Raw genomic sequence first — 288,358 nt, forward strand, 5'->3', positions numbered from 1 at the left:
GACCTCTAGTTATACATATATGTATTATGTATTTGAAACGACGATTTATTTAACGAATATTAAACACTTCTTCTTTAGAAAAATACTCACTTAAAATTAGTAGGTAACTAAGTATACTAGATAGCAATAATTATCATTGTTATACTTGAAAACAAATTAATAATTAAATTAATATTTCAAAAATAAAAAATAATCGTATCTTATCTGTTTTAATAATTAGCTTTAAGGAAAATTTGCATCTAAATGAAGCTTAACAAAATCGGATTCTTATTATACTTATATTAATTAATTATGGTTATAATTTGTAAATATGTATTACTTAAATTTTACTTAGCTCTACATTATGAGCAAGGGCGTGAAAATAAATTTAAGTCTAAATTTTGCAAAACTTATGGTTTTTTTAAGTTGCAATTAATATAAGTGAATCGTAAATTTACAGAATTCTCTATAAAAAATACAAGATTTTAGTAAAATGTCAGTTATCCAAACATTGGTCGATACGCACCCACAAATTTATTTTTAGATCGTCTAAAGAAAATGCGAGAGAAAATAATTCGAAATGCTCGAGAACAGTTAACAATTTTACGAAAATACATTTTTATCTGTAGGTAAATATTACACTATTTATTTTTAAATTGTACAAAACAAAAATAACGTACATTTGGTACGACAATGAATGTAATTTTCGTGATAACATAACAATACCTATATATACGAAGTTAAAACAACGTTATGTCGTGTATTTTATTTGATGTACTTAGCATGCAGTCAATTTTATATTTGAATTGATCTATATTTATAAAGACGATGTATTTAAAATATATATTAAAAAAACTATAGTATCTATATGATTGGCAACCTATCAGTCAATCATTTAATAGATTGCCAATAGGCTAGCAGCTAGCTGTTAATCTTTGAGATCTATGTATATAAATAAACAGTTTACATAACAATGGATGAATTTATTACAAGCTGACCCGACAGACGTTGTAAATTGTAATGTTTTCGCGCAAATTATCAAACCCGTGAATTATATTTTCATATTTTTTTTTTAATTTTTGGCACAAATTTATCGAGTTTTTCGATCATAAGATCCTTCTCCGGACAATAACGTAATACAAATATGAATTATAGAAATTGGTCCAGCCGTGATGCCGTGACCAAGGGAAAAGGGATGCTTTTATATAATATATGTATAGATATATGTATAAGGGAAAACCTTATTTTGAGGGATTTAGGTACCTACCTATTTGCAGAAAAAGCACCTACATTTTCACGCTGAATCAAAATTTTCTCTGATCGAAGGTTGTCAGGAAAAGCTGGCTTTATCTATTTATTAATTTTAATTGAAAAGTCTATAATAATTCATATGGATTATAGAACGTAGGCAATTTATTTGTTACATGGAATAACATTAAATACTATATTAATGCAATGGCATGCTATTATATAAAAATGCACATGATTCCAACGACAGAGGTTAAGGAAAATAGTCAAGTTATATCGTAAGAGGTTACCGGTATTTTCCCTAAAATAAACAACATACTTAATTGAATATTTATTCTGCGCAACAAACATTTCACGGAAACTAGATATTATAGCAATTTTATATAATATGTATTATGTATAAATGCGAAAGTTTGTAACAATTAATTGATGTATGTTTCTAAATCTTTCACGCAAAACAACTCATGGGATAGGTATCTAGGAAATTTGGTATAGAAATAATTAATGTATTTTTTGTATACTAAAGATACAAAGGACAAAGGCTAATTTTAAACCGGGTACTTACCACAAGGGAGTGGTACCTAATAATACATAATTTCTACATGGAAAGTAAATAGCAATAAATAAAACTTGGAACAAAAAATAACTTATGCGTTTGTTATGGAGAGAAAAGACACTTAACACGAATAGAATATGTTCCGTTAAGAAAACGGGAGTTTGCACAAAATATACAAGCCTATCCTACTCTGTATAGTATAATAATATTATATGACTTATGAGCTATAGGTATTTTGCTTATAATACCAATATTGGATTAAGGATTTGTGTGTTTCACATTTCACCATTTTCTTCTCTCATACATGAAAAATTCTACAAATAATATTATATCTTTTGTAATATATTATAACTGGGACCACACCAACAATTAATGTTTTAATGTCATGTGTTTCCGTGACAATAAACAATCACAGGAAATGTTTATAATCCGTCTCTATTCCAAGATGTTCCAAGTTTATATTTTTATTTATATTACCTACAGAAAAGACAAAAAGGATGTGTCTATCGCTTTAAGTTTTATAGCGTGTATGTTTTTATATCCATTTATTTACATCATCAATTAAATTCAGATAAGAAATCTATAATATAAAAATGAATCCCAAAATGTGTTGGTAATCGCATAACTTGAGAACGGCTGTACCGATTTCGATAATTCTTTTTTTATTATATTCCTTGAAGTACGAGAATGGTTCGACTTATGTAGAGAAAACGTAAATATGTACCACGGGCGAAGCCGGGGCGGACCGCTAGTCAACGCTAGCAACACATTGCATGATGAAACCTTATGGATTGGTGGTTGATTAGCATAGAAAAATATTATGCGTTTTCGTACTTTAATATTAGGTATGGCTTCTATTTCATTGCTTGGTCTTAGCTCAGAATAATTATTTGTACCTAGGTATATCCTAGGTATATCCTTGCTTGTTTACCTTTTACCGTGGTTGCCTGGAAGAGATCACTATTAAGTGATAAGGCCGCCAAAATAGTTGTACTCTGTTCTATGTGTACTTATTGTGTAAGTAGTTCTAAAGCACAACTATTAAAGAGTTAAATAAATAAATATATCTATATAATATGATGGACGTATGAATTGGTCCTTTTGTTTTATAGAATAATGCAAAACTACTTATTTATTAAATTATCTTGACGCTGAATGATATAAAGTACCTACTTACTCATAGTTGTATGTGTGTTAGTTATTACTTGTATATTTACCATTAAATATTTTTATTACTTACACAAAACTTTTAGACAGTAGATAATAATTAATAAGCTCATAATCACGGAATAATTACTTAAATTAGGCGTACATATTCATAAAATATTTTTTTAACATTTACGTCGATGGTTATGAATTATGACGTACCTAGTCCGTAAGTCCGTTATCTGTGCTTCAGTTATAGAGTCGCTTTAGTAAAGTATATTATTAATAAAAAAGAGAAATACTTAGTCTATACAAATATTATAAAGAGGAAAGGTTTGATTTTTTGTTTGTTTGTTTGTTTGTATGAATTGAATAGGCTCCGAAACTACTTGGCAGATTTGAAAAATTCTTTCACTGTTGGAAAGCTACATCATTTCTGAGTGACATAGGCTAGGTTTTATCCCGGAAATCCCACGGGAACGGGAACTATGCGGGGTTTTTTTTGAAAACGCGGGCGAAGCCGCAGTCGGAAAGCTAGACTAAAAATAAAATAAAGATTTAATTTTTCACTTTTAGTAAATAAAAATCATTTAAGGTTAATTGTATTAATAAAATTTATCTTGATAAGCAAAAATCTGCTTATAGCTTTTATTCCTAAATTCATATTATAATCTAATTCTTATTTTAGAATACTAAGCAGGTGACATATTCTCATACTAGTTATTGCTAGTTTTATATCCAGTTTATGCTATAATCGTCCTCATCACGCATGCTGTAAGGTCTCGTACCTCGTGACTGCCATCAGTATGCTGGGAGAATTTATTTTATGGCGCCACAACCTTATGGGAGCTTTAGCAAGGTAATTAACCTGTAATTGAACTTAATATTTTAGTATTAATGCTCACTGTTGCATCGAGTTTTTATTTTATAACAAAAAGCCGTCCCTTATCGATAAGCTTTTAAGTGAATCTTGTGTTCAAACGTGTTCTCTGATGTTTTAAAAATTATACAATAAAAATCTATGCGATTCTGATTAATGAAATGATGTTTTGATTAAACAACAAAATAATGGAATGACGATTAATGGGTTATTGCATATCTTTTGAATACCACCGCAAAAAATGTGACTGGTTTAAATGCAATCAAACTAGTCGCATTTTTGTAATATTTTATATGCTACAATTATTTATCTATCCTTGTATTACGATATAGCAGGCAATTTTGCACATTTTCCTATCATGATAATATTTCTTCCTTATTTACTATTTGTCATATACCTATGGCCTTAGTTTATACTATAATTTTCTATTGCATAGATAATACTTATATTAATCAGTAGTTTCAATGAAACTGCAACTTCATTCTTGCAAATGCAACAGCATCCTCATTATTTCAGAAATTTTCATTTAAATAAACGTGTCATAAAAAAATTATATGTATTCTTTTCCTTTAACTTTAAACAGTTGTGTTTTTAGGTGATAAAGAATCTTTACTTTATTCCTTGAAAGTAAGAATACTTTCTTATCAGACAGAAAAAAGAGGTAAACTGTTATTATGCAGGTGTATGTGTATGGGTACTGTATAGTCCGTATAATATAATATATTGCCACCCATTGCCTGTAATTATTATCATATTAAGTTACTTTTTGAGCAGGTATTTTGTAAATTTATTCATTATTTAGTAAATAGTGAATATCGAACAGACCATACACGATATTGAGGTAGGTAGAGTCATGTTACTCATTACAAATTGAATGCCTTAAAGTCTGTAATTAATAAACTATCATAATAATCATAATCGGTAACAATCTTAATTGATTTTGTTGTCCTAAATTCATCATTATTGAACGTTTATTAAACCCACTATACCTAGGAAACCAATTTTGTCGCATTTGTATATAAATTGCTTCTCTATCAACCAAATCTGTTCTGATATGAAGGTTTAAATTTAAATTGCGTAATAGTAATAATATATATTTTTATTATTATGTATCTAATAGAAAAATTAATGCAGAGTATTGATAAAATCTACTGTGGATAATTTAGTAAAATTTTCGATACTTATATTTAAGAATACCAAATAACTTAATTAATCTACAAAGTAGAGCTGTTTTTTTTAACTGTTATAGACATAAGAAAATCGTATTTGCTTTGGTTGCACATACTCTTTTCATGTTATTAGTTGGATACTACATAATATGTACCTTAGATATTTAAATCTCACAGTCCACAGATTAAACTAATCATAAGCCACAATGGTTGAGATCATTATTTATTAAACTATTGCTAATATTGCCTCATATTAGAAACGAGGACCCAAAAGAAGATAATTTTATATACATAGTTAGATAAAAACAGATTCAACATCTAATAAACATACATCCGATATTAAGGTCAAATGGTAAGGAAATAAAAACACCTACTTATTTTAAAATACGTCATTACGTATGTCCCAAAAAACTTGTACTTGAATCATATTAATCGAAAGATTAGTTTGCTTTATTGCTTTATTGCACACACTGCACACATAAGAAAGTACAAATACAGAAAGAATATAAAATAGAGAAAGATATACAAACGACGGCCTTATCGCTAGGTAGCGATCTCTTCCAGAGTACGGAGAGATTTTGATTGAGGTGGGTGAGCAAAAAATGAGGCGAAAATGAACAAAATAAGGATAGGAAAGAAAATACCTAGCTAGGCTAGAAAATGTAACTTAAGTTTTTTTTTAATGTAAAAAATAGTTACAATAATCATCCTATGGTTTTTGCAAATACATATTATATTACTTAGAGGTTTATAAGAAAATAAGAAGACATAAAAATAAAAGCTAAAAGTTATCTCCTTATATTTTTGTATAAGAATTTTTGTAAGCATTAACTACAGTTCTGCACTAACGGAAACATATTTATAATCAAAACAATGTCAAGGAACGATGAAATTAATTGGTATTCAATCAGGATAGTGTCATCAATATTTCCTCGCAATTGCAATTTGGCCTTTAAAGGTTGTTGTTATACATCTACTTACAACATTCATCTTTACGACAGATAGACTTAATTTTTCTATTACTCACTGGTAGTCGGAATCAATTACAGATAAACCCTCATAAATTTTAATAGAAAAATGTACCTATACTTACCTATGTCCTTAGTAGCGTTAACCTCTATAATGTTAATCAATTTCTGAGAATTTGCTTACAAGTTACAACGTACGTCCCTAATTTGTTAAACTTCCGTAAAATAGTTCGTATATATGTTCGTAAGCAAGAAATTATTTCATACTATCTGTGCCCTGCGATTTCACCCGCATTGCTCCGCTCCTGTTGGACTTAGGGTAATTAAATATAGCCTATAACCTTCCTCAATAAATGGACACCGAAAGAATTTTCTAATCGGACCAGTAGTTCTTGAGATTAGCGCGTTCAAACAAACAAACATCTTCCGCTTTATAATATTACTAGTATAGATTAAAGTGTCCAAGGTGAGCTTTTACGTTATTCATAACGATAGCAATGTTGACTTTACTACGTGAAAAAGTCTGATGAAATTGTAGCATTTTGTCGTAGCGGAAGTGAATGTACAATAATATTAGACTATCTATACGTACATAAGCGGAAACTAGATTGTAAAATCGTGGTCAGTTTGTCTTTGTTATTTCATAAAGGTGTAGTAATTACATCTATGAATATAAAATTTAACCATGTTATACCTAATTATTGTTTAACAATTTTAACCGATACGTAGTTAACACACATTTATCTTAAATAAAAAAAATCCACTTGTGATCCATGTTTGGAATTTATCAATGTTCCTATGTGTACTCATATTATGCAAAAATATATAATAAACTAGCTGGTGCGTTGTGCGCGGGCTGCAAGCAGCCCGCGAGCCCCTTTTGCCCCCCTGGGTTGAAGCAATAGGGCAGTCATTAGAAAATGTGTTAGAATTCCAAGTTAATTTGTAATTTTCTGCTAACAGCAATTCCACAGTCAATCGGAAGTGCTTATAAATTCCCACTTAAAAAAATTTCTATTCTGGAATGCTGTCGACCTTCGAGGGTGCGTGGTGCGCGGGCTGCAAGCAGCCCGCGAGCCTCTTTTGCCTCTGGGTTGAAGCAATAGGGCAGTCATTTGAAAATGCATTCGAATTTCCTGTCCATTTGTTACATCTGCTAACAGCGATTCTACAGTCAGTCGGTAATACTTATAAATTCTCCATTCAAGTATTTTCCACTTCGGGTGGCTGCCCACCTTCGAGGGTGCGTGGTGCGCGGGCTGCAAGCAGCCCGCGAAGCATCACAGGGCAGAAATCTTCAGTCAGTTGAAAATGCATAAAAATTCCCCGTCAATTTGTTAATTAATATCTGCTAACAGCGATTCCACAGTCAATCGGAAGTGCTTATAAATTTCCCATTCAAATATTTTCTATTCCGGGGGGCTGTCTACCTTCGAGGGTGCGTGGTGCGCGAGCTGCAAGCAGCTCGCGGCTCATCCCAGGGCAGAAATCTTCAGTCATTTGAAAATGCATTTGAATTTCCTGTCCATTTGTTACTGTTCTGCTAACAGCAATTCTACAGTCAGTCGAAACTGTTTATAAATTACTTATTCAAATATTGGTTAAATTCTTGAAACGTGATCCCCGAATTTCATCATTTTGAGGTGTCTAATGGATAGTGGGCAGTGACTTTTCATAATAAACTGTTAAAGAGTTTACTTAACACGCTCGTCGCTTCGCTCCTCGCTACCTATTTGAATATTTACGCCGGCCGCTGACGTGACTTTCTCGCTTCGCTCGCTTGGCTAGTGCGGTAGTTCAAAAGTAATCTAACTCGCTCGTCGCTTCGCTCCTCGCTACTTCTTTGAGTATTTACGCCGGCCGCTGACGTGACTTGCTCGCTTCGCTCGCTTGGCTAGTGCGGTAGTTCAAAAGTTAACCTGACTGGCTCGTCGCTTCGCTCCTCGCTACTTCTTTGAATATTTACGCCGGCCGCAGACGTGACTTGCTCGCTTCGCTCGCTTGGCTAGTGCGGTAGTTCAAAAGTAACCTAACTCGCTCGTCGCTTCGCTCCTCGCTATTTCTTTGAATATTTACGCAGGCCGCTGACGTGACTTGCTCGCTTCGCTCGCTTGGCTAGTGCGGTAGTTCAAAAGTTAACCTAACTCGCTCGTCGCTTCGCTCCTCGCTACCTATTTGAATATTTACGCCAGCCGCTGCCGCTATTCGCTCGCTTCGCTCGCTTGGCTCGTGCGGTAGTTCAAAAGTTAATAAATATTTTCTACTCCGGGAGGCTGTCGACCTTCGAGGTTGCGCGGTGCGCGGGCAGCAAGCAGCCCGCGGTGCCATCTTTTTCCGTTGCTATATTCCTTCCTAATATGGAAATTTCCATACAAAATTTTCGAAAAAAAAAATTCGCTTTTTACCAAAAATTTTTATATGCCTGGAAGCGGACCAGGTTTTGAAGCATTTTTTACTTCGGCGACCCTGACCTACCTGACACCGGTTCAGAGAGCCGTTGAATTTCGTGATGTATGGAAAATGGAAACCGAGGGTCGGAGAGAAATTCTGAGTATGCAGTTTTGTAAATCTGGCCGATTAGAGCACAGAAATCAATTTTCAGACCGATCGTAAAGTAACCGGCGCCACCATCTTGCTTTGAAAAATTGGCCATTTTTGAAAAAAAAATTTCGTCCAACTTGAAATTTCTCGATTGCCCTGGTAGCGCCCCATGTTTCTGATCATTTTTTAGTTCTACACCCCCCACCTATCTTGCGCCGTTTCGGAGAGCCGTCGAATTTCGCGTTGTATGAAACTCGGAAACCAGAAGTGAAAACTCGATTATGAGTATGCCAACTAAATATGCGGCTCGATTAAAGCCCCTTTGCCAAGTTTCAGCGCGATCGGACCAGCGATGGCCATTTTAGCATTTGTATGGCGGCGGCCATTTTTTCCGCCATTTTGAATTTTTTTCACTATCTGTGGTAATTGCTCGAGGTCTACTACACATTTAGTTTGAGCACCCCAGATGTAGCTGCTACCGTTTGCGCGGGCCGTTGACCGTCTTCACGGGCTGTGAGAAAGTTCAAGATATCGGATTTTTCTGGATATCCTGGGAGCTGGGCGAGTACGAACGTGGTGTGAGTGTGTTTCTGCGATGCGTCACCTCGTCTAAATTTACGTTTTTATGTTTGCGCCAAAAATGGAAAAATTCCAAAATCGAGCGTCCCACTACGGCTCCCTGGTAGCGTCCCAGGGTGGTGATCGTTTTTAGTTCCGGGACCCCCCACCCAACTCGCACCGTTTCCGCGGGCCGTTGGATTTTACGTTGTATGGAAGTTGGAAACTGGGGCCCGGAGCCACTCGAACGGGGCACCGATCGATTGGCCGGCTCGAACAGAGCACGTGTGCCAAATTTGAGACGTAAGGATTCATAAACGGCGATTTTGGCAAAGTACGGCGGCCATCTTGTTTTCGCGAAAATCGCCATTTTTCCACCACCCCTGGTAATCGCCACCAGTTCCGAGCATTTTTTGTTCAGACAACCCCCCCTCCAGGTATCACCGTTTTTGCGCACCTCCAGGGGTCCACTCGGTTTTCGAAGATGATCGAGATCGCTATATTTTTCCGGTGGTCACTGGGAGCACCTCTACACGATCACGTCGAAATTCCCCCAACTTTCCCCGTAGTTTCCGAGAAACCCGATGTCAGTGAGTCAGTCAGTGAGTGGTAGTGTAGCTTTATATATATATGATATCCATAAACCACGGACATATATCAAGATAGACTAAGCGAGTGTATGTACTTCCCGTGTCCAAACTACGATTATGAAACTTACTTGACGCTGGCCTACACTCAGTCCGCGCTTGCAGTTCGCCAAGGAAAGACGTGAAGCTGAATAAAGTAAAATGCCGAATTACGCCGTTATAAACTGTAGAAACTCCACAGCTGTGAGTGGCCGAGTTAGCAGAGATGTTTCCTTCCACCGGTAAGTAATTTTCTAATCAGAATATGCACTATTTATTTTAAAATCAAATAAAGAATATCTGTGGAAAACGATCGTGACAAACACGGATACCAAATCATACGAAATGATTCGGAATACATTGCGGCTTTTACTTGGCACGGTAAAGATCGCGTCGTATGATAACAAGCAATGAATAGCGTCTTCTCATTTTTCTGTTCTCATTTTTCTGTCCAATTTTGTGGTTAGTGATGTTCATTTGATGCAACAGTTCTCGATTCTAATCGATTTTATATTCGAACAGATAAATGATAATTTGAAGGAGCAATTTTTCAGAAAAAAAGGCATAGATTTTTTTTGTCATTTAATACGACTTGACCTAGAACTTTTAAGTATTTTAATACAAAGGTACTAGAAATAAATATTATGACATGGACGCCATTAGTTAAAGTGTCATCTTGGGAGTTTTTTAAGAAAACTCCTTATTGCTTAGACTATGTTTGTTTTTTCAGTTTTCCAAGTAACCCGAACATAAAAGGAAAATGGATCGATGCAACGGGACATAAAGATTGATTGATTGACAGTTTCATTACTTTCTTTCGATGGCCTCTCTAGTACGTAGTACATGGTAACTCAATGGGCATATGTAAGAAAAAGCTAAAACACATTAGTTTACTTGTTAGAATATTAAAAGGTTTATAACTTTATTTTATCATCCCTCTGTCTATGGTAATTATCATTTTTCTGTCTTGAATCGATTTAGTAATCGATTACGATTCATTTATTTGACTACCTCTTAGACATAGATCTAGTTTGATCTGATTTCTTTCGATTTACTTCGATGGGATAGGACGATACTAGAATCGCCGCGCGAGTGGCGGCCTAATCGATTTAGCGTAAAATGAAATTAACATCACTAAAAAGCGCTCGTGACGTCATAACGCGTCAAGGTCAGTACAAAAAATATGACACGCTTGGTTTTCATACAGATCGCGGTACTTGCGTTGTCTACTTATATATACATGTCTGTGCCATAAACACTTATAAAAGCTTAAGTGAATGGTATTTTTTGTAGTTAGGAAGTCCATTATATTATGTTTTTGATAATCGTTTTACTGGCTGTTATATTTTCATGAACACTAAATTAAGTTTATCAATTATGTCGGCCTCAGAGCTAATTGGCTGACACCTTGGCCGCTTTACTCATTACAACGTTAAATCTTCCGATTCAGAATAAATTTAACACTTTCTTTGCCTTTGGAATTATGAATAGTTATCTATTACTCTGAAACAGCAAAAAAGATTTCCTGACAAGGAAATAGAACTATTGAATAACTTTTCTAGTTTTCCTTATTATTTCCTACAAGAGAACGTTAAATCTGACGAATAGTTTAGATTTTTACGACATTTCATTTATTATTATTATTACTATATTATTACTTCGTTGAATCTTTGGTTTTATAAAACTTCATTTAATTACAATTTTGTTGTTATTTACATATACACGTACTTACGTATTAAGTACAGTACAATACAAAATAGCTTTCCTGTCAAGTTGGTTGCATAAGTTTTCATTGTTTCCTCTTAAGAAAATCGATAACGTTGGAAAATTACCTACAGGATAGAGATTTTATTATGGATGTCATAGACTCATTATTCGTGATTTTCTTTAAGAATGGTACATACCTAAGTAATATTTAAGCACTTCCTACTGAATAAATAATTCAAAGGAAAATGTATTTTTCTTAGAGTGGATTTTTGTAGTTTCACTTCAGGAATTTCAATTGAAAATTTTTGACGATTTTGTTATCTTTGAAACTTTGCCATGGAAGTTTCACTTCTGACACGTGTCGGCACACATGATCTTTTTATTTGGTAAATCAGCACCATTACAATAGACTAATACTTAATAGTATTTTTTCTGTTCAAACTTATTGAGATAAAACTTAAAACAATATATTTTTACACGTCTTATCATTTTAGCTTGATTAGGTATGTTCCAGAGTTACTCGATAGTCGATATTATTTAAATTTAAAAAGTAATTAGCTTATCCATTTAAAAAGACGTTAATACCGCATTTTTATATTTTCCTTTTTAAATATATATCACGTAAGTATTTTTGAAATCGTTGAAATCGGTATTATATTGTAACTGATATTGTTATTTACAAAAAAACATATATAAGGAAAGCGTATGTTACGGATTTTTTACGAGTTGAAAATTTTCAATCACGTAGGAAGTAGGAACATCCAAATTTTCGCTGTAAATGTGAAATTGAGATTAGTTTTCAGGGCCTAACAAGTAGAGAAACACCTAGCACCTATTTTGTATTAACCCATGTTTGATGTTGCGGTAGGTAAAGGTAACGGGTAAATGATTTCTGCTGGTATACTTTTTCTCTTTTCCGTTGGCCTACAAACAAAGTTTTAATGAGTATGATACTACGATCATATTTCAATTATTTTTCCATTAAAATAATATTATTTTCTGAGTAAGATAAGTAATTAAATTAAATACCTTTTTACAGTTTCTTTTACAGCTCATCTGATGATCTGCTATGTACACGTGTAAAAAGTAAAAAAATAAAATAAAATAAGTTTCATTTTCAAGAATTTGTCTGGTGCAAGTCTGCCGACTGTTACATCATTCATTATAAGACGTGAGCACATTTCACATGATCTAAATTTACTTTCATTGCTGAGAATGTTTTCAGTGTCGTATGTTAATCTTAACGTGTGCTTCAATGGAAGACGTGACATACAGACATATTCGCGAATGATGAACTTTTCACGCGCCTTGGTACTACGTTTACGGTCGTTGAATTGGCATCACATTGCGTGCCTTCGCTTATTTAAAATTGGTGTTATCATATTCAGTTTTGGAATGCATCTCGCTCCTCCGTTGAGAATGGCATTCATGATTTATTAACAACTTTCGTACGGCAGTTTTATATTGATATATGATTTTTTTTCTCTTTAATACATTCCAAAAACAATCGCTGCTTACATTTTTCTTGACGATTGTTTTTTCAATTCAATTTTTTAACATGGGATTAAAATATGTATAACAAAACTGTTGGTATTAGGGCCGGATTTTTTTTAGCTGATCAATTTAATCGTTAATTAAATAGCTATCAATCTTGTGTTTAAAACACAAAAACCTTACAACTAATTGTTTCGATTACAGTCCAATAACGTAATTTATTACTAAAATTGCGTCGTTTTATCTTCCGAGTAATTTGTAAGGTCGAAACGTAATATATTTTTTGTTCTAACAAAAAACACAATTGTTATTTAAAGCAAAGGAAATTCCAGATGTTAGTCACAACTCGCGCGTCAGTAATAAAACTAATCTCGAGGTCATTTCAATCAAATTGGGTTTTGTTGTTCTTAATAATTGAAAAGAGGTCTATGTGACCCATGATTTCTTCTTATGTTGTTATTTGATACATGTCTGTGGTTGTTATTTGTTGATACTAGCATGGAAAATAGATTACTTAGAATACATTATTGATAATCATAATTATATAGGTACCACATATATAATATAGTTATGTTAAAACTGAGCCATGTATAAAAATGTGAAATAATGTTTTAATTTCTATATTTCGAATTTGTGGTTACCATAGTGATACTATTTCAGATTAGGTTTAATGTTCAAACTTCAACTAACTAGAACATAACCATTTTTGTTTATTTTTCACTCGATCAGCTCTACGTCTACTACTATTTACATATTTTGAGGATTTCACACGTGTTTACAAAATCGATGATACAATAATAATATTCACAACAATGCGGTTTCAACCCGCACGTGACTTCTCCCAGCGATAGGGTGACCAAACAATTCGGACAAACGAAACTACATCGATTATATTCAAATTTTATTACTTACTTCGTAGGTAATTTCTAGAAACTTTTAATTTTAATTCAATTATTTAATTTTCTAAGTCTGTACGGGTGTTACAGTAAAACGGCGGCATTGTTCCGTGTCGGACAAGGCCGGCTGATGTAATAACAGCGGCGCTTGCAGCAGACACGCGGTCAACGACCTTGCATTTGTCTGCGGCCTATCGATAACTACAAAACGTGCTGTACATCACTAGTGACCCAGAAGTGCATGTGATTAACGGTACGAGCAGACATGTGACGTATGAATTAAGTATCTATTTTTAAAGCAATGCGTGCGTAGCGACGATTTAAATAAGAACGGAAAATGGTTAATTGTATAATTACAATTTTGGTTTTTTAAGTTTTTATAAGTTTTTTCTACTACTATTTTTGTCAAAACGCTATTTACTTTTACTTTCATATGATTTGGAAAGACATAAGGTTAATATTATTTTATTTTGATTTATTTAGTGTAAATTTCGAGTCATTGGTAGGCATACCAAATTGAAATTAATGTTAATTACGATTAGCTTGTAAATGTTAAGAACAAGAGGGCATACAAAGGGTAAGAGAACGAATTGAAAAAAATGACACATACCTACACACTTACACAGCAGCTGAAATAGGCAACAGTGCCAATGCCTAAGATTTTATTGTAAAATTTTAAGACAGGTGCATTCCTGCCCGAATGATAATTACTTATCAATACTCGGGAAGGTCCTATTTGTCATTTGATATAGTTTATAGCAAGTATGATCATATCTATTATCTACCTAGTATTTGAATTCGAGCCTCTGAATTTTCTTACAAACTAAAAACCAGGCAGCGTATGTAACAATATTGTCAAAACAATTTAGTAAAACGATGTACCAACGTCATTCTTTAATTATTGAATTCAAATTCATTGATCACATGAAAAGACAAATATTGCGGTAACAAGTAATACTTAACTGCTATTGTTTTTGTACAAATAAACTATTACGTATATAGAATTGAGAAATAATTGTACCACTTTGCAGCAACTGCAACGATTTCTACAATTTTTATATTACCTTCAGTTGACATTTTTTTTCTCCGTGACATGAAGAAAAAAAATCCTTATATATTTAGCTATATGAGGATATTTTTGCTCTTAGATACAGTGAAAAAGCTTTTTACTTTGCTACCAATCTTTTCTACTAATAGATAGGTACTAATTTACAGTTAAAAGTCATGGATTTGATGGAGAAGATAGGTAGGCCTGATAAAAATATTTGGTTTACGCTGATATTTGACGCCAGACCACAGAATATAATAACTAGTAGCTAGGCCAGACAGACAAAACCAAATATAATATGTAGTAAATATTAGTCATGAAGTTACCATAATCACAAACCTTCAGCATTGTCCGTCATAATAGCTATACCACCATAAAAGACTTTTTGCTACAAATTTAACACTTGGTTACCCATGTACTTAGGTATCTTTTTTTTTAATATTTACGTACATTGTATCATTCCATCTATAGTCTGGATAAATTATTTTATCATTTAAAAAGAACTAGGAGCAAGGTTGTGCAGAATATATCTAATAAAATTCACGGACAAATTAACTTGGTATTGTTTAGAAATAATTGAAAGTGTTGAACTGCTGATGAAATATATTAACCTATTACAGATACATATTCTTATAATAACGCTTTACTATTAAATATTACTGTTGAAAGTAGAGCCATTGTGATTGACTCGTTAAATTGTTAAAGGTCAAGATAAAATACCCCAATGTTGAGGACAACAGGAAATTTTCCTAATATATTAAAATGTACCTAAAAAACAAACGAAACTTGTATTTTCGTTCACCGGTGTTTATCTATTTGATTATATCAAAATGCTAATTTTCCAGACAATGAGAGTACATCTTTTGATGGCATTTAACAAACAAATAATTCTAAGAAAGAGTTCTATATCATTCAGGAGTAATATTCTATTTTGTTTTCTGCGCCCTTCTTTACCATAATTTTACTATTATAATATATTATTTAACGTATGTTTGAGAACATTATTACGAGCCACGACATAATATTAAAAGAGGCTCTACTTAAATCTTGTCTGTGTTATAAACTCGCGTGTTCGACATAAGGTCAATAGTCAATGTTTGTAAATTATATTGCGTATCATTGTCGTTACGACTCTTAGTTCAAGAGCCGTTTAATATTTACGTCGAAAGTTAATTTAAATAAAACGTAGTTACTAAATTTAAAACATTAATTAGATACAATTTGGTTTTATAGTCTGGATTAAAATGCTATTTGCATTATTGACATTGAACTTAAATTTTTGATATCTTAATGAGTACATCTTTACGTACTCTTCATATTACGAATTAAATTCGTATCGGTACTTGAAATAAAAGAAGAAATTATCAAAGGTACTTTTAATTTTTCTTCAATTGTTGTTTTTTACGAGTAGGTAAGGTCAACAAGTCCTCTCGGTTTTATCACGTTTTATGTTCACGTATTAATCACTGTATCAATGAGTGGATGATGTTGATCATGTAAGAGATTTATTAAAAGCTCTTACGTTAAAGGATCACGTTGTAACCACTCTCGTGAACGGGGCGTGTTACACTTTTTTCTCACATTTTAGTTAGGTGCATTCTGTTTCAATCTTATACACAAAGTATAATATGAATTTATCATTTTAGCGTTTAGTAATGGGATAACTACTTATATGGATATATTTAGGTTTAATTGAGAATTTTTCACGATTTCTGATCAAGTGCGCGCATTTACAATGAAATTATTAATTAACCCATCTTATAAGAAATATAAGAAAAGAAAATCCAAATTATAAAAAGATACCATCACATTCTTCATTATTTTCCCTATGAATCTTGCAAGATGAAACTGAAAATGTAGATTGAGTAGATAATTTCCAGGAAGACGAGGCCAACATTTTCCTACATGAAGAAACCGGTAAAGTTTCTGTATAGTAAATTATTTTTTTAGATCTAGGTTTTTTGCGAAGGTATAATTTTTAATGTCGCAAGTAATTAATTAAAAATGATACCTCTACGTGAATTTTATACTTAGCTAGAATACTTAGGAACATTTTGTTCGTGTTTGTATCATTGATTAAGTTTCGTTACGAGTTACGACATCATTCATGATTTGTTTTTTTTTGTCCCATAATGATATCAATTATCACGACCTGACTTAACTTCGTACCTACTTGACAGAAAAATGCGAGTATTAAACCAGTTTTATCAACATCCAATTGTTAAGTTACCTAATAGGTTAAACTGGATATTATCGTTCACAAGGTTATGATGATAAGAAGGTTAAAATATAACGAGATTATTTGACTGACGTGATTTCTGAATTACCAATGTAACGATGACGGACATGTCACATACAAAATACATATTATTAAGTAATTAGCTCTAAGTAGAGGTGTGTGTGTGGGCTTTACTAACTTTCATGGAACTAGCCTAATATATTGACTCTCGAAGGCCCCAATTTAAACGGACATGTAATTTGGAGCAAAAAATGCTTCCCCTATATGCCTATGTCTACTTAAGAAATATAATGTATCTATAGTTTGGCCATAATTCAAGTTGTTATTTGCTACAATAAAAAGTACATTTGAATTCTGAATCTACTATATTAACTTACTTACTTTAATTTTAAATTTTCATTTGTTATCTTATTTTAGCGCCATTTGATATTAAATATTATTTTTATTTGATTAGGTAAATGAGATAGAAATAGAGACAGATTTAAATTAACAAACTCTCCATTCGCTTGACACATATTAGTTTGTCGAACTGGGCTATTAGTACGTTCATAGGTTTCCCTTTTCTGTAGGAAAGTGACATTGTGACACTAAATACCGTCCACCACATGCGACCTACACAGTCGGAATTCGTGTTCATGTTCTAAACTAAAATACATTCAAGTTACAAACGCTGTATGCAATAAAATAACTTCAAACGAAAGTGTAGAGAATAAATATAGAGTTCAATGAAATTTTCCTTTTCCTCATAGAGCAAGAAAAGCATCTATTGCACTCTACTGAATCGAATCAAGCTCAATTAAGTTGTCTACCTAAGTACCTGGATTCTATAAATGACCATGTTGCACTAAAATATTCTGGTTCTTAAATAATTGCAACAAATTGATATCTCAAAACCAGTTATATATGCATAGGGGATTTTCCATGCACGGCAGACACCGACCGACCGACATATTTTAGGTTGCGGGCTGCGGCCTGTGGTCCAATGGAGCCCGCATTTAAATCTCATAAATATGCATGCACTGCTAGGTAATGAACCTAATTTTCAAATAAATTTACCATTAATAGTAGGACCATAAGTTTTGTAAATACGTATGTTTGTGATACGAATAAACTTTCATGTTTAATTTCACCGAGTCTTTTATCTATTGAATCATTCTGAATTATATCATTATTATCAATAGATATGTCATATGTCGAAACTTTAAAAGCTTTTAGTTAAGTAGCTGTTGTGTTTGTGAGTCACAAGGGAAACTTACTCGTACATGAATGTGAGATATCATTAAAAAATCATTATTATTTATTAGATAGCATTATTAGCCATTAGGGTATCTATATCAAAACAATTATTAATTATTCACCTAGTTTCTTTGAGGGTTTGCTTTTGAAACATGGTAATAAAACCTGTAAGTAGGTACTGAAATCAATACCAATATTATTGTTGTACCTAACTTATTTTAGTTCTTATCCAAGTCTTACCAAACACTACTTAAAGTTATATTTAAGTCCTATGCCTTGAGAATTGAGGAACAAAAAATAGATTTAATTTAGCAAATAAATGGAATCTATTTTTTATGCAGCTGTGAAATTTTTTTTGTGCTAGATACCTAGATAGGTACTTACCCGTAGTTACCCGTAAAACGAAGTTTTAAAATATATTTTTTCCTTGTTTTGGTAATTTTTGCGTTGATTTCCGTTAATTTCAATTGAATATTCATTCATTCTACGAAAAGTTTTGAGATTCAGTTGTGTTGTTTATTAACGTTTACCTAAATGTTGATAAACAATAATAATCTTTCCGTGGTTGATCATAATATATAAAGACTTTTCGAAGTTGCTTCCAAATACATATAGTATACCTTGCGTACAGTAACACAGAAAGTAATTTGTGAATAAATGAAGAGACATGTACATTGTTTACATACATGAAATAATTAAGTAAAATATGCTTTATGCAACATTTTAGAAATGAACCTTACTATCAGAGAGAAAGGATAATGCGATAATATACTGGAATTAAAAAAAAATCTTATCTGAAGTGTAGTTAGGTCTCCACATTATTGATTATTAAAATGTTACCGTAGGAAGTTATTACACAGATTAGATTTTCCTGCACAGGTAATAAGTTAAAGATAAAATACCCTCACTTTGTTATTACCAAAACCTGTAAATTTAAAACCAGGAATTTTTAATTAATATAAGTACCTATGCATAATTCCGATAGTAGGAAATGAAATAATAATACGAATTTCAGTCATCTTTATCATTTAATGAGTCGGTTATTTACAAAACACTCGGTGGACATCATCAACAATAGCTTTTACTTGTACCACTGCGCAGGCGTTGTTGACTTTAGCTACATAACCGATTTCAAAAGCCGCTTAAGCTATTTACACACTCACCAAAATTGCCACTCGGCATAGTAATTACGCGCATCCGTGTGTAAACGGCTTAAGAATAAACAATACTTTGAGCCAATACTGAAATAAAATACGCAAACAAACACAAATCCCGTTGAGCGAATCTTGCTTAGCAAGCGCCGATCGCTTTTACATTGCAGTACATTGCTTCACAAAATGAACATGATTTATCCTTATATTAGGAAATAAAATAAATATAATATTGTAATAATGATGAGGCAATGTAAAATTGAAACAAATGAAGCAATGTACTGCGTTTTGTATACTTGTCCTGATGGCGTAATGATAAAAACCACGTGAGTAAAATGATTTATACAATTTAAAACATTTGATAACGCAAGACTTTTTAAGCCGGCTATATTCGTTTCATTCGACAACACATTTCAATACAATTTCATACACATAATATGTAATACAATAGAGTACATTTCCGTTTCAACGCCTAAATATTTTAAATTCATTCTTAAAAACATAATAACACTTTTGGTTTTTACATAAAGCTATAACAACAGTTAACGTTAATAACTCTCGGGATATTTACGAATACATTTTATACAATTTATTCTAATACTTACAAACATAATTATTACATAATCCGTTATAACACATTAAAATACAGGCTGTTATAAAAGAAAATATTAACATTCATAGCATCTTTATCACATACTCCTACCTAATTACACTTAAAGCTAAATTATGTACTTCCGACATAATACATGACAAAAAAATATATTTTCTCTGCGTAAAATTATGTACACGTGCTACAGGGCCTCGGCCATTTTCGGTTAAGCACTGATTTTTGGTTTTAAGGACAATTGACTGCGTTGCATCACACAAATCTAGACAATAACTTACCACAATATTTACATAATTGTTCATAGCAATGGCACACGATAAAAACTTCGAAAAATTAGGATAGCAAGCTTGTATTAAGTTGAACTAACGATTGTGTGGACATTGTTGTTTATTTGTGTAGATTATGTGGCGCATCATGAAAAATAATAATAGCATACAATTTTTCAATAATATATAAGTATAATGCATTTCTTAATCGAGGCTAAGATACGAATGTAAGTAATCAAGATGAATTGATGAATATCCTAGAAAAATAATTAAATAAATAAAAATAACACATCTCACCCACTCAAAAAAATTGTATTAAAAATGAACTTGAACAAATTATTGTTCAATTTCAAATACTATATCAAGTTTAAGGTTAAAACTTAAATCAGAATACGACAAAATTTACATAACATATACAAAAAAGGAATAAAAAAATATAAAGCCACTAATTGAATAAAACATTCTAGTCATGTGACAATAAGGTTTTCGATACGTGATTTATGTCTATAATAAAATGAATTTTATTTCACTCAGCCAGCGGCCTAGTTTTATACCAAATTGGTATCATAAAAGTGTACTTTGTATTTCATTTATTATTACCTTGAAAATATTTGAAATGGTCTATATTTAGGGCCGTTATTATTGTAAGTATCAGAGCATGTATGATCAGAATGGTAAGACTATTATTCATCATTAATAATTTATAATTATTTTAAACATTCCAACGAGTTTTTATTCCAAATATCATACATAAGTAACTTTTTTTAATATTATTTGGCGAAATTCAGAAACGTTATTAAAAAGGGTTATTATCATTCAAACACTAGAGAATAAAGCACCCTGTTGATACTATTTGAGTCATGTGTCTTCCATGTGAAGCTCACACTAGTAGAAAATAGAAGCATGGATTAAAACAGTTATGTTTTTATGAAGTCGAAACCGTTTACATATTATGATGAGTTTTATTAAGTAAATTATTATGAAAGTTAAGCAATCTGCTAAAGAGCGTTAAATTTGCTATAGATATAATATCATAAATGTATCATAATACATATATTACATAAATAAAAGCAAATGCGTCGAAAATAAGCTGTTTGTACATAGCCTTCATTTCCAAAGATTTTATTCGTATTTTAATCCGTTTTATTTCATCCAAAAACCATTACAAAATGACTCTTTTATTTTATGAATGTGCAATATTTTACGTGTATTTACAAATTTCTATCACCTGCACACTGAATTCTAAGACCACAAGAACTGAATAGTCGTTTAGACTTTCTCTAAGTACTAGTTATAAGTACTAACATTATTGCTTATTTTAAGTTTGGTTAAGTTTATGTATATTTTAGCGTGTGATTTTTTTAATATGTTTTACAACACTATCTAGTGTGCGATTATTTCTTAGTTTAGGATTTTTGTCTATGGCACACTGAAAAGCTTTTTTATTTGTTACTAGCAACACTACAGTCAGACGGCAAATAAACCATAAACAATTTACTAATATCTCATTGTAATTTGAGCATCTCTATTTTATTATTCTTACATATATAAATAGAAGTATCGTAAATTATTTAAATAACACATAATAGAATAGAACTTTTAACAAAATATAAAATTCAAAAAATTTTATTCAATTTTATGATAAAATTAAATATTTATATGTCCATTATTGATTTTTAAAATTTTTGGTTTTCCACAAAATAATATAATTGGTTTAAAAGTGGTTATATGAGTATGTACAATACATGTATGTACAATGTACAAATTTCAACCTCTTCTTATATGGTAAAATATTTTTATGTGAGTAATAATAAATATTCTTATATATTTTTTATTGTAATTCATTTAAATTTATTTGAACAATGGTTATGATAAGAGTAAGTTTGAAGTTATTTTAGTAATTGGTATTAATTATAGCGTTTCTAGAAAAAACGATATAATTAATATTTTACTAATAAACTTATACCAACTGGTGCATTATTTGAGATTGTCAACTTCATCAAATTATTAGCTTTATTATATATTATCTGTAACTATCAAAGAAGCTTAAAAAATGTCAATACCTATCTACATACAAAATACACAATTATTAGTAAAATCTACCTTCATATACGCTCATTATCCATCAATTCCCTGGATTCATATTATTATACAGTTATTTTAAAATGTCGTCAAGAAAAGTTTATTTATATTGACTGATCTTATATTTTAATAGTGCTGAATTTCATTGTTAACATTGAATTTCATTAAATACCTTGGCCGTTGTTATAAAAATTTGACATTGAGTTTAATTATTTGTTTCTTTTATTTTTGAATTATGATTTAAGAATGAAAGATACAAAATTGTAAAAAAGTATATAAGTAAGCGGCCTTGATATCACTGTTAAGACTGGGGGTAATTTAAATCTCATATACTTATTTCGATAGAATTTTTATCGTACGTTTACATTTTATATGACGTTTTATTTTGTAAATCGATACCTAAATTAAGTTTTTTAACGAGTACATTTAAGGCTTACTTGAAAAATGCAAGGCAAATTGCTACCTATATACCAAGTTTTGGTGAACCGAATTTTTACTTAAATCGATCATAAGAGGAATAATGCAGCCGTAAATTCTTTTGCGTATAACACTGTTGTTCCTTTTCTACACTGTACTCGCCACCTAATTTATTCCTTCCCCGTTTTCATTGACAATATTAAACCTTATTTATTTTTTAGAATATATTTTATTTGAACTCGTTTTCAATTTCTACGCAAATACTTTCTTCCAAAAGGAAGTTGACTGTAGGAGTACATTCCACAAATACTCCTACAATCGACTTCCTTTTCTCTCACATTGACGTCCTATTAACAACTAGACTCACAATCCCAAATGAAGCAAAACTCTGCCGCGTCTCTTAGGCAGAGTTTTCTAATGAGCGATACAATCGACATTGAACATTCTTGCCACGAAATAAGGTATCAATTGCAATGAATGTTTTATATAACACCACTCTGACATTTTGACGATCTTTTAATAGACGATTGTGAGTCTAGTAATTGTTTATTAATGTCCAGCCGTAACATTTTACTGTCTACAACCTCTATAAAACTTTTCCCCACTCCTTATAGCGTAAATAATACTCTCCTATTTTTCAAAATAGATTTTTTTCCCAACTTTTTTATTTGAAGTGAAACTTCTTTATCGGGGTATAAATTTAGTGTAACATTTTTTCGTTACGCGTGACATTTTTCCGTTACGCGCCATCTTGTTCTTATCCCTACCACGTGTTATTCGACGTATTTCTGTAAAGTAATATAGTAAATTATTTTTTGAAAAATAAGGTCATAAAGAAGTTTCACTTCTTACTAGTACACGCACACTTTTTTTTTAATTCCTTACAATCCACGGTAAGGCCAGAGCTTTGTTTCGTGTGATAGTGGGAGGAGCTCGAGTTAGCCCTCCCATAGTGATCAACTTCCCTTAACCATGCGACTGATCACAGCTTGATCTATACGTTATATTAACTACACACTTTAAAACCACTTTTCACACTCCCCCCTGTGAAAATATAGTGTGTCGTAACACTACATTTTCCCCTACAAAACACTTTCCCTAGTTAACCCCGTTTGTTCCGGTGAGGGCGGGTCAGAGGGTGAGGGTGCAGTGCGAGTGATAGCGGGTGGAGCTCGAGCCAACCCTCCCATAGTGATGGGAGTGTCGTCTGGATCCTCATCCTCTTCTAGATCTTCGTCGATCGGTGTGAGCACGTCTAGCGGTTGTGGTGCTTCTTCCGGTTTACTATAAATACACAGTATAAAAAGGTAAAACGTACGATATTAGTATTATTGTATACTTAAAATTATCGCTAAACAGTTAATACAACAAATTTTTCAAACCTTACATAATAGTAAAATTTAAAAGTTAACATTGTATAAACTTATATGCTAATTATTAACTTATTACTAATAGTTAAAACAGCTTACACATTTATTTGTGTTGTATTGTAACATTACTAGAATTTTAATTGTCAATTAACTATAGATTCTTCACATTTAAACCAAACAAATAATAAAATTAATAATAAATAAATATTTCAGGACAATTTTCACACACGGCACGATCTGATCCCATACTAAGCTTTCGCTTGTGTTATGGAAACCAGATGGCTGATAAACATACATATATAATTTTAAATATATACTTATATAGATAATTAACACCCAGACACAGAGCAAACATCTATGTTCATCACACAAATATTTGCCCCGGGTGGGAATCGAACCTACGACCTCTGGCTTGGAAGGCAAAGTATCACTAAACTCACCGGCGGAACATAGGAGCAGCGAATGACGTCAGAGTAGACGCCAAAAAGAACGCAGCCGCCATAAAGAAGGAAGCATCATAGTTCTTAGTAGCGTCATACACTGCGCCCGCAAGTGGGGAGCCAACAATGGCGGCCGCACCACGGAACAGGATGAGTAAACCAAACGCGTTGGTTAATTTGTCTAGACCGAGTAAGTCGACTAGGATAATCGAGGTTAGAGATATGTAGCCAGCTGGAAAAAGTAATGTTTTTATAAAATGGATATCTATACTCATATTATAAATGCGAAAGTAACTCTGTCTGTCTGTCTGTTACTCAATCACGTCTTAACTACTGAACCAATTTGCATGAAATTTGGTATAGAGATATTTTGATACCCGAGAAAGGACATAGGCTACTTTTTACCCCGGGAAATAGGATAGGTTTTATCCCGGAAATCCCACGGGAACGGGCAATATGCGGGTTTTTCTTTGACTGCGCGGGCGAAACTGCGGGTGGAAAGCTAGTATGACATATAAGATAGTAATAGACATTCTACTCCGTCACGCAATGGAATGAAATAGAAGCCGAGACTATATTAGTGTTATTTGTACGATGGGTGCATTGAAGTACGGTATTGAACTAGACTCACATACACATAAAAAATTGGACTTTGAACATTAGTGGAAATAAGCTCTTAATGAATATTTTATACAAAGTCGTCAGTGATTGTGTCGAAAAATTTCCTGTAGGATTTTTCAAACGAGATAGTATAATTATCTTTATATGCATACATTATTCGACCATATGTTACAAAAAGGTTACAAATCATGAATTTCTTCAATTTTTAAGAACTTAATAGTTTTACTTATAAAAATATTACTTACAGATAGCGAGTCCAAAAGCTATGGCAACCACTACATAGGCCGCATATGTTGTGCAGAACGGAATCACAGCTACTGATATCTAAAATAAGAAAAAAATACTTAAAACATTATACTCTTGTTATACATTATTTATTGAATTATAAAGCAATAGAGAACTGTGAAACTAATCTTTATTTGATTGAATTTGATTTTCAGAAATCTTGATGCAAAAATAATGCAGACTTCATTAGTGTTAGTAATTACTCAAATTAGTAACCAAGGTACTGATAAAAGCTATTTTGGTACACCAGAAAGAATTCTACATAAGAGCAGAAAATGTAAATTAGGGAATAAAAATATTTCAAAATTTTTAAAATGCCACTAAAGTCTAAATTTAAAAAGATACTGACCGTAGCAATAACAAGGCATATATTATTGAGCAAAAGCGAATCCATCCAAGGGAAGTCGGCGACCCAACCGCACATAATACGACCAAATGTGTTCGTTATACCGATAATCGATAGTAAGAACGATGCTTTTGATTCTTCCACTTTCTGAAAATTAATAAAGTGATATAGCGTATGTTGTTATATAAATAGGAATAAAAAAATGTTTAAGTGTTGAAATAGATAAAAGAGGTTTAAATGTGTCTTTGGAATCCACATTCATATAGTTTTAAATCGAAATGTAATTTTGATTTAACACACACACATGTGTTAAATGTTAACTACCCACATATATTGCTCATACTTACTACTAACTTATTTATTACCTATCTAGGTGGCTATCTAATAAAGCAATAGACACTTATCCGAATCCCAATTTTCCTATTTTTATATTCCATCCTTTCTTTTTTGTTTTTAAATTTATTATGAACTAGCTTTCCAGCCACAGCTTCGCTCGCACAGTCAAAGAAAAACCTGCATAGTTCCCGTTCCCGTGGGATTTCCGGGATAAAACCTATCCCATTTCCCGGGATAAAACCTATCCCATTTCCCGGGGTAAAAAGTAGCCTATGTCCTTTCTCGGGTATCAAAATATCTCCATACCAAATTTCATGCAAATTGGTTCAGTAGTTAAGGCGTGATTGAGTAACAGACAGACAGAGTTACTTTCGCATTTATAATATTAGTATGAATTTCTATTCAACTTACATTCATAACAGCAGCGTCCACGATATACACGAAGGGTACATATAACCCGGCCATTCCGAACACGTTGGACACTCCGATAAGCATGAAGGCCGGATCGCGTAACAGGCTCACGTCAAGCATTGAAGATAATGCGGACTTGAATGATGCGGGCAGACTTAGGCAAGGGCAGAGATCGTATTCTGGAAAAAATTGGTTGTCTGTAAAGTCGGTTTACTGACGATAGTTGAACGTGACAACGTCCGATTGTGCTTCTTTGTCGCTCGTTCCGCGCTCTCGCTTGCACTTCAAGCCTTACATGGAACGCCTCAGAGCGAGGTAACGCCGCATGAGTCATGTTTTTTCATGCGTGCAGCCGGCTCCATCGAATTATAAGACGTTGTCACGTCAAAAAAGCATATTAATTCTGTCTTCAATTAAAAAGAATTTTTATTGAAGTACAATCAGAAGCTGTTAACTCAGGCCGTTAATAATATAGAGTATATTTACGTACCTATTTCCTTTTGTTAAGTGGCGATTAGTGTTCGTAGTTATTAAAAGGTTAGTATCGAATTAAAATTTACTTTTCATCCGGTTAGCAAAGGTAAATTTTCATTGGAATGCGTTTAGGTTTTTTTAAGCTTATATTATGAAGTAATTAAAGAGTAAAAGGTTTTATTGTATGGCACTAATGGTTTTAAAATTAATTTAACGTGATAAATCGATCCTTACGTTCTTGTCTTTCCAAATCGCCAGTTTGTCTACTCTGTGGCAGGCTCAATACGGAATTCCTGTATCCTTGCAAAGATTTCTGGCTCTGATATTGAGGTAGGTTCAAAACGGAACCAGAGTAGAAGATATCTTTCCTTGACATCGGTCGGACCATTCTAGAAGGTTCTTTCGGCGCGGCAACTGATAGCTTCGAGTTGTATACTCCGCTTTCTGTGTCCTGGAAAATAGATTTATCGTTAACTAGCTTTCCACCCGCAGCTTCGCCCGAGCAGTCAAAGAAAAACCCGCATAGTTCCCGTTCCCGTGGGATTTCTGGGATAAAACCTATCCTATTTCCCGGGATAAAAAGGAGCCTATGTCCTTTCTCGGGTATCAAAATATCTCTATACCAAATTTCATGCAAATTGGTTCAGTAGTTTAGGCGTGATTGAGTAACAGACAGACAGACAGAGTTACTTTCGCATTTATAATATTAGTATGGATATTTAATTAAATATTGTTTATTTATACCATCAAATAAGTATTCTGTAACAAAATGAATTCTAATATTTATTTAAGGTTTTGAGTGTCATTTAATTAGAGTCAATCAACCTTATTCACTTGTGAGATATTACACACACATAAGGACCTAAATTTGTATTTAATAGCATATTTGATTAATTAATTCAAGTTTTTCACAATAAATTCAATAAATAAATTCAGTCAAATGTTGTAAAAAGCTTTAAGGTGATTGCAACGATCTGTTCCCAGCCAATATCCCGCTAGATGGCGCTGAATTCTACATTTCTAGTTTATTTGAGTTTTTGCGTAATTGGAATAGTCATCAAACCTAGGAATAGTCATGGCGGTTACTGAATATTATATTTTATTGAAATATGTTATATCATTGCCTTAAAATCCACCCAATTCGGTAAAATTATGCGTTTTAACATCTGTCATTGCATACAGGGTCGTTTACACACACAGACGTATACAAAAATGATAAAGATTTAACTCTAGATGGCGTGAATGTAAAGCGCGTCACACACGGTGAAGATACTACCTATAATATTTTATCTAATCTAGTAATATTTTATATTACAGTATCTTAAGGTATCCGGTATCAGCGTTCTGACCATCATTTTTCTTTTTTCGCTGTAGAACCGCCATCCTGTTACAAATGACCCACAAAGGAGAATGACCACGGGTGGTATCGGTAAAATTTTAGTTGTGCCACGTATTCGTTATATTGTTAATTCCTATTTGTATTTATAATGATCATATGTATCAATATTAAGTCTTAATTAAACCGGATAAATTGAAATAATAGTAAAAGTAAAAGTTTTTCTTTTGAAACATGTATGAACTTTCGCATTAGTAGGAAGTAGGATTGTTATAAAAATAAAAGTTATATTTGTTGGCGTAAACTATTTTATTGTAATTTTGGGAAATAAATAATGTCAAAATTGATTACCTACAATAAAACGCAGTTTTATTTTATTACCTACATTACACTATTGTTTTTTTTTTATCAAAACATGTATTTGAAGTAGCAAATATGATATCATGCTGATCCAAGCATTTTCACTCAAAACTAATATCACTAATGATTTGTAAAAGTAAATTATTTCAAAATACATTTCATAACCAACAAGTAAGAATAATTATTCATACAACAACAAATCAAAAACACTATTTACTATGGAAAAAAAACCAGGAAGGTGAAAAACATATTTACGATTTCGATGCACTCGACTTTTAGTAAAATAATAGGTAAAAATATTATTATGGTTTTGATCACAGACATATCTGTGGTTTTGATTTTAGCTACTAGTATCAGAAAGCTGCGTGTTCAATGCACGTCGGGGTCCCACAACTGTGGAGGAAGGAAGGTAGAATACCTCCATCGAATAAGTGAAGTTTCTCGACATACTCGATTTGCCGGCCGGCCTCAATGAAGATTGTCCGAAAGTTGTATATGTGCTCTGTAACGAAAAAATTTCGCTAGCGCGATTCAGAGTGAGGTGTCGTACAATATACCTAATGAAGTTTTTCATCTTTTTATTTTACTGCAAATACAAAATAAAAATTAAACAATGGTAATGTAAATTCTAAACAAACTACTACCAAAATACAATTAGAACAAAAATCATTTGACTTGTTTATTTCACCCAGAGGCCAGAGGCGGCTCGTGACAAAATTGTATAGGTGTTCACTTGAAATAAAACAACGAAAATACAATAGCGTTCGGGATGATTTATTACAAAAAAATGAGCACCACATTTTATAAATGTCTATAACACTAAAAATTACAAAGTACAGGCTATTTCAAAACGAATTCAATGACTAGGTATCAATAATTAGTAAATCACCGAATTTGCATTCGCGAGCGTAGGTATCCATAGTGTTTGTCACTGACGGTCACTGACCTCTATAACTTATAGTTATAGAGGTCAGTGGTGTTTGTTGTGTAAACATGTATGTATTTGAGTAGTTAGTAGCATATTATATTCTGAATTTCTGATCCATGCCTATTCACTCAAAACTAATAACACTAATGATTTGTAACAGTAAATTATTTCAATAGGTAGGTATTTGAACATTTCCCAACAAGACGTAAGAATAATTATTCGTAGGTATACAAGATACAATAACAAATCTAATACACTATTTATTATTTTATTATTTACTAGCGGTCCGCCCCGGCTTCGCCCGTGGTACATGTTTACGTTTTCTCTCCATAAGAAGTAATAGCTAGAGAGCTAGCGCAAAGCTACCTGTATGTATTTGACCAGACCTGGATTTTTGTGTGTTGATTCCCCTATACCTACTATACATGAGATGAGGAGTCACTAAGCCCAGAGTGGTGGACGGGGCGCGCGCTTAGGTAAGACAGGTGCAAATTTTTGGCGAACTTTGAAACCATTTGACCACGTCTGCCATTTTGATATTTGAAAATAGATTATTATTACTATCGGAAAATAACAATGGCAGACCATTATCACGCGGATAACATTCTGGCAGACACTTATGAAAGTGCTGAAAAAAATACAATTTTGAAAGTATTTGACCAGATCTGCCATTCATATATTTTATTTATTAGGGTCTTAAAACTTATTTTCGAAACGGCAGACATTTTCATTGCGTACAGACTTCAGCAGACAACAAAACTTTACAGACTTCAGCAGTCAACAAGACTTAGCTTCTACATGGTCAGATGTATATATGTATTACGTTCCCTGACCTTACATCAATGATTTACTTTATTAATGTTTTTATGGTCATTTACATTTAATTTTGAAAACTATGGAATAAAATTTATAAATTTGATGATACAAAACTAAATATACATTTGTAAAGAATCTCAAATATAAAGTTGTATTGCAAATAACAAATCATCATTTAAATATTTAGTTTATTTCTTTATTTAAGAAACAATTAACAATTACAAAACAACATAAAAAAACACGCATGCATTTATTGAAATGTTCATTCATCATCACTATCGTATGGCGTTGTGTGACTCGTCTTCATAATCCATTGAATCGGATTCTGTAAAAGTAAAACGTAAATTATATAATAAAAGAAATGAGTCATTATAAACTTACCTAGTAAGGCAATGCCTTTGATGTCGCACGATGCCGCCGCGCCGCCAGTGTAGGTACTTCTGCTGCTACATGAAAATATGCTAGGGTTGCAACAAATGGGAAATAAAACAATTGTGATTATTACTATTATGATGTAATCATTTATTCATATTATGTACATTCAAAACAATTGCTATTATTAAATCTGATGTAATTATTTTTTCATAAATATATAATTATTATTAATTACATAATATATTGCACTGTGAAATATTTACGTATCACTTTATTTTTGATGTTCTTAATTGTCTTTTATAAAATTTAAGTGACGCATTCGCATTGGGATCAACAATCCGATAAGAAAAGAATGGAGACAACATATACATAGCTTTGATTTCAATTCTACAGATACAAAATATACAATCTATCTAAAATGATACAACGGATGTTTCCTGCGTTTTCTCGTCAAAATACCGAAACAACGTAATTATTGTATAGTAGTTGGGCGTGAAAGTAAAAAAACAAATGAAAAGTGTTTTCCATATGATTATTTATTAAATTTACGCGATTAAGAATAATTTCAACGATACAATTTAGTAACCGAGAATTCAGAGGATTAAAGAAAATACCTGCCTGATCATTTTATCAAACTCTAAAAGAATTATGGTTATTTCGCATCACTCGGTTTATTAGTTTGGTAATAATTATTAAAGGTAGTTACAACCCTAGCCATTGAGTCGAACGGTAGGCAACACAATATCGACTTTGTGCGGGTACATATGGTACATTTCTTCTTGCTGTGAAGCGTAATTATTATTATTAGATTTTTTAGGCTATTTTGAATCAGCTGTTCTAATTTAATTCTAGAAATTTATTAAAACGTGATTTTTTTAAAAGTATATTATGAGTTTATAAATACCTCAACCAATAGTTATTGTGTCCTATCCTCATTTCTTTATATCTTCGTAGTTAACTAAAGTGTTAAATTTACATAACCTCAACAACAACATTTACACTGCCACTGCACTAAAACTAAACTAACTAGCTCTCTAGCTATAAGAACCATCCTCGTACTTCAAGGGATATAATAAAAAAAGAATTATCGAAATCGGTTCAGCCGTTCTCGAGTTATGCGCTTACCAACACATTTTGCGATTCATTTTTATATATAAGACTAGCGGTCCGCCCCGGCTTCGCCCGTGGTACATGTTTACGTTTTCTCTACATAAGAACCATCCTCGTACTTCAAGGAATATAATAAAAAAAGAATTATCGAAATCGGTTCAGCCGTTCTCGAGTTATGCGCTTACCAACACATTTTGCGATTCATTTATATATATATACTAGCGGTCCGCCCCGGCTTCGCCCGTGGTACATAATATTTACGTTTTCTCTACATAAAAACCATCCTCGTACTTCAAGGAATATAATAAAAAAAGAATGATCGAAATCGGTTCAGCCGTTCTCGAGTTATGCGCTTACCAACACATTTTGCGATTCATTTTTATATATAAGATAAGATTATGTGAAAATAACCAGGAAGGTGAAAAACATATTTACGAAAACATAGTAACATAATATGGCTGTCGCTACAATAATTATATTTCAATTTTATCTTTTTATACCTAGTAGAACTGGCCGACGAATAAAAAAAATCGTATTAGAATAAATACAATAAATTACGGAACAAAAAAAGGATTGTAACTGAATTAGGTATGTTTGTTTCTGGGCGCACCGTTTTCGACGACGCGTTGCGTTGCGACGCGCGACGTAAGCGTATAGGTATAGGTACCTACTTTGCTAAAACAAACTAATAAAATTGTGTGTCTGTCTGAAAATTCGGAAAAGCATATTTTGCAAGTTTGTAATTACTTTGATAGTTTACCGATTTATAATAATTGTAATTGTAATTGTATAATATATAATTTGCAATGTGGTGAAATTTCATAAAAATCACGGGCCAATTTTTTGTTTTGAATCCCACCGAAAATATAATTGCGTTATTAGAATAATTAATTACTATACCTACCCACGATCAATTATTACAATATAGTCTCAAATGCATACTAGAGAAATATTGCAATTTGATTCAATTAAAATGCATAGCATACAAAAATAAATTCACAACACAAGAAATTCCGCGCGCAAATCATAGCGCGTGTCAATGCAATCAAGAATGTTTTATATCAAGCCGACGCGGACGACGACGCGACGCCGAACAAAAGTACCTACGACGGACGACCACGCTTCGAGTTGCCAAACAACATGAGTAATAAATTGTTTACAAAAAAAACAAGTTTTCCATTTTTCTGTATGAGTAGACAGAACTTCAAAACGCCACCTGCTACGGTTTATATTATGAACGATTGTTATAAAAATAAAAGTTATATTTGTTGGTGTAAACAATTTTATTGATCAATAATTTTGGAATTTAAAATTGTCAACATTGATTACAATAAAACGCAGTTTTATTTTATTACACTATTGTTTTTTTTATCAAAACATGTATTTGAAGTACCATATAATATTATGCTGATCCAAGCATTTTCACTCAAAACTTATATCACTAATGATTTGAAAGTAAATTATTTCAATATACATTTCATAACCAACATGTAAGAATAATTATTATTATTCCTACCTACAACAACAAACCTAAAACACTATTTACTATGGGAAAATAACCAGGAAGGTGAAAAACATATTATTATTTACGATTTCGACGCACTCGACTTTTAGTAAAATATAGTAGGGAAACATAATATTATGGTTTTGATTTTTGCTACTAGTATAAGAAAACTGCGTGTTCAAACTACTTGTTTGTCTGTCTGAAAATTCGGAAGTACTTTGGTAGTTTACCGATTTATAATAATATTGTATATATCGTTGTTTAAAAAATATTCAAACACAATAAAATATGATATATGTACTGATTTATCACTGGTTTCAGTGATGAACTGATGAGTCAATTATAGCCACTATACTTTCGTCATACGTGTGTATGATTGATGTGATTTGCAACGTGGTGATATTTCAGAAAAATCACGGGTCAAATTGTCCCACCGAAAATATAACTGCGTTATAAGAATAACTATACCTACGATAAATTATACATAATACAATATAGTCTCAAATGCATACTAGTGAAATATTTTATTTGAATCAATAAAATAAAAAAATAAATAAAAAATAATAATAATACAAAAATAAATTCACAACACAAGAAAATCCGCGCGCAAATCATAGCGCGTGACAATGAAATCAAGAACTTTCGAGCCGACGCGGACGACGAAGGAGCCTAACAAAAGTACCTACAATCATAGGCGGCTCGTGACAAAATTGTATGGCCGTGTTCACTTGAAATAAAACAACGAAAATAGGAACCTACAATAGCGTTAGCAGTACAAAAAAAATGAGCACCACATTATAAATGTCTAAAAATTATAGAGTATTTCAAAATGAATTCAATTATTATTTAGCAATAATTAGAAAATCCCCGAATTTGCATTCGTGATCGTATTCATAGTGTTTGTCTACACTAATATTATAAAGAGGAAAACTTTGTTTGTTTGTTTGATTGTAATGAATAGGCTCATAAACTACTGGACATTTTAACAATGCAATGTTTGCAAGTTTGTGATTACTTTGATAGTTTACCGATTTATAATAATTGTATACTTATATCATTGTTTAAAAATATTCAAACACAATATGATATAGGTACTGATTTATCACTGGTTTCAGTGATGAACTGATGAGTCAATGTTAGCCACAATACTAATCACTTTCGTCATAGATACATGTGTATGAACTATGATTGATGTGATTTGCAATGTGGTGAAATTTCATAAAAATCACGGGCCAATTTTTTGTTTTGAATCCCACCGAAAATACATATATTACTAATTGCGTTATTAGAATAATTAATTACTATACCCACGATCAATTATTACAATTTACAATATAGTCTCAAATGCATACTAGAGAAACATTGCAATTTGAATCAATTAAAATGCATAGCATACAAAAATAAATTCACAACACAAGAAATTCCGCGCGCAAATCATAGCGCGTGTCAATGAAATCAAGAATGTAATTTTATATCAAGCCGACGAGCGACGACGCCGAACTAAAGTACCTACAGTACCATTTACCTTCAGTGTACAATACAGTTTACAGACCTACGACGGACGAACAATAATGAGTAATAAATAAAAAAAAACATAGTTTCTAAGGTCATTAGTTTTATTTTATTTTATTGTTATTTTCTTTGAACGATTGGAAATGAAATTACTCAATTTTTACACAGAACTTTGATTTATTAGAATTATGCTCATTATGCATAAGATAACGAACGCGAATGCACGACATCTAGCGCGTCAATGTCTAAACATCGCCTTTCGTTTAGACATTGACGCGCTAGATCTGTAATAAGTATATAGTCTATGCGCTAGATGTCGTGCTTTATGTCGTGTTTCGCTTGGCAAAAGTCACGCACACTACTGTAGAAGTGTCAAATTTTTCCGGTATTTTACTGTTGTTTTTCTAAGTAAATATTGTAAATTATTGATTAAAAAGGTCGAACGCGCACACATTTCATTATAGAGAAGTGATAAAATGATTAGTTTTAAAGAAATAGTGTCTGTGTTAAGTGTTTAGAGGTAATCAAAAATGTATGGAGGGACGGTCGGAACATCAACCTTAAGGTCAAAGTTCTTTCTACTTACTTCATTCCTTAGATGACTGCCAATAGAAGTTTTGGACGTAGCTTTGATAGCAGCTAAGGACGGTTTAAATCTGTAAAAATTATATATACTTTTTTCAGAAAAAAATATTAATGAAAATATATTTTATAACGCATCAATTTTTTTTCGAAATAAATTTAATTATTTAACATGCTATGGTTATAACAGGCATTGCATTCATAAATAATAATCACAAGATATATTTAAGCAAATACTAGATTTGCTCTTAGAATTATTATTAAGAAAGAATAGAAATATATCAGCAAAATCTATAATTTTGAACAAAAAACATTCATAAAACATAATAAAAACATGTACTATTTCCCGTCCCGTGACGAACAACATAACTTCAATTATAGCAGACGTTATGCACAAAATCTTTTTTTCCAAGAAGCACTTACAGCCCACAGTTCATACCAAAAGCACTTTAAATTGACACCCCTCTTCAAATAGTTACTATTTTTATTATTATAATTTTATTTCGTTTTTTTATGTATTATTCTAATCTGACTTACGAGAACTACTTCTACTTCCAATTCTGTCATGCTACGGAACTTGAGTTAAGACAATCTGAGTCAATTTAAAGCAGATCCCATTGCACCCCCCAACGGTCCAGGCCTTGTCGTGGCGGAGGGGCTCAGTAGCTCGGAGTTATGGCCCTCTGAGTGAAGCGAAATTGGACCAGCGAGGGGCTGAACGGCTGGTTTAGAGTCGGGGAGACTCAACCGGCCCGACGGCCAGGGCTAGGTGTGGCCCAGCGGCCGCTGTGTGCGGCGTGGGATGGCGGCCAGAGGTCGTGGCTTGGCGGACCCCGTGTCCACTAGGCAAGGGTGGCGCTGAACGGCAGTTGGGAAGCCTCGACTGACCCGACGGCAGAGGTCCTATTTGTGGGCCAGAGAGGAGCCGGCTTTTATGCGGCGGTGGATGGCGGCCAGAGGTCGCGGCGCGGCGGGCTAGCTGGTTTAGCAAGCCACGCCGTGCAGCGGAGGGCGGGATCCCGACGCGTCATTGTGATGACGCGCGGAGACTCCTGCAGAGTGTGGGGCGGCGGCCGCTGTAATACGACCGTCTGCCAACTCGTAATCCGGTCCGTGGGGCCGGACCGAGGGCCGCCACCTCTGGTGAGGTGGGGGCTGCGAGGTAATCTCTATAAAAGTGCGCCGGAGGGTCTCCCGACGTGTATTTCACACATCGGAGGACCTTCCGGCGTGCACCCTCCGGCCGGACGGTGATGGGGTCGGGGGTTCGGGGGAACGCGGATGATGGAGCGGGGAAAGATCCATTGTCTGCGCGTTGGTGGCGTAAGCCTTCGTTCCAGCAGCCACCAGCGAGGGGGGTTCTAGTGGTGGGCCTGGAAACGGGCATCTGCTGGGCGGGACACGCGGTAGAGTCGTAACCGTTCCCGCAGTTCCGTCCAAAGCAGCGCGATGGAACAGAGTGGGGTTTTAGTCGGTAGAAATCCGACATAACCACGGCTCCATCCCCGGGAGCCGGGGGTATCTAAGAAGATTTCCCCACTATAAAAAAAAAAAAAAAAAAAAAGATCCCATTGCAAAGTACATACCACAAGGCGCATCCCATGATGTATTCAAATGTGCATGTGCCTATCGTTATTTGAAAAATTGCCGGTGCTGTTTCTGTTATTTGTCATTCAGACATTCAGAATAATTATAAGGAGATACCTATCGTTATCCAACCTATCGCCGATTGTCTGTTTCCGATAACTGTCATGCCACATAACTTAAATAAAGACATTCCTATTACACTTTTAACTTGAATAAAAAGACATTCCAATTAAATTTTTAAGCAGATCCCATTGCACAGTACATACCACAATGCAGCCCACTGGTACCCGTAATCAATAAAGTATCTATACCTATCGTTATCTGACCTATCGCCGGTGCTCTGTTTCCGTTGTCTGTCGAAAAAGGGAACGGAACCATTCTTCGGTAGACCCGGCGCTTGTGCACTGAAGGCGGGAGATGATACGTTGCGGGACATATGGCTGGCTGCGTTCAATGGTATTGTGCCGTTTTCGCTCTGGAATTTAAATAATTGTATTATTTTTAGATTTCATAGTAGTAAACTTTAAAGGAATTATATACTTTCGACTTTTCGAACAACTATATAGTGATAAGGCCGCCCTTTGTGCTTTCTGTAATCTTATTTTTGTAACCTTTATGTATATTTTGTTTCTTGCACAATAAAGTGTTAATTAAATATTTATTTAATTAACACTTTATTGTGCAAGACAAATATATTGTTAAGTACATTAGTAAAAGACAAGAAAGTCTACAATTCTATAACGTTTGACTACAATATAAATTTATTAAAATAAAATTTCCCTTCAATTTCCCTCAAAAATTTACACCATAGCCAATTGAAAAAAAAAAGGGTTGCCGGCAGAAGTGAAAACTTGATTATTAACGTTCAGCATGTTTGATATTTTGGAATGGTATCCGTCTTACGCATGGAATATAAGGGCTAAAAAAAATCCGTCTTACGCTTTTTCGATCAGGCCACGTGTCCTGACGCGAGTTTAAGATTTTATACCCAACGCCGCTAAAGAAGTTTTCACTTCAAAAACCTACCTTCTTCTTATCCTGTGTATCATCAGCGACCCTGACTTCGGTGATGGTTGGCAGCGTTGGCACAGTGGGCACGTTGGGCATGTTGGGCACAGTGGGCACGCGGGCAAGTGCCTCCAGGTTTAGTGACGAGTGTACACCAGGGTCTATGTTCAGGGGTGCCTGCAATTATTGGAGTATCCAATTATTAATCTGGTTTGTAGATTTACTAGCGGGAATTATGTTTTATTTATTTAACCCATTGAGCCTCGAACGGCCAGATCCGACCGCGACACAATAGATTTTCTATTGTGTCTGTGATTCCGGGGCCTGATGGATTAATTCCGAAACGGATGGAGTTTCAAATTGAGTTTTTTACTCCTTTCATAAGGTTTCAGCAACTAAAAGATATAATACATAGAAGAATATTATCTATCCTATGGTAAAATAGATACTAGTATGTTCATGGGTTTCATGACAAAGAAACTTCTTTATAGCATGTGAAAAAAATGTTCAATAGTAAGTATATTTTTTATTTCTATGTGTCTTTCCATATCGAGAAAGACATTTTATTTCGTTTTGTTAAAAATTAATAATGTCTACATTTTATTGTGTAACATTATTAAGCAATAAAATATTAGATAAAATTCCTCGTATACATTAACACGCTTAACAAGACCATTACAGGTCTTTAAATAAAACTGAGCAATTAACTGAACTAATGAATTGCAGAACAGAAGACAAACTATGACTAAGTAAACTGTATAGTATGTGTGTCGAATTAATAGTTTGCGTATTTATAATTAATATTAGTTTAAAACCTTCATTCGTTTCTCCATAGTACCATCTGGTAGCTGGACCACGAAATAGGACCCTCCGATTGAGCCTCTCTCCATTTGCAATCTTTTCTCTTCTGCCATTCTTTGTAGAAGTGGCTTTTCACCTGAAGTCTGAAAAATATAATACAATACTTTGAATAATGTTTTATTTAGTACTAAAATTAAAGGATATAGAAACAATATACTTTTTTTGTAACATGAAAGATATTTTGATGAAAGATTTGAATAGATTGATTGATGATTTATAGCTAAAGAAATACTAATTCAGACCGGATCTTAAAGTAGGTAAGCTTTGACACTAAAACTAAAAATAAAAGGTTATTGCTATTAAATATAAATTTAATTACCTTAGGATAAACAAGCGGTCTCATCAGCGCTCCAAAAACAGCGCAATTCAAAATTAAACCAGCTAGCAAAAGATTCGCATTCTGCCAGGAGCCGAATTCCTGGAGCAGAATAGACGCTAGGGGTGCGAACGAAAATGTTCCCACCCCCGACCCGCATACTGCTATACCAGTAGCTAGAGACCGGCGGGTTTCGAAATAGTAGCCCACTGCTACTACGGACGGGAGGTAGATCATTCCGAAGCCGATACCTGGAATACAATAAAACAATATTGTAGTCTCAAGTTTTCTGTGAAATGTATGGTTCCCATTCCGAGAAGTTATTTCATAAATTATTATCTTACATTGATCTAATCTTATACTTGTGCCGTATTATTACCTCATATAAATAAGATTATAAAAAACACGGCACAAGTTTACATTGTTAGATAATTTTCGAGAAAAACAGACATTGCTTATTGACTTAAATATTCATTTGCTTGCGAAAATTAGACTCATATTCACAAGTTTGTTGAAGCAATAGTCTAGAGTCTAGACATAAGGTAACAGGTCCCAACATTGTTTTCTTACTTATCATTATACATTTTTATTAGATACTTTGCAGTTGACCTTCTTAGTCTGAATAATTTCGCTAATGGAATATTTATTCTAACACAAAATTTTCCATTAGTTCCATTGAGATGGACACCAATTACAATTTCGTCTCTTATGAGACTCCCTGACCTCGACATCAATCATGTACCACATTGATACTATTAAGGCTTGGTTACGACATACCCCATACTAATGTTAGTATTGAATGAAATTGTAACCTAAATTGATTCTAGTGATAAATATATTATAACTAGGTATGTGAACAAAATGTTTATGTTGATGATTGATTTTATGTGTCTATTTCTTACATTCTATTAAATTGTTATCTTCTAAATACTTCTTGTTTAGGTAGGTATATAACATTTATGTTTGATACATACATTTATCAATGTTTTGTTTTATCTTAACATGAATTTGATCAAAATCATTTCTATACATTCCATTCATGATTCATCGCAAAACTAAACAGAACCGGAATGTATTGGAAAAATATTGACTTGCCGCTATTATAAAAGCTATTGTAATAATTTATGTAATCGGGGTCGAACATTTAAACTTATTTGACCTTATTCTAACAAACACATCCATGTGCAAACATGCAATGTATCTGGAATATGATAACAAGTGAGTCAGAGTTTGCGGCCCACAAATCAGCATTTGTTACGAACAAAGGAATTCACACTGTTGCCGGGAGGTCGTCAGCATTACATGCGTCATTTTCCGGGAGGTTAAATTTTTCTTTATACAATAACAACGTCACAAAGACTGAAGTCTGAACTTCGAATTTAAAGGGCTTTCTTTAAAACGAAGTCATACAAATATAAGTTTCAATGCCCCACAAAAAAGTCTCAAAAAACATCTCTGTAAGCGATGAATGAAATCAAAAGACATTGCAGTTCTTATAAACTACTTAAAAGCGAACAACCGTATTTGTAAATATACAAAGGAAAATGATACTGAGGTATATTTTTGGTAGTGAATAATCGAAGTTCTGTAAACGAAATTTTGGCAAGAACGCAAAGATGGCAAGGAAACAGTATTGAAACTATTTTCGTTTCCGTTGTTTATAGTTTCGAACTTGAACTTTACTGAGTATTTTTAGTGAAAGCTAACAGTTAGTGTAAAAGTGCTTTTATACAAAAATATTTGTATGCAGCTTTAATACAGCGAACAATTTATTAATTTATTTTTGCAGATCTCGTAATATTGTTGCATGTTATGTAAAAGGAATTCAATTGCAATATTCTTGGTAATAACGTTTTCGACATAGAGTATGCCCTTATACCTTCCAAGGATGTGCCTCAAAGAGTAAAGTAATACATATGATGTGCCTATTGGCTTTGTATTTACATGTATTCGGAACAGGCTCCTTTTTGCAAATAAAATAACAAATTCTATGTCATAAATGTATAGGTACCTACTTATCTTATGTAGCCAAATCATGGCACGTTAGTCATCATGTACCTACAACGTACAAACTACTTACATAGATCTCAAACATCATCCGCATTATGGTACCTTTGATCAACTAGTAATTCAACGAATCTGACTAATAATGATCTCACGATTCCTTTCGCACGAGATAGTTGTAAATTAATGTTAACATGATCGAAAGTAAACATAGAATGGACGTTTTAGGAATATGGGGTAATGTGACAAACACGCTTTGGATTATGTGACAAATTACCAAAATAATAATAGGAAGTTGTAACGAGCAAACAAACTAAACAGCTATTTCCATCGCTAGAAGGGCATATACATTTTTAAATGGAATGGCTAGGTAAGGTCACTGAGAGAATTGATTCTACTCTTAGGAATTAGGTCATCGTCTATGAATTTTCGTATTGCTTTTACTATTTTTGTACCAACCTTAATCTTGCCTTAACCAAAATGTTGGCGTATTTTGGAATATAACTTGATTAAATTGTATTACACAATTGTAATAATAATAAGTCTTGTTCCCCAATTAAATTTTGCGTGGGACTTTTGACATACCCAAGTACCTACTCCTTCCTGCCGGTGTAAGTTTGCCACATGAGTAAGTTCTTATAGTAAATAGAAAGAGCGTTTCTGAATTTGTGTAAATAAATCTGAATTGTTAAATCTCAATCAGGAAGATATTGAGGGATAAATTCCCCATTCCACGTGTTTTTAATAAAATTGGATAACCTCAGTCTATTAAAATTTTATACGTTATAACAAACACAAAGACTAGACACCTATGAGTATTCTATGATGTTGGACATTACCCGAAAATTGGATTTTCAATTAAATTAAATGTCCATTCAAGCGAATACAGCGTCATTATCGAACTGTTATCAGATAAAGCCTGCCACACTTGAGCATGGCGCCGTCATGTCTGCAGCTCCTGGCATGGTGCCAAGTCCTCGCCTGACCCTCACACAAATGTGAAATAGACAAAAAATTCTACAAGTGTAGACACATTAACAACTATTGAATTTATAGCGTAGATTAACAATAGCTCTGTAGGGAGTAGGCTAATGACATTCTGACAAAAACATGAAAGATAGGTACGATAAAAGAAGGTTGTGTCGCTTACCTCGCTTTATCATCTTTTCTTTAATTCTTTAAAACGTTTCCTTGTATTGAGACAAATATGGCATTTGACTCTCAGTTCTAATGAGATGATTCTATTTATTACAAACTGAAAATATTTTATACATTCATTCAGAACGCTGTACACAATTGTGACCTACATCTATCTAACAAATTCCGATAACTATATCTAATAATTTGTTCACATATGTTGCATTTAAACATGATTAGAACTAAAAAACAACTGAAAATAAAATTTATAAGCCTAAGAGGTGATAAAGCACGTCCGTTTCAACTATCGACCCTTGAAGCTCTTGAGAAACATGAAAGACTTCTAATGCTAACACGAAAGTTCACAGTGAATATCGCGGTTTTAATATTCATCGCTCTTTTATTGTTTGAAGAATAGTAGAATGATTATGTATAAATGTTTCACTGCGAACTGACCTGGTTTAGTATTTTATATCGTATGTTGGTAAGTTAATATTTACCAATTTATTCACATTATAAATAGTCTCTTTATTAAATAATGAGGAACCCTGCGTGAGTATGATTAAAAAATTATATCTTCATATAGCAAATGTTAACAAGCTGCATTGCGGATAATAATTTAAATTAACATGTGCATCTCTCTACATAATATATCGCCTATAACACAAAGGAAAAACATTTTAAATTATGCAGACTACGTAGAATATTCACAAAATGCTTAACTTTTCAGGTCGAAACCGCAAACCTTTGTCACTCATAGTTAAAATATATAACCTATAATAACATACAGTATTCGCCTCAAAATAAATAAAATTCAATACATTAATGGATATTCCGAAACATACATCACCCTAGAGAATGATTTTAACAAACTGTTAACATGCAAAGCTCTACATGTCATAAAGGAAAAACCAACATTTAGGGCGATTTCGCGGGAAACCCGATTTGTAAAGCTAATCGACGAGGGATGCTATATAACGCAGCGATCAAAGAAATTGTTTACAACGTTGGCATATGTCCAATATCAGTTTGTGCCGACTCAACGTAGGAACAAAGAGCGAAAGTGATGCCGTAAACCCTTTCGTTAATAATGAACTTGTTTTTTCTTCCAGATTGCTGAAGGTGTTTCAACAAATGCGTTCTTTGTGATGTTTGTATTGTATTTATAGATGGCTCCGTAATCTTGTCCATCGAAAACATTTAAAAATTGTAGCATAAAATAAAACAAATAGACTTAACATTTAAACATCACAGTACTTAAGATAAACGATATTTTAATGTAATCGGTAAATAAATACTTGCGTAATCTAAAATTAAAAATATCTTATCGAATTATGTCCAATTATCATAAGTTATCCGATCTAACTAATTATTCATATCTGATATGTTCGCATCGTCTTAAAAACACACTTTAATATAATCTGAACATTCCTCGTTAGAAAATTGAAAAATCAATTTATCCTGTGAAAAATAGCAGACCGTACTGTGTATCAGTAATTTCGAACGTGACTTCAGCGTAGTATGCGGAATTGCGGCACCTATTGACTTCCATGTCGTTTTATTCCGAGAATTAATGTCGCAATCGTTTTTATTTTCCTGAGAAAAATATATCTATATTTTAGTTTGAAGTAATCTCAAGCGATTATACCGTTTGAAAGCACCATAAATCTTTTCAAAGCCCTCCCGTGAGGCTCTTGCCAATCAGCCAAGGCCAACACAAACATTTATATAACGTTCACGTTCCTTCGTATCCTTTAGAATTGATTTCTGAGACAGTTTCATTGAATGCGATGTGATTTTCTCTTTAGATACGTTTGACTTTGTATAAATAACCTCTGAATGTAAACACCAGAAAATTTATGTGACTTTTGACTTTAATCCTCTTTGGTTTAGGACTTTAGTTATAATTAATTCAACTAAATCAAATAAATAATTTGGAAAATCCAAAAGTGCACGCCTCATAATTTTTTTTAATAAATATTTATTAATTATTAATTTTGTTTATTTAATAACAATTAAACCACATCGAATCAGACCCTGAAAAATGAAAGGGTTCTATTCCTGAGCATACTCAAGCGTAAGAGAAAAAAAAAGACTCGATTAGTAAAGTATTTCGGTCGCTATCGTGTTAACAAGAAAAAGGATCCGCACATACAGACACACGGACGTCCAAGACAGAACTTTTTTAAACTGTTTTTTAACTAGTTTAAATAACAAAAATGACATCAAAAATATCATGAACGTTAAAAATAGTGTTTTTTCTTAATATGTGTGTGTATGTATTATCTTATAAGTGCAATGTATGATACATAAAGACATTTTAAGTTTGAAAAATCAGATGTTTTGCGCGAAGTGACAGTAGTACCCACCCCAACGCTTCGCTTATGAGGCGTGCAATTTGTATATTTCTACATATTTCCACGTTTAATATCTATTCTTATTTTCAATCATAGAAAATAATAAATATCTACATGATATGAGTTATTTGGAACAATTAAATACATAATATGCCAATACCCACATAGCAATGACATACTTGGCTTATGCGTTCTGCGTTTATTTATAATGGTTTTGCAGTCTATAAATAATTTTATCATAATATTAGGATACGTAGATATTATTGAGTTTTTTTTTATATATAAGTAAATGTTTATCAGATGATGCTTATCATTTAACAAACGTATCAGACAAGTAACTATTTTTAAAAATAATATCATAATCTGCAGAAAAGATATTTATAGATGTCCTAGTAAACTATATTAAGAAAATATATTAATAGATTTATCATTATAGAAATATGAATTTATGTAAATAGAGCTAACTGGATACAAGGTTTTGGAGGGTTATTGTGACAGAGCGGAGATAGTACTTGATTTTTATTTACCAAGTTTTAGAGAGTTTAAAACTTGTATTCTCTGCGAAATCCCATATTGAAATCAATTAAGCAGGTAATTAATATTGTATAAAAATATTAATTTCCACTTTATACCACTTAGAGTTCTAACAGACGAACGGCCGTCGCCGATTCAGCCGTCGACATGTGGCGTTCACAACTTGCCGTTCGTCTGTTAGAACTCTAAAAAACACTGATTTTCTGTTTTACTCATGTCATAGCAACAGGTACTTAATTTATCTTATTACTGTGGGTATTTAATTTACCTTATTATGTACAATCTAATTATCGCATTTAATTATACAGGATTATTGTAGATAATTTTGATGGTTTGTAAGTTTGTAAAATATATATTCAAAAGAACTAAGTATTAAAAGTAATGCATCATGCATAACGTAATGGCACCGAATTCCGACCACTGATTGATACGGCTAAATGAATCCTTTAAAAGATAAATTAAATACTCTAGAGGTCATAAGAAAAAATGATATTATGAAAGATTACGAACTTATATTTTAAAATATGCACATCATTGTATTTCATAATGGCTTTTTATTACCTAAATTTGGATTTTAACTGTCACGACTGGAAATTAACTGAAAGCACCATTTTCCGACCGACTGAGTACAAATGCACGTGTTTCCGACCACTGAGTAGCTAGATTCCGACCAGCCAAATATTTTCTACTAAAATCAACTTTATGATAATAGAAATACTATGGAAATTCGTAAAAACCCGTTTCGTCTTTTCACTGCATCACGCGTGGACCGATTTCGATAATTCTTTTTTTATTATATTACTTGAAGTACGAGGATGGTTCTTATGGAGAGAAATTTTAAATATGTACCACGGGCGAAGCCGGGGCGGACCGCTAGTTTTAAATAATATTTGAGCATTTATTATAATAACAAAAACTAACTCTATGTTAGACTGTAGTAGTTTAAAATTACATTTACTCAAACTCAAACTCATAAAATGCCTCACTGGTCATCCACACTAATTTAGAATGTCCCATTGACTACTTTGCCCATTTCACCAAAAGTATTATTTCAGCTAATGAGAATACTTCAGCCTCTTTTTTATCACTCATGATGATGACCTGAAATAAACGCATGCAATTTCACTCAAGCACAGCGCAAGCAAAAGCAACCCAGTTGGACGGAAACAGGGAATTATATCGCACCTAGATTCCGACCAAACCTACATTTGCGTAATAAAGCCTCTAAACCGAAATTGATATTCATTTTTAGTTCATTTCTATTTCATATGAACACTTATAAAGATCTCACAATTTCGTAGTTATGCAATTATGTGTCATAAACGTAAAATATAGGGTTTTTAAACCAGACCGGTCTTTGTAAATGAATAACAAAAAAATCAAAAAAGAGTGTCAGTTAAAACGAATATTACAAATAATCCATTAAAGTTAGCATTGGTCGCATACAGGTGTTGTATATAAGCATAGCGTTTAGAATAAATAACTTAATACGAAACCTCCACAAAACAACATGCATAATAGAAAATTACCTTCTTTTAAAAAGTGCGAAATTCCTTTTACCGACCGATTCGGTCGGATTTCGGAATGTTGTTATTTTGACAAGCTCCTCATTCCGTCCATAATTATTTGTCCAAAAAAACCTATAAAAACACGCTATCTTTGCATGTATATTTTAAAATTAATAATTTAAAACACCAATAAAACGTTTAAAGTAAATTAACCACAAACTTACCAGAGTATTTAGCGTAAAAATCCAAATGTTTATTTTCACCGTTTTATGTTTTTTTCGCATTCAATCCAATACAAACTACACCCTCGCCTAGCTTTTCTTGGATTGACGAAATGTCGGTTAAAATTTGAAACCCAATTTTGGACAGATGACGTACGATAAGTGATTGGATCGAAAGCCTTCAGTTTCACGCATGTCGCGCGTATTTTAAACGTTTTATCAAATAAAAATCAAAATGGTCGGATAGAGGAGGCTAGTCGGAAACCGGTGCCGTTACGTTATTATGTTTTTATTCAGAATTATACCTGGCGAAGGCGGAGCGAGAATATAGAAACACCAACACCATTTTAATAAAATTATTGACCAATCAGGTATTAAGCGGACTTTATTACATTAATTAATACCTTCATGTAAATCACTAGTTAGTATGTATTTGGCACACGTGGATAATCTCAATCGTTATTGTTCTAGTAGAATGACGTTCCGCCGACACCTGGATGCAGGCCAGTTGTTAACTCATTCTAGCTAGAATTACTTTTAATGGCCGTAAATTATGTACTGGGACTTGGGAGCGTATTAACGAAGTTGAAATGCGTACCGCGATCTTATTTATGTATGAATACATTTTTATTCTTTTGCTACTAGTTTTTCCACACCTATGATCCTTGAAGAGCTGGTCTCTAGTCTCTACGGACTAACCGGATTTCCGTTCCACAAAACCCTTTGTCTGTCAGAATGAAAGAAAACATAACAGCTGTTAGTACACACACTCGTCCTATTTCACACAATAATAAATCGATAAAGATTTCCTCAAAACAATTACCTTCCCATGTACTTCCCATGTACAAAGGCAATTTAAAATTATCGTAACATGTTTTATTGAAGATAGAAATGTTCATAGCACGAGATGAAAGATAAAATGATAAAATAACAAAGTTAGAACCATGAATGTGTCTGTTATATTTCACAAATTCAGTTACAAACTGTACACGCGTATGTTATACATTTTATGCCATAACATAGTTATTTATCGTCTTTTGTTTCTAATGACTGTGTTACTCGTTTCATGCAAATATCCGAAGCCATTATTCAATGACGTCAGAGTTAAGGAACAAGGTTTATAGGAGAAGATCTATGTCGCATAGTTTAACTGGGCCATGGCGCTTATCATATTGCTATAACTCTATCGAGATTTAGGTCATGAGCATGGAAAATCTTTCGAATCGTTCCTTGGTAATGTCGGTATCAATCTAAAGCTTTTGTCATAAGAAATTTTTAAATTATACAGAACCATGAATTTTTTGTTCTTTTATCGATACGTAAAAAAAGTTAGAAACGGAGTTTACCTCCCATTGAATTGGTATGTTAGATTAATCTGACCACGGTCATAATTATGTGTCGGTGGTGAGCTTAGTTAACCACAAACTCTTATTATTTCATCCTTGTATAAATTGAATATTACGTCATAGGCAAAACTTGTAAACATTTGGCCATAATTATACAAAACAATTCAGTTACCTACAAAATTCTTGAGAATATAATATTTCTTTTACATTCTAAGGGCGGCAATATCAGGATGGGATCCTTGAGGATCCCAAATGAAACTTGGTTAAAATTATCATATTTTTATTGTACCGCCTTTGTGGTACGGTTCTTCTAGACAAGTATGATAAATATTCAAGTATGAGTGTGACCGTACTTGAGTTGATATTTGTTTGACTATAATTATTGGTGATATTACATAAATGATATGTTTATGTAGATATTATGTATAAAATAAGAAATTTAGCTGTGGAAAAGAAAAAAACCTAGTTAGCTGTGGTTTTAACGTTTTAACTGACAAAAAGACATATTAACAACGCCTGAAAAATGAAAATGTATCATTTAATACTTAATGTAGAGCAGATTTAATGGAAGGGCTCTACATTATATTCTATAGTATACTTTGATTAGAGCTAAAATTAATAAAAAGTCGATAACTCACCTCCTAAAAGGCCATACGTGATCATCATCATAGTGACGCTTTTGCTAAAGGTAGAGAGGACGAAAGCTATGGTCGCGACGAACGAGCCGGCGACGCATACGGCGCGACATCCAAACTTATTACATAATGCTGATACCACGGGACCTGAAATATTAATTAGATTAGAATATAATATAGATAATAGGGAAGTTACTAAGCAAAGGTTTGTATATATATTTACATTGTAATAATATAGTTAAAGAATAGGATGTATAAACAAACGAAAATTTATAACATGTGTTGGTTTTCATGAATAAAATTCTATATAATCAATTCAATGTTTTAATTCAATCATACAAGCGGTCTAAAAATATAATTTAAGTGGATGACTCTAATGAACTGTTAACAACGACTTCGTTATTTAGGTAAATGCATTAACAACCATCAATGTTAGTTTTACGTATTGAAATTTTATTTAATTTTTTTATCATGCACTTTCGTCAATTCAATCTGATATGCTTTATGCTTTCATATTTATTTACTATTTATTACATCGTTTATTTATGACGTACATACCACTATTAAAGAAAAAATATACATTATATCCAGAAAAATATCAAGGCTATTACGTTTTTATCAAAACTGCATTTCAGCGCGATAATTGCAATTAGACAAACAATCACACTATGGCTGCACGAGTTACATAACTTCACATAACTTTGTGAAAACGTTACAATTGTTTCATAAAAATTTCATTCATATTTTAAATAAAAACTTTGCCTACTAATAAATATGATAATTAAATAAACATCTATCAGTTACTCATCTATCGGCCCATGTCAGCTGTATTTGTATAATATACCTACGCCCGAAACATTTTATTGTCGATATTATAAACAAATGACTCATTATCCATAGTAGAAAAAAAATAAACCACTCTAAACGTTTTTATATGTTGATATAACCAGTAACAAATAACAACAGGACTCTACATTTGTGTAGCGACACGATTTTTTTTTCCTATTATTATTCTTTGCCGTACATATAAACAACATTTCAAAGGCCTTGTACAAGATGGAATGGGTAAACATACATCACATAAACGACGTCGCAGTGGCGCCATCATCTTATGACTACACGATCCGATTGTCGATAATCGTCTTCACGCCTATATTCGATAAGTCGGATATCGCATTACCTACCATAATTCAATACAACGAAATGAATTATTGAAACAAAATCCAACTGGGCTAATGTATTTTCTTTAATATCTGATCCCATTTCTAAATTTCAATATTTTTGTCCCATTCGATACCTGATATTGGAGACATACATTTTGGTGCAAAAAGTACTCACACGTTTAATTAGCATGTGTTGGATTTGAATTAATGTTTTTAGTGACATTTTTCTAACTAAAATTCCTAGAACCATATACGGTTTACGGCAGGTCTTATGTAGCATGAAATTTTATCCCCCATACACTTTAAAATACAAATGTTGCTGGCGAAGTCGGAAAATTTTCGAGCTTATGATATCCAAGATTCTGATGACCACCAAGGCTTCACAAGAGTTTCGGAAGTGGGCCTCTATAAGGATATAGGTCAAATAGTGACCTCCTTTTATGCATCTTTATTGTGATTCAACCGGAAGCTCGTCACAGCTGGATATGCATAATTAAATACATCCGCATACAGTACATTTGCTGAGTGCGGTCGCTAATGTTGCTATTATACCATTTATGAGGAAAACCGATAACAATTGTTTCATTATTGAACCGCTAGAAAGAATTTGGCTATTTGCCATATTTGTGATCGTAATTTGTTATTCAATGAGTGTAATTAGATTTAAAAGAAACAAAGGATTATTGATCGTTGGCGTTTTAATAATCTTATCTTCTTATATATAAAAATGAATCGCAAAATGTGTTGGTAAGCGCATAACTCGAGAACGGCTGAACCGATTTCGATAATTCTTTTTTTATTATATTCCTTGAAGTACGAGAATGGTTTTTATGTAGAGAAAACGTAAACATGTACCACGGGCGAAGCCGGGGCGGACTGCTAGTAATAAATAATAATCATTTAAGAGTGTCGTAGTCTGAAGTTGAATTTGAATATTACATTTGTGTTTATTCTATCAAATTTATATTTTAAAACAAAAAAATTTAAGGTAAAAGAATATAGTTATTGATGAATTTGATAAGAATTCTGACTCTATCAAAGTTTTTACTAGTAGAGCTCGTCATAAAAAAACCATCGAAGTAGTAGAACTATCAACAAATTTGCTTAGATTCAATTTCCAAAGATTACTCTATCCATACCAAGATAAAATGTAAACAAAAACTCGAATAGCTTCTGTATATGGAGAACACGCGTGCATATATCCATTACAAATTACAAAGAATGCTATCGTAATCTTATTTACAACGGTCGCGGTGTAATCGTAAAATGTGATAAAGTGAGGATTTTATTGTAAAAATAAAGTAAGTTTCTTTATTGTACGAGATATCAATGTTTGCGAAATCTGTTGCTAAGTTAGGATTTTACACCAAAGTAATACACCTTGTCCTAAAACCTAAATAATGTTGATTAACATCGATGTATCATTTGAATACTCGTTATTCAGTTCAAGGAATCAATTACAGGTGTGTTTACTGTATTTGATAGATAAAGTTATAAAATTATTATAACCTTTTAGGAAAATAAATTTTCTACGCAGGGTTGTCATTAGTCTAGTACACAGGTCCATTTGTTACCGAGTTGTCAGGGTAAACTAACTTAACATATTAAAATTTAAATATGTACCTTTAGTTATTTTTATTTTATAAATACTGTTAAATTACCTATAAAGAAACAATAGTAGCGAGATTAAAAAATTTCGACTGCTATAGAATATTTGTAGCGATATCTTAATTGATTAAATGTTACATTTTTGTGTTATTCTAAAACATTATCGTGATTTACTGATAAGAACGATCGATGACTGGTTTAATTAAACTTTAATTTGTTAACAATTCGCTAAGATAATAGTTGTTCAATATCAATATAATGTATATCTACTACTATTAAAAATATATTTAAGTACAGAATTTTATGGGTTTTACAAATACATATGTAATACGTAGCGCAAATCTCCTATTAGATATATTATATCTCTATTTTTTGAAGCCCAGGATTGACGGTGCCAATAAAGCGGGCACAATAATCCAATCTCACACATTATAGGTATTACAAGGAGTAAAGTCTATTAACCTCGAAATAGGTCATTTCTAGATAAATTAATTATAACTACGCTGTTTCGTAACAGGCACATACGTTATCGGCGCTGATTACTCTAAACTAGTTAAATCGAATAATTAATATATCGTCCATATTCAATTGAGATTCATTTAATTAGGAATTGATTGTAATAAAATGTTTAAGATTTCGATCTCCAAGTAATCTAGATAATAAGATAAGCAATAAGGACTTTGGTATCAATGATAAAATTGGGTCAATGACAACGCTACTGAAATTGATAATATAAGAATCACTTTAGACTTGCACCTTTACCTAATTATTTTAGTAAAATAGAGATAAAAAAGCACAGGATATCTAGACAGATTTCGACCTAAGTGTTAATTAATATAAAATTTAAGGAATGCAAATGGTGTCCCAACGATAAAATATTTTCATTTTTGTATGCTAAAGCTGCAAATTGTCTATATACTTATAATATATATCCATTATTTTCTCGGTATGAATACTCGCCATCTTGTAAATATCGGATTATATAAGCACCTATATATTTTTGCGCTTAGCAACAAATCATATAGCATTGTAATCGATATCTCATATCTGATAAAGTGAAATTCACGTGTTTAAAAACGAACTTATAATAGTAATAATTAACCGCTGTTATCTTAAACATTTATCAATTTTATATAAGGTAGGTATATACCTATATAAAAATAGTCTGGGTGGTTGACATTGTTGTAATAAATGTTTATCATTCACGAAATTTAAGGCAATGTTGAACCTAACCTCTAAAGGGTTACCATGAAAAAATCTCTAATACAATTATTTAAATACATACTTCGTTCACTTTTGTAACAAGCAGCCAAATTAAAGGTTTCATACCGTGTATAATATTTAAGGGTAAGTATATTAATTTATGTAATAATTAAATCTTGATTTATAGCGTATGATAACTTTATATAGCAACTTTAAACATATGCACATTTATTGTACTAAGATTTTATCACTATATGACCATTAATATTAATTTGCTCTCAACCATAGAGTACACATCTATAGTACATCTAGATATAGAATATAAAGTAGGACTGCGTAGGTCGTCCACGTGTTACAAAAACGTGACCCGGTTAAATTAGAATACGCTAGCAGGATTATTTTATGAGATGCGGACTTGCAGTAATCCCAGATGCATAGCGAAATAAACCTTCAAACGAGTTAATAAATCGTCCAATTTTGACACCTATTCATACACGTATTCAACGTGAGCTTTATAAGGATTTATCCTTCCTATTAATATTATAAATGTGAAAGTTTGTATGGATGTTTGTTAGTTACTCTTTCACGCAGAAACTACTGAACCGATTACAATGAATTTTAGCACACATATAGAGGGTAACTTGGATTAACACATAGGATAGGTTTTATCCCGGAAATCCCACGGGAAAGGGAACTATGCGGGTTTATCTTTGAAAATGCGGGCGAAGCCACGGGCGGAAAGCTAGTACATCATAATATGTATTATTCTTATTTGTGCATTTATTGTGCATAAAGTAAACACCCGAAATACGCTTTTATCCGACATAATTTTTCCAATAATCTATTCGACAGATTAGTTACGGCAAGAGTAATGTCGTATACTTAGATCGTATATTTTCTGGAAGAACAGTTCATTTTTCACTCATACTTTGGTGCTTTTAAAGTTAACACGAAAATACAATTATTTCAGTAGAAAATAATTCATATCCATTTGCATTCTACGTATGCAAATTATGTAATCATTTATCATATTTCGCGAAATAGTTATTAACGAAATTTGAGGTACTTCACGTGTGAAAATAGAGAACTTTGTTTTATCCAAAATTTGGGATTTCTCTATCCGAAACTGCCGCTGCAGCTTTTTCGATAATATCGGATAAAGTGAATTTCCACTGTATTTTAAAACACAATTGAGTATTTGAATTAAAATTTTTTTTGTGATAAATGGAAAGATTATATATTAGTTTTATAACAAAACTGTTTTTATTTTTATTTTTTTGCAATAATTCAAAAGTTATTTCAAAATAAAAATTAGTCTTTGAATCCAGTACCGAAGACACGCCGGCAACTCCCGAAGCGTCACCCAAGCGCGTGTGACGTCATAATGTTAGTTTTCACTCATTGCAGTTGATAGAACAATAAATATAGTTTGACTTAACAGGATAATAAGGTAAATTTATGAAATTATTGTATTGTTACCGGGTTTTTATAAGTATACAAAATTTAAATTAAATCCGTCGGTTTATAGTGGGTCTAAATCGAATCGAAAGGAGAATTGGTTACATACAAACATATGTTTTAAGCTGATCCTGGCGATCCTTATCAGGATAAATTTATGATATTATTGTATTGTCATCGGACCTTGATAAGTGTTCAAAATTTGAACAAAATCCGTCGGTTTTAAGTGGGTCAAAATCGAGTCGAAACTTCGAAAGGAGTCGGTTACATACAAACATACAGGTGAAGCTAATAAAAGCGTGTTAATACAGTGTTTTGATCTATTTAATTTTGTTGTCATTATTAAATTACATATTAAATATATTAATTGTTAATTATATTACTTAAATTTATATTAAAAATGGCGAACCTCAAAAGTTATCGTTTTGTACCATTATGTACGAATACCTACTACAAAGGCAACTCCTGACAAAAATCGGTGATCATAAATATATCAACATCTATTCTTGATGATTCTTATTTGTTTCGTAACTTCGTAACTAACTAACTAATTCGGAACCAACTAACAAATCGTATTTTAGCAATAAACTTTCAATATTATTGTCTAGTCACATGTAATAGCCGTAAACGCTATGTACTGCAGTTAATACATAGCTATAACATTATGACGTCACAACTGTGGTGACCAGTCATGGCGCGTTTGTAGTCACGTGATTCTAATTTAAATTTCATCAATTTTTAATTGCTTATAATTAACGGAAAAAAATTTTTTTGAAGTTATTTGTATTAAATATCAATATTATTAATAATAAAGTTTCAAAATACATAAAAAAAATCAATATTTTTTTTTTATTCAAATACTCAATTAGTGAACGTGTATTTTTACTCCTGAAAACACCAGCTTTGCCAGTTCGGCTCACTTATATCGGCAAACTAGGTTTTTTAAGGCAAAAGTAAATAGGTAGCGATTTTATTGCACGTTAGTAACCTGTGTATTATTAGGTGCCTACTTGATGTAATTATACAACATCGCAGCTTCTTATTACATTTACGTCAACAAATATTTGTATGACATAAGTTACACAATTCACAACAACACTTATTATGTTGCAAAGAATTAGAATTACTAGACATAATAGCGTATGTATGTTAATAAATGTATATAATATACACGTAAGCAACGTTACAAATAAATGTAGTAACACGAACTAATAATTATTTGTTACACCATATAACACCATCCTAATCTATGTTATTAACGTATCGTGTATCTGTCATTTGACAAAATCATTGGCAAAATACATAATACATTCGTAATCAATCTTTCTCATTTGGTTTTTCATGTATGAAATGATATGACACAATTTAATAACTAACATTGATGATTTTTCATTCGGAACATTGTTGTATATTTATTTCGAAAAAGATCGTTGAATTAATCGTAAAATTGTATTTGTTAAGGTAAACAATTCTAGAGATAACGTTAATACCACCTTAAAAGTACTATTATAGATTAATCTACAATCAACGTTCCATTAATTGAAACATTAACAAGGACGAATCAGCGGCCATACAGCTGCGTGTCTCCCATGCCACATTTCATATTAAAACTAAACTTACCAGCCGCTAAATACACTCCAGACAGCAGACTGCCGACCCACGCAACCGTGCCCTTTCCCTCGCCAAAGAACGTCACAAGCTCCGACAAGAAGATGCCAAATGTATAGGCAATCCCGTCAACCACGAGGTTGCACATGAAGGAGGCGAATACCACCACCCAGCCATAGCCACCGTCTGGTGGGGGTGGAAGCTCCCCATAGTCGTAAGCCTCGTCATCGTCATCTGCCCCTTCAGCGGTCAGCCGCGCGGCCTCTTCGCACGAGGTTTCACTTTCAGTCTGAAACAAAATGCATATTAAAACTCGAGCTATTAATATTGCGAAGACAGATAGAATACGTTTCATGAGTTAATTAGTTTTTGACTTCACAACACGTCCATCTTTCTAGATATATGTGGTACTAGTTATTTCACGCGAAATAAAGCACGGTAAAAACATTAATTTCATCATGAAGGGCATGCAAAATATTTCAAAAAATATGTGACCTACTTACTATATAGTCAAATAAATGTAAATCATATATTTTTTTATATTATAAGCAGGTTTTTTTAAGCTTGATGTTCGTTGACTCTTTTAATTCGTTAGAAAAAATGTTAAATATACAAAGTTGTCGATCTACATCGTTGTTAGCTTGTAAAAAGTAAAATTAATTACCGTAATAAATCTTTATCTTAAACTGTGAAAATCCTTCCGTATTGTTTTCGGCGAATTTTATCTCAGTTGATTTTTATTATCAAAGTAAACGTGTGTCGAAAGTAAACACAATGAGATCAATCAGGGCGAAGTAAAGCAAATAATTTATTTAACGTAAAAAAGGCTCTAGAATTTTCTTCATAATAATTTATACAATAAATACATTCACGGTCTTTTACTCTATAGTCTATACAATAAAATTAGTGGAACAATTGATAATATTATCTACATAGTTAGAATCGAAGAAATTTTCTTCATTTCTCGTTAATATATTTTCTAGTCATTTAAAATTTATGTTTCCGTATCACAAATTATATGATTTTTGTTTACTGGGTTAATTTATGAGCCATGTTTTGAGCATTATTTTTTACGGTCGGTATTGCCACATAAGACTCTTCTCTGTTGTTTTATTTATTTCAAGAGGTTTTCATTTCTAAATGAATTGGATAATTATTATCTATAGTAGGTGTTCTATTAATTTGCCATGGCGAATTTGTGTTACTACCACAACTGCTTCGAAATACTAAAATTTTGTATGCATTGTAACAAATTAAATTCAATATTTTAATGATAGGAATAATAATTTTGATAGGATTCATTAAATTTAAGAACTCATTAAAGTATCTACGTCATTCTGCTTTAGTTCACTTAATATACAGAACTGTTTCAGTAGGTTTTATTTGTTTTCATAAAATAATGAGTAATTGTCATAAGATTTCCATTAATTGAGCTCATAAATATAAATAACATATTTTCAGCGCCGCATTGACATCATAATAAACGTAGCTTACGTTACTACATATATGTAGTATGTACCTATAGTATCTATAAGAAATAATGTACCTTTTGAACATTCGACAATTTGTACACATTATCATACACATATGAAGTTAGCAACTTCTAAAATCATAATAGATGAAATTTCTTTATCTCAGATAACACAAATTTAACGTAATTATCTCACGTAACTTTATCGTATGATCAATCAACTACAGGGTCATTGTCAAAGACAATTTAAATGTTTTGAGGTCATACGGAGCGTGTGCCGCATCACGCATGTGATTAAAACTGCATCCGAGAACATTTCTGTATGAGTTAAATATTTATGTTACTAAATATAAACTCACTGATGATATGAGGATATTGGGAATCTTTTGTATTGTTTTTTTTACTCAGGGTTAGGCAAGCGTTTGACCATCGCTTCGCTTGTATGAAAAATTATAAATTAAACGGTGCCCACCAACAAGCTATAACGTGCCTAACCCGTAGTTTATTTCCAGTAATAAAAACTTAATGCGATATGTACATACCTCAGATCACCTAAAAATATTGCTATTTGGTCTGAACTACCACCGAACCTAAAAATATATTAAGTAAGTACAGAATTTTACAAAAAAAATATATAGGAAGACCGTTCATATCACCATCAATTTATTGTAATTATCAAAAAATGTAGGTACCTATGTTGTTGTTTATTGTTTACAAATCCAAGAGGACGTTAATGTGGTTAAAATTCGCGTCACATGAGAGGAAAATTCTACAGGAAGTGACAAGCTGTCAGATGTAGTTTATCATTCTTTTTATTTTAATAAAATGCTTTATCATAAAAATTAAACACACAGTTAGTTGTTTAACCTATTAACTTCGCTAAAATAACATATTATGAAAACTATTGATAGAACAGACAACTTTGTATAAGAATCAGCAAAGATGATAATTAATCTGATAAACGTACCTATAAAAAGATTAAGAGAAAATAACAGTATGTATTATTATCAATGCAAGCGGATTCCACTATCTAGCCTATTGTCTTATCGTTATTGTATTTTATACTGTATATTATGTACAATCAATGAAAGGTAGGTATTTGCCTGACTTTGTTTTAAATCTTGACTGTGTATAAACTTTTATTAAATAATTTTTATTTGTGAAAAATAAGTCAGTATTAACCCATAAAAGACCTCTTACTCCTATCTACTATACTATACATATGCACGTAGTAACTTAGTTATCTGTGCTATGCTTTTTGAAAACGTTGTCAACATAATGTTTATTTTGTTTTAAAATATATGAGGTACTAGAGGTCCGCCCCGGCTTCGCCCGTGGTACATATTTCGCAATAAAAGGTAGCCTATGTCCTTTCTCGGGTATCAAAATATCTCCATACCAAATTTCATGCAAATTGGTTCAGTAGTTTAGGCGTGATTGAGTAACACACAGACAGACAGAGTTACTTTCGCATTTATAATATTAGTATGGATGATCAATTTGCTAACGGAAAATTTATATTCCTAATGTCATTATTGTTTACAGAAAATGGGTGTTTGACCTTGTAATTCCAATTCGACCTGCTCCTTCACTCCTTAGTAACATATAGGTAGATAAAATGTGTCTCATTATTGAATACGATTAAAATGATAAAAATGTTGATAAATATACTTAATAATTACTATACTATCAAGTCGAAAATCATATGTTACGTATTTCATAATCTATTTTCATACTAATAATTTATAATTGGGTATTTTTATTAAAAATTCTGTCTTAGACATTTATAAGTGACAAAGAATAAAGATTTACATATTTAAGTAAGCATATCCTTATTGTATTTCTTGTAAATGTTTTGTTATTATTTTATAATTTTAAATTACGATACAAATTAAAGATTAAATGCGAATTTAATTAAAACACGTGCAATTAATAACTAACAATACCTATATATAATTATAACATCTATACCGCTTCCCTAATTCCATGTTAACGGAAGGTTATTTAGACCTTCAAAGGGTTTGAATTTCTCATAAAAAGCTCTCATTAAAACGCTTAGTAATAATTGTAAAGAATGTATGTATGTACCGACACGCTAACATATTTTATGAAGCACTGCTGAAATAGTTTTAAATATAAAATTTCATTGCTATTCGTAATTAATTATACTATCCTTAATAATAATGTGAAGATAATACATTTATAGCCCTTCCATTTCACTGAGAAAAATACATAAAGTGCAAATGCGATGGCTATGTAAATGTTTCGGACAAAGAAGTGATCAGTGTAATGAACTCTCGGCATGAACACGAGTATAATAACAAAGCATTTACAGGTACGTACCTATATATTTGTAATTTTGATTATCCGAAGAATTTAATTAACACCTACCATTTAAGTATGATAACTAGTTATTACGCTATATTAAAGTTGGTAGAAGTAATAAATTTAGAACAGCTGCCATTCAGTAAATATATATTAACGGTTATGAAATGGATTTTTAAATTATTTGAATAAACAGATCTGAAAAACAAAATTTTAAAGTGTTTGCATCACCACTGCTTCAATTGGTGAAGGAAAACTTCCAAAAATCCAAAAGTTCGACGACACTTCCAAGAATCCAAAAGTTCGAGACTTGAGCAACTGTCTCCCACTGATTATCGATAAATTCCAAAATTCTTCCAACGATGAAATTAACAATAATTTGGAAAATCCAAAAGTGCACGCCTCATAATTTTATTTTAATAAATATTTATTAATTATTATTTTTGTTTATTTAATAACAATTAAACCACATCGAATCAGACCCTGAAAAATGAAAGGGTTCTATTCCTGAGCATACTCAAGCGTAAGAGAAAAAAAAAGACTCGATTAGTAAAGTATTTCGGTCGCTATCGTGTTAACAAGAAAAAGGATCCGCACATACAGACACACGGACGTCCAAGACAGAACTTTTTTAAACTGTTTTTTAACTAGTTTAAATAACAAAAATGACATCAAAAATATCATGAACGTTAAAAATAGTGTTTTTTCTTAATATGTGTGTGTATGTATTATCTTACAAGTGCAATGTATGATACATAAAGACATTTTAAGTTTGAAAAATCAGATGTTTTGCGCGAGTGGCAGTAGTACCCACCTCAACGCTTCGCTTATGAGGCGTGCAAAACGTGATCATTAAACTATTGTACATTAACCAACATTTGTTTAAAGTTGACCTCGATTGAATTCTATCAAATAGTAATTGTACTTTGGCGCCATAGGCACTTCAGAAAATTTTGTAAATACAAACGTGCTTGGTCGTGGCACACACGTGATAATGATTGCCATTAATTGATTAGTGTCGCACGCTTCTCGTTTTATTAGTGGAAGAGTAATTGGGTTTCTATTTGACTTCAAGATGCTACGGTCAAACTTCTTACTTTGCTCTCAGAGACGAGTGGAAACATGATTTGATATTCAAAGTAGTTAGATGGTCAATTCATAGCAAGCCGAGATTGTATACTTTTGTCAATGTAGTAAAATAATTGTTAGAAAAAGGGACTAGGTACTAAGTACATATTTATTTTAAGTATTATATAAGGACAGTATCTTTGTTCAAGCTACGAAATGTTAAGATTTAGAAAAAGTAATGTTCAGGTTTAGTTAATATCGCTTCTAAACTACAAATTTCATATTCTGATAATTCGTTCAATATTCTGGCATTGAATATTGTAACTCCATGTTCTTAGGATGTAAGAAATTATATCCACGGAAAGCGACGTTTAAAATGTTCCCTTAATCGATTACCATATTTCCGTGACCTGAAAACCTCTATTGCACCGGAACAATTAAAAAACCAAGTAATTAGGAAGTCGGGTCATTTAAAGCATTCAGCATACCTAGACTTTTATTTATGTTAATAAAATATAAACTGTTTTCAACTGCTTGAGCGATGACATAATTTATAATTGGCTAATTTACTGCAATAGTATTCAAGCAATTTAATTTGGACATTTATTTAAGAATCTGTTTTTGCAGGGTTAAAGCTCTGTGGACTGTACCGAGCCATTGGATAAAGAAAGATGAAAGAAAGAAAGTATATTCATGGCACTTTTGCCATAATATTTTTTACTATAATATTTTTATAAGAAATAAATTTGTCATTAATTATTTTCATGAATTTTCATGAAATACTCAAACTGCTCAGTAATTATTAGGTATAATGTAAAACTCGACGATTTACTAAAATAACGATTAAAAAGTCAAACTCACCATACTTGCGAGTTTCAATTCAAAGCAAGTTTAATTCAGATAAATTCACAGAAAAATACACTTCACTCACTTAGCTGAAAAGTCAACTAGTTATGATAAGACAAGTATCAACTGCTATATACAATAATTCGATAAACATATCCTAATCAACGTAAATGTCCTGATAAACGTAAAGTATGTATTATTATGAAGCAAACAATTAATTAAATTTAAAATGTACTCCTTTAAAATGGTAACGTGGTAGTCCGATAATAACTCTGGCCTTAATAAATGTAAATTTTGTGTATTTAACACAACCGGGCCATTACAAATTACCTTTAATTATTAACATTCCAAACTTGACAACAATCATAAAGTCATCATGCTGTTAGATAATAAGACTACCTAAAACAAACTAACTCAATGTATGTAATTAGCTAATTGCACGAATGTGTTTATCTCTTGTAAAATAAATATGGGAATTAGGTGAAGTTTCTTCGCAATTTCTAAGCAAATTTTTTCTGTGAACCTCTTATCTATCTCAGAAAAAAAGGGGAGTACGCCAATACATGTATTATACATTAAATTATATTAATATTACAAAAATATATGCCTTAATATAGTACCTACCTACCTATTTATTTACCTACCCTATTTATTTCAATACTTTATCCGCACGGAAGATTATCAATAGGAATATAATAGAAAAAAATGTTCATCCCAGTTCGCCTGCAGCGCGATGCATCTATGAATGCTTTACTTGGCCTCATGCCCAATGTTACACAATTTATCGGATAGACTCGAAGAGGGCTCAGGTTAAATGAGAATCAGAGTAAGATATTACAAAACTACTTAATGTTTAGTACAGCTATTAATGTTTTGCAGATGCTAATGGCGAGACTTTCATTTCTATCTTGATATATTATACTTATCATAGAAACGAACATTATATCACAGATTAATTCTAGGAGCATTCATAGATCCTTTTATATTCAATTTCGCTGCAATTGTTCTACAAATTACCCAAAGAATTATCACCAACAATAATTGATAGAAACGTTCACTCATGCAATTCTCCGTGAATGGTATGATAGAAATGTTTTGTTCTATGTAAAGTAGAACACAGGCGAGATAATGTATCCCTCAGCCCACGATAAACAATGTCCATTTAGTCCACTTTATTACCTATTTGTACGTAATTAACAATCGGCAATGAATGCATTACTAACGAAGCCCAGTTGTAGTGAATTGTACCGTCACGCAATTAGAGTATAATGTGGTTTAATGCAGGTCACATCCCTAGTGGCTCTGTGAATAATATAATCTACCATCGAATAGACTGAAACTGTAATAAAACTGAAATGTGTGTTATTTTGTATTGACCGAGCGATAGATTGCATGTAAACAGCTGTTATCGTCAGGTCATTCGCAAATTCAATAGCTCTAATGGTACTAGGAGCTACTATTGTTACCTTATAGGTATACAGAGTATAATATTTTTGATTCTCTACATTATTTTCCAATACTTTTTTTGTCCATTATTTAAGAGGTTTTAATTAATATTTTCAAACACTTAAATGGAATATTCCAACGCATTTGTTAATTTTTTCGTGTAAAAAAAATATTACGATGACGTAAAACAAAAATATTTTATTCTCAAAATAGTTAATTAAAGCAGCTTTATAAATTAAAGATTAAAATAAAAACCGAGGCTGTTTCTCATATTTTAACTCGGTTCTTAGAGTTCAGAGAAAATGAATATCAGTGTTGTCTTAAAATGTTTGTTATTAAAAGTTTAATTGAAAGCGTAGGCATATTGGAAATACGAGTACACACGCGTAAACTAGGTTGGTAGCTAAATAACATAGTAAATTGGTTCTGCAAAGTAATAAAATAAAATTCCTCAAGTCCACCAAATTCAGTATAAAGAATGTAATTAGGAATTGGAATGCCTATAAAATTAATTCACATCACATATTTGGAACTATTTAAAGTAGCTTAACGGGTTCCATAACACCAAAGGTTTATTTTTTCAGTTAGGTATATCATGGTACCTTTATTTATATCAAAAAATATATCATGCAATTAAAATCGAATGTCGTATTTTGATTGACTATAATAGGCATGACGAAAGATTTTCAAAACCTCTTCCATAATGTGTGTATACGTTTATTAAACAAGAAAAACCCTATATTTCGCTAATATACTTAAATTTAACGAAGATTAAAGCCATTTTTCAAAAAATATTTAATATCTGTGCCAAAACAGCTCGCAGGTGTCATGGCGTAGGCGTGACGTCAAACTTTGGTAAATACGTAATTATTTGTACGCATTGCGAAGAAAATTAAAAAAGTCTATAATTAATATGTGTTATAGAAACGAATTACAAAGTTTATAAGTGGTGTGCAGTATTGCAGTGTGAATCCATATAAAAATAATGCTCAAAAATGTGTTAGTAATTATCTCAAGCGAAAAAATAATAAGAAATTATTGTATAAAGTTGGCGCGGAGAATCCCGAACCATGTATTCGTGAATTCGCAATTATATTTCTGTTCTGAGTCGATAAAGCATACGTGAAACAATAGAAAATAAATAAAAATGCGTATTCTCAACATATTCATAACAACAAAATACATCTGACGTGAGTTGTTTACTTATGCGTGACGTCACGCGTGTTTTAGTCAAAATGGCGAACTTCAGAATTTCAATGTTTTATTTTATTGATAATCTCATTAATCTTAATGTTTTTAAGATTTCTAAGTCGCTATATTTAATTTATTTATTATACATTTTCCCTTAAAAACACTAATACGATCATTTATGGATACTGTCGTCATGCCTATTGCTTGGACATCAATAATCTACAAGCAAACGAGAATGATTATCATGATGGTACCTACTTAACCTAGCTAGATCAACTTGCGATTATCAGTAAAATGGTACTTAATTATTTCATAAGAACTGTATGCGTCTTATTGTTCAATAGAGCTAAACAAATATGAGGACAGTAATTCTTATCTGTTTATCCTGTATGCTACTTTAAATTGTAGGCATTGAAATATATTTATATGACAATCCGTGTTGAATATAAGCATTTTATTGTAGAGTAAGAATGTTAAGCTGTGTATAAAGAATGTAAATTTAAACATACAGATTTATAAGGATTAACTAATGTAAACAGCCATAAAGGTGATGTTAAAAACATGAATATGTTGTCACTTTAAACTACATCCTTTTACAGCAATTTGTTTGTGAGATAATTGTTTTAAAGCATACAAATTATTAATTACGGAAATGGCAAGTAATTAACACAATACCATTGTTAAATAGACATGAAAAATAGGATGTTTTGAGGCATAATAAATATACACATTTTTTTTATTTTTAGGTAATATGTTTTGAACCTAAAATAGTCTCAATAGTAAGATGTTTTAACATGCTATGGGTCGTTCCTATTTTTAGATATGTTTTGAATCTAAAATAACTAGTCTTAATCCGTCAGTCCTCGGATCACAGACACAATAGAAAATCTATTGTGTCTCGGCCCGATCGGGCCGCTCGGTGGTCAATGGGTTAATAGTAATGTTAGATGTTTTAACAAGCTATGGGTCCTTCCTGAAATTTAAGGCTGTCTTGTAATGCCAGTATCTACTCTAGCCACGACTCTACCATACCAATTATAATATTGTATTATATTAAAACACTAGAAAAATATTTCTAGCAAACTCAGTATTATTTCATGATTGTGTCTAAAGATGATCTGCAACACTATTATGTAAGTAATTTTAATTAAATTTAGATTACCTATTTCATATACCAAAGATCAAATAATAATATTAATGTAACTTTACATGTTGTTATTTCTCTTGGAATGTAATTATAATTTATGGAAATTGTCCTAAGATTTTTTTTTTCCTATTTATCACGGCATAAGCACTCAAGTGTGTATCCTGTCAATAAAATTATAGTCGCTGTCATATTAAACACCCTAAAGCTTGTGACATTGAAGCTAATGAGTTGGAAGCAATGTTTATGGATGTCCTTGTGACTTACTTCTATAGCTATACAGTATACAAATATTTATATCATTAGAAAATAAACATAACATTAACCTTTAATCTACAAGATTATAAACTTGAGTATTATTCATAACTTTCTAAACCCTAAGCTTACAACTTCTGTAAAAAAAATCAATGTCAATAAAATACAATGAAAGTAAATAATTCCTTTTTTTTAAGATAAAGACTGTCAAGCTTTGACTCTTGCTTGTGATGCAACAGCTCAGGCCACAAAAGTCACAGGCTCAAGCTTATTACTATAATTATTATTTTTGGATATAGAACATTATTTATTTTTTGTCTAGGCCAGTGGATCTGTGTGTCATAGTAATCATCATCAGTTCACTATTAATTTCACTACATGGATAAAGGGATTCAGGCTATTTTCAACACTGGCCTAGTGCTGTTTAGCAGATGTTCATATTGTGCATATCGTCAATTTTTTAATTCTTTCACATGCCGTTCATGCCAGTCTCCTTATGATGTTTTTCTTCACTGTTAGGAGCAGTGGTTATGTGCAGATACATTTAAAAATCCATTTAAATTTTGCATGCTCATCTGGTCTCTAACCTTTGACTTTTCTATTGACGTTAGTGGTCTTCATCATGGAACCACCATTAACTTAACTAATTTCAAATAAAAGTATAGTTGATTTGTATTACTTGACTTAATAATTAATGGAATATTCCATTCATACCTTATATGTAGTTATTATTTGTATTTTTATTCAAGACAAAGAGGAACAGAAGAAAAAATACCCACTGATATAGAAAATTGGAAATGTAGCATTACCTTTATAAGGTAACTTTAAAATTATCAAGATCTATCAATACAGAACATTTATTTTATAGTAACTATCTACCTATGTTTAATTCTAGCAACACTATAACTTAGGAGCATGTATATTTTACTTTGTTTTCTTTGTTGAAGGTAATAACAGTAAGTAACATAGAAATAGAATTATTTGACAAGATGCAGAATATAAAATGTGTACCAAGTAGATTTTGATTTACAGTAAATTTATAAAATCAACCATTAAAAATTGTGATTTCATCAAAGCTAATCATATAAAATTAAATGAATACTATAAAAGCGATATGCTTTTGTAAATATTTTAAAAAAGCTTATGATATATTATTTGCAAAACATTAATTTATGAAGTTCAATGTTAACTAACCTCAAAACAAAACTGAACGATAATGAACATTCAAATATCGAATAGTTGTGAACAATAAATATTAAATATAATCCACTCACCCTGGAAAATGTGCGTAAGCGATTTATTCTTGGATTTGATGGAATATTGCTCAAAGACACTTTAGACATTTTGGACTTTAATGTTATTATCTAAGACGACGCTTTACAAAACGTTTAATATAAACTAGAAATACAATGTACACTGTACACTTGTGATTTAAAGAGTCAATGTTTATATAATATATTTATTTTTAATTAAAGAACATTTCAAATGAAATAGATTATTTTGATTTTATACTTTGACAGCACAAATAATATTAACTGCACAACACAACCCCCATAGTGGTAGACGTTACATTCAGTCTTCAACAATAAAATACACTATCTCAGGCACTGAATTAAATTTTTTAAATTTTGTTTTTATTTTAATCTTTTGGATATTTGACAGCTGATTTCATTAACAATGGGGCTAGTCGAAACGTTTCGTTTTACACGAAACAACGCAAGCACTGTGTTCTTCTTGCTGTCGGAACGACAACTGTCAAAATAAAAACACGCGCCAAGTGCGTAACATGCGCGCGAAAATTTAATTCGTTTTCTGACATTTTTCTGAGAAGGAATTTTATCAAGTGACAACATTCACGACTATAGGTCGTATATCCCCCCTACTAGTTGTTCACTAGAGGTAATTTAATAAGATAATATTGAAAAAATATGAAATATTCATACACTGTTTGGATGATACTGTAAGTTTATATTTCCATATTTATGTAAACTCTACAATTATAATTTTAGGTAGTACATAATATTTAATTAATGAAAATCTTACCGATATTTACTTAAATGTAATTCTATTTTTGATACAGCAGTAGGCAGCCGTTTTCCCTGGTCACGGCATCACGTGTGAACGGGTGAACCGATTTCAATAATTCTTTTTTAATTATATTCCTTGAAGTACGAGGATTATGTAGAGAAAACGTAAATATGTGCTACGGGCGAAGCCGGGGCGGACCGCTAGTAGTAAGTACATAATTATATAATGTGCTTATATTAATATTTATTTACTTGTAGGCGCTCAAAAATAATTTCCGAAAAGCAAACACGCTGAATTATTGCGCCAGCATAGTAGTTGAATAAAAGCGAAGGAGGTGAAGAAAACATTTAAAAAATATATTTTGTTAGATTTCATAGGCTGCAGTTGAAGGATTGTATTTAATATTTATTCGTAATCATGAATATTTTTCATTTAAAATTACACATAAATACATACCTATATAAAATAGCAAGATAAATAACAACAGGCAATACATTATACTTTTTAATTAACTAAAATCTCTATAAAAATTAACATCAATCTTAGTTTGTCTTAAGCTTCTTCAAATGATATTAAATTTACCTCAAAAATTAAAAACAATTATTATATAGTAACCTGACACACTAATTGCTCTACATTAAAATCCTGTATAATTTCCCCGTATTAAAAAAGCTCTACCATTCCAAATGGTTACGTAACCAGCGTTTATTATTAAGCATAAAAAATAGATATACAAATAAAAACCTAACTACAACCTTACAGAATTAGTTAGTGACTCTCTTTGGTGACTCTATTGAAATCATTATTCTGCAAGCAGCAGCAATGCGGATTATTGAATGAATTCTAAATGACATAACTAGGAACTTACCAATGAGCTTTCAGTTGGGTTGACGTGGATACGCGGCTCCTCGTCATCGTTGTCAGGGTTACTTTCGGCACCAGCGGTCTGACCCATGGTTGTCGCGTTGTGATCGATGTGTTTGTCTAACGCGACGGTTGGCTGCAATAGCAGCCTCCCGCGCGTCCGTCGCGCGACCGCAGCCGCGGCGTTGTGCCTTAATACAACCCCTAAGCTGAAGGGAGCGACGATCAACATCGATACTTTTTTGAAGGGATTATTTTACCATACGCGTGAACTTTGTTTCGAGTAACACCCCCACTATAATAAAATAGCGGAAATCACAGAAATATGATTATACAATTGTCCAACATAATAACTGCTACATAGCTTTTATGTATTTAAAAGTTTGTTATATTCAAGAAAAAGAGAACTAAATAAATTCCGTAGAGATAGTCTTCCGAGTAAGCAGCTTTAACGGGAAAATATGTAGAGTGTACTGTTAATTTTTACTCTTTGAACAGAAAGACTATATTTTTTTGTACGACATCAAAGTATAAGACTAAATTCATACAGAGTTTTCTAATTTCTTATAAGCTGTGCTTATAAGAGTCTTCTTTTTCTTTAGTCTATGGCATATCCCGATAAGCGGTTAAAATCCATAGTATCGACAAGTAAGTGGCATGCCTAAAATTGTCGCGGTCGATACGGCGAGCGCAAGTCCGCATTTCAGCTGGGATTTTTGACAGTTGAAATGAAATTCCATTTCTTTGATCCAGTTCTCATTATCGCAGTTTGAATAGTAAATCTTTTAAAATCCAAATGAAACAGTTTTTCTTTTGGAGAGGGTATTTCTATCGTTACGTTTAAAGTTAAAAATATATTTTTATTTATCAGGTGACTTTTTTAATGTGGGAGTCGAGCACGCTTTGGCACAAATTGGGCCAGCTCGCACCAGGGAAAATACCACACCCCCGTAGAAAATCGGCATCAAAATCACCATCGTTTGGAACGCCGATTTTCTATGGGGGTGTACTTTGCTGAAACAAAAACCGCTAAAGCTCCTTTGCTGATTATAACATAAAAAAATAGTAACAGGTATTGGTCAAAAATAAAACGACTAAGATCTGTCAGAACATGAAAAATTTTAAAGACTCAACGATCTTAAACTGATAGATTCTATATTATTTACTATGACTCAGCAATGAGGTGGGATCACGGGTGGCCGAGAGAACAATGGTTCGAATCCCGCCTTATGATCATTTTTTTTCTATTAGGAATTTATAAGAATGTAATACTATAAAACCAAAAATTAAGACTAGGTACCATTATGTAATTTCAAACATACTGCATACAAACTTCCACCACATATTGCATACAAACTTCCACCACTCTCATTTTACGGAAATGGGCTAGTTAAAAAGAGATAAAAGTAGAAAATGTCAATCACCAACCTTTCAACTACTTAACTCCACTTTTAAAAATCACGCCAATTCATCGCTCAGTTTTGCCTTGAAATAAGGATGAACAAACATATTTCAGCACTAATAATTTATAGTATCTAGGTGTTGGATATTAAAAAAGGTCATTCATTTATGGAACTCTAAAACCATTAGGTACATTAAACACTTATTAATCTAAGTGTTTAATCGATTGATTGTAAAACACTCGTTGCCTGCACTTTTCATTTATTACTCGTCCCGCTTTGTTGGTGTATTTTTTTAATTAAAAAAGTTTTAAGTAATTGAGTAATAATTAATTATATATTTCTCATTTTATATCCGGACCTATGGAAACACATCTCGGTCATATCATAGAATCCTTGAAATGGTTAGCAAATGTGGAAAAGTGTTTTGGAATATTTAGATACTGTTATAAAGAAGGAAACATCTCTGCGCCTACAGCAAACATGAGAAAATACACCGTTTCGTTGGTTTGCTTGATTACTATTTATTATGCTCTCGGTGTATTTAACACGCCGATATTCCCTCATTTTGAAAATGCAATACCGTCTTTATTAGTGCTGCTTAAGTATATCATAACTATGATTTTCAATTATACGCATTTTGGCGACAAACATATTCGCATCATAACAAATGTTGCTCAGATTGATTCATTGTTGAGGATTGATCAAAACTATTATTTCAAATTTAAATGGAAAGTTACACTAAAATTATTTCTGATAATTATTGGATTTCTTATGTTTTGTATTTTTCAATTTTCTTACAATAAAATTTGGTCAACTTTTATCATTATATTAATACTATTAGTTATTGAGCGTCATGTCGAAGTCTTTGCCTTATATACCTATTTAAATATAATATCGGAAAGGCAACGAGTCATAAATAAATATTTGGAAAAAATAAATCAAAGTCAACTTGTAATCGCATTCAGGTGGAAGAGAAGGAATAATGTTTTTTATAATGGCCAAAACGTTTTAGAAAAAAATATGCACATTAAATCATTGGCCATCGCGTATTGTCTGATTGGAGAATCTTGCGAACTAATAAACACGGTTTTCGACTTAAACTTTTTTGCAATTATAGTATCGACATTTGTGTTTATCTTAGTATCATTAGTCACCTATTTACGCTTTTATAGTCGTATTTATATTTACATCCTGGCTATTATATTATGGGGCTCTGTTGAAGTATGTACGCTTGTCCTTATAGCGTATATTTGTGAAGAAGTGCTGGCGATCCGAAGCCAAACTAAGGCTTTAGTTAATGAAGTTATTATAAATTATAAGACTCCGAGTGTAAAGCGAATTCAAGCAAAGACTTTTATGAAAGCGATAGAAGTTTGGCCGCTTCACATAACTGCTTTCGGCATGTACGATATAAACATCCAATTATTACTTAAATTTGTAAGTGTGACTACCACATACCTGATCTTTGTACTACAAATTATGCACATTGCTTGAATTTTCTCATCCTCAGTATTTAAATTATGTTCGTACATCTATGTACTATCTATTTAAATATGAACCTACATTAAGGCGAGATATTTTTGAGAGTCGTAGGTACCTATAAAACTTTTTACATATGTAATTTTCTAAATTCTACATGTAAATATTATTCACTAAATTCTACAGAGAATGTGCTAAATTTGTATTTTAGACTCTTATAATTAGTAAATTCAAAATATTGACTTTAAATTAGTGTCTAAACTTTCAAATATCTCTCCTTAATGTAAAGCAATAGCACGCGTTCTGAAATTATAATAATTTTAAAACAGTGTTGATTTCATTAAATTAAATTGTTTGTATTTTTGGTTATAGTTAGTTACGACGCGACGTCCCTACAGGAATTTTATTGTAAAATAATAAAAATGCAATATATCTTGATTTATTTTATTGCATATTAATAATTTTTAAGGTTGAATTATATTATCTATTGGAACTGAGTCAAAAAGTTTGTAAACGTTGTGAAGGATCGTTTCAACGCCGTATTTAAAGACCGGACCGCCAAATTCCTGTGCTATATTGCGCCAATTTTGATTCATGTATGTCAGGATAGTTTGACCTAGAAACAATCAAAATGAAATAAAATAGGTTGCATAGTCAAGTTTAAACTAAAACTAAATTTAATTATAAAGTACATATTAATTGGAGGGCAGCTAATGGCATTCTAGAACATTCAACGCTTGTTATAATAAGCGGCGACGAACAAAGGTAGAGTTGTGAGTTGTGACAGGTGAATAATGCACAAATAGAGAGTAATTTTTTTATTAATTTTAAAGGTTTTAAATTTGTTATTTTCTCTCACACCTCATTATTTTTGTTTAGGTCGATATTGAAAAAGATGCAATTTACAATATGGTTTATTGGATTAGCGGAAAGGCAAAATATCAAGAACAAAACCAATTTTTATAATTTTCAATGGACCGAATTTAACTGCACATGCAAATCACCTTGTTAACAGTCACGGTCGATAATATTCGATACTTACTCATTTCGGGATTCCCTGGTATTAGATTGGTCATATAGTAATGAACTCGACCTTCATAATTTATTGATGAATTAAAATTTTTCATTTGGAAATACTCTTTTCCATCCTTGTTTATAGTTCCCAATTGGAATGTCCACTTAGTTACGACGTTTTCTGGAAAATGAAGATTGAATTTTTCACGACTTTATTAAAGTGTAGTTAGTATTTTAAATTTATAACCAAATATAACAACTAAAGAGTTAATAAATAAATACAAATGTAATGAAAATTTAATATGTAACCTAAATATATTGGAATAGCTATCTCATGTCTCTTGTAACTTATTTGTTGGTAACGTGATAAAAGAAAAGCAAGAAAAATACATATTCTCAAAAATACTCACTAGAAGTTATGATTGTATCCCCTGCTCCATGAAGATTGAAATATAGAATGTCGCCTGAATAATGGTATTTTCCTTTGATGACAAAGTTGCATTTATATATTAATTCATAAGTATCTCCTGACTTCCTAAAACACAAAAAGAAACAGTAATGAACAATTTTCGTAACTTTATAACGTTAAGTAACAACTAACAGTACCTACATAACGAAGAATATTCATTCATAAATATTGATAATTATCATCTACGAGCTGTTAGCAAAATAATAATTATAGTGAGTATTTCCAATTACAAATTAATAGTTACTTACGTCATTGACTCTATAATACAGTTCTTCAAACCTTTTGCGTAACCATTTGTAAATTCGACGTTTAATCCGCCAGGCAAAGTAAGATTAAGGGATTTCACAACAAAAGGGTCCAAGGAACTAATCCCTAGTTGTGGGATCCCTTGAATGAAGTCAGGTAGAGCGGCTTGAACCGTCTCTCTTAAGCATTGTGGTGTAGTATCTGTACATACTTTTCTGAAACCCTCTGAAACGGGATAAACAAAACTGGTTATTGTATTGAATCTGAATGTAAAGTTAATGGGGGAAATAAGTTTTTCGTATGTCAATTTAACGTAAGCTCATTTCCCTCACTAACAAAGAAATAAATCACTTAATCGACTGTAAAATAATAAGTGATTTTTTATCTAACAACTTAACAAGTATTTATTAGAAAATGTTACTTACGAAAACATAGTACTCCATTAAGAAAAATAGAAAGACAAGCACATAAAAACACTAGTATACTAAATTTATACATATTTTCTTTCCTTGAATGTTGTTGAAATTAGCAACCGCCACAGTAGGTACTAACGCCTGTGTCGCAACCTAGTGATGATTGTATCAATTGATATATAAGACAAGGTAAATTTGAAATGAAGTTATGGTTTCTTATCATTTGTTAATTGATTTTAAAAGACTATAATATTAGATAATTTTAAATGGCATCTCAACATTGTGTTTAACTAATTTAATATTGTAGCAAATTAAGTCAACTGCACTGCACTATACTCCTTGGATTTTAAATAAAATACTGATAATACACTAAAATTATTTATTTTGACTATAATACAATTCTATATACATATTGTATTACATAGGTATAATGACTATAGTATTAACATGTTTATAATCCTTAAGAAGAATTAGATTCAAATCTAGGATCGATTTGGGGTTCCACATTATCGTCATCATCTGGGGTTTTTGTGAAAATGCTATTTAAAATGTCTTGAGGGATGGTGAATGATGTTGATTTTGTAGTCATGTCTGGGAACGGCACATCACCGGCGGTTGGTGATGAAGTTGTTAACAAGAAACACGCCGTGCGACCACGTAGAGAAACGTCTGTAGAAAAAGAATTGCTTTGTTAACAGAGAAATTTGTCAAGAACAAAGTTTGGAACTCAAACTTTTCACTTTTATGATTTCACTGTAATATCAACCTAAAGCATAAAGCTCTACAAATAAGTTTAAATATAAGAACAATATGGATTTTTTTATGTGTTCCGGATTAAATTAACATTTCAAATTAACTTGAGCCTTAGTAGCATAACTTCCTAGCTTTTAATCGTTGTTACTTTAGAGAAATTAACTAAAGGACGTCCAACGAGAAGCGATACGAAAAGTCATTCACCTTGAAAACAACTGTGGCGTTGACAAACTAATATCTATCTCTTTCCATCTTGTGCAGTTGCCGTAATGTCTCGTTCTCCCGGTTGTTCACATGACAAGTCAAGCCGGGTTCGCCAACATTCGGCCGGCCATTTTAAAAAGATTTATTCTGTTTCGGAACGCGCTCGTGGTGATACAAATTATTTGTTAAAGTTTTGTTATTGTTTGTTGTTTATTTAATTATTTCTTGTTTAAGTTTAGTTAATTTCTTGTTTTAGTTAAGTTGTTGTTCATTGTTTGTTTTTATTAAGAGTGGTTAATGATGGAGCCACAACCAAGTACAAGGGGCAAGTGTGTTGCCATACACAGATTCAGAAAATTATTATTATTCGCGTTATTTAATTTACATCTACATTATACAATAATTCAAATTATGATAAAATTTATAAAATAGACTATCCTTTTTTGTATTATTACAATTTGCCGGATATTTAATAAAAATATATTTAAATCCAACTTTAAAAAGGTTACGCACCCCTGCTATTCCGAATGACCTTGACTGTGGTTTGTTTACATTTGGTATCGCTTCTCCTTGGACGTGCTTTAGAGATAATTTCTATCCGATGCTTAAGAGGCAGTTCAACATAGTATAATGTGATAATGTAATACTGTAGTTACAGTAGGATACATAACGAAGTATACGAGCTAGTATCTAGACTATGATACGAGTACCAACTACCATGCAAGCTGAAGCAGGTAAGCACAGAGTAACTTACCGACACCACACGACTTTGCGCATTCTAATTGTCCTTCATTATTGTAAGTGACGCCATTGGTGCCACAGACAGGATTGTACTCTGATGTCACTGGACAAGTTGCTATGCAGCTTTGTACATTTTCCACAGAATTATTGGGTGGTTCCGTTGGAGCTTGTGTTGTGGGTTTGGGACATGGCAACTTTCTTTTGATATCCACATCTGAAACATACGATGTTAAGAAGTTGTACCTAGATGTTGAAATTTCGTACCTTCTTCTCTTGAATTCTGCCTTCTCATTGCAATGAGCTTTGTGTAAGTCATTCTGATAAGGATTTTTCATTACCATACATTATCACTACATAGTATAAAACAAAGTCGCTTTCCCTGTCCCTATGTCCCTATGTCCCTTTGTACGCTTAAATCTTTGAAACTATACGCAACGGATTTTGATGCGGTTTTTTTTTAAATAGATAGAGTGATTCAAGAGGAAGGTTTATATGTATAATAACATCCATTAAATAGTGGAGAAGTGTTTGAGGTTTCTAATGTGATGTCGTAAAAAATTACATTTTTTCCACTTACATTGCAAACGCAGGCTGAACCCTACGAGTTTTATCAAAATAATGTACTAAGTATTATACACATTGAAAAGGTCTACAGAAAAGTCCGCGATGGTACCTATATGTCTATCTCTTATGGATAACCCACAATAACTTTTTTTTGTCATTTACTTTTTACGACAAATAATGACTAATTTTCGAAGCGATTTTAACCAATACAGCATTAATCCTTAACCAATTAAATACCTTGAATACATTGTTCATTTAATATAGCCCTTTACACCGTACGATTTAAGTGAATATTTTCGAAGATATTACAGATTTAAAAATTGCGGGACGTAGCGTTTGCGGCGGTACCGGCCGGCCGCCCGGCTATCTATTATAAACACGTGCGAAGCCGGAGCGGGCCGCTATGTTTTTATATACAACGTTCACAGTTTTTCTGTAGTGTATTTAGTATCAGCATTGCACCCGTGCGAAGTCGGATCGGGTCGCTAGTTTTAAATATAATTAAAATCCATCATAAATTATATGAAGAGGAAAATACCATGTACATGATATTGCTTATTTAATTATACGCAACATCATGTACAAAGTAATAAATAATAGTAAGTAATAGTGGTATATTTTCCTCATATTTAAATCATTTGCGAAAATTTAACTATATATTTTTGTAATACGAAATCGTTTATAATGAGATAATATTTCCCCATTTCGTGTGAATTATTATGAACTAGCGACCCGCCCCGGCTTCGCACGGGTGCAATGGCGGCCGGCCGGTACCGCCGCAAACGCTACGTCCCGCAATTTTTAAATCTGTAATATCTTCGAAAATATTCACTTAAATCATACGGTGTAAAGGGCCATATAGATCTATATTAAATGAACAATGTATTCAAGGTATTTAATTCGTTAAGGATTAATGCTGTATTGGTTAAAATCGCTTCGAAAATTAGCCATTATTTGTCGTAAAAAGTAAATGACAAAAAAAAGTTATTGTGGGTTATCCATAAGAGATAGACATATACCATCGCGGACTTTTCTGTAGACCTTTTCAATGTGTACAATACTTAGTACATTATTTTGATAAAACTCGTAGGGTTCAGCCTGCGTTTGCAATGTAAGCGGAAAAAATGTAATTATTTACGACATCACATTAGAAACCTCAAAAATAACAGTACTTCTCCACTATTTAATGGATGTTATTATACATATAAACCTTCCTTTTGAATCACTCTATCTATTAAAAAAAACCGCATCAAAATCCGTTGCGTAGTTTCAAAGATTTAAGCGTACAAAGGGACATAGGGACATAGGGACATAGGGACAGGGAAAGCGACTTTGTTTTATACTATGTAGTGATTATGTTCGTTTCAAAATATAAGCAAACAAAATTAGGAATTAATACTTTTTACCCTATCTCTGTTTTCTATTACATATTACTCGCATGTCTTTATCTCCCGTATTATTAATATTAATATTTAATCAATCATCATCAATACATATAATAAAATTCTAGAAAAGTGGTGTCTGTACAATGAAAATATGTAAAAAAAATTTAGCAGGGGTTATTACTAAATCGATCCCAAACCCAAAACTGTCGTTAAAATTTTTTTTGTCTGTTTGTCTGTTTGTCCGTTTGTCTGTTTGTCTGTATGTTTGAACACGCTAATCTCAGAAACGGCTTATCCGATTTAAATGCGGTTTTCCAAATAAATTTTGGTAATCTTCATTTAACATTTAGTGTTTATTTCATGTCAATCAGTTTATAAATAAAAAAGTTATGACCATTTAAGTATTCACGGCGAACATTTGCTAAGGCATTCTATGGTACACTATTATACAGTGTACGATAAAACGTAAGTTATCTGTTATACGCTACAGTTATTTCTGGTGGTGGGGGTGGGGGTGAGGGGGTAAGCTGAGGTAGTAGGGGGGGAGGGGCAAATTAAAATTATGCTTATTTTTAGGTAAATTTTATACATAAAATGTCCTTTAAATTATGTCGTATTATTTTTAAGCCCCGACGCAAAAAGATGAGTGATAAGTGTTTGACCGCTATGTGTGTCTGTGTGTGTGTATCTGTTTGTTCCACCGTAGCTCGCTAACAGGTAATCCGAATTAGATGCGGTTTTTTGTAAGGCAGCATATTTTCCGACGCTGGTTCTTAGATAAAGTGTATCAAAATCGGTTCATCCATTTATTATACCTACCTATAGGGGTAAAAGTGGGAATGAAAAAAATTAAAGTTGTCGAATCTAAGTCATATATATTAAACTAGATTTCCGCCCGCGGCTTCGCCCGCGTTTTCAAAGGAAAACCCGCATAGTTCCCGTTCCCGTGGGATTTCCGGGATAAAACCTATCCTATGTGTTAATCCAAGTTACCCTCTATATGTGTGCTAAATTTCATTGTAATCGGTTCAGTAATTTTTACGTGAAAGAGTAACAAACATCCATACATCCATACATCCATAAATCCTTACAAACTTTCGCCTTTATAATAGTATTAAGATTAAGATGAAAGTGAACGTTTTATCAAAATCGGTTCATCCATTTATTTGATATAGGGGAAAAAGAAGGAATAAATAAATGAATTTTATCTGAGGAAAATTCGTATAAGTCAGGAAAATTTTTCTAAGTCCGGAAAATTTCCATACGCCAGGAAAAATTCTATACGTCGGGAAAATTTATACAGATGAGGAAAATTCGTATAAGTCAGGAAAATTTTTCTAAGTTCAGAAAATTTCCATACGCCAGGAAAATTTCTATACGCCAGGAAAATTTCTTTAAGTCGGGAAAATTTAAACAGATGAGGAAAATTCGTATAAGTCAGAAAAATTTTTCTAAGTCCGGAAAATTTCCATACGCCAGGAAAAGTTCTATACGTCAGGAAAATTTCTATACGTCAGGAAAATTTATATAAGCCAGGAAAATTTCTATACGTCAGGAAAAATTTCTATAAGGTGGAAAAGGATAGGTTAGGTTAGGTTAGGTTAGGAAAATTTTTGTAAGTCCGGAAAATTTTCAGGTTAGGTTAGGTTAGGTTAGGTTAGGAAAATTTTTCTTAGTCCGGAAAATTTCCATACGCCAGGAAAATGTCTATACGTCCGGAAAATTTATATAGGTTAGGTTAGGTTAGGTTAGGTTAGGAAAATTTTTCTAAGTCCGGAAAATTTCCATACGCCAGGAATATTTCTATGCGTCAGGAAAGTTTATATAAGCCAGGAAAATTTCTATACGTCAGGAAATTTTTCTATAAGGTGGAAAAGGATAGGTTAGGTTAGGTTAGGTTAAGTTAGGAAAATTTTTCTAAGTCCGGAAAATTTCCATACGCCAGGAAAATTTCTATACGTCAGGAAAATTTATATATAAACCAGGAAAATTTCTATACGTCAGGAAAAATTTATATAAGGTGGAAAAGGATAGGTTAGGTTCGGTTAGGTTAGGAAAATTTTTCTAAGTCCGGAAAATTTCCATACACCAGGAAAATTTCTATACGTCAGGAAAATTTATATAAGCCAGGAAAATTTCTATACGTCAGGAAAAATTTCTATAAGGTGGAAAAGGATAGGTTAGGTTAGGTTAGGTTAGGTTAGGTTAGGAAAATTTTTGTAAGTCCGGAAAATTTTCAGGTTAGGTTAGGTTAGGTTAGGTTAGGAAAATTTTTCTTAGTCCGGAAAATTTCCATACGCCAGGAAAATGTCTATACGTCCGGAAAATTTATATAAGCCAGGAAAATTTCTATACGTCAGGAAAAATTTCTATAAGGTGGAAAAGGATAGGTTAGGTTAGGTTAGGTTAGGAAATTTTTTCTAAGTCCGGAAAATTTCCATACGCCAGGAAAATTTCTATACGTCAGGAAATATTTCTATAAGGTGGAAAAGGATAGGTTAGGTTAGGTTAGGTTAGGAAAATTTTTCTAAGTCCGGAAAATTTACTATTTTTCGATAATATATTACCCATGTTTTATACCTAACCTAACCTTAACACACGCACACACACACACACACACACACAGAAACCTAACTATTAGTACATTGAGGTACCTATTTTTGTTGTTGAATAGCCGAATTTTTTTTCGAATTTTCTGAGAAAAGAGAAACGAAACAGCTAATATATATATATATATATAGTTTTAAAAAATTACTAACCTAACCTAAACACAAACCTAACTAATAAATCGTCACACATAAACCTAACTATTATTACATTGAGGTTCAAATTTATGTCTATCAAAAATTAACGCCCTCTTTTGTTGTTGTCGTCGTTGTGTTGATTCAGCTTCTTATAGCTTTCTGTGTATCAGTTTGTTTGTTTGTTTGAACGCGCTAATCTCGGGAACTACTGGTCCAATTTAAAAAATTCTTTCGGTGTTAGATAGCCCATTTATCGAGGAAGGCTATATTCATACTAATATTATAAATGCGAAAGTAACTCTGTCTGTCTGTCTGTTACTCAATCACGCCTTAACTACTGAACCAATTTGCATGAAATTTGGTATAGAGATATTTTGATACCCGAGAAAGGACATAGGATAGGTTTTATCCCGGAAATCCTACGGGAACGGGTTTTTCTTTGAAAACGCGGGCGAAGCCGCGGGCGGAAAGCTAGTATAAAATAAAAGTTTAACTCACCAGAACCGCATCGCTGAGCACAATATAATTTGCCAATATTATTGTACGTAACATTATCCGTACCACATACAGGGTTGTATTCCGAAGTTGTCGGACATTCGTTCATACAAGCCTGTAAATTATTCCCATTGTTTGTTGGACTTTCTGTGCTACTAAATTGACCGCAGGCAAACCTGTATTTTAGTTGCACATCTGTAATGTAAATATGAATTTTTATTGCCTACTGAATAATTCTGAAAATGATGACTCTACAAAGCTGATCATTGGCCTCAGTGTTAGACTCCTTTTTGACTCTATAAAAAGTTTCTTGCCATATATTTTATATGCCAATTTTTTTTATATTTAACATGATATATTGTGTATCAAGGTATGTTATCTAATATTGGGGATATTATTTTTTAATTATATATCCGCTCATATGCTTTGCGAATTGCGCAACCACAGTTGCAAAAATAAAATACGCTAAATAGCTTGCAAAAAAAATAAAGGTAGCCTACTTTGCTAGTGCTCTGCGCCGTGCGCCGCGCGTCATCGTTAGGTTAATTTATTAATTGAGTTACATTAGTTTATCGTTCGATATTCACGCTTACCGACTCCACATTTCATTGCACACCGCAAGCGATCGATATTCTGGTATGTGACGCCATCAGTGCCACATACGGGCCTGTATTGTGATGAGGCAGGACATGTGGATATGCAGGATTGAATATTGTTTATATATGGCCTTCTAGTAGTCGTCGGGAAGACATTCCATCTAAAAATATAATATAGGTGAACTTTTTTTCAAGAATAATCAAAGTTTTTCTATTTATTATATATTATTTGCTATTTATTATTCAACGGATAATAAATAGCAGTAGAGAAAGTTTCTTTAGAGTTCTTTGGTACTATAAAATAAGAATTAATGATGGAGTCTTTAACCAATATTCAGTTAAATTAAATTTAAAATTTGTAGAGCTATTTATTTACATTTATAAATAAACTTAATTAAATTTATGTCGTACTTATTGGGTAGGTACCAACTCTAATACATATATTTTTTAAATAACCTAGGTTTGTCCTAATGTAAGTTATCCTCCATATTATAAGGTCGTGACTTTCAATTACAAGATGCGTCAAACGAAAAATTACGCACGACAGAGCAATAAGAAGCCAATATCTTCCCCAAGCTTGTGTGTAATCAGTACGGGAATTTTGTCATACTTGTATACGTAGTATATTATTATTAGTCTGTGGTTATACGCAAGTAGTTATTTACCTTGGATATTACCTGCGTATTATGAAATCTATTTGCTTATTATGATGGCACAACTTGCACAATCGACGTATAATTCGCTATTAGCATTTGCTCATTGTAAGTATAAAGATAAAAAATAATTAATTAGACATTGAACACTAATAACGACATGGTTTTAAAAAGTAGAGTATAAAGATAGTGGCTTCGTCTCAATTTTCTAGTAAGGCATAATTAGATTTGTTGTAGGATTTGTGTTTTGGGAAAGGTCTATCAGCAAAATTAGCCATTGACATACCTAGGAACCTTTCATTGTTAGTTTTTCATCACACATGCTTACCGTGGATAATCTTCTTCACTTGAATCCGGGAAAACTAGCGTGCCCTTATCTTGATTGAATGGATAATCATAATCCTGATACCCGTTATTCGAATTTCGCCAATGTCGGTGGTATGAAAATGTTTGATGGCACACCGTCAATACAACTGTTAACAAAGTAAACATATAAATCCTAATTAATATGGCATCTAATTCCAACGAGCAATGTCCTATTATAAGTGATGATTGTACATTTTTTATACCATACGTACATACTTTCTTACCTAACACGTATACATATTATAATTGCGTAAAGGTCATTAAGGGACTGGCGATATACAAGCCGCTGGCTTCGCAATATATAAGGTCGACCATGTCAGTATAGCCTAAATTTAATTTTAAACTTATTTATTGAGGAAAAGTGATATAACGCACGTACTTAGTTATGATCATATTAATAATATTTATGAACAAAATAATACACCTATTGATGATGCATCATGCATAAATAAACATATTTACAAGGAACTAAGTTCGTAAGTACCGTCAAAAAAAGTAAAAAAGGTCGCTACGAGGATCATGAGCATAACTCTACATAAATACCGGGCACATAAATTAATTGTTGTAATTGTTATTACTCAGGTTATTACCCCGATAAGTGAGGTTTAGTTTGCACTATTTATGCACATGGTATGCAGTTATTATCATACACATCAGTTACACCATACGGGATCTTTATATAATTTTATGTAATTATTCAAAAGACTCTACCATTCTTATATTCATAATATGGTCGCATGAGAAAAATAAAAAATAAAATTAAATTGTCAAATAATATTTACAAAATATAATCATGTACCTACATAATAATTGAACAAATCCCTAATAATTTGCGAAAATGTATTCGATATTGAACATAGTTGATTTATGTTAAAATAAATTACATAAAGTTGCTATGAATTAAGTACCTATTGGTTAAACTTATTATTATGAGTAAATGAATATTTAAATTGAATCTTATGATGTACTTCGTATCAAACGTTATAAACACAGTTAAATGCGGTTTCACAGCACAATCTTAAACACCTGACTGTTTAATGGTTAACCGCAAATAATTTTTGTAAAATAAAAAAAATCACAACACTTACTTAGTATCTTGAACTCCATTGGTGATATATAAATTATATTTTTCAAGTCACAATTTTAAACTCATTAGTTTATTATTTCGAGATAACACATCACGACAGAGCTAGTTAACAAAATGACCCACGGCCACGGTGATACGCGAGTTGTTATATAAAATTTACCTCGCGTCTACCTGACCGGATACTAAGGCGTATATTAACTGAGTCACAATAGGATATCTAAATTAAATTTGTAGAAAGACCGAAGGTCTTGTCAAAGAAAATGTAGGAGCCTGTATGAGCCTGAATCATATTTTGAAGGCAGTGTGCAGGGGATCGAAGCATCAAACAAAGGTAACGCGGGGAAAATCCCTCCCGGTACTAAAGACTGATATAATTAGATAAGTATAAAATGGTGCTCGTATTCGTAGATAATTTTGTCATTATTTTCAAATTTTTGATTCTTCATAATAGATCTGCATGAAAAGATGATCTGATCTATATGAAAAGCAGAAAGCTATGATTAAAACAGACTATAAAATTTTATATTTATTTAATTATAGTCATAGAAGAACGTTCTCAATTTTACATATTTTGTAATATCTATTATTTGAATACCATACCATACCTGGAAATTACTACATACAATTGTTTTTTTTTTTTTTAATAAAATAGCAATTATTAAAAAGAAAAATATTTTAAACTAGAGGTCCGCCCCGGCTTCGCCCGTGGTACATATTTCGCAATAAAAGGTAGCCTTTGTCCTTTCTCGGGTATCAAAATATCTCCATACCAAATTTCATGAAAATTGGTTCAGTAGTTTAGGCGTGATTGAGTAACAGACAGACAGACAGAGTTACTTTCGCATTTATAATATTAGTATGGATTATCTACAGATATGCATTTACACAGGTGCAATGACTTATGCATTTAACACTATACCTATAAATAGGATAATGCTGAATTCGATTTGAGATACTTGGTATACCTAGTAGTAGCCGTAGCCGGGGGTTCCTAACCTATATATTGTATTTTATTTTTGATAGTACATTTCTTTAATCATTATAAGTTTAGATCCTTGATATTCATGATATTATCTATATTTCTATACTAAAAATATAAAACGAAGAGTTTTTTTGAACGCGGTAAGCGTAGGAACTAGGTACAGGACCGAATTCAAAAATTTTTTAGCATTGAATTTGTACGTAATCCCTGAAAGCTATAGATATATTCCAGAATACCTATAGTACAAAACCTTTTTGTAAACTATGTGTGTAATGATAGAGCTTACTGTTGTTGAAGTATTGCCGCTACCTCGCAAGTCACAAGAATTGCGATGTAGCGGCAATACAAGCGTAATCAAATTGTATAGCTACATACTAAGAATCAATAATTAACAGATCGTGCACAAACGATACCTAGTAAGTAGTAATAATAACTAATTTACATTAAGTACTTGGTATTAAAACAATTGAAAATACAATTAAACATATAAACAACCTAACTATCTCAGCAGGATAAAATATTTCCTAACATCTGCATCACCCCATATAAACCTATATCTAGTAATAATCATCGACACCTAGCCCGTTTTCCGTTTTACTACAAGAAATAATGTTTCATTCCGAGTTATTAATTTATTTTAATTGTGTAAAAAAATTGTGTTTTGGCGCCTTATGGGTGACGCCGCCACATTTTTTATTTCAAAGCAATTAAATTGGCCAAATCCTTGACCAGTTGCTTTTTAAATTATAACATTGAAGAAATTCTACATATATCTATATAGATGTAGCGATTACAAAAAGCTAAAAAACGGACACATCTAAAAGAAGAGCAGAAAATATTTCAATTTGTCTCTTTCGTCTTTAACAGAAGATGTACAAATCACTTCAGGTACCAGTGAAAAATTATTTCCAAGATTACGAATAAAATTTATTATGATTAACAGATAAAAATAAGTACCTAGGTATCATATAAAATATATCATATAAATCTTTATTCTCATATCAAATAAAATGAATATTCAATTATTATAAAATTTAACGTTCGTATTTTCCCATGTATTCAATTCCTAGGAATTACTTGTACGGTTGTACCTGATGCTGTACAAATAAGTACAACATATATCTAACGAGTAATCAAAAACCATTGTTTCCGTGTTATAGGACATGTGTCAATTAAAATTTATGTAGTTGCGGTTCTTTTGCAAAATTGCATGTTTCACATGGTATTACAAATAGTACAAGAATTTTGTATGAATAATGTATTGAAAATATCCTTTTTCGTATCCCGTACAATAATGCTACTGATTCATAATTTGTTAACAAGGTATCGCCAGATCGTACTGAGGTCAAACCCACGGGTTGTTGCTATGTGTGTAGGTGTTTAATTCTTTGAGTGTGTTTATGATGGCTTTTGGCAAAGGTTTATCCTTTATATGGAAATTCAAGTTGTATATTATGTTCTTCAGTAAATTTTGTTTGAAAAATTGTATAGTAGTACGTGTTCTCGCGTAGTTATAGATGGAGCCTATCCAAAATGCAGGAAGGGGCTTTTTTCTCTTAGAAGCTTCGCCTCGTTATTTTCAGGCATTAAATATATTTGTAGTAAGGCCCCGATTGATGTTTGTCAGGACAAGGTGTCGCTACGAGGTTATTTTTCATCTAAGTAATTTTCATTGATCAATAATTTTCTTTGCTCTACCAGTAGGTAGTAGGAGATCAAAATTGGTATTTCATAGAAAGAAATTACCATACGTAAAATTGTTTTACATGAAAAAGTGTTCAGACCTTTTTAGGCTGTAATACTAAAGAAATAGGTCAGTTTAATCTAGAGTAGTCTTAGAGAGTAGTAATCCATACTAATATTATAAATGCGAAAGTAACTCTGTCTGTCTGTCTGTTACTCAATCACGCCTAAACTACTGAACCAATTTGCATGAAATTTGGTATGGAGATATTTGGATACCCGAGAAAGGACATAGGCTACTTTTTGTTGCGAAATATGTACCACGGTCGAAGCCGGGGCGGACCACTAGTTATAAATAAAACAAAAACTTTCAATACATAATTTATTTATAATAGCAGAGATATTTATACTTATATTGTCAAATAAAAAACTATTGCTTAATGAAACTTATGCTATGAACTGATACAATCAAATTCTTAAACAAACAATATTATCGACTAAGGATTCATAGATACATTTGGTCCAAAAAATATGGTAAATATACACTATGTATTTCATAAACCAACTACATATTTTGGCATTAACATATTAATTGTCGTATCATAATGTTGTTTTAATATTCCTTTCCTGTCATTATAATATAACATGTGCCTGTCTTCTTATTGTTTAGAAGCTTTATAAAAGAGCGAGAACAACTACTTCCATTCATAATAAATCGCTATAGCGTGAGCATGCTGTCTTTCTCGCTCTTAGGAAAGATTTACTTGGGAAGAAAAAATAAGATTATACAATTTTTAATTCAACGGATCCTGGTATATATGTAATTGTACTTCAGCGAGCACAATTAATGTAGTACATAATATATTAATAGGCAAATGACCCAAGTTTTTCTGCGTTTTTTGTAAAGCCAGTCTTAGCTTCGCTGTAGATTGACTTTGAGAGATCGTTTCTTGAACTCTTTAACTAATAATTTAGTTGTAACCATTGTATTTGTTGTATCAATCTTAATCAAATGTTATTTCAAAAATCAGAATATTGCGCATACATGTCACGTTCGACGGATGCACTTGCGTTATCTATTTGTGTACTTGATCTGTGATCTATGTCATAAATAAAATAATACCCATTTACATAGTAATAAAACATTTCATGGTCAAAGACAATGACTTAAGCCTTAACATTTAAGAGCGTTTCGTAGATATACGACTATTTAGTTTTAATTATACGACTATTGACTATTTAAGAAAAATGTATGTTTAATATTATTATTTTTCTTAATATAGACTTAATTAAATGAGGCAATCTATTTACAAATTTCTATAACATTATAACCATAGTATTATCTCACTAATATTTCAGTAGTATTTAATTTCTTAATTAAAAACTATCTACGGGATATAAAAATCTACGCAAACTCTTAAGTACAATACAAGGGAAAGGCACGCTTTATTAATTTAAAAATATAGAAATACATTCAAATAACTACATGATCGCTAGTAACATTATAAGTACATTATTTATTTATTCACCATTACAATTAATAGAAATAAACGTGACAAACACTCACTTACCGTATTTCATAGTATGTAAATCTACTCAAAACAAAAATCCTTACATCATATTATACGAGAGATATAGAATAAGTTTTGTATTTACTTTGTAAACTCATAGATTATTTTACGTGATATTTAATATTTCTGTTAATCTGTATCTACGCACATTTCTTTTACATTTATAAGGCCGAATAGCAATTAACGAGTCATGTAGCAGATTGCCATATTTTATTCGATTCATATATGAAATACCTAAGTATTTTATTAAACAGGGATGATATTTATTTATACTTTTTATATCTTTTCTGAGCGGTTGCTCGCTTGCTTCATCAATAAAACGTTACAATATTTTAGAGGATTTCATTCAATTATGTTAGGGATCACTCTTGTGAGTTCAGATTATTATAAATCTTTATATTATATAATATGTCTTACAGTATTTATTAATACTTCAAATAGTATACACAGTTCGTAATATATTACGATTATATAATGCAAAAAACGGTATTAAAAATGATGATATTCAAACGCAAGTTCATTATTTCAATAAATAAACATTTCAAAATTATACATTTGTAATTCTATAGTCTCCATCAAAAGCATCATAAAAATTCGTTTAATTCCATGAATAAAAAAGAATTCTTTAATAAAATACACGCCAGTTTAAAGTAGTAAAAACACAAAAAATTCTATGCTCAAATCGTTTATAAAATCAAAGAAGCACAAACATCTAAATTCATTATAAAAGAAAACTTCTCAAAGATAGAGTAAATTTCGACTATTTTTTTTTTATTCAAAGTAAAATAAAGACTAGATTATTTTAACATAATGATGAAGTATCGTAAAATAAGCCTTTGTTCTTTGAATTTGTTTCAATGAACGTTACTACCCGCAAAATAAAAAAAAAGACGGGTTGCACTCCGGGAGTGCCGGCAGAAGTGAAAACTTGATTATTAACGTTGAGCATGTTTGATATCCATCCGTCTTACGCTTTTTCGATCAGGTCACGTGTCCTGACGCGAATTTAAGATTTATACCCATTACAGAAAAAGTGCTCAACGCCGCTAAAGAAGTTTTAACTTCAAAAACATTATTTGAAACTTTTCTCTATAAAATATCAGCAATTATAACAGCAATTATAACTAGCATACAAAATCCCTTACAAACACATACCACCCAACAAAAAACACTAATAAAAATGGTTAGAATCGGAATACAAGTTGGCAGTTGTCATCACACTTTAATGCTATAACCGAAGCGGCACTGCATACGGAGACGACCAATCTCTCTCGAACACTTCTTGCAAATCCTGTCGAATGTTCTTCGTGAAGTTTCTAGAAATATCTCGAACATCATCTAACTCCGGTTGATATACGAACGCAACACCCGCTGTATCTATGAAATAGTCGCCCGACCAATTGGACGTCCCAATGTACGCAGTTTTATCAGTGACCATGTATTTGTTATGGTTGACTCGTGCGAACGGAATTTTGTCTTGATCCGGTGTTGATGGGACTATGAAGCGACGCTGAAATCAAGGAAAGGAAAAATAATTAGTAGCTTTTAGTTAATCAGTTGTTCAGTGATGTGTGACAAAAATTAAAATTTTTTGAAGTTTTTCTATTATAGACCAGACATCTAACAGAATAGAGAACACAAGAGGGTCAAAATATTACTAAAACATACACTTAAAATATTAGCGTAGATTACATTAGTGTTTATTACATTAGTGTTTATTTCACTTCAATCCAAGCAGTATTTCCGAAGTTATGAGAAGTTTAAGCGCTTTTTAAAAGTTTACGCGCGCTCACGCTATGACGTCACACCCCCGGTCAGCCCGCGACCGCGATACTGCGCGGCATTCGGTCCGGTGAATTTTGTTTCGTTTATTCGTAAAAAAATAAGCTATTCCTAATAGTGTGCTTGCATTTCAAGGAAATAATACCTTTACATTACATTTTATAAACGATTACATTATAGTAAACCGTGTAGTGTTTAGAATGGATGAAGGTTTTCAAAAAGGTTATTCTGACAATCTGCCAAGAGTGGATTAAGTGGATAGTTTGATGGTGGCACAATATTTAATGAAGAACTAGCGGTCCGCCCCGGCTTTGCACGTGGTAGGAGGAGGTCCCTTGTTCCGCGTTCCCGCGCCCACCCGGGTGAGCGCCCGTCCGATTAGGGCCCTTCCGGCCTCCTCCACTCAAGCGACAGCCCAAGCCGAGGCTCGAGATCCCCGTGGCGGGGGGACGCCCGCCCGCATGTCGCTACCAGGGTGAACCTTCTGTTCACCCCCGCGTCCGCGTTAAAATGTAGAAGCCCTTCTGGCTAACATTGAGAAACACAACACAAAAAAAAGACGGGTTGCACTCCGGGAGTGCCGGCAGAAGTGAAAACTTGATTATTAACGTTCAGCATGTTTGATATTTTGGAATGGAATCCGTCTTACGCATGGAATATAAGGGCTAAAAAAAATCCATCTTACGCTTTTTCGATCAGGCCACGTATCCTGACGCGAGTTTAAGATTTTGTACCCAACGCCGCTAAAGAAGTTTTCACTTCAAAAAAAAAAACTTACCACTTGTATATCGAGGCGGGGCAGCGCGGCGTGCAGCGCGGCGAGCGAGCGCAGGTAGTGCTCCTCCGCGCCGGACGAGTGCCGCCACCAGCTCACGAGCATGCGTACACGGACGCGCCGCTCTACTGCCGCACCACGGATCGCGTCATCTATCTTTGGCCAGTACCTGAAATGCAGATGGAAGACGGTAAATCATTGATGTATCATTAGATACATTTATTATTAAATAAAACGACTCACACAATGCCTATTAAAAGGTATAGTCAAAAATATCCGACCGGTCTTGTACATACTTTAACATTTAATGATATCATTAAAACGTTCATTCAAAATTCTTGACAATAATGTTTAACGTCTATTGTATTCGCTCATTAGAAAACTCTGCCTAATGGTCGCTTAAGCAGAGTTTCGCTTCAGACATTTTTTAAGCGTTATTCTGAGTCTAGATGTTTATTGTAAGTTAATTCGGTAAATACTCGTAAATACAATATTAAACTTAGCGTCATAGAAGGAGGATATTATGATATGAAGAATGAAACGTTATCAAATAACGCTCTAACGGCATAAGAAGGATTATGAAATCCATATTCAAAATACATTATGACGGTAAAGGAATATACTAAGAAAATAAAACAGGACATAAACGTTCGCGCATAAAAGACAAATTAAAAATATGTTCTAGATGGAAATGTTTTACACAACTCACCTCGGTATCGGCGTAAACTCGCACGCAGGAGCGTAATCCATGACGGATATGTACACAAACTCTTCCGCCGAATGGATGATGTTAACAATCGCATCGTCGTCATTCGTGCGACCCACGGGACTAAGTTTCGGTGGAGAACTCTAGAAAGAGTTAACAATTATGTTTAAGTTTTGAAGTAAAACTTCTTTAGGCGCGACTAGGGAGTAACTCAGATTTTTTTTCTGACGGAAGTAACGCTTACTATAGTCTGCGTAGTTTCCGCCATTTAAAAATAATAATTCTGATTGGTTGTAAGTATATGTCATATACTACACGCTTCTTGACTTATACGCCAGCTAGTGGAAAATATCATAATCAATTAGGATTATTTATTTTCAAATTTTCAAACGGATCAATTGTGAATAGCAAAGTGAATGAAAAATTCAACAGTTTTAAAAACATTATTTAAAATTGCAAAATTTTTTGAAAATCTCTAAATATACTTGTTTATTTATTACTTTTAAAATAAGTAAATTAAAAATAAAAATAAACATGTTGCGGATTATAATCAATCTATTTTAAATATTGCTGAAGACAAAGTAGTATCCATAGCAACAGATATGTATATAGGTTGTCATTCAGTTGAACAAGAAGCATATTATGTACGCCAACAATTTCATAAAATGTCAGTTATTGATACAGGAGGATCGCCTTATGAAATCATATTAGTTCTTAACAAATTTTACATTATTACAACCAATATTGATGTATCTGATGGCTTAGCCAACGGTTGTGTTGGAAAGTTAGTGTATATTGAACGTGATGACAGTGATAACATCATACGCTTATGGCTTGAGTTTCCTGGTAAGATAGGAGAGAAAATTAGGAAAAAAGCTGCCCATCATATTCAAACTCTAAACATTAGTAGAACAGCAGTCCCAATTTTACGAAGATCGTCATCTGTACCAATGAATAGAAATAAGACAATATTTGCAAAGAGAAATCACTTTCCATTAGTATCTGCTTGTGCGCTTACAATACATAAGTCTCAAGGTGGTACTTTTGATCAAATCGTTTATGAATACAATAAAAGTCACAGTCAGCAGCTGTTATATGTAGCATTATCACGAGTAACTGATATAAATGGATTGTTCATTGTCTCAAACACCGATGACAACAAATTTTATCATGGAAGAAAGCGTCCAGGGGGAATAGTTGATTTACAGTGTGAATTTGAAAGACTTTCAAATTCTCGCCTAATAACACAACAGGAAGAATTATATAACCTTGTAAATGAGAGTAACATTACACTATTTTCCTTCAACTGCCAAAGTTTACGTGCTCATGTTTCTGATCTGAATGATAAAGTATTAAAAAGGTCCACATTGCTGTTATTTTCCGAAACTTGGATGAAAAATGACGAACAAATTCTTATTGAAAATTTTTATTGCGTTACCCAATACAAACGACCCAACTCAACTGCTGGTGGAGTAGCTGTATATCATTCATCTACAGATACACTGAACAATGTAACACCAATTCAAAATAATTTGGAAAATCCAAAAGTGCACGCCTCATAATTTTTTTTTAATAAATATTTATTAATTATTATTTTTGTTTATTTAATAACAATTAAACCACATCGAATCAGACCCTGAAAAATGAAAGGGTTCTATTCCTGAGCATACTCAAGCGTAAGAGAAAAAAAAAAGACTCGATTAGTAAAGTATTTCGGTCGCTATCGTGTTAACAAGAAAAAGGATCCGCACATACAGACACACGGACGTCCAAGACAGAACTTTTTTAAACTGTTTTTTAACTAGTTTAAATAACAAAAATGACATCAAAAATATCATGAACGTTAAAAATAGTGTTTTTTCTTAATATGTGTGTGTATTTATTATCTTACAAGTGCAATGTATGATACATAAAGACATTTTAAGTTTGAAAAATCAGATGTTTTGCGCGAAGTGACAGTAGTACCCACCTCAACGCTTCGCTTATGAGGCGTGCAATATTTCACCAACTATATTATCACAAATTTCCGATGAGGTTTCACAAATTGGTGACATCGCCTTGGTTCGATGTGTTAATACGAATGACCAACCTGTGATTATCGTTGTTATTTATATTTCTACAAATACTAGCCTGACAAATATCATAAAATTTATTCATCAGCAATTACTTCACTTCACAATTGAAGGTACTCGACTTTTAAATAGTAATTATCATGAATTACCGATGATTCTATCTGGAGATTTTAATGTTAATTTTCGCTCTCAGGAATCTCAGCCGTTAATTGATTTTTTAGAAGAAAAATTTGATTTATCTATGAATACTTCTCGACTTCATTCAACAACGCGTTTCGGTACAACGATAGATGCTGTATTTTCAAGAAAAGTAGCAAATTTAGAGAGTAAAATTTATGTTTCACATTATAGTTACCACAAACCTATAATTTCGTACGTAAGAAATTATGATGACATTCAATTACCTGTTTCGAATGAATAATATTAATATAACATTTAAATAATCTTTGTAAAGCACATGAATAATAAATATAATTAAATTATAATATAATATTTATTTATTTAAGTTAATATTTAATCATTTCAGTGATATATGTCGTCAACGCCAAAGAAGTTTTACTTCAATCGCGCGTAAAGGTTACACGCACACACTTTTTTTTTGTAAAATATAAACCCAACAACAGCCTGTAGAAACAATAACATTAAGACAAGAGAAGAGAAATGGACTGGACTTAGCAATAGTTTCTATATAAAGATATTAATCTACCATGTAAACACACGACCTTTGTTATTTATTTAATTGATCAGATTGAGAAGAAGAGTATAAGTATGTACAATTTTTAAATAACAATATCGTTTTTGCATTCATCTATCTGTTGAATGTAACGGCAACATTTATCAGTCATTAAGTATTTGCAATCCCTTGCATTGCAAACATTATTAAAAAAATAAATATAAGTGAACATAGTCCTTAATTTTATTTAAAGTAAGCACAGTTTATTGAGCTGCTTTTCAATTTATATTAAAAAAACTATTTGAAAAATGGGTTGAGCGGTTTTAAAACGCCATAGTGCTTTCAATATAAAAACTGAAACGATGACAAAGCCCATCCCTGCAAAGTAAACCCATAAAAGTTTTATATGCCAGGCCGGGTAAAGGTCAAGACACCAACATTTAACCTTTAGTATGCAAACACATTAATAATTTGGGATTTGATTGAAAATGTTTAGCATTAAATAAGGCTAATTCTTTATTCAAATATGAATCGTAATTTTTATTTCATTTCAGAAAAGCTGAAATATAAATGATGATATATAATTTTTTTTTTTTGGTATTATAATTTTGTATGAAAAAATATTATTTAAAAAGGTAGTTTTATTTGTTTGTTACTATTTAAAAGCGGATCAGAAAATAAAAGTTATATTAACATGTCAAAAGTACGTTTAAACTTTAAAGTTTAATAGCTCACAAATCGCAATGAATCTACTATTTAAATAATGAGTTTATGCGTTGTGTTAACCGAAGGGCTAATTAATTAATTAATATATCAAATGAAGTTTACTAATTAATTTGAAAAAAACATATCGTATTAACAAACACAGTCGCTTATCAGACTATCAAAGGACCACAGTGCTACAATGGGTTTATTCGCTTTAGGCATCTCAGCTTTGTGCCTACTCTCCGTACTTTTATCTTGGTGCCTTCTACCAAAATGGCGAACACTGCATAACTTTTTAAGCGTGCATCAAATTTTGTACGGAACTTTTCAACTTTTTGCAGAATACGTAAGCAATAAATATTCAGAAGAAGGTCATGAGAGCGAGATTTTAATAAACATATCCTGTTATTTTTTATTTGCCTCTATAAGTTGGTCTTTATGTGCAGCTTTGTTCGCCTTTCTCAAGTTAGTGCTGGTACATACGGGAAAAATAAGTTATGAGAAGAGAAAGGCCATCTTAGTGGCATATGGGACTCAAGCAGTTGTAAAGATTATAACGAATGGCATCGTTTGTACACTCTTTGAAATAGAGACCTTATCAGAGAAGATAATGTTGGACTATTTAAGTATTTGTTTTATAATAAATATCAACTTGTTATTATTTGTGAGTGTCGTGAAATCGGTGGTAAAATCGGGTGTAAATTGTGCATCTCGGATGAAAGCAAGGCGAATGGTTTCATTGTTAGGTGTTGCCATCGTTTGTGACATGGTGACTCAGTTTTTCATCATAACATTGTTTCTTCAAGTTTGGGAAACATTTTTCGTGGTGATGGATTTTTGTTTCAACTATAGACTTTTACCCCTGACACTTATTTTACTTCTGAACAAGACATCCAGAGAACATTGGGCGGCATATATTGAAAAACGAAGAAATCAGCAAATGAGTCGTATTATTTAAATTTTAGCACAATTTCGGTTCATGTATAGGTAAAGTTTATAATATAAGATTATTGGTTTATTCATAATATTGAAGTTAAAAATAGGAACTACTACTACTACTACTAATATTAATATTCTAAATTACTCAATTCTAAATACAAATATGTCTGTGATAACAATATGGTACTAACACAGCCAATATTTTGCACAAAGATTTTTGTGAAAAGTGCTCAAACCGTGTTATAATATCGCAACACTGTATAAAATTTATACATAAATAAATTAACATATTTTTATCAAACAGGAAAATGTATTAATTAATTCAAATTGTATAAAATTTATACAGTCACTTATCAGAATGTTACGACATTTTGTGCATACTGTCCACTTTACCAACTTACTACTTTGTGTCACTGAAATTGACGTCAAGTTTTCTTCAGAACATTCAACTTTAATGCATCTTCCATGAACTGTATATTTACACTAGCTGTGCCCGCGACTTCGTCCGCGTGGAATAGTGACTGTATAGTAGTTACTACTTAATTTTTGAAGTGAAAACTTCTTTAGCGGCGTTGAAACTCGCGTCAGGACACGTGACCTGATCGAAGAAGCGTAAGACGAATACCATTCCAAAATATCAAACATGCTCAACGTTAATAATCAAGTATTCACTTCTGCCGGCACTCCCGGAGTGCAACCCTTCTTTTTTATTGAATTTAAAGGAAAAACACGTACTACCATAAATAATACAAAGAACTATTAGTAAAATTTATTACTAAACTGAGCTAAAAATAAAAAAATAAATACCTAATTAATTTTCTACGTAAAATTTATTTTTAGGCACCAGAGGGGAAGGGAGCAAATTTATTTTTCTTCCTTCCTTGTATGGATGTTTTTGTTAATAAATCGTGAAGCAACTGAGCGCCGAGACAAACGTCAAAACGCAAAGGAATAGAATCCGCTATCGATACTAATAATTGATATAAGCTAATGATGTTTTGCTAAGGATTTGTTCACCCTACCAACGACGACGACGACCACAAACAAAATTTTCATCCAGTCGCAATTTAACAAAATAGTGCTAAACACAATTAGAATAAAATATTAAAATTTCCTGTCGTTCTGGTGCTTGGAATTTTTTTTTCGAATGAATGAATAAATAGATTTTTCGTAGAAACGGTAGCTCCTAGAAAATCGAAAAAAATCTATTTTTTATTAATTGACCTCGAAATTTTTTTCTTCCGAGTACCAGTATGACGGGAAATTTTAATATTTTATTTTGAACAAATTTGGTCTGGATGAGAATTTTGGTCGTTGTCGTCGTCGTAATTTTGGTAGTGTGACCGAACCATTACTAAAATGTGATGAGCCTAAGTGAATAATAATTAGCGATAGCAGTTTCTATTCCATAGCGTTTATTCTAATCTCTGCCGTCTCGGCCTGCAGATCTTTCCTGTCTCACGCCTGTAGTAACTAAACCGTTTAGACCATGCAATAAAAATTAATAAATACCATTTTAAATATTTATAAAAATAAAAAAACAAAGTCGTCGGAGCTGCCATACCATCATTATCATATCATATATTATATTTTTTTTATAATGGTACTTAATTTTAAAGATCCTCGGGAAGTTTGTAAAATTATTGTTTATTCCTTTACATTCGTTGCGTTGGTTTTTTTTTTTTTAATTTTTAAATTTTAAACTTCGGTTTCTTATTTTCAAGTAAGCGAGACCTACCTCCATTTTACATTCCTATATCATATTGATATCTATAAGTTTGTTGCTCCTTGACATCATCATCAACCGTGCACAAATTGTAATGGACCACAGTGACAAAAGAAGTGGTATCTTTAGGAAAAAAAATTGCCAAGGGCCAGGCCTATGTGGCTTTGAGTAGAGTTCAAAATTTCCAGTGTGTGGCTATCCTCTCGCTCCCATATCCCCCTCTTCTTTAATAGACTTTCAACCCATTCCCTTTCCACCCCTAGTAAATGGGATAACCGATTTTGATGTAAACCATATTATCTAATTGTACCTATATGTACATTGTACACGTCATATCCTGTCGTTTGATGCTCCATTTGGTTTATTTATCTAACCACTGTCACCCCTAAAGTGCCCTATATGTAATAAACGGATGAACCGATTTCGATAAAACATTATTAATTGTAATTCACACGTTGCTCTTTCATATTTTGATATATCTACCGCTTGAGTATATTATTTGACAACTTTCCATTATTGTTCATTCCCACTTTTACCGCTGTAATCTAATAGAAGCTGTAATGGATAAACCGAATTGGATAAAAATATAACTAATATTTTTTCCCACATTCCCACTTTTACCCCTATAAAGGTATAATAAATGGATGAACCGATTTTGATACACTTTATCTAAGAACCAGCGTCGGAAAATATGCTTTAACTACAGTTTTGGGTTTGGGATCGATTTAATAATTTAACCCCTGCTAATTTTTTTTACATATTTTCATTGTACAGACATCACTTTTCTAGAATTTTATTATATGTATTGATGATTGACCACGCGCAAGGTTACTAATTTCCACTACATCCTCACGCAAATCGCCAATTTTTATTAACATTGAATCTGTTAATAAAAAAAATCAAAAGATAACCGTACCTTATTTTATTAAAAAGCTACTAACAAATAAAGTTTTATCAAGAACTAAAGTGACCTTCTTTATAGTCTTGTAAAAGTTATACCTACATAAAAATAAAATTTCATCATTTTCTTATTTTGTCATACTTAACTTTAACTAATAAAACATGAGTCTAACTATATAATTATAATTATAAAGAATAAATACAAAAGTTACAACTTATCTTTTGTGGGAACGCAAGAAGGCGAAAATTAAAAAAAAGCTGAAGATTTATAACAATGTAACGAATGAACACAATCACTGTTATCTACTATTACCTATATTAACTGTAATGGTGTCTTGTTTGACATCAAATAATAAACATCTACCCTCACTTATAAAAATTTAGTAAGTACATATATTCACATGAAATATAAGCGCACCTGAAATGGACTCTGGGAAAATATGAATTATTTATTTAACTTTAAAAAAAAACAACCTCACCAACATATATTTAAATTATGAATTTCCAAGAAGCGTTAATATTATGTAAATTGATTTGATTTTAATGAAATCTCATAGATGGCGCTGTTTTAAATTTGTCTTTATACTACTAAGATTCATTATACTGTTTCTCTGCCAAAATTACTTAAATGACGTAGTTTTTATAGTGTAAAGGTAGACAATAGCATGGCTTACTCAAAAACAACATTTAAACATGAGTCTTTAGATTGTACGCTATCGTAGTACAGAGAATACGTAAGAAGAATAAAGGTTCACAGCTCCTCCCCCGCAGGTGATAGCTTGATAATATGTAATAATGTAGCCTATAGCCTGACCCGACCTGTTATGCTAGTAATATTCATGCAAAATTTGAAGTCAATCTATGCAGTACTTTTCAAGATTAGCCCGGTCAAACATACAGACAAACAGACAAACCGACAAACAGACAAACAGACAAAAATTCTAAAAACTATGTTTTTGGCTTCTATATCGATTATAGATCATGGATTATGTATTCTTTTAAAAAAATATTCAATGTACAGTTTTGACTTTCCTACGATTTTATTATATGTATAGATAATAGTTATTTAGGAAGAATAGAATATATTTCATGTGCAGAATTGACCTCTACAGATTTAATATAAGTAGGTATACATATATTTAGATTCCAATTTCCATGTAACGTTAAATTCGACTATACAATAACTAACAGACAACGCAGGTTACTCTCGTTTCCGTAAGTTGAGGCGGCTACATATTCGGTCCTAATAACATGACTTTTTGTGAACGAAACGACAGCGCGGTTTAATTCGATGGCAACACCATCAGAAAAAAGGAAATATTTTTAACTTTGAAAAAATATTATGATTTACACTATTATTAATACTATTTTAACATTAACACAAAATATAAGACTGTGAGTGTGTAAAAATAAATCCAGCTAGTTTCACATCACACTTATGTTTATAATTAGGTATACGACATGAAAATATATTAATTACCAAGCAATAATCATATAGATAAATACTGAACAAAAGTATTAACAGTCAAAGTATATTATTTTTTACTAACAACATGTAAATGATGAAGGAATAATAATTATCAACGAACTAACCTTTTTGTATTAGAGTCCCGCCTCGTGATCGAATTATTAAAACACGAAGATTTTTAAAAATGTAACCAATGAACACAATCAATATTAGATTAACCGTAATGGTGTCTAGTTTCACTTAAAATAATATACATCTACCCTCACTTTTAAAAATGTAGTATATTCACACGAATTATAAGCGCACCTTATAGGGAAGGGAAGATTTATTATGGGTTAAAGAGTTAAATAAATAACTAACATAATTATATTTAAATTATTAATTTTTAACATTGTGTTCAGTAGTGTTAACATGTAAATTGATTTGATTTTTACGAAATCTCATAGATGGCGCTGAATCAAATTTGTCTTTATAGTACTAAGATTCATTAAACAGTTTCTCTGCCCAAATTACGTAAATGACGTAGTTTTTATAGTGTAAAGCTAGATAATAGCATGGCTTACTCAAAAACAACATTTAAACATGAGTCTTTAGATTGTACGCTGTCGTAGTACACGGAATACGTAAGAAAAGTAAAGGTTCACAGCTCCTCCCCCGGAGGTGATAGCATGATAATATGTTTAAAAAAACCTCACTCGACCTGTTAGTAATATTCATGCAAAATTTTAAGTCAATCTATGCAGTACTTTTCGAGATTAGCTCGGACAAACATACAGACAAACAGACAAACAGACAAACAGACAAACAGACAAAAATTCTAAAAACTATATTTTTGGCTTCTATATCGATTATAGATCATGGAATATGTATTCTTTTAAAAAAATATTCAATGTACAGTTTTGACTTTCCTACGATTTTATTATATGTAATATAGATGAACTGAACTGTATATGTACCTACACGAAGTTTATGTGAACACAGTTTCTAATGTGTTTTATTGCTTAGTTGTATAGGTAAAGACGAACATAGATTGTTCTTTCTCCAGCTATTTATTGCATACAACAACTAAGTTAAGCAATTGATAAGATAAAAATAAACAGTAATGTTTAGACTCTTCATGGAATGGTTTGATTTTTTTTAGTACGGTAAGTCTTCACCCAACGAATGTTCATTTTAATTTTTAACTATGATGATTAATTTTTTTTTTAATATTCTTCGAGCTAATCCTGGCACATAATATACGAATTTAGCTAGATCAAGTTCGTTTAAAATTTTTTTTTCTTTAATTTTCAAAACCTTCTATTATCAAACTATTCGTGTAAAAGAAACACAAAAGAAAGTTCTATGTCATTGTTAAATAACAGGAAGGTGCTTCGAAGGTTTTAGCATTCAATGTAATGAGTCAGCAGTTGTAGCTTTTATAAAGATTGACTTCAAGCCATCAATAGAAAGGCTAAATGGAATGGAAAACGCTTGGAAACATTTAAACTTTAAAATTGTAGATGTCTGCTCTGAATTGTGACTTTTGAATTCTAAATAACAATAAAATATAAATAGCTCTATATATATCTTGAATTCAATCGCAAACGTTCGAGGGCAAAAAACAATGTAAGTAAATTCAATTCTCAATTTTTCTTATCGGTACAAAACAACTCATATTATGAAGTTTTCTTGCAGTACGGACGGAAGAGTCTGTTATACATATATAAAATGAAACATCATTTAATTATATGGATTGTGGACCATGAAGTATATTAATAGAAAAAAATATTGATTGTTAGGTGGATTTCATCTCACATTTTTTCATTGTCATTGTCGGCTTTTTTTTTCAATATCCCACTTCCCGGATTAGAAAATGAAACTTGTAAAAAGACTGAAGTTTGAAATATCTTTGCTAGGTATATCGGATTTTCCAGTCGCAATATCCACGCTTGAATTTGCGAAAGCTAGTCGAAAATTGGAAAACGTGTGCTATGAAATATATAAAATTCATAGTCAATAATTTATGAAAAGGACTGGATATCGGGAATTGAATCAAAGCCTAACCTTGTACAGTCACGAGCAATAATATATGCCTAGGGGGCGATGTGCAAAAATATCTGTCACTAGAACTAATTCAATAATATCTGTCTGCCCGTATACAGCAAAAATATCTGACATTAGTAGGCAGCATAATAAAGTGGCATCAAAAATATATGACGAAAATGTTACAGCAAATAATTGTGACAACCTCTCACGGCATAAATATGTGACATCAACTAGGAAGCAATAATATCTGACACAATTTCATATTTCTGTATTTTGCATCGATTCCTCATACAAATCTATACTAATATTATAAAGAGGAAAGGTTTGTATGTATGTATGGTTTTCACGCATAAACTACTGGACCGATTTTGATGAAATTTGGCACAGATAATCTTTAGACCCTGAGAAAGAACATAGGCTACCTTTTATTTCGAAATATGTACCACGGGCGAAGCCGGGGCGGACCGCTAGTCATAAATATGTGACATCAACTAGGTGGCAATAATATCTGACACAATTTCATATTTCTATATTTTGCATCGATTCCTCACAAAAAGCATAAATATGTGACACCGACTAGGTGGCAATAATATCTGACACAATTTTATATTTCTGTATTTTGCGTTGATTCCACACTAAAAGCATAAATATGTGACATCAACTAGGAAGCAATAATATCTGACACAATTTTATTTTTAATTTAATCTTGAATTAATACAAAATAAATAAATTTTATTTTAACTACGTTGTTTTAAACCATTATTACCATATTAATTAATATGTGCCGTCGTTGTATACTACATATTGTATGTCTAGATGTCTAGATATTACATATATCCTACTAGTTTAACAACCGTGGCTTCGCCCGCGTTTTCAAAGAAAAACCCGCATAGTTTCCGTTCCTGTGGGATTTCCAGGATAAAATTTTTGAGTTTTTGAGTTTTGAGTTTTTGAAAAAGCTCTCATAAGCGTTAATCCAAGTTACCTTCTATGTGTGTGCTAAATTCCATTTTCTCTTTAATTTGTGTGAAAGAGTAACAAACATTCTTACATGATACTCACGAACTTTCGCATTTATAATATTAGAAGGATATCATATCATGACAAAATTAAAGTATTCTTATATTTATATGAATGCCCACTTGGGTAGATCTATTTTATTTGAAGGTTCAGTGTAACCTTCATGTATTATTTAGAAATTGTTTTGTCACATGTATTGTTATATTTGACGTTAGCGGCGTTTGACACGATTGCTCCGTTATTCATTTTCATTTACCTATAATAATTAGCCTATAATATTGCTATTATTTTATTGAGTATCGAAAATTATGGCAAGTTATCATATTATCGTAATTTGATTAAAAAAAAAATATTTACAAAATATAATGTGTCTTTTGTTCATATTCTTACCCCAGCAAAATACATAACACTAATTCAATAAATAACGTTTTGCCTTTTTAAAATCCTATCCTATCTTATCCTACTAGTCCTACTATAATCCTACTTCCTATCCTACTAATCTAGTATTATTAATGCGAAAGTTTGTAATTTAGCAGACAGAAGCAGCAGAAAATTCCCACGGGATCGGGAACTATGCGGTATTTCTGTGAAAACGCAGGCGAAGCCGCGGGCGGAAAGCTAGTGTCACATATTTATGCTTTTTGTGAGGAATCAATTATATTTTACAATACAGAAATATAAAATTGTGTCAGATATTATTGCCTCCTAGGTGACGTCACATATTTATGCTTCGAGAGGTTGTCACAATTATTTGCTGTAACATTTTCGTCATATAATTTTGATGCCACTTTATTATGCTGCCTACTAATGTCAGATATTTTTGCTGTATACGGGCAGACAGATATTATTGAACCCGTTCTTATGACAGATATTATTGCTAATCTGCAAATGGTAATATATTTATGCTTCTGACTGTACATGCGTACACCTAAATTGCGAGTACTGAAAGCACATGTAAATTGAAAACGTATTCAGTAACGACGAGCGATATTACACTTCAATAGTCAGTCGCGAATATTCATGTCTGAATACAAAAGAGTCATTAAACTAGGTGCTATATGGGAATGGCTTTCAAAATGATGTCTCTATTTAGATATATTCCACGTTAGGAACTCGTGCTACTCCACGGCTTTATAGAAATGATATGTGTATGTAATATAATGGTACCATGTTATCTATATGAAAATATCCTAATACTTTATTTTAAATATTGAAGTCTACTGTTTGTGTTTGTTTTAAAATTATAAAAAAAATATAACTTAGCAATATCAATGTTAAAAAATCAGGTACCTAGTTATATAAATACACAGGCATAGAGGCCTTCGAAAGCTAAAAATCACAAAAAATCTTACAAAACATATTAATAAAAATATGTTTTCAAGGTGAAACTACCAGACTACAAATATACAAACACGCTACATTTAGTAGGGCGAAGAAAATTGAATTTTGCAATAGCGAGTGTCTCGGGTCGCGTCTTGATGTTCGGGAGAATCATAAACGGCTGTATTACGGCCGTCTGCTATACATAATAGTGTTGAATATAGTGCAATATTTGTTATATGAATTATGTAATACATGTGTTTTATACGTGCAATGTTTTTGTAAATAGATTTTTATAAGGATTGTAAGAAAATTATTACAGAAGAAGATATAAATACACTTTAATTCTTGTATGTAAAGATTGTCTATTAAATTATTTATCTGGGTGAGGAACCCGGAAAATGTATACACTTTATAATTTTAAAATATATTTTTAGTTGATCATAAATTATTGCCTATTGTAAATTATAAATTGTTTATGCCTATTGAATTCTACTTCATTTAATCAAGGTTAAAATTAGAAGCTTATCTATAAAGAAGCGTTTCATCTTTTTTTTCCACCAAAAACTAAATCATTATTTAGTACCTAGATTATGTATATTAGGTAGGTAATCATTATTTTTGGAATCTTCTTATATAAATTTCTCTTTTCGTTTGGGGACCTTTAAAATGTACATGAAGTACAACTTAGAAGTAGTTTTCCCCGGAGATATTACGAGACTCTCACATGAAAAGAGCATTAGACATACATTATCTGAATGGGTCCGACCCTACTTAGGTCTTTTGATATACTCTTTTATATTTTCAACCAACAAATTGAAAAAAAAAAAACAACTACTTAATAGCATTTATATTAGTTACATGACTAGAGCAAAATTTGAATTAGGCAAAATTAATTTGGTTCATCACTACATAGTATAAAACAAAGTCGCTTTTTCTGTCTCTATGTCCCTATGTATGCTTAAATCTTTAAAACTACGCAACCGATTTTGATCCGGTTTTTTGTAATAGATAGAGTGATTCAAGAGGAAGGTTTTTGTATATACATAATGTAAAAGCAACTATGTAAAAGCATTTAACAATTTATGCTTATTATTTCGAGCATTTAACAATATATGCTTATTATTTCGAGCATTTAACAATTTATGCTTATTATTTCGAGCATTTAACAATATATGCTTATTATTTCGAGCATTTAACAATTTATGCTTATTATTTCGAGCATTTAACAATATATGCTTATTATTTCGAGCATTTAACAATTTATGCTTATTATTTCGCTAATATTTCCTTTCCTTATTTCCATACAATGTTCAGCACATTGTATGTAAATAAGGAAAGGAAAAATAAAATAACATAATCACTAGCCCGTTAACAGGCTCTCTATTGAACTGAAAAAAGAACTTTAATTTTCTTACCGTAATAAAAGCCCCGTATCGACCGAGACCGTCAGATATGTTAATGGGATGTTCCATATTGATCTCTGTGTTCAACTCCTTAGGCCAAGAGTCCGGCACGACGGCATCTGCTGTGCCCAGACTCCAATACACCTGTGATAAATACGTGTGAGACAAATAATTTAAAAGTCTTAAATTATACAGATTTTATTTATTGAATTGAATAATAAATATAACTAAAGTACAAAATAAGTTTTTAATACGTGATATTATTCAGAATATAGGTTAAATGATTTAATAGATCTTCGTTCGTGATATTGAAAAATACATTTGCTGTTACTATTAGAGCGGCCGTACACGGGCGGCTCGAGCAGTTAACGGCTGAGCGACGTACACGAACTGCTCGAGCGGTCGGTCGTCGACTGCTCTAGCTGTCGCTACAAACCGCGCAGTTGACGGCTTGAAGCGGTCGCGACGGCTCGAGCTGTCCGTGTACGGCAGTGAATGAATGCCTATAGTTCACCGCGCGGTCGCGGTTTCAAGCCGTCGGTCTCAACTGCTTGAAGTGGTCCGTGTACGGCCGCCCTTAGTCTTGTATTTTCTGGGATATGAAAACTTAATAATTATATTTTTAAACTAAAAGTAATCCAGAAGCTTTCCATGAAATTTGTATTTTTTATACGTATCGTGTCAATTCTAATAATTGATTTTATAAATGAAGTATTCATTCTAAACTAATTAATATATATGTTATAGTCAAAGTCCGATACACAGTCTCTTCGCGGAAGGACTGGTTTATCCTAGGTTTGGCCAAAGCCATCAGGCAATCCCCGAAATACATTTCAATTTCGCCCTTTGCCTGAAGTATTTTTAGTCAAACCCAGGAGCTCCTAACTTTTCAGTCAAACGTCGAAAGAAAATTATTCTGTTTCGGTTTTGGCCTAGTCAATCCTAGAAGCGACTGCAATTCTCGGTCAAACGTTGATCTGAACATGTTTAAACAGGTTCATAATGTTCATAATTCAAAATTTGGTGGCCAAGGCTTTATAAAATGCCACTGCAATAAAAAATGCTCTTCAAAATTATGCAAATGTAAAAGGTCTAATGTATTGTGCAATTCTAAATGTCATAATGCCTCACCATGCCAGAATAAAGATTAATTTTTCGTTTTAATTACCTAAGAAATTATTAAAACAATAAACATCAAAATTTTAAAAATGTTATTTTTTTATACTTAATCTTATACAAACTAACCTCCGTATATTCCAAAGCATTTATTTATTTATTTTATACTTTATTGTACATCGTACAAAAGGCTGGCCTAATGCCACACGGCATTCTTTCAAAGCATCTCAAATATAAAAGTGAAAATCACGTAAGCGGTTCTTAAGACTTGAAAGCTGCTTAAATGATAAAATGCTTCCAAATATACGAAGATAAGACACTTCATACCTATATCGGAGTTTGACTCGTCAAACCCCGATTTAATAAAATTGTGTTTTGACGTTTGCCTGACCAAATTAGTCTCTCCCAGGTTTGACGAAAATTGTTTAGTCAAAGGCCGAAAATTTACATTTGTTTGGGCTTTGACTAAGTCATTCAGTCTGACCTGAGGATTGACCAGTCCAACCTAGGAGCGCCGGAGCTTCGGAGTTTGCCTATAACATATATATTTCTGTAATGTGATAGAAATATCCGTAACGTAACGTAATAAAGGATATTATGTAAACAAAATCAAAAGAGGAAAGTCACATAAATACACAATGTACCTATCTACGAAAACGCTTTCGTAGCTTCTACGAAACATCGTGCGGAAGCTAGTTATTTTTTTGTTTTCGTGTATCTAAAAACCATTCACAATCACGAATTCACGAGAGAGGAATAAATTCAATAGTTAATATTTAGAAGAAGTTTTAAACGAAGAATTTTTCGTAATTCTTAAATGGAAGTTTCGCCACATTCGCGGTTAAAACATATAAATAACAACCAGACCTTTTTTTAAGCTTCAAATTTTAGACTTGGACCGTGTCTGGTAAGTAATTCATTCGTTTCTTGTGAAAAAGTTGGTCATATTTTTAGCCCTATAAACCTTAGTGATTCATAAATAATATCTAAGCTAAAGTTGATAGTTTGTAAACATATTCAAGCTAAAATAACACAGTGCATTGAATTAATAGTCACGATCGATCAGAGCCGCTATAATTTATAGCAGATATATTTAAATTTGTACTATAATCAGTGTGCTATAAATAAAGCGAAGCACATTGCATTATAGGTAAGTAAGTATACTTTACATTACATATTTTTGTAAACATAATATTATACTTACTTATCAATAAATCTGAAAGTTATTTGCACACTACAACCTATTTTGTAGAACAAACGACAAAAAATATTTAAATATGAATAACATTTCCTTATCATTTATATTTGCAGACTAGTATCAAAATACGTAAGCTAGAGACAAAAATTGCGAACGTACACCTATCTAGTTACCATAAAACCCATTACCGCAATGAAAATATTTGTGTTTTATCGTCGAATATGCATATTTCATGCTGAATACGAACAATAAAAGTTAGTGAATCCATTATAAAATTAAACGCGACGGCACCGTGCAACCTCGTGCCACTTCGCTGTCGACTTACACAAACTTGCTAAATGTTAAATGGCTACGTTTCGTGAGACGGGAATAATAATAGATTCTAACTGCATTTCATGGAATATTATTTTGATAAGTAACTACCTATTTAAAAAACGTGTTCGGCAAGTTGTTTAATATTTTCATTAATGATTTAATATTAATTAAGTAGCTACGAATAACGACAATAAAGTAGAGCGAAATCTAATCTGCATCGTAGCATGTACAAGTCCAAAAATGATAATGATTCAAACTCTATTTTGCTTCGTGTTTGAAACTGTTGGTATGCCTACCGGCTACTGTTTAACCGTTAAGAGATCCCCGTACTGATAACCGTAATTGCAGAGCCCACGATTCCGTGATGGTTGTACAAAATACGGCAAAATTGGAATTTCCAAACATTATATAAACTGTCTTTGTTCTTAAGGCGCGTTTTAAAGAAAACGAGGCAGGTGGCAGTTTATTAAGAGCGCTTTCAAAGGCTTCTTTGTGAGCGAATATAGCGACGTATAGCGTTGTTCTTTCATTAGCATTTCATACAATGCGCAATTAGTCCGTTTTTGTGTACACTGTACATGCTAGTCGACTTAACGATGTTGTATTTTGCGCTAACGAATGTTTTCACGCGAAAGTTTATATGGGTCAAGGATTTGGCGATAAGTTGTTAATTTTTATTGCTGTCATTTATCATCGCAATCCTTGATATAAAGTGTTGGTTTTTAATTTAGGTACAGTAGAACCTCGATAAGTTAAAGTCCAAGGGAAACACAAAATATTTTAAGTTATAGAGGTTTTAAGTTATCAAGGGTCTATCCATTTTTCACTGCTTCTAAAGCTTTTAATTTATCAGCATAGGTGAGGGTTGTTAGTTTTCTTTTTGGACTCATTTTAAGCTAGTTTTATCACACAGTAAGTAAAGTGATGTTTCCAGGACAACAATCAAAAACTTATGATGCAAGTAAGTTGTTGTCATAAAGCTAACCACCGCAAAGCTTTGAAGAATTTCGATAAAGCAAACAATAGGTAATGTATTGTTTACGTTAACAATACATAGTAAACACGTGCATGCAATAAATACCGAAACCTTTTGTTTTGACACTCTTTCAAAATGACTCATTGACAAATAATTTTATGTTATAGAGGTTGTGGAAACATTTCTTGAAGTTACTGAGGGCCAATACAGAGATTATTTATTTAAGTTATAGAGGTTGCGTATTTTAAGTTAAAGAGGTTTTGGGCTCTGTTGGGAAGGGAACACATTATTTTTTGAAGTTACAGAGGTTTTTATGTTACCGAGGTTTAAATTATAGAGGTTCAACTGTATTACGCAGGCCTAGCTCCCGAGTGAACAATTGTTCGTAGCCGTTGACTGTATAGATTGTAGAGTTCGTCACAATATATTTTATGATGCGCTTATTAATTAAAAAAAATATAAAATAATATATTGTAGTTTCTTTCCTGATTTCTAACGAATATCTGTCACAATAATTTTGATCAAGCTCGATCAACTTTAGATCAAGAGTCGTAAATTAGATATAGTATTTTATTTAATTAAATCGAGCCGAATCCACGAGAAAAAGCTTCAACAAGAAACAAAAAATATAATGATTAAAAAAATGAAGATACAAATATTTCATACAAGTTATCTACTTACATCGAATATTTTGCCAAGGTCGGTCCCGAGACAGGAGCAGTTGTACGCTACGATGCCCAATTCTTTTACCTACAAAAGATACAAAACGTAATACTATCATATAATTTTTTTCCAAAATCACAAGAAAAGATAGGTACAAGAAAGGTAATAACCATTAATAGAGATTGGTGTGTTGTTTACGAAATACCTAGAATGTTTATGATGTTTTGAAGTCGACATATCCGGATACTGCGAACTCAGGCGTATCGGAAAACGATTGCAATGCAAACAAATGTAGATTTCAAACCTAGACGAATGATTATTATTTGTTTCAATCTCAACCTAGTTTATCCAGGATCAAATTTTTCAGTCCTTAGCAAAATTATTTAAAGTGCTTGATACACGCAAAAAAATATGTATATAAAATAATGTATATATACTGGTGCGAGTAAAATAAAATTATCCTGGGTTTTTATTATAGAAATAAATTTTAAAATCAAATACATTTTCAATCAATTGGGACTTATGTTTGCAAATAAATGTTTTTTTAACCTAATTTATAGTTCCTAAATAGAAGATAAAAAATATATATATTATTAAAGGATTTTTTTTTTATTAAAAACCTAATTAATTAAGTATGTATATTTGTTTGGAAAAATATCGTTTTTATCATGGACGTATAAAAAAAGACGGACGGTATATCGCCTAAACATTGAGTGAAGCCTAATAATGGCGGCGAAACATCCATGTGTGTGTGCCATGTTGCCATAGCAACAGCTGTCCTGAAAACAATGGCCGCTGTATTTTTTTCTATAAATTTTGCCGTAATAATTTTGTCATTAAAACATAAAAGAAATAACTTGCTTCCCTATGGAATGTAATCCCTTGTGTTTTGTTATTTAAAATTGTACTGTTGCGACACCATTTAACCACGCAAGACGGCATTATAAATATTTTTTGTGAAACAGTGACGCAGTTAATCAGTCGGTAGTTCACGACGTAATGGCGGCCGACTAGCTTACTATGGTGAGAGTGTGTGCGTGTTTATTGTCTTTACACGATCGCTAGCTTACTATGGTGGCTTCACGTTGTTTGTTCGTAATACGGCGTCCGTCTTTTTTTATACGTCCATGGTTTTTATACATACTTGTGTTAACGATCGCCAGTCCATGTTAGCACTGCCGATGTAGAAATGCGATCTGTCTATTATCCAAAACTTCGTATGTAGAACGCCACCACCCAGTAACTTGGAGAAATTTAAACTGCGTACCTGCGTAAAATAAAGAAAATAATAAATGTTATAACTTATTTGTTTTAAGATAATTCTCAGGTAAATAATATTTATTTCAGAATTTGGGCAATAAATATTTGATTCATGCCTTATAGGTTTCTGAATCAGATATCGTAGTATGCAAAAAGCTCTCTTTTATAAACAACATTTGACGTATAAAATAAATAAAAAAACTTTAGAGGTGAGACTTTTTTCGAGAAAAAGCTTTGTACATTCAAAAAAAGGGTTTTCACAGCCGTTTTAGAGTCTACCTGGGCGAGCATCATTTAAAACTAAATCTTAAATCTACTAATATCAAACATAACATATTTGACATGACACATCCATAAATTCTTATAAACCTTCGCATATTACACAATAAAAAATCGCGTGTAGAATTAATCTTGTTCTATTAAAATAAAACTATTTCGCTTTTTCGCGGTACAGCTTATTCATTGTATGGGTCATTTATTGTAACGATCATTAAGGCCGACGTTACTGATAAGTGACTGGCTTATTATACCCTTTTGAAATACCTGAAGCCAGTATATAAAAGTATGCTTTAAATGAAGTTCCAATACAATGACTATAAATTATAATTACTAGTATTTTAGAAGTTTGACTATGATCAATGTGGGGTATAGTTCTATGATGATGATAGAACATAAAATAATCAATATGAAAAACTACACTTAAATTCACAATAAAATTAGTTTTAAAATAAATAAGAACAATCATAATAGTAGTATGTAATTAATTATTTTTATTTGAATAAAAGTATAAAAAAATACAAAAAAAATCTGTTTTTTTTTCATAAACCCTCCTACACTTCCTATATATCAATATTACAGAGAATACATAATGCAAGAAACTTACTTGTGCCGCTTTTTTCTTAACTAAATATTCTGTGTCTATATTAGGATGAGTCTTTGAGGGCCAGTTTTGAGCAATTTTTACTTTTATATTCCTTTTCAATCCAGCTGCAAGCAAGGCTTGGAATACTTGTTCACCCTAAAACAAATAAAGATTATTATTTGTGGATATATAAAAAACTAAAACAACAAAAGTACAGCCAATAATAAAAAGTGATCTCACAGCATGTCATTCTCGTAATCTTAAAACACACTTTTTAAAAATAAACTAGGTAATCAAGATAAATCTTTTTTTTCTTCTAATAATCTGTTCAAGCACTTATAAGCAAAAAAAAAACAAAAAATAAAATGATTACCTCAATAGAGGAATTATATGGATACTCTTCATTAAACCTAAGTGTCCAATATAAGGACGCTATCTCTATAGAGTTTTGAGCTTCATCTATCAAGTCGAGCCACACGTTTTTCGTTTTCGCATGTGTAGAATTAGGCGGGTACATGTGGCCCTCAGGTATACTTTCTACTAATGATAACCTGCAAAAAATATTCTTAATAAAATTTTGAAAGAAGATATCTCATTGATAAGTCATAAATAACAATTCATTTTGCATATTATTTGGAAAAAAAAACATAATACATACATCTACTTTCAGAACTTTAAGCACATTTTTTTTACTTTATTTGAGAATAAACTCTTTAATGGATCTACTATGTAGAATACACATCTAAATTATTAGTATATAATACACAAACAGAAAGAAACACACAAAATCCTTACCTACACTCATCTGAGCAATGCAAATCTCTTGCCGCAGTTGGCAGCACATGTGCTATATTTGGTTGATCTAGCAGTGGTACCAACACCACAAGCACTATCAACAGTATCACTATGGATACAGGTATGCAGGATGGCCTACACCATATACTGCGTTTCTTTCTCCTAAGAACAAATTGAAAGGAAGAAAGTGCATTAGATTTTAATAAAAAGTGAGTAGACAAGTACACAAATACTAAAATAAAGTGCATGTTCAGTAAAGAAAAAAATGAAATTAAAAGTTTCAAATTTTAACATGTTATTGTAAAAGTATTGTAAAAAAGAATAACAAGTTATTAACATGTCAGTGGATTTGCAAAGGACCATGCAAAAAAATGTATGGGCAGTGTCCCATCCCATCAACAGACATGGGACAAGTTTCAATATCATTATTACGTCCCATGAAAAGTCAGTACCAATTTTTAGTTCGGAATTCGACGGGGTTTTTTTTTTAAAAAGACTTTTGACAAAAATAAAGTATTTTTATTTTAAAATAAAAAATTACATTTTAGACGATAATTACAAAAAGCAATTGTTCAACTAGACATTTTAAGTATTAATAACACAAAAACAATTGTGCAAGTAGACACTTAATAACAACAGAACTATTATCCAGACAAAAATAACGTTATATTATTCATCTATTATAATAGTCGATAACATTGCCGCTGGTAGATTAAAGTTGATAAGTCGACCTTTGCCCATATACCATATAATTGATATTATATGGGTAACGGAGCAAGGAGGGAGGGTAAAGTACGTCTTACGGCTGTTCTCTCTCGAGTTTTATTTAGTTACATTTTTAATTCAGTTCTTAATACTTAATAAAACTGTATAAGTATAACATATTTTTTTTTATTGCACGATAACCCCATATCCTACAGTGATGTCGCCATAGTAAAAAATAATCATAATGTCGAGATGTATTTAATGAGATATGTTTGGCATCTGTTGATGATATGGGACGATTTTTTTAAAACTGTATAAGTATAACATATTTTTTTTTATTGCACGATAACCCCATATCCTACAGTGATGTCGCCATAGTAAAAAATAATCATAATGTCGAGATGTATTTAATGAGATATGTTTGGCATCTGTTGATGATATGGGACGATTTTTTTAAAACTGTATAAGTATAACATATTTTTTTTTATTGCACGATAACCCCATATCCTACAGTGATGTCGCCATAGTAAAAAATAATCATAATGTCGAGATGTATTTAATGAGATATGTTTGGCATCTGTTGATGATATGGGACGATTTTTTGCATAGTCCTTTAAAAAAGTAATTATATCCTCGTTCTTGGTTTCCATATAAAGTAAAATATGATTTATATTATTAACATACTTGTCATGGTAGCTATTTCCATTTTCATCTCTCATCATGAATATTTGCTCCCACTGCTCCAACTCTTCATCAGATGACGACGCGTTCCCCACACTCCCTGATTCTAGTACAGTCTAAAACAATACAGATAAACTTAATTATTCCGATCAATTCTAAAAATTCAAAGACCGTAAAATTTAATTCCAACCTACTTTAATTTTTTGGAAGATTTTTGAATACATTTTATAAATATAATATTTACAGTTGATAATGTGAATATAAAGTAAAAAGAGTTCACAAAAATATATAATTATTGCATTGTTATCTTATTTCAATAATCAATTCATGAAAACAATAAATTCATGAATTTGTTTACGTTTCAAAATCACATAAATATTGATGACATGACAATGACAAGTGACAACTGGGCACTGGCAAATGGCAATTAAATATTTATTTGACAGTGACGCGAAATAGGCGAATGATACAGGTTAATATGTTTTCTAAATATTAGAATCTAAAATATTGTGAAAATATTAATTTAAAGGTACGCGGTAACTGTATAATTAAGAATATTATATAAAAAAAAAACAATAACCCCCACAGATAAAAACATTAGACATTTAACCCTTATTAAAACGCTGGGAGCTATACTTCCCACGTCTCAGATTGAAGTAAATCGTTTTTTATTTTTATATGCTTAAACCTAATGCAGTGTAATATTTATCTACGCAATCTTAACATTTTAGAGAACTTTTGAAGTAAAACTTCTTTAGGCGCGACTAGGGAGTAACTCAGATTTTTTTTCTGACGGAAGTAACGCTGTGTAGTTTCCGCCATTTAAAAATAATAATTCTGATTGGTTGTAAGTATATGTCATATACTACACGCTTCTTGACTTAGACGCCAGCTAGTGGCAAATATCATAATCAATTAGGATTATTTATTTTCAAATTTTCAAACGGATCAATTGTGAATAGCAAAGTGAATGAAAAATTCAACAGTTTTAAAAACATTATTTTAAATTGCAAAATTTTTTGAAAATCTCTAAATATAATTGTTTATTTATTACTTTTAAAATAAGTAAATTAAAAATAAATTTTCTGACAATTGCGACATTTTATAATATTCAATAACAAGGTTATATTGACATGTGCGTTTTACTTCAATCGCGCGTAAAGGTTACACGCACACACTTTTTTTTTTCATGGAAACACTTTTCAGAGAATTATTACATGTCATGGTAAACACACGTCAAAGTCAGGTGACGTGATTTTGCAGCCGAAAACGACCGTTATTTTTTAGTTTTTGGTGTAGTGCTCAAAAAAAATTAGATAAGTAGATTTGAGTTCTAGTTAAGTAAACTAGACTATATTACGGTTGCGTGAAACGTAAAAATATGCCCAGAATCTTTCGTTTATATACCTTGGTAGAGTCGATTGAAATTAAGTCTTTAAGTGGGAAGATATCATCCCAGTGTTCGTCACTGCACACGACATTCGGAAATTCTATATATAAAATCTGTGTGTCTAAAAAATCTTTTTTAGTTGGTATATGCAACTTATTTATTGTTATTCGTTATTTCCTGATCAGATAATTACAAATCTTAACTCAATACATTAGTATTTACCTATTGTTTTTATTTTGTTTTAGAAAAATGCCATTTTTATGTTGAAGTCATCCATTTTTCAATTCCCGAATTCTTCCCTTAGTAAAAGAAACTTGCATTGATGAGTACTTTCACCTCCTTTATTAAAAAACTTGATCTTTATAATTTTTTACGATGACATTAAATTCACAAGTGGAGTCAGGGCAACTAACTAGTGTTTTAAAATATTGATGTCTGGAGTGGACACTGGGAGCTATAGTTCCCACCTTTCCAAACTTTTTACAAGAGAGAACAGATGACGGGATATATACTTCCCACCGAAAAAAGGGTACTTCTCCCCCACTTACCCCTTTTTTGTGTGTATTTTTGAAATCTACGACCCTAAATTACCCAGGAACGTATCTTACTTTTTTGTTAGCTCCTTCACAGGCTCGCGTTTGAATAAGGGTTAACATCTGGTATAATACTTCATATAATCATTGAGATAATATTACTATACGTATGGAGGAGACACCACGAACAAAATCTGTGCGCCATTTTTTGCTCTAACTAAGTTTTAAAAATTATTATCTAGTTAGGTTCTTACCGATGAAAGTTATTCCTTTGCACATTTCCGTATTATTTGTATTATTTGTGCAATATCTTAACACACACGAAGGCATATTTGATGCGTTTCACTTTAAAACCATTAAAAAAACCGCTCAACATACGTCAGGCGTATGTTGAGCGGAACATAAGTGATGTAGGCGGTGTCATCTCCATATATGTATATCTCAATGCATATAATATACTTTGTTATGATCGGAAATAAAACTAGATCGGCAAGATAATATTTAGATAATTTATATTTTAGTTCTTAATTTTGAATATACGTGTCTTATTGCATCATGTTTCCTATTCGACATACCTAATAAGAACATAAGTCATAACTCATCTAACACCATAGAAGAGCTAAATATTTTAAGTACCTATATATTATATACTTAAAATATTTAGCTCATACTAAAGGAAATGTTAAACACCGAATAAATGAAAAATGCAAAAGACTAAGATTTTATAATTAAAAAGTTAATGCGATAGAGATTATGATCATCGTTAAATACTTAATAATAATTTTATTTGGCGTTTATATTTTATTCTATAACTCACCATATTATTGAATTTACGACACACACCGTAACTGAGAAATTTGACACTTTGGGGAGATGGATATAAATAAGTTACTGTTTCTACTAGCATCATGAACGCAATGTCTTAATTTAAGTATAGTACTGTATCCTTGCATTCCTTTATTATTCGTGCAGGCGCAATAGCTTCAAAAATATAACTGCAAAGTAAATGACGTCGACAACCGCATTGTGCATGTGCATTTTAAATACTAGGTTAGTTCAAACCGTAAAACTATCCATGGCAACAGTTTTAAACATAGTCATTATCGTTATACCAGGCACCTAATGGTATAATTTTATTGTACAAATCATTTTTGATGGGCAGGTTGCATGATTTTTATAATAGTGTTTTTACTTCAACTTATTATGCTAATTGATACTTTTTAGTTCGGTACACAGATAATTTAAAATATTATACTAGGTAGTTAGTTCCGTAGGTATCAATTAATTTCAGTGAATCTTTTCGTTATTTCAAAGATTTTGGAACAACTTTATACAACAGAATATGATCGCTTGATTATTCAATCTTTCTAGGTATAAAAAGTGGAAATAAATTCAGATATTTTTCATATTTATTTCAGATTATACGAGCCTATACGAGCAAATCTTTCCTAAAAGTAAATATATGTAACAGGTAACACCCAAGCCATATTCACATTATGAAAAAAAAAATGTTTTCCTTTAAGTTATAACGCATTTTATTCTAAATTTTCCCCCCCAGTAGGTACTCGCTTTTACTCACAAAAATTGTTTAATTTTGTTCATTTCCGAATCATAAAAATTAATTCAATCATTTTTTTTTACTACAACAAACGGTTAACGCGACGCTCAAATAAAAAGGTACGTGTAACCATAATAATAGTTCAATGCGTGTAACTTGCATCGCTTTTGCATCGTTAACTGTACGATTTGCATATGCAAGAAATAAAACTAATAATTTTATCTATGGCTAATCTGTTGTGACCAAACACTATTTACATATTTATATCCATTGGAAATTTTGTAAATATGTATATTATACATGATTATACTAGCGTTACGTTCCGGCTTTTCGGTAGTACATAAATATATATAACACTCAGGGATCACGTAAATATCCACTGTGGAAATTTTTTTGAAATCGGTCCAGCAGTTCACGAAGTACCTAAGCGCGTTCAAACAAACAAACTCTTCAGCTTTATATATCTCTTCAGCTTATTAGTAGGTAATTATAGCATAGATTTATAGAGTAAATAATATATTATTAGATAATTCTAATAATTCAATACTTATACACTACCTACTAGGTTTCCGCCCGCGGCTTCGCCCGCGCAGTCAAAGAAAAACCCGCATAGTTCCCGTTCCCGTGGGATTTCTGGGATTGCGTCATTTTCCCAGGATAAAAAGTAGCCTATGTCCTTTCTCGGGTATCAAAATATCTCCATACCAAATTTCATGAAGATTGGTTCAGTAGTTTAGGCGTGATTGAGTAACAGACAGACAGACAGAGTTACTTTCGCATTTATTTTCGCATTTCGCATTTAATATTAGTAAGTATGGATTGAGTATTGACTATTCAGTATACATAATACACCCCTACCTTTAACCTTCAACTTGGTCTTGTTAGAGGACTTGCGTGTTGACCTGTTGTCACACTTTTGTCGGCAAAGTGATTAGTAAAATACAGAATAATAAATCACTTTTGATATATCCGATACAAAATCAAACACGCAATAAAACCTTAAACCGTGTTAACTCGATAGCCGCCGAAATAACACTGTGAAAAGACGTTTATTTCACGTATTTTCATTACATGTAATTTTGTCGAAATCACTAGCTACCTATGATACCTAGAACGTTTATTATTCTAAAAGGGTTTAATCAATATGTTGTTAAGCTTTCAGTTAAAAAAGTAGGTATATTTAATGGATAAAAAATTACCTATAGTAATTTTAAGGAGACTGTATCAGTGACTCTACAATCTACATGTAACTTTCTTTCACTCTTTTACTCAATTTTTATAACATATCTAATATAAAATGATTACATTAACTACTAGTAAGTAACTAGCTGGTTACTATCTGTTAACTGTTGGTAACCATCTGTTTTGTATCTGGGTTAATAGCAGAACATACGATTTTATTTATTTTAATAAAAAAATTTCACTGGACAAAAAGACACAAATTATAATAGGTACTTACATACTTTTGTACCCTCCTATACAATATTAATTACAATACCTCACGTATATTATTTGAAGTTTTCTCACGATGATTCATAAACTTATTTTATATAAAAATGTCATGTTTGTTTCCAGGTGCCTAACTATTATTTTAAAACACTCGAGCATGTTTAGCTAATGAAAAAAATGCATCAGTAAGTAGATCATAAGTTAAAGAAGACTACTAAAGTGTATCTATAGAGATAGGGAAGTATTATAGAACATTTTAATCCATTAGAGAAACTAGCACGAACGTGAAATACAATGCAAAATATTTAAATTTCTATCCATTTTACCGAACGGAAAATAAAATACCATTTAACGAGAATGGCGAAGAAAGTCTAAACTGGGTTTTAATTGTTATTTTAAATTGAAATGGCTGTTCGAAGAATCACAACTATTGAATAACTACAATCTTTAGTCTACTTCATTAAAGAAAATAATGACTCGGGCTATGAAACCTAAACGTGCCACTTTATTTTTATTATTGATTAATAAATAATAATACCGTGCGTTGGTATGTAAGCTAGGCCACACGGTATCCAAGGGCGTAGCCAGGATTTTGTACAGGGGGGGGCAGGTTGAGAAAATCATAGAGAAACTGAATTTATGTTTTCATACATTAGGTATAAAGGTGAAAGTTTGTGAGTGTGTGTGGACGGATGCATGTTTGTTACCTCTTTCAAGCAAAAGCTACTGAACACATTACGATGAAATTTGGTATGTAGGTAGCTGAAGACTCAGAATAACACATACATAGATAGGGGTGGGGTAGGTGTAGGGTAGGTTTAGTTTAGTTAGGGTAGGTGTAAGATTGATTACTGGGCAGGACGACGCGACGTCCGCCGGGTCAGCAAGTGTAACAATAAAAAAACGAATTATAACCAGAAACAGAATAGTTTTAATTACTTAAACAGTAACTTGCGTGGTTGTTCACAAAATCTATTTAAAACTTTTTCAATAACTTCGCCTTTCTTTCCTTCTACCATTTTCCTATGTACGCTTAACATATACATAGGCCGTTCAGACGATTTTCTGACATTGTAGACCGCAACCACGTTTTTACTCGCCGTAAGGTGGAAAAAGACCGTTCTATATTTATTGGCCGTGGTGCATGGTTGCGCCAGTAAAATAAGTATGGCCCTCTTTGTGGCGGGGAAGAAAGTATTCGCCTCTTTAAGCGTGTCGGTAAAATCCATTTTCTCTAACTCTTCATTTGGAATCCCCTTGTCTTTCCACAATTTATACCACAATTCTGCTTCAGGCTCGATAGCGAGCTCGTAAAAATTGGTGAATGCTTTGCAATTCTCTTGGAAATCACTGAGGGTCATTGATAACATTGTGTTTGGGTGCAATGACATTAGGCTGAAGGCTGGCAGATGCTCATTCGAAAAGCGTTGATCGAGTGCGGAAATTAAGGAATCTAAATAGGGTATTATAATGGATCTTTTGAGAGAGGTGAAATAAAATTCTCTCAGTTCGTCAGCCCGCCCGCCTGCTAGGGGGGGGCAGCTGCCCCCCCCTGCCTCCCCCTCGCTACGCCCATGACGGTATCCACTGTCCATAATTAAGTAAAACATATACCTACGCCGTATGTGCAGCGTTTGAAAATAAACTAACAAACTAAGAAGCAATACATGGAGATGGCTCGTAGTTTATGCTCTTTCGAAATTCAGGACCGCAAAGCTGTAACGAACGTTCTCAGGCCCTAAATATTTTAACAACCCCGACGATCATATTATTAGTTCGTTGCGAGTGTATATTCAAGAAACTACACGGCATAGACTAATTACTCAAGCTACACGGTGAGTCAAGTTGGTGTTGCATAAATGAAATTACGTACATTATTAATTAATATAAACAATTAACATCATCAATTTATTGTACATTTTTAATGATGTTTGTTTTTATGGCACCGCACTACCTATATTGCTTACGATGAAGGCACCATATTTTTAAATGTGTACCTACTCTCTGTTATGTTAGGTATAATTTTTTTCTGTAAATATTTCATTGTAACTAAGTACGAAATTGATATTACGACGAGAATGATGCGATGAATTGTAAAATAATTATGATTTCATGTCGTTACAGCAATAATGATGACATTATTCAATGCAATTAAGCTTTATATAAACCTGGTTCATACTTGGTCCATGTTTATACCTAGATGGTAGGTACTTATAATTTGAATAAGCAAGTTATTGCGACGTTACCATGGCAACGCGTTTAATAACAAATTAGGTAAATAACGGCATGATTAATGTGCTCAAAATTGATGAATCTAGGACAATGATTGATAAAGGAACTGTAAAGACAGGTTTCTTTAATCATCTACTATTACATATTTGATAGCTGATCGGTAATTGAATAAGTTTGTTCATTAAAAATGTATCTTGAATAACGACATTAGGTATAGGATAATATAATATATATTTTTTGTATTTTTCTATATGGATTTGTTGTTTTAGGTACTCAATAAATAAAAACGCTTTAAATCTTTTTCAAGTTTTCCATTAGATAATGAAAAATTACTATGAATTATATTAATACAACTGACTAACTGAATATCAAAAACGCTACAAAATTTATGTTTACAATACCCAAGAAAAAACAAAGCGTTCAAACAAAAGTTCACTGGCCCTTGAAAGAGTGTAAATGTTTTTAAAACCTCAGTTGAACTCTAAACGCTTTACAAATATTGTCTCTAAAAATATTAGTATGGACAATAGCAGTGGAAATGTGCAATAAATTAGCATACCATAACTGACGCTATTTCGTTTATAGACCAAGACTTCTTAAAGGTTTTCCTAGGGCCTTTGATAATGCCATACGAAAGGTGGTGCCTAATTTGCAAAAAACATTTATTCGTAATAATATTTTTCTCTCCCGAATCCCGATACCTTATATACGTTACAAATTCTGTTTTATGTAATTTGGTCACAGAAAAGCAAAAAGTGTTCTGTAGCAAATTTTCTGCGACAAACGGACCGACAGACACGAAAGTTTACCTAAAAGGGTCAGTTTTAAAATTATCTATCCTAATATCTACCTACATAAATACATATAAAAGCTTCATTTCGAAATATTAATAAAGAAATTATTTGATTTCACTTGGAAATCTTTTGTTGAGCGGTCATTGTTACGCCAACGCAACGGTTGGAAGCTGTCAATACATCAACCGCGGTACAACTCAATATCATATCAGCGAATAGTACAGAGCATGCCTTTGAATATGTTCATTGTTCAAAGCTTATCTTTTTCATATACCTTTTTTTATATTCATGTGGAAAAAATAACAAATGTAAAGGTTTTCGAGAACCTATAGCTACTGTGCGTCATGTATTTTTTTTATTTCACGCAAAATAATAACAATGTTATCTGTAGACTCAGTCACAGTGAGTTTTTCTTATATTTTCAATAACTGGTCATTTTTATAGATATGCTTATCATGCATCAATTGCCAAAGAACCTTGGCAAATTTGCCTTAAAAATAAGCTCAATATTAAGATAGAGTTTTATACTTAATATCTAGTAGGTATCAATACTGCGTAGGTAAGTACACGATTTTTCGGTGAAAAAGAAACTATACGATTATGATGAAATAACTAAATCACAATCTCATAATGTCGTTAAAGGTCTCGGTAATCGTAAAATCGCGTGATACTTTGCTATTTCGTGAAATTTCTGAAACATCAAACATTTTTATGGGATACGCAATAATTTCGCTTATGTAAGCAATTTATCGCAGTATCATTAAACTTAATGAGGCATAACAGCCATTAATATACGAATAAAAAAATGTTATCCGTATAATATGGAGCATCTTTATATGACGCCTATTAATTTAGAACAAATAAATAATAATACTTAATAGACTCTTCGATATTGTAAGTTCTCCGATAGAGCTTTTTTAAACTTTAGTCAAATTCATAAGACATTTATATTTTGGGGGACTAATTATAATAATTATTACTTACACATAATATAGGAATGGAACACTATAATTTGTTATTTTCACTAGTAAAGAATAATATCTTATAAATTATAATCTTTAGGTACTAATATTATAAAGCTGAAGAGTTTGTTTGTTTGTTTGAACGCGCTAATCTCAGGAAGTACTGGCACGATTTGAAAAATTATTTCGGTGTTAGATAGACCATTCATCGAGAAAGTATCATCAGGCTAAGACCAATAGGAGCGAAGCCTCGCGGGTGAAACCGCGGAACGCGTACCTAGATTATACAAATTCCTTAACAAACTCGTAGCTTGCAAAATACCATGATAAGAACGACATTTTAAGGTTAACCATTCGATAGTTGACTATCAACATTTCAATCTATGATTCAATTGCTTCGTTGACATAATGTCGCGGCTGAGCAAGTGACATCGCGTGTGGTGGAGCCGTCGGTACACGAGTCTATGTGCAAGTAGGGTAGCCATTCTACACTTTTTTGTTTTGATAAACTATTAGACGTACCTATTAAGAAAGTATAATTACTGCGCATGTGAAGAAGTAAGCCCAGTTAATATTTTAGTTTTTTAGAGTTTCAGGGTTCAGTTAATATATTGAACGTCGTTATTAGGTAATTTTACAAATGAATATTTTTCTTTTAACACATAAACTTCATTTCATCTTTACTTTCCTGAAAGCATTTTGTTGTATATATGTAATTAATAATCGTTGTTATTAATGATCAAAGAAAAACTTAGTGATTTTCTGTAATCGCCATTACATGTTACAACCATTTATTATTATTCTTGAAACAGAAAATCGAAGCGTATAAATACATTTAAATGTATATTTACTTTCTTATTAAACCACTCCCAGTATCGCCAAGTAGTTGGACTTGGATTGGATTGTCCTCGAACGTTAGTAAAGTTATCGCATTGCATGACCTATATTCCCTTGCAAAGTGCATCCAATAGAGCCACTTAAAGGTCATATTCCAGATTCTACAAGATCTCCTTATATCATTATATAAGGCAGTTCCCTCGGAGGCATTCACGTCACACATTCTAAATTATCCAATATAATACCTATTATGTGTATAGTCCATTGAATAAAAAGTTCTAGAGTGCGTGAGTTAGTAACGTAAGATGTTTCTTCGGAAACATGTCAAGAGTCCCTAGGTAATAAACATACTAAAACCCCGGGACACTAGGAGCAGCCCCGGAGTGGGGGGAGGGGGGGAATGGGTCCATTTTTTCATTTTTCGCTTAAATCTCAAAAACGGTACATGTTAGAGAAAAACTTTCAAGGAAAAGTTGAAAAGCCATAAAATTATCTACAAGTTGTACCTAAATCATTTTTTCCTATATCCTACCGTTTCTGAGTTATACGCAGTAAAAAATGATTTTGGCTCAAACAATTTCCCTATACTACACATCAATCGATCAAAAAATATTTCTTTCTTCCAAAAAACTCAAATGTGCAACTTGTGACCGGTACTGATAGATTGCTCTTAATTAGGTCTATAATTGGTAAAATAAACACATTCCTCCATGGAAGCCTTTAGGAGGAATCGATTGTCAAAATATTATATTAGGGCAGTTTGAGTTACTGAACTTGATCTTTTTATTTTTTTCTTCCAAAAAACTCAAAAGTGCAACTTGTGACCGGTACAGATAGATTGCTCATAATTAGGTCTATCATTGATAAAAATACCAGATTCCACTACGGAGGCGTTTACGGGGAATTTAATTTTATTAGGGTAGTTACGATACTTGAACTTTTTATTTTTTTTCTTCCAAAAAGCTCAAAAGTGCAACTTGTGACCAGTACTGATAGATTGCTCTTAATTAGGTCTATAATTGGTAAAATAAACACATTCCTCCATGGAAGCCTTTAGGAGGAATCGATTGTCAAAATATTATATTAGGGTAGTTTGAGTTACTGAACTTGAACTTTTTATTTTTTTCTTCCAAAAAACTCAAATGTGCAACTTGTGACCAGTACTGATAGATTGCTCTTAATTAGGTCTATAATTGGTAAAATAAACACATTCCTCCATGGAAGCCTTTAGGAGGAATCGATTGTCAAAATATTATATTAGGGCAGTTTGAGTTACTGAACTTGATCTTTTTATTTTTTTCTTCCAAAAAACTCAAAAGTGCTACTTGTGACCGGTACAGATAGATTGCTCATAATTAGGTCTATCATTGATAAAAATACCAGATTCCACTACGGAGGCGTTTACGGGGAATTTAATTTTATTAGGGTAGTTACGATACTTGAACTTTTTATTTTTTTTCTTCCAAAAAACTCAAAAGTGCAACTTGTGACCGGTACAGATAGATTGCTCATATTTAGGTCTATCATTGATAAAAATACCAGATTCCACCATGGAGGCGTTTACGGGGAATTGAATTTTATTAGGGTAGTTAGTTAAAAAGTTCAAGTATCATAACTACACTAATAAAATTCAATACCTCCTAAACGCCTCCATGGTAGTATCTGGTTTTTTTATCAATGATAGACCTAATTATGAGCAATCTATCGGTACCGGTCACAAGTTGCACTTTTGAGTTTTTTGGAAGAAAAAAAAATAAAAAGTTCAAGTATCGTAACTATCCTAATAAAATTCAATTCCCCGTAACCGCCACCGTGGTGGAATCTGGTATTTTTATCAATGATAGACCTAATTATGAGCAATCTATCTGTACCGGTCACAAGTTGCACTTTTGAGTTTTTTGCAAGAAAAAAATAAAAAGATCAAGTTCAGTAACTCAAACTGCCCTAATATAATATTTTGACAATCGATTCCTCCTAAAGGCTTCCATGGAGGAATGTGTTTATTTTACCAATTATAGACCTAATTAAGAGCAATCTATCAGTACCGGTCACAAGTTGCACATTTGAGTTTTTTGGAAGAAAGAAATATTTTTTGATCGATTGATGTGTAGTATAGGGAAATTGTTTGAGCCAAAATCATTTTTTACTGCGTATAAATCAGAAACGGTAGGATATAGGAAAAAATGATTTAGGTACAACTTGTAGATAATTTTATGGACTTTCAACTTTTCCTTGAAAGTTTTTCTCTAACATGTACCGTTTTTGAGATTTAAGCGAAAAATGAAAAAATGGACCCATTACCGCCCTCCCCCCACTCCGGGGCTCCTCCTAGTGTCCCGGGGTTTTAGTATGTTTATTACCTAGGGACTCTTGACATGTTTCCGAAGAAACATCTTACGTTACTAACTCACGCACTCTAGACCCCCCTTGGAGGGATTCATTCAATGGACTAGTATATGGCTCAGAATAATGCGCTTTGCCTTCGTTGCTTCTTCTATCTGAGCTTCTTGCATATTTTGCACATTGCATGCATATTTTTCAATGTACAAACAGCAAATAGCCGATTGTTTACTTTGCAAACATTGAATTTTACAATTTAAAAGTTCGAGCTGTGGTGATAATGGTAGTTCAGTAAGTATATCATTTGATATGCTTACTGAATATGATTACATTATTCTGAGAATTCGGTGTATTGAAATTTACAAAGCAATCAAAGGATCATTCTCCAGCTACGTATATTATTCTAAGTTCTAACATTGGACACTAAACAACACCATTTTTGATATAGATTTTATTGCAATTCATAACCTCAATGGTTATACGTTATGTTATGTTTGTCAGATAGTTGTTACCAAAACCTTCCCCGAAATAAAGTATACTTGGAGAATTTTCGTAGGTATACAGGTAACCACGCTACGCCGAGGGTAAACAAAATTTACGATCGTGTTGAAACTCGATGAAAATTCATTGATAATAAAAAAGATAAACAAATGATAGACAATATAATGGTAAATCGATTCAGCTTGTAATTACTGCCATAATATACATGATTCGTGTTTGGAGTATGGATTCGTGTTTATAAAACCATTATGGTTTACAATGAACACCTATAAATCGAGTAACTAGGTTAAAATTATTAAAAGAAGTTAGAGCAATCATGTATTTATTTCAAATTGTGACTTCTATGGATACGATGGAATTTTTAACAGCGATTTCAGTGGTAAACGTTATTTAAATGCCTCATAGTAAAAAATATTTCCGCAGTAGAGCTACTTACTTATCTTATGCAAGTATTCTAATAACAAGTACGTTTTGATCCAATATCGAAGATATTTAATAGAAAATGGCGCTCTGCTTTTATATTTATTAAATCTTTTGGCGAATAAAAATTATTAGTGAGCGAAACGCATTTTGCAAATCCAATATGATGCAAACTTTAAAGTACCGAATGTTCATACAGATATATTATGTTTGAAGTATTTGATAAGATTTCGAAGGCTGCTATAACACGAGTTATTAGGAATCGTAAAACTTTATTGAACATGGTCGTTGGTCAGGGACATCGGACACGAGAGAATTTAACGATCACCTCGGTACATTTAGTTCGTTTCATTATTGATTCTACATAAATCAAAATTAGTATTATCTCAACGGTTACTCATGAAATCAAATATCTGACGAAAACGTATTTCTTACAATTAATTTTAAAAAATCATTTTATAAATATTTAAGAGGAATAAGACATGAAATTTTTCTTGTCCAGTTCAAAATACACAAGTTTTTTTATGTGATTTTTTTAATAAGTATGTATATCTATATTATCTAATCATGAAAACAAGGCATTTATTACAATGCAATATACCGAATTAATTGTTGCGATACTAGTATTTGAAATTGTTTTACCATGACTACAGTCGTATAGATATTATGATCAATGATCATACCAAAATTCAGGCAAGAGACGAACTTCGAGCACCTCTGTCGGTTAACATAAAACTATATATAATGAGGTAAACATAAAACAAATAGAGACCCACTTTTATCTTTTAAATTTTTAACTTTTAAATTATTGACATGGATACATTATACATGTAAATGTAGATAAAAATAATTAAGTTAGGTATGTACTATATAGTACCTACCTCACCTACATTTGATGGTCTTCAATGAACACATCTTTTCGATTTATAATAAAATATTTGAGAAATACGTGTGACATTTTAAACTAACAGATATAGAGTAGGTATCTACCGAAAGAAAATAATAAATATTATATACTTGAAGCAAAGACTTATAAACATAAACTAAATTACTTTTCTTGAGTTACAGTTACGCCAAAAGTATCTTACGTAAGCAATCCTTACGAATTGAGACAAATAACAGATAACTCCGTGATATTGTGTTTGTAGATGAGGAGTTTTATTGATCCTTGTCAAGTTAAGCGTATGCCTATCTATATAGAATACCTATATAGAACAAACTTTGGAATTTAAATAATAATACGGAGTAGGTACTCTTGAAGAATTAACATGCCTTTCTTCAGTTAAAATATAAATTGTTTAAGTTATAAATATAGCAATGTGTGAAATTTATGTTCTCAAGAAAATTGGCATGTTGCCAAACCAATCAGATACAAAGACAACGAATAAACAATGTTTATAGTTCTATCGGTTTATTCGTTGTGGTGTTTGCCGGGGAACACCACTCGATTTAATCAGACAAAAAAACACGTGGGCGGCAATATGAATTGAATTTCAGGAGGCATTGACATTTAAAACCACGATTTTGTAGATATTATAAATCTGTACAAACGGAGACGTTAGTTATTTTTGTAACTAGTATTAAAATCTCTTATTTACATAATTTTTTTTTCTTTGGACACTTAAGTCTAGAGTTCCTAAAATATCTAACGACTAATTGACTCTTACTCTTACTGTCTACACCATGTCTACACTGAACCTTCTAAATTGTATGGGGATCGTTATCGTCTCTTTCGTCACCATAGGATTTCTATTACCCATTCCTATAAAATAATGTAATAATACAAAGAAATTATAATACGAAAAAACTCTTAACAACAGCAGAATTTAATCAGCTACCTAATAACTATAAGAAGTTAATACGAACGAAGCCTATTTATGCGCAAATTGACAAATAAGCTTATTTATAAACTTACTAGCGGCCCGCCCCGGCTTCGCCCGTGGTACATATGAAAAATAGATGTTGGCCGATTCTCAGACTTACCCGATATGCACAGAAAATTTCATGAGAATCGGTCCACCCGTTTCGGAGGAGTATGCAGACTAACACACGAGAATTTTATATAAACTGAGAAATTTTATATAATGACTGAGAACCTACATATTATGATAATATCATCTTAATTCTTCAGCTTATTATTAGAAATCCCCACGTCAGAAGAGAATAATAAATTATCTCATGATCCAATTAGCATTTATATACCTTACTACTAATTAAGTCAAATAATTCTTTAGTCAAAAACGTCAATACTGTATATTTGCGATTTTTGTTCTGTAACTTACTTTTAACGCTCTATATTCTATATGTATAAAAATGAAACCCGTTGCGCGTTGTCACGGCATCACGTGTGAACGGGTGGACCGATTTCGATAATTCTTTTTTTATTATATTCCTTAAAGTACGAGGATGGTTCTTAAGTAGAGAAAACGTAAATATGTACCACGGGAGAAGCCGGGGCGGACCGCTAATATTTTATAAATTAACTCATTCCTATACATAGGTACACATAAGTAGGTACTGAATAAAATAACTAGTACTTTTTGCTATGGTAAATAACTGTAATTTTTGCTATAGTAAAATACTAGCTCTCCGACAGCGGCTTCGCCCGCTTTGTCTAAAACCTATTAAATTATTTACATACTAAAAACTTCCTTTTTAATCACTTTATCGTTACGTAGTTTTGAAGATTTAAGCATACATATATGGACGTAGGGACAGATAAAGCGACTTCGCTTTATACTATGTAGTGATTTTATACAAATAATTCATATATTTATTATAAAGATCCAGATAAACTACCAGAAACGTCTCATAAGCTGGGATTAAATTATGAGATAAGCTGAGCTAATTTGAATCTATAAAAAGTTTATGAATAAAATTTACCAGTTAATTAATATATATATGCTATTAATAATTAAATCTTTAATATAAATCTCGTGTCACAATGTTTGTCCTCAATGGACTCCTAAACCACTTAACCGATTATGTATACTAAAATTCGCACACCATGTGCAGTTCGCTGTTCGATCCAACTTGAGAGATAGGATAGTTTAAACATGTAGGTACCACGGGCGAAGCCGGGGTGGACCACTAGTAATTAATAATAAATGTGCGTTCAATTAAATAAAAATTTATTTCATGTGTCCGTTGAACGTGAAATCGATGTGAGGTTGGCTTGAGTATGAAAAAAATTATTACATAAATTAATTTGTCACCGGTGCGGTGACTGAATTTTAGCGCATGGTAAAGCATTTGCATAATATGAAGGTTGTTTATATACTTACTATGACGCAAATGTTATGTAGATTATTTTTATAAAAATTAACCCTGCGCCATAAGCACCGTCTTCAATCATAATATATATTTAGTAAAATCTGTATGACACCTTCAATTTTTTTAGGTTTAATATTTATTTTATTAGTCAATAATAAACCGAATAGTTCTCGCATTGTTGGTAAGCTGAGATGTAGCCTAAGAGGGAGGGCTCTTCAATAGAATGATTGTACAAATATTACAATCCCACCAACGAAGCTCAATATATGAAAATCTTGTAAGATGTAAATCTTACCTACAAGTTTTGCAGTTGTGTAGACTGTAGGTAGGTGCTGAAATTAAGCTCGCTACGTGTAATCGTAGGTAATGTCTACGGTGCTACGAAAACCGTAGCGGCCGCGTAGATACGCGATACGATTGTAAAACTAGGCCACGACATTAAATAACTGCTTTATGGGTGACGGCTAGGCTACCGATGGCCAAGCTACTAACTAACTTACACTTAAGAGACGACCTAATTCAAATTATCTTCTCACAATAGCTTAAAATATTATTTAAAAAGAAAATATTTTAAAAAAGTCATCGAATGAAAAATTTATTGAAAATAATATTATTTGCCACCGAATTCGAAACTTATTATATTCGTATTTGCGGTTCGTCCTTCGGTATGCTTTTATTCAAAACAAAAAGTGTTATAGGATCATATCAATTGCTCAGATTGTTAATCTTATAATGATTCCTATAGGTATATCAAAACGTAAAATATGTTGTCTAGCAATTTAAATTACTCACGATCACGAACGCTTTTAATATTAAAAATACAGCCAAGCCCGTAATTCCCGTAAACGATACCTTCCTCTACTGTCTGAACAAAACAAACTAAAAGGAAAATTCTGATGTTCTATCAACTTGAAGGTATTGTAAACGTATTAAAACTTTTGTCAACTTTTTATCATTTATGCCCATTTTATAAAATGTAACTCTCTATATTGTTTCTTAATATGTAACCCTTATATGTAATGTAAATCCATAAATTAATCAATCAAAACAATGCACAACGATTTTCGTGGAATCTTTCCCCTAAAAAGCTTCGTGGAAAATATGAGCAATTCTGTCGAAGTTGCACCGCCGTTGTTTCCACAAACTATTATCGTGAAATTCGCGGCATGCCCGAAAAACAACAAACCCAAAGCTAATACGTGAATAATTGGAACAAGGTCGCACGGCGGGGCGAAGCTTACCTATGCAGCGGCTAGTTGTTTCTAAAATCGATATAATATAATCGCTAACTTAGCACGCAACAAAATGACCAAAACCTTTTAATATTGAAAACAGTTTGTTCACCTCCAATCGAATCAGCTTGCAATGGTTTTTGCCGACACTATGAAGACTGTCACAGGCCTCGGGCAAAAAAACCAGTTTCAGAATGTCTTTATTGAAATATCCTTTATTTCCGACTAATAAACATAAGCTGCACATGTCTCACGCGCGTATGCATCTTTTACACTGAAGACATTTATTGGTTGTATAGTTTGATGGAACGGTTTTGTTGCAAAGGTTTTGATTCAAGGTTACCGCGGTGTGACTATTTTCAGTAAACTTTAAAAAGTTTTGTCATTGGAAACACCTAGAATATACGCCAATAATTTATGCGCTATTATTTTTAAAATCAACAACAGCAATCTACATTGATTTCGGCTGCACATTTTCACTTATACAATTGCTTGTTTTTCTTTTGATTTTTTTAATTTATATTTATTTAATATATTTGTATTTCATAAAAAAAATATTTGCCGCGCCTTTTGTCTACTTTTTTTTGTTATTACCCTGCTAATGATGAAGCACAGTTTAAAAATTAAGCTCATTAGATAGATATTATTATATCTAAATATGCCTACTAGTAATGAGCAAAACTTTTATAATTTATTTATTTAGAGTTAATTAGCTCACAGATTTTGAATTTTCAAGGGAGTAGGTAATAGTTATGAAAATCGTAGTGGAGCCGTTGTAGCTCAAGCTCAGCTGAGGATTTCCACAAAGAGCGCTATAATACCTAAATCAAGTTTTGAATTTACCTAGCTGCACACTAATCAAACTATCACTGTTCCAAACAGTGAACGTCATCATTGAACCGGCATGTGTTAGGCGATTATCACACTGCCACGCACCACGCTGCATGTTGCGTGACTGCATGTTTAACGTTACTTGTAAGTATCTCCGTTTGTATAGAAAACACGCACAGTCCAACACACTGAAAATGCAACCACGCGCGTACATGCGGATCACGCGCATACACGCGGAGAAACATGCATCCCCGCGCGTAGGTGCGGGGCGAGACGCAAGGTATGGCACACCGAATCCCGCAGTGCCGCGCGTCGTGATGCTCAGTATTGTACGACCACCACAGAGAACGGCGAATAAATGAGAGCCGCCGTGCGTGAATCTACAAACGCACCTACGCGCGTGAGTGCGCAAAAAACCCGCACGATGATGCAGATCGGCACTCCCGCAGGAACGCGCGTAGGTGCTTCGACATGCAACATGCAGCGTGATGCGGGGCAGTGTGAGGATCGCCTTAGAACTTATAAATGTGATATAATATGTAACATCCTCAAGAGTCAAGCCGCACTTGTCACGTAGTGGATAATGGCCTAATTAGAGGCCAATGTCCTCGCAGTGAGAATAAAATTCAGTTTCTATATTAAAAAGAAACAACTCTATTTAATAAATCATTATTCATACAAAACTTATAAATTATTGTATCTATTAAATATGAAACGCTACAATCGCGATTTTAGGGAAATATAATGTTCATCTTCAGAAAATGCATAGTCATCATTTTAACTACGTGATTCAACTTTCTTATTTACCTACCTGAAGACTTATATTTAATGGGTTTAATATTCTTGATTAATGTAATCATATTTCTATTGTAATTTATGTTAATATTGCGACCTATGTATGAATATTTAATACAAAATGTGGAGCGTACAATGTATTTGTAATTATATTTTTTCTAAAAGAATTGTTATGAAGTAAGTAATAATTAATTAGTGCGTATCAAATTTGATATTACGGAGCTTTCATGTGCCATAATTATTTTAATGTTAGGTAATTATTATACATAGTAGTTTGAGAATTTTCAAGACACAAATGCAAATGAAACGTTATGGAAGCGCTATGATTTTGTAAATATTTATTAAAAGGTTCATTACCGACAATCCTGGATTGCAGCCGGCCGTAATGGAGTTCTTTCTAAACTTCGGAACGCAGATTTGCATCGAACTATTTGCCTTAGGTGGACCAGCACAACCGTACTCGTCGCTTCTGTCATTCCTAGTCAGATTTATATTGTTCGTATTGTTTACTTTCACCAAAATATTACACGTTTGGGAAGCTATTTGAAACAGCCCCTCTTCGAGATTCCTTTTATTATTATATTGACGGTTGAAATGTAAATAGTCCCACCAAGAAGGCATTCTAATTTGAAAAACGCGGGTAAAAAGTTAGACTTTCGACGCGCTAGTCTATTCACGTCGAGTTGCGTCGCGGTTTTGACGGCACGATACACTTTAGTGATATTGAGGACCTGCGCTGTAAACTTACTTATATATGGACTTCTACATCATACTTTATTTATTTACTTCTCCTAAGTCAATATAGTAATGTCGTTGCACTGTATTCCTCTGAGTATGGTTGTAAAATAAAAAAGTAGCTAAGTATACATTACGTGCACAGAACCTGACACGTAAAGCATAGTACTGTAAATAATGTTTTTTTTTCCTAATTGGTACTAATAGCTGCAGTATAACACTTTTATTTTAATACCTTTTAATAAAAAAATGTACCTTCAACTTTTAGCTCTAGGTATAGTTACTGCTCTATAATTTAACGGAACTAAACGCATAGTCTAAAAGTTTACTATTTAAACGTGTGTATATTTTTTTCTTAATATGGTAGTATCTATAATAATATAGTTTAATTTTAAACTCTCTGTATTGAATTTTAAAATTTCTAGATACATAACTATGAATTTAGGTATGATGCATAAAATAGATATAAAGTCCGAAAAAAAAAAGATTTTTTTGCGCTCTATCTCAATGCTTGCTGTGGCTTGCCCTATGATTTTAATATTTGATACCACAAACATAATAATTTTCTCTTGCGGAAACGGAAAGTCTCTCAAAATTAAAACGTGAAATCCGCTTGAGCAAAGCTGTGAAGGAAAAGCTACCTTATATTATTGATAATATCTTATTCTTCATCATACGTTCAAATTATGTACTTAGTTCAAGAATTATATTGTTTGTGTACATTTATCATTTAGGAAATGTAAATTCTTTGGAGGTCGTCCTTGAGTCGTGTAACCTTTTACTTTGTGTACATAAAAGCGCTTTTGTATTTAGGTGTAAGTCCGTAGAGACGGGTTATTATACCATGACACACGATAAATGTTTCTTTTACGGCCGCTGCGCTACGGTTTAACGAGCTGAACTTTCGTTTGTAATGACTGGACAGCTTCTAATCTTGGATGTAATAATCGTTTAGTCCTTTATTTTCGTTACTTTTAAGACCTAGTTTTAAACAGTAACTTTTGCACGCCTCATAAGCGAAGCGTTGAGGTGGGTACTACTGTCACTTCGCGCAAAACATCTGATTTTTCAAACTTAAAATGTCTTTATGTATCATACATTGCACTTGTAAGATAATACATACACACACATATTAAGAAAAAACACTATTTTTAACGTTCATGATATTTTTGATGTCATTTTTGTTATTTAAACTAGTTAAAAAACAGTTTAAAAAAGTTCTGTCTTGGACGTCCGTGTGTCTGTATGTGCGGATCCTTTTTCTTGTTAACACGATAGCGACCGAAATACTTTACTAATCGAGTCTTTTTTTTTCTCTTACGCTTGAGTATGCTCAGGAATAGAACCCTTTCATTTTTCAGGGTCTGATTCGATGTGGTTTAATTGTTATTAAATAAACAAAAATAATAATTAATAAATATTTATTAAAAAAAAAATATGAGGCGTGCACTTTTGGATTTTCCAAATTATTTATGATTACAATCGGTACCTAGGTATTATAATTACAGTTCCCTACCTACTTTGATTACCTATTATTTCCTTTTTACATTTTTAACTTCTGAGCTGTAATACAAAATATATATTGTATGTGGTGTATTTTTTAACGTCCAACTTCGGGCAGTTTATCGAATCCAAGGCCCATCTAGCTGCTAAAAAGCTCGGAATCCTTAACAAGGTTATAGACAATATTTCACACCTAGGCAGCTTCTTAATCTCTACCAAGCTCAAGTCCGATCCTGTGTTGAATATTGTAGTCACTTGTGGGCAGGCGCAGCTAGATGCCACCTTGGAGCTTTGGATTCGATCGAAAGACGTGCCAAACGTATAATAAACAACCCTTCATTAGTCGAGTCTCGTCTCTTGAGCCTTGAGCATCGTCGTGAGGTGGCATGTCTTTCGGTGTTTTATAGGTTACATTTCGGTGAGTGTGCGTACGGGTTGCACAACCTTATCCCTTCATCTCCATTCCTCAACCGCACTTCGAGACGTGGCGAGGGACTCCATCCTTATGTTGTAGATATCCCTCCTATTAGAACACGTCGCTTCGAGTCATCTTTCTTAATGAAAACGGCTAAGGAATGGAACTCTCTCCCTAGCTCCATATTTCCCGCACAATACAATCTGGACCTTTTCAAATCGAGGGTGAACAGGCTTCTTCTAGGCAGACGTGCATCCAAGTAGACCACATCGCCGCTTCCCGTCAAGTGGGATCTGCCTATTAATTATAAAAAAAAATGTGGTATCCTATCGAACGGATGTACCGGTTCTGATTTGGTTTTCAAATGCATGCAGCCTATTCCAAAAAATAGGTCCATTGAAATGTTACATTTTTTAGGTCTAACCTTGCGTTTTTTAGAGGACGCAATTTTATTTGTTTGATATGTAGGGGGGAGTTAGTGTGAAGCCAAAACCTAGTTTGTGGGGTCCCGGTCACCACTCTTGTCCCACGGCCGCCATCTTGAATATAGCGGTTGAAGTGGTTTTTACGATAAGTATATCTCTTGAACTATTTATCTGATTAAAAAAAATTGCTAACATTATTTGCTGCAAATTAAATTCTCTACAACTTTAGTCCAGAAACTTTTTATCGTAGAAATATAAAAATTATGATCGAAAATGTTCAGAAATTAGAGATATTTATATTTAAAAAAAAACGTTTTTTTTATTATTTTACGAAGAAATCATATCAGACCATTTTTGTATATTGTTTTGTGAGGAACAACTTTTATTTACAACATTTTTTCATTAAGTAAATAGTGACCAGAACTTGGTAGAGAAGCAGAATTTGATACACACTCGGCTATGACAATATATCGCTTTTGCAGGCGCCTTCGAAGTGCAGGTTATCCTAAATCCTAAAAGGTTAAACTAAACTAAAATTCTAAATAAAACCAAATATGGACATTTAATTAATTTTATTATTCCAGAGTTATGATAAATTTTATAAAACTATAAAAAGTATTATTTTAAGTTTCCATAGCTGATTCTTTCATTTCTACATCATCAGAAATGGATTCTAATTCTTCAGGTTCATCTAACAAGGCTTGTAACTGATGTATTGAAGTCACTAACACATGGAATTGTTTCTTTCTTAATGCCAATCTACTTTCTAACTGCTGTTTTGTCGTCTCCAATGTACTTAATTCATTCTTTAGGGTACTCAATTGATCCAATGTTTCTTTCCTATCAGGCTGTTCACTTATAACTTTTGCTAATACATCATACTCTATTCTATTTTTGCGTACAGTCTTTGCTTGGGCCAGATCAATTTTACTCTTTTCTATGTTCTTCTTCGCAATCTCTATGCCACTTTCAAATATTTTCGATAAATCCTCATAACTTTTAAGTTCTGCTGTCATCATCTCGGTACCAAGCTGAGATTTTGTTACAGCAAATTCACATTGTGCAAGTTGTGCTAACATGCGATCATGTGTGGTTTTGCTAGAACAAGGAACAATGAAACTTATATTTATTTTTTTTATACAGTAAGTATACATTATCATATATTTTAATGTACAAAAAGTTATATTGCATCATACAACAATTCACAAAAAGGTAGGTAAGGTTACCTGTCTTCTGGTTTTTCGTCTGTAGCATTACACCATCTGATTAGTGTCTTCAACAAAACATTAAGCCTCCTATCATCACCAGTACCATCACCATCAATCAATAATCGTCTGCGTATAACGTCCTCTGAATGAAAAGGAAAAAGAAAAATATAGGTAGGTACAATAGCAATCATAATTCTATGGGATATTACGCGATAAATCAATAAATTTTATTGTATATAATATATACTAACCGTCACCCATTTCAAAAGGCTGGAAATTTGATTTACAAAGTCAGCTTAATAATATTCAGGTTATGCTAAAACTTTTATTTTCAAACATAAACATTCACGGGCTCACGACGGCGGACGGCTTGCGTTTATAATTTATATTTGACATTTGACAGATGGCACAGGGCACTTGCCAGTTGCCACCACAGAACAAGTAATATTTGCCGCTTGATCATTATTTAGTTTTGACTTGACATTGCCATTTTAACATGTTTTTAAAGTTTTAACCGCGTGATTTTGTGATAGAAATAAAGGAAACAAGCGGCCTCACTTTTCCCGCGACTGAACCGCAAATTGTTACATAATGCATAATGCTAGATTTCAAAATACACAGACTCGTACTAGGAAGGAAGGAACTGTCCTTCTCACGTCCTTCTATTTATTTTATCTATATATTTATATATTTTATCTATTTATTTTATCATCTGTGATATGCGCATTTCGTGTGTCAATTGTCAATGTCATATTAAATTGTTATATACAATTTTCAATTTTGCTTTGGTTTGTATTTACATAATACATATATTGTAGAAATAATGGCTATAATTTTAGCTGTGTTCCGTATTGAGAAACTTATTTGTGTACAAAGTACGTAATATTGATCAAGAAAGAAAAAATTCAAGGAATTGCAATGGAGAATGTGAATTTCAGTGAAAAAGTAGAGGTGTACTTTTCGGAGTTAGGGCGATGGTCGGGATAGTTTGTTTATGAAATGTTGTTTGCATGGTTCTTTAATGCTTAATATTAATTTATTAAATTACTATTTCAGGAAAGTTTGGCGTAGTATTGTGCTGGGTCAAATATTATCCCTATTACTCAGTGGAAAATGCATATTAACAACACTTCTACAAAGTGCGACTTGGCAATTTCCTACGACAGGTCAACTCGTAATCCCTTATTTAGCTCTTTTTATTCTGTTCATACCGTCTTTACTTTGTAATGGAGTTAAGAAATTATCAAAGTAAGTTTGTATTTATTTAATATTAACTTATTAGAACTTACTTGTAATAATTTGAATTATTTATATTTTAATCTAAATCTAAACTTGACAAATTATTATGAAGACTTAGAACTATCTTTCATTTATTGACCAAGCATAACATTTTGACTTTGATTCATTCATTTGAAATAAAATTAAAAATAAATTACTTACATTCATTTGAATAACAATGAACTCGATAGTATTTGTTGGATATGTTATCAGGAACATACGTCTTTCTTACTAACATACTACATACCTTACCAGCTAAAAACACTGTTTTTACAGGAAATGGCTAATAGTTCTCCTAGCATGCATACTAGACGTAGAAGCGAGCTGGTTGCTAGTGATGTCGCAGCGGTTTACATCAGTGTTGAGCTGACAGCTGCTAGCCTGCAGTGGTGTAGGTGCGGCTTTAGTTGGTGGGGCCTGGAGGGGACAGAGACTCGGTGTGGCTCATGTAGCTGGTGCCACTCTTGGTTTGATGGCAGTTGTTTGCGTTGTATGGGCTGATGTGGAAGGGGCTCCTACTGATGGTAATTTGGTTTTATAGTAGGTTTAAGCTCAAAAGCTGCTATATAAATATGCACTACTAGATTTCCGCCCGCGTTTTCAAAGGAAAACCCGCATATTAGTTCCCGTTCCCGTGGGATTTCCGGGATAAACCTATCCTATGTGTTATTCTGATGTATAAGCTATATTGTGGTAAAGTTTCATTCTAATCCATTCAGTAGTTTTTACGTGAAAGAGTAACAAACATCCATACTTGCATACTTACAAACTTTTGCCTTTATAATAGTAGGAGGATATTAGATGAAATCTGCCTGAAGAAATAATTTGAGTACTATATAATTGTTCAGTTGATTTTGTATGATTGAGTTGGAACTATAAATAAAGCTTTCACAAGTTTTGTAATTATTTAGAGAGAAATCACTTCTTTATTTCAATTATAAATTTCATTTTATACATTCAGTAAGTTATATGTTGTAGGATTAATCTATACTAATATTATAAAGCTGAAGAGTTTGTTTGTTTGTTTGTTTGAACGCGCTAATCTCGGGAACTACTGGGCCGATTTGAAAAATTCTTTCGGTGTTAGATAGCCCATTTATCGAGGAAGGTTATAGGCTATATATCATCACGCTACGACCAACAGGGGTGGAGCCACGGGGGTGAAACCGCGCGGAGCAGCTAGTATCTTAAAACAAGCTTAAGATAAATCTAAATAAAATGCAATATTAATGCAATAAAACATTTCAGGAAAGAACCAGTTAGTTGGAGACATGCTATGTCTCGGTGGATCACTTCTATATGCATTAGTAACAGTGCTGCAAGAAATAATGCTCAAAACACAAGCCTGCTCAGAATATTTAGCCATGCTCGGACTCATTGGTGGCTCTATATCTTGTTTACAAACATTTTTCCTGGAGTTTAACGAATTGGTATCATTCTATTGGTATGAAGTTGAAACGATCATACAATTGGGAGGCTATTGCTGTGTACAAACAGTATTTCAGATATTACAAAGCTTTATGTTGAGGGACGCTGGTGCAATTATACTGCATTTGTCTTTCCTATCGGCGGATTATTATACTCTGATTGCTGGGATGTTCATTTTTCAGTTTAAGGTGAGGAAAATATTTTTTGGATTTGTGTCATATGTTCATGTTATTTTTTTCAAATATGGGAATAAAAAAACGTCAAGTAAAAAAATAATTAGGTGGTTGCCTATTCCCTACCATGATTACTGATTCATATTTTGGAATTTTTTGTCCTGAAATGTGACAGGTTGTTTTGCATGGATGATAATGCTATGATTATTTCAATTAATTTTTATTAACCATGCTATTTATGTATTAATATATAGATACTATAATATAATTATTTACAATATAGAGTTGAAACCTCCTCCCTCCCTCCTAAATCACCATAATATAATTATCTATTAAATAATTCAAGGAAGATTTATATCACTTTATCTATACAGGGTGTCACACTATTGGTATACTAAGCGCGAAGAGACTTGTAGTTTTGCATACACTGATCACGTAAAAAATACTCAAACAACAAAATTACATCAAAAATTTTTTGCTAAATTTTTCCTGAAAATTCATGTTTTCTTCTCTAGCTTCGCGCAGCCGGCATATACCGCTTCTCTAATGTGAGCATTTTGTCTATGAAAACATAATCTTAAACGATAGCTCACGTGCTGGTGGCAAAGTTGGGCGGGTTGCTTGTTATGGGTGTACACATAGACTTTTAAGAATTCATCTATTTCAGAAAAAAATGCGTCTGGAATTTTATAAGTATTTTTTACGTACTGAGCGTATGCAATACTATAACCTCCTTTGAGCTTAGTATACCAACAGTGGGACACCCTGTATACATAACTAGCTTTCCGCCCGCGGCTTCGCCCGCATTTTCAAAGATAAACCCGCATAGTTCCCGTTCCCGTGGGATTTCCGGGATAAAACCTATCCTATGTGTTAATCCAAGTTACCCTCTATATGTGTGCTAAAATTCATTGTAATCGGTTCAGTAGTTTTTGCGTGAAAGAGTAACAAACATCCATACATCCATACAAACTTCCACATTTATAATATTAATAGGATGTTATTTTTCCAGTTCCACGCACTATACTTCCTATCATATCTCCTAGCGATGGTGGGAGTGTTTCTGTTCAGTTCGCGGCCCACTCGCCCGCCCCCAGCGCCTGTGTTACCGCAACTTGTGAACGACTCTGTGCAATCGCAGGATAATGTTTCTATGTAAGTATTATAATAAAATATTTGTGTGATGAACATAGATGTTTGCTCTGTGTCTGGGTGTTAATTATCTATCAGCCATCTGGTTTCCATAACACAAGCGAAAGCTTAGTATGGGATCAGATTGTGCCGTGCGTGAAAATTGTCCTGAAATATTTATTTATTTATTATATTTTGGTTAGAATACATAATAATATCAGAGTTAAAATACAAATTTCTAGTGAGTTAGTTATTTGTATCTGAATAAAATAAGAATATAATAATAATAGCATATAGGAATCAATTAAAAGACCATTCAAACTTATAGCAAATTTAGTGTTAATTTTTGTTAAGTTGTCTTTTAAGAACAGTCTAAACCAGGGGTTCCCAATCTTTTTCAACTCGCGGCGCAGCTTCATGTTAACTTTTTTGTTACGATGCCCTACCCACCCAACCTAGCTAGTAAACAATAATAACAACAAGGAAACAGTCACTATAGTTACCTAATAATAGAAATTAGGTTAGGCTATCTTGTATGTCATTTTACGACGCTATGTTTCTTACCGATTCAAGCGCTTAGAAAAGGTACTCGCTAATATAAGCAGATCGACTCGCGGCGCCCCTCTAGATCTCTACGGCGCACAGTTTGGGAACCCATGGTCTAAACCTTATATCTGATAAAATTCTAGCAAAATATTTTATCTGTAATTTCTTTTTAACCCTGGCAACTATAAAAAATATCCATGTCACTTTCAATAATCATAAAAGGCTTAAAGTATTCAATTTATATCAATTATGTTTCAGGGAATATACAGTACCAACATTAGACTGTATACCATTATCAGAAGGATTGGAACCGCCCATGAGCCGAGATACGACTTTCACATCATTTCTCGGAGGCCCACAAAACATCCCTAATGGAAATGCTACCTTTGGTATATCTAACGCACAAAATTCTACAAAAGAACAAGAACAACTTTAGACTTTAATTTAATCAGTATAAAGTATGAAATTGCGAAATTCGATAGAAAATACCAATGGTACATCTAACGCACAAAATTCAACAAAAATACGAGAAGAACTTTAGATTTTAAGTTACGCTAGATTTTAAGTATGAAATTGCCGTGACTTAAATTTTATAGTACAATTTTATTTCCTATATAAGGAATGTCGATACATAATACTTTTTAAAAGTCTCTGCAGCTCATATGTATAATGTTCTCTCAAAATCTATTTAACTTTTTCATTAAATCGAAAGAAATAATGTTTGTTCAGTAACCAAATGAACTTCTGTGTGCCTCATAAAGTTGATTAAACAAACAAAAAATCTTGTTGTAGTTAAAAAGAAAATGTAATATTATATTTACTTATATTTGTTTGAACTCTAACTGTCCGACTCCAACATATAAAAAGGGCAATTTGCCAATTTCTTACTATAATCTGTTTAATATATAAAATTAAACATACTATGTGTATAAATTGTACGTAACTAAGTGTGGAGTGTGCTGCACATCATTTTGTTTTTTTTTTGTTTTAACGAAAAAGTTATACTTAAGATTACTCAGGCTTAATATTGAATATCTCGTTTAATTATAATATATTTAATGAGCTATTTTTAATCTTGCATCAGTGATATGAAACTATGGATTTGTTCTAATATTCTAAATAATTCAGATTTTATCCAGTTTATAAAATATTTATTTTCACGTAGTTGAATATTTGAAGATATTATAAAAGTGATTTAGCTTTCCAACTCATAGAAATTAATGTAGTATTATTGTTATTACTCAGTAGGTACCTTAGCACAATATACTCAAGATAATCTAGTCAAAAATATTGCTTTTAAATATTATACTCAAATATATTTAATCAAAAACCTTCTAAAGAATGTTGTTAGTAGAATTAAAAAAAAAATATTTAAAATCGGATATAATATTTGTATACTATTGCTCAATTATTGCTTTTACTGTTACATTCAATAACTTTTTATACCAACAACATTTTTTAGATGACTCTATAAAAGACCAGTACTACCCCCCTAAGGTTTTAACGATAACTGCCATAATCGAATTTTACTCTTATATCTACATAGAAGTTTACTATGACATTTTAGACTTATCGGTCTTTTAGAAGATAATATAGATCTAACTATGTTTAAATTAAATATTGAGAGAAAAGATTATTGTAAGATTTGAAGTTAGAATATAGCCTCAAACAATGGCTACCACTTTCTCATTGTACTCATAATGATGTATTGAAAACATAAATTATTTTACATGCATAATTATTTTTGAAAAGCACAAATATGAATTAATATTTAAGAAATTTTATCAAAATAGCAGAAACATATTTTTGTTGCAATATTATAAATATGAACATTATATTATGCCAAATATTACCACAAAAATATAAACAATATAATATTATGCCAGCTAAAAGCTTTCTCTATAAGAGCTATTACAGGTGGATGAATTGCAATTAAATAATTTAAATAAATTAGGTTTTATTAAAATATTACTTACCAACTATTTGAATTTGCTGACCTTACTTTGTTCCTATTTCTATGTTATAAAATACTATCTCTTTGCTATAAAAATTATACTATGCTATTAATTTTTGACTTTGTCTAAGAATTTTATTTAAATACTGTTATGTGTTATGTTTTAAAAACCATGTTATTTAAGCGGAATCTAGTCAATGTGTTATTAACTTTTAAGATTATAGGATATGTGGGAGACCTAAAGCTAAAATTAGTCACTTGGTAAATGAATTAAAAAGCAGGAAAGGTATGTACCTATATTTAAAAAAAGAAATATAATAAACTCATGAAAATCAAAAAGTTTTCAGTTGCTATCAAACGAGATATTTTTGTGTGAGTACTTACTCATAACGCACAGTTATTTTTTTTAATTATTTCATTCATATTTATACAAATTTTTGCCATTTTTCAAAGTAAGTACATTCTTCATGAAAATTTCACCAACACCACACACATCACAGTAAAAAATAATATGGATGGAATGGTTGTGTAATCGCTTATAGTAGGGCTAGTTTAGGATCAATGTTTAGATTTGAAACTCCATATAATGCACTATGCCATGTTCATTTATATCATCAAAAGATAGTTCAATTATCATATTTTCTATATAGTTTTTAATTTTTATTACTTTGACACAAAAAAATATAACAAAACACATGAAAATTAATATTAAGTATATTGTTTTTGTTTATCATGGTATAGGAAATTATAGTGGAGTCTAGTCATAACCATTAGTATAAGAACAAATGGGTAATCGACATACAAAACAAAAAATCTCATCACAAAAATTTAATTTAAAACACCAATGATTGTAACGAAATATATTTTTGCTTTAATAAATGTAACAGTGTAGTTAGGTACGTAAAATTTTATTGTCTAGTTTACTTACATGTTTTGAAATAATTTTACCGAATACTGCATTTAAGTAACAATCTTTAGATTGTATCAATACAATATAATAAATTATACAATATTTATGAAATTGTTTTATTTCAAACCAAGGGAACCCAGTTTCAAAGAAATAATGATTTATTTCCTACTAGATGTGCTCCGCAGTTTCACCCGCATTGCTCCCCTCATGTTGGTCTTAGCATGATGATATATAGCCTATAGCCTTACTCAATAATTTAACTCAATTACTCAATTAAATAGTCCTTTTTATTTATTCATAGACAAATCATTTGCTCCTTTACTTCTCTTGATAACATTTATAAATAAGAAAATGTAATAAAACATGGAAGTATTCGAAATTAGATTCAATTCTATTTTGATTAAATATTAATTAAAAATAATTAGGTATATTACTCAAATCCGAAAATTGGATACCAATGAAAAAATTATCATGACATAGAGCTGATAATATTTTGATGATGGAATCGGAAGGTAGCCATGAACTCAGTAATTAATTGATTATGATTCGTGTCGAAAAATACACTAAAATAGTATTAAATAAAAATAACTACGTTAAAAAACGGGCACCGACTTCAAACCTTTTTAGTAAATAGCACATCTAAGTAATATGTAGTAATTAATACATAATATCAAATCTTTTTTATTGTTTACTTTTCCGTTATTGAAGTCGGGTTTTTTAACGTAGTTATTTTTATTATTAGCGATTTAACGCTATTAATTTCTCGATTACTAGTTAGTGTTAATTTCTTTTGAGCAAGCCATATATAATAATGTTTTTGCAGTGAAATAGAAGAAATTATGTATAAACTATATAGATCTTAATAATATGTATTATGTCTGTACCTTAAAATAATTATTTCTAGAATATTCCAGGTTAAAAATAAACAAAATTAATTCATTACAACGTTTTTATTATATTATTTTACAATATCAAACGCTTAAAGTTTACAATACAAAAAAGAATGAAATACAGAAGGAAAAAGAAAAATCTAGTACACCGTATGAACATGTCAGAATTAATTATATTGTCTTGTATATTGCGAGCTTGGATAATAATTGACTTTGAACTTTGCTATTGGTCTATTATAATAAGTTAAACAAACTATAAGAATATATAGAAATGTTGTGTGAACCAAACTCGATAAGAAAGTAAGGAAAAAAAACTATTTTTTAACACATAAATAAAACACTTGATACCTTTTAGGTATAATCTTAAATCATATGTACACTAAGCTTCATCTTCACTAGCTGATACAGACTTCCTAGACTCAGGCGTTGCTGGTCTGGAGTTCCTGGATCCAGATCTAGATCTAGATCCAGACCTAGATCGTGATCCAGAACGACTACGGGACCCACTTTTAGACCTGGATCGGGATCTAGAAACGCTCTTTGATTTGGAGCGGCTTTTGGACCTGAAATAGAAAAATGTTTATGATATAAAAAAAACTTGTTTAATAAATGTAATATTGTATTGACGAACTCCTTTCTAACGCCTGGATCGTAAAGATTGGCTTATATTTACAATTCGAATGTAACTAAGCGATGTTGGGGGCAAAAACTATAGTCGGATTTTTAATTAGACGAAGCTAACTGACGTTTACTGTAGAGTTTTTGATGAAATTAAAATAGCGTTGTCACAAAGTGAATGATTGAAAAATCCGGAATGAATGAAATTGCCTCGATCGTCTAGTGAATATTTAGTGTGTAACAATATAACATCAACAAAACAATAATGACAACAAACACAACGTAATTCGTTACAATTAACGAAAAAATTTACAAAAACAATAACTAAACAGCGTAAGAATAAAAATAAAAAGCTGATTGTAATTACATTCTACTAGTAACTTATTACTTATACAGCTATATAAATAGAAATAAGTAATGTTATTTTATAGTTTTCATTGTTCACTCATCTGATTGAATGATAACTGAATTCCTCACTATTACTTTAAATATGGCAGCATTATTTTACAAAGTGACATTAGCTGCTGTCAGATAACTTCGTGTAATTAAAAATCCAACTATAGTAAGTAGTATACTATAATTAATATAAAGTATTACTTTGTTAATGTCTAGACGGCGTAGTACATACATAGATAAAAATATAAATAAGGGAACCCACCTTGACCGAGATCTCGACGGACTTTTCGACCTCGACCCGCTCTTCGATCGAGATCTACTCTTGGATCTCGACTTGCTTCTCGACTTGGATCTCGACTTGCTTCTCGACTTGGACTTCGAGCGGCTCCTCGACTTGGAGCGACTCTTGGACTTGGACCTACTCCTGGACCTCGATCGTGAACCACTTTTGGACCTGGATCGGCTCTTGGATCGACTTTTGGACCGACTCTTCGCTGAGCCCGAACGCGATCGACTGCGCGATTTCGATCTGCTTTTCGAGCGAGACCTATAAAGAAATGCACATTTGTTATATTTTTTATGAATTCATCTACCAGCATCATACATGTCCTTTATTTTTATGGTTGCCTGGAAGAGATTGCTTTAAGCAATAAGGCCGCCTATTGTGTACTTACCATATTCATGTTTTCATGTTAAATTATATGTTTTTACTACTGGTACTGTACAATAAAGTGTCATAAATAAATTAATAAAAAATGTATTGTAAAATTAAATATTATTCATCAGCCTTATAAATTACTTGTCACTTTTATTTTACTTTAATCAGTTTCCATAAAAAATAGTCTTATATTAATTACTTACCTATCGCTATCCGAAGCCGACATAATCCTCTTGCGTCCCTTGTTAGCGGGCGGGCTGCGACTGCCGCTGCGACTGCGACTGCGACTGCGACTGCGACTGCGACTGCGACTGCGACTGCGCGACTTGCGACTCGCGTCTGAATCCGATTCGGACGTAGAGATTGTTTCCTTCGAAACAATTTTCGCACGCTGTTTGCTGCTGAGCTTCTCTTCAACCATTTTGGCTTTTTCGCGACGGCCGATGCCCCTTTCTCCCTAAAATTGTAAAAAAATAAATAAATAACTCTCTTTAATGATAAGAGCACACACATTTCTTTTTTGTTTAATTGTATAGATATATTGTGTATAGATATCGCCTAATTAATTATTAATTTCTGTGAATGTAGTGTTCATCTGTAATAGTTGTGCATAATTATGTGTAAATCCTATGTTACTGTTTTACGTGAATGACAATTATGTAACAACTGGTGATGAACCTTTTTAATAATTAATAAAAAAAAACATAAGTGGCTTAACGAGTCTCTTAGCTAGAATATATGGTTTGAAAAGTTAATCTGATCGTTTTATTTCCATCCCACATAATAAACATTTGATTTGCCTAAAAATTAGATTTATATTGTTCTAATATCGTGTTCGAGTGTTTAAGTGAATCCCGCGAAACTTCTTTATACAAAAATAAATAAAAAATTTAACTTGCAGAACAATTTGTATCACGTCAATTAATTTCCACCAGGTCAAACCTAATTTCTACAAGTAAGTCAGTACAGTAAAGTCGGTTTACTGACGATAGTTGAACATGACAACGTCCGATTGTGCTTCTTTGTCGTTCGTTCCGCGCTCTCGCTTGCACTTCAAGCCTTACATGGAACGCCTCAGAGCGAGGTAACGCCGCATGAGTCATGTTTTTACGTGCGTGTAGCCGGCTCTATCGAATTATAAGACGTTGTCACGTCAAAAAAAAAGATATAACATACCTTCTTCTTGCCTCTTTTCCTGGGCGGATCGCTGTCGCTGCCACTGCCACGTCGGTCGCGCGTCTTCTTGCCGCGCCCTTTCTTGCCTTCTCCGGCTTCGCGCTTGCGTTTCTTTTGTTTTGGCTCGCGACTGCAATTTTCATTATTTGATTATTTATGTAGGTAATATGTTTTGGAAAGGAGAATGACCACGGGTGGTATAGGTAAAATTTTAGTTGTGCCACGTGTTCGTGATATAAGATATTGTTAATTCCTATTTCCTATTTGTATTTATAATGATCATATTTATCACTATTAAGCCGTAATTATACCGAATAAATAGAAATAAAAGTAAAAGTTTTTGTTTTGACACATAATATATCTATCTCTCTTGCAAGCGTCATATTATGTTTCTATTTGAAATGAATGTGTTCGACGCATTGTTCGACGTTATTTATTTATTTATTTATAATTCTTTATTGAACAAAATATGAGAAAACAATAGTATGCAAAAAGAAGTAGAAATACAAAAGCATAATTTGCCCAAAAGGCGGCCTTATTGCTAAACAGCAATCTCTACCAGGCAACCTGGCGGGAGAGGAAATGCAAGAAGATTATGGGATAGTGCAAAAATACAAACAAAGTATTAATGCAAAAAGAACAAAAATAAATGTATAATTATATAAACATACACCTACACTTTTATTTTTTTACACGGTTATTTTTACACGGTTATTTATTTTGAAATAATGTTTATTAGGATTGTATATACATATGTGTATATGTGTGTTTCTTGTTATTAATAATACTAGATTTCCGCCCGCGGCTTCGCCCGCGTTTTCAAAGGAAAACCCGCATAGTTCCCGTTCCCGTGGGATTTCCGGGATAAAACCCATCCTATGTGTTAATCCAAGTTACCCTCTATATGTGTGCTAAATTTCATTGTAATCGTTTCAGTAGTTTTTACGTGAAAGAGTAACAAACATCCATATATCCATACATCCATACTTACAAACTTTCGCCTTTATAATAGTATTAAGATATTAAGATATTGTACACTGACCCCTCCTCCCGTGGCCGGTCGCTGCCGCTGCCCGAGTCGGACACGTACTCGTCCCGTCGGCGGCGGCCCTTCGCCTTGCTCTCGGTCGGCATGTCCGCGAACAGCAGCGCGTTCTTCGTCTTTTCTTTGAACTCTTGACGCTTTTGTAACATCTCCACTGTGCTTTTGGCCATTTCTTCCTCGCGGCGTTTGCGCTCTTCTTCCTGAATGTTAAAATTTGGTTTAGATGGGGTTTTTTATGTATAGCAAACATGTAATTTGATTATAAAGGATTAAAGAAAGGAGGCTTATAAATTGTTTTAAACAGTTATAGAAATTGAGGTCAGTTTTTAAAAAAAGTTTTAGGATAGCTCGTCATAGAAATTGAGGCTAATTTTAAAGCACACAGAATATGTATACGATTTTTTCAGATTTTTAAGGGTACACTGACATTATAGTCACTAATAGTGCTGAGATATACCTAGTGCTTAAATTTAGATATAAGTACTAACTATAATAATATTAACTATATAACACGTGTAACCTAGTTTTGTATCTATTTAATAAGGCATCTTTTATATCAAATATACAGTATTCATTCAGCAGTCCTAGTGTTTCAATCCTCTCCCGAGGCACCACCTTACATGGCGACCCTGCCTAAAGTTGGTGCACGCGCGCGTGTATTTTGACACCGGCCGCCGCGTCGCCGATTTACATATATGGTACTGTGTGTTCTCGGCCCGAGCAAATTAAAGTATTAAAAATGAGTATATTAAAATCTTTTGGAGGCAACGCAAGTGTGAGCTTCAAAAAATGGGGAAGCAGCAGTCCAAGGAAGACTACATAGTTATAGCGCAAAATTCGGCAGGGGGCACGAATAGTGCGCCAGTTGACCATTTTGAAAACTATTATTTATGGAGTATTCAAAATATACAGAAAATGCCACTTAAGGTGGATACGACAGGAGGTTGTGAATAGCAGCAGGGAGCGTCGTTTTTCGTTTCGACGGCGCCAGGCGTACCCCGACTTGAAAATCGGCGAGAACGAGAACGAAGTGTAGTGATGTAAAAGTGAAAAAAAAAAAGCAAACAAATATTTAATAATAAGTGTAATGTGAGCGTGTAAGTGTTTTCGTGAAAATTCGGCAAAGTTGATAAACATTATATTTAGTGGACTCTAAGCGTATAGTATTATTTACTATATAAAAAAAAAAAATGTGTATGTTATCGAATAGATAGGTATTAAAAGTCATGTATGTCATGTAACCTAAATATAAAAGATGACAAAAATTATAATCAAATGTAGTTAAAAATATTATTCTAACATAGTGTAATGTGTATACTTACTTGTATTTTATAATAAATTTTACAGTTATTGTTAAAATATGCTGAGAAACGAGGTCTTCAATTCTATTCAGGTATGTTAATATATTTTTATTATCATTAATTATATTATGTACTGTTAAACTCTATGGCAATATTTTTAAAGAAATTATGTGATGATTTGCTAGCTATTAGAACATATTTAATTAAAATAGGACCTTCTAGACGACAAGGTAAAATATTACAAACAAAACTAGGCGAAGCTAAATGTGTCATTACAAAATATAACAACTACATAGGTAGTTTGGATAAGCAAAGCTTAGGAGAGGATGAGCTTATTGTTTTTAAAAAATATTGTGAGGATTTGAAGAAATTATTTGCGGAAATTACTGAATTGTGTCAAATTTCAGAGAATTTTAAGAGTTTTTCAACAATGGATAACTTTGACCTAAAAGTAGCTTTGAGCTTATTGCCAGTAATGAATGATGAATTGTCTAATTTACGACAACTTATCGATGGAATTGAATACTATAGTTCGGTTCTAAATGATGAGTCACAGTCGCATTTGATATCTTTTGTTTTGAAAAGCCGTTTGTCGCAATCTGCTAGGCTAAAATTACAAACAAAGTACGATACTGTTCAAAATCTTTTAAATGATATGAAAATGCTTCTTTTACCTAAAAAGTCTACGAGTGCTTTGCAAAAACAATTTTTAAATTGTAAGCAAAATGACGCGTCTATTGATGCGTTCGGAAAAACTTTATCCGAATTATTCGTTGAACTTACAATTTCTCAATCCGAAGGCAATGAGGAAAAGTTTAATATTTTAAAATCAATAAATGAAAAACAGGCAATTCGGCAATTTAGTGACGGATTGAGAAACCGTAGGATTGGCACCATTATTACGGCGCAGAGATTTGAATATTTGAAAGATGCGATTCAAGCCGCAATCGACGAGGACGTTTCAGGCTCAAGTTCAACCGCTGAAGTGTTAACACTAAGACATAATAATAATCGTTTCTTTAAAAACACTTCCAGGCCGCCTTCTCATCAGAACACTCCAAGAGGTGCGTACAACAATAATAATCGTTGGCAAGGCAACAACTGGCGACAGCCGCCTACCAGCACCAGACAATGGTTCCAGCAGCCTCAATCGCAGCCACGGGGAGCGCCCCGGGGCAGAGCGTCATATCGAGGTAGAACTTTTAATAATAATTATTTTAGGGGTCGTAGACCATTCAGAGGACAGATTCGTACAGCAGTGACTGACGAGTCACAGCCTCAATCGAGTTCATCCACTCAGAATTTAGAAACTGAAAATGAGTTTTTTCGTGCCTATAACATATAGTATTTTAGCTAGCGATAGTAGTTATTACATAGAGTTATTTTATAGAAACAGTCACGTATTTAATTGGCTTATAGATACGGGAGCCTCAATTTCGGCTATTAAATATAAACATGTTTTAGATTTTGACATCCCAATTAACAAAGAAAATATTACAATAAATGGGATAGGTGGAAAGGTACAGGCTATCGGATATGTATGTTTACAGTTGACGATACACGGGCAGTGTATTAGTCATAAGTTTTATGTATTTGACACCTTGCCTTGTAAGTCGCACGGTATTCTAGGGCAGGAATTTTTAGGAAAGTATGGAGCGGTCATTGATATGAAACATAATAATCTGTCACTATGGATTAGTGAATCTAAACAAATATCTTTGCAATTATTAGACTCGTGTAGTAATTTATTATCGTTACCTGCTAGGTCAGAGTCGATTCATTTTATTAATACTAGTTTAACAGAGGAATGTTTGGTATGTACGAAAGAGTTGTGTGAGGGCGTATTTATTGCGAGTATGATAGTACATCCAATTGATGGTAAAATACCAGTCCGAATTTTGAATTCGACCTCGAAAGATATAACTTTGTCTGAAATTAAACTTGATATACAAAATTTGAAGGAATATAATATTTGTAGCTTTGATAAAATTGAGAAAAATGCATCGCGAGTTAAAAAATTATTTTCAAAGTTGAATTTAAGTAACTTAAATAAAGAAGAAAAAATTAATATAGAAAGTTTATGTGCTAAGTATCCCGATATATTTTATTTGGAAGGAGACAAATTATCAACCACTGATATTTATCAACACTCAATTAAAGTAAAACCAGATATTCAGCCAATTTTTTCAAAGCCTTATCGATTGCCTCATGCATTGAAAAATGAAATTAATAACCAAATTGATCAAATGTTAAAAGAAAATATTATTGAACCATGTCAAAGTGAATGGTCCAGTCCAATTTTGTTAGTGCCAAAGAAATGTGACCAAAGTGGAAACAAAAAGTGGCGTTTGGTTATAGATTACAGAAAACTAAATAACAGTATACATGATGATAAATTTCCTCTTCCAAATATAACGGAAATTTTAGATTCTTTATCCGGTTGCATGTATTTTTCTCATTTAGATTTACATCAAGGCTATTATAATGTGAGCTTGGACCCAGACAGTCGCAAGTATACTGCTTTTTGTTCGGGACAGTTTCAGATGACTAGAATGCCTATGGGCTTAAAGACCAGCCCTAGTTCATTTTCGCGCATGATGACTATGGCGATGACAGGGTTAACATATGAAAAATGCTTAGTGTACCAGGACGATCTAGTCTGTTTTAGTAGGGACTTATCTAGTCATATCAAAAATTTACAGTCTATTTTTGAAAGATTACGAAAAGTCAATCTAAAGTTAAATCCGCAAAAGTGTATTTTCTTACAGAAGGAACTGCTTTACTTGGGTCATATTGTATCAGCAGAGGGTGTTATACCAGATTCGGATAAAATAGAGATTGTTAAAAACTACCCGGTTCCTACTAAAGTCGATGAAGTCAAAAGATTCGTTGCCTTTGTGAACTATTACAGGAAATTTATTCCTAATTTTGCAACAAAAGCGTATGCGTTAAATAGTTTGTGTCGGAAAAATGTAACTTTCAAATGGGATAAAGAATGCCAAAAATCATTTGAATTATTGAAACAAAATTTAATATCCCATCCTGTATTACAATATCCTGATTTTTCAGAGTCTAATCAATTTATTCTACAAACAGATGCATCAGGATACGGCGTAGGTGCAGTTTTGTGTAATAGCGACGGTAGGCCTGTAGCGTATGCTAGTCGTAGTCTAAATAAAGCAGAAAAAAGGTATCCGACTATTGAAAAGGAATTGCTTGCGATTGTATGGGCTGTAAAGCATTTTCGTCCATATTTGTATGGAAGGACATTCAAAATTCAGACTGACCATAAGCCACTTATGTATTTGTTTGGAATGCGAGATCCATCTAGTCGTTTAATTAAATTTAGATTAACGTTAGAGGAGTACGACTTTGTAATTGAATATTTGAAAGGGAAGAATAATTCGGCCGCGGATGCACTTTCACGTTTGCATTTAACTTCCGAGGAATTGAAAGAGATGAATGAAACGGTGATGAATGTAATGACGCGTGGTCAGTTGGCTAGACAACAACGGGATGCTATTATTTCTAAGAACGATTGGCCTGATCAACCAAAAGTTGTAGAAATACATAGTAAACCGAAATATTTCACGGAGTTACGTTTCATAAGCGCTTATGAATTAAATCGATATCGTAAAATGAAAGAGATAACGTATGAGAAGGGATGTTTGAGTTATGTACCCTCAATGAATACTATTTTTATTAATTTAGCTTCTCGATCGCAATTATCGCCAGGCGAATTTGTGAGAGAGCTAGATATATTTTGTAGGAAAATAAATATTAAAGAAGTATACTTCATCAAATCGGAGAAAAATAATATATTTGTGGAAAAGTTAATAAATGAGATAGATAACATAAGTAATTGGTCCGGACCACGTATATGTATTTTAAGGGGAACAAAGAGAATAAGTAATAAAGACGATCAGCGTGTAATTTTAAATGATTTTCACATATTACCTACAAGTGGACATGCTGGCATAAGACGAATGGTAAATAACATAAAGAAATATTATTTTTGGCCAAGATTAGAAGCTGATGTTGTAGAATTTATAAAAAGGTGTGATAAATGTCAAAAACAAAAACATTCCTCACACTATACTAAGGAGCCTATGACGATAAGTTCAACGGCAAGTTCGGCGTTGGAGAAAATATATTTAGATATTGTAGGACCGTTAGATAGGGATTACGATAATTACGTATACATTTTAACTATACAATGTGAGTTGAGTAAGTATATCGAGGCTTATCCATTAACGTCAAAAAGGTCGAGTGAAGTAGCTAGGAACTTTGTTAACAATTGGATTCTCAGGTATGGTATCCCGAAGGAAATTGCTACAGACAGAGGTACGGAGTTTTTATCGGACACAATGAAAGAGGTTTGTAAACTTTTGCATATTAACAAGCTGCAGTCAACCGCATATCACCATCAAAGTATCGGTGCCTTGGAGAATTCGCACAAACAATTGGGTAACTACTTGCGAATACAGACAGGAAATCACCCAGAAGCTTGGAGCACGTGGCTTCCATTTTGGTGTTTTTCCTATAACACTGCGGTACACACAGAGACCAAGTTTACTCCCTATGAGTTGGTGTTCGGTAAGAAATGTAATTTACCATCAAATTTGCAATCTGCACAAGTTGAGCCTTTGTACAATTTTGATAATTATCCTTTAGAACTCAAATTTAGAATACAGACGTCACAAAAAGAGGCGAGAGAAAATCTTATATCTAGTAAATTGAAAAGAAAAGAAAAGTATGATCGTAATATTAATCCGGTTACTTATAAACCGAATGATTTAATTTTAATAAAAAATGAAACAGGCAATAAGTTTCAAAACATATATTTAGGTCCATATAAAGTAGTAAGGGAATGTTCACCCAATGTAGAAATACTTAAAGATAATAAAAACTATGTTATTCATAAAAACAGAACCAAAATGTATTTTGAACCGATTACCTAATAATTTTGTTAAAAGTTACGGTTTTAAAAATGTATTTTGAACCGATTACCTAATAATTTTGTCAAAAAAGTTTATAATATTATGTACTAATTAGTTTGAAATGGAAATAATTATGATAATATGACATTGTACTGTATGAACATAAGTAAGCTAAAATAAAATAAATTGTTAGTGTTTATTTTATTTTTTTTATTGCGGTGGAGATGAGATATACCTAGTGCTTAAATTTAGATATAAGTACTAACTATAATAATATTAACTATATAACACGTGTAACCTAGTTTTGTATCTATTTAATAAGGCATCTTTTATATCAAATATACAGTATTCATTCAGCAGTCCTAGTGTTTCAATCCTCTCCCGAGGCACCACCTTACAGTGCCTCGATCCATGGTCGTAAGGTCACAGTAGGTCCACCACCATCATGGTCACGGAAGAATTCTACCATACCCGTGGCCCCGTCGTCGATGCGGCTTGACGGAACACAGTGGGGTTTTGGTCGGTAGGAATCCGACATAACCCACGGCCCCATCCCCGGAGGCCGTGGGTATCTATGCAAGATTTCCCCACTTAAAAAAAAAAGGTCCACCACCACATACCTGCTGCCGGCGGAACGCCTCCCGCTGCTCGCGCTGGCGGTCCCGCAGCGTGACCTCCTCCTCGTGCTGGCGGCGCGCGCGCGCCACGTGCCACTGCGCCTGCGACAGCAGGTCCGCGCACGTGCGCGCCTCGCCCGCCGCCGCGCTCGGCTCGTAGCGGGCCCGCTCCGCGCCCTCCCCGCTCTCCACCGTCGCCAGACGTTGGAAGTACCTGCGAATTACATAACATATGTGGTTAGTTACTTAGACTTTTGAAGTGAAACTTCTGTAGATGCGTTGAGAGTAAAATGTCAAGGTTTCGTCGTGTGGATACCGTCACATCATGAAGTAAGTCGACGATTCTGTATCTTTGAATCTTGCCAAAGAAGTTTCACTTCAGACACACTGCACGGCACACACGCTCTTTTTTTAATAAAATACACATAATTTTGATAGAATAACTTTTTCATGTTCATCGTTATGTTCTTTTATACAAATTAAACAATATAAAAACAAATTTAAGATTTTTAATAATCAGAAACATATGACTGACCGGTGCGAGACGTGCAGCTCGTGCACGGCGCGCAGCACGACGCGCAGCTCGGAGCGCTCGTCCTTGAGCACGTGCGCGGCGAGGCGGCGCAGCGCCAGCGCCGTGTTGAACAGCAGCGCGGTGTCGTGCGGCGCCACGCGGCGCGCGCGCAGCAGCGAGCCCCGCGCCGCGCGCGCGCGCCCCGCCAGCGTCTGCGCGCGCGCCAGCCACGTCAGCCACTCCACCGAGTGCGCCGCACGGAACTTGCGGATGCAGTTCTCGTACTGCACACACCGACACACGCGCGTTACTTAGGTAATAAGAGGCAAGTTCATCATACAACTGAATGGATGCTTATCATGAATTAAACGAATTATTATTATAAGACCTGCATTCTAACTACAAGAAAAATAATATAAACAAGACTAGTTATTAAACGTGACCCTCAGAATTAAAATGTTCTTTAAATAAATAGTTACTAAAATATACTGTTAAGTTGTTTAAGTCAGGTTCCACTGACACTATGTCCTGTGGAAGTGGAACCTGACTTAAAACATACACTTCACTTTATACCTTGCAATGTATTTAAGAAAATAATCTCACCATCTGTATAGCATTGATGTATTGTTTCTGTTCAACATATATGTGTGCGATGTTCATCCACACATCCGGAAAGTCGGCAGTTGCCTCTCGCACTTGGGCGAAAATATCACGCGCTTCATTTATACAACCCTGAAATGTAAATACAGAAATTACTACTCTTACAGAATTTTTTAAGCAGAAAACCTTACTATTATTTCTGTACTATTTACAATTTTTTCTTTTAGTATTTTTATGTTTATTAAGTAGTAGACAGGGTACAAAACTATAACATATTATAATGGAGAATCCTGTAATAATAATTAATTTAAATTGTAATGAATCTGTGTCTCTCTGATTTCTCACCTTATGCGCCAATACACAACCAATACCGTTGGCTGCCCAAATGTTTTTCTGGTCGTTCTTCAACACTTGCTTGTACATAGCGAGTGCTCTCTCCTGATGCCTCTTTTCACGATCCTTCTCCCGGCACGGCTGGTGAAGAGTTTGAAGCCAAACATTTCCTAAATAGAAAATAAATTCGTATTAATAATAAAAAACCTACACAACTACAATTAATTAAAAAAAAACATTTTCCTATGATACAAAGTACACAAACTACAATAATTGTACATCCTACTAATATTATAAACGACAAAAGTTTGTAATAATATATTATTGATGTTTGTTACTCTTACAAAAAAAAACTACTATAGAGATTTGAATGAATTTTTACTATATTATGGGTTGCACATCAATCACACAATATATTTCAATCAAGATTAAAAAAAACTATAATAATAAAACCATCTCCATCATCGTCTATTATCAAAAGAGATAAAACTTACCAAGAGCGATCAGCGAGTACGCATCGGTAGAAGTAGACGAATTCTGCAATATCCTTTCGAATTTCTTCTGTCCCGGGCCCCACTCCTGTTGAGCTAAATGCAGGTTGCCCAATAGAGACCACGTGTCCGGGTGCTCTATATTAACTTTCAATGCTTCCTTGAACCAATCGGACGCTTCGTAGATCTGACCCTTGTCGCGCGCCATGCAACCTAACCTAAAATGTATGGTGTGTTTTAATAGATTTGATGTCTTTTATTTATTTTAAAAGGAGTGAAAATGAAACGAATCCAATTATCTAGCATTTAGCATTTGAAAACAAAAAAATTAGAACATGATAACAAAAGTTTATGCTCTTAAAATTAAGAATTCAATAAAATTTCATCATGAAAACAAAAAAATGTATACATAACTCAGGAAATGTTTGATTTTGACAGCTACAGCACTGATTTTTAATGATACCAACTGACTCAGATTTCAAAATCATTTTTTTTTACGTTTATCACAGTTAAAACATGCTAGTATGAAATAAACACAAAAATTAAAATATTACCTCAAGTAGCAATCAATATAATTGGGATGTTCCTTCAATATATCCTTATACAGTTTTTCAGCTTTGTTGTATACACAGAGTGCTTCATTCAACCTAGCTAGATTGTACATAGTGGTAACAGCGATAGAATTATAGTATTGTGCGTCTAATGTTTCGGCATCTGCTTTCTCTCTGTAAAATAATATGTTAAAATGTGAATAATTTATTGGAATAAAGTATGTAAGATATGATATTGTGTTTCATTAAAGATCATCTCCAATTTAACCCTTTTAGTAAAAAAAAATATGCAAAATACATGTTGTTTCTATAAACCATACCTTTCCAAGGCTTCTTCCAAATATTTCATAGCTTCAGGTAAATTACCAAGACGATAATGAAGAGCAGCCACGTTATTTAGAATTTCCGCAGGGATGTCAGCATTGACCTTGTCTTTTAGAATCTTCATAGCTGTACTATACGCATTCAGTGATCCCTGAAATAATTTATTAAAATAAGCAATGAATATGAATTAATATAAAGATCAATATACAAAAAAGCCAAATTAAATTTGGTTAATACCTCGCATCAGTACACCTAAAAACATGACATCACATTTTTCTATTCTTTAAAAAATTATATTTAAAAAGCATTTGAATGCTATAAAAGTAAAATATCAAATTCAATATACCATCTCTTTAAAAAGAGCACAGTTTATATGTCTAGTAAGTACTTACCTGTAAATCATTTTGTTCCAATATTTGTGCCAATTCAATCCAAGCCTCCACATCATCAGGGAACTGTTCAGTGACCTTCTTTAAATGCTGTCTTGCAATGTCCCTTTGTAATTGTGAAGGAGAGTTAGCATACAAAGAACCAAGAATTTTCATTGTCTCATAATTTCCCGGTTGTGCTTTAAGTACTTTTTCGAAACACTGTGCTGCCTGTGGGAAAATAAATGTAATACTTTTTTAGTTTTTTACAAAGAATATATAGATAGAATTCTTATTTGTTTATTTATTAGTTGATTGGTAAAAGAGAGTTTATCATTAAGATTATGCAAATTAATAAATATAAAATAAATAACTAAATAGGTCTGCTTGAAAAATATAATAAATAAAATTCAAAAAGATAATTCTGAAGATGTAATGATCTGACTGCACCTTCTATGTATAAGTTCTTACTTAGGTACTTTATTATGACTTACATTTTCAGTGTCTCCTCTGTAGATATACATTTGTCCAAGACCATAGTGCGGCAATACAAAGTTGGGAGGGGCAAACTGTGTTGCCTGATAATAATACTGAAAAGCCTGATCACAATCGCCTTGAGCATGAAAAGCTCTAGCTAGATGATGGCAACTCTCTGCCCTCATTGCTTCATTTTCTGTGTTATGAAATGCATGTAATGCAAGATGTTGCACTTTGCCATAATCCTAAAACAAAACAATGAATTAAATTGATTATTAAAAAAAATAACAAACATTATGGAAGTAAATTTCTTTCAGTAGTTTTATATATTATAAAAATTATACTGCACCTTCTTGAAGAAGAAATGGTTGGCCAAGTGGTTTAATACCATTGGATTTTTGGGATCAATGGCATATGCCTTAGACAGCATTATCACAGCCATTTTATTGGATTCACTCTCTTGTTGGTTGAGTTTTAATATTGACAGGCCCACAAGTGCTCCTACACATTGTGAATCAAGTTGTAATGCTCTTTCAAAAGCCATCCTGAAATTTTTGATAGTTTAGAAAAATGCAATACCAATATGAGCTACAATCCTTATACCCAGCTAGAGGTTATAACTGGAATGTTTCAGATAAAATACACACTTGCTGAATATTCCATAATTTTCATTAAGAAATACCTGGTTACAATCAAACAAAATGGTACATAATAGATGTTATAGTTTTTTTTTTCACTGAAAACACTGTTTTGCACATTTAAGTTTAACCTTATGTATAACTAGCTGTGCTACGCACTACGCAGTTTTACCAGCTGGGCTCTGCGACAGGAGTTGGTCTTAGCGTAATAATATAAAGCCTATAGCCTTCCTCGATAAATGGGCTATCTAACACTGAAATAATTTTTCAAACCGGACCAGTAGTTCCTGAGATTAGCGTGTTTAAACAAACAAACTAGATAACAATAAATATACTTTACCTAGCTTTCTCCTGGTTATTTAATTTCATAAAGCAGTGCCCCATTCCCAGACGAAGAGCAGCAGGGCTGTTAGGGTTGGTTCTCAGCGCTTTTTTATAAAACGCTAAAGCGCCTCTGTAATCCTTACGATTGAATGCAATACAAGCTTTACCAAGTAGAGAAGGCACATTGTTTGGTGATTGATTTAGTACAAAATTAAACTGTGTGTCTGCTTGCCCCATCTTATCACCTTCAAGCAGGCAAAAGTATGCACGGCCAAGTAGATGATTCTGAAATTGATTTTTAACTTAAAAGTCATCCAAATTAGGCTATTCAGATTTTATCAATATATTCAATATTCAATTAGTTACGTTACAAAGTTTTCTATACTAATTATACAAATAATATTATTAAATTGTAGTGCTGTTTAAACCAGCTCTACAAATAATTAATGTCAATATGTTTGCTGTTTTAAACATTGTACATAATATACACTATACATACCTGGTCATACATAATAATTTTATCTGCCATAGTGTACAGAAGTGTAGCTTTTGTAAAAAGCTCTTTTTTCTTGTCTTTTGACTTTTCTTTATTTGCTTCTTGTACATAGTACGCGGCAAGCATGTCGAGAGCACGCATTTGGTCCCTTTCAAAGTCCCTATAGTCAATGTTGGCATCCACACGGGATGCCTCCAGTATTTTGAGGAAATCATCGATCTTTTTTTGTTTGTAGTACGCAAGCTAAAGTGGAAAAATATATAGATTAGAACTATAGATTTGTTTTATTTGAAAAAATTAAAACGATGCAAAACATTTTAGAGGTTAAAAGAATACTTACAGCAACATTGATCCACACATTAAGTTGAGAGCGTTCTTGTTGTAATATACTCAAAACTTCATCACCTGATGGTAGCTGTTCTGGGTCGAGCTCAATCACCTAAAGTATTATGAAAACAAAATGTAAATTGCTGATGACATTTCATTCCAGTCGTAAACATAGTATGAGATTATGATAAGTCTTACCTCATCGGTGCTCATCAAAGGTATTTCGAGCGACATTTTAAGGCTTTTTTTGAGTGCCTCTATCACAAATTAAACATTTTAGATGAATGAAAATTAAAAAATTATTTTAAATTCACTGAAAAATCTCGCTTGAACTTGATACGCGATCGCGAAGTTGACAAGTATCACAGAAGTATCGGCGTCTGTCCAGATTCTGTCACTGTCATCAAATCAACTACAAATGTCAAAAATCAAAATCATGCCTGAGTACAAGGCTATTTAGTTTTATTCAAAATCTAACCCTACATTCTACTTAAACATAATATAACTACCCCGTGATAAATCAAAGGAACTAAATTGTTTCTTGTTATTTCTTGTGAGAAGTAGAGTGTAAAGCTTAGAGTATATATACTATCTATAGAGTGAGAATAACCAAGTGGGAACAGTAGGCACAGGTAGGAACAACACGACGTTCCCGCCGCGAACGCTCGTAGTCGTGGTTGAGTGCTGTCGAAGTGCGTTGCTCTGGAATTTTTTTCATATTTACGAATAAACATGGTGAAATGTGGCACGAATTTAATGATAAATTTAGTTGCTAAAATGGGACAAAGGACGATTTGTCAAGATAACAGCGTTATTTCCGAATTATTTTCGAAAATTTCCACCCGCCAAATGTTCCGGCGTAGCCGCGTAGCCTATAAGCGCGTAGCAGTTAGCACTGTACGGTACAGTACAGCGTACTGTGTACGACTGTACACAGTGCACTGACTTCTAGACGTTAAGACTGTACTAGAATAAGATGTCTATTACCACAGTATTACCATTATTTCCTACAGTAGTGCGACGAATAGTGTTGCCGCTCGATAGTCCACTATCGATAGTCTATCGATTAACTATCGATAGTTGGGGAAAAGCAATAGTATCGATAGCACTATCGATACTATCGATAGTGTCGATACTATCGATAGTATCGATAGTCCTATAAGCGTAAATATTATCGACACATAGCAATACCATCGATAGTATCGATACTATCGAAGCTCAATATCGAACGAACTATCGATACTATCGATAGTGTCGATACTATCGAAGCTCAATATCGAACGAACTATCGATACTATCGATAGTGTCGATACTATCGATAATATCGTCCCATCGATAGTGACCTTTTTCTCGATACTATTGCTTTATCAATAATATTATAGTGGATGACAGAGAACTACATGTTTGGTTATAATACTTTTCAAGTTATCTATTGGCGCTTTGTACAATCCATTTTTTTTAGTTCGTTAATTCGTAATCCAATAAGCCCATTGACTGACCCATTATACCAAGAAATCGTGAACAATACTATTGCACAATTTACTACTATCGATAGCTCAAAACTATCGATAGTATCAGTACTATCGATAGTATCGATTGTAGTTGCAATATTCAGTAGCAATAGTATCGATACTATCGACAGTATCGATAGTATAGCAACTATTGGCAATCAATACTATCGATTTTATCGATACTATTGCAGTTCATCAATAGTATTCCATGATAAACGCTATCGATAGTATCGATAGTATCGATAATATCGATACTATCGATAGTGCTATCGATATTCTGACTTATTTTCAAGGTCAACTATCGATAGTCAAACTATCGATAGTTCGGCAACACTAGCGACGAATGTACTTGTGCAGAGAAACGGAGGGGAACTGGCGGGGGTCGGGCGACGCGGGCCGCGTAAAGCAAACACGCTTAGTTTGCTTTACCTAGCGCGAAAGGATGACGCAGTCGTATTTTTTGTGTAATAATTTTATTATACATAGGTACTTACATATTCTATTATGGCGCGCACAAACTGTTCGGTTTACGGATGTAAATCTACATTGAAATCCCAGAAGGAAACAATATTTCAGAAAGATTGTATTAATTGTATCTGTTGAATTAAAATCAAAGCTATGTATATATGTTGTCCTCATTATTTTCTAATCAGATTGTACATCCCAATGCGAATGCATTACTTAGTTAAATGTTATAATATACAATTAAGAACATCCAAAAATAAAGTGTCCACGTAAATAATATTTAGCAGTGCAATATCTGTAATTATATATTTATGAACAAATAATTACATCAGATTTAATAATCGCAATTATTTTGAATGTACATATCAATAAAGATTTCATCATAATATTAATAATCACAATTGTTTTATTTCCCATTTGTTGCAACCCTAGCGTATTTTCGTGTGGCAGCGTCATTACCTACGCTGGCGGCGGCATCGCGCGACATCAAAGGCGATTCCTTAAGAGGGGTGACAGACGTACGAGTAAGTACGCGAACTTGTGGCTCGACGACCTTTTTCGCTCGTGTGTCACCCCAAGTACGCGTACTTAAAAACCGTCGAGTAAGTTCGTTGACGATCCAACATGTTTGAAATTTTACTCGTAGCCCGCCTTCGCTCGCACGTCTGTCACCGCCGCGAGCCGCGAGCCTAGCCTGTCTAGCTATAATAGGTGTTACTAAGTGCAAAAGTTCAATTAATTTCGTCTTCTTCTTTTAGTTTTATGAAAATAATTTAATATAATTAATATGAATGAATATAATATAATTGAATATTGGCGAAGGTATCTTTGAATCACGCCAAGGAAGTTTCACTCCTGACGCGTGGGCTCGGCGCACACGCTCTTTTTTTGTAAAGTACCCTCAAAATATAATAGTAAAAACGAAAATATATCCTTCAATTTTTGAACATTTATTTTGTTAGAATGCTATTTACTTAAAAATAAGTGCTGGTTATTAAATTAAAAATGTCTATATTTAATTCCTGAATAACATAAAATTCCCTCTGTTGATGACATAGAGACATTCGATATCGGTGACACCGGACACGCGAGAAGCTACTGACCAAGCTCTTGCGTGTGTCACCGACGTCGAGCCGAGTAAGTACGCGAACTTTAAAACCGCGGTTTTAAAGTTCCTACGTCTATCAGCCCGGTTACTGTAGGAAATAATGGTAATACTGTGCTATTACATAATGTATCTACAGACGCTCCGATTTGGTTGGTGCCAACCATATCGGAACCGACAAGGCAACCATTCCAACATTGCTACAGATTGTCCGACGGTTGGCCTTCCAGCTGTCAGTTGACCATAGAGTAATATGTCAGTTGACCATAGTACGAAGAGAATGGGCTAAATTCTACTATAGAAATAGAGAAAATTACAGTCATATGCGGCTCTTACAACTTATTTTTTAAGGTTTTTAATGTAGCCGCACTGTCAATTTTTTTTAATACTTCTAACATAATAAAATACGCTTGATTTCTGGCATCTCTATTTGCGTAATCTTTGTTACTTAAGTCCCACAAACAGGGAAAGTCTTTATATAGTTCCAGCAATTTTATTAATATGTCACGTTCGGTGACCGTAACTCCCTCGGCGTTCATGTTGACGTCCTACACCGGCGGCGTTGCGAATGTGAATGAGCCAATTACCTATATTACTCTATGGAATGAGCCGATTTGGTCGGAACAAAGCTTCCAGACGTTCCAATTTGGTTGGATCGGATAGGAAGTTGGTTTGGTCGGTACCGCCGGCGCATCCGACCACGTCAAACCAATATTAATAATAATTATGTCGGACCGACCGCTCTCTACACTTTCCGATTTGGTCGTGGTCGGATGGTTGGCACCAACCAAATCGGAGCGTCTGTAGATGCTATTACTTGCTCTGTGATGTCAATAGTTGACAAGGACATATTCTGTACATATTAATATTTTGTAACTCTGTGAATAGGCCTTCAGGCTTCAAATTTCAAAACATGTGCGCGAAAAACAAATAATAAAAATATACGAATACGCGGTATTTATGTAATATGTAATCACGAAGGTAAGTAAAGTGGTGAACATAAAAAAAAAATACTAACTAGTAAGCCCTACATGTGGCTCCCTAAATAGCTCTGGAGTCTTGAGTTTTGTGGTCTCTACTTCAATGAAAAATTATTTATCTACCCCTTGCCCTTATTTTTTATTATACTCGCTTTTTACTTTTTAGTATCTACATAAAATACAATATACTTTTAATATTCGATTTTAACAAAACAACGTATAGGTTGTCACTTGTCAGTTTCAACACAACAATGAATTCACCTCAAGGAAAAAGAATAACATTTAAAAGAAGGAAGCCAAATAAATATTTTGAGAAATGTCTTAAAAATCTGTTGGTTGATGCACAAGCAAAAAAAAGTAAGCATGAACCAATATTTAGAACAGCATTAAATTCCCTGTCCCAATATCCATTACCTTTGAAATCTGGAGCTGATTGTGCAATTCTTAAAGGGTTTAATAAAAATATATGTTTATATTTGGATCAATCTTTGAAGAATTCTAAATGTATAAGCACAGACAATAGTTTGGAAGTAATAAATATTGATGATGATGATCCACCCAGTGCCAGTGAAGTAGTGGAAAAGGTTACTGATAAAAATCAATCTGATATATCTCCAAACCAAAAACAAAGAAATATCTATAAGCCTGCCTTTAGATCAGGCGGCTATGGAATACTTATGGGTTTATTGGAACATTCAAAGAAAAACAATGGAATTTCTTTAAAAAAAGGTGAACTGATTGAAATAGCTCAAAAGTATTGCGAAGAATCATTCACAGTGTCTAAGTCTGTAAGGTATTCCGCTTGGTCAAATATGGGAAGATTAATAAGTAAAGGTCTTGTGAAAATGGCAAAACATAAGTATGCAGAATATTCTCTGACAGAAGATGGCACTTCATTGGCAAATAAGTTATGGGAGGAAAATAAAGATAAACCTTCTATCAACAATATGATATTTCACAAATCTCCACCACAAGAAACTAGAAGTCAAATTATTACAAACCCTCTTCCAGAATTAATCAGAATAGATAATCCAATTAGAATTAATGAAGATAAGAATAATGATACTGAAGGTGTTCCACAATTAGCTACAAGTATAATTACAATGGAACCAAATTCATTTGATGTTGTATTAATAATTGATAAACATGAAACTCATGGGTGGGTTTCTTTCACTAATTCTATCCTATTTATATACCTACTTACACATAAAATTAACATTTTATACACCTTTTTTTAGAAATGCAAATACACCAGATCCATTTCGTGTTTATCCTGATCTCAATTATGAGGCAAGAAGTCTTAAAGTGGGAGATTTTACATGGATTGCAAGACATAAAACTAATGGGACTGAACTAGTTCTACCATATGTTGTTGAAAGAAAGAGGATGGATGATTTAGGATCAAGTATAAAAGATGGTAGATTTCATGAACAAAAATTCAGATTGCGTAAAAGTGGTTTGCATAATGTTATATATTTAATAGAATCATATGAAAAGAATAAGCATGTAGGATTGCCATTGCCATCTCTTTTACAAGCACTTGCTAATACTAGAATTCAAGATGGATTTAAGGTATATGCAACTGATTCATTGGTGAAAACAAATAGATTTCTGGCTATGATGACAAAGAGGCTGGATGAAGAATACAAGGTAATTTTAGAATACTAAAAAAAATACCAAATCAAAGGATTTAAGTACATATAAAGTTAAATGTTTATAGTATAATGCCATCTATAATGGTTTTATTTCAGGGTAAATTCTTGCAAGGTTCAAGTTGTGACCCAGCTAATGGCATGCTAATGACATTTGAGTATTTCAATAAAGCATCTATTAAAAACAAGGTATTAACCGTCACAGAAATGTTTATAAAGATTTTGCTTCAGCTGAAAGGAATGTCTGTTGAAAAAGCTTTAGCAATAACAAATGTGTACAAAACTCCAAAATCATTGCTAACTGCATATGAAAGTTGTTCTCAAAAGGAAGGAGAATTTTTACTTGCTAATTTAAAATATGGCGACCTAAATCGTAATGTCGGCCCCAGTGTAAGTCTTGCTGTATTTCATTTATTTACATTTTAGCCCATTTTAAATTATGTATATTGCAAATATAAATCATGAATGACTAGAATATTAACAAGAAATCATGTATTTTTCTAATTTAAATAGGTATGTGTAAATAAAGATTTTTATTTAATACATTTTACGTTATTAATTCATTGATTTTGTAATATAAATGAAAGAGCATTATTGTTTAAACATTTATTAAACACAACTATTGAATGTGACATGAGTGATGTCCGAGTAATCTATTATAAATAGTTCAGATTTAAGAGCACTTTAGGATGGAATCAACTTTCGTCAGTATAAAACAAGGGTAAATAATTTGACAGGATAGTTTGGCGCAATTACTGTTTTATTTGAGACTCAATAAAAAAGCTAGACAAATATTTGTGAGAAATACAGAGATTCTGAACAGAATGTTCTAACCTAACCTTGGTTAGATTAAATTTTTAGACCCTCATTTTCGTAATCACATTTTCCTCTTAGTTATAAACTTACACCTATATACATGTTAGTGCAGTTACTTAGGCGAATTTTGGAAAAAGACGTGAAACAAACAATATATGGTTGAGGAGCGAATGGCACAAAATAATACAAGAGTAAAATTGCCTAAGGCTTAGTTGCACTCGAAATACTCAACATTTACATATACATATAATATATTTATAAATTTTAAAACTCTATTATAAATTCAACACACAATATTATAGAATATCAGTTTAGCAAATTTTCAGATCTTAGAAAAGATTACTGTTTTAGATCACAAGTGCTCAAATATATACACACATTTTTTAAAGTTAATATTTAGAAGAAAAATTAAAATTAAATGCCAAATTATGAATGTAACATAAAACTAAACTACAGATTAGTGGCTCATACAGATCTAGTATATAAATTCGGACATGTTATAAAAATAATAACCAGCCACCATAATATTACACAATCTTTACGTAAGAAATTTATCTACACGCAATAAAACCCTGTTATAGATTTTTTGACGTATTAAAAAGTGCACTTAAAATTAACTAATAAAACTTAATCAAATCTCATCCAGATATAAAAATTGAGTATTGTTTTGCTGCAATGAAGTTGATTCTTTCAACTTTCCCTCATAGAATCAGAAAACAAAAATGAACTCATTAACTAAAATGTAATGTTATTTATAAATTATACTTATTTAAATCTTGTTTAAAATGAAGAAAAAACAATGCTCTAACAACATTGCAGCAAATACATTATAACCCAAGGTTACAATATAATAAACAAACTTAAAATAGCTTGGTGCACTTAAAAATATATCATTATACTTAAAGAGTGTGGTAGTTTCTCTCAGTTTGATTTTTGTAGTACTTGAAGCCCATGAAGCCGATAGCAAGGAGTCCCAAAGTCAATATGATGCCTCCAATGAAACTAGGACCATCAAATCTGAAATAGCAATTTGTAAAATGAATGAATATAAAAAATAGTTTGGGGTCAATAATTAGAATGAGAAGAATTGACAACATGAAAAAAAATTGAATTATAATAGTACATACCTAATTAATAATTATTATAAAATTAAAATAAATAACCGCTAAAAATTAAAATATTCTCTTTTGAAAAACATCTTTGTTTCTTTCATACTACTAGCAGCTGTGTCACACCTCCGTGGACGAACACAGAAGTATGGATTTATTTTCTTGTGTTATTCTGTTACCTACATAACCTACTTGACTGCCAAGTATCATCTAAATCCGTCCAGTTGTATTTTCGTGAAAGAGAAACAAACTTTCTTACGTTTCGCGTTTATAACATAAGAACGAAAAAGAAAGTATTGTTTTTTAGTTTAAATGCTTACACATCATATTTTATTCGATTTTAAGAAATAAGAAGGTCTGTGGAATGTTTTTAAGTTGAAGCACATGAATCAAGTGGAAACTGTTCTCTGAGACCTGTTTTAAAATTTAAATATTATCTGTGTTTGTAAAAGCAAGATATGCATCTTAATTTTATAGATTTATAAAATCTCATTTCAGATTACATCAAATTTATGCTGATTATTAATAGGTATGAGATAGTAGGAAAATCGAATTATACATAACTAACGGCCCGCCCCGGCTTTGTTTGTGGTACATGTTTATGTTTTCTCTCCATAGTATAAATATTCCTCATTCTTAAAGGAATATTAAAAAGAAAAGTATAAAATCGGTTAAGCCTTTATCAAAATCTGCGCTTACCAATACATTAAGGCCTAATAATTAGGCGATTCATTATAATTTATAATTATATAGAAGACTAGCTTTCCACCCGCAGCTTAACCCGCGCAGTCAAAGAAAACCCGCATAGTTCCCGTTCCCGTGGGATTTCCGGGATAAAACCTATCCTATTTCCCAGGGTAAAAAGTAGCCTATGTCCTTTCTCGGGTATCAAAATATCTCTATACCAAATTTCATGGAAATTGGTTCAGTAGTTAAGGCGTGATTGAGTAATAGACAGACAGACAGTTACTTTCGCATTTATAATATTAGTATGGATATAGTAAACTAACCCTGATCGTGCTTCAATGGGATGAACTGCAGCATCGTCCTTTGGTGCAACAGTAGGTTTTGTGGGCTCACTAGGTTTCTCAGTAGGTACTGGAACGGGGGTTTTGGGTGCTTCGTCCGTTTTGTTCGCTGGGGCTTCTTGAGGCTTGCCCTGAGGGGGGATTTCGACTTTCTTTTCTGTAGTTTTATTATTGTCTGTGGTCGGTACTGGAGCAGGCGCAATAGGTTTCTCGGGAGCGGGAGCGGAATCTACAGGTTTTGCAGGTGCTTGTGCAGCTGGACTAGCAGCTTGTTCGGATTTCACCTGTGAATTGGGATTGGGTGTTGGACCGGGTACTGGAACAATAATGGGAACTGGAACAGGAGCAGTGATTTTAGGCGCATTAGGGGCTACAGGCGCATTTGGACTAACTGTGACTGGAGGCTGTGATGGTAAGGGGGCTGGTGGGGATGGAACACCAGGTGCACCTGAAAATAAAAAGGTTTTGCTTATGCTTCAAAAGTTAAAGAACATAACATTACTGTATTGTATTTGGTAGATAGAAGGTTTAGAGACACATAAAAGGTGACATTTTCAAACTTAATTGTTTAATTTATTAATTGGAATAATTTATGCTTATCAGTTTCATAAATGGGAAGAGACTGCAACATTTTGACTTGAAATAAAGGATAAAATATATGATGTAATACCAAAGTATTACAATAATATAAGAGATATCAGATAATAATATTATAAAGCTGAAGAGTTTGTTTGTTTGTTTGAATGCGCTAATCTCGGGAACTACTGGTCCGATTTGAAAAATTCTTTCGGTGATAGATAGCCCATTTATCGAGGAAGGTTATAGGCTATATATCATCACGCTGCGACCAACAGGGGTGGAGCCACGGGGGTGAAACCGCGCGGAGCAGCTAGTAAGAGATAATATTTGTGAGTCCAAACTGTTGCGAAACAAACAATTATTTTCTAATATAATTTTTTTATGGAAAACCAAACTAAGCAGTCTTTTTTACAACCAATTTAGAATTAATTCAACCTCATGTAGGTTTGATACACATTCATACCGGTTATGCAAATTTGAATATTTTTAAACTGGTATTATAACATTATTTTGGACCTTATCAACAATCTATTGGAATAGAGTTGACATAACTACTTTACATATTTGTTAATCTAATGATGAGCTTCTAAGTAAGACAATATTCAAGATAACAAGACTTGCAATAAAAAATATATAATGTAGGTACTTGTTAAACATTGGTTAAATTCTAACTGCATAGGTACATTGTTTACTTAATGATAATATGAATTTCCAATTACAAGTATCTAAGGTCATTTACATCACTATTTTATCACAGTAATATACTTTCCATGCCCTCTAATTATGTATTAATTGAGACATAATGTAATAAATATTAAATACACTTAAATAAATGATTTTTTAACATCATATTTACAGTAAATATAATTAGAGTTTAGACCAAGCAAAAGATAAGATGACATGTAATTCTATATTTTTCCTGAGGTTGTTGATATTTGTAAAAGATATGAGTGCAAGCCAGTGAAGTGTAAATAATTCACATGCATGTGTATACATTTGAAAGTTCCATGCAACCTTTACTAAGGCCTATGAAATTATTTTTAGAAAATACCAACCAATTATTATGGCACAAGTGATACCTATTATAATAATCGCTCCTACAATTACCTCAAGACACTGTATTTCAATAGTTATGTATGTAAATGGTAGTGTTCAGCGTCTGACGAACTGGAAATTACTACCTTGCAGTTTAAAAGGAAATCTAGTTGTAGTAGAGGTGCAAACATTGAAATATGTTCTTAGAAACATAAGTTTGGATATTGACTTTGGTTGATTGATAATGCATATAATATGAATATGGTTTTTTTAAGGAACTAGCTTTTCGCCCACGGCTTCGTTCGCATAGTTTCCTTTCGCATGAGATTTCCAAGATAAAAACTATTCTATGTCTTTTCTTGGGTCTCGAATTATATCCGCACCAAATCTCATCTAAATTTATAAAATTAGGATTATAACAATATCTTGCTTGATATAAATTTTATACTTAGTTAAATTCAACATGCGGATACATGAAATGTACGGACACAAAACAATAAATGCTAGGTACTTTAGCTTTGTTTATAAAATTAAAAATATTTTTATTTTTCTGTATGCATCATGTATCGAAACCAAAACAAAGAATACACTATGTATGATACCGAGGTTAAATGCCTGCATTATCTGAGTATATTATGTTTCATTATTTAGCCGATCATTAAACAGTTATTTATTTCTTAATTGCAATCTATTAAAGCGAACATTACTTTCCCTCTGAATTCTTTCGTCGCAAGTCACTTTTTTGTCGTAAAAACTCTCTGTATAATATTATCATGAATCTTACTAGAAAAATAAACCATACTTCTGAGTAAATAAAGCTATTTTCTGCAATTTCTGGCTTATTGAAAAGGAAAATAATAAATAATAACTTGTCTCATACCATTGGAGACAAAATATGGTGCAATACTCATTAGTGATCAACTATTGAGAATAACTTGTTTTGTAATCGTTAACACAAGCTATCCATGAGAAAAAATGAATATATAAACGCAGTATAATTTGATGGATGCCAGATTGTTCTGGTAATCTTACCTTGATTATCAGCAGGTTTGCCGAGGCACAGAGACAGCGATAATAAACACAAAAATATTACTTTCCTCATATTTTCAATAGGTAATTACACTATATTTATTAAAAATACACGTCGGAAAGTACTGCTACTACGAATACAAATTACAAACGCCAGCAATAGATAAAGATAGGTGCGGTGCGTATCGTGATTGTTTTTTTTATTAGTGCGATTGACGGCATTAGAGCGGAGTCTTTTTGAAGTAGCTTAATGTTGCCAGATAAATGAATTTTTTATTTCAAACATTTATCTGTTCCAAGATCTGTTCTATGCAGAAGAAAACAAATTGTCATGTTAAATTATTGGATATTTTCGTAGACAGAGAATCCAATAGACACCGGCAATGCGTGTCGCAGAAAGAGATAAAAAAGAATACGTCACAATATTTAGGGTTACCATGTGAGGGAAAATTTACCCCGCAATTTGTAAAATACAAATCTCTCTATCATTATTCACATAACATAAGTGGATAATAATGAGATATCCACATTACTTACATGTTTATACTAATTTATACTAATATTATAAAGAGGAAATGTTTGTAATTATGTATGTATGTATGTATGGTTTTCACGCATAAACTACTGGACCGATTTCAAAAATTCTTTCACCATTAGAAAGCTGCATCTTCACTCAGCAGCATAAGCTATATTGCATTTTCAAAAAAATTAGATATCCTTTCCAAAAATGCAATAATATATCCTTAATAAAAATTCTGTCATCGCGTGCGCTGCGGAATCTATTGAAAATAGAACAAATAAATGTTCTACGGTATTATAGAATGGACCAATATCTACAAGAAAGTCCGCGATATTCCATTCAAAAGATATAATGAATTTTTAAAAGTGTCAATTTACAGAAAATAGTAGGTATACTGTTTAATACAATGAGGAGGCGTAGTGCGGGACAGGGTAACTTAGGTGAGGAGGGAAGGGATATTCGCAGGAACTACTTTGATTCCGATTTGAAAAATTCTTTCAGTGTTAGATAGCCCATTGATCGAGGAAGGCTATATTGTACCATAAGACTTAGACCAACAGGAGTGGAGCCACGCGGGTGAAACCGCGGAGCGCAACTAGTATATTATAAACATATTACTTTTAGATGGGTAATACATATTATGTATATACACATACCTATCACTACATAGTATAAAACAAAGTCGCTTTTTCTGTCCCTATGTCCCTATGTATGCTTAAATCTTTTAAAACTACGCAACGAATTTTGATGCGGTTTTTTATAATAGATAGAGTGATTCAAGAGGAAGGTTTTATTATACATATAATTATTATTATATAATTTATTATGTTTTAGACAAAGCGGGCGAAGCCGCGGGCGGAAAGCTAGTATATTTGTATAATATGAATATATATCATTATCATAATCCCATATGAAATTGTGTATGTAATGATACTGTAGATGAAAACTAGATTGTTTATTTTTTATAAAATACGATATTTTGTTTTATTTTTTATAAAATAAAATAAAAAAAAATAAAAGAATGTTTATTTTCGTAAGTATTTACAGATGTACACACGTTAATTATATTGACCGACCCGCGAAGGCGCAAAAAAAAAACGAAATTTACTTAATAATAATTTATTGTAATAAAAAAATTACATTTAAATTATCTCTAACTTAATTAACTACGTCCCTCCGGTTCAATGTTGGAACCAAGAGTGTCCATTGTCTTCGGCGGGGCAGCGTCGCGGTGGTGGTGATTGCCGTAATACTTTCTAACCTTCGGTTTTGGTTTCCAATCTGTTCATCCTGTAGCTACAATCCAAATTTGTCGTAAATTATCCGGTTCAGGAAAACTGGAACAAGCCATTGAATATTTCAGATATTTAATTAAATACACACTGCAGAATATATATTATTATTTCCCATAATAGTGGGTAACAATTTGTAGAAAAGTTGGCAACACAAAATTTTTTAGGTTAAAAGTTATAATTGTTATTTTTGTGGTTTTTAAACAATGTATTCAAGTCAACAGCACGTGATACACAATATATTAACACGCTGAAATATCATGAAGGCCTATAAACTGATAAAGAGTTGTATACTTACGAGTGAAAAGACAATCCAGGCATTTTCGTTCCACTATCACTTTTACACCCTTTAACGCTCACCGCACCATGGTATTATTTTATAAAGTATTAACAGTAATTCTAAATCATTCGAAACCAAACATACCATGAATTACGTAACTTATAACATGTAAAAACTATATTTTTAAGGAAGACGATAGCTAGCTGTCAAACTTTGTTTATCAAAGTAGGTTGCTATTCTTGAAAAAAGTGGCACGCTGGGTGAAACAAAAAATTTTATCATTCTCTCTCATTTCTTTACACAACACTGGCATAAGTTGCTCTTTTTCTTGTGTGAATGCGACATAAGATATCAATTTGTCTATTGGTTTCTCTGTCTACGGATATTTTACTTTTTTATTCTTTCTTTTTGTTGGTTGCAAAAATTTCAGGAATCTTTAATTAAAGCGATATTTACTTGGACTTTTTATTTAATCCGCTCTTAAATCCGCTACATTGGTGTTGGAATACTGGCATGTCGCAGGGGCAAGAAAAAATTAGAATAAAATTTTGATTGTTTTTAAATTAATAGAACACTAGAAATAGCTATTTAGCGCCATTTGTTTTAATTAAATTTTATAATTTATAATTATATTAAGTTAATATTTAAGTTATCTAAGAGCAATAAAGGATAAATAAATAAATAAATAAACACTACAGATTTTTTTTGTGGGATATACTAGTGTGTATTAATAAATAGCAGGAGTATGTACCTACAGGCTAGTGTTCTGTGATAAAAAATAGGCACGTGTATAGTACGTTTTATCCGTTGAAGTAGTTCACAAAAAAAATCGTAAACAATTTTATTAATTTATTTATTAAGCTTTGGGACCTTATCTAAGGACAATAATATAGAATATGATAATAGTTATTAGGTACTATTTTATTGAAAATTTACATTTAACTATCCGTTCGTTCGTTCGTGCGTCTCAAAAAGAATAATTTTTAACCATCTATGTAAACCCTAATTCATAATTGTAATACTGACTACTGTGCTATTATATGTACGATAAGATACAGGTGTTCGGTGTTCCAGAGGTTGCAGCTTTTGCTAAGTAAAGACTATTTTATTTTTATTAAAAACAACGTGTATTTTTCAAAATGAAATATTTTATTAAAGTCTGTAATGTACGTTAGCGTCAGGTGCAAGATTTAATCTAGGCTCTAAGGTCTAATCGTCTGAAAGCCCGTATACTTACATATACATTATATACTCTTTGACTTACATTCTATTTATACTAAACTTTGTATTAAAATTTACCTTTTACATTTTTAATGTTTAGGTAGTTAACTGCATCAACAAAAAATAATTATTTATTGAGGTCAAGAAGGTAATTAACCCCATTTAGGTATGTTTGTTTTCAGTCGTCTATAATATTGTGTCTATTGCCACTTCTCCAACGAAAAATGAAACAGAACCTTGTTCATACTTATGTTAACTATCACTAATTACTTATATTTAAGCAAAGCGAAGCCTAGCCTTGCCCGACCCTGAGCCCACGATTAAAAACCTGTTGCATTTGGCTTTATTTTCACTTGCCTTTCATATTTTCGACGGTGAGTTTATTGAATAAGTATCACCGGTGCTAATTGTCACTTCGGGTTTGATTAACTCTTGTATTTTCATTCTAGGCTGAGTTTAAATTAAATGTGAATTTCAATCGAAGCTTTTGTACAGCTTCAATGACATTTGTGATTTGTGAATTGCCTTCCATCAGAGTATTTATATTAGAGATGAAACGGATAGCAGTTTGGCCGGATACCGGATACCGGATATTCGGCCGGACAAGTGGCCGGATAGCCGAATATCCGGCGAAACTTAGCCGTTTGCGTAGGCGTCGCGCGAACGATAGGATGGACTCGGTTTGATTCTTTCTCAGTTAACAATTGTACAATTTTATTATTGTGTCGATTGCATGCAGGGCAGACACGTGCGTGATCGTTTTTAGGTTATAATATATATGTACATAGGTATAAATATATACATAGGTATAAAAGATTTAGCAACGAGAAATGGCATCGGTGAAGAAAAGATCGTCTTTATGAGAATACTTTGACATAAGCAGTGAAAATAAAAAGTTAGCTCTTTGTTTAATATGCAATGTTAATATTTCTCGTGGCGGCGAAGCGAAAAAAGCAGGTAATGTATCTAATAATAAATAATCTACTTGCAATAATTTTAATACCTATCAAATAACTACAATAATATCTTGCAAGTTTCGTAACATATTCAATAATTATTGATTTCGGGGAAATGCGATTCTTGCTAAATAAAGCAAATAATTACTCAAAAATATGTTTCTTTTATCCAGCTATTTTTTTTTATCGGCCGGATGTATATCCGGCCGAATAGTAGCTATCCGGTATTCGGCCGGATAGTATAATGGCGGCCGGATAGGCCGGATACCGGATAGTTACCGGATATCCGTTTCATCTCTAATTTATAGTATAGCTTGTATACGTAGTATATTATTATTAGTCTGTGCTATTACCTACATATAAGGTGATAATATAAATATTAAGTATACATAGCTGGTATTATGGGCAAAAGATGGCATAGGTCATTTTTGCCAAGAAAGAGATAGCTCTTAGGTTCTGAAGGGCCAAAGTTTAGAAAGCATAGGTACCTACTTAGTATTGCAAAACATATCTACTATGCAAAATTTAATTAATTTTATTATTTTATTTTAAGCATATGAAAATCATGTGTTATGTACCTGCTTAGTATGTTAAACATTTTCTGACCAAAGTTAATAATAACTTTGAGAACATAATATTATACTTAAATATCTTAGTATTAACTAGATATTAATAACTTCATGAGTTTTGCGGGTATCCAGTAGTATGTGTAGACCGTATCTAATATTATATTGTCAACGCAAACCTATGCTATGTAGACGCGTGAAATCTAAGCGCGAAACTAATCAATAGAATTTAATCAAACAGCTATAAATACACGTCAAAATAACCCACTTCTTAGTAACTGGGGAATCGGAACACGTGCTTACTGCTTGGTGGCAATTATTTTACATCGTGTTACTGCAAAGTGTAAAGTTGAAATGAAAGTTTGGAATATCAAATAAAATGCCCGGAAGACTCTATCTAAAAAGCTTAATGGAAAAAGTTTCTTTGACAATACGTTTCTTATTTAATTTTCATATTATTGTAATGTTGACGTGTGAGTCGGACGTTGTGAGTGCTTTTAATTTCAATAACTTCAGTTTTAAAATTTTTCATTGACTCTCCGCTCCTATGAGAAGTTAGATGGTAAAAATAAATTCCTTAGTTTTATTACCTATATTTGTACAGATAGAGTAACTGTAATAATTCTTTTGACACAATAAAGTTATGATGTGATAACTGATAACTATGGAAAAAGTACTTATATATTAAGTACCTAATAAATATATACAGTGGTAGAAGGTAAATTGCAACTGACTTTTAATGAAATGTCGCATCGTAAATCTTTACAGGGGAAATATTATGATGTAATTAGTTTAGAGAAAATCATTTAACCTGTCACGACCATAATGGAACTTCCATAATTAAACCAGTAATTTCCTTTTAGTTATATTCGAAGATTTCACTCGAATTATTAATTAGTCGTTAATTTTAAATTAATTTATAATTAGTTTTATCTTGTAATTTGTATTCTTATAAATTTTATATTAGGTACTTACCTATTTATGTAACAAAAACTTTCATGAATTAGCTTGTAAACTCGTTGATCTTTTAATACTAATTAAACTTGTAATTTTAGACCGACTTGAATTATAAATTTGTTAAAATGCTAAGCGGATATTTTATTTGCCTATTGCCTATTACTAAAGGAAATAAAATGAACTCAAACTCAAACTCAAACATTCATTTATTCAATTAGACTACTATTTAGTAGCACTTTCGAATCGTCATTACATAGTATTTTTAACATTTACCACCGATTCGGAAAGCAGTATCTACGGAGAAGAATCGGCAAGAATCTCCATAGTTGCTCTTTTAAATAATGTCAATAAATGACTACATAATATGCCAAAGAATTACTGTCCTGTGGTTTTTACGCGACAACCCTCCATGGGTCTTTATCGTCCATATATTCCTGAATACTGTAGTACGCTCTCTGTACTAGTACATTTTTTATGTAAGTTTTAAATTTAGAACTACTAAACTCTTTAATATTGTGAGGAATTCTATTGTATAAGCGTATACCTTGACCCATAAATGAATTTTTAACTTTAGCTAATCGGAAAAATGGCATTTCAATTCTATTCTTGTTCCTTGTGCCATAATCGTGTCTATCTCCTACTCTTGTGTGTAAGTCAGAGCTTTTGTGTACATGCAAAATATTATTAAATATATACTGTGATGGTACAGTAAGGATACCAGTATTCTTAAAATGATCTCTTAGTGAGTCCCGAGCACGTAAATTATACAGGGTGTCCCACTGTTGGTATACTAAGCTCAAAGGAGGTTATAGTTTTGCATACGCTGAGTACGTAAAAAATACTTATAAAATTCCAGACGCAGTTTTTTTTCAAATAGATGAATTCTTAAAACTCTAAGTGTACACCCATGACAAGCAACCCGCCCAGGTTTGCTACCAGCACGTGACCTATCGTTTAAGATTATGTTTTCATAGACAAAATGCTCACATTAGCAAAGTGGTATATGCCGGCTGCGCGAAGCTAGAGAAGAAAATATGGATTTTCAGGAAAAATTTTGCGAAAATTTTTTGATGTAATTTTGTTGTTTAAGTATTTTTTACGTGATTAGTGTATGCAAAACTACAAGTCCCTTCGCGCTTAGTATATCTACCAATAGTGGGACACCCTGTATATAGAGCGAATGGCTCTTTTCTGTAAGATAAATATAGTTTCTATATCTGCAGCCCTGCCCCACAGTAGAATTCCATAGGACATAATGCTATGAAAGTAGCTGAAATAAACCAATCTAGCCGTATCTTCATCGGTGAGGTGCCTTATTTTTCGGACTGCATATGCAGCAGAACTGAGCTTACCTGCAGCGGTGTTGACATGGGCTCCCCACTGCAGTTTCTCGTCCAATGTTAACCCTAGAAATACAGTAGACTCAGTAGGATGCAATACCTCCCCGTTCAAGGTAATATCTCTGTTCAACTTTTTTACATTAGGAAGTAAAAATTCTATGAAAATGAAACAATGTTATCAAATCTAAAACGAATATACCTACCTACAATTTAAGGAAGGAACGGCCATTCAACTTAAAGTCCATGTCAATCCCGGACTTAGCAGAGGCTTCGATACTAAGAGAAACATGGTATTGCAGATAAACGACGAAATCTACGGCTTATGGAACCGAGATTTATGTGCGAAATCATGACCACAAGACTTAGTAGGACGTAAAACTTACAGTTCTTACTGTTCGGAATTTTTTCAAGAAATGAGTGAACGACGTATTAAAAGCTTTCTATAATAGGTATGTATTGCAAATTACTAATTAGTATACCTACCATTTCTCTTTTGAATCTGCAGCATAGATCAATACCATTATAACCAAAGCCATACATATATTTTAATTTTATTTAGTTTATACTTACGTTTTTTATTTGCGAATAAAATGTTCTATGAAAAATACTACGATTTAGGAAGGTAGGTAGGTAAATATTTTATAGCACACTAGCTGCTCCGCGCGGTTTCACCCCCGTGGCTCCACCCCTGTTGGTCGTAGCGTGATGATATATAGCCTATAACTTTCCTCGATAAATAGGCTATCTAACACCGAAAGAATTTTTCAAAACGGACCAGTAGTTCCCGAGATTAGCGCGTTCAAAAAAACAAACAAACAAACTCTTCAGCTTTATAATATTAGTATAGATAATACAACAATGTTACAATATACGAATTATTGCATCGACCACTGTTTATATTTGTTTATTTTTATATAAATATTTAAAAAACAGTAGGTACCTATGTCTTGTTTTTATATTTTAAAATATATATGTTTTTTATCATAAATCAATTAAAATATATGTAATTATCATCCTATCCTACTAATCCTACTAATATTATAAATGCGATAGTTTGTGAGGATGTGTGTGTGGTTGTTACTCTTTCACGCAAATACTACTGAACCGATTACAATGAAATTTAGCACACATATAGAGGGTAACTTGGATTAACACATAGGATAGGTTTTATCCCGGAAACCCACGGGAACTGGAACTATGCGGGTTTTACTTTGAAAACGCGGGCGAAGCCGCGGGCGGAAATCTAGTAAGTAATACATAATTATATACATATTTTATAACCTCAAAATCTGTACGTCTTTAATAACGGCAAGGTAATTAATAAACGATTATAATAGAATTGCAAATTGCGTATCCATTAAGCGATAAACAATAGATGAGAAATCCAATACAGTTTTAAATACATTTTCCGTTCCCCGGATTCCTGAATGAATTGAAGTATATATATTTCTTGGCATTATAATATTCCACTAAAATAAGATTTCAAAGGATTTCACCCTTGATTTCACCGTATTGGCGTGAATTTTCAGCACGCTATGTTTCGATTTTTTGACAGTTAACAAAGGATACCTAATAAAATAAATAAATGAACGAAACTAATGAGTTATTACATTGAAGTAAATATACGTAATGATTGTTAATGAAAAAGTTTGCATTTATACGGTTAAAAATAGTAGGTACTTAATAAGAAAATGTGTCTTTTGATATAAGAAAAAAAAACATTGTACCTTACAACGTAAATTCGCAATTGTCAGCGCAAATATTATAATAAATAAAAATAAAAATATAGAATGTTGTTTCTGAAGGAACATAAGTATTGGTCCGGGAGCCAGCAGCAGATTTTATGACCAAGTTCCTCTCAAGCGGTAATTAGTAAAATGCATCAAAGTATAGTATTATGAAGCCTCGTGAACGTCAGCTGGAGCTCGGTTGGGGGGAAGAGCGGTTGTAGCCTCCCGTATCAGCTGACGGTTTTTCCACCAAGATACAGCCAGCTGACATATATATTTATCCACAGTTACATATAAGGTATCATCGGGTAAATTTTTGTTTGAAAGGAAATAACGGAAAATAAATTTTTCTTTAAATTTAACTTTCATGTTCGAGACACCAGCTGACGTATAATACACCATGTTGTAACCAGCTGACTATTTTTTTTCGTTGAGATATTGGGTTAGCTACAATTTGACAAATTTTTAGCTGAGAGGAAATGAATGAATGAATGTATTTTTTTTCCTATGTGCGTGGGAGGCACCCCCCCAACCGAGCGCCAGCTGACGTTCACGAGGCTTTATAATACTATACTCTCATGCGTCTGACGAATTATCTCTTGAGAGGAAATAGTTAACCAAATTTGCACCTGGCTCCCTAACCATATAATACATAGTATATAATAGTATTGGAAAAATAACGCCTGTTATTTTCGTGCAAGACACAGTGTTAGAGTTCGAAGCTGTGTTATTGCTCAAGTTTTATTGGCTTTTTAAAATGTTTCACGAAATATGGTCATAATTCACTACCTTACAAAAATTTCGTGTGAAGTACTTAATTTTTAAAAATATAAAATTCAGTTAGCGGAAACAATTTTCGCAGTTACTGGTATGGAAAATAGTTTTACGTATGATTTAACGGCCAATGAATATTTTCAAAGCGGTCGCATTCTGACCCTCTCTTACTCATGAATTTTCAACGGACCATCATGCACGAATATCCCTAGAAAATAGGTTTTATTAATTTCACGAGCCTCTTGACAGACTGAATACATACAAAGCGACACATCGTCCCATTTGCAAAATAATAAACGATAAACACTTCATTCTGAATACTCATAATGACTCATGACTTGAGTCATTATAAGTTACAGCCTCTATACCATATAATTGAAAAATATAAATGAACGTTGAAAATTATTTCCATACAAAATATTTCCAGTTATTCCATTCAGGGTCGAGGAAAATTTTCTCTTAACATTTTTTAATATTTTCTAATTATGGTAACAAGAATCGGATTGAAATTTTCAACAACGTTATTCTTGTAGATATTTTAATCTTATTAAAGCGCCTTTACGTTGCCTACTGAGTTTTAAAAGGAGCATATTATCTGTTCATAGTTATTCTACTTGACGAGGTAGAATCATGACTTTCTGCATTACCAATTTATTTTATGTTCCTACCATATTATCGAAGTGAAATAAAAATATAATAAAGTTTCCAATAGTCAGTCTTCAGTACTAAGAATAACTTTTTTATAAAACGGCTGGCTTCGTCTTTGGGATAAGTTTTTTGATTGATCAAATCTGCAATAAGCCAGTGCCTAGTGCACATTTTTACGAATGGAAGTTTCCAGAAGTTCAGTTATTGGAGAGTTTTAAGCTCTACATACGAGCTGTTACATTATATTCAACACTTGCAGTTTATGATGTAACTTAATTGTAAAATATTCAGCACTATATTCTTGGTTCCAAACATTTAATGGCTCTACCACGGCTCTACGTTAAATCGGATAGCTTTTACAATTTAATCAAATTACAAAATAAGCTAATGCATGGCTTGAATCTCGTGCATTTGTAAGCAACGTTATAAATTAAGTTATTTTTTTAGTTAAGGCCCGTTAGCCTTTCTGGATTGAATTTATCAAATACTCTTGTGCTATCAAGCTGCTAACCGAATCGTATTTAACTATGAAATACAATTTTAATTGCAAATATAGCTAGGTAATTCTTCCTATAGTTTTGTTATTATAACGACTTGTTAAACACCTATAATGTGTAAAAATGTACAAACGTTTTAAAAAGTATTTAACACTAGACTCGGCTTTTTAGTCATAGTCATACGCTAAGCTGAATAAGTTTTGTGACAAACGACTCGTTAGTTTGACATAGTACGTGCTATGAGAATGTCAGTGAAAAACCTAAGGGACGTCGTACCTTCCATTTTTCTTTTTTGTGTGTCACTTAACAACATTTCAAAATGAAGATATGTTTCTGCAGTTTGTGCCACCGTAATTGGACTCTCTACAGCTTTATTTCAATTAAATGTCAACGTAATACACGTAGGTATACGATACTAGTAGGTTTAAAAGAAAATAAATATGCTTTTTTACACAAATCAAAAAACTTGCTCATTAAATTATTATACTGATTCTTGATAAGAGGAACGCGAAACGCTTCAAATGCTATTAAAGAAATAAATATCCTGCAATCTATTAAAATAAAACAACTGGATGAATTTATTCACTATAGTACAGTGAGTGAAAGGATATTACATGAATATAATACTGGTATATCATATAACATAGATAAGGATTTGAAGTTAAAATGAAAGTCTGAGAATATTCTTCCGTATTTCGACGAAAGCTTTCAGGTGTAGACTTAAGTTGTATGAAAGAGTGAGGAATGAGTTTTATTTTGTGGCGGTTTTTTGTATTTTAACTCAGAAACTTACGATCTTGTTAGAATAAATATTTATTCATTAAGAAATAGTCGTAAGTATGTTTAATTATTTTTCTTTCAGGTCCAACGATCTGCACGAGTATTTAATAAAATCAACGAAATTACAGCGCATTGAAATAGCTTTCTATGATTCCAGTGAAAATGAAAAGCTATTCGTGTTAATTAGGTTGGTAATAGAAACATGTATGCAGTGATACTTGAAATAATATTTTTTTTTTAATAAACGTTATATAATGTACAATGCACAGCATAATATAATATTATGGAATATAAAATTACAATTCTGTAATAATTTATTAACAGTGATGTTTGGGAAATTTAAACATATTATTTCTGAATTTGATATTCTGCTTTGATGGCATTCAAATGCTTTAAAATATATAATTAATGAAGAATAGAACAAATTTATGCACGAGGCGGAATAACTCGTGTCTTCCGCCATTCCGGGACGACGCCTGACCAATTCAGCCACACGTGATCCCGCCAGAGCAATCGAATTAATTCTACTCTACCAGTTTTATGTGTCTATGCCTTAGTCTTAGACCTTTAAGGAATAAAAATAAAAACGATCACAGGTAGGATTCGAACCCCTACCTTTCGCCGTACGAAATCGATCATAATTTATAAATTATTTGAATGGTATTTAAAACTAAAATTGAAATAGGTATTGTTAATTTAGCTGACCTGAAAAATATTATCAGGCTATTTTGTTTCAAACTCTACCAAAGGCTAATTAAACGACCAAGTTTCTGACACTTTTGACATCTAATTTTAGTTAAGCTGCGGTTGAAAGCCTTCAAGCAATAGTTTTATTTCACTAATATTGAGCAGTTATTAAAATGAACTAGCAAAAGTTGGTAAACAAGTAAGGTTTTCCCTTTTTACTCGTAATCTTTGTACTTAATTACGTCATATAATGTTCGTAAGTACCTAAGCATTTATTTATTCCTGTGTTGGCAGGAGAGCGCTGACTGCTGAAATTTGTGAATTACGTACGTCCTCCTGACTTAAACCGATTTAATTACCTTACCTCATGTTTATGCGTTTATGCTAAGAATGTTGGTTGTCTCAGTACCAAGACGCACTGATGTTTAATGTTGTTAAATCTATACAGAACTGTAAAAGTGGTAAGAGGTATGAGGGGAGGATATTTTGTTTATCTTTTAAAATGTATCAATCGCAGCCGGTCTATATTTGATATACCTAGATATAATATGTAAGTATGTAGAAATGATTGTTGCTAACATAAATTATGTATGATATTTTCTGTTGTTGTTGTATGTTATAAATATTTTGAATATTATCAAATAAAATTAGCCATCAGATAAGAAATATTTTTGCTTGATGTAATAAATGTGAATAATAACCAGTCAAACTAACGTGTATCTTATCATAGCATTAAAAATCTTAGTGCAAAATTGTAGACTTTTAGTAAGCATGTTTTATCATTTAGTTCTTCAGTGTGCAAAGGTTCTTTGAAACGCTTCTCTTAACTATTCGTAGTGACATGAATAAAGCGTTCGAACGTGAAGCGGAAAGATTACCCTAATCTTAATTAACTATTGGTGTAAAATAGCTCCTGTTACGTCCTTTCGAACAATCTATTAATAGTTGTCATTAGAATCATTTTACAAATAAAAACGACTGTCTGTTACCATCGTGCTCTTTCAGGTGTTTTCAGGCTTCAGCTTACCATGAAACGTAACCCATTTAATTTCGTTTATAGAGATAGAAGTTCTAAAAAGTCAAAAGGTTTTGATATAATTATTAATTACCTATGATAATTACAGCATTCATGCGCATTTAAGCATTAATATTTTGTATTATAACAGTTAAAATAATAGTCTCAAGTTAGAGTCTCAAATCATTACGATAAAAGCGTTCCTACAAGAACATTACCATTATTCATAGCTTATCGAAACTTCGCACCGAAATCTTGATACTATAAAATAAATACACTTATAAATATATTATTTTAGCTTTGCAAAGTAATACGTGAAGGCCTATCAAAAATATCGTTGTTAGTAGGTACATTGTCTTTTTATTACAAAAGCAATGTTTGCCTTCCCATTTCAATTTAACTTTGTATTGTAAGTTCTTTAATTTAATTTAATATATAGTTATTCCGATTAAGTACGAATGATATTGATCGATTTTAATTTTATCATGAAAAATAAGTAGTTTTACATCTATACGATGAGATGATTCTAAAGTAGAAGTCTACTAAATGTGTAACTTTGAGTTTATTCTAATAATAGATTTAGTTCGAGCTTTGCTTAATAAACTAATCGAATAAGATGTATTTATCCAGCCGTATTCCAAGAAGTTTACACATGAGCGGAAATTTGTATGCGCGTCAATGTATAAATTATCCATTTTCATTACACTATTCCCAGCAGGAAATTTGAGATCAACTCCATAGTATATGTTGCCTTATGAATATGCTTATGTTACACAAAATGTAGTCCAGTACAATGTCAAGGAAGGTATTCTAGGTCAAGTATATTGAAACAAAACATTCGCTCTCTACGCACAAAGGGCAGTGATAAGAGAGGAAAGCTTGAAAAATTTGGCGCTTTCGTTGAAGCTGCCTGGAGCGTTGTATTATTTCGTTAAAATTGAAGGAATTTTGTATACAATTTGAAGTGTTTGTTTTCAATTAAATCACATTTTATTATTCTAGTAATTCAATATTTACGAAAGTTGCTTCATAAGTTAAAAGCTTCTAGAAACTAAAAACTTCGTAATTTCGGGTTAAATTAATTAATTACAAATGCCTCTGCCATTAATTTGATACAACGGAATCGATTTTTTACGATAAAGATATTGTATAGTTACATAACTTAAATTGTTTGTTATTACAAAACACCCTTCGTGCTTTGATTTGGATAAATAGTTTGGTTTTAACGATTGATGATAACCTTAACCTCTTCGAGGGACAAGAACTATTACGCTTAAAGATAAGATCACACCATTTGTTGATTATACAATTATCTATTTTATGTAGGTATCTTATGTTATCTGTGAAGTCTAATCTTAACAAGCTGTTTTGACCCGAAGTGAAATTTAATCATGTTAAAAGGTACTCAGCCGCTCGCACCTCGTATAAATAATGTTTAAAAACAATACAGATAAAATATTCCACAATAATTGCCGTCGCACGTGATTTAGATCGACAACAAAAACAGCTTGTACAGCCGTTGAATACTAATCATAATCATAAATATTAAATTAATAAATAAACGTGGAAATTTTAGCGATGAATGCGATAATGATTAATCTACTGAACGTGAGTACTGAGGAGATTGTACCTACTGAATGAGTGCATTATGTGCCTGATGATCTTTATAATGTTCTGAATGCTGCATTTTAGATCATTGACCGCTGCCAAATTATTTTGTCTGACAATAATGTGCTCTAAATTACTCTTGATTTGTCGGTCCCTACACTTTCAATTCTCATATTGATGTAATTATTCTGTTTTGGTAATTGACGTATTTGGCCTTTCCTGCGAAGTTTTGGATGACGTGAAAGTATGGTTGCATAGCTGGTGGCATCGAATTATGATCTTTAACTGAAAAAATATTTTTCAATTGGAATTAATGAAAATATCAAACAAAGTTTAATTTAACATTTTGTATGTGTATACAACGACAAGCACATATCGTTTATAATAAATGAGAGTAATACAGAAAAGTTTATCATAAAATATGTTTTTTACTTAAAAATAGGTATGAAAGTGTCATGAAAGGTTCACGAGTAAACCGCGTGTAGGATACAAGTATCGAGTGACATCCTATTAAACGATGCCGTAATGCTGTCATGTGGTTACGACGTGAACATCACATTTCCAGCGGAAAACTTTTATGAACTCAATGAGTTATATTGTAAATATTATATTACAATAGAAAATCAATTGGCAATGTTTATTTATGTGATGGGGTCTGGAGTGTAAAGCGCCCCTTGTTTGCGAGGCCGATTCTTTTTGATTGAATCAATACAAATGATGGGCATCTTACTACAAATAACTGTATTAGTTCTGAAAGCATAGGGTTTCTGTTATTTTGTTATTTCATAGAGTGCATCTGATTGTTTCTATAATATTTTTCCTATAGTTCAGTAATGATTAAATCAAAAGTCCGAAATTACGCTGAATATTTTACGTTCGCCCGGTACCTAATTCTACCTATGTACATAAATATAAATAGTCAAATGGGATAATTGGCTAAAAATAAACTAAATGGAAAATAAAAAATAAGAAAAAGTATGATACTTTCTTTCCGTATTAACTGTTCGCAGTTATGGTAGTACGTACTTATGCATTTTTAATTTTATGCAACTTTTTTCAATGTACAATCAGCTTACTGTTTTGACCTTGCACTCTATTTTAGTTCAATTTTATTCATAAAAATCTGAAATAGATGTTTCATTTAAAATTAACAGTCGTGTGACCTGACATTCCCGCCTGAATTATTCTGTATGCAAGATGTAAACTAATAACATTCATTTAAAGAAACTCATTCCTATTAATATAATACATCCAGTATAATACTTATATTATGAAGTATTCATGATACTTGATATTCAAATAAAAACATATTACCGTAATTTAAAAATTTAAAATAGCTAGTGCAAAGTGCAATAACAATAAAAATCAAACAGTTGTGTAATAATTAATTAAGTACAAACCACCTATTAACTAGTGTATAGAGATGTATAGATAGGTAGTTAATAGAGATAATTTGTGTTGGCGCGTGTCACTTGTACAGATAATAATATACCTATTATATCTAACTAGTATTATTTTCAGAGTATAAAGGAATTATGATCATAAAGGTATGAATAATTGTTATTAAACGTTATCATACCACACTGCAGTTGAGTGATTTGTTATAGGTAGTAGGAAAATGTTTGAGATACACATTTCACGCAGCAAAATTGTAAACAAAATCGAATGATGTTAATATGCCACATGTTAGTTTAAATAAATTAAATTCTTCAAAACAAACCGTAAGATGAAATATTTATATTTTTTTCTAAAATCTGTTTTGCCATTCTAGAATCCGGAACACTTTCTAATAATACTAGATTGGATGGATCAATAATCGTACTTACTCATAGGGAAACTACGTACTTTTACGTATTATATTATGTAAATCTAACGTACCTATTCATATTGACCTAGTTTTATATAAGGACAAATAACAGCGGTTGCTAGTTGGATATAATTGCATAACAGCTTTGATGCGACACCCTCAGGACAAGTTTCAGTACAATTGATAAAAACTCTTGACGACTGCAAACGCTACAAGCAAATCTGGAGTAAAGAAAGTTAAGTAAGTATTAAATTTTAATTAATTCGACGGACTAAAGGACATTCTGTAGCGCTCTGTATAAATTATGCTCTTTGTAAATTTGCTAACAATTTGCGGTTTTTCAATTAAAAAAATTATTTGAAAAATAACTTGTACAAGATAGCAATTTCTTGGACTTCTTTTGTCGTAAAGTTATAGTTTTGAAGGGTTCTGTTATGAAGAAAATCATAAAATGTTTTATTAAAAAAGCTGGTCTGGTGACACTATTTCTAACAGAAGATTTGAACTCATTTTAACCAACCAACGCTAAAAAAAGAATCTCTATTATAATATTTTTACGTATTTTTCTAGTTATACCATTACGCACACAAGTCGTTAATACACACTTGGGTAGATATTAATTTTACTTAATTTATTAATTTAAAATGTAAACAACAAATAGTCAGATAAATATTATTTAAATGCAAACTGAGTCATAGCCTGCGACGTATTTTATAGACATAAACCTATTCTAGAAGTATCTAAATTAATGTAAATAAACATGCTAACGTTTTGTCCCCTTCATATTAAACAGAAAATATTTACTACTCTATTCAATTATGTCTACTGTAATAGACACGAAGTGTTATTGTTTGTATATACATAGTATAATATTATTATCTGCGTTAGTTCCTCGCTAATTCCCTGTTTTTAAGTAAATTAATATCTGATTTATTGTTTTATAACCTTTTTTTATACATCTATCCCATTCCCTATGCGTGGTTCCCTAAATGCATTCGCATGCTGATCTGCATCAGCTTCACTGATCGATTTTCTATTCGGGCTCGGTGATCAGCTTTTTGTTCCTTAGCAGTTTTTTTCTTAATATTCTTTTGCGGATACCGAACTCACACATTTTTAATTTAGGCAGTCCATACAAGTATTATTTTGACGCATAGAAAATAAAGTTTTGTGCAATTATTAAAAGTAATATACCTCGTACCTACGACTTTTTTCTTGTAAAAAAATTATCCCAAGATATTATGTTGAAAAAATATCGGATAATAGTATTACTCTGATTAAAGTTTCCTCGAATATCGTTTTTGATAATGAGCTTCGACCTTTAAGTCTTCGACGCGCTGAAATAAATACTACCTTTATCCCAGAGGACAAAGATAGTTTACGCATGTTTAATTTATAATTCTAGGTATAGTTAATGGATCTTTGTACCGTGTTTACAATACGAATTGTGCAATGATAACAATTGAAGTAATTGATGTTACGTGACATGGCATTCCGCAGGGGATGCAAAGGATAGACGAGCCGTCAAATTGCGGAATTTGATCTAAACATATTAGCTCGGGACACGGTCATAGCCGATAGGTATACATTAAATTACTGTTCTTATATACGTACGCTCTTTTAAAATATCCAAATTAATTCATCACGGGCCGCGAAAGCCCGACGCTACTAGCCCATACAAAAGTACCCAAACCCATTTAATATTAAAAACATAATTAAATTATAAAAATCAGAAGTTTTAGTAATAATTCAATATTGTGAGATATTGGTATATTTGCACGCTCCATTATAGTTCAAGTTCGAGGAACATCGGTTAATGACGTCAATCTCAGGGTTACTAGTTCACTTCAATCGAGATTATTAATCTTAGTACTAAATCTTAATCTACTTTACACAGATTTGATGGATGATCTGACCCTTATGTTAGAGCTATATAAAACTGAACTAGCTTTCCGCCCACGGGTTCGCCCGCGTAGTCAAAGAAGAACCCATAAGGCTCCTGTTCGCGTGGCATTTCCGGGATAAAACTTATTCTATGTCCATCTTCAGGTCTGACGATCTCTGTTCCAAATTTCATCCAAAACAAGTCAATAACTGCGTTAAAAACAACCGACTTCAAACTTGTACTTGCAACATTTACAAATACAGACAAAAATGCTCATAAAATAAAAACTACTGGGCCTATCCGAATAAAATTTTTATGGGACCAATTCGACACCATCCCGCATCGAACAAAAAAAGAATCACGTAAATCACATACCGGCCGAATTGATAACCTCCTCCTTTTTTTTGAAGTCGGTTAACAAACCAGTCTATATTAGAAATATGTATTACTTTCGGTTCTTTTCAGTAGATGGATAAAAACGTATCAAGTAATAAATCTCTACCTAGAGTGTTTCTCAAATTTAGTGTGTATTTACAATTTTTTAGCTATAGATAAAGAAATAATTTGTAACTGATAATGAATGGAAACGAAAAGATTATAGCAAATATAAGGAAACGTTCTTTATATTATATTAAAGTTATTACGTATGTGCGAATTCATTAATGGATATTTACTACATACACATGTAATAAACGACAATAATATTATGATAAACATCAGACGCTAACGTAATATTATCAGTTTCATTAGGGACTATAGTTATATTATAACCATTGCGTTTATTGATAATTGTGTTTATTTTTCAATATACTACGTCGCCTATTTAAATTAAGTAAAAATATTTACTAAGATAACAAATGCGCAATTGTATTTTTTACGTATATGTGTCGCAGGAAGACAAAAGACGTGACGAATACAAGTACATAAAATACATTATACAAACAACAACCTATATTATTTTGAAGACTTGTTATTAAACAACAACATTTGGTACGGATTCTAGGTTGAGAAAAAGCTGGGCATATTATACTAGTCTACGTCACGTTTTCACATACCCTACTCTACAATACAACATCCGTTTATGTAATATGACACATCTTCTGTGAATGCATCTGTAATCAATTTGGGTGCAAGCATGACCTTCCTGTCCAACCACAGTAACACTAAACTCTATATATTTAATTTAATTGTTTGCAATTCAAGTATCTATTTGTGTGTGGTTTAGTTATAGATGATAGAGGTGGCGTATAAGACTATGGTATAAGGTAAGTATGATATCAATTTTATTTCCGAATTGTTGTCCAACTATCATGTTATATCTTGTATATTATTATTTGGGTGTACATCCCGAAAATTACTTAAGAAAGTTGGTTATTCTCTGAGGAACTATATAGCTCTTAATACTAACTTTGGATGTCGCTGTCAAAGGATGTAAACTATTCATAGACTGCCAGTAGGTTGGAACAAGTTTAACCTTTTATTTAGTACGGAGAACATTTTTAAAATGTCAGTATTTAAACTCTTTAAAAGTATTTAAGGGGATTATAATAACTTATTCGAATATTAAGAAGATAAAGTAGGTACATATATTTATTTACCACTATTATATGAATCTATGTTTCAAGTGTGTAATTTCCAGATACTGAAAATAGAAATGGAAAATCCACTTCTGTTTGAAGTATCTGAATACTTTACTTATTTACATTTAAATGCGAGTAATTTAATGGCTATTGAATAATATTGATTGTTATATTACCAGAGTTCCTCGAAAAATATTCTTCAATGTAGGTACTTAATATTATTAGGAGATACGATGCTCCACTTTTTCGTCGAAAATATTTCTACTTATTATTCCAAAAATAACATCGTTTTTTTATTTACTATGTCACTTTATATAACGAGGAAAATCTGGCTGGAAATCACACATCGTTTGTGAAATCATGAACACGAGTATTGGTACTTATAGATACAATAGGAAAATGATTTCTTTTGTGTAAGTATATAAAAGAATATGTTGGAGGAAAAAATATGAGCAAATATCTTTATAAATTACGTTGTCAGTTGTTAGTTGTTACCATTATTGGCCCTATATAATGATACTACCCGGTAAGCAAATATTTCAATTAATTTGAGCTTTAAGAAAAAATCAATAAAGAATTATTGATTTTTTCTTTATTATTTTTATTATTTGTAGGCGCTACCTGCATCACATATACAAACAAACTCTCGATGATGGCAAAAATAAATATTAGATAGCATTTAAGATTTAGAAGACAATTTCTTTTAAACTGAATAAAAAATAAGGAGAAGATTTTTGTCACAAATTACAATCATGTTATTAAAGCTTTTTTCATCAACACACAAGATGTGGACATAGTGTAAACGTGAAATATACAAAATAAATACATAAATGATAAAAATTATCTTTCGCAACCATTTCAGCATTTACTATATGTATGTATAGTAAATACTATAAAAATGATATTAGACTATTTATTAAAGAAATATAAAATCATGTTATCACTGGGTAAATAATTACCTAATTGGTGCGTGAAACCATTACAATTAAACAAAATCCTCTTATTATATAAGTTTCTATGTAATTCTTGAACTCTAGGTATTAATTATTATAAATGTATATGTATATATCTTTTGATTATGAAACCAATATAAGCAACTGCTTATGTCCTTTTCCTTGAAAAGTTGGTTCCAATAAAAGAGGTAAGTACCTAAGCATTGCTAATTGCTATTCATCACTACACCTCGTCAAATTACAAGTTTATAGTTGTTATTGTTTTGTTCACATGTAAAGTAAATATGTATCAACAAAAATATAAATACAGTTTATGAGCGATAAAGAAGCGATTTTTATGAAACATTTCCACTCAATAATGAGTGGAAATGTTTCCTATACTCGGATCATAAAATAGAAAAATGTATTAGTTTTAAGTTACATTATTTATTAATGTTGATACTTCTTTATATGTTAAAGTACCTGGAAGTAACGGTAACCCGATTTTTAATTAATTTTTTATCAACACAAAGTATAGGTACATTACGCTGAGGCTACATAGTTGTAGTTGCATAACTTAATAATATTAAGCAAGTAATATAAAGTAGAGTAATGTTATAAGAGCTCTCATTTCTTATTGTTCTCGTTACTCACAAGAATTCAAAGATTACCTCAATTCATTTTACACCTTAAACAAACAATCAGACGCGAGTAAATAAGATATAGACCCGCTCCAGACGAGTTACAGTCGAGCAAACTCAGTGCAAACCAAATACTATCTCATAATTCTCATTTCATTTATCTAAACCCTGTTTACTCTTCATACAAAAGAAAACTGTTTGTACAAGAAATGCTTACAGAAGATAAATGCTCCTCATATTCCGTGGACTGTAGGTACTTTGTCTATTTCCTTCTCGTTAATTACTTCTATGAGCACGTGCGACTAAAGTGCAAAGTTTACTCACACACGTAAACTCGAATACATGCAAATAAATGTATGCGTCACTTTGTCATAGCGGGAATCATATATATATAAAGTGATACGAATGAACATGTATCAGACAGCTAAACAGCACCGTTGCGGTACACCGATAATTTATAAAACCACCAATTAAAGTGGACGTTAAAGTGCGTCGTCGCGGACATTTTGCGAATTTTAAATAGAGCTTCGCATCAGTATTTCTGTGACAGAATCGGTGATTGATTCTGCTGAAACAGTAAGACTTGATCTTGGATTTATAACACATTAAATAAAATGGACAAGAGACAACTGATCGGTAGTGCTACCAGATACCTCGCAGGAAGACATGCCGTGCAAACGGTATATTGGAGGAAGTCAGCTCAAGGCGGCAATGGTCTCGTTAAGACGACCAAAACCACATTCTTTGGCAAGAACGAAGGTCCGGACAAGGTGGACTCAGCGGAAATGTTCGCTAGGGTCAGAGAAAGATACGCGTAGAAATAACGCGTATACCACCAATATTGTCTGTGATAGACTAGGATAATTCAGATTTTCGTTAGCTTTGAATTATTTATTTCTTTTTTATCAGTATATTTACTTAATAATGTTGTGTGTGAGATTGTTGTAGTGTCTTCCCAATGAGTTTGCTGTATATTGCGTGTATTTTTATTGTATAAAAATGTGTTGGTACAATATATGACTGCATGTTTAGTGTTTATAGTATAAATGATACTTAATAAAAATATTTTTATTTATATGTTTTTTTTTCTCTTTTTCCTAATAGTTTCCTATTTGATACATATTTTCTATGTCTTACAGTGTTTTCGTTTAGTCATTTGTATAATTTATTTATATTAGGTATTTCAAACCATTTAATATATTCTATGCGTTTAGTACAGTAGTTTTACATAGTTTCTGCAGACAGATTGGCGTCGCTTAGTAAAAGTATTCATATACCTCTTATAAATCTAAAGTTTATTATAATAAGTGTAACTGGTATATTGTTCTCTAAAATACCATCGTATAATTCAATTCGTTAATAATCTACCGACTTTTTAATATTTCTTTCATTAAATTAGGTACTTACAATCAATTTTCTAAATATAGGTAGTATGTTAAAATCATACGAAAAGTCAAAATAACCATACGTTAATACAATATGTACAACAACACACTAAATTTTAAAAATCTACACTACACTTTGATCATAGCCGAAAGGCCGAGAAGCGATTTTTAAAAATCTATCCAAAAAGTTTAGTTTTCTTCCAAATTAAGTAATAGGTATCATGCAATATTATTTAATACACGCACAATCATATACCTACCAAAATATGTTCCAATAGGTTCTTTTTAGACTCTTTTGTAAATAGAGTACCTATAGGTTTAAATCCACTTTAAATCCTATGAAAGCTCATCTAAAAGGGCAGCTAGAATATTGGAAACTTCCAGTAATTATTTCACTAAATATCGCATTATATAGCAATTTACTGCCCCTCCCCGGTGGTATGATCAGCATTCCATGCTTAATCGAAGCCTCTCGCGGTCTGCGGTCTTCGAATAATCGTCCCATTCACACCGATAATTGCATTTATACGATCCATTTGACATTTTGCATTCAATTTTATTCATGTATTCAGGACGTCGGAGTCTGCGAGTTTGTATTTTGGAGTAATTTCATAACGCTGTGAGCAATTGATAGGACGGAAAACTATGAACACGTAGCGATCGCGTGCAAGGGAATATTTTTATAGATAGACCAATCTATAACAGTATAAGTAGCGTAACTATAAACAAAGCCATTGGGTGAATAGATTATAAAAGTACTGAAATATTATATGTATTTATTGAATTATAATGTTGTATTTTCCTTTCATATAATTTGTAGACGTAAAGCTTGAGTCACACATATTCCTTCCAATTTTACTTCGCAAATCTAGATAACTCTCATAACTCATATCCCATATAATCTTTTTGTTGGCGTATACCTAATAATGAACAAAATGTTGTGTTTAGATAGAGCGTGTGTATTTTATAATAAACAAGTCCTGGATAAACAAGTATGGCAGTAAAGTCGCTCAAAATATGTCCTGCTACCCCTCTTTGAGTTTGTATTTATTATTTCAGACATCCTATCTTCTTGTTAAGTAATTTATACCATTTCGCCTTAGTACTTTTTCCATTATAATAATAAGGAATCTTTAATGTAGTGTTTAGAATCGTATATCGTGTCATGCAGAGGAGATGTTTTTATTGTAAAATTGAAATGGTTTAAAGACCTTCTACGAATTATATCTAACAGTCGACGTTGGCTTTTTAAGTTTATAACTGCATGTAATAAGAAATAGATTCCTGTAAATATTTATTTGTAATATATATTTTTAATGATGTACATTATATCAGTACAATATTGCTAAGATATATATATGGGAGCAATAAATCTTTTTCATACTAAACTTAAGATATCATTCGCTTAATCATGGATAAATTAATCAACCAAATGGAGTTTTTTTGAGTATCTAAAAAATCTTAAAATTGGTTTTTATTTCATTTTCGATGAATTCGTGTTTTATTCCAAGATATAGCAACTGTAGAAGGTAAGAACAGTTATTGTTTAATTAATTTCATAACAATCTTATCACAAATAGACGAAAACAATATAATAATATTGCCGTGTCAATAAGATCAAGGAAAATAAATAAGAAGCAAAAAACTTTTTATCAAATAATCAAACAGACCAAAGTTCGTTGCTTCACGATAGTTATTGCTCGTTTGTATTTCAGATATGTGGCTAAAACATTCAATTTTATACAAACAATCTGTAAAAAATGTTTGTAAATAAATGATTGCTTAAAAGCAGCGACAGTTCATTGTACGATTAATTTAACAAGGAATGGAATTTTGGTTCAAGTACGTAGAAGTATTTAAGTATTATGTTAGAAATTGTTACTGGAACTATTACACCAAAAGTAGGTGATTACACCTACATATATCGTAAAAATTATAAAACGAGAGCGTGATACACACGTGTCAGAAGTGAACTTCAAAAACATTATTACATTTCGTAGGTTTAAATGATCTACGCCACAAATCACAATCTATGGATGTATGAAACAACTAATAGATAAATTTCACAATTTTTATTACAATTATATTAATTGTTACAAAGAGATCAATTATACATATACTTATAATTGGTATTAATTGCGTTACCGGCATACAAATAATATAGAGAAAGCTCTACATGGTGCAAACTGAATGTACAAATTTAATTTCGGTAGATATTCATGTTTCCACTTATTTAAATTAGTATTTTGCAATATTATTTTAAAAAAAGTATAGAATTTAATTTAATTAATGTGATATTTATAAGTTGTAATCGATCACGCATCGCCACAAATTGAATTTCGAAATCCAGATTACCGAAATTGTCCACACAACAACTTTGTTGTCTATAAACAATATTGGTATAATTTATTGAATTTATTAGTTTTAATCCCATTGAATATATGTATTATGGTTTTAGATTATGGTGTAATAAAAAGAAGTATTATTGGGTATGGGTTCATTCATCTTCAACCAATATTTGAATACAGCGTGGCACTATACAGGGTGTCCCACTATTGGTATACTAAGCGCGAAGGGACTTGTAGTTTTGCATACACTGATCACGTAAAAAATACTTAAACAACAAAATTACGTCAAAAAATTTTTGCTAAATTTTTCCTGAAAATTCATGTTTTCTTCTCTAGCTTCGCGCAGCCGGCATATACCGCTTCGCTAATGTGAGCATTTTGTCTATGAAAACATAATCTTAAACGTAGCTCACGTGCGGGTGGCAAAGTTGGGCGGGTTGCTTGTTAGGGGTGTACACAGAGTTTTAAGAATTCATCTATTTGAAAAAAAAATGCGTCTGGAATTTTATAAGTATTTTTTACGTACTCAGCGTATGCAAAACCTCTTTTGAGCTTAGTATACCAACAGTGGGACACCCTGTATAATTATTGAAAAACGTTTTCACTCGCGGTTCGCAAATAATATATAAACCTCCGTTTTGCACAGGTCGTTTGAATACAAAGGAATTTTAGAAAGCTTTTGATTGCCGGGTTTTTTTTTATGAATACGAATATGAAATAGCCGCCTTGATTTGGAATAGATTAAAATGTGTGTTTTTTTGTTATACAGGGATGTATTATAATATCATGTTTTGGGAAGACTAATAAAAATCTCTTATTGTCAAGTGTAGGCTGTGAGTAGTAGGTATACCTACGGTATATTACGATTTTCACGTTTCTTATATGTATGTTCCTTGAGGTGAAAGTATCTTTTAACATGATAATATAGGTAACACAGTGGTGCGTTATTGCGTAAGTCCATACTTTTAATATTATTAAAAAATAAATCGTTATTATTATAATAGTGCAGTATGCATAGTGTGTACTAGTAAACAAAACATACAGAACTATTTTGTTTCCGATGTAAAATATGTAAGTAATATAAAATCAAAATTGTTGTGGTAAAGTTTATGCAATGCGGAACAGTTAGGAAGTTTTTCCGAAGTTCTTAAGTAGAAAATATTGGTTAATACTAACTTTGGTAATTTTAGGTCAAACTGAAACAGTGGCAAGCAGTAACACTTTCAGTCAATACTTCACCCGTTTTATTGTATAAATAAGTTGCACTTTATAGCAATTTTTCATTGTTAGAAATTGAATAAAAAGTTGTGATTTAAAATTATAACTAGGGCATTTTATGTTTTTTTTTTAATTGCTGTTACATGTTTAAATATAATTTAGCTCTTATAAATAACAGCAAAGTTACAAAGTACCGTACAGCATAGAAACTAGGATATGTTGAACGATAAAACGATTTATAATATTGCTAATCAATACAAACACCAATACAAGCATAATATTATATCGACATTCTTACGAGTACCTACGAGTTACCTGTTACGACATAGATCCTGTTATTGTTAATACATTATATTTATGTAGGCAATATGTACTTAGGTCCGTTTAACTTAGTTCTTGATTAAAGAGGCGATCTGTATTTTGTTAATACTGGGTTCTAATTTACTACTTTACTATATTTTAATTAGATTTTTGTGAAAACAGTTCTCGAGTTATTCGGGCTATAATTTAATAATGTTGCGGTAATGTATCTGAATTTTGAAAATTTCTACGTATTTTGTTTTCCATTAATTAATTTGAGTGTAATATTATCTGTTTTAATCAAAATCAGACAGTAGTAGTAGTAGTAAAATCAGAGGTAGAGCAAGCCTGAAATCTTTACAAGGAGTTTTGTTAGGAACTTGAAACATTGTTAGTAGTTTGGTCAAAATCGATTATAGGTATACCTAGTTAAGTTATTTTATAATGGAAGTTATATTAGTTTATTTATCATAAATAGTTCATAATGAATAATTCATTAGTATTTGATTTAAAGAATAGACAATTATGTTATATTTTGTTTATATAGGTTCAGTTAGTCAACGATCGCAATAATACCTACTAAGTAGTTTACGAAATATTAAAATGTAAGTAAATTTTCACCTTCTTTTTACTTCTATAGAGAAAATAAGTAAAATGTAATTTGTTTGGTGTTATTCGAAATGTAGTTAAGCCACGTTCTGCTCGAAAGCTTTTCCATACACCTTTATATTCAAAATTTGAAAGAAATTCGCATATTATGCCTTCAAGTATAATTACTGTTATGATTTTATTTACCCTCATTTCTTCAGACTCACTTTTTTGTTTTTCATGTGTTTCTTCATACCCAGAGCTCTACCTATGATTCCTATACATCAATTTTAAACATATAGGACGATGATAAATTACAGAACCGTGATGTGAGAAACCAGCAAGAAAAAGACGGAAAGTAGTTATGGAAAAAGCTTGTATATGCATGACCCGTCATTAGGCGGGTTCCCATATAGCGAGCAGCCTCGTGAAGCAATTGCTGCCGCCTATATGATCGCCACTCCATCTCCAATATGTTTATCTGATTGTATCTGTTGCATACGATTTGTTAACTGGAACTGATACTAGTATTACTTTAGAATACTATTATTACTAGCATTACTTTAGTGATCACTCGTTGTAACAACGTAAATATATGTGTCCAGTACGTAGAGCTTTTTACAACATCGTTTACGAACTTTTCTAATTTTGCCTGCGTAGTAATAAAACGTATATCTGACGCCTAGTTCGTTAGTGTGTGATATTAAAAAAGTTTTTTACCTTAAAATGTCATTCAAATTTTGAACAAATCCGTATAGAATTGAAAAGGGTTCTCCTAGAAATATTTTTCAATGCACTTATTAATAAATATTGAAATGATCTGAAAATAGGAGTGAATTTACAATAAATAACAAACATCTTCCAAATTAATAATTCAAGGAAGGATGTCTCAAAGGACCGTCTTAGTGCTTTTAAAAAATAAGATATACCAAAATACATTTTTAAAAGTCAGTTTTTATAATTATTCATTTTCATGAGTTCTCGTGAGAATATCGGAGCTGTCTCTAAGGAGCGGTATATTAAAAATAAGATGTTTATTTTAGGATCATTTAAACTTAAAAATATATTAATTTCCATAATTATATTAAAAGATTGTCTTTTAGATACTGGATTTTTATCTTTGATAAATACAGTAATAAGAAGATTTAAAGCAATGGGCATGACGTATTGGGTGCACGCGATCATTTTAGTTTACGTACTGTACTACTACTACTGGACTTAACTTTAACTTAAAAAAAAACATAGTTCAAACTCAAAATCTAGTATCTGAAGGATTTATCATTTCTTTTATCTTCATTATTCATCTTGTCTTCAAGATTAATTTAATTGCTTCAACAGTAAAGCGTATGTTTCATGATTTGTTAATGAAAATAATATTTGCTCCTAGAGTATTTGGTATGACCTGTTATTTGACAGTAATTTCACCCTATTCAGAGTTAATGTTTGTCCCGTGTATTTAGCCTTTAATCATCATTCGGAATACTAATGGTGCGATAAATAACATTCTAATGAGCTGGCTAGAAATGCTTTGTATGTACACTTCCATTCCATTAGCCGAATATCTCTATTCACTGTTGCGGCAATAATTCACTGAATTTTAGCTGATGTCACGTATGTGTTACAATTAATTTACCTTTACAATTGTACCATTCTAATTCAATATCTATATTGGTAATTTATTATTCTGTTGTCGATTTTTTATTGTAAGAGCTTATCGTTCATTTGCAAAAGTTTGCAAATTAAAAATTAAATTTCTTGAAATGATTGCTTTTTGCCACCATATTTAAAAATAACTGACTCATTTTGTAGAAACGTTAAATACGTTTAAGATATAGTTTACTAATTTTGCATCATTCTATAATAATATATGACTGACTTATATCTGTGAATGAAATGTATCCACAGAATAGAAAGTTCATAAGCATTCGAATGTGCGTATCACTGCTTCTAATAACAAGTCGTGCACGTTTCAGTACATTTCATATGAGCTTTATTGTTTCCCTGTTGTTACGTACGCTATCAACAATCGTATTTTATACAATAAACTTTGCTTTTTCCTGAAATATTTATTTTGATACATTATTGTTTTGATGAGACTGTCACCAATTTGTGTGAAAGAATGAGTAATGTTAATTGTGTGCTTTTTACTTTTTCATGGAAAATCAGACCTTAATTTTAATAAAATGTGATGTTACTACGTCTTTTTCTAATTTTAATATTATTTAAGTATTTCTTTCACTCATAATAATTTTGATTTCAATAGAAGTTTATCTATAACCTTAATTCACGCATAATTCTATGATGTTGTTTGCAGTGAAACAGAAAAACTATGAACCAAGTTCTGTATCTAAAACAATAACAAAAAATTCATAGATGCAAGTTGATTCTTAAGGAAGCTTCATTATACTATGTTATTTTGTTGGAACAATCCAGACTTGAACTAACAAAGTTTCTTTTCCCTACGGAGTGCTTGTCAAACTTTATACCTTTCCATATCTATGCAACGTAACTAGGTAACTATGTACTGAGGTTTACTTTCCTGCAGTGCGTCGCAAGCACTGCAGGAAAGTAAACCTCGTTGTGTTTATGTTGATGTAGGAATTTCTTAGAGCATTACAGAGTAATAATAAGGACGTGTATTGTAGACAATTTTAAAACTAGATAGCATGTTTTGAACCACGGTTGGTTGTAATGCAGAATTTCGAAGCGTAATAGGTACATTATCTTCATTTCAAACGAGTAAATTAAAAAAAAAATAGTCAATTTTTTAAGAAAACGTTTTATTTTATCAATTTTTCAATTATTGTAATACGCTTAGGTACATAATGTAAAATTTGAAGATAATGTTTATCTGCTATTTTCAATATCGCCAGGGAAATCTGTCAAATTTCAGCCTTGTAGAATATTCTGTAAGTGGCGAGATACATAAAAAAACATTGTGTTCCACCGGGGATCGTCCTCCTTTCCTATTTATGTTCTATTCTGTGATAAAACTGTATATCGGAATAGTAATAATACTGTTGTTACTGAAAATTATATGTTAAACTTCTAATTGTTTGTACGCCTAACAGTTCATTTAAATATATGATCAAATCACTGGATCATTTCAGCTTTAATAAGAATAATATTGTAATTATATTATATGGGGATAGTTTAAATATAAATAATAAGGATATTGATGTAGGATTAAAAAAAATGTTAGATATTAGTAGTAAGACTAAATGTAAATTTATGTTGTGTACCTTGCCATACCTACCTGGTTTGACACAAGAACAAAATAGATTAATTCATAATATGAATTTAAAATTGTATAACCTAACAAATCATCATCGTGATGCATTTATTTACTTTGACATTAACTCATGTATTAAATCTTTTACTTTGACAAAGAATACAGTGTATCTGCCATATAGATATAAGCGTGAACTTGCTATGTTAATAGCATATAATATTAACCAGTCTGGTACATGTTCGGTATCAGACCATCGATCTACTATAATTTTATGTAGTAGTAATTTTATACATCAACCTAGATTAAGTGTAGACAGACAATCTAGCCCTAAGCTAGATTTAAACTAGTAGGTATATAAGACAACAGCTAAGCAGTCTTTTTCCATTGTGCATCAAAATATTCAAGGCTTGGCTAGCAAATTGTTAGAAATAGAATTGTTTCTGAATGATAACAATATTAAAATATTTTGTGTAACAGAACATTGGCTTAAACAATGTCAGTCGTTAGTAAATATTGAAAATTACAAATTAAAAAGTATATACTTTAGGACACAGGCTATTCACGGAGGTTCTGTTATTTTTGTACATGATAGTGTAAAATGTAAAGAACGAACTGACATTGTTAGTCTTTCTGTAGAACGGACCATTGAACTGTCCTGTGTGGAGCTGGAGCGTTATATTATTGTTTGCGTTTATAGACCCCCTTCCAGTGACTATAATATGTTTGAGACAGTCATGGAAGAAATATTAAAGCGTCTAAGCAGGAGTAAAAAAAAAGTTATAGTATGTGGTGATTTTAATATTGATTTACTTTTACAAACACAAACGGCTACACGAATTGTTAATTTGTTTCAGTCATTTAATCTATATAAACTTTTTAACGAACCCACACGAATTACACCTACTTCTGCAACTTGTATTGATAATATATACTGTGACTGCATCTGTTTAGAGAAAAATATTCTCAATACATTGACTTCGGATCACTGTGGCCAGAAAGTAGTTTTTGAATGGGATTGCATACCTACATTTAAAAGGATTAATGTTAGGCCTTTAACTAAAAAAGGCATTAATAAATTTAGGAATAATATTAATAAAAACCTGCCCGTACTAAATGATCAATCCTATCCTAATAATCCTTGTGAAATGTTTAAAAATCTTTTTAATTTAGTACATAAAGAATTTGAAAAAATATTTAAAGTTAAATCTTTAAATATTACCAAGGATTTACCATTTAGTAAATGGGCGACAGCTAGTATACATAGGTGCAGGAACATTCTTTATGAATTATATGGTATGAAGCAATATAATAAAGACCCATCTTTTCTTAGTTATGTTAGAAATTACTCAAAAATTTTTAAAAAAGTTTGTTTCACCGCAAAGCGTTTGTATATCAAAGAAAAAATACGCGACTCTGATAATAAAGTTAAAACAGTTTGGTCAATTATTAATGGTGAAATGGGTAAAAGCAAATCAAGTAATACCATAAAACTTGTAAATAATGACAGGGTTATTGACAAAAGTGCTGATGTTGCGCTTGCTTTTGAAGAATTCTTCAGTAGTGTCCCTGCTACTATTACTAATAGTTTAAATTCGTCTTCAGCACTCGCAGAGACCTTTTTGAGGGACCATGTTGCGGAGTGCAGTACATTATTTGAATTACGACACGTAACTGCTAATGATATTGTTACTGCCTTTAAGACGCTTAATCTTAAAAATACTTGTGATCTTTGGGGAATGTCCGTAAATTTAGTTAATAATATAATAGAAAATATTGCGATAAATTTAGCTTCCATATTTAATAAGTGTTGTGACTATGGTACATTTCCTAATTTACTAAAGCTTAGTAAAGTTATACCTTTATTTAAGAAGGGCGATCAAGAAGACTGTAACAATTATAGACCTATCTCTATTTTACCAACATTAAGTAAGGTATTCGAGAAGTTAATATTAAACCAATTGAGTAGTCATTTTGCAAATAATAATTTACTGCACACCAAACAGTTTGGTTTCACAAAGGGGCGCTCAACCACAGATGCTGGAGTTGCACTTCTAACACATATATATAAGGCATGGGAAAACTCAAAAAATGCTCTAGGGATATTTTGTGACCTCTCCAAGGCATTTGACTGCGTTGAACATTGTACTTTGTTACGTAAACTTAATCACTATGGAATTAAAGGAAAAGCCCAGAACCTCATAGCGTCATACCTGCATGATAGGATACAGACTGTAGTTGTTAATGGAGAACGTTCTAGCGGTGCGTCAATTAACATTGGTGTTCCACAGGGGTCAATTTTAGGTCCCTTCTTGTTCTTGGTATATATCAATGATCTTCCCTATTATTTGCAGGATAGGTGTGAAATAGTTCTGTTTGCAGATGATACCTCATTAATTTTTAATGTGGATAGGCATGACCCAAATGTTGACGAAGTGAACAGTGCTCTTTTACACATATCTGAATGGTTTACTGCCAATAATTTATTATTAAATGCCAAAAAAACCACTTGTGTTGAATATTTACTTCCTAATGTAAAAAAGTTGAACAGAGATATTACCTTGAACGGGGAGGTATTGCATCCTACTGAGTCTACTGTATTTCTAGGGTTAACATTGGACGAGAAACTACAGTGGGGAGCCCATGTCAACACCGCTGCAGGTAAGCTCAGTTCTGCTGCATATGCAGTCCGAAAAATAAGGCATCTCACCGATGAAGATACGGCCAGATTGGTTTATTTCAGCTACTTTCATAGCATTATGTCCTATGGAATTCTACTGTGGGGCAGGGCTGCAGATATAGAAACTATATTTATCTTACAGAAAAGAGCCATTCGCTCTATATATAATTTACGTGCTCGGGACTCACTAAGAGATCATTTTAAGAATACTGGTATCCTTACTGTACCATCACAGTATATATTTAATAATATTTTGCATGTACACAAAAGCTCTGACTTACACACAAGAGTAGGAGATAGACACGATTATGGCACAAGGAACAAGAATAGAATTGAAATGCCATTTTTCCGATTAGCTAAAGTTAAAAATTCATTTATGGGTCAAGGTATACGCTTATACAATAGAATTCCTCATAATATTAAAGAGTTTAGTAGTACTAAATTTAAAACTTACATAAAAAATGTACTAGTTCAGAGAGCGTACTACAGTATTCAGGAATATATGGACGATAAAGACCCATGGAGGGTTGTCGCGTAAAAACCACAGGACAGTTCTTTGGCATATTATGTAGTTAGGTAGATATAAGTTACATATTATGTAAATTTATTGACATTATTTAAAAGAGCAACTATGGAGTTTCTTGCCGATTCTTCTCCATAGATACTGCTTTCCGAATCGGTGGTAAATGTTAAAATACTATGTAATGACGATTCGAAAGTGCTACTAAATAGTAGTCTAATTGAATAAATGAATGTTTGAGTTTGAGTTTGAGTTTAATTAACAAGTGTTGGCTTATCTGTGATTAAAATCAGTACTTAGGTACTTCAATCAATTAGAGTTGCCGTATAGAGAATTATTAGAAATTCCTGAAAAAAAGGAAACCTATTTAATCTCTTATTTTAAACTTCAATATAACGCGCTTTAATTTAGGTAAATTGGAAGAAAATATAAACCGTTTTATGAAGAGTCATTACTTCAACTCTGGTAATGTAAAGGCAATTTATTTTAGCTTTCTATAAACTTGATACGTGTTCACTTAATTAATACGACGTTCATGCTCTGGTTATTTTGCGTGTCAGACGTAACTTGGGTAATTATGCCATGCCTAGTACTTAAGTCACGATCTAAGGGTAACGTAGAGGCTTATAATTTTATAATACACACGCCAATAATGGAATAAGTATTTAGGAGTTCATATATCTTCTTAACACATTATGTCTCTCTCGCTTACTTACGAGATTATAAGATATACCGATGATAGGTATATAGAACAGTGGTGGCCGTGAGGTTGGGACCTCGGACAAAAATTCAATTGAAACAGAATACATATCTGTATAAAAACGTATCGATCTATGTCTTTGTCTATAAGAAGTTCCATTAGTTATAATATTATCAAAAAGTCTACACGAAGCAAGATCTGAATCTATTTTATAAATATACTGCATGAATAATTAATAATATTCTGCAGATTTATTGACAAGCTCACTGTAGAAGGGACGGGGAAGTGAGGAAATAAAAGACTAAAGCGCTCTAAAAAGATAAAAGCTGTCCGGACGACTTAAAACTGTTAATATTCATTCCTTGTTTTGTTCATTCATTCCTCTTTCATTTCAATTAAGGATCATTTGGTCAATAACAACAACCTTTTTTGTAAACACATTTTTTTCGTTATTGAAATTTCATATAGCTTACCATTTTTATTTTACAGAATAATGTATCAGCTAATAAAGTGTATAAGCGATGAAATAATATTATAGTTCGATATTTTCCAAATTCACATAAGATAGTTATTTATATACATACTGATGACAATTCATTTATGGATTTATTAATTAAGTAGTTAATACTAATATAGACACTTTCAAAGGCGAACATCATTCTGTAGAATACATACGTGTTGTCACCTGTAAACTGCAAACCTCGTTTTACACTGCACCGGTTCAAATAGATTAGTCCTCTGTTGCCTCTGATAGATGATATTCTACAAAAATTATTTGAGTACCTATATGTTATTAGAGAAAAGATTAACTTATTCGTTAGATAATAATCTGGGTCATAAAATCCAAAGATAATGTCTTGAAAACTTTACCTGGATTTATACATCGAAAGATACGACACATTATTTAAAGTGGACTCCCAGGGCCCATTAAGAGATTACACCAAGTTCGTATTTCATTTATATGCGAGATCACACATTTCATATACCATCCATCTTAATATTTACTTTGATAATGGGTGTGTAAAAGGATATTAAAATAATTTAAAACTCACGCACGGCGCGTGGTTTATTAATTCGCACACATTGTTTCTGCGTTCCGAAATAGCTGCTTTCGGGTTTGTTTCTACAGGCCCCATGGTAGGTACTCTGTAGATATATTTACGTTTCAAACTTTGTAATCAAATTAAAATTGAAATCCTGCAAATTTAATACAGGCAAAAAGTTTCAAATCGATCATCTGTGTACGTTTGTGTTATTATTTTCATAAGATATTTGAGACTTTATCCATTTTAATTAAAACATTTTATATAACTGTCACTAAAAATTTATTTTAGATTAATGTCCAATACATGATTTTTTTCTACATTATAATTTATAAGTATATGATGAAAACCATAGGTACTTATTCGATACGTGTTCGAAAACTAGCTGAACGCAGTACATTTACGTCGTAAATAGTTTTATTTCTTTACACTGTTTTGTGTAAACATCTCCGGGGTCCACTGATATGACATTGAATCAGCAGTTTCTGCGAAGCCTAAGTTACAGACCGTATTCGGGGCACTAGAGCCATAGATTGTAATCGTGACTGTAAAATAGTACCATTTAATAGGTTTAATCATAATATACTTGTGCCTTTTATCGTAAAAACTTTAATTATTAATTCATTTTGTGCTAGTAAATTACTTAATCAAAATTAATTAGAAGTTTTCGTTCCTGGTGATACGAAAGAAAACTTATATCAATTTGTTGTCCTTCTTTGCACTTTTCAAGTTAGAGTTATGAAAAATAATACCTTCAAAAAATGAAAAGTTGATTAAATGATAGAAAACATGTTTTTAGAGAGTAGAGAAAATAAATCGTTTCCATTCAAATCTCGTTAAGGTAATCAGTAGTGATACTATTTCACTAGTTATGTTTATAAAAAAGAATCAGGGCTCTTAGTTAATGAATTCCATCACGAATCGGGCCCTGGCCGGCACCTGACCTTTACAATTTCATTACCAGCAGACCAAAACCGAAATTCAAGGGACCTGTCACGTACAAACGGATATTATTAATGGTGTATTGAGATTTTAATGAAATCTATTTAGCATTATATATAAAGGATATATTTATCGAATTCTCCGATTCAATTTACAGCCACATTAATTGTATGCTCACAATAACGTCGGAAATGTTTCGATGTAATTACAGCATGAATAGCATTTAAAATGAAATGAAAATGAAACAAAAGTTTTTATGATGTAAAATAATTCCAACGCCGATTTATAATCATTTTTTATAAAGATGAAATGTAAGTACGACTCCAAATGCATGTATTTTAATTATATTGATATCGATTATACGATGATTATTAAATAATATTCATGCTGATTGTTAGCATGAATATTTAATATGTCTTTGAAACAAAGAAAAGCTTTTTAAATTTAATGACCGCAACAGTTTTATATTGACTCACAGAACCAACACAATATTGTATTGTTATTGATTGATTCTTGACTGTACAGAACAGAAGCAGAAACTACGTGTCTACACATATTCTGTATCAGATTTTTGGAATGTCTGTAATGTATACAATCGTTTAAATTCTACGGGTAAAATAAATTGTTTTATATCTATGCTCTACAATCTACTGACAATTAAAGGAAACAGGAAGAATATGCTTTGAATTAAAACCTTTTCTTACTTTCCTTTGTCACTTTTGAGAACATCGATTAATGATTACTTAGAGCTGAATGGTAATTTACACCTACACTTTAACTCACACAAACTAGAACTAGAGACATCTACGAGAATTAATAAAAATATTATCTTTCAGATAACAACACTTACATACACGTGTAAATATACCCTTAATCTTATATTTTAAATTAAATTAAACTAATTATCGAGTATCGTAAAGTGAAACTAACTTTTCACAATGCTAATTAGTTTTCGAACAGTTTGAAATTTTACTTAAAACAAAACTATAATTATTTCTCAAACTTTGAAGTTTAACTATTTAATTTTTGTTTACATTTCTTGGCACGACAAACTAGCGCATTAACTACTAATTTGAATTATTTGCTCCGATGCCATAATTTATACTAATTAAACATATACATAGTTATACTAATAACTATTTTGCATAAATTTTTATCTATGCATTCCATGAGATGGTATATTGCTTTGAACGGTTACATTCAAATTTTAATGAAGTTGAGCTTAACCAATAGTTAGTATCACCATCACATCACAATAAAAATAGCATTAAGATTTTGTTTCTATTCGGAATTTTTATATTGTATCGTATTTTTAGCCAGCTATGGTCATTTGTATTTACTTTGAAAATGTTCATATTCTTTTTTGGCATATAAAAATAAAGCACGACGTCCAATTTGTCAATATCACAAAAGCTTTCCTCAAATCTTCGTAAATATTTCAGTATTAAATTATTTAATCACAAATAAGTTACAATTCTTGTTCATTGTCACGTTCGTTCAGAAAGAAATAGAAAAACGAGAAAAACATTTTGTTGAACGCGTTCTCAATTGAATTCTACAAAACAAATACGTATTGCACGAAAATTGTAGCAGACATTTCTAAACGGAGGTAAATCGACTTTTAATGGCACCACCTGATATTAACAGGAAAACTAAATTAAATGAGACTTGTTTCGTATTTTCAATGCTTTAAACCTTTTGTTATAAATTGGAAATATTGATGTTAATTCACTGCAAATATCTTTATGGATTTGTATTTAATTTCTATATTACTAAGTACGAATGCGAGAGATAAACAAGGGAAATTAAGTTGAATAAAAGCAATCCTACAAGAAAAATACCTGTAAAATATGTTTTTTAAAAGTAATATTACAAACCGCCATTTTAGCATTTAACGTAGTTATTTTAACAACCCAAACATTATAGCATTTTAGTGCCGTTTATCCGTCTCAACACGCTTTTTGACAGAAATTCAGAACTCTTACATTTATTATGTAAATACATATAGTCTTTGTTACATAGATACATATTACTAAAAATTGTAGAAATAATCGATATATTCTGGTATCCCAGAGGTAAAAATTAAACATAGCTATATTATGTTGTATTGTAACGAAATTTAAACATTCTTCAATATGTTATAGCTCTACATATGAATCAGAGTTGAAAATATGTATATCACACGAAGTTTTTGATTCTAAGAATGGTATGATGTTGGAAAGCTCATTAGGTAGTAGAAGAATCTTCATATATTGGCACGCTACTTTTCATCATTTACTAAGTAAACTGTACTACATTTTATCCTTCACTTAAATAATACTCAGAAGTATATACATTATACATCACAGATACATCTGTAAATTGTTTGTTGTTACAGACTGACAAACGTTAGCACTGTTATTTTGAGTGTTCGCTCATTTTCAGTTCGTTTATAATGATATACCTCAACATTAATGACTAAACTTTGACTGAAGCTTTCTCCTCGTGTACTCCGTTACAGCAATTAAAAGTTACAAATAAAAATAAATCTTTGTTAACTTTAACTTGCTAAGTTCCTTAGTCTTGCGCAAAATTTGTGTACTGGAAAACTCAAACTTCCCGTACAATGTACAGTTTTCAGTTTTGGCTCGAATTTATTGTTCTTTTCATTCTAAATTTATAAATATTTATCGACAAACTATTTAGCTTAAGAAGTTATACATTATTATTTTAGGTTAAGACCGTGATTTTAAAATGTCTATGAGATACTCGTGTATAAAAGAAAAACCATTAGAAAATGAAAACATAATTATATTCTCATAGTGTAAATAAACAAGTAAACATTTCTAAGAATAGATATTATGTATTGTTACTTAATGAAACGTCAATTTAAAGTGAAAATTAACCACTTTAATTAATGTTTAACGATTCACAAAATATATTATAAATAAGGAAGGCACTTGAGCGCTTATAAAAGAAGCTTTGAGCAATAAACGAGATGAAAGACTAAACTTTATAATTTGATGATTGATTGATATTGTTAAAAAGCGTGAACAACTTATTCTTCATCAATTTGGAAGCATTTAATTTTGATAGCCTTGTTATTATTTCCTCAGTAAATAGCTTCAATAATCTTCCCTTTGACAAAAATGATAGTAATAACATTTATATTTGATTAAGATGTTCAATTTGTCATAATTTGCTAATGAACAATTTTCGTGTTCATTTTTCATCTTAAATTAAGCTTGCTGGTATCAACGTGTGTCTGCAGTGAAACATGAGTGAAACATAGGTACTCCAGTTTATAATGAAGGATTCCGAGGATATTGTTTCAAAAAGGATCATAGTTTAAAGGTACGTTTAATCAAACCAACTTAGTTTATTCAGAGAAATGTGGTTTAATGAAATCAAGTTACGGTTAATTTCATTTTAAAACATTCAACAAAATAAACATGTCAAATACACGAGGCTCTAATTAATCCATTCAACTTTGCAGAAGCTAATATGCGTATATCGTACCTACTTTTTTAATAATTATTCTCACACACATTAAATTGGTATTTGTGGCGTATTATCAAAACATTGAATAAAAGGATTGAATCAGAGCATGGATTGAGTCGTGTGGGGTTGATATGAGCCTCCATTGTGCATTTCCCATTTATATATTTGTGTATTGGAAAAACATGTATCGCACGAATAAGCTCGTATTATTGTAATGGCCTCTGTGAGTTGAATTTATCGTGCCGTTTATTGACTTTTGTTTATTTATTTCGATTTGATTTTATCTTATCATACTGTGCATAAATGTAAAAAAACTAGGTACGTCTGTTTATTAAGAATTTAAATGTTCCACAAACACTAGAAGTTGAGAATGTAATAATGGTGTAATTAATTAACCTTTTGAACGCCAATGACATCTATAGATGTCATGCGCAATCGCGCCCTGTGCGCCAACGACACCTATACATGCTAAGAAACAGATCATAGATAAATACAAAATAAACATATTAAACCTTTACTTTTACGTGTTTTATTTATACAGTTTATGAACTGAATCCCCAGTTATTACATAATTGTACACAGTAAACAAAATTGCCAAGTAGTTATTCAAATATTTGATGACAAAAAATAACTTAATTAATGGCTAAAAAAGCATGTTCTCTCGCGCCAATGACATGTATACGTGCCTACTAGTGATGTAGTGTAATATTCAAGTAACTTCATTAAAATTTCAGCGAAATTACTCTAATTCGCTTAATTTTTGTAATAACTACAAAAAAAATATATAAGCTTAGTCACTGAGAAAAAAGGTAAATACTACATTCTTTGGTATAATACCATATTGTCTATATTGTGGATATTGTTGATTTGAATATTTTCCTTTTCGCCAATCATGCGCATCCCTAGCACAGTATCGATATGCAATCCCTTCTGCGCCATTGACATGAATAGATGTCGGACTGGTGACGTCGTAAGCGCGTGCCGTGTTGTTAAGTGCGGAAAGTTGTCAAAATATTTTATCGAGTAGGTATCTACCAATATTATAATCGCAAAAATGGCAAGTGAAGAGTTTTATAGTACAGAAGAACTATTGCGCATTTTAGAAGTTTTCAAAATTTATTACCTAATAAGTCTAATCAGTGCCTTTATTAGAATATTCTTATGATACAAATTGTCGCTATGTCATATCAAAATATGGTAATTGACCTAAATAGGTACCTACATATAATTAGTATTTGTAATAACTCAAGTATTAAACTAAATGATTGGAAAATAAATATGTAGTTTTAATGCAATTCCCTTTATTTAAAGGTAATTGTTGTTTTGATATTTACAAATAAACACTCCACAATAATACCTATAGTTCATATAAACTTAATAAATAAACTAGATAAGTTATAATAATATACAGCTACACATCCCTAATCAGAAGCGAGAGATTATAAAAAAAAGGATGGTTGCCCGCGCCATTGTCATGTATACATGCCAATGGGGCGTAACTGATAGAGAATAGTGCTGTAACTTGCTGCAATTTTATATGTATTTTTGTATCTCAAAAGGTTGATTTTTTTTGTTGATAGTTGCTATAAATGTGGTCTTAAGTTTTTACAGTAGGAGATGAGGTTAAATAAATATTATTTTTGTGTTATAAGCTGTTTATTCAAATATTCAGACGTGAATTATTATGTTTATCGATAACATCTTGGAATCCCTACTATTTTCAAGGTTATCTCATTGAATTTGTGGCTTGGCGTGGAGGGCACGGCGATGCGTTTTTGCTCTGGCGGTCAAAAGGTTAATTTATTTTGACGACGTAATTCAAAATTTAAATCAAAAAATAATACGAATGTTTATTTTTTATTACATTTTCTTTTACGATTATTTTCCACCTTTTAGAAGTTGCTGATTGAACACAAAAGAACAACATTTTTAAAATGATAATAATTAGATAATTGTAAAGTTAATTTGACGTAGCGAGGGCAAACTTGACATTTTACCTAATTACGATGTCTTGGCATTTTTTAAGATGCTTATTATGAAAATTACATGAAAGGCATTGGGGGAATCACTTGGGGGATTTAGGGGAATTTTCAGTATGGCGTTATTTTATGTTTTAAATGTTTTTATTAGTATTTCTATCTTTTACAAAGCAGTTCATCAAAGATTCAATAACAATTTTGTGATCGTAACTTGACAAGATAAAATTACCAGGAACACTGAACATTGATTGACAGTGACGTAACCAGATTTAATAATACTTTCAGGCATTTCAATATTTTGGTGTTGAGGACAACTTAAGTGGCTTATACATCTTCAAATATATTTCAACTGAATAACTGTATATCTGGGTAAAACTTACGTTGATATGGTGAAATCAGCAGTATTCTATAGTGTTAGCGACTTATATTAGACCAAAATAATTTTTGTATAGATAAGTGGCGTGAACTCCTTAAAATTTCTACGAATAAAAATACACGACAAATGATTCTCGTTTATTCTTGTACGCTATAGGAATCCTTAATTAATTGCTCATTGCTGGAATTCGAAAACATTTTTCAACCAATTAAATTACGATACCTATTAGAACAATGCTAATTAACAAGAAGTCCCTACTTTGTATTTAAAAATAACTTTAAGACTCTCAAGGGTAATGCCGAAAATATTTAGAAACATAAGGTATTAATATCAACATCTTTACTTTCTGTATTAAAGTCAATAAAATACAAGTTAACCATCCTCCTAAATTGACAAATGCGTACATTGATAGAACTCACATTAAGGTCGGTGTCTATAAAATTCCATTGTTACCTTTTATTGACTCAGGCCATCCCTCTCTGTCAAATAGCTATTGTGTTTATTTGAAAATATTGCGTGACATCTGTCTCCCTCGCTACGTTGATATAGTTTATGATCTTGCCCGCTATTTTTGGAGTTCCGTTGCGAGTAAAAATAATATTTAAAAAATATAGGGTGATGGAGTTGAAGACAGGATTAGCTAAAGAAAAGTTCATAAAATATATAATAACTTAAATTAAAGAGAAACATTGAAAAGGTTATTCTAATAAATAATTAATCGACAACAATGAATCTCGGTATTTTTAAGTACTATCAAAATAAAATGTAGGATTTTCGTATTAACTTTGTACTAGGAATAACAATTAAATGTTTAAAAGATTACTTGAAAGCTCACACTTCGCCTGTTTCCAGCTACAAATGTGTAGATGACCTGTCAAATAAATAGATTTATTGCAAACGTGACCGTAGGTTAGGCAGAAGAATTCGGTATGCATTAGTTTTCATTATTTTCTCACTTGAGCTGACGTTTGAAGCGTTTCCGCAAATTACGAAAATTTTGTATGGAAAATAAGTTCTTTCCTCGTACAAAGTGTTGAAGCAAATGTCAATAAAAGTCGTTTAGCGAACATCTTAATAAAATGTTGCCGTGGATTTAATTATTCCTGTCAGACAATATGGATAGGTAGCTTGAATTGTTGTTACGACTGTACCAAATGATGGACAAAGACAAATTGTAATTGAATAATAAATCACATTGAAATTTAAAGGATTTATAGTAAGTGGTTTTAAATTCAAGGTATTTCAAATAATACTAAGTAAAACTATTCAATTCTTCTTATTAATAAGTCTATTAGTACACTTACTTTAGTTTCCAGTATTATTTAATTTTAAAAGTTTGTAATTAGGATCAGATGCGAATTTTTTGGCCCCTGGTCGAAGCACGTCCACATAATTCAAGCACCCTTGCGAGGCAAATCTTTGTATGTAGATCCACCTATTGATTTTTTATGTATTATTTATAGCCGTTTATTCATATTTATAATGCTTAATAATCAACTTCTCAAAGCTTCAAAGAACTGAGTCCCCTAATATTATTTTGTACGAAGACGCTTGCGCTTCGATTCTTCTTCCGCCTCGCTTGAGTTTTCACATTCTTACCTATTTCAACGTGTTTACGTGTAGCTTTATTTACTATTTACTAACCTTTATTTAATAAGTTAAAACAGACTTTCAGAAAATGCGAAACAATTTTTTATAAGAAACCTCTGGATAAAAACAAGTTTACTTTCTTGCTTATAGGTGGCAAAATGATTAATGTGTTGTGTTTTGGTCAACAGATATTAATATATTTAACACATATATTAATATCTGTTAAATAGAAATCAGTTTGATGTTAACAACACTGAAAGAAATTTTAGCTCAGCTTTTCTATGCTGAGGGACATTTAAACATCCGACAATTATTTTTAGATACTATTTATATTACATACCTCAGTTTATTATTATAACAAAATACGTACATTATTAAGATGGACAATTGGACATATTAAAATTCCACGACGCTCGCGCTGAATTCATAACATTGCGAAGATAATATATTATATATAATAAAATATGTCTTCAAACGTGAAAGAGATAAAAACAATAATATGATATAGCTAAACATAATACTCTTAGATAATAATTATTGTATAGTAGTATACCTATAATAACGTAAACAAACAAACGATTGATTGATTGACAAACGATTTTATATGACGTTCACGATGAATACTGCTACTTCAATTTGATAATTAATTGCTAGCCTATAATAATGACCAACAAGTATAATGCAGTTTGTTATAAACTAATTATCGTTCTGTCTCTGTATCAATACAATGAATGATAAAAAAATTGTCATAACTTCCAGCCGTTAATATAATATCCTACTTATGGACATCAAACAGTATTTAAGGTCAAAAGGCAAGTAACAATCAATCTTCACGTCATTCTGCGCAGAGCTGGCATCATTATTTCGTCCATCGATTCTCTTCCAGTCCTAATTGGAAACGATTTTTTTCAAAGCGATTATACCCTTGGGTCGTTATTAAAAGGCACATTGTATTTTTCGGTTCGAAAGATGCTAATCGGTCACGACCGGCTACCGATGTTTACGAGTTTTTTGCGAAAATAAAAACAACATTTTCGGTTTAATTATGTTTTCAAATTCCCATTTTTGGAGGTTTTCTGTTCGCTATTAATTAGAAAGATAGAATGCTCTTAAATCTTAATCTTATTTTGTTTTATGATTACTGTATCGATTTTTGTACCTACCTAAATGCAACCATTATTATAATTCTACATTATCATTGTTTTTCCTCTACAGGTTTGTTTTCTGTATAATAGTTATAATTTCTTATCCCCAGATGTATAATAAACAGTTTTAATTAACACATTAACGTTCTCTGTATGCGCGAGATTTAATACGTCAAATCTCAGGCAGGGTTACCTTTAATAAATTATGAAATTGCCAAGGATTAACCCCGCCGTAATGCGGGTCACTGCCTTTTGGGCGCTCCAGATAAAATGGAAACTATGGGTGCTGTTATCACTTACCTTGCTGAGTCCGAGAGTTATAGGTTATTATTATTATCACTTAGGGGACCATAGATAGCGCAATCTCATGACTTTAGTACTGAACAAAATGGGCCCCGGGAGAAAAGAAATGATCCGTATTTTTAAGGATTTAGGTAATCTGAACCCGAATTTATTTTTAAGACACATTTTGCTGATAAATGAATATAAATTCAAATTTTATCAAGTATCAACATTTATTTCACATGGTAGAAAAAATACACGCACCCAGATTTACGATTACCTTTAAATATTAGCCCATGATGTGTTTTTATATATAAAATGTAATTATTTAGATGAGACGTAATTATACAGGGTGGTAGAGTGAAATATAATTGCTCGATTCGGAGTATAATTTTGCGTAATTTGAATAAAGCCTTTGCGGGTGTGGCTAGTCGACAAATAGAATACAAAGTTTTGTTACTTCATGTAAAATGAGATCACAAAGAGTCGTGACAGGAACACCGTCAAAGCGAGTTTGATATCGTCACTTTGAAATTCAAACAACGTGATTCGTTTGATGTAAACTACAAACGGTCTGTAACGAATCATATTTTTAATAAGACATTATTACTAAACTAATTTGCACAAAATTTTGGATGTCTGATGAATTAAGAAGTTTGATTATTTACGATTTAATAGAACCGTTCTATTATTTTCACATTTAGGTGAAATCCGTTTAGATTCCAACATTAAAATAAGAGTTATATATAGAAAACACTGTCAAAAGATTTCTTAAATTGGCAAAAAAGTAATTGAAATAAATCTTATTTATCGCCCACCTGGGATTAAAGAAATGGATGCTATTGCAGGAAGGGACGGGACTGGTTACACTGCATTTTGTGCTTCTGTTAGCTACTACGTAATGGCTTTACAGTACAGTAATAGAATTAAATTCACTAGTTATATTTTATATAGATACGGCTTAAAACACAATCCATCAGTTTATGTGTGGATAAATAGCAATCGTCGTTAAATTTTTTGGTTTTAAGGACTTAATAATACTCTCTTATTTTATTGTAAAGTTGGTACCTATATTAAATCGAAAAGCGATTAGTAGACATCTACGTAATCCTGACAGTATCGTACCGTCGACATTCTGACTGAAAAGAAATATTAACCACAACGCAAAATATTTGTTAAAGTAGATTGTTTGAATCACCAATTCCTACATGCACTGAACTTTTATTCGCCATTGAAAATCCTCAGTTTGAAATTGCACTAACAACAATCTTACAAGAAAGTAAATACTTTGGTAAATCCTCTTACACAGGTTCTCACTACTTCTTATGTTTTGCTTTTCGTATAAAATTCTGTATCAAATTGAGACATTGCGAGGCGCATTGTTGAACTGTATGATAATATCATTTGGAATTCTTGTGATTTTCCATCGCTTAAAATTGCTTTTACTAAAATTGCATATTTGGTTGGTAACTGTTAATACTAAACTTAAATGGAAAGGCAAATATTTCCTCTTGCATTTAAAACTATAAGGAAAAACTTACAATTGAATTTTTTGTTCATAAATGTGAGGTTTATTTCGTCCAAATATAATTTAGTTTTTAAAATTTAAATCTAGGAAAAATCTGCTTACCAATATGAATTTATTATTAATCCCACAAAATAAAAGCAATAACAATATAATCTGAGTTTAAAGCTGATATAAATTGACCACAAAACAATTAACGATATTAATAGCATGGCTTTATGGCCCGTATAAATTTGTATAATGGCCTAACATGAGAAAAAAGGAGTGGAAGGAAATTTAAATTTACATTTTAAATTAATATAAATATAATAATTATTAAAAAATTGTTTTTAATAGATCGTACCGTAATTGCTCCTTCCACCCTTAGGGTCGAAACCCTAAGGGTTTGCTAATTTAAAATATAAATACCCGTATTAGAAACTTTGATGGTAGTTTTCTAACTTCGAGTTTCGAAGCTATTTATGTGAATCCATTACAATAATTTATTTCTATTTCGTCGTAAACTAATTTGTTATTTCTATTTTCATCATTCATAAGTCAAAATTATTTATTATACATGACATTGGTCAACAACATATCCACTACAATTAAATAATTAATTAAATTTTATCGAAAATATTCAGTGTTTTGCCCTGGCGATAAAGTTATTTTAAAACAATTTTGTGAACTAATTTCAATGAAAACAGTACCTATAATTTAAATTGATTTCAAAGCTTTAACCAAAATTTCAGCTCATATAAACCGTAGATACGTTGCCGGAGATCATCACAAATCAGCTAATTTGTTATTTATAGGTAGTTGCCCTTTATTTGCATTAGATATTCCGGTTTCTCGTGTCGGCGTAGTTACAGAAAATGCTGTTATTAATATAGTAACGTATGTAATACTATATTATAATTAATGTAATACCTTACAGGATTTATAGAAGTTGATAATAATTATTTAATGGTGTAAATATATAATTTTCAACCCCAATCTAAGTTACAACAACAGACGTTTTATTTTGTTTTCGTTTTAGAATTAAGTATCAGTGTTTACATCAAGACTTCATAATCTTATTGCAAATTTTGACAAATATATTCCATGCATATAAAAGAGACTTGAAGAAGTTAATTGAGTCCCTAAAATATTGTTTTCATGCCCAAGCAACGCTTGTTTCACGCTAAATTTAAGGAAATACGTTCTTTTCCTTGGTAATAATTCGTCCTAATATATTCTATTACGCGCCTTATTACTTTGAAATTATTACGGAGAGTCGGAACAAAACAGGACAATTTTATTTTTATATTAAGAAAACGGAGGCTCTTGTGTTTATAACGTTATTCTCAACTTCTAATTAAAAGACACTTGTATACTTTGAAAGTAAGTTTTTTGGGATAATTTTCAGGAATAAGTAAGTGGCAAAGAATTATAAGCTGTTCTATATTATGTCAATTTTTTCATTTTCTTTGCGCGCATAAGACCAGAGATTTTTCGCACGACACATTTCGCTTGCAGATCTCTGGTGGAAAATCACCATAAAAATTAATATTTTGATACGGCAGTACTGACTATTCCTAAACCTTGCGACTTGTGACCTATAAATGATTTAGCTTTTAAATCTCTACACTCTACACTACACACTTATAATATACAATACTAATGTAATGTACTTTCCACTAGGTACAATTTAATAGATTTATCCTTAAAAGCCCTAAGGCAAGGAAGTGGGATATTGCTATGAATTATAAGGCGTGACGAAATAGTTCATACATTACTGTTACGTAGCTTTGTAAGGAAATATTAATTTTAATTGCGCTATATATTTTGTAAGAATTGTTTTATAATATACAAGTATGAAAGCTCTTTTACATACCTATGTTTTTTTATATTAATTAGGAGTAATTTAACCCAGGGGTTTTACATGTTAATCTAATGATGGTTTTCATTCGATTGAATTTTGTTTTCAATTCGTTAATTTGTGCTAAACTGATAGTAAGCATGAAACATTAAGCATGACCGCACGTAATTTTTGCAACATGGAAAAAAAATATTAATAATAATTTAAAACACTCTCTATATAATATTATTTTTTTAATATTCTTAAATTTCAACTATGTAGTAGGATGGTAGTAGGTAAACTAATACAAGGCAAAATAAAAGCGCTATAAATTTGAATTAAATATATGCGTTTACGTTTTAAAAACATAAGAGTATTAATTATTAAATATACCAAACAAAATACTTAATTTTTCTACGTTCGACTATCGCAATGGACGCAAAAGAAAATTTAGTACACAGCTGCAACCTCCACGAGCATCTAGATTCTAGATAAACTTGTTGGAAAATAAATCTTTCCACCGCGACTTTTCAATTTAACAGCCATATAACAGTTTATTTAAGAATACAGGGTACATTTCTTTATAGAATAGATTTTTGTTGATGTTATAAGTTTAATAAGAAGTACATGTATAATTTTTAAGTCTAAGAAGAGGACTTTATAAATTGTATTTTTGAATTTTGCTTTTAAGTTAATTAAATTGACTTATATACTATAATCTATACAACATTTATATTATATTTAATACAGGCAGTGTACGTACGGACTATGTGAAATTATATATATACGGATGACTTTTTGAATACAATGTTCGAGTATAACAGAGATTTTATAAATTATTTAAAGTGTTTTAATAAAAAAATTTTCACTTATACCTGGTATCCCGACTCATATATTATGTAGAATGTATCTACCTGAGCCAAACTTATGCATACAAGCAGCATGCATCACTTTTGGCGTTTTCCTGTGGTTTTGTTTATTTTTACACTCTAGTAAAATGAACTATTTTGGACCGGCAAAATGCAGTTTCTTTTAAAACTGATTGCTTTTTTCGAAGATATTCCTTTCTCTTATTAAGTTTCCTGTTGCTTGTAATAGTAAAGTTTATTATTAAAGTCATTTGACTTTTAGACAACACGGTTAAATAATTCAACACAATTTAATGGCCCTATTTTAAGGAATGAATATTTTAGTTTCTAAATGGTAAACAGATTCGTATCAAGCATTCAACTTCTTGATTAAAATATGATCAAAATATCCTCTTTACTTTAAAGGCTAAGTATTAATATCTGAGAACGTATTTCTATTTTTTATTATAAATTGTCTTCGTCTTTTATTATTCGCTAGTGAGAAACTGGGTTTTCACGAAAACAATAAATTATTTTCATTTGTCATTACTTATTTTTCGCCTGATTTCTCCAGAGCTTGAATTAAATATTTTAGTGATTTTTGGAACACTCTTTTCGTCGATTTATTATGGACATAAATGGGACAGGATGCGCTCTGATAGATTTACGACATCGAATGAATTGTATAGGGCTGACTTCTGGTTTTTAGCTGACGGGAAGTTATAGAAATCCTGTTCAGTTAGGAATTAGGAACACTATTTATTGACTATTTTATAGAGAATATTCTTCATTCTTTTATAATTTTGTTAAGTACCTAGTTACCTCTTGTAAGGTATGTCACAAATAAAAAATAGTTTTACAAAATAACGGGCCTTTAAGTCAGATATTGTCTGTCACATGTTAGGTGTGCTGGATTTTGTTAATCCTACTACGTATCAAATTATAAAAATGAAAGTATAAGTATTACGTTTGGGTATGTCAAATAGTATTGTCGCAAATATTATTACTTTTGTTGAAATTTAGCCTACAAAGTTTATAATTCATGTAATAAAATCTTAATATATATAAATCTCGTGTCACAATGTTTGTCCTCAATGGACTCCTAAACCACTTAACCGATTATAATAAAATTCGCACACCATCTGCAGTTCGATCCAACTTGAGAGATAGGATAGTTTAAACATGTAAGTACCACGGGCGAAGCCGGGGCGGACCGCTAGTATTATATACTTTTGTAGGCACTGTTCGAGGTGCTAGTTTTACATAATATTTTTCGGGTATCGATATTAATAAGAAGGATTTATGTGAATTTTATCTGAATTAAATGACTCATCAATATGAGTATTGATCATGTCAGAAAATTGCCTGTTGCTTGCTGTGAATGTGCCTCTAAACTAGCATTTACAGCTATCTAAATTTTATGTACATAATTAAAATATTTATTTTGCTATGCTATGTAAATGTAAATTAAACCTTTGTTTTATATTCGCCAGAATTACATAATTGGACGACATCACCTCTACGGTTGCTATGGAAAACCAAATGGGCGTAGATATCGACAAAGACCAAAGCTCCAATGGTTGGATGGTGTCGAACAGGACTTGAAGACGATTGGTGTGAAAAGTTGGAGAACCCGGGCAAAAGGACCGAGACAGATGGAAGAAACAAATATCAAACGACCAGGCCAAGGCCCCGCGACAAGAGAGCCTTAGATGATGATGAGTGTTACATAATTAATTAACCTTTTTTGTTACTCTTTGATGTTTGAAAACGGTGATAGGTATCTACTGAAAATAATAATTATACCCAATAATAAAATGTACCAAATATTACCTATCTATCAAATTAATCCAAGTAGTTAACAATAACGTAAGTATAATTTTATATCAATTTTGTACAAAGTCACACAAATGGCTTATCGCACAAGTACAAAATGAATTTAATTTGATAAATTGTAAGATAACGGTTAACGATAAATTGCGCCCTGTTTCTTTCGGTCAGTTTCTATTGCAACACGGGTTTGGCAGTTTAAGATGCTATCTATTTTCCAATTAGTTTTATGCTGATATCTGGACATACGATTAGCATTTAGTTTAAATGGATGTATTTTAATCGAATTTAAATTTTATTGCAACAAGGTAATTGATGGTACCTTTTTCATATGCAAATTGTATACCTAAAAGTATTGACGGCAAGACTTTGTTTACTATTTACATTATAAAGCATTTATAATTATAATAGGTATAAAAATAATTTTACATCGAAATAATGTTGTCTGACCCCACTATACATACATTAAATACATACGTGAGTAAAATATTCAAAATAATTTGGAAAATCCAAAAGTGCACGCCTCATAATTTTTTTTTAATAATTATTTATTAATTATTATTTTTGTTTATTTAATAACAATTAAACCACATCGAATCAGACCCTGAAAAATGAAAGGGTTCTATTCCTGAGCATACTCAAGCGTAAGAGAAAAAAAAAGACTCGATTAGTAAAGTATTTCGGTCGCTATCGTGTTAACAAGAAAATCCTCCGCACATACAGACACACGGACGTCCAAGACAGAACTTTTTTAAACTGTTTTTTAACTAGTTTAAATAACAAAAATGACATCAAAAATATCATGAATGTTAAAAATAGTGTTTTTTCTTAATATGTGTGTGTATGTATTATCTTACAAGTGCAATGTATGATACATAAAGACATTTTAAGTTTGAAAAATCAGATGTTTTGCGCGAAGTGACAGTAGTACTACTGTCACTTCGCGCAAAACATCTGATTGACAAAACACCTCAACGCTTCGCTTATGAGGCGTGCAATACTTATTAATATATTACAAAATAACGAATAGAAGTCTAATGCCTAACAATAACTGGAGAAGCAAATTTTGTGGCATAGATAAATAACAATGACTTCGTAAAATAATAAAACAAGAATCACAGAATCGAATAGGTTAAACTCGGGGTATGAGGACCTAAATACTAAATAGGTATGAGCAAAACCCACACAGAACAATGGACTGCTGAATTCCTATCCAATACATATTGTATCTTCATCTATATATTCATAAACTCATAATATGGTCTGCGGTGTACACTGTACATGGTATTATAAAATATGGAGAAGGAAATTAAATTCTACGCCATTGTACGAGATGCTGCTTTCTGAATCTAGGCTATTGTGTCAGTCTATAAAGGCTCGTAATTGAATAAAAAAATTCAAATGCCGCTAACAGAGTGAATTTGAGTGACAAAGTATGTTACCGGTTTTGAATAGTCATATCTAGTCAATGTTCGAAGTTACCCAATGATTTTTTAATTGAATCGCTTCGATCGATCTTAAGATAAAGTTGATAAGGTCTTAAGAAAATTTTGTACAAAGCGCAATTATATTTAACAATACAAAAACTAGGAATAATATTATTCTTGTATTTCGACACAAAGTATTAATGGCGTCTTTTCTTTATTTCAGATTATTGAAAATGGACTGAAGTCTTGAATAAGAAATATAAAAGTCTTGTAAATTTATTATTGCTTCACAGTTTTCAATTAATTTTTTAATATCAATTCTGTGGTCGAAGATCAATTTCTATAAGGTACACTTACACAAAAATTACAATTAAAATGAATTAATATCTACCACATCTAAGAATTGTCAAAAACCACCAGCCATTTACTATTTGTAATAAAACTATATAACCATTAAATAGATATTGTTCAAATATCTATCAAAGTGCTTATGTCTAATTAAAGTTTCAAGGATTTAAACAACTATATCTTCAAAGTTATTACGAACTACAAACATAGTTGTCAACTACTCGAATAAATAACTAGTACCACATACCGTGACTTCAATCATGTGAGTAACCATTGTGACGCCCTTTGGGAATCAATTTGACAATGTTGAATCAAGCCAACCTTCAAGTTCGTCTGTTCATATTTTATAATGCTGTTCTTTCAATGCCCTAAACAAATCCTTCGGGGGAAAAAATAAAAAAGAGCTGTGTAGTGTCAGAACAATAAACAAATTTTCATCTTAAATATTTTACATGCTTTATTATGAATATTGATATTATTTATAGTGCTTTTAAATACAACCCAAGCAGTAAACATTAATCACATTAGTGTGACTAAAATACTAAAAAGACTATAACACAATTTAGTGGTTGTCGGTTGATTTATATTTTTATGTACTTACGTACAAAAAATACGTCAAAAAATGGTTTAATGTGCCTTAAACAAGAGCTAATAAAACCTCACTGCACCGTTTTAATAAAGTTAATATTTCCTTTCATTTCAACAAGGAATCACATCTGTTGCCAGTCCCGATATGATTTTCAATAGCGGTGTAAGTATGAGTATTGCTACCGCGCTCTGCCAATTTTTTCTTGAATCTGGTTTTGTAAGAAAATATATTCCTAGTATGAAACGACTAGTTCCATAAGGTATTTACTTGTATGCGGAGTTAAATGGGACAGCATTAGCATTCTTGTATAGTAAGAAGTAGGCACTGGGTAACGAGAGCAGAAGCGTACTTTTAAACCTGCTTGTGGCTCGATTTACATATAAAAATGTATAAGAATTAAATAAAATTTAGGGACGTTACATTTTAAAAATGTACCTAACATAAGAATGTAACTTTATTTGTTTTTTGTTTAGACATCAAATAAAAAATTTTCAGGTAAATTTTGATTTAAAATTAGTGGACCGATGCTTTTTATTAAATGATTTATTTGATATTCATTTGTTCATTGCTATTTATTTCATGATATCCATATTTTTTACCTAAATTTCGTCTTCAACACGCCATATGCAAGAAACAAATTAAAATTTAAGCAAATCATAATTCATGTATTCTTTTATTCACGAATTCATGAAGGCACTAGGTATATTACGATCTCATAATTTCGTTTCGTATAATTGTATCATCTTACAGTAATACGTCTTCACACAAGACGAGCGTAACTTACAGCGAAATAAAAATACGAACTTGCGTGAATTACAGCAATATATTTTCACTAAAAGATAAAATTGTACGAACCCTTGATGCTTTTAAATTATTCTTCGCAGATAAAACTCTCAAAGTTGTGAGAATGGGGCCATTATATTTCAAGAAAATTTTCACCCAAAATCTTTTATTGTAAAATAAATAAAAGTTGACAGTCGCCTGTACAAACTTTTGTGATCCTTCAAATAAATAAATAATAATCATGAAAATTTTAAGGATTAGGGAAAGCCATTGAAACATAATCCGATCAGGCTTTTAGACATTTGTTTATAGTATGAGTTGAATAAAATATAACTTTTGCATCTGTTTGTTTAATCAAAATACCTAGCTGCTATTTGATAAAATTTATAAATAAAAGAATATCCCAGATTATTCAGAAAAAGCTCGACGCGTTTTTAACGAGATCTTAGGATTATTTTCATACTGAAAAGTAGTAAATATAACGTATTTAAAACCAACCCTGTGGTTTGAACCATACGAGCTATAGAATTTCGAGCCCGTACACATATCTCAGTAATCCACAACTTAAACAAGAATTTGAATAGACTCCTTTGTTCGTGCCACCTTATAATCAGAGCTGAATAAGATTTTACAAGAAACAGATGTAATCATTTCTCTGTAATAGACTTTCTTTTATCTTGTCTTATGGCACGTTTTTTAAAGATATAAATAAATCTTTCTTCAATTCACTCCTTTTTTCAATTTAATCTTAGAAGTATCGGTTTTTTGAATGGTAAAATTATTTACGTTTAGTTATTTTTATATAATAAAATGCAGAGCGTTGAACCTAAGCCTCGCTTAGCGGTTTAGGTCCCTACCACAAAGCCAGCTTAAAACCGATTGTAAACTGATATTTAGCCTGCGTGGTTGATGACCTTATGTTCGTAGGATGCCGGTGCTCTTGCAGTGGACATAAGCTGACCATGAAATAATATAGAAGCTTACGATCGAACCCAACCATAAACATATTAATAAATTCAGCTAATACTGTAAAATAATACACATTATAGAACTGCCCCGTTTTGCCACATCAGTTAAGCCCCGTATTCATGGTAGACATTTGTTTAGCGACAAAGTTGAATCAACGTTGCGCAGTTGCAGAGATGATAACGGTATGTTGAAAAGTTCTCGACCGAGGAGCGACAGCATTCAAATAAAGTTTCCAGCAACATTCTTATCATAAATCAATGTTTATCAACTATTGGTCTACAGTTTACAATGAATACGAGGACATAAATAAATATTTTACAACTTTAAAAAAGTTATAATATTTAGTAAGGCCATTTCGGAGGAATTTGAAAACTATCACTAGGAGAATGAACGCATGATATAATAAATATCATTGTAATTAGTATGTGCGTAATTGTATCCAGGAAAATGTTCTCGTATATATTTTGAACATACAAAAAGAAATATTGTATATACAGCAGACGTTCATAACACTTACCTCTTTGTTCCTAATGGATTAAGTATGTGAGGAATGTTAGTACTCACGAAACCTACTACGTACATCATAAATGGTCTTACTTAGATATAACTAATCTCTGAAATGAAGTTTTGTAACTGCTTTTTAGTATATAAGAGACATTTAAATAAAAAAAATAGTATTATATAGTAAATATGTTTTTATTACATAGTGTTTTATAACGAACTATTACAGTTCATTCATATTATATACTAGCGGTCCGCCCCGGCTTCGCCCGTGGTACATGTTTACGTTTTCTCTACATAAGAACCATCCTCGTACTTCAAGGAATATACTTAATAAAAAAAGAATTATCGAAATCGGTTCAGCCGCTCTCGAGTTATGCGCTTACCAACACATTTTGCGATTCATTTTTATATATAAGAAGAAGATTATGACTAAACAAACGTGGTTAAATATAATCAGCTATTTATCCTTTTTAAGAACTCTTGTTCAATAAAACGGTTGGATTCCGAAATTTATTCATTATCCGTTCACTTCGTAGACGAAGAAAACTATGCGTTAATATTGAAGTGGCAAGTTGACAGGCCGTGATGCTGCTATCTCTCTACGGGCTACGGCATACCGAAACGTCAAATATTACTTCGACATCAACACAAAGTAGCTAAACTAGCTGGTAAGCCTTTTTGTAAGTTTTTACAATTTGTAAAGGTTTTTAATTCTAACCTAAGTTGAGAGAAAACCAGAAGACCAAAACTATTTATAATCTGTTCAGCCTTTAGTTATTTAACTAACTAAAACAAAAATACGTCAGCAAGAAATTACAAACAATGAAAAAGTAATAACCGAAATGGAAAATACGCCATGTACCACTTAAACGTCTTTCATCGCGACTCACCTACGGAAAATTATTTGAAGTAATATTTTCGTGGATATAATTGCTATGCGTAGTCGGAAGTTATACCCTCAGTGCCAATAAAAAGCTAAGGGGACATTACAGTTGAAAAAACGTACATTCGCATATTAAAAAACAAATGGGTGCGTCAACTTAAATTTATTCGGTATGTACACGCGACATTTTATTGCATTCCAAATTTATATACAAGGTGAAAGCAGCAATTATGAGTTAATCCACATTGTTGTATAATAATTATTAATATAACACATAATTCACTCGTGGATTATATAGTTCGCATTTTTTGCTGTTCACGAACAATTTTGAAGTTTTAGAAGGATTATTTCAGATTAACGATACTAAAAGAGATTAAGCATTTTGAACATCTTGTGTTTTAACCACGACAACTATTGGCTAAATTTTAAATATTATTGGAGAAAAGCTTCTTAGCTATTGCTACCTATTTTTCCCATGTAAAGATGGTAAATAATGATCTATTGTGTATTGTTACGAAACGTGCAAAAATTGTAAATTACATGAAGAAACGACCCATGCCGTTATCGTATGAGATGTAGGAAAATATAGACGTTATTTCTGTCTGTCTGTCTGTTTCTGTCTTTTTAGTTGCTATTGAAGTTTTCATTTAAATTAGATTTTTTGATATACTTGCACTTAGAAAATTAGAATTCTTTCATCGTTGCTTACTTCGAGTTTAAGTTCTACTGAAAATATTAATAATAATGCAATAGTAATCGTAGATAGTAAATAGCCCGTCAACTATGTATCATACGGGTATGTGGGTAGGTTTGAGAATCGAACAACATTATTTTCATAACCGTAAGTGATGAGAGTAAGGCAGAACAACGTTTGCAGGGACAGCTAGTAAGTATATGCGTCCCGAACACTGCACGGAAGCACAAAGCTTTAACATTTAATTACCAGTGTGTGTAGTTTCGCCTATTTATGTGCTAAATTCCTATACTAAACGTTATAACTGAATTATTCATTGGCCTTTGAGCTGCTAATGAAGTTCAATCTCTTAAGAGAATAAGCATTGTAAGCTATGCTGGAGCTTCTAACAAAGCATGCAATAGCCGGGTAACCCAACTTGCGCATAAAGTTATAGGGCGATATTATTAATAAAATTTATTGAGAAACTGAATTTCGTACATAATTTTATTGGTTAGCGAATGTTACGAACGGTTACTTATTTGTCATCTCTCGTTCGTTAAGAGACTGATTTTAAATATATTAGGAACTAATGAAATAAAACATAATGTTCATTAATTTTTTTTTAAATTTGAATTTACTGTAATATATGCGAATGCGGATGATATTTCTTGATGTTTTTTCATGTCACTTACCACCCGATTTGATTTTAATGTTAAAGTACTAATTTTATTATTCTAGCGTAATTAGGGTTCCGTACCTCAAAAGGAAAAAACGGAACCCTTATAGGATCACTTTGTTGTCCGTCTGTCCGTCCGTCCGTCTATCAAGACCCTTTTTCTCAGGAACGCGTGGAGGTATGAAGCTGAAATTTATATCAATTACTCAGGTCTACTGTCCCTTGAAGCTGTGAAAAAATCAAACTTCTAAGCCAACGCGATCAAAAGATACAGCCGTTTATGCCGCAAATTTTCGACACTTGCAAGGGAATCAAAACCTACAGGGTGCTTCCCGTGAACTCAGAATCTTGAAATTTGGTACGAAGCAACGTCTTAGAGCGTATACGCACTATGCGGGTAGCCGCATTGCGGGTAGCCGTCCGGCTGACCGCAAGCACAATTATGTACGTAATATTCATTTCTATGCGCACTGCGATGCGGCTACCGCAGACCGCACAGTGCGCATAGAAATGAATATTACGTACATAATTGTGCTTGCGGTCAGCCGGACGGCTACCCGCAATGCGGTTACCCGCATAATGCGTATACGCTCTTATAGCATAGATAAAGGAAAAATTACGAAAATCATAAATTTTTAGTAACATCACATAATATTTTTTTTAATAATTTTAAACTTACTACCCATTTCCTCATAAACGCGTAGAGGTATTAAATTGAAATTCATACCAAATACTCAGGTCTATAATAACCTTTAAGCTGTAACAAAATCAAACTTCTATGTCAACGCAATCAAAAGAAACAGCAATTTAAGCTGCATATTTTGAAACTCGCAAGTACTCGCAAGGGAATCAAAACCTAAAGGGTACTTCCAGTCCACCTAGAATCTTGATATTTGGCATGAAGCAACGTTTTATAGCACACATAAAGGAAAAATTCCGAAAACCTTACATTTTTAGTTACATTACAAAATATATATTTATTTTTTAATAAATATAAGCTTATTACTTTTTTCCTCATGAACGCGTAGAGCTATCAAGTTGAAATTCATATCAAATACTTAGATCTAATTGCCTTTAACCCGTGAAAAAAAAATTGCAGGTTTGTACGGAACCCTCGGTGCGCGAGTCCGACTCGCATTTGGCCTTTTTTTTTTAAAGTAGTTTCATTACTTTACTGACTGAATTGTAATAATTAAAATAAATAATCTTATATATAAAAATGAATCGCAAAATGTGTTGGTAAGCGCATAACTCGAGAACGGCTGAACCGATTTCGATAATTCTTTTTTTAATATATTTCCTTGAAGTACGAGGATGGTTTTTATGTAGAGAAAACGTAAATACGTACCACGGGCGAAGCCGGGGCGGACCGCTAGTTGGTAATAAATTAATCAATTAGTAGTAAAACAGAAGTTTATAAATCTATTAATAATTTATTTATAAATATTATTAAATTGAATAATTAATATTGTTTTATTTGATTTAGACAGCAACACTCCGACTCCATTAAAACATATCGAAATACTGACAAATCCAATTTGAGAATCATACAGATATCTAAAATAAGACAGAGTAAATAATTCATTTATAATTTGCATGCATAAATCCACTTTCATCTTCTTTTACATAAAATTTAATTTACGTTTATTCCATCTCATATTCTATGATTATAAATTGATCTAGAATTTCATGAAGTTCGCAGAACATCAGCCTTTTTAAATGCAATTATCACAAAAATCAGAATCGATGAATTTCTAAAGAACGTTCAATCAACACTCTGAAAGGCGAAGGCTCTACAACGTAGAGCACTCGTAGCGTCAGTTGATAACAGAGCGCTACGTCGTGCACACGCTACGTGCTACGGTCTGTGCAAACTTTTCGACGTTATACCTATTCGTATATCGGTGTATGACTTACATTGATTGTTTATGATATGAGAAACTAGTTTTAATATCAATTAAATATACTTTAGTTTTATGTTTTTTTTTAACAATAGACAATGGACCATTTAATGGCGTCTTATTTTTCTTTCTTAAAGTTTGCGGTTATTAAAATGGGGAGTGAAACAATAAACTGTTGGAAGATGAAAAATTGGTGAGTTGAGATAATAATGTAAGCTCCATCCTATCTTAATTTGTTTGTTCTTGAATCTTGGAATTTGAAATTGGGAGAGCCATCAATAATTTTTGTGTCAGCTCGGTAATGTGAGGAAATACGTTATTTAATTAAATTTATTTATTGCAATACTAGCTGCGCCCCGTCGTTTTACCAACATTGCTCCACCCTTTTGTTCGTACTGATATAAAGACTTATAGGCTTCCTTGATAAATTGACTATCTAAAAGTGATATAATTTTTCAAATCGAAACGGTGGTTTCTGAAATTAGCGCGTTCAAGCAAGCAAACTTACAAACTCTTCAGCTTTATATTAGTATAGATTAAAAACACAAAGACGGTATTGAAGATATTTTCTTTTTAATAAGCACCATATGAAAGCATCGGACAAGCACAGCTGAAGGATATTGCAACGCGTTGCCTTATTACGCTCGGATAATAGAAAATCAAAATTAATTGTTTGTGCACTCTTCAATAGAAAAAAAATTAGAATAATATTTTGTTAACTTATGAAGCACTTTATTAAAGCGTCGAAGAAGCAAAGATTAAGAATATTTATAGGCGTAGACTTATTACGATACAGTTTGTATTATGAAGAAACATAAATATCATTTTAAAAGCTGAGTAATCGCACAAGTAATCGGCTGGGAACGAAACAATAATAATGTTGATTATAAACGTATAAAACAATTAAAATTAAAATACTGATAAAAAAATAGGGAAATGAGAAGAAAAATTTCTCTAATTTAACGACGAGCTTGCAACACCTTTTTATATAAGAGATTTGCATTGTTTTATTTCTACTGAATATAAAGCTGTAAGGTATTGTTGAATTATATTTATATAGTAAAAAATATATGAGAAGATGTTTGATACTCAACATAGATGATAACTTAATACTGAAACATATATGAACTTTTTATTGAAATTTAGATGTTCATATGAATATCGATTAATACAATAAAGGTAGAGATTTTATGATCAATTGGTTGAATGCATCTATTTACTATTTTCATAAAAATTCTGACAAAGTGTATGTACTGTTTATGGTACTATAAAGTTATTTTAACGTAAATAATGGACAGTAATTTATTTAGATTACGACTGTTGTGCAGGTCGGGATCACGAATAACTCGAATTTATCATATAGGTTCGGCAATTTTTCTTCCCTCAAGAGTAATTCGATTAGGTAATCGTATCTATTAATCAAAATAAAAATGGTTATTAAATATATTATGTAATAACATTAGAATGGCAATTGTTTCAATTATTATATTTTGACATTTAAGTATTATACAAAAGATTTATATACCTTGCCTTTTAATCCATCTTTTTTTCTCATTTTATGTAATTACCAATAAGAAACTAAGTCTTACTTTTTGCTATTTCAACAATTTATTGGCAAATAAAGTAATCTGTAGAAATTATAACTCGCAAGGAGACTATTTGTTTATTGTGACATGAGCGCCATCTGTATCGCGTATACAATGATTGATTGAATTTCAATTAACCCCCCAAGCATGGACAATTTACGATCGAGGATGACAATGTGGCAGTTGATTGTCATATTGTTTAATTTTACTCTAACTTCTATTATTTAAACATCGTTCATTAAAAAAATATCGAATACACTTTGAATATACGTGTAAAATATTATTTAGGCCCAATTTTTCAATTCTTGGTTAAAATAATTGGTCAATATACTTATTATAAGTAGTAAACAACCATTTCGACAATGTGATCTAATCGACCGATTTTTGATAATATCATATAAAATTATTGATATGTAACGAAACTTATCCGTCCAGTAAAGTTACGGTGTCATCCGTAACTTTACTAGAAGGATAAGTTTTACCGAGGCTTGAAAAAGCTAAAAAATAATAAAATTATTCGTTTAAATACGAAAAACGTGGTACAAAAGTCTATTTAGAGTTAATCGAAAAAGGCTATAGAGAAAAGATTCACTGATTCCAATTAAATATGATAACTACCTTCACTTTGTGAACCTGTCCTTCCTTAAATATGTTGGTAACTAAATGCAAAATGGAGTTTAAACTAACATGCTTTTGCCATTAACCGAAAAGCCGTTTCTCTAGTTGTTAAAACGTCTCATTAAAACAAACCATCCTATTAAGATAGATTCAGTACTTTTACCTTGACACCTAAGTTAGTTCTCTAACTAAGCAGTAACGTAACTCCGCAGTAGAATGAATGAACTTTTTATATTAAAATAATTAAGAAGTCACAGCGAGGTTCCTTAAATAAAAATTGTAAGAGCATCGTGAAAAGTAATGAGCAGACATTTTAAGTAATAAACATAATTCCTTTGAGACCTTATTACGAATTATTTCGTCAAGATTTTTAAGCAAACTCTCATGGTAATTGAAAGATAAAAGAAGAAAACACTTGAATATCTTCCATCCATACCAGGATAAATATTTGTAATTAAGTGTATTGTAATTAACATGTACTTCATGATGTCAACTTCTGAAGCGAATGCATTTACAACTTTTTTCTCTGATTAAGTTGTTTCTTATAGGATTTCTGGGATATCCGGGTAGGTACTTATGCGTTTTCAATTGTATAAATAATGCGGTCATCTGAAGTGAAATATTATAAATACGAAATCGTTTGCTTGTGTTTGTTTCACTTCGAAACGGAGTGGTTAAGATTTGAAAATAGTCAGTTAAAGGCTAGGTTTTACCACATTGTAATATTGTAACATCCCATGGGGATTTTCATTTACCATGCAGCCGGAGCTGTGGGCAATATAGTAAAGATTTAAACTGTATAGAGCTAAAAGGAAATTATTTATCAATATATGTACTTTCCAATGAAATATAAACTGAAAAGATTTTTTTACAATTTGAATTTTTCAATAACGTTCGTTTGCACTCTAGGGACCGGTTGTACTTACCCTAATAACTAATAGCCTATAATAATTTTATTCGTATACGTAATATAAATACAGTTTTTTAAATCTTACATAAATATCTGATATGTTAACCATTGAAATTTTTGTAATCTTACAAATGTTAACAATATGCATTATACGCAGTAGGTACTTTATTATTATCCGAAGAAGATATGATTTTTCAAAGAGTTCTTGTAACAAAGAGTACTCACGTAATGCCATAAAACTTTATGACATTTTTTATGAGATTTCATAGAGTGAATACAATAAAGTTATCTACATATTGCAAAATTTCGTGTAAAGAACTAGAGAATAATATTCTTCAAATATGATCATGCTTTTATAATATTCAGTATATTATAATCTTATATTACTGTTTATATAAATTTTGTAGGTTTTTAAGGAAATGAGTTGGATAAAAAAATATATTTTAATGTCTTTGTAATGCTACATGGCAATGTGATCTGGTCAAAAGCACGCTCGCTAACAGAGGCCTATTCATTGTTGGCTTGAAAAGCTTCAGTTACATATTCGAGTATGAGAGTATCATTCCATTTATCATAATAATGTGGCCTATTTTATTTCCCTGGCTTTGAAAATGTTTCCCATAAATAAGTACTATGTCTGCCTTGACTAAGGAACAAATGAACAAAGTTACTTTCTTCCAAGAATTCGATTTAAACGCGAGGAAAACTGCAAATTAAGCTATACATTAAAACTTTGGGTAAAACTAAATAGCTGTACGCCAGGTACGTTACAAACTGTTGAAAACAATATTTTTGCAATTAACCCTAAATAACTGCGAGAACTTAATTAACTAATTCGCTACACAGAACCTGGCGATACAAGTTTGAAACCATACGTGTTTGCGAGCAATTAAATAAAAGTTATAAACCTCTATGAGCTTTACATACGCTAACATGTTTATTTGAAAGTGACTTAAAAAATTCGACTGGTTTAATTTGTTAGAGCGTTTCATATTCAACATTCAACTCGTACGAACACTTAAACCTTGTCAAATGTATATTTTTTAAACGTGAAGCGTTTTCATAACGTTTTGTACAGTTTTGCGTTTTATAAGGACATCGTAAAATTTATAAATAGAAGCGAGAAGTCAAGAGAATTTGATTTATTTATTTCAAAAGGACCGAGCGTAATTTCAATACCAGCGTATTTGCAACGTGGATGCTTTGAGCTTTAGGATATAAATACGTTTTCAGATGTTTAATGAAAATCTTGTTGAACACTCTAGAAAAATGTGTATTAAGCGTTATATTATATGAAGAATAAACTTCCTGTGAATGAAACATAATGTTCATTTTTATGAAGCGGACGTAATCTGACGGATAAAAGCAAATATTGGCTATAAGCATTATCCATGTAGAAGATGTATTCTTACCTTTATATTAAAATAGTGTTGTACCCTTTCTCAATTTAACCTACGCTAAAATTTGGTCCCCTTTAAAACTGTCTCAACGTGTTACATCTCAGAGATATGGCTTTTGCATTAAGTAATATTAACAATTCAGTGAATAAATTATAATTTCATTGAAGCGTGCATAGACAACACAATATTAGATTAAGTGGTTAAAGCCAAGGTTAAAGCGGTATGAAATTTACCGGAGATTGTAACATTACTGAAGCTAATGGAACTCGCATTCACTGGTTTGCTTTAATTTTAAATGACACGTCAGCTAGAGTGATGGCATAAGATTGTTCAGTGTAACTGTTACATATATGTGCCCTGGATGCACTGTATACAGTGAAAGTAACATTAATTTATAGATATAAATATTAAGATTAGTAATTTAAGATATGTAACTAGTTTATTCAGGTACAGAATGAGTGTGAAAGAAGGGGCTTTTTACGGAAATAGTTTAAACCTTAGAGGATTATAAGAATTCCGATAAGGATTTAATAACATGGGATAAATCACGGGAAGAATATTTGAACAGAGGAGATTAACGAAAACTATAATAACTTATAATATCCACTAGCTGGTATGGGGTAATAATAATCGGTTCATGCTGGGAATTGATGATTGATGTGCCCATATTGTGCCGATATAAATTCTTCGATGATTTGTTACGTCACATAAAAGCACGTATCGTTTTTTATCGTTTTACAAAACATCAGAGTATTTTATTAAATTTAATACGATGCAGAGAAGAATGGTGTATACTATGTGTGCTAATGCATGCTAATGCATCACCCTCAACATCATAAAAAAGCCATACTATGTGTTTTCTTATGTTATTTCGCTACGTGTCAAATTGGTAGATACGAAAGGGAGGAATGGAATAAATAGCGAATGTATCGTATGTTAGAGAATTTATAACTCAACGGAATAAACATGACATTGGGGACTTCAATAGAAAAGTTTATACGTACGTCAAACAACGGAAAGGCATCCGTGTCACTGAACATATACAAACAAAATGCAGACATAATCGTATGGAACTAATGTTTAAGCATTCCATTTTCCTTTAAAAGTAAGAGCATTAGTTGGGTTCAATTTAGCGTTTCGACGAAATGCTTTTACCTCAGAGAAAGTTACAAGCCGTTAGCACGCCATTAATAGTAAAATGATCTCGCGTTAACACTTAACAAGATGTAGAGACGTGCCTACCCTACACGCCCGTAATATGACAATTTCTATGAAAGGGGGTCAAGTTGGGTCATATTACCGAATAATTTAGACTTGAAGGCTGGAATATATTATATTATACAAAGTTTATACGATTACATGCTATAGATTTATTACGTAAAGTGTATAAAATAATACAACCATGATTTAAAGTAGTTCTCTAGAATGGAATTAAAATTATATGTGAAAATCCTTCTTATGTCTCTTGTTTTTTATTACAGAAGTTATAAGTTTTACAAAGGAATTCATTCACGTCACGTCGACATAATCAAGTATCATACTTGTCTTATAAAAAAACAATTGAATAGGAAAAGTTTCGTCAACGCTGGTTTTTCTCAGTTCTTTATACAGAAATAACTCTTTTTCTTTTAGCGACGTTTCTTTGTTGCCAATTTCAGCCTGGTATAAAGCGTAATTAAGGTTAGTACCGAGAACAAGAAACCGATGTGATACAATTTAGGAAATATGCAGTAAAAATTCAATTTGTTGCTCGGACGTCGCACACATCTATTACGATGGACATCCAAGCTGATGTTTCATTAGTTTTGACATGTATCGGATATGATTCATGGACAACGGTTGCTCCAATAACAAGTGAGGGCTTTATAGATCAGTAACGGTTGCAGGACATATTTTTAAAAATACTTGGTGTTAACGTGTTAAGCATGTAATGTATATAAAAAAGACAATAATGTAGACGGATAATATTCTTTTACAATTGTAAAAGAACGATCAATAAAATTAATAATAATGCAATTTATTAACATAATTTTCGTACTCTTATAAATCTTTCAAATAACATTATCAATATAAACCTGGCATTTGAAAATACATCTAGAGGGTTAACTATCAGTAGCTGAATTATTTCAGTCGAAGTAAGATTGATTGTCTCGCTATTGTTGAAACGCGACAAAAAGGAGGTTAGGTCGAACTATACACACTATTTGTTTGAAATTGAACGCTTTTGTTGAAAAACTACGAATTCCAATCAAATTGTAGCACATACAAAGGGGTTAGTTTACTTTTTGCGACCAGAACTTATTTGTTATTCACACACTATGAGCTATAAAATAGTTGAAAATAAATGACAGTTATTGGTTAGTTGGTTGACACAGAACTGAGTTCAATACCATTTATAGAATAATGGGATGTGAACGTGTGCTTTTCTTTTGGATCTGGGTGATGTGGTTCATATTATAATAAACAGTTGATCAATATATTGAGTATCATAAAACCTATTTAAGTAATTCTAATCATTTTCGTAACGCCCAAAATAGACGCTACCTCGTCTACAAATCTCAAAAGCACGTAAACTTACTATAAGGCCAACCACAGATGATGTATCAAAGCAATTCTCAGAATTGCAGCATATAATCCCCTTAGGGATAACATTCCAATTACTATTGACGCGACATCGACATTATTATTGAGCGCTACGTTAGGTACATTTCGATGATTGTTATTCAAACAATGATTATGTAAATTAATCTCGATTGGATTAAGGCGGTTAATTGTTTCTTTATTGGTTTGGAGTAGATTAATAACTAACAAGATATTCCATTTCTAACTTTAATACTTGTAGGTATGGTTTGGGTTAAAACTTTTATGAATGTAATTTAATAGGACAGTGATAACAATGTTGGTTTAATTGGTTAAAAATATCTTTGAAAAAGTTTTTGTAAACTGAAAACTATGCGTAACTAAACCAATTATTATTTTTATTGCCATTTTAAATATTGTGCTGCGAATATTCACTATTAAACGAACCTATAGTTCTGTGAAACAAATATCTACCTCTAAATCCTAAATCTTGGTAACCTCCAGGCTCCGAAGCTATTTTCATTAAATGAGGTAGAAGGTATGTAGTAATTCCATTTCCTTAACATATATTTACTTTTTGTTACCCTTTTGTGAATGATTTTCATGTATCGCATAAAAGGGTTTCAAAGGTTTTATCCAACATCAAGAGCATAATACGTAAAAAGACATGAAACACATTTTATGTTCATCGATCATTACATGAGGGGAACCATATGGATTCCAAATATATGACGTCATTGCAAGTAATACAAGGTATGTTGAAAAGTTATATGTTTCAGAGATATGTGAATTGAAAAAAATATTTTATGATTATGATTTCCATACAATATCTCAATTTTTGCGAAATAAACGTAATTCCTGTAATTTTTTATATTTCCTTTGATATGGATAAGTAATTGAATTTATTTGATCCATTGATACCTTTGCGTTGTATCCAAATCAATTATTTGATATCTTCGTTGTTTTTAAGTAAATGTATTGTGATTCGTTCATCCGTTTTTTTCCATTATATTTTGGAAATTTTTGTTTACATTGAATAATTTTTATTTCAGAACATTTTCTTCAAACTCTTGCAAAAAGACACTCAGACATAAATCTGTAGTTACAGTTTTTAAACATATTCTATGCATACAATATGGTTTCTAATATTTTGACATATAAATAACCAGAAATATTTTACTTACAAGTAAATGATACAATACACATACATAATATATTATATTGTGTAAATCAGTACACAAAACATTATACCAAGAAAGGATAATAAGCAGGCATTTGTACGAATTTTCATGGGATAAGAAATGTGGTCCATTTCAAAGCGTTTCAAATTATTCGTAAGGGTAACCAAGCGTGTATAATTTAGATGAAATGGTCAGGTAATAAGTAAAGATCTTCTTTGAATTGCATGAATTTAAATTCAGACCGGGAATTGTGTTTCAATTTGTTGGTGATTCTCGAAATATTTTTAACACGCTTTTATTAGCCTCACCTGTATGTTTAAGTATATGTAACCGACACCTTTTAGACTTGATTTCAACATGATTTCAACCCACTTTTAACTGATAGATTGAATTTAAACTTTGTTCACTTATCAAGTAATGGTGAAGATACAAATTCTTCATCAGTTTTTCTTAATAAAATATTTAAATTATCATCGTGTTTTTAGTATTTATAACTCTATTTATTTTATTTATATATTTATACCTATACGGGACAAGAATACTAATAACATAGGTTGTATTCATCAAGAATAATCTGCTGCGGATTTGTAAAACTTTAATGCGATTGGGATTTCTGCGGGACCTTTTTCTATTTTATTACATAGGAAGGGATTTTATAGTCGAAATAAATAATGTAACGCCTCACCTGTTGGTAATGAAAAAAACAAGTATAAGGTATATCTAAATATTGATTTTAAGAAGAAAAGTCGAATTTACCTTGTATAATGTTCAATTTTAAAATAAAATGATAACAGAATAAGGTACCTAATACGAAAATCATAAATGGTTCTTCAGCTGTAGGTATTCCTAAAAAACACACACCCACACACACACATAACAAAACACATATATCTTATATTAATATCATAAAGATACCGTAAGTACCTCAGTGCGAGCGTAATATCGTAATATCTTATGGACTCTAATATGCCATATTAAAAGATTGAAAAAATTATGTCATAAATTAAAGAAGGTTTTTACTTCGTCAAAAATTATTAATAACTGCTTGCTAGTTTGTTATGTTTCTCACATTTATGTCGGGCTATAAACATATTTTTAGATTTATTGTGAAAATTTTCCAAAAAGAATCATACACATAATAAAATGTATCATAAATATTTTTATAATTAAACGTACGCGCTTGCTAAAATTAATATAGTTTATTTTATAAGCGTATTCTTTCTGCATTTTGTATAATCTTTTTCCATTTGCTTGTATCATTTATGTATAAAAGCTTTGAGAGGCCATTTTGTGCGAGTCATTTCCTTCCTTGTAAATAGAATTTCTGATACCGGCTCACAAACACCTATAATGGTTGAATTCATGTTAGCTCGGTCATAGTAAGAGAAAAATATGTTAACAATTACTAATTAAGAATAAAAAAATGCAAAAATGATTCTATTGAGTTTGTTGTTGAAGTTGTCATTTGCATGGTTTTCTATACTAATATCACAGAATACATAATAGTAGCTAAACGCTACAGAACGGACACTCTCCGCCTCCCGCCAAAATTAAACTTACCTCACCCCCGCGCGATCAGACATAAAATGGGCCATATTTTTCTGCAAGGACGATACGCAACGAAGATTGACAACATTAATCAAATTGACTTAAAGTAATTTTATTATTTTGGATTTGTGATTATCGTTTTTCGTAGAAAATGGTTAGATATTGTGCTGTTTACGGATGTATTTCATCAGAAAAACGCGAATTTTTTTTTACGCTAGTCACAAATGTGCCAACCATAAAGCGTTAACACACACATTTGCAGTCTCTACAGTGTGACTGTCAAAACGATCATTTTGTATGGAGTGTCCGGGGTGTGCTAATATTATAAAGAGGAAAGGTTTGTAATTATGTATGTATGTATGTATGTATGGTTTTCACGCATAAACTACTGGACCGATTTCAAAAATTCTTTCACCATTAGAAAGCTGCATCTTCACTGAGCAACATAGGCTTTATTGCATTTTCAAAAAAATTAGAGATCCTTACCAAAAATGCAATAATGTAACCCAAGGTGTAAAAAATTCCTTAATAAAAATTATGTTGTCGCGTGCGCTGCGGTATCTATTCCTTGAAGTAAGAGGATGGTTCTTATGAAAAAAATACGTAAACATGTAGGTACCACGGGCGAAGCCGGGGCGGACCGCTAGTATGTGATAAAAATGTAATTGTTAAATTCATAAACCATGTCGCAAATTATAAGATGGTTGGATAATTTAAGCGCATAACAATATGCTATCTGATTGTATATGTAATACTCAATCAACAAATGTGAGTCATTATAATAATATGATACACAATAGGTATGGGTAAGTTCTCACTATTTGTACTGTGTTTGATGCCTGTTAATAGATTGAACCCGTTCATGAAAGATGTAGTCGAGAATGCTTCCAAACTACTTTGTACTCTTCTAAGTTACTTGGCTATATATTTGTCTAATTGCGTTTGCACTGAATACTAATTACCATCCACTACAGTAGAGTTCATGTTCTATTGCTAGTTTAAGTTCTAATCTAAATGTTCTCTCTTATCGTGTTTGTCGTCTAAGAAATGTTCACTCAGAAGTTTGTTACTTTATAATCGTGGATAAGCTATATAAGCTTCGCAAGCTTTGTGTCAATAGGTTAATCCAGATGGAGCGAAGGAAAGCGCGTGTGTTTCCATTACTCGGCCGAGCCATGTCACGTACATAGACCGAGCATCCTCGCGCGGAAAATGCTTTGCGATACTGCGCGTTCAGTGTCAGTTAAAATCGATTTATACTAACGATATTATACTTTATTTTTTTAAGTTTAAATAAAGTTCTAAATAAACACATTTAGAACTCGGTGTTTCAGTTATTCAGCATAACCAATAAACTATAGTTACCTTAAGGTCACTCATGTGTACAAAGTAATCTGTTGCAGTCATATTGCTCTTGAAGGAAATATAAACCGAATACCGTCTCAATTCCAAGTGAGAAAAGCCTCGGTAGCGTTGGTAAATTTGAATGAAATTCTAAATAAGCTTTTCAATTTGTTTATTTCCTAATCTAAATATCTTTCTGCTTGAAAAGTAGGTAATATTATCAGACCACCGTCTACAGAATAATTTTTGATCACAATTCCAGACAACATTGCTTTGTATTCATAATTTAATTCATTTTAATAAGGGGACTTTATTAGATATTTAAAATGTTTATTTTGATTTAAATATAACTATACGTATCACGGTTGATAGGAATAATGAAGGTTCATCAGAGAACATAGTTGTGATTTATTTAGAGCTATTTTCGGATACATTCGTTAATTGAAAACCGGTGAACAAAAGGTACCGTATACATTTAGATTCTCGTTAATTACACCTGGCATCAATGCTGGATTTTCCAATGAGAATATCGTTTTCATTAAAAATATATCAAATCCGTTTGTTATAAGTAAAAATAGTAAGTATAGTTGTTCAAATTATTATGCCTGTACGTACGGTATTATATAATCTGTGAAAAAGATTCTTTAACTGGCGAAAGACAGATAAAAGATAATCCATAAATTTACCAAGAGTTAAAAAACATAATATTATATTATCAAGGATTAAAAGTTCATCTTTTACAAGTATTAGGTCTTAATAACAACGTAATCTTATTTAATTAAATAGCACCCATAAAATAAAGGCTTTTTCAAGTATTACATAAATCACACCCAAGTAAAAAATTACTTGTTTTAATAAACCACCCTAAAAGCTTTTGAAATTAGCTAATTAAAAAGTCAGGAATGGATATAAAAATGGCCACTAGAAAAACCTGTAGTAAACTAATTGTTGAATAATAATCATTGTTGATTTGAATAACATTTTACTTTAGTTAATGGAAAGGCTATTTTATTTTAGAATGTTAAGTGGTCAAATTAAAGCATCATAAAGAAAGCTATTATACAAGTCAGTCACGATGAAAGCTTTGCTTTACGTAATAATGTTTCATAAATAACAGTGGATAATATAATCTAAAATGTGCTTTATTGTAGAGGTTTGAGACTTTTACTATTACATTCAATTTTAAAGGTCAAAGAAGTATTCACTAAGATTTTAGAAAAAAAATGTATATATATACACGGGATTCGTTTTGAATTTTTCTCAGTTTCGTGATTATCATGTTATTCCTTAGCAAAAAACGTAAACTATAGACATACCTTAAATGAAATATACTTATACGGTCTAGTTAAGTGGGAAACTGAAATGAGTTCAGACTTGAGATTATCGTTTAAAAATATTGCACATGTTTTCATCGCTTGTAGTTGACTTTTAGTTGACTTTAGGTCACAAAATTGAATTGTTCTTGTATAAATTTATTGACCGACTATCATCATTTTAATTTAACTCTGAATAGACATTTTTTTATAAAGCCAAATAAAGTGTCATTAAAATAACAACCTATCTGCAAAAATGTATTCATATAATAAATAGGTTTTATTTATCAAAGTACAAAAAACACTTTTATATATTTTTTTAATGAAATAAAAAATACGGAAATATGTTTCGACATTAATATTTTTATATAAAATTTATTCAATATGCAAATCTTCTATTTTATTCAGAAATCATAAATACAAAACTCAAATTTTTAATAAATGTATTCAGGTCATGTTACTCGTTTAGTATTTTTGCACTTATGTTTCTCAAATGATTTTTTGGAGCTCGTAAAGCTTTCAATTATTTTTATTAAATATAATACAGGAAAGAAGTATCTGTTAGAAAAAAATATCTGGAAAACATGGCATTAAGTTACTTTCTAGCGTTAAAAGAAGTTTCAAATTCGATCCAGTTTTTGAATTTATTCGTTACAGACATTCGAAAATCTCTTCTTAATAATGTACAGAATGCTTAAAGATAGATAAAATACATTGTCCATTTAGAAATTAAAGATTTTAACGGATTTTAAACGCGATTTATTCGTAGTAGTTAGTATATTATTATCCTGACGTTTCGCCAATTCGACGTTTTCCTCTTTAATTTCTAAATGCTTAGTCTAAGGGCCGATTTTTCAATGCTTCGATAAAACTTATTCGTCGAATAATTTATAAAACTACCATTTTAAAAACGTATTCTAATTGCCCGTATTTGATAGTTTATGTGACATTTTAATATTATCGTGTAATACTCGCGTAAAATCAAACACTAGACTACAATGTGTAGTATCTATTGATACTACACATTGTCGATGTCTAGCGTAGGGTCTATTCTTTGTTCTAATAATAAATCATAATTCAATATAACTGCCGGTAGTGATGAATAACGCAAGATCAATTTAAACAAATGTTTGTTTAAATTGATGATACGATATAAAGCGTAATGGAACGATATTATTCACTTAGTATTCACTAGTAGGTACTCTTATACTCTAGAGTCTAGACTAATCTATTTGTAGTTGAGAATGTTTATTACAAATTTGATCACGCTTTATTATCAAGATGGTTATTAAGTGGTACTAATTCTATGTTATTGCGGTGTTTTCGCAACACTTGGGTACTCGGGCCAACTTCAAACTCTAAAAATCATTATTAGACCTTATTTAAAATCGTAAATAATAAACATATTGTGTTTTAAATTGTTTGACTCATTCGTAACTGTCTCGATGTCGAATATAAAAAAATTGTCTTTTTCTGAGGATTACACAATTTACATGGAAAAACATAGCTGTATTATGCAACCATTGAAATCTAATTCCAATTTTTCCGCAACACCACGTAAACAACAAACAATTCTTGAAATATCTTTAGCGATATTTTGTCAGAGCTCGCAATTTATTTTATTAAGTACATCTGTGGCGTGTAATCAGTGTATTTAAATTAATTAACTTCAGTAAAGCTCTACATGGTTATGTGACGTGTGTGATAAACGTTCATGTAAATTTAACTTTGTTTTACTCTGTATGCGAAATAGAAACGACGTGGCTTTTACGAATTGTGCTAATTATGTACTGAATGTAAAAAAATATTAAAAACCAATGTATAGTCGTAATTACTTTGTGAATAAATTCCATGTTCTGTGGTAATACGTAATTATAATATGATGAATTATTTGTTCGAGGCTTTTGTGCAAATAGAATGCGCTATTTACGCTTTCAATGCTTCTTAAGTATTTTGTGGAGTTTACCAAATGTTCAACTTTATAACTAAAATTGAACACTGTTGTATAATTTCAACACTATTAACCTCTAAATCCTCCCTATAACAAAGATGGAAGTCCTAATAGGCCTCAATAAATTTATTTAATGCAGTTTTTTAAAGATTAGGAGAGTGTTGCCAAAGTCATCAGTCAGCCCTACGATAAAAACCAGGAAAACATTTATGCCATAGCATGTAGATTGATGTATTAGGGAAATATTTAAGCAAAAACATCAATTTACTCTTCACCTACCTACCCAGGTGACGGTCGATGTCAAAATATTGGTGCTGAGGTGTCCTTTTAATAAAGTGAATGCAAATCTTATACCAATATGAAGTGCGATATGGAAGCATCTAAAGTCAACTTCTAAAGTCTAATTTCTAGTCAGCGAGCTCTCTCATGCATCATATTGTGTAATGTGTTCCTCGAATTAAAAGATATTGGGATTATGGATAGTGGTGTGATTAATTTTAGTAAATAATTCAAGCACTTTGTTGTAGGAAGATAGTCACTTTATTTATCTTCAAATAGAGTATCGAAGGTATGTCTTAACAGTCTGAAGGATACGAGTGAACTACACACAAAGAGCTATATAACTCAACTGTTTTAGGGTCTATATAACACTCAAAATTATACCTTTATTTATGACCCTCTTCGAGTATTTCTTACCCGTACTTCTAGGAATCTATACAATAAATATTCACAAGGTTTAACATGTGTTACCAAGTGTTGAGTGTATACAGGACTCACAATAGGTTTACCAAATGTGCATGATAAGAAAAAAAAAAGGTCGTTGCAATAAATCACACGTATAGTGTAAGAAACGTAATTGCTTTTTAAGAGAGAAACTTTTGTAAATGAAATCAATATTTCAACACGCCCCCTCAAAAGTTAATCTCTTTTCCAAGTTACAATTTTAATTGCAATTACATATTAATACATATACAATTATATTAATACATCATGATAACCAAAATTCTAAAGTTGAATACAATACTCTTAATACTGATCGACATACCTTCCGCTTACTCTTTGTCTGGGACGGTTGTTACTAACCGTATACATAGTGATCCGACATTTGTCTTCACGATAAGGGAAACCCAGGAAAACCTTATCAGATCATTAAAAATATATAAGTTTACATCAAGATACAACTTATTTACTAATCAATCTTCTGATGCCATTTTCGCTCTTAACTCCAGGAACCTCCCTGGTAGTGGCTTTGTCAGCATGTCTGCAATTTGAACACCTGTTGACATATGTTTAATAATTTTAGTATTATTTCTCATATTGATCCCAAAGGAATTAATATTTGATGTCAATATGTTTGGATCTAATAAGGCTTGTTGGATTGTTAGCTAGTACATCCATTTTACTATTCATATATTAAGATAGGTTCTTTAGTTTTCAGGTTTATACCTGCTGCTAAAGTTTTTTTTTCAACCATATTGCATTTAACAGCTTCATACAGAGCCATATATTCAGCTTCTGTAGAAGAACCTGCCTTATTGTACTCCAACATATTGTACATCAATCATACAACTAGAAGAAGTAACCCGTTGTACTTTTCTTTTAAATACTAACTCGAATCAATTATCTTATCAATTTGTCTAATTAGAATCAAGTATCTTATCAATTTGTTCTTATATGTTTCCTTTACATATTTAATTTTAATCTACTTGTTTTTAAACATTACCGAGTTCTTGTTTATTTTCATTCACATGTCTGCTTATAGTTAAAGTCAGATCATTGTACATGAAATTAAATACATTAGATTTCCAATAAGAATTCGAAATGGAATACCGTCATTCTCATTGGATTCCATAGCCTCAAAATCTAAATTGAATTTTATGTAAGAAGATTTTGATCACCCATTGTACTAAGTTTATTTCATACGGTTTTAATATTTACTTATGTGCTTTGATCTAGTGTTACGACATTATTTTGTCTCGTGATTCTAAAGCTTAATAAGAATTTAACCTCCTTTTAAATCACCCATTTTAAATTAATTAATTAAATTCTGCATCGTTTTTCAACAATAGTCACTCACTATAATCACTAGATCGTCCACATTTAATTCAGTATAAATATTATTAGAGATATCTCATCTATTCAGTATGTACATGAATCGATCCTTAAAATCATTTGTAAAACCTTTTTCTAATAGTCTTTTCAAATATTTCAATCCAACATCTGGCAACTTTTTAAGCAATATGCTACCTAATGCTTTGTTTAATTTACAATCGGGGTTCACAAGTGTTTTCACTTTTCACACCCTCAAGTATTTTAATATACTGTACGATTAACTGACCACTTAAAATGCAGTTTAATCAATCTGGTAAACTAACAAGCCATGCTGCTGTTAAAAGACTTAAGTTCAAAATTGTTGCAACCGATATTTTTACTAATACCTCTAGCAACTAAACGGGCTTTACACTTTTATGGATTTCCGAACTCATCGTACTTTATAATATCCATTTTCATTATATACAATATTTGTACTACTTGGTTTTGATACTAAAGTCCAAGCTTTTTATTTACAAATAAAGAATATAGTTCATCATTAATTGCATTTTTCATTGTTTAGCATCATTCCTATTTTCAATTATCTCATGTGAATTAGGAGTAAATATACAATGTATTATGCGCACAGTAAATAATGAAACGGCTAATAATTATCTTCATTAGATGAAGTTTGGCTTTTAATATCTATCTGATATATCGGTTTCATTGTCAATACTAATTGTCTGTGTCATTAAATTTTAGGCACTGTATTGTTTGTATTTTCAATACTTCGATAGCCTTCTGCCTTATTATTTTATTGATGACTAGCTACTGAGTTTAACGCAAAGTTATTGACTACAGTTTTTCGTCTAGGTACTGAGTTTAACCCTAGATTACTACCCTTCGTCGATTCGACGACGCGTCACCAAAAAAATCGCTATAACTTTTACGCGCGCGACCGTATGGTTTTCTAACTTCACCTAATCTCATCCGACCCATTGCTCTTGCGATGGACGGTAGTGCTTTGTGTGTGGAAGGTCCACACGCGCTGTACCAGCAACCATGGCTCGTCACATCGACGAAGGTTAGTATTAACGTAACTTTTCGTACTATTTAGTTAAGTTAAAATTACGTTATTTTATTTTTTATAATGGTGCCTATTATTTTATTTTTTAGATACGATTCATGTGTTATTATTAGAAGTCGAAAGCGATGAGGAAAATTCATCTGCGAGAGAGCCTGAAGACCATTTTGAGGCTGATGAGGCATGAAATGGAGTGGGTGATGATGAAGTTTCTATTGTAAATAAAGAGAAATTTCCAGATCAAGATTATGAGGCATGTAGTAATACATCTGCCCACGTGACATTGAAGACGAAAAACGTAGCACTTCAGCTGACCCAAATGATTTGATTATAAGACCATCACGTACCATTCTTTTTGGGAAAGATAAACACATATGGTCAAGGTCACAAAGCAGAAGGCCTTCAAGGAACATAGAAACATAACACGAGGGCCTGTACGGTTTTTTCAAGATATTTTAGATCCTCTTCCATGTTTTTCAGGTATAATTACTGATGACATTACTGATACTCTGCGGGACTCAATCACATAAATTTTAAACATGCCAGAAAGAAGTAATATGAATGTTATAAATGAGACTGAGCAAAGTAATGATGCTTATGTCCCTCCACAGCAAAATAAAAGAAACATAAATATGCTATATGTCCCACCGTAAAGCAAAGGTAGACTAAAAATAGGTGCACTAAGTGCAAAAAATCGTTGTGTGCGGAACACAAACTTGATGTGTGTCACAAATGTTTTAGATCCTAAGCTATTATCAAAATTATATTTTTTATTAATTTTTCAGATATTATTTTTACAATTAAAAGTTTATTTCGAGCAATTTAGTGGTATATATTATGTGTACGAATTTTTCAAAAATTTTAAGAACTTTCATAAAGCATGTAAACTATGATCTCATTTTGATGACTGTTTGAATAAAAAATATGGTAATATAAGTATTTTAATATTTTTATATGTAGATTAATACATTGTCCTTAAAATAAAAACATAACTACAATTATATTGTTTTAATTAAACCCCTTAATCCCCTCCAATAAAAAGCGTAGTCGAAGCGACGAAGGTTAGTATTAAACGGTGAAAAATAAGGTTAGTGTTCTAGGGTTAACGTATAGCTGCTATTTACTTCCAGTTTTCACCAACTGAGCTTATCACATAGCTATTCATTCAGTTTTCACCAACTGAGCTTATCACATAGCTATTCATTCAGTTTTCACCAACTGAGCTTAACACATAGCTATTCATTCAGTTTTCACTAACTGAGCTTAACACATAGCTATTCATTTAGTTTTCACTAACTGAGCTTAACACATAGCTATTCATTCAGTTTTCACTAACTGAGCTTAACACATATCTATTCATTCAGTTTTCACCAACTGAGATTAACACATAGCTATTCATTCAGTTTTCACTAACTGAGCTTAACACATAGCTATTCATTCAGTTTTCACCAACTGAGATTAACACATAGCTATTCATTCAGTTTTCACTAACTGAGCTTAACACATAGCTATTCATTCAGTTTTCACCAACTGAGATTAACACATATAGCTATTCATTCAGTTTTCACCAACTGAGTTTAACATAATATAGCTATTCATTCAGTTTCAACCAACTGAGATTAACCCATATAGCTATTTTTAACTGAATATATAAGGTTGTCAACTGAGTTTAACGAATCGTTAGGGACTTCAGTATTTAAACCTGAATCAACCTCGTCTCCCTTTGCCTTTGATTTAAATTTACATCTCTTTCTACCACATATTTATTACTCTCCACTTTATACGCTCTATACCCATTTTACCTTTGATGACTTTTCATCAAATTTGTTTTACTGGTTTCAACATACGGCTGATTCGAAAACCTAAAGGTATTTTAAATATGGAGTTCGTGGCAATGTGAGATGATAACTGATACCTTTATCTACCTTTTAAGTAGTAAGATAAATTCTCTTTAACATGATCAGTAAATAGGTTTACAATACATCAGATTTATTTCTCATAAAATATGTTACACTCTTATGAGTGAATTCATCATTAAACATTACAAAATAATTTTATTATTATTTATTCATTTCTTTTAATCATGAGAACCATAAACATCTGATTTCAACATTATTTTATTAAATGACATTTACACTTGTTTATTGTTTATACAAGCTTCACACAAACAGGTTATCTACCTTTTCATTTAATGTCATCTATTAGCTACTAGATAATTTAACTTTATCAAACTTCTAATAGATAATTTAAAATTTATCTTTTCTTATTTGACCTCGTCACTGATGCTAATATTTTTATTCGGAATTAGAATCTTTATTTTAATAATTAATAAAGTTTAACTTACCGAAAATTCCAGAATAGATATATTGTATTTCGGCTTACCAGTCATTGCCGTCTTACCATTCCACCTCACTGTCAGCTGTCTTACTAACTGCTAAAAGGATATTTCACTTCCTTCATTTGTTAACTGAAAATTTCCAGCCATAAATGCAAAGCTGTCTTCAATCACTGGCTCAGCTTGAATGGTTTGAATTGTCCTTTGTCTTTCTGTACTTGGTTTGGACTTAAAGCGTTTCGAGAAGTTACGACATTCATTTTTATAATGTCCTCTTTTTCCACAATTGTGACACTTAATGTGCCCTTTATAATTTATACCATTTTGTTTCGGCTTGACGATTCCACGACGTATTTTCGATGATTTTCTAAGCTCCTTATTATTTCGTTTTCTTTCATTAGTTTTCTGTTCAACATGTAGAACCATTTTACTTGTGTCAAGACTTTCATTAACAAGTTTAACTTCATGATCTAATAATCTTGTTTTCACGAAACTTAACGTGATGTTGTCTTCTGACAAAGTCTCGATGGCTGTTATAACACCATTGTAAGAAGGTGGTAAAGTAAGCAATAGTTGAGTCACTTTATCAACCTCTGAGATAGTCGCACCGGCTGATGCTAACTCCGATATCAAAGAATCGAACATCATAAAATGTTTACACAAATCTGTGTCTTCTTCCAACTTCAAATTAAATAATTTCTTCCGAGCTCCAATTTGTTTTGCTACACTTTTTCTTTCGAAGATATTGTTTAGTACATCAAAAATTTGTTTTGTCGACGATTCTGGTTTCACGTAACTTAAATACGAATCGGACAAATATTCAATTAACACATTCTTTGCGGTTGACTCCGATTTCTTCCACTTGCTGTCAGGATTCGCTGGTGCTGGTTTATCGATTACATGAATCACTTCAAGTTCATTTAAGAGACTGCGGATTCTGAACTTCCATATATTATAATTTTCACCGTTGAAAGGTTGGATGTTTCTTTTAGATTTTATAGTTTCCATATTGTTTATAAAATCTTTATCTTCACTCTGAATGTTTTACTTACGATACATTCACTAATTTTCAATTGCACTTTGAAATTTTAATTTTCTTCCTCTCAATAAAATTTGTATTTAAATTAATCAACAACGTAGCCTGGGCCCATAACCTATTGGGATTATGGATAGTGGTGTGATTAATTTTAGTAAATAATTCAAGCACTTTGTTGTAGGAAGATAGTCACTTTATTTATCTTCAAATAGAGTATCGAAGGTATGTCTTAACAGTCTGAAGGATACGAGTGAACTACACACAAAGAGCTATATAACTCAACTGTTTTAGGGTCTATATAACACTCAAAATTATACCTTTATTTATGACCCTCTTCGAGTATTTCTTACCCGTACTTCTAGGAATCTATACAATAAATATTCACAAGGTTTAACATGTGTTACCAAGTGTTGAGTGTATACAGGACTCACAATAGGTTTACCAAATGTGCATGATAAGAAAAAATAAAACCGGCCAAGTGCGAGTCGGGCTCGCGCACAAAGGGTTCCGTAGCAGCAAATATAATAAATTACAGTTAAATCAACCTATCTCAAAAACTATAAGAGATACTTTGATCAAACCAAAAATCGTTGAAAGAGTTAATTAGCATGCATCACCTCTATTTTTTTTAGAATTTTATACCCCGTAGTTATAAAAATAGAGGGGGGGGGACATACTTTTTACGACTTTGAGAGCTGATATCTCAAAAACCGTTCACTTTAAGAAAAATGTTTTTTAGAAAACTTTATATCATTTTAAAAGACCTTTCCATTGATACCCCACACGGGTATGTACATCGAAAAAAAAAATTTCATCCCTCAGTTACATGTATGGGGGGCCCCACCCCCAATTCTTTTTTTTACTATTTAGTGTCATATTTTTGTAGCGGTTCATACAACACATATTCCCATCAAATTTCATCACTGTAGTACTTATAGTTTCCGAGTAAATCGGCTGTGACAGACGGACAGACGGACAGACGGACAGACGGACATGACGAAACTATAAGGGTTCCGTTTTTGCCATTTTGGCTACGGAACCCTAAAAAAGGTCGTTGCAATAAATCACACGTATAGTGTAAGAAACGTAATTGCTTTTTAAGAGAGAAACTTTTGTAAATGAAATCAATATTTCAACAAAAGAATATATTTATTTTTCAATTGCAATAATTAGACTAGTTTTTATGGTAGGTATAAATAGTTTATGAAGTAGTGATCAATTTTTCATACATATTTTATCATCTTATACCTATATAACTTTTGTCTCACTCAATTATTCCCGATTTTAAATGTCTCAAGGTTACATTGATTTTTAGCTTATTGTCATGCCTGAAGAATAATCGTATAACCCATTGAGGTAAGGATTAAGCGTACATGAACAGGCATGACGACTCGCGTCAAATAGTTGAACCCCAGCGTTGTATAATGTTAATTAGACGGCTGGTAATTGTGCTCGTTTAACGCTCCGCGATCATAATATCGCGGGGTATCAGGCGTGTAATGGTAGGCGTCGTCAGAGCGTTCAGGATAATCAGCGAACGAATGGCTGGATTTCGGTTATTTCAATGGCTTTATGAGGGAACGGTGACACGAGTGACATTCTTGAACGTCGGGTTACGTTGATGTAATTGTTCGTCTTCTTTTGTCTTGGGAGAAGAGAACTAAGAACTTCTAGAAATTACTATTAAGCAATTTATGTAATCAGACTAACTTTATCACCAAACCGTATCACTCAACCCTCTCACGAAATTATTTTTGTATCAAGCTCTTGCGTGATTGAAATAATTTCGTGTTCAAAAGTCATAATTTGGAGTTAGCTTTTCTGTAGTCAAATCCATTGTATCAAAAGTAATATAATAAATCTATTATCTACTATTCGTGCTGAATATTGTAGATTTATGATTTTAAGTTTGATTTAGGGTTTTTTTTTGGAAAGCGATTCAATGCTTGATTAAAAGTGCATTATAGTTGTATATTTTTCAGCGACGAGTAAAATGCATAGACCTTATAAGGAACAATGAAATAGTACAATTTGAATACTTCATATTTCGTAGATATAATGCACAAAAATTGTACGAAATCCGAACCAACACTTATTGCTAAAAACTTAAAAAGCTAATGCTTACAAATGCTTGTATTTTTAATTTTTATTAACGCATCAGGGCGTTTACGAATTATTCGCTTAATAAATATTGAAATTTGTGACATTACTAGCCAGTTTCACAACTTACGGATAAATTTTGTTTAGCTTTTGTATTTGTCTGCTTAAATTACACTCATTCCTAAAGGAAATATTTCATGTTTTTATTCGTTTGAGACGAATTTAAACTATAGATTTTTCGGTAAGTTTTAAGATGTTTGCCTTTTTGTTTTAGTTGTTTCTTAGAAAATAGAACATAGTATATCAGGAGATTGCTAAATAAAGAATCCCAAAAGCAGCTACAAATCCTTAAAACGCGCGAGTCATAATTGCATTCCAACTTCATCTTAATCTCGTGAACATGAACATCGAGGTTAACAGATCGCATCTCCAGCAATTAAGATAGTTCAGCACTGGTATAATTAAACTTCAGGCTATATTGCATTTGTTACTGTATTCCGTTTTAATCTAAACCAACAACAACGATCAGCATCATCATAAACAAGAGCGGACGCATGTAATGCGGCCGAAGTTTATACGATATCCATTTAGCGGGTGAAGGAATGGTTTATTGAACTTGTTTATTTTTTATATATTAAAAGTAATATTAATTTAAGTATATACAACAATACAACAAGTATAACATGTGTAAATCCTTTATACATACATGGTTCAATAACTATAATAGTAGATACATAGTACATAGACTTTTTATTCAATAACTATTAAGACAGAATGTACAGCCAGAACTTAAATATGACATATGATTATAGATGACATTACGAAAACCAAATAACCTATTAAACACGAAGCTTAGATCGTTAAATATATAAGGGACGAAAGCGATCTTACTTTTGATTAAAATTTTCTGCTTATTTAACTAACGTCTGCGATTAAAGGGTTTCAGCGAAACACGTTATATAAGTTCAGATTTAATTAGAAGCAACCAAATAACATTTCAAAACCGGACGAACAGCTGTGGCAAAAGTAGGAAACTGCTTAAATGTAAATAACGTTAATATCATAAATTGAACCTTAAACTTTCTATGTCTACGGATTAAATTCGCAAAATTCCTGAGATCACCTGAATTACCTACCGGAATTTATTAGACGATTTTTAGGGTTCCGTAGCCAAAATGGCAAAAACGGAACCCTTATAGTTTCGTCATGTCCGTCTGTCCGTCTGTCCGTCTGTCCGTCTGTCACAGCCGATTTACTCGGAAACTATAAGTACTACAGTGATGAAATTTGATGGGAATATGTGTTGTATGAACCGCTACAAAAATATGACACTAAATAGTAAAAAAAAGAATTGGGGGTGGGGCCCCCCATACATGTAACTGAGGGATGAAATTTTTTTTTTCGATGTACATACCCGTGTGGGGTATCAATGGAAAGGTCTTTTAAAATGATATAAAGTTTTCTAAAAAACATTTTTCTTAAAGTGAACGGTTTTTGAGATATCAGCTCTCAAAGTCGTAAAAAGTATGTCCCCCCCCCTCTATTTTTATAACTACGGGGTATAAAATTCTAAAAAAAATAGAGGTGATGCATGCTAATTAACTCTTTCAACGATTTTTGGTTTGATCAAAGTATCTCTTATAGTTTTTGAGATAGGTTGATTTAACTGTAATTTATTATATTTGCTGCTACGGAACCCTTTGTGCGCGAGCCCGACTCGCACTTGGCCGGTTTTTAGGGTTCCGTAGCCAAAATGGCAAAAACGGAACCCTTATAGTTTCGTCATGTCCGTCTGTCCGTCTGTCCGTCTGTCCGTCTGTCACAGCCGATTTACTCGGAAACTATAAGTACTACAGTGATGAAATTTGATGGGAATATGTGTTGTATGAACCGCTACAAAAATATGACACTAAATAGTAAAAAAAAGAATTGGGGGTGGGGCCCCCCATACATGTAACTGAGGGATGAAATTTTTTTTTTCGATGTACATACCCGTGTGGGGTATCAATGGAAAGGTCTTTTAAAATGATATAAAGTTTTCTAAAAAACATTTTTCTTAAACTGAACGGTTTTTGAGATATCAGCTCTCAAAGTCGTAAAAAGTATGTCCCCCCCCCTCTATTTTTATAACTACGGGGTATAAAATTCTAAAAAAAATAGAGGTGATGCATGCTAATTAACTCTTTCAACGATTTTTGGTTTGATCAAAGTATCTCTTATAGTTTTTGAGATAGGTTGATTTAACTGTAATTTATTATATTTGCTGCTACGGAACCCTTTGTGCGCGAGCCCGACTCGCACTTGGCCGGTTTTTACTGTTATTTCGGTTCAAATTACAGCCATATTGAATGTTAGTTATTCGGTCAGTGAAATAATAAAATTTATACGTTATGTTCCTTAATGTTGCGATAAATTTTAATGTAGGGGAACAGAATCATAAAATTGGTTTGATGGTGTTTTAAATATGGCTCAGATTCTAATGCTTTTTTTCTTATTATAATAATAATACAATAAAGCAACGAATAAAATAGAATGGCGTTAAAATAAAATCTCTCGTAACAGTAATAGTAAAAAGAGAATACTTTGCAACTTCACTCAAATTTGTGTAGCGTGCTGTAAAATGAAGCGAACGAATATTGGTTTGTTTTGATGTAAAAATTCGGAACAAATCGAGATTCCAAATCATACTTGACCCAAAAATTCGCCCGTCGGTTTTGTTAAGTAAACACAAAAATGGAATAAGTGACGCTCACAGCCTTCACCGACCACGCATTGAGGTGACTTCAATTTCCTGATTGGCTTTTATTGAAAATTCGGATGAGAATCCATTTCCGTTTGAAAATTCTTTTGCACTATTTATTCGAAGAACCGTCGACCTGAAAGATTAAATATGGCATAGATTATTTGAACTTTTACGTCAAACTATACTTCAAGCATACTACTATCCCGAACTGATCTAATATCTGATTTTATCGTTTTTTTTTTTGGAGAAATTCTTCTGCAATAATTATAAAACCTTTTACTTACACTACATTGTGTTACATTGTATTGTAACAACATTGTTGAAGTTTTAATATGAGTGGCACTTGAGTGGTTGTGATATTTTTAAAACAAAAATAACAAAATTATATATGGAAATTTATTTGAACCTTACTAGAAATTATCTTCAACTAAGAATACGAAATCATTATGGACAGCGTGAGATAAATCAGGATAAATGCAAATTCTATTATATCCCTTACTTTGCAATTCTTATCCCCTTAAGATGCTTGTAAAATCTTTGATACAATATTTTTTTAGGTTTATCTACGTTCCCACAAACATTTATATAATCAATTATTATTCTTTTAGAAGCGCTTTTAAATCGGGCGAATGCATGTATTGCAGAATATAGATATACAGATATTTTATTAAGGAATAATATAAGAAGTGTGAAACATGAAAAGTATTAGTTTTTATTACCTAGAAGTATTTTAGCCCTAAATTGGACCATCAATTTTAATTTAATTTTAAATTGTAAGAAGAAATCAATGTACAGGAGAGAAAATAAATAAAAAAAACCCTTTGCAAATTTCAAGACATTTTTTAAGCAAACAGGATATCAAGTATTTATATATTGTAAAATGAAAAGTAATCCTAATGTGTGAAAGTCGTAAATTCAAGTCGAGTAACAAAATCCGCTTTAATAAGGGGTTAAATAAAAAAGGTTCTCATTGTAGGCTTGTAACTGTAATCTCTCAGGTTCGATCTAACTGTAAAGACATTAATCTCGGATAAGATCCCAGTAAGAACTCAGCTGACATTTGGGTTAATTACAGATCACAAAGGGTAAGTATCAATCGTTTCTAATGCGTTGGAATAATGTTATGTATCAGTTTACTCCAATTAAATTACCTTAATTATGTGTAGTGTATCTCTAATCATACATCATCATTAGCATTAGTGTTAATGTTGTTAGTGGACTGATTATAAAACATTTTGGTTTATAATGATTATAAAACATTTTGGTTTATAATGGCAGTTATGAGTACATCGACGCTATAATTATAGACATGATTACTGTGAAGCAGGTATGAATAAACTGTGCCACATCTATTCGATAACGATTTAGATTAAAATCTGCTTAAAACACACACATATACACACTACCAAGTATATAAGTAATACAGGTTTACTTTACTCATAACCAATTTTAAAATCAAGCTTTTCAAATCGAATATCTAGCGTTCTCGCTGTATAACTTTTGATAAAAATACGTTTTAAACTAGATTTGATTTTGATTCTATCTGCGGTTAGACTTTAACACAGGTGCGGGATGAAAATGTTTTTACAATTTCACACAATTGTTTATTACAGACGGTTTACGAGTGTAATACGAGAAATTGAAACTATTCTATTCAATTCCACTTAACTCAGTTTGGTATTCTGCCAATTTAGATTGGAACTGAGTACAATGACAGTAGCCTGTTCCACTTTTACTATCTTCATATTTTATGTTTAAGTTGATAGAGCAAAATGCGATCTTAACTTTTTGGACTATATTCTATTAAGTAATAACAAAGAAAAATAAACTATGAATATGGTATTGAAGTTATTATTTTAAAAATAACAAGTATGTACAAACAACCAGACTTTCTATTTCGTCTTAAATTTTTTTAAATCACATCTACGAAAACATTGAAATACAATATGAACAATTCTTGTTCCATTTTACTTTCATGCAATACTTACTAAAACCCTCCACATCAACGTTCTTAGCGGCTTAACCTAAATGTGACCGCATTTTGTGTTTAACCGCAACATATTCTAAAGACTGGAAAAAGAGTTGAAATATTATGAATTACCACGAGTCAGGAAAACATTTAAATAACTCTTGAAAAATATATCTTCTGTTTATTAGCTGTTGTCAGTTGTATGTAATATATTTAATGATACATTAAAAGTATCAAAACAAATACCATAAAAGAAATACAGCATAAATAATGATAGATACATATTTTTTCAGACATAATTAAGGAGATAAATATAAATGGCTGTGACAGCGAAACGCGGAGGAATCAGGGAAAAATTCACAAATTGCGGGGCTGTGATAACTCAAGCAAACACGCTGATGAACGTCAAGTGTCGTTTGTAGTCTTAACGATACATGTAATAACATAAAATGTGATATTAGCGGTACATTTTTGTTCATGAACCCGAGATGGAAATGAAAAATGAAATCTTTTTGGATTAAATTTCAGATTTTGGTTGGTTATTTAAAATTACTGCCAGTTTATTTGCAGGTAATGCTAAAGATTTTAATTTTTAATTTTGCTTTTATTTCATTCTTTATTTATAAATAATACATATAGCACACACATATTATAAACGAAACGAATAACAGTATTTTCTGATATACTCGATAGGAGTTTGATTAAAATCCATAGATAGAGTAGAATGTATTTGTTTTGCTCTATAAGTAAAAGGATTTCCGATTTTTTTATATGATAGTTATATTTACGAACTTTTGATATATGGCTTATGGTAATTTATGTAAGGGGGTAATCCGTGAAGTTTCTGAATTAATGGTTGAAGGGTCATACAGATACTTAAGTTTTTCAAACATTGCTTAGAATCTTTTCGAACGCACTAACATCTTTTAGAACAACGAAATAATGTTCTACGCATGTTTACACTAAAATAAATTGACATAGTGGTTAGAATGAGCATTCGGTCGTTTGATGTAAATGCAACGTTATGCTACGATTTATGCCTGATTTCAAAATGTTAAAATTGAGAGGTAAGTGCAACCTGAGCAATCATAACATATATGTATTAATAATTAATAATAATATTATAAATGCGAAGTAACTCTATTTGTCTGTCTGTTACTCAATCACGCCTTAACTACTGAACCAATTTGCATGAAATTTAGTATAGAGATATTTTTATACCCGAGAAAGGACATAGGCTTCTTTTTATGCCGGGAAATAGGATCGATTTTATCCCGGAAATCCCAAGGGAACGGGAACTATGCGGGTTTTTCTTTGACTGCGCGGGCGAAGCTGCGGGTGGAAAGCTAGTATATTAATAATTCTATTTGAAAATATTTATCACTTTGGCACGTTTCATAGGTACTTCAAAGGTATGAATAAATAAAGAGCAAAATGGTACATTGTAAATATTAAATCAAAACGATTTAATTTAACTGGCAAAATTATAATTTAACTGCATTATTTGGTTGTAAATATGCATTGCATTTTAAAGAGCATGGTTAATTATATTTTAAACACATTTGTTTCATGTATGAGTAATTATGAAAATAAATAATTTTGGTTTACTTAATTATTTATTTATACAATATGTGGACGATGTTAGAATCTAAAATTTCATTAATGCATTTAAATATTGAATAGTTACAGTATTTGGAGAGGTAATTTCATTTAAAATGTTATACATATATAATATATTTACGTATTTGGTGGCTACTATCACCTACTATGGTCCATGTAGTAGATTTTTTATTATATTTATTTTTATCATTTATTTTAATACAATGACGTTTGACTGAAAACAAACTCTGGCTACTCATACTAAAAGCTATGCTTTGAATATGATACTTCGAAGTGAGTATGCTATATTTGCCTTTCCGGCTTGAGGCACTGCGCACTTCAAGTTTTCAAGCGAAAGCCGTTTCCCATAAATCTCCTTTTTCACTAGTTTCAACTTTGTTTTATATTTATGACAAAAAATATATGTAGTTTGTAGGTATTTCCTAGGATTCTCTGTTCCTGATAATATTCTCGTTAAAATCGATTCGATCAGACGTGATAAGTTTACAGACGGACTGACGTTCACATTTATAAACATTAAGAGAATTGATCAGAATTTATTACGTCTTTTTACCTCTATAGATCTATTTTAAGCCTTTTGTAATTTATATGTATAAATGTTTTTTCACAGAAATGTTTATTTTTGGCCGTGACATCAATTATTATTATATTAATATAAATATAAAAAGAGGTAGAGCCGAAAACATTATTTACTGTGTTTGTATCCGAGATCCAATAACTTTCTTTGAGATGTTATTATTTCTATGATATGACAAGAACTCAATTTCTCTTCAATAAAAATCAAATAACGTGTTTCATATAGTATCACCTTTGGCAATATAAAATACAATTTTCATACAAACTAATATGAACATGTGTGGAAGGAGGCTTGAGACGATATGACATTGTTTATTGACTAACTAAAACGAGACGACATATTTATATATTCTTATTTATTAGATTTTTATGTATTATTATTGTAACATTAAAAAAAAAGAGGTTACAATCCAGCATGTCAGGTAGATGTCACCAGTTATAACGATGTTTTAGAACCCACAAATTTCATTTTTGCACCCTCATCTAGTTAATAACTACATTTTTTGTCATTGAATACAACATTAATACACCATCAGCTAATTCGATACTGAATATAAAATGAAATAATGTAAGTTTTGACTTTGGTATTTAATATTAGTATTAACTTAGTTACTAAAGAACACAAATGTTCGATGCTCTTGTAATAAATAAGTCCCATAAAAATAAATGCCCTTGCCCAAAGGTTCATATATAAATCACTGACTAACAATATTTGTACGTAGATATGCAATAACAAAAATATGTCTATTATAAGAATGTAAAAAATCATAAAAAAAGTTTTATTAAAGCTCAAGTCACAGGAATTCTACTCCTGTTTGATATGTTACGCGTATCTAAACTAATATTTTAAAGCTGAAGAGTTTGTTTGTTTGTTTGTTTGAAACTGTTACTGGTACTGTTACTGTTACTGGTCCGATGTGATAAATTCTTTCGGTGTTAGATAGCCAATTTATCGAGGAAAACTATAGAGTATATATATTATATAGGCTATATATATCATCATGCTAAGACCAACAGGAGCAGAGCAAACCGCGGGGCAAAGCTAGTTTATCTAATAACTTTAAATCCAGTAAATGAAATACATTTTATTCAAACTAAATCTAGTAACGTCGCTGACATATCAAATCTATTTCAACTCGGAATCAACCTCGATTCTGAAATCGATACTCATTTTATATTTTATGCGCTTTTGGATTTCAATATTACAATTTATTAGGAGCTGAATATTGTTCGTTGTTCGATGGGCATATTGTTCGATTTTTAATTTACGTAACTATTAATTCTTAATTATTTACGTTATTAATGTATTGAACGTATTGAAATTGTGATTGAATGTCATATTATGGTAAACATTGTTTTTAATCAATTTTTTTATTAGATATAAACGAAACATGGACACTAAGCTTGTAAGCTTGGTTTTGTTAGGTACTCAAAATCATAATAATGATTAAATAAACTATGAATTAAACGAGAGACTTATTTGGTTTCATTAAAAAATGAGTTATAAAATTAATGCTTATGACGTAAACATCAAAGGGAAATACGTAAAACCATTTCTGTGGTTTACAAAAATTAAAATCATACACAAGAGAGCTTTACCGACAAAATCGCAACTCGGGAAAAGCGTCGAAGCGTATGGCTCGGTTCGATTTCAAAGTATTTTTATTCATGCATTTTCCTTTCAAAATGTACTCAAATTCCCTGAATTGTAAACAGCTTGCACAATTTACATTATTCAATAATTTAATTGGTTAAATTTATTATAAACTATTATAAGAAAATAAGTTGATGTGATGTACCTATTCTTGGGGTATTTTAAAGTATTCTTCAAAATGTAAATACTTACATTTTAATATACAAATATTTACTTAAAAGAAAGAAAAGCGTTGCAGTATGCAATAATTTAGGTAAATTGTTAAGTTAATAAATATATCGGATAATTACATCCAGTTGCATTTCCTATTGCATAGCTTCTATCGCGGGCCTTGAGCGCGGGAACCGAATCTAGAAATTGCGTAACGAAAAACCTCACGCTCCCCGCTCCGACGGGCGCGGAGGTGTGGCTTGAAGGCATAGCATGCAATAGCTTTACCGCGGCAGTCCCCGAGTGCCACACGTCTTTTTTTGTTATAGGAAACATTATAACAAGGAAATAATTTATCTACTTTATCAATATACGTCCATTGTTCATTGTTACTACACGAGTGTTCAATTTCTTAAGGTAATTGGCAAGCGATAGAAAACAAAACATCGAAGGCAGTAACGAATAGCCCGATGCACGGTATCCTAATTAATCTCTAGTTTTATTTTCACTTTTAACAAAATTGCATGCACAATTTTCTTGAGTGGTTCCCGTGCGTTGGCTTTTACAAGCGTACTTTATGTTCTGTGTAAAAACAAAACAGTATTGGACTTTCATCTCTGAATTTATTTGTTCCGATTCACAACGATTGTAAAGGAAAACTACTTTGATGCTTTTATGATTTCGTACTGTATTGAATTTAGTTCACGAAGTCAGTAAATGATAAACAACTTTGTAGGAATGGAATTCCAATAACTTATTATCCATATTAAAAATATACGTATGATAAAATTCTCGAAACAAATAAATGCTAAGTAAATCAAACAGTAGTTAACAATAGTATTTTTGTTACATCAAAGTTTTTCTTATTCTCAGTACAATGTTTCGACTCTGATACAATTATATTCCCGTTGAATTGAGAGAACTCATTTCAACTTTTTCTGAAACAAATAAACCTTCGATAGATATCCGAAGAACGGAAAAATGATAAAGATTTCTGTGAGTAAAAGCATTTTTTAGCTCAGTAACCTCGTTTGGTAGCCAAGAAATGAATCGGTAAACTGTTTTTGATATAATAAAGACATCTATGTTTCATCTGCGTAAAAACGAAATATTTGAATGAATATTTCGTTTTTCCTCCGTGTAAGTAATTGTAATAAGTAATAACCAATTTATCAAATGGGAACGAGGTAAATATTTATATTATGTATTTCAGGGTGAGATCAGAATTGTAGGTACCTTTTTCGTTAAATTATTACGTGTTATATGTTCCTAAGGGCATACTACCTTTTTTCTCGCACAATTGGCACAAATAAATTTTATTTCCGTTTATGAATAAAACATGCATGTAGATATTATGATATTTGTGAGTTAAACATTCATGCAGATATCATGATATCTGTTTTTTTACTAATTGTAAAAAAAAACTTTTCTTTAAGGTACGACAATTATTATATTTTATATTACCTCTACTAGGTACGTACGTATATAAATAGAGTCATCCATGACGCAAACGAAACAAGCAACGTTGTATTGTATTGTAATTGTTGAGAACCGGGATCAATCCCCGTTTTAAACATTAAAAAACAATGTCAATGTTTATAGATATCTACGGAAGACTGACATAACTCCTACTAATTATTATCAACTGTGATTCCCGCGTATGAACTGATAACATATTCTCAAGATTATAATAATATTGTAATCGCATTATCTCATAACATACTTTTTCTTCCTGAAATTAAGCAAACAAATGTTTTTTAATAAAAAACATTCATTTATGGAACAAAGCGGTTAATTTTAGACGGTCAAAAGAAAAGTTATCAAATAGTTTATACTAAGATACATAGAGTTTGTACAAAATTGCTTCATGCGGTGAAATACGATATCGATCCGGAAATTGAATTTGAAGTCTTCATCTATGTGAAACCAAGCGAACAGTTCTCAACTATTTTTCATCACAACATACTTGCACAAGTAATGCTTTAGCTAACAAACTGAATTTTGAGTTTGGTAGATTTATCTCTTTGTTGAAATAAGTAATGCTATTGTTGTTTACTGTCTTGCGTGTTTACGATTCGAGTTTAGAATACCTTCTTAGTATTTTATCTTTTAAAATAATTTTAAAGCTTTTATTTGCAAACTCTCATAAAAAATTTCCACAAAAAAGGCACGGCTAGAATCAAGTATAGAATATAATAACGGAAAAATTGCTTAAGAAACTAAATAATGTTTGTGAACAGTTTCTCAAGCAGCTTCGGGAATAAAAAGCTCATAAAAAGTTTAATAGTGGTCGTTTAAAGTTAGAAAATGGGTGAAATAAATAGTTGCCGCTCATTTGTTCCCGTCAGGCTAACTTTATCTGGCTCTTGTTTTGTTACGAAATAATGACTCAAAAAAGAACTGGTGGTTGACATCTTGCTTGTTTATTAATCCTGTGCTTCAAGCGTTTTCCCGGACTTAAAGTAAACCTAACCTTAAGTAACCTTTTCAAACTTAAGTCATAAGTACTTCAAATGACGTTTAATTTTGTACAATTTGTAGAGTATTTAAACTAGTCCATTGAAATGTTACATTTTTTAAGCCTAATCTTGCGTTTTTTAGAGGACGCAATTTTATTTTTTGGATGTGTAGGGGGGGGGGGGGGTCAGTGTGAAGCTAAAACCAAGTTTGTGGGGTCGCCACCCTTGTCCCACGGCCGCCATCTTGAAAATAGTGGTTGAAATGGTTTTTACGATATATCACTTAAACTATTTATCTGATAAAAGAACATTGTTAGCATTATTTGTTGCAAATTAAATTCTCTACAACTTTAGTTCAGTAACTTTTTGTCGTAGAACTGTAAATAAAAAAGTTATAAGCGAAAATGTTCAGAAATTAGAGCTATTTATATTTTTCGATAATTTATTTTTTATCATTTTACGAAGAAATTATATCACACCATTTTTGTAGATTGTTTTTCGAGGAACAACTTTTATTCACAACATTTTTTAATTACGTCAATAGCTAAGGTTTTACAGCGCTTTGAAGTGAGTACAGTGCATTTTATATTTGTGGCGATTGGATTTCTGTATAAAACATCGAACAACTTATTTTACTACAATACAATAAAAAAGAAATGTCTAATTCAGATAGCATTCAGAAAAGTGCACTTGAAAGTAATAATGCACAGAACAAAATTTATTTCAACCGTCATATGCAAATTGTATTGTTACAATGATATAATACAGTGTAGGTACATACCTACACTGTATTATATCATTGTGTAGTTCATAAAATGTAACTCAATTTCCTTGCACAGCATTTCGGAAGGATGTTCTGTCAAAAAGTCTGTCAGTTAAAGCGATTCTCTCACATGGCTAACGACCAAGTTGGAACTTGAAATGTTGGAGACGTGTGATTGACGTCTTTATTTTCAAGTTAAGCGTAATTATATTGAGTGGCATACAAGTATATTGTTAAAAGATTTGTTTAGGGATAAATATTCGATTTGTTTTTATTAGTTTATCTTTATCAAGAAAATGACATAAAATATTCAACCGTTTGATAGATGACCGTACGGTCATCTATCTCACGGTTGAATATTTATAGGTAAAAAAATAAATAAATAAAAATAGTATTATCTACCAATAACGACAAGTTAATGAGCAAAAACAAAAAGTAATGTGCTTGAATTAATGTACATCGATGAATTTTCAATGATATATTCATGAATATTGATGCTTCAATTTATATTTCATATATCGATAATAGAATCAATACTGATTGCCTTGGATGTATATACCCTTGCAAAATGTCAGTCCAATTTTATTAGCTTCGTGATAAGTACGTCGATGAAATTCGACTTTATTGATATCCAAATGTAAAAGCGTTTGTAAGAAAATTGAATTTTCTTATAACGTGTTATTTTGAATACGTCGAAGATATAATGGTTGGTATGGTGTGTTACGTCGAAAAACGTATTTGTGTACGTCCCTATTTGAAAGCACGATTTTACATCCCAAAAGATTTTATCAATTTTTTATATTAACTGCATATTGGGCTAACTTTAGTTATTATATCTTTAGATCTTTGGATATATCTGTTTTCTTAGGTAAGTATACCTAAGAAAACAAATATTATGTGATCGCTTTTATCACAAAAGAATACGTTGCTTTAAAAATATTTTCTTATTCGAATCTTATTAACATATTTTAACGGCCCATTCAATACAAACGTATTCACCAAGATTTTATCATTTTACATATTGTATATTTGAACAGAGTATAAAAGAAACGCTCTTCTATAGGGTACTTTTTCAATTCGATGAAAAGTTTCTGTATTGGAAAAGCTGTCAGAATACGGTAAAATTGTTAGCCCAAAATTATTATATTTAAGCCCAGCTTTGACGGAATTATTGAAAATCTTATTCACCGGAGCGACGTTATTGGATAGGTTCGGTATGAAAGTATAAATACATTATGAATTAAATACTTTCACATAGCCAGAATATACACCTGCGATTTAATTATATAACTTTATTTTGACGGATCTTTTCAATTAAAAAATAATTCTGATGATTTTGATTTAATAATATAATCACGAATCGTATCTATTAAATTTATTCGTAACTAAATATAATCTGTGTACGACAAATACCTGAGAGAAAACTGAAATGTTGAAATAACATTTGCTCATAAATGTTAAGTTGTGTAGCACAAAGTGACCACATCAGAGCTTGTTTACTGACTTAGGTATACTTATCCTCTTATTCCAGCTTCTTGAGAAATTGTTTGAGCGAAACGTTTTATTTAAGAAATAAATAAATCTGAATGTAGAAAACTTGCGATGTTAATGCTTCAAATAAATATGATAAAGCTTCGATTTATATTTGTTGGCTTATTTAGTTAGTTATCTATAGTTTAATACTTCTGTGTACGATAAACGAGGCGATGATAGAAATAAGAACAATATTCGAAGAGTCAATATTAACTATTTAGAATAATAACATGATTTTTAAATGAATACAAGTAAGTATTGGCTTACTAATACGCAAACGAATCACACTGGAATTATTATGTTAGTACCTGTCCAGTGAACAATTAAAAAGTTCCAATACTGTTATCATCTTAGATCATTAAGTAATGGATAACACTCGCAGGCGTTTCCCCTTTTGCCGAGGTATAAGATTATTTTCATCGAAAAATCTTATCCTTTCATAAAAACTACTTGCGTAATCGATTACAAGCACTCTGCGTATTCGTAAAACGTCGAACGGACGTCTGCGAGTGCTCCGCTAAAAATGCCGTTTTGTACTGTCAAGTCTTGCAGAAGCAATTCAAACATGTCGAATATTAAAAAAGATGGAATAACCTTTCATTTGTGTATATTTTTTTATTTTTTTAACGTACATTTCTAATAAAATGCAATTTCTAATAATCGTCGATGTATCGTTTAGCGATATGATCAAGAAAAATAATCGAGTCATGTTTACTCGATCATTGATGCGGCCCCACGAGACTATCATGGAAATAAAATATACAAATTTAATCTTTATGACCTAAGTGATAAAGTTGAATTTAGAACGCGATATTGAACCCCACTCCACATAACTATCTTGGAATGAAATACAAATTTAATCTTTATTATCTTAGTGATAGAGTTGAATTTAAAAACTCATCGCTTAAAAGGTCGTAAATTTTTACGACTTTCGTGACACAAATTATTTTTGTGAATGTGTGATTATGTTTCATTGTGTTTCATCAGTGTGAGTTACCCTCCCCGCACCAAAATGAGCAGAAAGTTTAGTTAGAACATTTGCCAGCGTACTCCATCCATTACTTAATGATCTAAGGTTATCATGGACGGGTGATATCCAAACAATATCATATTGTGTTTATGCAAAACAATTTCAGTTATTTATTATGGTCTAAACTGAAACCAAACATTGTTACCGATTAAGCGACCTTTTAACAAGGTTTCAAAGGGCAGATATAAATAAGAATATAAAAGATCAAAGGTAACCTTTAACATTTGGTACGTGGTATCTATCACAAGTCGATGTCGTCACAATGTTCCTTGTAACTTATCTCATCAAACAAAAAGGTTTCATCGTAAAACAAAACAATACCTGAAGATTCTCTTAATTTGGTGTATTTATAGACAACATTTAAAATTAATGCTTTATTACGAGAAATTGTGTGTCTTCGCCTCCATTTGATATTATGAAATATTTCATCTTCCGCAAATTTGTACTTTAAAGCTGTGACGCGAGAAATTCATTAAGTGAATTGTATATTAAATTCACTGTTAAATATAATAAAAATGCCTTTGTCTTGGTATTAACTTATATTATGGACAAATATTATATTCTTATTGGGTCCATGATTATATCAATACACAATACACATGATACACATACAGTACATCATATTGGTATATATAGTTATTAATAATATAAATAGTTTCACAATAATCTGACTGGAAATTGGATACCGAAGATCTACATAATTATTTCATCAATGTATTAAATTCAAGACTCAAAATGTTATACCCCTGATTAGATTCACTACAATTTAGTTGATATCATAGCATCTCAAAAGCATAAGCATATATTCCACTACCCTAGCTATATGTATAATGCACAAATAGTCACTATAACAATTAAAGTGTTCGTAACACGTACAACAAATTTCTTGTAGCACTTATTCGGAATTCTGTAATCTTATTGACCTCGACGCTACGTGGTTATTGGTTTTCATCGAAGTAATGGAGATAATACATTGGAAGAGACAGGGTATACTTTACATGGAACAAGCTAAAAAATAGTCAATCTTCTATTTAATATCATGTAGAAATGTTTTATGGAAGGCACTTTATTTCACACATTCCGTAGAGTTTATATCGTACTGAATGAATATCATTCGTAGAAATATTAAAAGCGCAATAGAAAATATAATATTAAAATGAGGAACTACTATTTATAAACGTATATATATAATTTAAAATTATTTTAATTATGCATCCTCACATAATAATATATATGCATAATATTGTTAATGATTTAATCATTAACGATAAACCTGCTAAACCTATATTTTTACACATATCCAACCACTAGCATATTTCGAAAGAAACTGTTATATTTTATGTAAGTCTAAACAAAGAAAATATTACTGAGAATACATTTTTATCATACAAAAATAAACAAAGGCAGTAAAAACAAATTGATTTTAGACCTGCAAAACCGAGGAAATATGAAGATGTTAGAGATAGGTGTTTCGCGACTCAAGCCGTTCCTGTCAAATCCACACGCAGCTTCATATTTTATAAACGCCTCGGGCAAACTGAAGATATTATCACAGCGAATATTATCTCTAAAAATCAGAACCTAGTATTATACGGATGATTTAATACGAATAATATATCGCGCAAAATATTCCTTTGTCTCGAAATAAGATTCAGGTTAGGGCTTATATCATGTTGCGAGTGTTTTATGAACGAGAATCTAACGTGTATTTTCTGTTTGTTTCAGATATTGTCACAAAAAGGATAAAAAGAACACATTCAGCTTTTAGAGGTAAATGCAATAAAACAACGAAGCGATTTTGCGAGTTGACTTTGAAACTCGCTATGGCATGCAGTGAATTTTGTATACGAAGATGATTTAATCGTCAATATATAAAATGGAATGTTCATTCTTCGCTAACTATAATCCAAAAGCCAATAAACATTATTTTCGGAAGTGCCATGTGAGAATATTCTCAGACAATGTTAATAAAGCGACGTGAAATGAAGCTAGAATATTAATAAAATGGGTCAGACTAACACGCATGTCTATAATAATTACACTTCATCAAATTACTCGCAGCCCTATGACATAATTGAGTTGGATAAAGACGATTGTGCGGTCGCTGATGATCCTAAATATCCTAGTAGCTTGGGGATTACGCTTGCCGTGCCAGAATGGGAGGCTATTTGCACAGCCATTGTTCTCACTCTAATTATTATATCTACGATAGTTGGTAACATCCTCGTAATTCTCAGCGTGTTTACGTACAAACCACTGCGAATAGTTCAAAATTTCTTCATTGTGTCACTCGCTGTAGCCGATCTAACCGTTGCAATATTAGTCCTACCGCTAAACGTCGCTTATTCAATATTAGGACAATGGGTTTTCGGAATTTATGTGTGCAAAATGTGGTTGACTTGCGACATAATGTGCTGCACGTCATCGATTTTGAACCTGTGCGCCATCGCTTTGGACAGATATTGGGCTATTACCGACCCTATAAATTACGCCCAAAAAAGGACCTTGGAAAGGGTGCTCTTAATGATCGGTATAGTATGGGTGCTATCTCTCATCATTAGCTCCCCACCATTGTTGGGATGGAATGATTGGCCAGAAGTGTTTGAGCCCGACACGCCTTGTCGATTGACATCGCAGCCGGGTTTCGTTATATTTTCCTCATCCGGATCATTTTATATTCCTTTAGTTATAATGACGGTGGTATACTTCGAAATATATTTGGCAACGAAGAAAAGATTAAGAGATCGCGCAAAAGCTACAAAAATAAGCACTATTTCAACTGGTAAAAGCAAATACGCAGCAAAAGATAGTGATCATCATGACCAAGATTCCGTCAGTTCCGAGGCTAATCATAATGAACATCAAGGTGTCACGCGCCTTGTATCTGATAACGAGAAGAAGAAAAAGCCCAAAAAACAGCCACAAGCTAAGAAAAAACCAGCAAAACGACGCTACTGGAGTAAAGATGATAAATCACAGAACAAATTAATCGTCCCTATATTATCAAATGAAAATTCTGTCAGCGACATGGTAGATAATCCGGAAAATCGTAACACGTCTTCAGAAAGTAATTCCAAAGAGACGCACGATGAAGATATAGAAATCATGGAGGCTGGCTCCACTAAATCACACAAACGTCCTAAACCTAATCAACAAAATACCGTTTATCAGTTCATTGAAGAAAAGCAAAGAATCTCATTAACTCGTGAGCGGCGAGCTGCCAGAACTCTTGGAATAATAATGGGAGTGTTTGTCGTGTGTTGGCTCCCATTCTTCGTCTTATATCTCGTGATACCGTTTTGTTCGAGCTGCTGCCTATCAAACAAGTTCACAAACTTTGTTACATGGCTCGGGTATGTAAATTCCGCTCTCAACCCTTTAATATATACGATATTTAATATGGACTTTAGGAGAGCGTTCAAAAAATTGCTTTGTATAAAGCCGTGAGGTGTGCCAAGAAATAAAGTGTAAATAATTAGGTAGTATAGAAAATGTAATTTATTTATTGAACTTCTTATTTGCTCAATATAAGATTGGTGGTTGATGTAAACTAGTTAGTTAACAAGGATAAGTATTATACTATGGGAATATCGATAATTTATGAAATAAAATATTAACTGAATGTAATAATTTTCTATAAATTGTAGGAATAAACTTTAACTACTAGGCTGTTGTATAATAATGAGACAATTGTGTAAATTTTAGATGTAAAATTTTGTGCATAGCACGTTACGTAGGTGATTGTAATATTCAATTTATTCCATTCATGTTATCGAATATTAAACCCAACGAAAAATGTAGTGTAAATATTTATTGTCATGTACATATCTTGACTTCGTGTAAAAATAATTTAAAACTTTTAATCTGTAATAACCTAGAATAATAATAACTAGTAAAAAACGATATTTATTTGTTAGTATTTTAAAGGTAAAACCTTATGTTCCTTTAAATTTTATAAATTACTTTTATAAAGTATATCCCTTTGAAATAATTTGAGCCCTTATTTAAAAGGGATATTAGAGTTACAAAGTTTATGTTTGTTGTTCTTGATTTTTTATAATAAAAGGATAAATTTACTTTGTGTTTTCATTACCTATCTTGTTTATCTGACAAAATTAATAAAAGAGAAGAAAATAGGTAAGACCGTAAGAGATACCTTAAGAGGAAAAATACCTACACAGAAATTGCTATTATGATAAAGGCTAACATTAAATCTCTGATGTATTTATTATTTATTATCGTTACCACATAACATCTGCTCTATAAAATATAAATACCTAACCCAACATCGCTTCAACTTACGAGAATTCGTATCAAATATAAAACGGGCGGTAAAAGTATTAAGAGATTATATTTTTTCGTATTATGAGTCTCTCGGGTAGGATTGCGCGATGTTTTGAACTTACTGAAGATAAAATATTCTTCTTCATACATAATTATACGGTTGAGGCTTGTAATGTTTTGATTATTTGAAGAGAGGATTTTGTTTTCTTGTTCGCCTTTATTTAACCAACGCAACTCGTTGAAGAATCAAGCTTCAAATCAAGCTTCACTTAATACAATCAATTCTTTTTAGTACTTCAGTTATTTACTTTTAATATCTTGTCAAGTATCGTTTGTAAGAAACATAAAAATATAATCAAAGTATAAGTAAAATATTTCGTCAAGAAAATTTTATTTTACATTACCAAATTTAATTTATGAATAGTTTGATTGACACTAGTCTCGGAGAATCCCCTTTCTGAATTATAAATGTATGAAACTCATATACTGTTCATAATACTTCAAAATATATGCTGAAACTATTCTCTTCTATTCGACAAAGCTTGTTCAACCACGAGTGAATAGATAGAACTTTGTTATATAAGTTAGCTTCAAACTTGTCATGTAGATTTCATTTATTTAACTATGTTTAAATTTTGGCTAACCATACCGGTTTAATCTTGTCTTAACGAATTCCGAGAATTCATTATAATATTTGAAAGGAAATGCTTGGTGTAATGTGTGTTGTTAATAGTTGTAGATGTGTCATCCGAAAAGTTGCTCATCATTAGTAATCTCATTAAAATCTGTTTATTTGTTAGAGTATTATCGAAAATACGGAAAATTTTTCGTTATGTATATTATTTATTGTAATTAATGTTGAGTTAATTGGTACCTAACTTATTGTTACAAATTTTGACGGGATTCCCCTCGAGGAGATACCTACTTCTATTTAAAACAGTTTTAAAATAAAAAAAAATATAAGCAACCTTCTGATGTAAATTTAGGTATCAAGTAAATTGCAATTATCTTCAAAGTAATATCCTTTCTTACAAAATCGCTAACTTCGTTAAAAAGACAACAAGGACCTTTAATTTTCGACCTCATTAGTCGCGTAACAATTCACTCCCTTTATTTTTATAGCTAGATAAAAAAACTTGGATTTTAGTAACAAAGATGTTGACACCGCTGGAGGGCTAACAAGCTTAGAACTCATTATTATCAAGACAAGAAAGACATCCAGAATAATATTATGATAATTATGTTTTATGTTTCTCAGTACATTTCTGATTTAACAAAGGTAACATATTTTTTATGGAAAAGTTGTTTATTTTAATGTGGTTTGTATTGTATGTGTAATTCCAGTACTTACTTTATTTATAACTATAAAAGAAGAAAATTAATTAATTAAATGTAAGGCTTTCAATGTGGTTAAGCCTAATAAATGAATTTTATATAGCAATGAAATCCCTACTAATATTATAAATGCGAAAGTAACTCTGTCTGTCTGTCTGTTACTCAATCACGCCTAAACTACTGAACCAATTTGCATGAAATTTGGTATGGAGATATTTTGATACCCGAGAAAGGACATATGATAGGTTTTATCCCGGAAATCCTACGGGAACAGGTTTTTCTTTGAAAACGCGGGCGAAGCTGCGGGCGGAAAGCTAGTAAGGCTATAAATAAACAATTATTATCATTCCAAAATCATCAAAGCATATATATACTCGTAGGCTACGCGTTTTCTATGTAAGAAAATATGAAAATAAGTATTTATATAGATATTGAAAGCTAAAACCTACTAAACTATATCGAGTAAAAGATGAATGCATATGCTATCTTTCACGACTGAATGGATCTTAATTTAGTTAGAGAGGATAAGACACAAGAACACAACTCTGAGTTAGCCTTTGTTTTAACTCCAAGACGATTTAATCAGTTAAAACGAGCTTAGGGAATAATCCAGAGATTCTGAAGCCTGCATTCTTTGCCTCATAATCCTGCCCCGGGGTGGTTTTAGCATTGCTACCAGCCACAGAATACATAATGGGATGTCTATTAAATAATAATTAAAGAGGTATTCGGCTGCTTTGAAGAGTAAAGAGTAAATTAACATGAAACAAAATTGCTTTATTTTTATTAAAGCGATATTGATCCAATTATTAATAAGTAATTTCTCCGTAGATATAATACCGATCTAACTTATTGTGTCATACTTTATATAAATCACGGGCTAGTTGTATCCCATTTTCATAATTCATTTGAATTGTACAGAGCTTATTAGCAAAAACTATATAGACAAAAAAGATAAACTCTCTTACAATATAATTTACATATAGAAGGCGTCTTTCCGCCTGATTTAGTTTCGTATTTTTTCTGTATTAAAGTAGTAATGAAACAATGCTAGATTTAATATTATCGCATTACTTTAAATGATATAAATCTATGGATCACAGACAAAACATATTATATAAAGATCGGCGACAAAATATCTTATTAAGATGTGGTATTTCGGTCCCTTACACCCATTTTCTCTGCATATAATGCTATACAGTGTACAAAGTTTTTTTACAATCACGCTGATAATAATTTGTATTTCGGTGACCATGGGATGGAACCAGAGATGCGGGTTCCACATTACTATCAATAATAATCGTTTTAAAATATCATATTTTTCACTTGGAAACAGAAGTCCTGCGTTAAACCTTTCTTTATATGAAATGGGTAAGTTTTTATGAGTGTTTATATATTGAGGTTGTAAGAAAAAATAACTTCTATTTTATATTTTAAGTAAGGTAGTTACTATATCCATTCATAATGAACCAGAATGATACTTTAAGAATCCGTAAAAGCTTAGATATTGTACAAGCAAAAAAGCACTTTTAGCACGATGGCGGAAATAACTAGTGTATCGTAGAAAAACGTTGAGCATGGTAATTTTCAGAGCCTGCGCACAATTGTAGTTCCAACAATAGTTACGGAAACATGGGCCAATTAATAAAAACTATAGAAACTTGACTTTCTTTTATATGAGTTAACTTTAACATTCACATATTATATAAACAATTTTTTAATAAATTGTTCAAGTTTTGTTATCTTAGTAAGTTACTAAATGATTTATAAATTCAACGAAATGCATATAGAATGATACAATTATTATATTATGGTAACGTTTATCAATTATTTCTGTTATTCAAACTTTGAGATTCCAAACCCAATTTATGCTCTTTGCTTGATACTATTTAATTTATTAATAAGTATTGAGGTCTAATGACCGTAAGAATTCATTCAGCATATGCCATTGTAACCACAATTGGAACACATATTTTTTGTCACAAAATAAAAATTAATCATTCATCGTTGATTTTTCTTTTAATTACAACCCTAAGCAAATCAAGAACGAATGAACCAATACAAATTATGTCAAACATAATACATATAAATAGTGTATTTGCTATAAAATCGGCTGTTATCAGTTGTAAAGCCTCCAGAGGTCATTAATCTTCACTCGGAGACGGTCAGACGTACGTCACGTTGTGCCGCTATCAATCTCGCTTCCCTAAATTATTGCCACAATCTAACTTTTTAACCTTTTTCAGTACGTTTCGTCGTATTTAATTTCTATTTGTATGCTAGTTTGCGTGTGAAACATGGTTTATTCTTCTTTTAGACTTCTTATATTTTCAACCATTAAAAATAAAATTTATTTATTTATTTCAGAAAGCATTACCCTTATCAAATAAATAAATTGAATGTAGGTAATTATTTCAATTGTACCAGAGCTTTTTGCTTAATATTATTAAAGTCAATTGTCAAGCTCGTTAAAACTTATTCTATTTATACGTAGCTATAAGCTCGTTTTCATTGAGTTTGCTTTTCCTTCTATTTCTTTTTCATTTTACTTTTTTATAGACATTAAATTGCTATTTTTATAATTAAGGAAATAGGACCGTAGGGCATTACGGCTTGTAGAACCTATAAGATTATTTGTGAGTAGAAATAGACTATTTAAGATACTGTTTATCGGTCGCTTAACCGAAAGTTTCTGAAAAGATATATAATCCATTTACCTTACTTGTTTTTGTTCATCATACTATGCCGGAAAATAGGTATCTACATCATTAATTAACTTCAGAGTGGCATTAATTTAAACAATAAAAAATGAACTCGCAAAAAGCACTTCATTCTTTCATTATACAATGAATGATAAGACGCAATAAATCTTCTCTTTTGTAATATAAATTGAATAAAGGCCGATGACAGTAGAGCCCTTATTCCAAGTTTATTTTGAACCAAACTGCATTCAAAGAGTTTCCCGAAAACACGTATCCATCAAAGCTGGGACTGTATTTTTGATTTCATTTAAAACCTTTCCAGTTTTATTGGGAAAGGCTTTCCAACTCGTTTAAACAGCTGAAAACTATCGATTTTACTTTGGACACTATTATTACCCAGTCCCTTTTTAATAGCTCACTATTATTTACTATGTTCCAGAGACTCGATTAATTACTATCTGGATATCAATAATTTATGGTGGCTTATCGATGCGGTCGCAATCTAATTTGTCAGAATTTTATTATAATGGATAGTAGCTATATAAGTGAGATTATAATACGAGTATTATGAATAAGATCCTGGAAGAAAATCGTGAATCAAGGGAAAAGTTTATTATTCTTAGAGAAGGAAGGATTTATATAACGAATTCCTAGGTACTTAATATGACGGTAGGAATCCGACATAACCAACGGCCCTTTCCCCGGAGGCCGTGGGTATCTATGCAAGATTTCCCCACTTAAAAAAAAAGTAGGTACTTAATATGACATATTGTGTTACAAATAAAATTACGATTTATATTATTTATTAGGTTGTATTCCATACTAAAATTTATGCAGAGGTAACTGTAATCAAATAAATGTGTTGAATACACATCCATACTGCATACAGCATAAACACGTCACACTCTTCTGTCTTAATGATGTTGACTCAACCTTCGGAATCCACTTTATAAGCGATATAGATTATTTAGTCGAACAAATGAGATTTTAATATAAGAGTGTTGGGTCAATAGAGTAATGATGATGTGCCGTTCTAATCTATACATAATATAATAAAATCGAAAGAAAGTCAAAACTGTACATTGAACATTTTTTTAAATGGTACTTTGCGTGATCTGCAATCTGTATCGAAGCCAAAATTAAAATTAAATTAAAATTAGTCTTTAGAATTTTTGTCTGTGTGTATGCATGCCGGGCTAAAATTACTAACAGGTCGGGTCAATAATAATAATAATATAGGCTATATATAATATCATTACGCTAAGACCAATAGCCTCTGCTATTGGTCCTCCGAGCAATGCAGGTAAAACAGGGGCACAACTAGTGTGAATAAAAAATTGCAAAGTTAAGTCCAGTGTTTTCTCTCACACATCTATTCACTGATTGATTTAGTTTGCGGACAAGAGTGTGATTCGTCTTCCGTGTCCAGCTAGAGCGAGACATTTTTAATTTATCTCTACTGGGGTTTAAACTTGGGACTTATCTATTGTTATGGTCGTGTGCTAACTGAATTAAGGATCGATTGCTCTTAAATAAAATTGGAGTAATATTAGAGAGTAAAAGCACAGAACTTTTTCAAACATTCCTAAAAAACGCCACGTAGGTAACTAATTATCATAATATTCAAGTTTCTTATAATATTATCAACCTAATATAGATTTTTACGGATGTTTAAACATGAAAAATGTTATGAAGAATGTTGATAGATTACACTATACATATTACTTTGCCCTGTGTTAGATTGTGGCTTACCGCAAATGTAGAATTTTTATACCCGTTTGAATACAAAATATTTTTTTGCACATTATAAGACAAGGTTATGCAGGAAATTAATGTAATCGTTTAAGATTCTTGCATTATTTAACATAAATTATTATAATTAAAAGAAAAAAAAAATTAAAAAGCTCGGAGATGAAGTTGCATTGTTTACCTGGTAATTGAGTTTTAGAAACGTAAAATTTTAACAAAAAATTAATATACTTAAAGGCGAAATAACTGTAATTTTGTAATGCATAATAAATGTTTTAAAATGATGTTTTCATAGTTTATATACTAATTTTTTTTTTGTGTGGTGTTTCTCAATGTTAGCCAGAAGGGCTTCTTCATTTTAACGCGGACGCGTGGGTGAACTGCAGGTTCACCCTGGTAGCGACATGCGCAAGGGCGTCCCCCCTTGACGGGGATCTCGAACCTCGAGGCCGGAAGGACCCTAGTCGGACGGGTTATATACTAAGTATATAGATACATTATGAATTACTTATGAGTGATTTTGATCCTATTTCTTTTTTCCCGGAAAATCGAAAGCTCCTTTAAATCATAGATTATTATAATCAACCAGGTTTCAAATTAATGAAGAATTTGTGAAAAAATATGAATTGTATTTTCCTTTGCAGTAAGTAGTTTTTAAAAATTAGAACATAACTGATTTTAAATACAGATAAGGTTCATGTTATTCAAAAATATTAAAATTCAAGATTTATATTTCTGCAAGTATATTTTGTTTACTTACATATTTTTCTCATAATGTATTGAAGCTATAAACAATAGAATGTAAACAAATGACTACAATTTTTAGGTTGTCGGTACGTTTTAGACAGACAGAAAATAAGGTTATGATTTACATCGAAACAAATATTGAGTAACAAAGCCTCGAGTACAATATTTATGGAACATAAAAAATGACCTTCGTTTGATTTACGAAGATGAGCCAAGTTTACATAAGATATTATTTGTTTTATCGATTCCTTTTTTGTGTTATGCTCCGGAATTGAAGAGGCCATATATAATGCGTTGTAAATTATGGTAAAATGAAACAAATATAGATAAGACAAGACAAACTTTTTCCACTATTAAATCTCGATATTTTATGTAAACTTTTATGAAAGCATTTTATTACTGACTTAATAATTACCTACCTAAAATCTATATTCCATATAAATAAGTAATTATTAATAAGGTACATTTAAAAAAGAACTTCTAAATATGTATTATAAAATATTGAGCAGTACGGTTATCTATTCTGTGTCAGTGGTCCGAAAATTATTTACAAAGTTACAAATATAACCTTTTATGCTAAAGCCTGACACAAATCTATTATAATAATCAGTCCATGTTAAAATTATACAATAAATACGACTATTTCTTGAATTCAATTCCTATAGAAATAAATGTTCCAAAATCCAAGGCACAATATTCCAAGGTTTGATTTGTATACAAATTTTGAACGGAAAATCACTTCTTCGTATAAATTTAAACTTTACCATATTATAGTCATATACATTATATTTCACATACACGGTAACGAGAACACTCCGTTTGCATCAACTCTTTGTATCATTAAGGCTGATTGCTAAGAGACAAAAAACATGTGTTGGTAAAGCGCAAAAAATATATTTAAAAAAATAAATTATTATTTGGTTACAGTCCTTATAATAATAGTCTTAACATATTCACTTTTTTAAACTTAAACTAAACAAGGATAGGAAAACAATAGGTACCACTTTATCACTTCTGCATTCAGAAAAACATCTTCCTTATCTTCAATTCTTCTTTATTTTCAAAGGAAAAATGTTCATTTATGAACCTTTATGAATAGCACTTAATCGTCGGGATAACACAAGTCACCAACAGATTGATATCCCGAGGGACATTTTGAAGGTTCACCAAATCGCACATCGATATCAAAATATTCATTATCGACTTCGTTGTTATTTTCATCACTTGGCACAATATCACTATGTGTTTCGTTATAATTTGTGGGTCCATCGAACACTATTGCACTTGGCGAATGATAAATCGGATAATATAAAGTACGAGTGTTCACTTCCATGATGTATAGAAGTATAATGAGATATAATATTTTATCCATCATATATTATGTGATTGCGATCGATGATGAAATGCGAAATGTTGTAGTGCCGAAGCCTTTTATAGCGTCAGCCGTTGACTATTCATAGTAAGTGTGTTGAGGGTTATTCTGCAAATGAACACTTTCTTAGAATTACTTTTTAGTAATTACTAATAAGATCCAAATTCTAATACTTACCCAGTCTGCAACAATTTTATTAATAATTTTTATGAAATAAACCGGATGGTTTATTTCATAAAATACGATTATAGATTATAAAAGAATTAAATCTGATTGGATAATATTTTTTTTTACTTTTAATGTATTTTTATATAACTATAATAGGTACAATCAACGATTTCTTAAGATACATATGGACTGTTTTGTAAAATAAAAATTACCTATTGTATTTCTATATCACAATAAAATTAATGTGATTTTCAAAGCAATTGTAGTTTTTTTTAGTTATACACGTAGTATATTATTATTAGTCTGTGGTTATACCTACATATTCTATGCTATGATGCGTTACGTTATTATTTCGCAGCTACTGGATTTTCCAATTCCTGTGTTTCTATAAGTGGTATCTTCCATATAAGTAGATTCTTTCATGTGTTAATAAATGAGCTATGATTTAATGTGATATATTGACGTCTTCACATAAACGTAGGCTAATGACGTACCTTTATTGAAAAGTACGCTAATCATCATTCTAACAAGTTATTTTTAGTAACAATAGTGGAGATAATCTTATGCAAACGACACAGCTTCACAACAAAGCAATTTGTATTATCCATTAATGTATATTAATATACGGTAATAAATCGTGACCGTTACAATAGCCTAGATCGTCGTAATTGTAAATGATGGTTTACATACGCGTTAATAGTATCTAATCAATTCTAATTACATTATGGTTATATGGCTATTTAGTACAAAAAAATAAATAAGTTATAACGTATAATTTTTACGGTACGTAATACTTTAAAAGCGGTAGTAGTATCAGATTTAATGTAATGAAAGTAGGTAAATGATACATTTCCCACTCATCGCTCATAGTCATATACCTACTCATAGTATTTAATAAAAATTGATAGACCTGGTAAAAAGTTAATGTAGGGTGTTAAAGATAATAGAATTAACCCTTTAACCCTTTTGCAATATTATTATCACAATATTAAATAGATTTAAATGATATTTTTGTAGAATTAACCACTAACAAGGTTATTCCCTGGACCGGTTAGCAGTTGACAAACTATGGCAAACTGTTAAGCATACCTGTTTATTATCGAAATTCTATCACTTAACGTCGTTACCTATATTATATGAAGGTACGTTAATAACAAACTATAACATATTATGCTTTATAATATGTTGCTCATAAACTTGCTACTATTATATATATTTTTATATAATTATCTGTGAAATTTATAAGTTCGAAAAAAATAGGTCATCATGTTCATGCCAAAATTTCATGCTCGTAAGAAGTAAATAAGCAAATAAAAGACTAACTGAGCTTTCATTTATTAGCTTTGTATAAAGAATGTAGATTAAATAACAGATTATTATTGATTTAGAGCTGACTATAGGCCAAAACAATGTCAAAGTAAATATGACTTATTAGTCCTTGTCAACCGGAACTCCGGGTGCTATGTACTAAGGAGAAAAGAAAGTTCCGAGACCTATTTCTTAAGCGAGTCATTGTTAAGACATTTTAATTAATGCGATTAATTTAGTATCCTGTTCTTTATATGATTTAATCACACTGGTTTTTTTTTATTCTTAAAAACTTTGCCTTATTTTTTTCCATGGATGAGTAAGATAGATACCTACAATAAAAATATACGCATCTATGTATTCTACATTATGAGAAAGAAGATTGTTCATTTATAATATTTTGTTGAGACAAACCTCGAATGTTTATGATATTACACGACGTACAATAAAAACAAAAGAATAAAAATACAATCGGCAAAGATCGTTTACTCAGATCTCTATCAAAACATCCACTATCATGACATACTCGTAGCAGTTCATATGACGTTCACAATCTAATACGATCTCTGTATTGTAAACAATGCTGATATGTATTCTGGCCACGTGCCCTTTGATAGCGGTTTGAGAGTCCTAACTCGTAAATATACGTATTCGCTAGCTAACCAAGCTTTACCGTTTCGACAGTCAGTATCTGAATGTTCAGATGCGATGCCACTTAACCTAAATGGAGCTGTAAGTGAGGTAAAATCAATTCCTACTTAGTAACCTAATAATTTTTATTTGGATATGCTATTAATTTTTTTAGAGGTAGTTTTGGATTGATTTACGTTAGATACATGTGTTATGTTGGAGGCAATTATGTACAGAACTAGAAAAAACTGCATAGTAGAAACAACTAGCATAGCAGAAAGAGCTAACTTTACAATTCACAAGATCTTCTAAAGTATAAATTAATCTTATAAGTTAAATAACAATAAAGCGTGAAAGGCAGGTGTCAATAAGGTAAGAGTTAAATGTTGAGTATTATTCCTATAGCACTATAAGGTCAAACCTATACAAATATCGTGATTAAATAAATAGCTTGCCCTTTTGTTGACATATGTGACACCCACGTATTATGCATTTAACCGCTATGCACTATTTAATCTAATATAATATAGTATTTTGTATGAAGACTGTATATATGATGAGATTAATTAATGCGAAGTCACATTATCGAAAAAATAGTGTATTACCCAACACACCTTAAATATTAATATAGTATGTATAGACTGTTAAAATGAAAATATGCGTTTATATTATTTTCATTTTAACAGTCTATACTGATACATTTTCAAATATAAAGGTATAATCTAATTCATTACGCACGAAAGTTTACAATATCTGACAGCGTTTAGGGAAACTGTAATCAGAACGCTTCTCACGATTGATGGCCAGTGCGAGGGAAATGTTTCAAGCTCAGAAACTGTCTTTAAAGAGTCCTCACATAAATTACTCGTACGTTCCGAAGAGAAAACTATCAGTTGGTATTGATTTCGTCGAAATAGGCATAACCACGCATAATTTGGGACAGATCGGTTATCGTAAATATGGAAGAAATTTTATGTGGAGATTCTGAATCCCTAGAATATAAGGTATTATAATAGAAATGACCTTAGGGAACATTTATATGGAGAGAGAAGCTATAAGAAGAAAATATTAATATTGACTAATTATGAAAAAAAAGCATAGTTGTACGTAGCAATTATGCATTTTTTCATAATTAGTCAAATTGTGATAGTTTGTAGTTTTTTTTTAATTTCTGAACACAGGAAAACTATAAAAATAACGTGAATATAGAGCTAAGAGTAAAACGTCATTTAAATCTCCCTACTTTAATATTGTCAATAACTATTTTTTTTTAATTTCCATTTTCTAGAGCTATTTTGTCATAAAAAAGAAAGCAATTTTCATTTTATGTTCATTAGTTATATAGAAATAACCTGCTCTTATAAAAACACATCGTTATCCGTCTCGTAAAACAAAAGCTATACCAGATGCGGTCGAAAAGTTTTATAGCAATAAATACTACTCTACCGCGAGTTGGTTTCTCATAGTTTAATTAGAGATAAAATAGTTTTCTTTATAAGTATAGAGGCTTGGAAGTTAAATGCGGGAACGGAAATTCATCTTCCAGATTCATATTCCTGAATGTGAATGAAACCATGTGAAATATAACTAAACAATCTTGCATTAAACAGATATGAATGTTATGAAACTTTAAGTTAAAATTAAATATTTTCCATTTAATTTAAACTACAAATGCAGCTCAGAATATTTTAGCTACTCTTGTATATTTATTAGTACTGGTGCAGCCCAGTGGTCGAAATTCCCACTAATTTCAACGACTCTCCACTGCGTTCCACAGCAATGGGAGGAAATATTTAAACCTATTATGACTAATAATTTACTAACGCACATTAGGTAATACAAAAAATATACGTCAGACAAGTCGAGACAGCATACGAGGAAATTAATAAATAGGGAGAATTTTAATTAGTGTATTTTTTCTTATGCCATGAAAGTAAGCGTTACGATTAAAATATTATTTCATCTTTTATTTTTACCAAATATGTGTTTAACTAAATAATATTATTCCAGCTAATGTTTTATAGAAACAACATGATTTTGTCGGAATTCCCTCTAAATTCGCATCTGTGTCCAACTATTTACATTATAATTTACCAAACAACGTTTCCGCGAAATGTGGTTGTACATTTAAATAAAACCATGGACCAATATAGATCAAGATAAAACGTAGTTTTAAGGTTCAAAAAATACCATTTTCATTTAGATATATTACATTAGCACTATTAGAGTCTGGCACTTTTGAAACTAAATTTTATTTTCTGTTTGAAATAATGGAACTTTTACAAGTTCCCAACTTTGTCTTCGATGTTGAGAAATCGCCTCATGTACTTAAAGTGCTGCGATATATCTGGATAGTCGTTTTTGAGACATTTTTCTTCCATTTAAAAGTTAATTGTTAAATCTATTAATCAAACTTAACATTATAATATCAAATGAATTAGAAGCGACTACCACGTCATGATGTGTTAAAAAATACTTTACGATATTTTTAACACAAGATGCTGCAATATTGAGTAAGCAAACTAGATTGTATCGTAAGCGTAGACATATTGTAGGATGGAATAGATATGTAAAGGACGCTCATAGGGAGGCCCGCAGTAAATTTTTGATTTGGAAAGCGTGTGGCATGCCTTTCTGTGGAAATATTTATACAGATATGAGAAAGAGCAGAAGTAAGTTTAAAAATAAGTTAAAATACTATCAGAATAATAGCGATCAGGTTAAAATGGATATCATAGCAGATTTGCATAAAAATAAAAATTTTAAGAAGTTTTGGAAAGCCACTAACAAATTGAATTGTAGGGCGGGCCTCCCTATGAGTGTCGATGGGGAGACGGATCCAAAAGGTATCGCAAATATATTTAAAGATTATTTTCATGTACATCCAAATACACCGTCGTCCCAGCGGTTGTCTCATGCTTGCTTACCTATAAAAGAAAGTGCATTATCTTTTAATGCCAGTGATGTTAAGTTCGCTGTAAAAAATCTAGCGAAAGGTAAAGCAGCAGGGCACGATGGTTTATGCGTAGAACATCTTTTAAACGCGGGACAACATATTTACAGAGTCCTAGCAATGTTGTATACTTTTTGTATTCGTCATTCCTATCTGCCTGCAGACATGATGGAGAGCGTCGTCGTTCCAGTGGTTAAAAACAAATCGGGTGATATCGGAGATAAAGGTAATTACCGACCAATCTCACTAGCCGCGATTCTTGGCAAAGTTTTTGACTACTTGCTCGATCGACGCCTCCAA

At 31.8% G+C, this 288,358-nt stretch overlaps 13 protein-coding genes across 18 annotated transcripts; 6 read left to right on the forward strand and 7 right to left on the reverse strand.

Moving 5' to 3' along the window:
- Positions 1–19,300: 19,300 nt before the first annotated feature.
- LOC149902771 (monocarboxylate transporter 14) lies at positions 19,301–68,903 on the reverse strand. 2 transcript variants are annotated; one of them, XM_090109517.1, is made up of 14 exons: positions 68,817–68,903; positions 56,187–56,463; positions 49,138–49,281; positions 39,396–39,643; positions 39,031–39,159; positions 38,234–38,392; positions 37,534–37,682; positions 35,625–35,694; positions 27,332–27,548; positions 26,624–26,802; positions 25,880–26,023; positions 25,491–25,569; positions 24,625–24,856; positions 19,301–24,098 (listed from the first exon to the last, which is right to left on the reverse strand). In XM_090109517.1, the coding sequence occupies exons 1-14, from the start codon at positions 68,901–68,903 to the stop codon at positions 23,897–23,899; spliced, it is 2,316 nt and encodes a 771-aa protein (XP_089965643.1). In that variant the 3' UTR covers positions 19,301–23,896. The 2 variants fall into 2 exon arrangements, with proteins under 2 accessions (XP_089965643.1, XP_089965642.1); XM_090109516.1 differs by having other exon boundaries at positions 37,519–37,682.
- On the reverse strand, positions 38,046–133,534 carry LOC149902772 (5'-3' exonuclease PLD3-like). Of its 4 annotated transcripts, XR_016457476.1 has the most exons (12): positions 133,256–133,534; positions 113,755–113,867; positions 112,366–112,527; positions 111,944–112,121; positions 111,592–111,726; positions 110,593–110,715; positions 109,467–109,535; positions 105,193–105,324; positions 90,927–91,066; positions 90,221–90,386; positions 88,732–89,170; positions 38,046–38,229 (listed from the first exon to the last, which is right to left on the reverse strand). XR_016457476.1 is itself a non-coding variant. In XM_090109512.1 (11 exons), exons 1-11 carry the CDS (start codon positions 133,517–133,519, stop codon positions 88,889–88,891), a joined length of 1,764 nt encoding a protein of 587 aa, XP_089965638.1. In that variant the 5' UTR covers positions 133,520–133,534; the 3' UTR covers positions 87,669–88,888. The 4 variants fall into 4 exon arrangements, 3 of the variants coding, with proteins under 3 accessions (XP_089965638.1, XP_089965640.1, XP_089965641.1); XM_090109512.1 differs by lacking the exon at positions 38,046–38,229 and having other exon boundaries at positions 87,669–89,170; XM_090109514.1 differs by lacking the exons at positions 38,046–38,229; positions 133,256–133,534 and adding an exon at positions 116,492–116,596 and having other exon boundaries at positions 87,669–89,170.
- Positions 69,991–71,709, forward strand: LOC149902773 (uncharacterized). The gene is made up of 2 exons (XM_090109691.1): positions 69,991–69,995; positions 71,181–71,709. Exons 1-2 carry the CDS (start codon positions 69,991–69,993, stop codon positions 71,707–71,709), a joined length of 534 nt encoding a protein of 177 aa, XP_089965817.1.
- LOC149902774 (protein takeout-like) lies at positions 72,151–73,925 on the reverse strand. Its single transcript, XM_090109265.1, has 5 exons — positions 73,849–73,925; positions 73,426–73,648; positions 73,119–73,243; positions 72,737–72,889; positions 72,151–72,310 (listed from the first exon to the last, which is right to left on the reverse strand). The coding sequence occupies exons 1-5, from the start codon at positions 73,919–73,921 to the stop codon at positions 72,159–72,161; spliced, it is 726 nt and encodes a 241-aa protein (XP_089965391.1). The 5' UTR covers positions 73,922–73,925; the 3' UTR covers positions 72,151–72,158.
- Positions 74,202–83,444, reverse strand: LOC149902775 (follistatin-like). Its single transcript, XM_090109692.1, has 6 exons — positions 83,426–83,444; positions 82,300–82,444; positions 81,316–81,479; positions 80,726–80,917; positions 75,548–75,748; positions 74,202–74,505 (listed from the first exon to the last, which is right to left on the reverse strand). The coding sequence occupies exons 1-6, from the start codon at positions 83,442–83,444 to the stop codon at positions 74,297–74,299; spliced, it is 930 nt and encodes a 309-aa protein (XP_089965818.1). The 3' UTR covers positions 74,202–74,296.
- A 2,997-nt stretch (positions 133,535–136,531) lies between the features above and the next one.
- On the reverse strand, positions 136,532–137,572 carry thoc7 (THO complex subunit 7). Its single transcript, XM_090109483.1, has 3 exons — positions 137,436–137,572; positions 137,203–137,326; positions 136,532–137,074 (listed from the first exon to the last, which is right to left on the reverse strand). Exons 1-3 carry the CDS (start codon positions 137,443–137,445, stop codon positions 136,600–136,602), a joined length of 609 nt encoding a protein of 202 aa, XP_089965609.1. The 5' UTR covers positions 137,446–137,572; the 3' UTR covers positions 136,532–136,599.
- A 386-nt stretch (positions 137,573–137,958) lies between these two features.
- Positions 137,959–138,877, forward strand: LOC149902777 (uncharacterized). The gene is made up of 3 exons (XM_090109183.1): positions 137,959–138,161; positions 138,241–138,432; positions 138,739–138,877. Exons 1-3 carry the CDS (start codon positions 138,103–138,105, stop codon positions 138,830–138,832), a joined length of 345 nt encoding a protein of 114 aa, XP_089965309.1. The 5' UTR covers positions 137,959–138,102; the 3' UTR covers positions 138,833–138,877.
- LOC149902778 (solute carrier family 35 member F1-like) lies at positions 138,860–145,159 on the forward strand. Its single transcript, XM_090109182.1, has 4 exons — positions 138,860–138,986; positions 139,711–140,078; positions 141,076–141,218; positions 141,999–145,159. The coding sequence occupies exons 1-4, from the start codon at positions 138,935–138,937 to the stop codon at positions 142,174–142,176; spliced, it is 741 nt and encodes a 246-aa protein (XP_089965308.1). The 5' UTR covers positions 138,860–138,934; the 3' UTR covers positions 142,177–145,159.
- A 380-nt stretch (positions 145,160–145,539) lies between these two features.
- Ctr9 (RNA polymerase-associated protein Ctr9) lies at positions 145,540–162,071 on the reverse strand. Its single transcript, XM_090109181.1, has 19 exons — positions 161,887–162,071; positions 161,702–161,800; positions 161,365–161,604; positions 160,882–161,150; positions 160,253–160,448; positions 159,921–160,148; positions 159,451–159,657; positions 159,055–159,209; positions 158,738–158,908; positions 158,187–158,401; positions 157,705–157,862; positions 157,363–157,491; positions 156,781–157,043; positions 156,249–156,459; positions 149,385–149,587; positions 148,343–148,472; positions 147,370–147,623; positions 146,771–147,055; positions 145,540–146,057 (listed from the first exon to the last, which is right to left on the reverse strand). Exons 1-19 carry the CDS (start codon positions 161,920–161,922, stop codon positions 145,874–145,876), a joined length of 3,633 nt encoding a protein of 1,210 aa, XP_089965307.1. The 5' UTR covers positions 161,923–162,071; the 3' UTR covers positions 145,540–145,873.
- Positions 162,072–165,626: 3,555 nt separating this feature from the next.
- Positions 165,627–167,944, forward strand: mus81 (mus81 structure-specific endonuclease subunit). 2 transcript variants are annotated; one of them, XM_090109162.1, is made up of 4 exons: positions 165,627–165,750; positions 165,916–166,908; positions 166,988–167,399; positions 167,501–167,944. In XM_090109162.1, the coding sequence occupies exons 2-4, from the start codon at positions 166,001–166,003 to the stop codon at positions 167,825–167,827; spliced, it is 1,647 nt and encodes a 548-aa protein (XP_089965288.1). In that variant the 5' UTR covers positions 165,627–165,750; positions 165,916–166,000; the 3' UTR covers positions 167,828–167,944. The 2 variants fall into 2 exon arrangements, with proteins under 2 accessions (XP_089965288.1, XP_089965289.1); XM_090109163.1 differs by having other exon boundaries at positions 165,656–165,750; positions 165,973–166,908.
- Positions 167,945–168,140: 196 nt separating this feature from the next.
- On the reverse strand, positions 168,141–173,198 carry LOC149902781 (uncharacterized). Its single transcript, XM_090109164.1, has 3 exons — positions 173,001–173,198; positions 170,337–170,802; positions 168,141–169,234 (listed from the first exon to the last, which is right to left on the reverse strand). The coding sequence occupies exons 1-3, from the start codon at positions 173,068–173,070 to the stop codon at positions 169,117–169,119; spliced, it is 654 nt and encodes a 217-aa protein (XP_089965290.1). The 5' UTR covers positions 173,071–173,198; the 3' UTR covers positions 168,141–169,116.
- A 21,910-nt stretch (positions 173,199–195,108) lies between these two features.
- Positions 195,109–195,788, forward strand: LOC149902782 (uncharacterized). Its single transcript, XM_090109422.1, has one exon. It carries the CDS (start codon positions 195,328–195,330, stop codon positions 195,529–195,531), a length of 204 nt encoding a protein of 67 aa, XP_089965548.1. The 5' UTR covers positions 195,109–195,327; the 3' UTR covers positions 195,532–195,788.
- A 37,480-nt stretch (positions 195,789–233,268) lies between these two features.
- Positions 233,269–274,388, forward strand: Oct-TyrR (Octopamine-Tyramine receptor). The gene is made up of 2 exons (XM_090109227.1): positions 233,269–233,489; positions 272,536–274,388. The coding sequence occupies exon 2, from the start codon at positions 272,815–272,817 to the stop codon at positions 274,255–274,257; it is 1,443 nt and encodes a 480-aa protein (XP_089965353.1). The 5' UTR covers positions 233,269–233,489; positions 272,536–272,814; the 3' UTR covers positions 274,258–274,388.
- The last annotated feature ends 13,970 nt before the right edge of the window (positions 274,389–288,358 follow it).

This window comes from Colias eurytheme, chromosome 14 (genome assembly GCF_061535395.1).
Source record: "Colias eurytheme isolate Ceu_HAF_F1 chromosome 14, ilColEury1 Martin Lab GWU primary, whole genome shotgun sequence".
Taxonomy (NCBI): Eukaryota; Metazoa; Arthropoda; class Insecta; order Lepidoptera; family Pieridae; genus Colias; species Colias eurytheme.

Bases quoted from the DNA above. Each gene is read 5' to 3' on its own strand.
- LOC149902771 (XM_090109516.1), bottom strand. From the start codon at position 68,903: ATGGGTCAGACCGCTGGTGCCGAAAGTAACCCTGACAACGATGACGAG. The intron at 39,644-49,137 runs GTGAGTTATCGA...ATTGTATTCCAG, and splicing joins CACGTATGGCCTTTTAGGAG to GTATCGGCTTCGGAATGATC. The intron at 25,570-25,879 runs GTCAGTATCTTT...TTCTTATTTTAG, and splicing joins TATGCCTTGTTATTGCTACG to ATATCAGTAGCTGTGATTCC.
- LOC149902774 (XM_090109265.1), bottom strand. From the start codon at position 73,921: ATGTATAAATTTAGTATACTAGTGTTTTTATGTGCTTGTCTTTCTATT. The intron at 73,244-73,425 runs GTAAGTAACTAT...TTTGTGTTTTAG, and splicing joins TGTATTATAGAGTCAATGAC to GAAGTCAGGAGATACTTATG. The intron at 72,311-72,736 runs GTAAGTATCGAA...GATTGTTTCTAG, and splicing joins ACCAGGGAATCCCGAAATGA to GTCAAACTATCCTGACATAC.
- LOC149902775 (XM_090109692.1), bottom strand. The intron at 81,480-82,299 runs GTAAGCATGTGT...TTATATTTTTAG, and splicing joins AGTGAAGAAGATTATCCACG to ATGGAATGTCTTCCCGACGA. The intron at 74,506-75,547 runs GTAAGTTACTCT...CTTTTTCTACAG, and splicing joins CGCAAAGTCGTGTGGTGTCG to ACGTTTCTCTACGTGGTCGC.
- LOC149902772 (XM_090109512.1), bottom strand. From the start codon at position 133,519: ATGCCTTCTTGGTGGGACTATTTACATTTCAACCGTCAATATAATAAT. The intron at 112,122-112,365 runs GTAAGGATTTTG...TATTTTTTGCAG, and splicing joins CATTGCTCAGATGAGTGTAG to GTTATCATTAGTAGAAAGTA. The intron at 91,067-105,192 runs GTAAGAAAATTA...AACTCTTTCTAG, and splicing joins GATACGGGGCTTTTATTACG to AGTTCTCCACCGAAACTTAG.
- thoc7 (XM_090109483.1), bottom strand. The intron at 137,075-137,202 runs GTAACCTTACCT...TCCTTGTTCTAG, and splicing joins GACGAAAAACCAGAAGACAG to CAAAACCACACATGATCGCA.
- LOC149902777 (XM_090109183.1), top strand. From the start codon at position 138,103: ATGGAGAATGTGAATTTCAGTGAAAAAGTAGAGGTGTACTTTTCGGAG. The intron at 138,162-138,240 runs GTCGGGATAGTT...TTACTATTTCAG, and splicing joins TTTTCGGAGTTAGGGCGATG to GAAAGTTTGGCGTAGTATTG. The intron at 138,433-138,738 runs GTAAGTTTGTAT...CTGTTTTTACAG, and splicing joins GGAGTTAAGAAATTATCAAA to GAAATGGCTAATAGTTCTCC.
- LOC149902778 (XM_090109182.1), top strand. From the start codon at position 138,935: ATGGCAGTTGTTTGCGTTGTATGGGCTGATGTGGAAGGGGCTCCTACT. The intron at 138,987-139,710 runs GTAATTTGGTTT...AAAACATTTCAG, and splicing joins GGAAGGGGCTCCTACTGATG to GAAAGAACCAGTTAGTTGGA. The intron at 140,079-141,075 runs GTGAGGAAAATA...TTATTTTTCCAG, and splicing joins TGTTCATTTTTCAGTTTAAG to TTCCACGCACTATACTTCCT.
- Ctr9 (XM_090109181.1), bottom strand. From the start codon at position 161,922: ATGTCGCTCGAAATACCTTTGATGAGCACCGATGAG. The intron at 156,460-156,780 runs GTCAGTCATATG...TGTAATTCGCAG, and splicing joins GAGCTGCACGTCTCGCACCG to GTACTTCCAACGTCTGGCGA. The intron at 149,588-156,248 runs GTATGTGGTGGT...TTTAACATTCAG, and splicing joins AGGCGTTCCGCCGGCAGCAG to GAAGAAGAGCGCAAACGCCG.
- mus81 (XM_090109162.1), top strand. From the start codon at position 166,001: ATGAATTCACCTCAAGGAAAAAGAATAACATTTAAAAGAAGGAAGCCA. The intron at 166,909-166,987 runs GTGGGTTTCTTT...ACCTTTTTTTAG, and splicing joins GATAAACATGAAACTCATGG to AAATGCAAATACACCAGATC. The intron at 167,400-167,500 runs GTAATTTTAGAA...GTTTTATTTCAG, and splicing joins GGCTGGATGAAGAATACAAG to GGTAAATTCTTGCAAGGTTC.
- LOC149902781 (XM_090109164.1), bottom strand. From the start codon at position 173,070: ATGAGGAAAGTAATATTTTTGTGTTTATTATCGCTGTCTCTGTGCCTC. The intron at 170,803-173,000 runs GTAAGATTACCA...TTTTATTTTCAG, and splicing joins CAAACCTGCTGATAATCAAG to GTGCACCTGGTGTTCCATCC. The intron at 169,235-170,336 runs GTTAGTTTACTA...TTGCTATTTCAG, and splicing joins CCCATTGAAGCACGATCAGG to ATTTGATGGTCCTAGTTTCA.
- LOC149902782 (XM_090109422.1), top strand. From the start codon at position 195,328: ATGGACAAGAGACAACTGATCGGTAGTGCTACCAGATACCTCGCAGGA.
- Oct-TyrR (XM_090109227.1), top strand. From the start codon at position 272,815: ATGGGTCAGACTAACACGCATGTCTATAATAATTACACTTCATCAAAT.